Source organism: Schistocerca gregaria, chromosome 11 (genome assembly GCF_023897955.1).
Source record: "Schistocerca gregaria isolate iqSchGreg1 chromosome 11, iqSchGreg1.2, whole genome shotgun sequence".
Taxonomy (NCBI): Eukaryota; Metazoa; Arthropoda; class Insecta; order Orthoptera; family Acrididae; genus Schistocerca; species Schistocerca gregaria.
The window spans coordinates 141,213,198-141,501,555 of NC_064930.1; the positions used below are offsets into that span (position 1 = coordinate 141,213,198).

Sequence of the window (288,358 nt, forward strand, 5' to 3'; positions counted from 1 at the left end):
GCTTGTCTTTGCTCCAATGGTCTCTTTAACATTGATATGGGTGGTATCATTCTTCCCCAAGTTATAAATGCTTTGACAGCCTCGCATTTGTCCTCTAGCCATTCCTGCGTCAGCATTTTGCACTTTCTGCCATTCTCGTTTTTTATACGTCTGGCATTTGCTGCATGTTTATACTTTCCCTTTCACAGCACAAGATATACTGAATTTAATTGAGGAATTGAAAATTATGTTAGGGAAAATAAAATGGTTAGGAATTAAAGGTCTTCCCCTTACATGCATGGAGTCATATTTTAAGAACAGAAAACATGGGGTTACATTAGCAAATGGCACAACAGGAATAAGATTAAATCGAGATTGGGAAATCATTAAATGTGGTGTACCACAAGGCTCAGTGCTCGGCCCACTCTTATATGTGGTCTACATAAATAATAAGACTCGGTGTGTCGGATGACTTCAAAAATTGTAATGTTTGCGAATGACATAATTATACTGATAAAGGGCCAAAACACATCCATACCAGACACAACCAGAAGAATAATGAAATTGGCTAACAACTGGTTCACAGACAACAGATTCACCTTAAATCATGCAAATAAATGAAAATGACTTAGGCCCACAGGTACAAGAAACAAAGATCAGTGTTGTACATTGGTTAAGGTTCCATGTGTGAAGTTCCTAGGAATCCACACGGATAATAAACTGTAGTGGCACCAGTGTGATATGAATAAGTTAACCAAAAAGCTCAATTCTTCCTGCTTTGCTTTTAGAAATCTCTTTAATTTTGTTGTCCTACAGGAAGGATTAATAGCACACTTTCATGTAGTTCTGACCTATGACATAATCTTATCAGGCACTGCAGCTAAAGTGAAAAAAGTGTTTATCCCACAGAAGTGTGCAATAGGATATTATGCAAAAGCAGTACCGAGCATCTTCCAGCACCATCCTCAGTGGCCCAGGGAATCTTAACAATTAGATGCCAATTTATGTACTATCTAATAGTATTTCTTTATTTAAGGTTCTACTGATTTTTTGTTATTTCTAATTAGTATTCGGCTTATTGGGCCATCTGCAGAAACAACTGATCAACATTTGCAAGGGAAACTAGTTCTTAGGCAACCAAACATTATAATCAAAGATGTGATCCCCTTCACAGAATGTTGTGCACCAAACTCGTTTTTAACACAATGGACAATATTAAACACAGTAAATAACTAAACTAAACAATATGGCAGTGAGAGTAGTGTGTTTATATTTTGCGGCGTGCAGTTGCAATTGTAGCGGTTATAAAGCTAAGTACTGACAAAGTTGTTTGTGCACTGTTATACAGTTACTAAACTTAATAGTGTTTCATGCCGTTTGTGGCGAAATAATAATTTAATAAACATTTGGAAACGTTTGCTCACTGTGTTTTTTTTAGTTTTCTGTGCATTGAAGTCATTTAGTAAGTCTCGTGCTTTAGTTTTCAGCTGACGTTTCTTATTGTTTCTAGTGAAATATTTCAGTAAAATTTTTATTCAGTGTTTGAACTCCGTTGAGTGTTCCAGTGGCCACTTGAATTTTTTGTTTTATCTAATAATTTTGTGAAGTTTTGTTGGTATTGGTATTAGTTGTGGTTTAGTAGTGTAATACAAGTAGTTGCTTTCTCAGTAGACAGAGAATTTCGAGACCGCTATTGTTAGTTCTATAAATTGTTCTACTGGTGTAACTGAACTTAGGTAACATAGACATATTTTCAGTAACTGTAAAATTTTACTACGAGTGAGAAGTGTGGGATCTGTCGTAGATTTGTGAGTAGTGGGTTACAGTGCGGGATTTGCTCAAAGTATTTTCATTGGGGGTGGAATGCAGTGGGGAAGCCAGGGGGCATTCTAGCAAGATCCTCTCCTGGGAATGCAGAATCTGTAGTAGAAATAAGTTGATAGAGGAGCAGGACTGTTAAGATCTGTGCCCTTCAGGTGCAGTTACAATGTGCAAAGGAGGATCCAGACAGGTTGAGGAGGGTGAAGGGTGCTGGGGAATGGGAACTGGCAGTTGGCAAGAAGGCAGCTACAAGGAGTTATTCAGACAGTTATACTTTGTGTGTATGCAATAGAGTTGAGTGTGTTTTTTTTTGTGGTTTTATGGCGCACAACTACAGTGGTCAATAGTGCCCAGACTGAGTTATGAATGCACTTCGAGGCACAATGTTAAAACAGCAACTAAAAAGGACAACACTATAAAAGGCACATTAACAGCAATGGATTAAAAGAAAACAGCATAATCAAATGTCCTTAGACAGGTTTGCCAAGTGGATAAAACGAAGAACGCGAGCAGCTGCTCCTGGGCCATCCGCTAAAATGACATCCAGAGTACACGGCAGGAAAGATCGATGTGCAGTGTATTAAAATTCGGACAGGACATTAAAATGTGGTGCACCGTCAGCAATTGCCCACACGGGCAGAATGGCGCCTGCGCAGCTGTCGGCAGATACCGGTGGCCGAACGGGCAGTGTCCGATCCGTAACCGGGCCGTAACGGCCTCCTCCCGCCGAGTAGGACGCGAAGAGGTCGTGCGAGCCGTAGGGAGAGGTTTTGAGCCCCGGAGCTCGTTTTTGGTAAGTGTAGACCGATCGGCATGCCACAGTGATAAAATGCGCTGACAAATGACCCTGCTAAAATCAGATGAAGGCACACGACGAGAAGCTGTCCGAGGCTGGAGGACCGAACTCGAGAGGAGCCTCATGTTGCTGTACGTGTAGGGAACGTGCAGCAGTCTTCAGTAGTTAGGAGGCCTAACAGAAAGAAGAAGGTTCCGCTGCTAGGTAGTTCGAACTTTAGAGGTATGGGCCAACAGTTGCAGGAAGTTTTGGGGAGTGAGTATCAGGTCATCAGCATTGTGAAACCTAGTGCAGGGTCGGCCCAGGTGGCAAAGCATTGGGGAGTTACGTAAGAATCTTACGAAGTTGGATCAGGTAGTGATAGTGGGTGGAACCACAGAATAGTCACAGTAGGGACGGGGAATATGATGTATGTGGTGACCAGGTAAGGATAGCCACTCAAACTGACGGCACTAATTTGCAATTCGTGCAACTGTTTCAGCCTCATCTTAATGTGGCTGTTAGGTGCTGGAGGGGTGCTCGTGGCAGAGGGTGTGGGTTACATTTCTGTGGTGCCATTTGAGTCTATCAGTAGATTGGGTTTCACCGGCTGGATGGGGAGGCTGGCAAAGCTTATAGGTTACAGTGTAGTGGGTGGTGGTGGTGGGATCACGCATGGAAAAATTCCTGTAGTAGTTGCTGTTAGAGCTGCACATTTTTTAGATTGAAGTCAGCTGATAGGTTACTTGCTTAAAGTTAAGCCCCTCTAACTAAGGACTCACCTTCAGAGGATGTCATGTTTCCAAGCAGAGAAGGAATTTGCATATTTCATCAGAATATAAGAAGTATTACAGACAACATCGGAAGTTCACTGAGGCTTTTTGCGGATGATGCTGTGGCGTATCGAGAGGTTGTAACAATGGAAAATTGTACTGAAATGCAGGAGGATCTGCAAGGAATAGACGCACGGTGCAGGGAACGGCAATTAAATCTCAGTGTAGACAAGTGTAATGTGCTGCGAATACATACAAAGATAGATCCTTTATCATTTAGCTACAAAATAGCAGGTCAGCAACTGGAAGCAGTTAAATCCATAAATTATCTGGGAGTACGCATTAGGAGTGATTTAAAATTGAATGATCATATAAAGTTGATCGCCGGTAAAGCAAATGCCAGACTGAGATTCATTGAATCCTAAGGAAATGCAGTCAGAAAACAAAGGAAGTAGGTTAGAGTACACTTGTTCACCCACTGCTCGAATACTGCTCAGCAGTGTGGGATTCGTACCTGACAGGGTTGATAGAAGAGAGAGAGAAGATCCAACGGAGAGCAGTGCGCTTCGTTACAAGATCATTTGGTAATCACGAAAGCATTAAGGAAATGATAGATAAACTCCAGTGGAAGACTTTGCAGGAGAGACGCTCAGTAGCTCGGTACGGGTTTTTGTTTAAGTTTCGAGAACATACCTTCACCGAGGAGTCGAGCAGTGCTTGCAGAGTATAAATGTAGATAGATAGATAGATGTGGAACTGCTTATAGATGTTGACTCTGAAATTATTAATATATTGGAGCATCACTTAAATAATTTTACAGTTCAGAGTCTTTCTTTACCAGGATACAGATTAACTGGCTGTTTCTCAAGCAATTCCTTGCGGGATGGTGGAGTGCCTATGTATGTAAAAAAAAAAAAAAAACAAAAAAACAAAAAAAAAACTATATATCATGTAAGTCCATAGACATATCACGACACTGCACTGAACAGATATTTGAATGTTGTGCAGGGGCAGTTGAATTTAGTGAAACTAAACTTCTAATTGTTTGTAAGTCCCTTCTGACTTCACAGCATTTCTGCTCAAGCTAGAGGGGGTTCTTGATCCACTTTATAGGAGGTACCAAAAATTAGCTACATGTGGTGACTTTCAATATAAATTTTGTACATGAAGGTGCAAGAAAAATGATGTTGGTAGATCTAAATTCATATGATCTGATGCAGAATGCTTTTTCCAACTAGGGTGCAGAGGAACAATAGCACAGCCATAGACAATATTTTTATTCATTCTTCATTGCTAGATGGGCATTCTATTAGTAAAAGAATGAATGGCCTTTCAGACCATGATGCACAAATTTTAACACAAAAAGGCTTTTGTACTCAAACAAATGCCACATGTAATTACAAACTATGTAGGAAAGTTAATCCAACAGCAATAGAGAGTTTTTTAAAACTCGTCAAGGAACAAGAGCGGCAGAATGTTTATAGTGCCAATAACATGGATGATAATTATAATGCTTTCTTTAACACATTTCTCGTGCTGTTTGGTAGTTGCTTTCCATTAGAATGTTCTAAGTGGGGTACTAGCAGTAATAGACAGCCTGGGTGGTTGACTGATGGGATAAGGATGTCATGTAGAACAAAGTGGGAATTATATCAAAATGTTTGAAGTAATCACAATCAGTGTACCGTGGCCCATTACAAACAGTAGTGTTAGCTGCTTAAAAATGTTATTAGGAAGGCATGGAGTATATGGTATGCAAATAGAATGGCTAATTCACAGGATAAAATTAAAACCATATGGCCAGTTTGAAGGAGGTTTCTGCTCAGCAGCAGAAGGTCGACAATATAAAGTCAGTTCGTAGTAAAAATATTCCTGTTACTAATAAATCGGATATACATACAGTCGTCAAAAATCATTTTCTCAGCATTTCTGGGGAATTAAATAAAAATTTAGTTTCTACAGGGAATCATATAACTTTCTGAGATTGATGTCTGAACTGCTGCTCTGTGATAGACAAGGGACGGGAGTCAATAATTAAATCACAGAAGACTAATGACCCTCATGGATATGGTGGAGTGTCTATCAAACATTAAAGTACTGTGCTGCACATGTTAGACCTGTATTTAGCCGTATTTGTAATTTTTCCTTTAGAAATTGTCAGTTTCCTGACCGATTAAAGTACTCAATACTAAAGCTGCTTTATAAAAAGGGAGAAAGGGATAATGTAGATAATTTTAGACCTATTTCTATGCAATCAGTGTTTGCTAAAGTTATCGAAAACACTGTGTATGATAGGATAATTATTCATTTTGTGCACTACTGGTCATTAAAATTGCTACACCACGACGATGACGTGCTACAGACGTGAAATTTAACCGACAGGAAGAAGATGCTGTGATATGCAAATAATTAGCTTTTCAGAGCATTCACACAAGGTTGGCGACACCTACAATGTGATTACATGAGGGAAGTTTCCAACCGATTTCTCAAAACAAACAGCAGTTGACCGGCATTGCCTGGTGAAACGTTCTTCTGATGCCTCGTGTAAGGAGGAGAAATGCGTACCATCACGTTTCCGACTTTGATAAAGGTCGGATTGTAGCCAATCGCGATTGCGGTTTATCGTATCGCGACATTGCTGCTCGCGTCGGTCGAGATCCAATGACTGTTAGCAGGATACAGAATCGGTAGGCTCAGGACTGTAATACCACAGTCTAACAAGTAACATAGCAGTCGCGACACTTCGCCTCGATTTTGTTGCCTACAGCGCCGCAAGTGGCCGGTAGGTTAAACTACGAGTTTGGCGCGATCTAGAAAGCAAATAGTTGTTTATTTTGATTTATACAATGGTTTTTACCATCGGGAGTGTTTATAGCGCAATAAATTGCAGCAACAACAGGAGGAAGACACCACAGCTGCCTTTTTAGGTTTCCTAAGGATCCTGAGAGGTATATACCATGTTGTTACTAAACTGTATCGTCAGGATTCACTTGCAAACTATATGTGTATAAATGATGCATGTTTCGTTCTAGGAGCAGAAAATGGCTAGTTAATAGCAGACGAGAAGACCTTTTGAAGAAAGACCAAGTTTAGGTTTTGTTCGCTACATTTGGAACAAAATCGGTTCATGAACGCAGACAGTAATAAACTCATGTGGAATTCAGCACCCACACTGATTGACATTCCAAATAAGCCACCTCACTGACGATGAAGAGGAAACTGCCACAGAGATTCGACAGTTTTTATTGCCATTTCAAAAGTTATGAAGGCAAATTTGGAAGCTTGGTTATTTGCAGTGAAAATGTTTGTTTATTTTAAGGGATTGTGAAAATTAGATGCCTTCAGTTTTTGATGAACATTCTCACAAGAAAAACTGTGGTGAATTATATGTGGACTTGTTGATGGCTATTCAAAGTTTTCCTCCTGGATGTTGTGAAGAATCTAAGCTGCTGTTGATCAAGATATTTGTTACAGTGAGACTCGTTTACTGGGTCAAATATTGGAATCAAGACTAAGTTTTTAACAACAAGAAAGCAAATAAGAAACTAAAGAAGTTGCCTCATCTGGGCTGTTGATTTCTTTGGTATGTATTTCATTCTCTTCTGTTGTTAGTCACTTATTTTTCCTTGCTTCATCGTGTGATGACATTATTTTGCTAGCACCTTGTTCACTGACAGACTGAAAATTATTCAAATATTTGGTTTTTCATGAAATGTAATGTAATCAGCTCATTATAATGTTTTCAGCATATTTCTCCCACTATTTGGCAGTTGCTTGTCCCACGTAGAATAATATAAAGATGAAACTCGTACTTGTGGGAACAGGCGACAATGACAAACACAGTAGGCCTACAGAACGATAAACGAGCAGTCGATAGCTTTTGCATGTACAGGTGCATGTCTGTGCTTCTTACATGTGAATCTGTGTGTTTATATTCTTTTGATTTCAACGTGGTAAGCTGCAATTCTGTCCAACTCACAGGTGTTTCTTCACGAATGTGTTGTAGCTTGCCACTCTATTCATGGTTTTTGTCCATACTTGCGCTTATTTTAGAATCATTTTTAGAAACATATATGCCTTCTGATACTACAAAAACCCTTAGAGTAAAGTTGTTATTCAAATCAATATGGACACTCGAAAACGAACGTCATGGTGCTGGCAATACTTCACGGAGGATGGAAATAACGTTACTTCCAACATTTGTCGTAAAAATCTCCGTAATGTATCAAAAAATACAACGGGCATGATTAGACATCTTAAACTACACAATTTATCGAGCAATAAAACAGCGACGTCCGTGGATACAGAGGCTCACTCTTCCAGTAGTGCGAGGCAGACAAAATATCCCCGATAACATACAAAATACCCCAAAATCAAACCTATACTATCCTAGCTTTTGCACGACACGATATGTAATTTTACTGGACTAATCGTCGAGCATAACGTATACCCTTGCAGGAACACTGATTTAAATCTTACGTTTCTCTTCATAGAGGGAAGTAAACGGCAACAACAGCTAGATAACAGACGATTTTCAGCCGCTCTCTATCGTCGAGGGCAAAATGGTTCCAATGACTCTGAGCACTATGGGACTTAACTTCTGAGGTCATGAGTCCCCTAGAACTTAGAACTACTTGAACCTAATTAACCTAAGGACATCTCACACATCCATGCCTGAGGCAGGATTCGAACCTGCGAGCGTAGCGGTCGCGCGGTGCCAGACTGAAGCGCCTAGAACCGGTCGGCCACCCCGGCCGATTGAGGACACTGGTTTTCGACGTTTTGTTTCACCGTTGGACCCACAAAACTCGTTACCAAATCGAAAAAAGGTTGCTCCTCATAATTGAGGGCAATTACCATAAACAGAAAGAGGCTGTAAATTTGGCCGTCGAAAACTCTACTTGTGTTTCTTTGTTGTTGTTGTTGTTGTTGTCTTCAATCCTGAGACTGGTTTGATGCAGCTGTCTATGCTACTCTATCCTGTGCAAACCTCTTCATCTCCCAGTACCTACTGCATCCTACATTCTTCTGAATCTGCTTTGTGTGTTCATCTCTCGGTCTCCCTCTACGATTTTTACCCTCAACGCTGCCTTCCAGTACTAAATTGATGATCCCTTGATGCCTCAGAACATGTCCTACCAACCGATCCCTTCTTCTAGTCAAGTTGTGCCACAAACTTCTCTTCTCCCCAGTCCTATTCAGTACTTCCTCATTAGTTGTGTGATCTACCCATCTAATCTTCAGCATTCTTCTGCAGCACCTCATTTCAAAAGCTCCTATTCTCTTCTTGTACAAACTATTTATCGTCCATATTTCACTTCCATACATGGCTACACTCCATACAAATACTTTCAAAAATGACTTCCTGACACTTAAATCTATACTTGATGTTAACAAATTTCTCTTCTTCGAAAACGCTTTCCTTGCCATTGCCAGTCTACATTTTATATCCAAATAGCAAAACTCCTTTACTACTTTAACTGTCCCATTTCCTAATCTAATTCCCTCAGCATCACCCGACTTAATTCGACTACATTCCATTACCCTCGTTTTGCTTTTGTTGATGTTCATCTTATACCGACCTTTCAAGACACTGTCCATTCCGTTTAACTGCTCTTCCAAGTCCTTTGCTGTCTCTTACAGAATTACAATGTCATCAGGGAACCTCAAAGATTTTATTTCTTCTCCATGGACTTTAATACCTACTCCGAATTTTTCTTTTGTTTCCTTCACTGCTTGCTCAATATACAGATTCAATAACATCGGGGATAGACTACAGCCCTGTCTCACTCCCTTCCCACCCACTGCTTCCCTTTCGTGGCCATCAACTCTTATAATTGCCATCTGGTTTCTGTACAAATTGTAAATAGTCTTTCGCTTCCCGTATTTTACCCCTGCCACCTTCAGAGTTTGAAAGAGAGTATTCTACTCAACATTGTCAAAAGCTTTCTCTAAGTCTACAAATGCTAGAAACTTAGGTTTGCCCTTCCTTAATCTATTTTCTAAGATAAGTCGTAGGGTCAGTATTGCCTCACGTGTTCCAACATTTCTACGGAATCCAAAGTGATCTACCCCGAGGTCGGCTTCTACTAGTTTTTCCATTCGTCTTTAAAGAATTCGCGTTAGTATTTTGCAGCTGTTCCTTTATCGACCGATAGTTGGACCTCACTCAATAGTGAGGCATATATTGCTGTAACTGGTCATTTCATTAACACTAATTGGTGGCTGAAAGCTTTAGCTCTAGAAACATTCCGTTTCCCGGAAAAACATACAGCGCTAAATATTAGTGAGGCGTTAGATAACGTGATTTCAAAATGGAACACTGAACACAAAGTTGTAAGCATCACAACTGACAACGCCAGTAACATGACGGCAGCCGTACAGCTTATTCACAGTGGCAACATAGATATGGAACATGTGCCTTGTTTAGCACTCACCATCAATTTAGTTGTGAAAAGTTCTTTGAACAGCAACAGTGAGCTCTGCATAATGCGGGAAAAGGCCAGAAAAATTGTTAGCTATTGTAAAACAAGTTGCAATGCCAATGAAAAATTCCATGAGATCCAGGATCTAATGAAAAAACCTGTTCATAAATTGATTCAGGAAACCGAAACCCGATGGAACAGTACGTTTTATATGCTACAATGTCTAGTGGAGCAAAAGGAATGCATTGCAGCCTGTTTATCAACTTTGTATTCAGGAGCAGAGAACCTCACAGTTGACGAGTGGCGAATTTTAAGCGAATGTTTGTGTGTACTGGAGCAATTTGAAGTGGTAACAAGTGAAATCTCAGCTGAAAACTACACCTCTCTTTCGAAAGCTATTCCAATAATCAGACAGCTAATCCTAACCGTATGCCATGGGAAGTGGGCTACCACGACAGCGCAAGAGCTACAGCAACATCTGCACAACTCACTAACAGCCCGGCTAGGATTAATGGAAACAAACGAAGTACATGCCGTTGCCACAGTTCTCGATCCAAGATTCGAAACGTTACCACTTACGAATCCCATTCATTCAAAAAATACCGTTGCAACCGCAATTACAGAGAGCACAAACGTGGTAGAGACCGTACGATGTACTCATTCGACTGCTAACGACACTAGCCACGAGTACAAAACGCCAGTAGTTCCTTATGGGCTTCTTTCGATGAAGACGTTTCCAATAAAAATCTAATGAAAAGCGGTTGTGATAGCATAGACCTGGAGGTGCAACGATGTTTGGAAGAACCGTACCCACAAGGCACAGATAATCCTTTACACTACCGGAAAAAATGAAAACAGTTACCCAGGTCTAGCTGTCGTGGCAAAAAAATATCTTGCATTACCTGCAATTTCTGTTCCCAGTCAAAGAATATTTTCGAAAACAGAGCTACTTATAAACAAACAAAGAAGCAGACTAAAAGGCCAATTGGTTAATAAAATTATATTTCTAAACAAAAATCGACGGCAGTGCAGCAATGGGATGTAAAAATGCCTTCTGCTGAGCAACTTTTGTTTCCTTTCTTTCTTCAGTAAGTAAACGAATGTACGCAGTTTCTGTATATAAAAGGCTATAGCATTTCTCTTTTACGTTTAAGCATGCATCCATACATGCAGAATGTACAAGGTAATTTATTTTGCAAGAATAAAGCTTCTGTTTCATGCGAATTCCGTGATTTGTTTTAAACAACAATTCTATATTTTTGTCTTACGAGACATACTAATACATCAGTACACGTTAATAACGGTAGTACAGTTGATATCAATAATGGAATTTCAAAGTTTGCGCAATTTCTCAGAGAGCGCAGCACTGCCAACTTTTCGTGCGTACCCGAGAGACATGGTTAGTGTTTAACCTCCCGACGACAACGAGGTCATTAGAGACGGAGCGCAAGCTCGGGTTAGGGAAGGATTGGGAAGGAAATCGGCCGTGCCCTTTCAAAGGAACCATCCCGGCATTTGCCTGAAACGATTTAGGGAAATAACGGAAAACCTAAACCAGGATGGCCGGAGACGGGATTGAACCGTCGTCCTCCCGAATGCGAGTCCAGTGTGCTGACCGCTGAGCCACCTCGCTCGGTCCCGAGACATCCGAGCGCGATCATAGCCCATCTCTACCGTATTGGGGGAGGTGGTTTTTGGTACATGAGATTAACTGCAAGAGGCTTTTGCTGATATAATTATTATTTTCTGAGGATCTCATACTGTACCGTCCTGTAGTTATGGAACAAGCTCATGTAAGGTCCGTAAAATCCGGTCGTCTTACAACCAGATAGGACTAACAGGGCATATTGAACGTATGCAGATGAGGACACCATGAACGATCACAGTTTGTTTAATTCGTGGGAGACCGCCAGAGAGATACTGAAGGAACTGAGCTAGAAGACTCTTGAAGACAGGTCTAAATTATAATGAGGAAGTCTGTTAACAAAGTTCAACAACCGACTGTAAATGGTGACTCTATGAATATACTAGAACCCCTACATATCGCCCACACAGGGATCGTGCGGATAAGATTGGAATAATTACTGCACGCACACAGGCATTCAGTCTTCCCGTGCTGCATACGTGAATGGAACAGGAAGAAACCCTAATAATTGGCACAGTGGGACATACCCTCTGCCATGCACCTCACGGTGGTTTGCAGAGTATATATGTCGATGTAGAACGTGTGGTCAGTAACAGCAAATGTATCGCAGTTTCCTGTCACGTTGCTTATAAATCTTGTAACAGATCTGATCATGTTTGTGACTGCCTGCATCTTACGATAGAACGACTTTCTAATGTTTATTTTTTCCCCTCATTTGCAACCAGCCTGCACATTATAAGGCTGTGCAAGTGTCGGTTTAATTACTCAATTACTCAGTTGGGATACCCAAGATTAAAGTCGACTGAAAAAATTTATTAATCAGTTTTGTCTGATTTCAAAAGGCGGTATCTCAGAAAGGTCGTCTCAGACTCGACTTTCTTTTTTTTTGCACCATTGACGAGAGATTATTTTGTTTACTCAGGTTAAATTTGAAATTTGTTTCATTTTTGAGGCAAACAAGTTCAAAGACAACAAAGAAGTTTAAAAACATGCTTTGAGTGCTATTACGAGCGAAGAATGCGTGAACTTTAAAAAACTGCGCATTTGAAAATGATATAAAATCTACTAAAGCTACTATTAGTTGTTTAGTTGACTTCGTTTTTCTTAAATATTAATTTGCTTAGTCTTTGACTTTTAGAAATGTTTACCTGACGTTTACGTTGATTCTGTGCTATTTTGGAATTCACATCGCTTTTCACCACCCACGAACATGTAATTTTTTCCAGGTGAAAATATCTAGCGTTTTTACGTTTAACTGTTAAAAACGAAGTAAACTGAAAACTAAAATCCATCACATGGCATGGAAGTGCCCATACCTATCGATAAGCAGATCATTCGTGCTCGGTAACCACTTCTTAGCTTCAGCCTAAATAATTCATTGACCAACTCGAAATATGTGTTTTTGAAACAACCTAATCTATTGTACGAAATACAACTTTCTTTCACAAACTTCTACGTGCAACCAAATGCTGCGCAAGGCTTCATCATTGTAATGAGAAAAACTTTACTGCAAATACTACAACAATGAAAATTAATATTTGCTTCTAAATCCACCCGTCTGCTGATCGAAATGTTGGTTTCAATAATGTGACGTCGTGCACAGCCTATATCAAACATGGTCTTTATAAGCCAGTTCGATTTTCTCCCAAATTCCAAAGCTATGAAATACTACTCGGCAGTTTACTTTTATTTCGAACTCACCTGCAACGGTTCAGCGTCCCTTTTTCTTTTTAACGACTGTCAACTTTAAGTCGCGTGTCCATTGTTGAATGATTTCAGTCGCTCTCAAGGGTTGTTCTATTGTTCTATATGATTACTGGAGACGAAAATGAGTTGCTTTAGTCCTGATTGCTGCCGCATAAATTCTAAGACACAAAACAGTTTCCCTGTGGTTTTGAACAAGCTGAAACTTAAAATAAAAACTGACATTAGTGGGGGAGAGGCTTCCGGAATCGAATTCAGTGAAATCAAGTGTACAACAGTCACATTCGAAACGATTATCGCAACTTACGGATTTTTTCCTGGTTGTTGTTGTTGTCTTCAGTCCTGAGACTGGTTTGATGCAGCTCTCCATGCTACTCTATCCTGTGCAAGCTGCTTCATCTCCCAGTACCTACTGCAACCTACATCCTTCTGAATCTGCTTAGTGTATTCATCTCTTGGTCTCCCTCTACGATTTTTACCCTCCACGCTGCCCTCCAATGCTAAATTTGTGATCCGTTGATGCCTCAAAACATGTCCTACCAACCGATACCTTCTTCTAGTCAAGTTGTGCCACAAACTTCTCCCCAATCCTATTCAATACCTCCGCATTTCGAAAGCTTCTATTCTCTTCTTGTCCAAACTAGTTATCGTCCATGTTTCACTTCCATACATGGCTACACTCCATACAAATACTATGAGAAACGACTTCCTGATACATAGATCTATATTCGATGTTAACAAATTTCTCTTCTTCAGAAACGCTTTCCTTGCCATTGTCAGTCTACATTTTATATCCTCTCTACTTCGACCATCATCAATTATTTTACTTCCTAAATAGCAAAACTCCTTTACTACTTTAAGTGTCTCATTTCCTAATCTAATTCCCTCAGCATCACCCGACTGAATTTGACTACATTCCATTATCCTCGTTTTGCTCTTGTTGATGTTCATCTTATATCCTCCTTTCAAGACACTGTCCATTCCGTTCAACTGCTCTTCCAAGTCATTTGCCGTCTCTTACAGAATTACAATGTCATCGGCGAACCTCAAAGTTTTTACTTCTTCTCCATGAATTTTAATACCTACTCCAAATTTTTCTTTTGTTTCCCTTACTGCTTGCTCAATATACAGATTGAATAACATCGGGGAGACGCTACAACCCTGTCTTACTCCCTTCCCAACAACTGCTTCCCTTTCATGTCCCTCGACTTTTATAACTGCCATCTGGTTCCTGTACAAATTGTAAATAGCCTTTCGCTCCCTGTATTTTATCCCTGCCAACTTTAGAATTGGAAAGAGAGTATTCCAGTCAACATTGTCAAAAGCTGTCTACAAATGCTAGAAACGTAGCGTTTGCCTTATCTTAATCTTTCTTCTAAGATAAGTCGTAAGGTCACTATTGCCTCAAGTGTTCCAACATTTCTACGGAATCCAAACTGATCCTCCCCGAGGTTGGCTTCTACCAGTTTTCCATTCGTCTGTAAAGAATTCGCGTTAGTATTTTGCAGCTGTGACTTATTAAACTGATAGTTCGGTAATTTTCACATCTGTCAACAGCTGCTTTCTTTGGGATTGGAATTATTATATTGTTCTTGTAGTCTGAGGGTGTTTCACCTGTCTCATACATCTTGCTCACCAGCTGGTAGAGTTTTGTCATGACTTGCTCTCCCAAGGCCGTCAGTAGTTCTAATGGAATGTTGTCTACTCCGGGGGCCTTGTTTCGACTCAGGTCTTTCAGTGCTCTGTCAAACTCTTCACGCAGTATCGTATCTCCCATTTCGTCTTCATCTACATCCTCTTCCATTTCCATAATATTGTCCTGAAGCACATCGCCCTTGCATAAACCTTCTACATACTCCTTCCACCTTTCTGCTTTCTCTTCTTCGCTTAGAACTGGGTTGCCATCTGAGCTCTTGATATTCATACACGTGGTTCTCTAATCTCCAAAGGTCTCTTTAATTTTCCTGTAGGCAGTATCTATCTTACCCCTAGTGAGATAAGCCTCTACATCCTTACATTTGTCCTCTAGTCATCCCTGCTTAGCCATTTTGCACTTCCTGTCGATCTCATTTTTGAGACGTTTGTATTCCTTTTTGCCTGCTTCATTTACTGCATTTTTATATTTTCTCCTTTCATCAATTAAATTCAATATTTCTTCTGTTACCCAAGGATTTCTAGCAGCACTCGTCTTTTTACCTACTTTATCCTCTGCTGCCTTCACTACTTCATCCCTCAGAGCTACCCATTCTTCTTCTACTGTGTTTCTTTCCCCCATTGCTGTCAATTGTTCCCTTATGCTCTCCTTGAAACTCTGTACAACCCCTGGTTCTTTCAGTTTATCCAGGTCCCATCTCCTTAAATTCCCACCTTTTTGCAGTTTCTTCAGTTTTAACCTACAGGTCATAACCAATAGATTGTGGTCAGAGTCCACATCTGCCCCTGTAAATGTCCTACAATTTAAAACCTGATTCCTAAATCTCTGTCTTACCATTATATAATCTATCTGATACCTTTTAGTATCTCCAGGATTCTTCCATGTATACAACCTTCTTTTCCTGGTTCAATTTAGTAATTTTAAGATGGCTGCTATTCCGTTGGTGTTACGTGACGCACCATTCCGTACGTTATATTGGCAACTCTCGGATCATGACGTCCGTCGTTGGCAAATAAATATGTAGCACGACGTTTATATAGTTCTCGTTTTTAATACAACTTTTAATTGTAAATAGCTAACAGTCAAAATTATCACCGAAAGCACAATTCATACAACATTTACGGAGAAATAACAAACGAAGACACACACGCTCTGCAATTTCCATGGTACAATGTAGTAAAATCTTTGGAATCCACATTCATATGCTTTCAACGTTCATGGACAGTATACATTGCATGTGTTCACAAAATTTTTTAGTCAGATAAATTTGAGAGTGTGAAATTGATGGCACCTGCTGTACAATTTTTATGTTTATTAACAACTTTATACAACTATACTCACTTCCAATAATAATAATAACAGTAGTAATAATAATAATAAGATGTATAACTTGTCTGGGAAAATAAAGAACTGTTTGTGTGGAACTTCGTTTTGCACATAATTAAGAACAGTTTAAGGCAACAACGCAGTAGTATTTAAGCTTTCACAACTCTCCGTTTCGCATTTTAGTGTAATGGGGAGTTTTCGTGCTTTTCCATTTTTTTTTCGGACGAATGTAGGGGGTCCTCAACAGGTGTATTAGTATACGAGTTTAGTTCCAGGCTGAATATCAGATATTCCTACGTTGCACCCACACACAGCTTATGATAATTACACACTTCCCAGTTAAATGTTCGCTTGTAGCCACACTTATTTGATTTCGTCACTGTCTGAATCAACGGATTTGGTCTTGGAGGCCCTAGATCCTTTGCGGTTAAATGCTAATTTACTCTCTCATTCCCAGAATGAGATTTTCACTCTGCAGCAGAGTATGCGCGGATGTGAAACTTCCTGGCAGATTAAAACTGTGTACGTGACAGAACTCGGCACCTTTGCCTTTCGCGGGCAAGTGCTCTACCTAGTGAGCTACTCAAGCACGACTCACGACCCGTCCTCACAGCTTTATTTTTCCCTTACATTTAAATTAGAATCAACGTAGATCACTGTACACTGCACACGAAAGCCGATTCCCGCACAGTAAACAACCAAACACAAACTGCCATTTGTGGAAATGATTAAATTGACGTACTATTGTCTACCGAACATACTCATTTGACTAGAATACAAATGAGGCGCTGAGATCCACAAAGGCCTAAAGCACACCGTCGTCGATGCCACATTTAAGTGAATATCAGAGAAACCAGTGATAGAGCTTTTCGTGAATTTTCTTATACACAGAGTGGGCCTACAGCACACATAAGGCACGAACTGTCCGTGCAGATGGTTGCAAACGTTCCCGTCTGTTGACTCAGGGATCGAGACGTGGCTGCACGATCCGTTACAGCCGTGCGGATAAGATGCCTGTCATCTCGGCTGCTAGTGATACGAGGCCGTTGGGATCCAGCATGGCGTTCCGTATTACCCTCCTGAACCCACCGATTCCATATCCTGCTAACAGTCATTGGATCTCGACCATTGCGAGCAGCAATCTCGCGATACGATAAACCGCAATCGCGATAGGCTACAATCCGACCTTTATTAAAGTCGGAAACGTGATGGAACGCATTTCTCCTCCTTACACGAGGCATCACAACAACGTTTCACCAGGCAACGCCGGTCAACTGCTGTTTGTGTATGAGAAATCGGTTGGAAACTTTCCTCATGTCAGCACGTTGTAGGTGTCACCAACATTGTGTGAATGGTTTGAAAAGCTAATCATTTGCATATCACAGCATCTTCTTCCTGTCTGTTACATTTCGCGTCTGTAGCACGTCATCTTCGTGGTGTAGCAATTTTAATGGCCAGCAGTGTATGATGTTGAAACCAAGGTCCAATCTTCGCAGTGGATCAGGAAATGTTCTCCGAGACCAAAAGCAGCTCGTCAAGTGAGATCAAATTCACAAGTTTTCTTTGACTTTGAGGGATTAGTTCATCACGAATTCGTGCCACAGGGACGAACTGTTAATCGATGGTAGTATCGGGAAGTGTTGCGACGCCTGCGAGAAAATGTGAGAAGGGAACGGCCTGAAACGTGGCCAGATAATTCGTGGCTGTCGCATCTCGATAACGCACCAACACATCCATCCTCGTTCTTGAGGGCAATATTATGGAAATGGAAGAGGGCATAGAAGAAGATGAATGGGAGATACGACACTGGGTGAAGAGTTTGACAGAGCACTGAAAGACCTGAGTCGAAACAAGGCCCCGGGAGTAGACAACATTCCATTAGAACTACTGACAGTCTTGGGAGAACCAGTCCTGATAAAACTCTACCATCTGGTGAGCAAGATGTATGAGACAGGCGAAATACCCTCAGACTTCAAGAAGAATATGATAATTCCAATCCCAAAGAAAGCAGGTGTTGACAGATGTGAAAATTACAGAACTATCAGTTTAATAAGTCACAGCTGCAAAATGCTAACACGGATTCTTTACAGACGAATGGAAAAACTGGTAGAAGCCGACCTCGGGGAAGATCAGTTTGGATTCCGTAGAAATGTTGGAACACGTGAGGCAATACTGACCCTACGACTTATATTAGAAAATAGATTAAGGAAAGCCAAACCTACGATTCAATCATTTGTAGACTTAGAGAAAACTTTTGACAATGTTGACTGGAATACTCTCTTTCAAATTCTAAAGGTGGCAAGGATAAAATATAGAGAGGGAAATGCTATTTACAATTTGTACGGAAACCAGATGGCAGTTATAAGAGTCGAGGGACATGAAAGGGAAGCAGTGGTTGGGAAGGACATGATTCAGGGTTGTAGCCTCTCCCCGATGTTATTCAATCTGTATCTTGAGCAAACAGTTAATTACATACGTGGGTTATTTCGAAGTGGGTTTGTAGATCAATTGTCGAAGTGAGCACACGATCTTGCAATGACTGGTTTTATTATTCTGTCCAACAGCCGCCTAATAGTTTTCGCGAGCCCCAAAATACCTGAGGCACGTTCAACAGGAACCGATTTCAGCCAACACTACCTGATGGAGATCTTCCTCTCCGCTGCGACAACTTCCTGGAATGCAGACACGAGGTGGGCGCATATTACAGAACTGTGTCGCCTTTTTCCGATGCATTAAGACCGAACTGCGACTCTGACGTGGAGTGCAGTGATGCGAGCACCGTATACACGGCGGCAACACTTGCAGGAGGAAGGCTGTGTCCTCACTTACAAATAAAAACATTGTAGTGCGTGCAATCGCTCTTCGCGTAAAATTGTCAATACACTCACTTGGCTTCCGTTCACTGCCTCTGCAATCAGCCAGCTCTTGGTATACTCTGTTCACTACAAGAAGAAACCTGATGTAAACATTACGCCATGTATTATTCCACGTTTGCTTGACTCTCGTTGGATTTCGTTTTATATGGAGCGGAAACCATGCTGTGTCCAGTACAGTCAAGTACGAAGGGTGTGTTTTATGCTGTGTTACACGCACATAGATTGAGCGATAATGTGCGGGACAACAGATTCACTGGCGCATTAAACTTGGAGACCACTGGTCCATCGAACCTGTAACGGTTCAGACGTAAAAAGAGACGAGCAAAGGATCCACCCCCCCCCCCCCCACCCAAAAAAATACAGGTTTACATATTAGGTGCATTGTGCTGCCACCTACTGCCAGGTACTCCACATCAGCGACCTCAGTAGTCATTAGACATTTTGAGAGAGCAGAATGGAGAGCTCCGCGGAACTCACGGACTTCGAACGTGGTCAGGTGTTTGGCTGTCACTTGTGTCATACGTCTGTACGAGAGATTTCCACACTCCTAAACATCCCTAGGTCCACTTTTTCCGGTGTGGTAGTGAAGTGGAAACGTGAAGGGACACGTTTACAAAATCGTACAGGCCGACCTCGTCTGTTGACTGACAGAGACCGCCGACAGTTGAAGAGGATCGTAATGTGTAATAGGCAGACATCTATCCAGACCGTCACACAGGAGTACCAAACTGCATCAGGATTCACTACAAGTACTATGACAGTTAGGCGGGAGGTGGGAAAACTTGGATTTGATGGTGTAGCGGCTGCTTATAAGCCACACATCACGCCGGTAAATGCCAAACGACTCCTCCTTTGGTGTAAGGAGCGTAAACATCGAACGATTGCACAGTGCAAAAACTTTGTGTGGAGTGACGAATCACGGTACACAATGTGGCGATGCGACGGCAGGGTGTGGGTATGGCGAATGCCCGGTGAACGTCATCTGCCAGCGTGTGTAGTGCCGACAGTAACATTCGGAGGCGCTGGTGTTATGGTGTGGTCGTGTTTTTCGTGGACCTCTTGTTGTTTTGGGTGACACTATCAAATGGTTCAAATGGCTCTGAGCACTATGGGACTTAACATCTGAGGTCATCAGTCCCCTAGAACTTAGAACTACTTAAACCTAACTAACCTAAGGAAATCACACACATCCATGCCCGAGGCAGGATTCGAACCTGAGACCGTTGCGGTCGCGCGGTTCCAGACTGAAGCGCCTACTTAAACCTCCCGTGGAGATCACGGATGTAAAATTAGTGAGATTCGAGCGAGCACGGTGGCTTTCAGACAGTCGTTCTTCCCGCGAACCATACACGACTGGAACAGAGAAGGGAGGTAATGACAGTGGCACGTAAACTGCCCTCCGCCACACACCGTTGGGTGGCTTGAGGAGTATGAATGTAGATGTAGATGTAGATGAACCGCTCGGCCACACTGATCGGCGACACTACCACAGCAGAGGCCTACACTAATGTTTTAACCACCTTCTCGCTTCCCACTGTTGAAGAGCAATTCGGAAATGGCGATTGCATCTTTCAAAACGATCGAGCACCTGTTCATAATCACGGCCTGTGGCGGAGCGGTTACACGATAGTAACATCTCTGTAGTGGACTGGCCTTGCACAGAGTCCTGACCTGAATCCTACAGAACACCTTTTGGATGTTTTGAAACGCCGACTTCTTGCCAGGTCTCACCGACCGACATCGATACCTCTCCTCAGTGCAGCACTCCGTGAAGAATGGGCTGCCATTCCCCAAGAAACTTTCCAGCACCTGACTGAACGTATGACTGCGGGAGTGGAAGCTGCCATCGAGGCTAAGGGTGGGCCAACATCATACTAAATTCCATCATTATCGATGGAAGGTGCCACGAACTTGTAAGTCATTTTCAGCCAGGAGTCCGTATACTTTTTATCACACAGTGTAGCTTCGAATGTCATTTAATTTTCAAAGAGAATGAAATAATATTTGGAGAAACTCCAGCAGTAGCGCGCGCTTTTTCCGTGACCAGACGGAAAGCAGAAAATGCACTCGTTCTCATCTGACACAGTATTCTAATTACAAACAAGAGCGATGAAAATTTCTAACTTAAAAAAAATAGTTCAAATGGCTCTGAGCACTATGGGACTTAACATCTGTGGTCATCAGTCCCCTAGAACTTAGAACTACTTAAACCTAACTAACCTAAGGAAATCACACACATCCATGCCCGAGGCAGGATTCGAACCTGAGACCGTTGCGGTCGCGCGGTTCCAGACTGAAGCGCCTACTTAAACCTCCCGTGGAGATCACGGATGTAAAATTAGTGAGATTCGAGCGAGCACGGTGGCTTTCAGACAGTCGTTCTTCCCGCGAACCATACACGACTGGAACAGAGAAGGGAGGTAATGACAGTGGCACGTAAACTGCCCTCCGCCACACACCGTTGGGTGGCTTGAGGAGTATGAATGTAGATGTAGATGTAGATGAACCGCTCGGCCACACTGATCGGCGACACTACCACAGCAGAGGCCTACACTAATGTTTTAACCACCTTCTCGCTTCCCACTGTTGAAGAGCAATTCGGAAATGGCGATTGCATCTTTCAAAACGATCGAGCACCTGTTCATAATCACGGCCTGTGGCGGAGCGGTTACACGATAGTAACATCTCTGTAGTGGACTGGCCTTGCACAGAGTCCTGACCTGAATCCTACAGAACACCTTTTGGATGTTTTGAAACGCCGACTTCTTGCCAGGTCTCACCGACCGACATCGATACCTCTCCTCAGTGCAGCACTCCGTGAAGAATGGGCTGCCATTCCCCAAGAAACTTTCCAGCACCTGACTGAACGTATGACTGCGGGAGTGGAAGCTGCCATCGAGGCTAAGGGTGGGCCAACATCATACTAAATTCCATCATTATCGATGGAAGGTGCCACGAACTTGTAAGTCATTTTCAGCCAGGAGTCCGTATACTTTTTATCACACAGTGTAGCTTCGAATGTCATTTAATTTTCAAAGAGAATGAAATAATATTTGGAGAAACTCCAGCAGTAGCGCGCGCTTTTTCCGTGACCAGACGGAAAGCAGAAAATGCACTCGTTCTCATCTGACACAGTATTCTAATTACAAACAAGAGCGATGAAAATTTCTAACTTAAAAAAAATAGTTCAAATGGCTCTGAGCACTATGGGACTTAACATCTGTGGTCATCAGTCCCCTAGAACTTAGAACTAAACCTAACTAACCTGAGGACATCACACACATCCATGCCCGAGGCAGGATTCGAACCTGCGACCGTAGCAGTCGCGCGACTCCGGACTGAGCGCCTAGAACCGCTAGACCACCGCGGCCGGCTTTATAACTTAAACACAGCGTAATTTTTCTGAGCGAGCTATGTGTGATGCAAAAGCGTACTACAGGTATTTCACCGAAGGTATTAATTACAGTCAGTGGTCTGGTAATCTCTTAGCTCCTTCCTTATCCGAATCCGAGAAATACAAGTGTGACCTGCTACGTTGATAACGAGCCTATCGCGAACAGAACCCAGGAAGCCTTGCAGGCGCCGCATTTCCCCCTCTTCTTTTGCGACATACCGCCCTATATCCCGTCAGCGTTCGGCAATGGCGTGTGAAAAAGTTGCGTGCGTTAGTTGCAGTAGGTCCGGCAGCTTAACAGTCATGGTTATTTCTGGCGACAAACCCCTTATCTTGGCTCCAGATCAGTTCTGTTGAGTCCATATTGTAATGGTACATGGGAAAATGTAAAAATGCAAAGTGTCATAATGATAGTTTTTCGTGTTCCTACGACACTTACCACTCTGATTTCTGAGACTACATCGGCAGTACAGAACAATGGACATAGCCCAAATAAAGAGTATTTGATTTTTCACTTTTGACCTGAAAATTAAATTTTTATATTTTGTTAATTTTAGCAATTTTTAATAACACTCTTTCATAAAATATCCATTATTAAGAACTTATATTTGAAATGAAAACAGGAATTTCGTGTGCAGTATATAATTCGATACAAGAAGACGTGCATTATTCACAAAAAATAATGATGACTTTTACAATAAGGAGATGTAAGAATTTCAAATGGAAGAAATAAAAACTACAGCTAGCCTTGTACCAGCTATGCAAATACATTTGTTTACCAATGAAATGCGCTACCCATTCTGCTACACATTATGTGGATATGAGTGTATCAACTGTGTCACATACATTCAAAACCGATTTTTTTCTGCAGATTTATGAAAAACAATAAAAACAACCTATTTCTCAGCACGTTTTAACCGTGTTCACCACGGAACTGGAAGCAGCCTCGGCCATTTTCGTACTGCGTAGTAACGGCGCGACAATCAGAGCACAACAGTACAGAGACTGTGGCTGTACACGGTCTTTGAAATAAAAACCACACAGCTAAAGCGCGATCAAGAAACACGTTGGTGGCTGTTAATACAACAGAATATCTTAAAAGTTTCATTTAACGTAACTTAGTAATAAGATATCTAATACATAAGTAGGACCTACTTCCAAGAGCGTAAGAACACCGTTGTACGTGTGCTAGGCCTTCTGACCAATCATTGCGTTTGTCTTTGTTTACATCAGGTTTATTCTTGCGATGCATGGAGTGCAGCAAAACCAGGTACCAGCGTTCTTAACATGGTCTGTCGTAACTGAAACAAACTCACGTAACTTTTCAATGGGTGATGTGACAATCAAATACAGTAGATATTTTTGTAGAAGTCTGGAACCGTGAAGCGCTTGTGCACGATTTTTTTCCGTCTACGTGCACTTTTATGTGTCTCCTTACTATTTCTTAGATTAGATTACTTTAGTTTTTCGTTCCATAGATCCTCGTGGATGTGGAACATGTCAATTTAAAAAAAAAGCTCAAATAACAATACTAATAGTATGAATATATACAATACATCATTTGTCTCTATTAAAAAATTCGTCAATGGAGTAGAAGGAGTTGGCCACTAGAAGTCTTTGAGGCTCCTTTTAAACTGATCTTAACTTGTAACTAAATTTTTTATGTTTGCTGGCTAATTATTGAAGATGAGTGTTCCTGAGTGGTGGACCCCTTTTTGAGCTGAAGTAAGTGCTTTTAAGTTCCTGGTATTGTATCTATGAACTGAGCTGTTTGTTGGAAAAAGAAATATATTACTTACCTCAAATTTCATTAAGGAGTAAATATACTGAGAGGTAGTAGTTAGTATACCCAGTTCTTTAAAGAGGTTTCTACAGGACGTCCGTGAATTTACTCCACGAATAATATGTATTACACGCTTTTGGACTCTGAAAACTTTTGTTTGACTTGAAGAGTTACCCCAAAATACTATACCATATGACATTATGGGATGAAAGTAGGCAAAGTATGCAAGCTTTTTCATTTTTATGTCACCTGTGCCTGCTAACACTGGAATTGCAAATACAGATTTGTTGAGGCGTTTCTGCAGTTCTGTGGTGTGCTCGTCCCAACTGAATTTATTATCAAGTTGTAATCCCAGGAATTTAAGACTGTCAACCTCTTCTATCTGCTCTTCTTCATACTTTATGCACATGCTGGGTGGAAACCTCTTACAGGTTCTGAATTGCATATAGTGAGCCTTTTCCAAGTTTAATGTCAATGAGTTGGCTTTAAACCATTTATTAATATCCATGAAAATATCATTAGCAGATCTTTCTAGAACTACACTCGACATACTATTTATTGCAATACTTGTGTCATCTGCAAACAAAACGAACTCTGCTTCTGGCAGTGTAACTGATGAGAGATCATTAATGTACACAAGAAAAAGCAATGGCCCTAAGATGGATCCTTGTGGGACACCACATGTAATTTCTTCCCATTCTGATAAAGCTGATGACTTAATTCACTAGTCCCTTACACTGACACCCTTTGTTTCCTGTTAGCGAGGTATGACTTGAACCATTTTGCAGCACTGCCCGTGACACCATAGAATTCTAATTTATTTAAAAGGATGTTGTGGTTCATGCAATCGAATGCCTTTGACAAATCACACAAAATACCTGCTGCTTGTATTATGCTGTATGAATTAAGTACATTTTCACTGTAGGTGTAAATAGCCTTCTCGGTATCAGAACCCTTCAGAAATCCAAACTGTGTTCTTGATAATATGTTATTTGTGGTCAGATGGTTGAGAAGCTGCCTGTACATTACTTTTTCTAAAATTTTTGAGAATGCTGGTAAAAGTGAAATCGGTCTGTAGTTTGATGGTACCTCTTTATCCCCTTTCCTGAATAGAGACTTAACGTCTGCATATTTTAGCCAGTCAGGGAATATCCCAGTTATAATTGACTGGTTACACAAGTAACTTAGAATTGTACTAAACTCACAAGAACATGCCTTAATTAACTTTGTTGATATTTCATCGTAAGCACTAGAATGATATGTTTTTAAAGATTTTATTATGGAAGTTATTTCTTTTGGTGAAGTGAGTGACATATTCACGTACCTGAAGCTATTTGTAAAGGCTAGTTTCAGATATTCAAGGGCATTATTTACTGATCCTGACAATCCCATTCTATCAGTAACGGATATAAAGTCACACACCTCTATTGGAGTTCAGGGTGAGGTTTAGCGGCAGTTGGTCTCCTTTTGTGATCTCGTGATTTTGTTTTGACGTTTTGTGTCATTTCGTTATAAATTGCCTTGTAGTCTATAGTTCTTCTGTAACCTCATGTTCACTAAAAATTTTACAAGAGCTGTCTGTATTCACGTAGATGTACTTCACTTATTGCAAAATACTTGGGCAATACGGAATACTGTGATTTCCCGTCCGTCAAGCGTTGATACCAAGCAAGACACGCGCGCCCCACTTAAAAATTTTCCTGTGTTTCGAAGTCCAGATGGTCTCCAAACATCGCTTGCGTTACAGCGCAGAAAAATTGTCTTCATGGTTTGACACAATCATTACGGGTAAGTTTCCAGAAGTATGCAACAATTATTGAGGCTGTACACCAATTATTAAAACTATGCAATTCCTTAAGTAAAAGTTGTTGCTGTTGTCGTTTTCAGTCCAGAGACTTGTTCGATGCAGCTCTCCATGCTACTCTATCCTGTGGAAGCTTCTTCATCTCTTAGTACTTATTGCAACCTACATCCTTCTGAATCTGCTTAGTGTATTCACCTCTTGGTCTCCCTCTACGATTATTACCCTCCACGCTGTCCTCCAATACCAAATTGGTGATCCCTTGATGCCTCAGAACATGTCCTACCAACCGATCCCTTCTTCTACTCAAGATTTATCAGCAATTTCTCTTCTCCCCAATTCTGTTCAATAGTTATGTGGTCTACCCATCTAATCTTTAGCATTCTTCTGTAGCACCACATTTCGAAAGCTTTTATTCTCTTCTTGTCCAAACTATTTATTGTCCACGTTTCACTTCCATACACAGCTACACTCCATACAAATACTTTCAGAAACGACTTCCTAACACTTAAATCTGTACTCAATGTTAACAAATTTCTCTTCTTCAGACACCCTTTCCTTGCCATTGCCAGTCTACATTTTATATCCTCTCTACTTCGACCATCATCAGTTATTTTACTTCCTAAATAGCAAAACTCCTTTACTACTTTAAGTGTCTCATTTCCTAATCTAATTCCCTCAGCATCACCCGACTTAATTCGACTACATTCCATTATCCTCGTTTTGCTATTGTTGATGTGTATCTTATAACCTCCTTTCAAGACATTGTCCATTCCATTCAACTGCTCTTCCAAGTCCTTTGGTGTCTCTGACAGGATTACAATGTCATCGGCGAACCTCAAAGTTTTTATTTCTTCTCCATGGATTTAATACCTACTCCGAATTTTTCTTTTGTTTCCTTCACTGCTTGCTCAATATACAGATTGAATAACATCGGGGAGAGGCTACAACCCTGTCTCACTCCCTTCCCAACCACTGCTTCACTTTCGTGGCCATCAACTCTTATAACTGCCCTCTGGCTTCTGTACAAATTGTAAATAGCCTTTCGCTCCCTGTATTTTACCCCTGTCACTTTCAGAATTTGAAAGAGAGTATTCCAGTCAACATTGTCAAAAGCTTTCTCTAAGTCTACAAATGCTACTAACATAGGTTTGCCTTTCCTTAATCTATTTTCTAAGATAAGTCGTAGGGTCAGTATAGCCTCACGTTTTCCAACATTTCTACGGTATCCAAACTGATCTTCCACAAGGTCGGCTTCTACCAGGTTTTTATTTGTCTGTAAAGAATTCGTGGTAGTATTTTGCAACTGTGGCTTATTAATCTGATAGTTCGATAGTTTTCACACCTGTCAACACCTGCTTTCTTTGGGATTGGAATTATCATATTCTTCTTGAAGTCTGGGGGTATTTCGCCTGTCTCATGTATCTTGCTCACCAGATGGTAGAGTTTTGTCAGGGCTGGCTCTCCCAAGGCTGTCAGCAGCTCTAATTGAATGTTGTCTGCTCCTAGGGCCTTGTTTCCCTTAGGTAAAGAGTACAATGTCGATATGTATCATTAGATTTTTGGCTATGGATGTTATGTTGTGAAGTCCCAGATGATGTGTCAAGTAATACGAAGTACATGGTAAAATGTGGGACATCTCTGACTTCTGCAAGTAACTGAACGCAAAAAGTATCACTTCTATGATCTAAACAAACAATTTAGAGAAACCTTGTGAAAAAGTTTTCAGTAACCAGGATGGCATAAGTTAGTCTTTATTTCTGACAATTGGTTTCCACAGCTGCAATTGTCCTCATGAGTTCTTCAAAAGAATTGTTGTAACACACGGTCTGTTATGAAATAAAACAATCTACAGTTAAAAAGCACATTGTCCGCGTTGGGTATGTTCACATACGTAGTACCTACACACTGAGGCTTGTTAATTGTTAAACAGCAGAATGTGCAGCAAATACAGATCTGTACAGCTGTTTACATTTGCGTGACATGTTAGAAACGTTACAAATCCATCTTAGCTGAAGTATACGGTTCAAGGGACCTGTGAGTCCGTATACGGTTCAAGGGACCTGTGAGTCCTGCATTTGTGAAAATTCAGTCAAACAGAAATCTCATAATTCTATTCTGTGAAGATAAAACATGTTTTTTCGCAAATTTAAATAACTATCTGAATTTTTATCATCCTGTTTGATATTTCCTGACAACTCCATATTAATCTCGAAGTGTAACTTTCTCCTAAAACATATTTTCGCTGGTAAGTTTTTTAAAATTCTGTAATTAGAATACTTATTGCCAGATATTTAATTTTAACCGTATTTTGCCGCTTCAAACGTGTCTGTACTCCATACACTCGCGGTATGAATTTTAAAAAAATGCCTTCAGCTACAAGTTTTCGTGTTTTATTCACTGCACGATGCATTTCGGACCCGGTGGGTCCATCTTCAGGTGTAATTCGTCTGCTTTATTTGTTCTCTTGAATGAGATGAAATGCATGTTCCTGTCACAAATGGGTTTGATGTTAGGTTACGAATTTCGTACGTCACACGCGGAAAATATGTGCGAAATAATGGAAAAGACGAATAGTGTAAACTTACCAAATAATCCAAGAAAAGCGTTTTTAACGTTTTAGTAACAGCATAAGTTTTTTCCTCCATCGTTTTCAAGCATATCACTTCATTCAAGACGCACATTCGCAAACACATGTTTGTAAACACTTCTCAAATGTTTTTGTGAATGGTATGGTCAAAGATGCATTTTTCATACTGCTAATGATATAATTATTAAACAATTGACATATGCAGGAAATAACGTGAGAACAGATCTTTAAAATTACTGAAAAAGCTGTGGTTTGCGAAATCTGTTTGTTCATCTAACATCGATTCTAGTTTTTCGATTTTGTGGAGGTATATCTCCAGTTGTTCTAACAGATTTAGGGTCTTACCATTGGCTTTGTTATGTAATACTACCAAATTGTTTTCTAAATTGTTGATGACGTGTTTCGTTTTCAACATATGTTGTGCAGTGGCTGATTTTTCAAAGTGGTTCAGCCTGAAAGCACTTACATGTTCTCGAAAACGGGTTTTGAAGTTTCTGCCTTTTATCCCTACATAGTAGGCAGGGCAACTGGGGCATGATACTTTGTACACTCCACTGTTGTTGCATGTTTGCGTATTTGATTTTATGTTATCGATGAGTAAGGTTCCTAATTTATTATTAGTTGAGAGTGAAACTGTTACATTTGTTATTGTGAAAAGGTTAGCTATTTTTTGCGATATGGGGCCCAGGTATGGAATACTGGCGAATATTTTCTCTTCTTTCGTAGTGTTCCGATTCGTTGTCTTCCTTTTGTGTATTTGTCAGTCTAAATTGTCAATTGTTTTGGCTGTGTAACCGTTTCTTAATGGCAGTGCTCTTTATTGTATCTATCTCATTCTTGAGGGTGTTTGCTTCCAGATCAAGAGAGTGTACTCTGTGTAGCGTGGACGTAAATACTGCATGTTTCTGGGTGGTGGGATGGGATGATCAGTTGTCCAGTGTTATGTCTGTGTGTGTTGGTTCAAATGGCTCTGAGCACTATGGGACTTAACTGCTGAGGTCACCAGTCCCTTAGAACTTAGAACTACTTAAACCTAACTAACCTAAGGACATCACACACATCCATGCCCGAGGCAGAATTCGAACCTGCAACCATAGCAGTCGCGCAGTTCGAGACTGTAGCTCCTAGAACCACTCGGCCACTCCGTCTGGCCTGTGACATTACATTTCACTTCATCTTCTTCTACACACTTAACTTTCTTTTTGTCGGTGAGTGTAAACTGAGTGAAGTTTGGTATCTTGTGGCAGTAGACCAACATCTTGGGCCTCATGTTATGCCTACCGACTTCGATATTGGCCCAGCCAGAAAAGTGCAGTTCAAAGGGGTATTTAAGGACCAACTGGGAATCACAGAATTCCTAGACGGAATATTTTTCTTTCAGATAAATGGTACCCTGTGGTATTAGTCCCACACTTTGGGCCTCATGTTGTGCTTGTTGCCTTGGGGACTGGACAAGAATCAAAGCTGCAGCTGAGGGGAGAATATAAGAACAAATGAGACCAACAGCCATCTGACTCCTTCACGTCTTATGAAGTACAACGTACCTACATTTCATCTAGATAAGCTGTTCTCAGTGGTAATAGCCCCACATTTAGGACTTCACTTTGTATCCATCAGCCTGAAGTTTCCACCTGAAAATAAAAAAAGAGTGAGGATGGGAATGTGTGGTGTAGGAGAAGTGACGCTGTAGGGGAAAGGCAAACTTTTTCAGAGGTTTATACAAGTTACTTTATTGACAGAACAGGCTGTAGTGGAATTACAGAACAAACTCGAACATGACTGTAAGTTTAAGTGGCAAGTGACCGTTCCGAGGTGGCCGTAACGTGCCGTCAGCCTTATTTGCAACTAACTATACACATAAGATTCATTTCCTGCCATCCAGTTAATGATGAAAGTTTATTGTACTGGTAGATATGAGAGAGTTCGTACTGTCCATTGCAGTAGGATCTGCTGCTGTTTGTGGTTGTATTGCACTTTTCCGAGAGTGGAGCCCAGTCCAGGTGGATCCGTCGTTCGGCACTAGCGCGTACTCCCGCGAACTGCCCTGGAGAAGGGTTGCTCGGTGGCGTTCAGTCTCTGCACACAGTGACGTACCCAGAACTCTGAGGGGGGGGGGGAGGGGGGGAGAATGCACAGCAGCAACAACTTTGGTGTTCACAAAAATGGAGTCACCGTCATTTCACCAGGTGCCAGCAATTGTCGTCAACACCATCACACTCAAATGACACATTGCTAAATGGAAATTTTTATTGTATTCTTACTCTACTAGAAATTCACCAAGACACCGCAAAAATACCCTTTGACATCCCGAATGGAAGGCGGGAACTTTTTGGTAGGTTCACAGAACGTATAGCCAGGGTTGGGAAATATGTCCCCTCATCACGAGTGTGAATCTCACCTCATTGCTGAGCTAGTGTAGCTAAGAATATACAGCAAGTATGTTGGTAGAGTCTTTAAGATGTGATCTTTTTGGCACCAGAAATATTTGGGCATCATAAGGTTTTCTGAATAGATGATCATCCAGCTATGATTGAGGCAGAGATCTGCTGTAGCAAGGATCAGACTAAGGCTCCTGAAGTTGCAATGCAAGACTAAAAGAAGGCAGACAAGTGAATTAGATATATTTCATCCTCAGAGTCAATTTTGGTTACCCTCCTCTGATGGCTATTTGAGATATAGGATGTCTATGAGAAGTGTCCAATGTCTACTTGTCAGTTATGGTGTTTTTGGATGAATCCCCATTGTTTCTTCCCCAGTGAAGGTGGATCTGTACATTGAATAGATCTTGGCATCATGTACTGACATTTTGAGAAAGAGACAGGCAGATGGTAACAGAAATGAGGGGATAGCTGTTGAAAGTAAAGATAAAAATGCTAATGTCTTCCTAGGGGTACCTGTTAGTGCAATTTTGGTCAGAAGTGCTGCAGTGGTAAGGAATGGCTGTTCAGAACACGTTGGAAAGGGACAACTCTGGCGTCTTCCTAGTGCAATGAGATCTCATTCAGTGTGAAGGGAATATTTAATGAAAGTTGGTTGTACTTCACTCGTGAAAAGAGAATATTGTTTTCCTAGCAGAACCTGCTGAGGTTTTGTTGATCCATGTGGCGTGTAGTGAAAGTGAGTGGATCATAGTAGTGATACAGCATGTGAAGATTGTGACATACAAACAGAGCAAAATAGTGCCGTCTTGGAGATCTAGTTGCAGTGTTAAGGAAATTAGTTTTGATGGATTGCTCTGTTTCATTAGTTCACGGCAAATGCTGTTATCTCCCTAGTGGACTCTGAAGAACAAAGAACTACGAACAGCGGAGGAAAGCATTTGCAAAGGAATAGTTGAGTTTTCGTGATGCTTTTTAGGGAGCCTATTGGTACTTTGGTAAGCTACAAGTGTGGTAGTGTGTGTCTACTGGAATTATTTGGGAATGGGTGGCTTTGTTTTTGTAGCGATCTGTTGAGGTACTACCAACTAGAAGGAGATATAGTGTGATGGGGGTGGATATTTATGCTTGGGTTTAGGAACTGTCTGATGTGTTTTCAGAGCCATCTGCTGCAGTTTAGAACTGAGGACATCAAAGATTTTTAATGGCAAGGGGGATGGGTTGTCGAAGTTGGTCGATTTTGGCTTGCGGGCAGTGGATTTTTAGAGTGGATTTTCGGTGTTTTTGGGAACTGTTAACACAGGAGTGACGCAGTGGCGAGTGGATACATGTTGCGAGATGGCTAGGCTTGGGGGAATGGCTTTAGTGCCGTCCTAGCGTGACTTTGAGGAGGCACATTGGGTTGGTTTTTATCCTTGAGTGTAGAGGACGTCTGGTACCTATTTAGGTCTGTCTACTAGGATTTTGGAGAAGTATATACAAGTTAAGAATGGCGAGGAGGCAGGGAGGCTGCAGGAAGGAGGGAGGATGAGGAACTGATGGTGGGTCCACTGTGGGACGAGTAATGTCGACGTCTTCCTGGCGAGGTCTGGTGGTGTGTTGGGGAAGTACAAATGTGGCGGCTTCTTGCAAGCTGGCTCGACTTTCGACTTAGAAGAGACTGTTTAGTGTTATCCTAAGGGCACTTTAAGGACTACCAACTGGGGTTGGCATTCAAAGCTGTCTGTGGTAATGGGCGAATATTGGTGGTGACTTCCTAGCGCTGCCTAGCGGCGGTTTGGGGAACTACCCTCGAGAGGGGTGCTGGCACTGCTGCGGATCTGGGTGCGTCACTCCGCGGTCGCTGTGAGGTGGTGGCGGAGGCGAGAGGTCCTCCGCGCGCCGGGGGCTCCGGGTCGCTGGAGGGCAGCGGGTAGTGGGTCGGCTGTCTTTGGGAGCAGAAATAAATACCGTCGTGGGCGTGGGCGAGCGGCGGGCCGGCTCTCACTGGCGGCGGCCGCGGAACGACTTGCCGGACCTGGCGGGGGCGGGCTGCTCGTCCGCCTGCTGCTCGGAGGCGTCCAGGTCGGCGACGCCGCGCCGGCCGGAGAAGCGGCTCCTGCCGCCCCCGGGGGCGGAGGGCGGCGGCTGCACGACGGCGGCGTCGCTGCTGGAGCCGGCGGCGGCGCGCGCCCCGCCCCCGTTGAACCGCCCCCGCCGGCTGCCGCCGCCGGACGCCTGCGCGCTGCGGCTCTTGCTGGCCGTCACCTCCGCCGACGCCTCCGTGGTGGTGGACGTGCTGCGACCGGACGCCCCGCCGTGGTGGCCACCAGAGGACACCTGCGGGCACCGCGACGAGGGTTCTCAAGGGCTCCACTCTGCAGTCTAGTAATCTGTGTGTGTCAGAGAGTTGAACTGGGGACCTAGAAACGACAGAGAGGCTTCGTCCCACTGTAGCCCTCAGTGGTTCACACCCGCACAACAGCCCACAGCAGTCCACCCACCCCACCGCCGCCCCACACCGAACCCAGGGTTACTGTGCGGTTTCGCCCCCAGTGGAATGCCCCCTCCATCTACATCTACACTCCTGGAAATTGAAATAAGAACACCCTGAATTCATTGTCCCAGCAAGGGGAAACTTTAGTGACACATTCCTGGGGTCAGGTACATCACATGATCACACTGACAGAACCACAGGCACATAGACACAGGCAACAGAGCATGCACAATGTCGGCACTAGTACAGTGTATATCCACCTTTCGCAGCAATGCAGGCTGCTATTCTCCCACGGAGACGATCGTAGAGATGCTGGATGTAGTCCTGTGGAACGGCTTGCCATGCCATTTCCACCTGGCGCCTCAGTTGCACCAGCGTTGGTGCTGGACGTGCAGACCGCGTGAGACGACGCTTCACCCAGTCCCATACATGCTCAATGGGGAACAGATCCGGAGATCTTGCTGGCCAGGGTAGTTGACTTAGACCTTCTAGAGCACGTTGGCTGGCACGGGATACATGCGGACGTCCATTGCCCTGTTGGAACAGCAAGTTCCCTTGCCGGTCTAGGAATGGTAGAATGATGGGTTCGATGACGGTTTGGATGTACCGTGCACTATTCAGTGTCCCCTCGACGATCACCAGAGGTGTACGGCCAGTGTAGGAGATCGCTCCCCACACTATGATGCCGGGTGTTGGCCCTGTGTGCCTCGGTCGTATGCAGTCCTGATTGTGGCGCTCACCTGCACGGCGCCAAACACGCATACGACCATCATTGGCACCAAGGCAGAAGCGACTCTCATCGCTGAAGACGACACGTCTCCATTCGTCCCTCCATTCACGCCTGTCGCGACACCACTGGAGGCGGGCTGCACGATGTTTGGGCGTGAGCGGAAGATGGCCTAACGGTGTGCAGGACTGTAGCCCAGCTTCATGGAGACGGTTGCGAATGGTCCTCGCCGATACCGCAGGAGCGACAGTGTCCCTAATTTGCTGGGAAGTGGCTGTGCGGTCCCCTACGGCAGTGCGTAGGATCCTACGGTCTTGGCGTGCATCCGTGCGTCGCTGCGGTCCGGTCCCAGGTCGACGGGCACGTGCACCTTCCGCCGACCACTGGCGACAACATCGATGTACTGTGGAGATCTCACGCCCCACGTGTTGAGCAATTCGGCGGTACGTCCACCCGGCCTCCCGCACGCCCACTATACGCCCTCGCTCAAAGTCCGTCAACTGCACATACGGTCCACGTCCACGCTGTCACGGCATGCTACCAGTGTTAAAGACTGCGATGGAGCTCCGTATGCCACGGCAAACTGGCTGACACTGACGGCGGCGGTGCATAAATGCTGCGCAGATAGCGCCATACGACGGCCAACACCGCGGTTCCTGGTGTGTCCGCTGTGCCGTGCGTGTGATCATTGCTTGTACAGCCCTCTCGCAGTGTCCGGAGCAAGTATGGTGGGTCTGACACACCGGTGTCAATGTGTTCTTTTTTCCATTTCCAGGAGTGTACATGATTACTCTGCAATTCACATCTAAGTGCTTGGCAGAGGGTTCATCGAACCACAATCATACTATCTCTCTACTATTCCACTCCCGAACAGCGAGCGGGAGAAACGAACACCTAAACCTTTCTGTTCGAGCTCTGATTTCTCTTATTTTATTTTGATGATCATTCCTACCTGTGTAGGTTGGGCTCAACAAAATATTTTCGCATTCTGAAGAGAAAGTTGGTGACTGAAATTTCGTAAATAGATCTCGCCGTGACGAAAAACGTCTTTGCTTTAATGACTTCCGTCCCAACTCGCGTATCATACCTGCAACACTCTCTCCCCTATAACGTGATAATACAAAACGAGCTGCCCTTTTTTGCACCCATTCCATGTCCTCCGTCAATCCCACCTGGTAAGGATCCACACCGCGCAGCAATATTCTAACGGAGGACGAACGAGTGTAGTGTAAGCTGGCCCTTTAGTGGACTTGTTGCATCTTCTAAGTGTCCTGCCAATGAAACGCAACCTTTGGCTTGCCTTCCCCACAATATTATCTATGTGGTCTTTCCAACTGAAGTTGTTCGTAATTTTAACACCCAGGTACTTAGTTGAATTGACAGTCTTGAGAATTGTACTATTTACCGAGCAATCGAATTCCAACGGATTTCTTTTCGAACTCGTGTGCATCACCTCACACTATTCGTTATTTAGCGTCTACCTGCCACACCTTACGGCAATCTTTTCTAAATCGCTTTGCAACTGATACTGGTCTTCGGATGACCTTACTAGACGGTAAATTACAGCATCATCTGCGAACAGACTAAGAGAACTGCTCAGATTGTCACCCAGGTCATTTATATAGACCAGGAACAGCAGAGGTCCCAGGACGCTTCCCTGGGGAACACCTGATATCACTTCAGTTTGACTCGACGATTTGCTCTCTATTGTTACGAACTGCGACCTTGATGACAGGAAATCACGAATCCAGTCGTACAGCTGAGACGATACCCCATAGGCCCGCAGCTTGATTAGAAGTCGCTTGTGAGGAACGGCGTCAAAAGCTTTCCGGAAATCTAGAAATACGGAATCAACTTGAGATCCCCTGGGAACGTCTCATACCAGACGAGTGTAACCACAAATGTTTGCGTGGTAGAGTAATTATGGTGTAGACGTACGTGGAGACAGTGTTTACGCAGCGATCGACAACACAGTGTAACTGAGTTGGAATAAGGGGAACCATCCCGCATCAGCCGAGGAAGGTGGAAAACCATCTCAAAAACCACCCAGAAGCTGGCCGGCACACTGGATCTCGACACTAATCAACCAGGCGGATTTGTGCCAGGGAGCGGCACGCCTTCCCGCTGGGGAAGCAGTGTGTTAGACCGTGCGGGTCGCTGGCAAGGCTACTGCTGAGGCACGAGATGGTTGGCTCCTTGGTTGTTTTGGGGAAGGAGACCAGACAGCGAAGTCATCAGCGTCATCGGATTAGGGAAGGGCAGGGAAGGAAGTCGGCCGTGGCCTTTGAAAGGAACCATCCCGGCATTTGCCTGGAGCGATTGAGGGAAATCACAGAAAACTTAAATCAGGATGGCCGGACGCGGAATTTGCAAAATGGTTATTAATAAAATTGGATGGGCAGCTGTAGTGTTCCAGTGTAACATCAAGCACCAGCACGAAGATCAAGAACGATGCTTCAGAGAGTGCTGTGAGACGACGTCAGCCAACAGCAGACTGACTGGGATGTCATCACATCATGAGCAGCCGCTACACGAAGAGAAGAAAAGCGAGCGCTGTCTAGCCTCAGTCACACTAGAAGAGCCGGACTAGAAGATCTGGAGTACGAGTGACCATAGAGGTTCAAAGTGATGGGATGCTTCCATTTTTAGACGTCATGGTTTATTAAAAAGCAGATAGTACTTCGGGAGATAGTGTTCACCGAAAGCCAATGCACGCAGATCGGTACCTGCACTCTAAGAGCAGCCATCCGCCAACCAACACAGTGGCGTCCTTGGGACTCTGGTACACAGACGATATGCCATTTCCGGCACGGGCAGATTAACCAGAGAACCACGTATTTGATGGCTGTTTTTAAGTAAAATGGAGACTCTGAGAAGCAGATTCGTCAGGCTATCGAGATTGGACCATCATTGGAAGAGGATCATATATCGGTGGCCTCTCTTTCTTATGTACATCGTTTAAGATTTAAGGAATTTTAACATTAAGAGCGTGTTCAAATGGTTCAAATGGCTCTGAGCACTATGGGACTTAACTTCTGAGGTCATCAGTCCCCTAGAACTTAGAACTACTTAAACCTAACTAACCTAAGGACATCTCACACATCCATGCCCGAGGTAGGATTCGAACCTGCGACCGTAGCGCTCGCGTGGTTCCAGACTGAAGCGCGTAGAACCGCACGGCCGCACCGGTCGGCAAGAGCGTGTTCCAGCCACCGTCTAAGATTAGGGAACTGCTCGGCTCGGTGAAAGATGATTTGGGGCTTAGGAAACACGTTGTATAGAAAATTCTGTGTCAATGTGGCAAGGCTCACATCGGCCGTTCGATTCGCACAGTTCGTGACAGGTGTGTGGAACACCGCTGTCATACGCGGCTACATCAGTTGGAAAATCGGCGGTAGCAGAACACTGCTTAAATTAGGGACACGGTGTGAAATTTGACGAAACTGTGATACCTGGCAACACTTCCGGTTTTTGGAACAGTGTCTGTAAAGAGACGATTGAAATTAGCTTTGGTGGATAATTTAATTAACAGAGACGATGGGTTTCCCCTTAGCAGGACGTGGAATACTGTACTATCCTGCGTGGAAACAGAATGTCATTCGGTGCAGCCAGTCCGAGTATTCGAATACCGTCCCTGAGTGCGATACATCGTTGCCGGCAGTGTTCTGGGGGGAGAAATCGTGATGGGCGGAGCACGCACCGCGTATGGTATGTTGGCACACACAGGACATCGTTTTGCACCCTGGCGTTGGGGTTTGAACCCGAACACCTACAAATCCGTAATCCGTCCCATTCTCTGTTATGCCAGTCCTGCCTGGATATCCGCACCCCCCCCCACCCCCAAATTCTATAAGTCCCTCCAGATCCTCGAGCGCCATGCACTCTGCCTCGCCTTCTGTATACGCCTCCCATCCTCCATGCGGATCCTCTATGACCTGATTCCTTTCCCCCATCTGCTCCTTTCGCTTGAAGATGTCCGTATCCTCTACACCTCCCGCCATCTTCGTCCCTCTCATCCCCTGGTTGTTCCTCTTCTCTCCAACCCCCACCTGCCGTGACGCCTTCACTATCCACCAACCCCTCCTCCTGGATTATGCCCTCCTATCAACTCTGATCCTCACCCGCTCCATTCCTCTGTCCTTTTCCTCGGCTCCACTTCCATCCTGTTCTTCCTCACCTGTCCTCCCTTTGACTCCCTTCTCTCCCCCAAGTCCTTTTGCTTTCCCCTCCACTCCCTTCCGCACTCCTTCTCACGTCCGCTCTGCCCCCCTTTTTCTATGTCCTCTTCCTCCCCCAGCTCTCCCTTTTTTCCTTTTCCATTCCTCCCCTCTTTTTTCCTCCTCATTGGCCTGGGTCCTCCCCCTGCCCCCATCTGCCGCCGTGTCGCCCTTCAGGAGAATCGAATCTCAGTAAAGGGAGAAAAAAGATTAGATCTAGCGCTGTTTCAGTTACCTATTGACATTTGTCTCAATATTATTACAAGTCAAAATCGGGACATTCTTTTTGCGACACCCAGTATATTGTGTATGTCGGCACCGGCACGTTGACATTGAGGAAACTGCGCTCGTAGCAACATCTAGCGAATTTTTTCTGAATCGCTAGACCGTGCCAATTATATCTATCACCCCCCTGCTTTCCTCTGTCCTTTCCCCGGGCTCCCTCTTCCCCCCCTTCCATCTTGTTTTCTCCCCACCAACCCTCTATCTGCATCCCCCCCTCCGGAGTCCTTTCGTATTCCCCTCCTCGGAGTTCCGCACTCCCTGTCGTGTCTGCAAAGCACCCCCCCCCCCTCTTCTGGGTCCTCATCCTCCATCAGATCCTCTTCCCCCTCCCCCACTTTCTTTTTCCTCTCCTTCCCCGTCATCTGTCCAGGTTGCCCCCCACCTGCCCTCAGCTGTGGTATATCATTCTTTTTGGGACACCCTTTATACTGGCACGGAGGTCCAGACTCCCCTCAATGCCACGGTCCACGCCCCCCACCACCGATCACGATGTCTTCCTGGAGGCTCGTGAGTGGCCTAGCTGTTGGGCCTTTCGCCAGAGGGCCCTACATCCCAGCAGCTACAGAGTAACATACTGCACACGAGCCTTACAATCCGCCTGAAGATGACGAGCAGGAAACTTGTCGAAACGTTTCGGCAACACGACTCAGCTGACAACCCGAGAGAATTTCCCGAGGACCCCCGCCCCCAGCCCCCTGTTGCAGCTGCTGCTTACCTGCTGCTGCCTCCTGCGCTTGAGCGCCGCCAGCAGGTCGTCGTTGCTGCGGAAGGGCCGCACGCCGCCTCGCACCAGGCCCTTCTTGGGGGGCTCCGTGGTGGTCGTGGCCGCCTGCTGGTCCTCCTCCGCGCCCTCCTCCTCGCTGCCCTCCTCAGCCTCCGCCTGCAACACACGCCACGTCACGTCACACCCTCCCTCCAGTGGAGGTCCGAGGCACTCCAGAACTGGTCCCAGGGTGATGCCACACTGGACCAGTCGCTTGCGGCATACAAGGGAGACACTGGAATACTTTTAGAAAATCAAACAGGAATCACACTACTGGCCATTAAAATTGCTACAGCACGAAGATGACGTGCTACAGACGCGAAATTTAACTGGCAGGAAGAAGATGCTGTGATATGCAAATCATTAGCTTTTCAGAGCATTCACACAAGGATGGCGTCGGTGGCTACACCTAAAACGTGCTGACATGAGGAAAGTTTACAACAGATTTCCCATATACAAACAGCAGTTGACCGGCGTTGCCTGGTGAAACGTTGTTTTGATGACTCGTGCAAGGATGAAAAATGCGTACCATCGCGTCTCCGACTTTGATAAAGGTAGAATCGTAGCCTATCGCGATTGCGATTTATGCTATCGCGACATTGCTGCTCGCGTCGGTCGAGATCCAGTGACTGTTAGCAGAATATAGAATCGGTGGGTTCAGGAGGGTAATACGGAACGCCATGCTGGATCCCAATGGCCTCGTATCACTAGCAGTCGAGATGACAGGCATCTTATCCGCACGGCTGTAACGGATCGTGCAGCCACGTCTCGATCCCTGAGCCAGCAGATGGGGACGTTGCAAGACAACAACCACCTGCACGAACAGTTCGACGACGTTTGCAGCAGCACGGACTATCAGCTCGGAGACCGTGGCTGCGGTTACCCTTGACGCTGCATCACAGACAGGAGCGCCTGCGATGGTGTACTCGACGACGAACCTGGGTGCACGAATGGCAGAACGTCATTTTTTCGGATGAATCCAGGCTCTGTTTACATCATCACGATAGTCGCATCCGTATTTTGCGACATCGAGGTTAACGCACATAGGAAGCGTGTATTCGTCATCGCATACTGGCGTATCACCCGGCGTGATGGTATGGTGTGCCATTGGTTACACGTCTCGCTCACCTCTTGTTCGCATTGACGCCACTTTGAACAGTGGACGTTACATTTCAGATGTGTTACGACCCGTCGCTCTACCCTTCATTCGATCCCTGCCAAACCCTACATTTCAGCAGGATAATGCACGACCGCATGTTGCAGGTCCCATACGATACGCCAGTCACTACTCTTGATGAACTGTGGTATCGTGTTGAAGCTGCACGGGCAGCTGTACCTGTACACTCCATTCGAGATCTGTTTGACTCAATGCCCAGGCGTATCGAGGCCGTTGTTACGGCTAGTGGTGGTTGTTCTGGGTAATGGTTTCTCAGGATCCTTTCACCGAAACTGCGTGAAAATCTAATCACATGTCAGTTCTAGTATAATATATTTGTCCAATGAATACCCGTTTATCATCTGCATTTCTTCTTTGTGTAGCAATTTTAATGCCCAGTAATATATATATATATATATATATATATATATATATATATATATATAGAGAGAGAGAGAGAGAGAGAGAGAGAGAGAGAGGGAGAGAGAGAGAGAGAGAGAGAGAGAGAGAGAGAGAGAGAGAGAAAATACAGTTTCAACAAGAAAAAATTTAATACAAATTGTTGTTGTTGCAGAACAGCATATGTAATAAAAGTATTAAAGACGGTACAATACATGATGTTTAAGATAAGATGGTGGTGAGATAATGAACATTTTATTACTTACATGCAGGATATGATAGGGATTTCCAGTGACTGTGGTCAGGCATTGGTGTGTAGGAAGAGCTAGTGAGGCTCTTATGTGGATGAAGGATGCAGGACGTCCATGCGGGAGAAAACTGGTAGATGCAAAAAAGTGCGACAGGAGGTGGCCTAGGAAAAGAGGAATTGTAACTTTCGTATTCGATAGGATTCGAAGGGTCTGAAAGGATGTTACCCACAGAAAGATGTGGGATGTCAGTGCTTGGTGTGGGAACACGAAATTACAACACAGTGGGATGTCAGCTGGGCAAGGGAAGGGTTTCTCAGCGTCCTAGCACTGATCTCATTGCATTCACTATCACTTGACATGACACCTTGCATAGCTTTTCTTCCGATATTTCGATTAAACACATCAAAAAACTGTTTTCAGCTGTCGGTTCTTCTTAGACAACAAAAGCAGTGTTCAGGGTGTGCGTAGAGGGCATTAAGATTGCTTGTCTGGTCAAAAATGACTGCTCTGCCGAGTCTACATCAAGTGACTTACAGCACTCTGCACTAGATGCCAAATTTGGACATTACCATTTGACTCTCTCTCTCTCTCTCTCTCTCTCTCTCTCTCTAGCCAAACTTTCAGGAAAAATTCCTCACACGCAAAGAAAGAAAATATGTTATGTGGACATGTGTCCGGAAACGCTTACTTTCCATGTTAGAGCTCATTGTATTGCTTCTCTTCAAATCGCATTAATCATGGAATGGAAACACACAGAAACAGAACGTACCAGCGTGACTTCAAACACTTTGTTACAGGAAATGTTCAAAAGTCCTCCGTTAGCGAGGATACATGCATCCACCCTCCGTCGCACGGAATCCCTGATGCGCTGATGCAGCCCTGAAGAATGGCGTATTGTATCACAGCCGTCCACAATAAGAGCACGAAGAGTCTCTACATTTGGTACCGGGGTTGCGTAGACGACAGCTTTCAAATGCCCCCATAAATGAAAGTCGAGAAGGTTGAGGTCAGGAGAGCGTGGAGGCTACGGAATTGGTCCGCCTCTACCAACCCGTCGGTCACCGAATCTGTTGTTGAGAAACGTACGAACACTTGGACTGAAATGTGCAGGAGCTCCATCGTGCATGAACCACATGTTGCGTCGTACTTGTAAAGGCACATGTTCTAGCAGCACAGGAAGAGTATCCCTATGAAATCATGATAATGTGCTCCATTGAGCGTAGGTGGAAGAACGAAACTAAAATGAGCTCTAATTCGAAACTAAAATGAGCTCTAACATGGAAATTAAGCGTTTCCGGACACAAGTCCAGATAACATCTTTTCTTTATTTGTGTGTGAGGAATGTTTCCTGAGAGTTTGGCCTTACCTTTTTGTAACACCCTGTATATGTTTGTGACTATTACAGCGCCATTTATCACAAAGCGAAAAAAGTGGTCCAACTAAAACATTCATGTTTCTTTACGTACTACACGAATAGGTAATAAAAAAATGGAGGTTCCTATTTTTTTAAAAAGCAGTTGATATCCGTTTGACCTATGGCAGCGCCATCTAGCGGGCCAACCATAGCGCCATCTGGTTTCCCCTTCAAGTTAGACGAGTTTCGTTCTTTGTAGTTTTTTTCGTTTGATGCTTATTTCGTGAGACATTTGGCCCAGTTACTATGAAATGACGGACAACCCTGTATATATATATATTCAAAAGTGTGTAATCTCCAAATTTGACATCCAGTGCAGTGCAAAGTGCTTTAAGTCACTTGGCATACAGTAGTCACCATTATATGCTTAAAGTGGACACCTCTTAAGTGTGTGTTCTGTTAATATTAAAAATTATATCGGCTCAAGCACTTGTTTTTGTAGTGTAAAACACTAAGTCTTACGTGTTTCGGAAGTCAAGCTTCCATCATCAGAGTAATAAAAAGTAAAAGAACCTGTTAAAACTCGCTAAAATGGAACATGCACCAGGCACAATAAAACTGATAATAAAATGAAAAAAATGTGCCTGGTGCATGTTCCATTGTAGCGAGTTTTAACAGGTTCTTTTACTTTTTATTACTCTGATGATGGAAGCTTGACTTCCGAAACGCGTCAATCTTAATGTTTTACACTATAAACAAGTGCTTGAGCCGATATGTTTTTTAACATTGACATTCACAACCACGACCTCTCATCCAGTATGGATAAAATGAAAGTGTGTTCTGTTGTTTGCTCCTGCACTCTGCAGTGGCATTTAGTAGATAAATGGAGTCTCAACGTTTTGGAAGCGTTACTGCACCTCCGTTCACCCATCCTACTGCGGCTGAGGTTCAACCAAGTTAGGCGTGGTGGTTGGAATCACTCAGCCTTCTCTGTCGGATATTGAACCAGATGAGATCGTTACTGGATAGCATGGTAGTGGCTTGGATGCCACATCAGAAGAAATGATACTTTCTGAATCAACCCAGGACCACTTGCATGATTGAAGCCGCCCAACTTATTGACAGATGCATATGTTAGTTAAGAAATACAGAATGATAAATTTAATAAAAAATTAAATTTTTATCTCTGCTTACTATTATTTGCACTAAAATGGGAACATTTACAAAAAATGGAAATTTGGCACAAAAATGAGAAAGATCGAGTATAAATGAAAATAAAAGTTGCGATAAATTGAACAGTACATTTGTTATTTATGTACATATTTTCTCATTTAAAGAGGAGGCTTCTTGCTTTGTATCAATTTTTAAGTTATTTCCATATGACCAATAGAAAGACAAAAATATATTATTTTTTATTTGAAACATTATTATTTCATAATTGTTAATTAACATTTCCAGTTTTCAGTAGGTATGGAGTTTTGGTTGGTTGATTTGGGTGAGGGGACCAAAGAGCGAGGTCATTGGTCACATACATCAGATTGAGGAAGGATGGGAAAGGAAGAAGGAACCATCGTGGCATTTACCTGAAGTGATTTAGGGAAATCACGGGAAACCTAAATCGGGGGTTTGAACCGTCGTCCACCCAAGTGTGAGTCCAATGTGCTAACCACTGCGCCACCTCGTCGGGTGATATGGAGTTTCGAAAAATAAAAAAAAGCACGGTGGTAGCGAGAATCAGACTAGCGAGTCCATGATCACAATCCAGCTACTCTTCGCCATAAGCTACCAACGAATTCGTTAATATGGTACAAATACTGTTACATTCGACAGCACTCGGATATCTTCTTACCTTCAATGACGATTTTTTGGGGTGTTTTTTCTCTTTAGAATGGCGGCATACTGCCTCAGGAGAACGATGGCTGGGCACTCACGTTCAGATCCTATAGGAGCTTCTCGTTTCTGGTACCAGGAGAGCCAATAGTGATCGACCGACCGCCGTGTTGTTCTTTACCAGTGACGTCATCTGGCTACAGCAAGGAGGCGTCTGGGGTCAGCATGCGACGTCTCCCGGCCGTTGTCGCATTGGCAGACCTCGTAGCTGCAACTTATCGCTCGAGCAGCTTCTCAGTTGGCATCACCACGTTCTGTGCATCCGGTTTCCGTTCTCCCATCATGGAAAATCCCTGGCAGTATCGGCAACTGAGCTCTGATCCTCCACGTGATCATACAGGTACGGAAGCAGAAAGGTGAGATGATGACGATAATCACTATGTTGTATGTATTGTACTGTATTGTATGTTGACCGGGGACCTAGAAACGATACAAAGGCTCCGTCCCCGCTGCAGGCGCAGTGGTCCACAACCCCACGAAGACTACCGCGGTCCACTTCACCCCTCCGTCGCCCCACACCGACCCCAGGGCTATTGTGCGGTTCCCTCCTATGTTTGTGTGGTAGAGTAATGGTGGTGTACGCGTACGTGGAGAACTTGTTTGCGCAGCAATCGCCGATATAGGGTAACTGAGGCGGAATAAGGGGAACCAGCCCGCATTCGCCAAGGCAGACGGAAAACCGCCTAAAAACCATCCAGAGACAGGCCGCCTCACCGGACCTCCGCCGGGCGGATTCGTGCCGGGGACCAGGTGCTCCTTCCTGCTCCGCAAAGCCGTGCGTTGGACCGCTCGGCTAAGCGGGAGGGCACGATTGCGATATTATTTTGCAAAAAGAGACATCTACATCTACATGACTACTCTGCAATTCACATTTAAGTGCTTGGCAGAGGGTTCATCGAACCACAATCATACTATCTCTCTACTATTCCACTCCCGAACAGCGCGCGGGACAAAAGAACACCTAAACCTTTCTGTTCGAGCTCTGATTTCTCGTATTTCATTTTGATGATCATCCCTACCTATGTAGGCTGGGCTCGACAAAATATTTTCGCATTCGGAAGAAAAAGTTGGCGACTGAAATTTCGTAAATAGATCTCGCCGCGACGAAGGACGTCTTTGCTTTAATGACTTCCATCCCAATTCGCGTATCATATAATGTCTTATGGGATAACAGCAATCAGTGATTTTATAATGTTACTTATAATCCGTCTTGATTGCAAATTTTTTTATTTATATGACCGGTTTCGGTTCATTCAGAATCATCTTCAGATCTGCGTCACGCAGCATGTGAAAGTTGCTGGATTTGCACGGGTTACTGCTGTAACTGTAATATCAGATCTGAAGATGGTTCTGAATGAACCGAAACCGGTCATATGAATAAAAAAGTTTGCAATCAAGACGGATTATAAGCAACATTATCTCGATGTTAGTTTGTGGGGCACTCAACATCGAGGTCATCGGCGGCCGTACAATTTCCCGATTTTCCAGTTCCAATCCCGCCCCTTGACAAACGATGCCGACGACGACACAAAGAGCCAGTCCCCGGGCGGAGAGAATCCTCGGAATCGAAACCGGGACCGCACGATCCAGTGGCAGCCACGGGAAGCCGGCAGGTGCAGTCCTAGGTGAGGCTGTGTGGTGAGGTGGCATGCGCGACTTACCGGCTCCGGCTGCGGGGGCGGCGGGGGCGGCGCGGGCTCGGCGGCCTTGGCGGGGGCGGCGGGCTTGGCGCCCCTGGCCAGCGGGGAGGCGGGCCGGCCCCCGGCGGCGCCCCTGGAGCCCAGCAGCGCGTTGAGCCGCGAGCCGCCCCTGGCCGGCGGCGGGGGCGGCGCCGGCGCCGCCTCCTCCTCGTCCTCGTACTCGTACTCGTCCGCCGGCGAGTCGGGCGCCGCCGACGACAGCGCCGCCGCCGACAGCACCAGCAACAGCCTGCGGGGGCCGAAATCAGGCTGCACTGCTGGCGTCTGGCACGCTTGTGCGTCACAAAAACATCATCTTCCTATGTGTCTGATCACCCTGTGTGGGTGTCCAACAAAAGTCTGCAGCCGTAAAAACACCTCGTGTCATCGCGTACTGTCTTCATAGCACTGGCGGAAACAGGTCAGGCGCTACAGTCCGGAGGCGACTGATGACCTCAGAATTTATGTCCCATACTGCTCAGAGCCATTTGGGATTCAAAATAAATTTCCAGCGACCATGAGGACTTCAAAATAACTTTCAAAACGGTTCAAATGGCTCTGAGCAGTATGGGACTTCACTTCTGAAGTCATCAGTCCTTTACAAGTTAGAACTACCTAAACCTAACTAACCTAAGGATATCACACACATCCATGGCCGAGGCAGGATACGAACCTGCGACCGTACCGGTCGCGAGGTTAAAGACTGAAGCGCATAGAACCGTTCGGCCACACCGTCCGGCAGAGAGAGAGAGAGAGACAGAGAGGCAGAGAGAGAGAGAGAGAGAGAGAGAGAGAGAGAGAGAGAGAGAGAGAGAGAGAGAGAGAGAGAAGAGATCAGAGTGAGGGGGTGGGGTGGTGGAAGATGTGTGTGTGTGTGCAAGAGAGAGCGAGAGAGAGAGAGAGAGAGAGAGAGAGAGAGAGAGAGAGACCCTAACATAGACAAACGTAACGTATTACGTATTGCTAATACACAGAAAGAAGGATCCTTTACTGTGTGATTATACAGGGTGTTTCAAAAATGACCGGTATATTTGAAACGGCAATAAAAACTAAACGAGCAGCGATAGAAATACACCGTTTGTTGCAATATGCTTGGGACAACAGTACATTTTCAGGCGGACAAACTTTCGAAATTACAGTAGTTACAATTTTCAACAACAGATGACGCTGCAAGTCATGTGAAACATATAGAAGACAACGCAGTCTGTGGGTGCGCCATTCTGTACGTCGTCTTTCCGCTGTAAGCGCGTGCTGTTCACAACGTGCAGGTGTGCTGTGGACAACATGGTTTATTCCTTAGAACAGAGGATTTTTCTGCTGTTGGAATTCCACCGCCTAGAACACAGTGTTGTTGCAACGAGACAAAGTTTTCAACGGAGGTTTAATGTAACCAAAGGACCGAAAAGCGATACAATAAAGCATCTGTTTCAAAAATTTCAACAGACTGGGAACGTGACGGATGAACGTGGTGGAAAGGTGGGGCGACCGCGTACGGCAACCACAGAGGGCAACGCGCAGCTAGTGCAGCAGGTGATCCCACAGCGGCCTCAGGTTTCCGTTCGCCATGTTGCAGCTGCGGTCCAAATGACGCCGACGTCCACGTATCGTCTCATGCGCCAGAGTTTACACCTCTATCCATACAAAATTCAAACGCGGCAACCCCTCAGCGCCGCTACCATTGCTGCACGAGAGACATTCGCTAACGATATAGTGCACAGGATTGATGACGGCGATACGCATGTGGCCAGCATTTGGTTTACTGACGAAGCTTATTTTTACCTGGACGGCTTCGTCAGTAAACAGAACTGGCGCATATGGGGAACCGAAAAGCCCCATGTTGCAGTCCCATCGTCCCTGCATCCTCAAAAAGTACTGTTCTGGCCCGCCATTTCTTCCAAAGGAATCGTTGGCCCATTTTTCAGATCCGAAACGATTACTGCATCACGCTATCTGGACATTCTTCGTGAATTTGTGGCGGTACAAACTGCCTTAGACGACACTGCGAACACCTCGTGGTTTATGCAAGATGGTGTCAGGCCACACCGCACGGCCGACGTCTTTAATTTCCTGAATGAATATTTCGATGATCGTGTGATTGCTTTGGGCTATCCGAAACATACAGGAGGCGGCGTGGATTGGCCTCCCTATTCGCCACACATGAACCCCTGTGACTTCTTTCTGTAGGGACACTTGAAAGACCAGGTGTACCGCCAGAATCCAGAAACAATTGAACAGCTGAAGCAGTACATCTCATCTGCATGTGAAGCCATTCCGCCAGACACGTTGTCAAAGGTTTCAGGTAATTTCATTCAGAGACTACGCCATATTATTGCTACGCATGGTGGATATGTGGAAAATATCGTACTACAGAGTTTCCCAGACCGCAGCGCCATCTGTTGTTGACAATTGTAACTACTGTAATTTCGAAAGTTTGTCTGCCTGAAAATGTACTGTTGTCCCAAGCATATAGCAACAAACGGTGTATTTATATCGCTGTTCGTTTAGTTTTTATTGCCGTTTCAAATATACCGGTCATTTTTGAAACACCCTGTATGATAGCGCAACAAACACTCGTAGCAGTTGCTTCTGTAAAATATCTGGGAGTATGCCTGCGGAACGATTCGAAGTGGAATGATCGTATAAAATTAATTATCGGTAAGGCGGGTACCAGGTTGAGATTCATTGGGAGAGTCCTTAGAGAATGTAGTCCATCAACAAAGGAGGTGGCTTGCAAAACACTCGTTCGACCTATACTCGAGTATTGCTCATCAGTGTGGGATCCGTACCAGGTCGGGTTGACGGAGGAGATAGAGAAGATCCAAAGAAGAGCGGCGCGTTTCGTCTCAGGGTTATTTGGTAAGCGTGATAGCGTTACGGAGATGTTTAGCAAACTAGAGTGGCAGACTCTGCAAGAGAGGCGCTCTGCGTCGCGGTGTAGCTTCCTGGCCAGGTTTCGAGAGGGTCCGTTTCTGGATGAGGAATCGAATATATTGCTTCCCCCTACTTGTAACTCCCGAGGAGATCACAAACACACCGTTAGGTGGCTTGCGGAGTATAAATGTAGATGTAGAGATAGAGTGTGTTCGTGCGTGTATGACTGTGTGGGCGTATAGCTTGGTGTGAGTAACTGTTAATTGGTGGAGATGTGTTAGAAAGATTCCGACGCCTTGCGGAATGCGTGTCTCGTCGATTTGGGTGTGATTTTAAAGAGCGACCCGCTATTTATACCACATACTGTGTGTGCATTTCCGTGACTTTCTGCCGCTCAGCGTGAACTCACACGCCAGCGTTACACCGGAAGGAGTTTTTTAAAAGGCGACGTGCGAGACGAAGTCGCGTGTCGAGCCCGTGAACTTGGCTACCGCACGATCAGCGGTCCGCCGGGGCCTAATTGCTATATAGAGCTAGCTGCCGGTTCCTGGAGCCGTCTGGAGCGGGCTCCAGGCAGCAGGTAGCACTGGAAGGCCGCCGGCTGCTGGAGGGGCAGGAGAGACAGGTCGGCCGCTGTGTGAGCCAACGTGCTGCTATCCTTGACATTTACGCCGTCTCAGCCGGCCCGTGTACCGTAACCGAGAAAGAGAAAGCTATACTGTGTACAGCCCCTGGTGTGCGCCGGCTCGTCGATACCACCCTCCGCCACACACCACGGCTGCCAGACCGGCAGGGTGTTGCAGGTGTACCACACACGTGTTCAAATTATTACACTATACGATCTATTTTTGATTCGCTTAAGTTTTCTGGTGTAAAAATGGGAGGGGTAAAGTGTAATAATTGATATATTTTAATGGTTTGATTGATGCCACGAAATTTCGCTTCCAGGCAACTCAAAGATCACTCAACTTTTCACAGTGGGTAACATTATTCATTTTCCCTCCAAACCGTGTTGGTGTTAGTTGTCTGTGTACATACACAGACAGATTTCCGGAAAGCTTTTGACACCGTTCCTCACAAGCGACTTGGCTCTGAGCACTATGGGACTTAACATCTATGGTCATCAGTCCCCTAGAACTTAGAACTACTTAAACCTAACTAACCTAAGGACTGCAATTAACACTCAGTCATCACAAGGCAGAGAAAATCCCTTACCCCGCCGGGACTCGAACCCGGGATCTCCTGCTCACATGGCAGACGCTCTGTCCATCTGAGCCACCGAGGGCACAGATGAATAGCGCGACTGCAGGGACTTATCCCTTGCACCCTTCCCGTGAGACTCACATTCCCAACTGTGCACAATTCTACATTTGCAATGTACCTTATATACATTTGTCATCATTTATTCCAGGGAAAAGCTGTACTGTCATCAACAGTATTCTGTTCTTTCGAGAACAGTTACTGTCTTCACATATACAGGAAAGGAAAATGTTTATGTAAAAGAAAAATCAGTCGTAGAACAATGAGAAGACTTACAAACATGGCAACAATGAACCGTAAATTTATTTCTACAGACATGAGCCATCAGCTAAAAGGTTTGGGTGTTGAAGTTTCACCTGTGACAGCGAAGAGGAGGCTGTTTGAATGTGATTTAAAGGCGCGCCGACCAAGGAAAGAAACAGAAAATCACACCTGCCACGAAACCCAGAAGATTGCAGTGGACTAAACAGCTTCAAGAGTGGACGAGTCAGAACTGGGCTAAGGTACGCGCAATGATATGTTAAATTAAGTGGGTCTGATCTCTAAAGTAAGGAGTTTTGGCTCGAAATTGAGATTTTTTTTAAACCGAAGAAATGCACATTTGAATTTTGGGACTGCTGAGGTCTCCTATGCTATTATTATTCCCAACTTTTCTAACTTGCAATTTTGTACAAATGCTTCAGTGATGAATCTGTATTCGCTGTGATGGAAGATGGCAGCCAGTATGTTCGTCACAGACATAGAGAACAGTTCAAAGCTGAGTGTGTGCAGCATTGTGTGAAGCATCCAACTTCCGGTATGGTCCGGAGTTGGATATCCGTGAAACGTCCTGGCAGATTCCACGTTGTTGAGCGGACAATCTGGCAAGAACAATATAAAGAAATCCTCGAAAAGGAACTTTTCCCCCAAATAAACGAGTGGTTTTCTAATAAAAATGCTGTTTTTATGCATGATGTAGCACTAACAGTGTTTCCAAGCACTTGGAAGAAACGCCACTGAAAGTATCGCCCTGGCCAGGGAATAGCACCGATGTGAACCCAATTGAAAATTTATAGGATATTGTGAAACAGAGAATAAGGAAATTTACAATAGCCACCAAACAGGATCTCATGGAGAAACTAGAGGACATCTGGTACCATGACAATGATATTATAATGTCGCGTGAAAAGTTAATAAAAACTATGCCAGACAGGATAAAAATGTCGATTATGAACAAAAGCATGCATACAAAGTATTGAATGTACAAATATAATCTGTATGTGGATGTAAATGTGGGATAAATGTGAAGTTTTTGAAAAAATGTCTGCAGTCTAATAATCTGAACACGTCTGTAGGAATGGCGGCTATCGCTGAAACAATCGATTGTCGGCTGCATCGTTTCGTCCACGCTACTGTAACCCGAGTATTAAAACCGCTGGAAATATCCGGTTTCTGAAATAATCGATTTTCGTTTTTTTATTCCTATTACCTCCTGTAATTAACGTAGAAGTCGAAAGAAGAGTGAAAAATTCGACTCTCTCAGTTTCAGGATATATGTAATCAAAACATTAAGTTAAACACGCAAATGAAAGAAAACCTTGTCCGTCCACCGTTTGCTGTTTTTCTCGAAACGTGATAAGTGGTTGAGCACTAACTAGCCAGTATTTTCCCATTGATTCCAATTTTCTGAAACTCTGCTCAAAAATCATGTCGTAATCGGGGACCGCATCACTATTTGGGCAATTCGAACAGTGAGTGTTAAAGAGTGAAAACTGGGATTGGAGAACTTCTGTTTTTCGTCTTTAATTTGTCCGTTTTCAAGGGCTACAAGCAGATAAAGGCATACTATATAGAAACAGGCAGCAGATGAACTACTTCCTGTTTTTATTGTATACTATGAGTGAATTGTTAAGATTTTAATTTAGTACTTCTACCGTAATTCCGTTCCTCTTTTATTATTTCATTCAAATGGCAGACAAATCTTTAAGTGCTACAGCATTACGTAAAAAAATTTCTAGAATGGTAGGGTTGGTGCCATTATGCAGCGGAATGGATGTGCGGCGAAGACAGCCATATACTGCCGTGTAGACCAGATAGGGGACCAAGTCTCAGCCATTGCGAACCTGAAGCCACGACACATAATAACAGGGGCGTCATTGTCTCAACAATGCTGTACCAATTCTTATACCACGTGTTAGTTACTCGTTTCTCTCGGCATTGTTATTATAACGGCACTGACCGCATTTCCCATTTTGTATAACAACGTAATATTACGAACGAATCCAAATTTTACGAATAAAAATTATCCTATTTTTTAAAAAAGGTTTGTTTAAAAACGAAAGTTTTTGGACTGCTGCTATGGATAATTGATATTTCGGGTTTTTACTCGGTTATTAGTAAAAAACAAAGAGCACCTGTTATAACCGAGACCAGACAAGTACCGAGAAATACCGGTTATTCAAAACGGTAACGGTTTTAACCGGTCGCCTTTTCCCCATTGCTACCCGCATTGGTAATACACAACGGCAGCGACATTCTTGTGGTCTTAAGACGTCATGGACAAGGCAGTACTTTCCGTTCCAGGTTCAAAACCTGTCCATCGTTTGCTTGGTCCTCCCGAATATCTTGTTCCCTTAGCCCTATAGTACACCCCTCTTCTTGCGATTATCTAAAAAAAATAAAAATAAAGAAAATGGTTCAAATGGCTCTGAGCACTATGGGACTTAACTTCTGAGGTCATTAGTCCCCTAGAACTTAGAACTACTTAAACCTAACTAACCTACGGACATCACACACATCCATGCCCGAGGCAGGATTCGAACCAGCGATCGCGCGGTTCCAGACTGAAACTGTACAAAAGATGGAGAAGTGAACGGAGGAGGCTACTTCATATTCTGTCATATGTTAGGGGTTTAGCCCGCCCCATTTGGGAATGGAATGCGGGAAGAATGACCATTTACATGCCTCTGTGTGTGGTGTGATTAGTTTCGTCTTTAGTATATTCCTACATTTCTCACTTTGTCCAAATTTTGCGCCTCAAAAAACGAAGGTCAATACTTCACATCACCCACAATATCAACCAGTCTCAGCTGGAGTCGATCATCTGTTACAAATACTTGGTTGTAACACTTTGCAGGGAAGGATGACATAAGGTTGAATGACAGGTAAATCACGGGCCAGACTTTGACTCACTGGCGAAATACTAGCGAAACGCAATCGGTCTACAAAGGAGACTGCCAAAAATCACTTATGAGCCCCATCCTAGAATACTGCTCAAGTGTGTAGGACGGACATCTTTAAAGGATCAAGAGGGGGTGTCGAAGGTAAAGAGACAATACTGTAAATTATGCTGATTTGACCCATTATCAATGGTTTTGAAAGCCTACGACTGTGAGAACAACTGGTTTGTTTATAAATAACTCATCTGCTACCAGTCACGATTTCCTTTATTTTGTTTCTCGCACTTGAAAATCGGATTCAGTTCCCGAAATGCGTCGTGCGAAAAATAAAATAAATAAAATCGTGACTGGTAGCAGTCGAGTTATTTATAAACAAACCTGTTGTAAATTACGCATTTTAAAAGAAACAGTGTAATAATGTGTCCACGTATGCGATAATCAGTCTTGATGAAGTAATTATTTGTAATAACAAACAAAACTGCCGCTTTCAGGGCTTACAGTGTAACAAATATTCTTTATCCGAAATCTTCTGCATCTAGGCCTAGTAACGTTCCACAAGCTGCGACACTGTCGCTAATAAAGCAGTGACCACAATACATAATAAATGTTCTTTACTTTACATCTATGGTGACAAACGTTTTGTCAACAGATTACCGGTTTCGGTCGATAATGACCATCTTCAGATCTGTTACATAAAAACAATGTCCTAATGTGCTGCAGTATGTTAGGACCGTTTGTGGCCATAGACGTTAAGTGAAGGAAATTTATACTAGTAACGTTCGGCTGCCGAGGTTGGCTAACCTGGCCACAGTTTTTCCCCTCGCAGGTTGCGCACCGCCAGTGCTGCCGCCGTAGCGTAACGCAACCTAACCGTAAATATTTAAAACACGACCATGTGTTTGTACCTGACTGAAAACATCGAAAAAGCAAAGGGGGGCATGAACACAGACTCCATACTCGGTGTCTCAGTGTTTTTTGGGATTTTCTTACGACCACTGTTGTTGCACGATGGGATACGGCTGCGGGTGTTGATCCATTCCGTGTAGACACGTTGCACGGGTCGCGTGAATACAGCAACAAATCCGGTGTCTACATCAACGCTATGTTCACGTGTATGAACAAACAGGATAGCTGCTTTCTACCATTCTGCCATGTCTCCATATTCGGTGCATCTTACTATGCTTCTTCCACACAACTATCACACACACACACACCATTTCACTGCCGTAACTAACATCGCTTTTGGACGGTCACGTGACCGCATGGCACCAATTCCACATAGTCAACACAGCCACAGAGCGACCACCGCCTTCTTTTAAATGGCGTGACTAATGTCTTTTACTGCCAACTAATACCGGGTGTGGTCCGTATAGTTTTCAATTCCTTTTCCTATGCAGTGCAAGACTGTGTTAGATTACCAACCTCCGAACCCTGATTTATAGGCTGTGCGGCGGTAATTTTTAAGTTGGTTACAAGACGCGCTCTCTGGCCGCTAGACAGCGATAATATCTGTGACAACGACGAAAGACAGTGACACCAGAGATGATTATTAATCAGCAATCCAATTTGAAAGAGACCAGGCGCATACGACGATTTATGTAAAACGTACGTACGCCAACAGCTAATGACCGTGTGAACGTACAACGTAAAGTTTGTGTGTGAAAATATACACGGGACAGTTTTAAAAAGTTGTTTGAATATTCATTTATTAGTCAATGAAAGTACACAATAATAAAAGAATGGTCGATCGCGAGGACTTGCAAGGACACCAGTAATAATGGAAGGAAACACCAGACTGTCACCGCAGCGTTGAAGAGATGTATGAAATTATCTGAAGAAGGGATGTAAGAACATTTTTAATTTTTATGTCTATTTTTTCATAACGGAATCTTAATGCTCAGTGTTTTCATCAATAGCTACTACAGTAACTGTTCGAATATCCGAAACGTCTCCTTTATCAGATAATATATTCCAGAATAATCTTCAAGAAAAATGGTTAAACTCTTTACATAATATTTCCCTCGCCACTTCCAAAACATTTTCCCATCATTTTACAGCTGCTAAAGTACACTACTGGCCATTAAAATTGCTACACCACGAAGATGACGTGCTACAGACCCAAATTGTAACCGACAGGTAGATGATGCTGTGATATGCAAATGGTTAGCTTTTCAGAGCATTCACACAAGGTTGGCGCCGGTGGCGACACATACAACGTGCTGACATGAGGAAAGTTTCCAACCGATTTCTGATACACAAACAGCAGTTGACCGGCGTTGCCTGGTGAAACGTTGTTGTGATGCCTCGTGTAAGCAGGAGAAATGCCTACCATCACGTTTCCGACTTTGATAAAGGTCGGATTGTAGCCTATCGCGATTGCGGTTTATCGTATCGCGACATTGCTGCTCGCGTTGCTCGAGATCCGATGACTGTTAGCAGAATATGGAATCGGTGGGTTCAGGAGGGTAATACGGAACGCCGTGCTGGATCCCAACAGCCTCGTATCACTAGCAGTTGAGATGACAGGCATCTTATCCGCACGGCTGTAACGGATCATGCAGGCACGTCTCGATCCCTGAGTCAACAGATGGGGACGTTTGCAGGACAACAACCATCTGCACGAACAGTTCGACGACGTTTGCAGCAGCACGGACTATCAGCTCGGACACCATGGCTGCGGTTACCCTTGACATTGCATCACAGACAGGAGCGCCTGCGATGGTGTACTCGACAACGAACCTGGTTGCACGAATGGCAAAACGTCATTTTTTCGGATGAATCCAGGTTCTGTTTACAGCATCATGATGGTCGCATCCGTGTTTGGCAACATCGCGGTGAACGCACATTGGAATCGTGTATTCGTCATCGCCATACTGGCATATCACCCGTCGTGATGGTATGAGGTGCCATTGGTTACACGTCACCTCTTGTTCGCATCGACGGCACTTTGAACAGTGGGCGTTACATAACATGTGTTACGTCCCGTGGCTCTACCCTTCATTCGAAACCTGCGAAACCCTACATTTCAGCAGGATAATGCACGACCGCATGTTGCAGGTCCTGTGCGGGCCTTTCAGGATACAAAAATGTTCGACTGCTGCCCTGGCCAGCACATTCTCCAGTTCTCTCACCAACTGAAAACGTCTGGTCAATGGTGGCCGAGCAACTGGCTCGTCACAATACGCCAGTCACTACTCTCGATGAACTGTGGTATCGTGTTGAAGCTGCACGGGCAGCTGTACCTGTACACGCCATCCGAGCTCTGTTTGACTCAATGCCCAGGTGTATCGAGGCCGTTATTACGGCCAGAGGTGGTGGTTCTGGGTACTTATTTCTCAGGATCTCTGGCCCAAACAGTTTTAGTATAATATATCTGTCCAATGAATGCCCGTTCATCATCTGCATTCCTTCTTGGTGTAGAAATTATAATGGCCAGTACTGTAATTCAGCGCTTTGCTCCTACTAACTTTCACGAATGTTGGTGTGTCCTATCAACTGTGTACGTAGCGGCAATGCTGCGAGTGCTCGGTTTTACTTGGTAGCAGGTGTTACTCGCGTTCGTTTCTACGCTGGTGTAGTCCGCCTATACCCGACGACAGAATCTGGCGCCGGCCGAAGTGTCCGAGCGGTTCTAGGCGCTGCAGTCTGGAACTGCGAGACCGCTACGGTCGCAGGTTCGAATCCTGCCTCGGTCATGGATGTGTGTGATGTCCTTACGTTAGTTAGGTTTGACTAGTTCTAAGATCTAGGGGAATAATGACCTCAGAAGTTGAGTCCCATAGTACTCAAGAGCCATTTTTGAACCGGAATCTGGCGACGATTTTTCGGTAAACGAGCAGCGACGAAGTCTGGCGAATCGAGATTCCGTGCGTTCGGAGACTGCATCGTACAGGATCCGTTGGCAAGTTTAACGCGAGTACACGAGAGCTCATTTCTGTTGTCTGATGTAAACAAGCCACGCCCCCTTCAGCACCTATCGCGTGGAGATCCACAGCAGTGCGGGGGTGTCAGTGTCGGGAACTGATCCGACATAGCCCGGCTGGAGCGGTGTCTGGATTAGTGCGGCGGCTGCCTGGAGAGCCGGTCGGCTCCAGCTGGAACGCTGGAGAAGGAGGAAGCGCTGCCGGGCTCGCAGCGGCGGCTGCAGGCAGGCAGGCCGGCCGCCTGGAGTTTCGTCACTGGAGAACTTTCTCCAGCCGCGGCCGCCCACGCCGCTTCTCGCAACGCCAGCCGCAGACTCCGGACTCCAGACGCTCCAGGCGCCTGGCGCGCAACCTCACTAAAAGCCCCCCCCCCCCCTCTCCCTTAATTAAGAACAGAACGACATCTTCACGAGACAGATTTACAGGTGTGCTCTGTAATAACCATTACCGCCCAGTTTCGACGGAGTGTATCCCGTCCACAAACAGACGAGGACACTTCATCCTTGTAGGTAAACGACAGAAAAGACGTAGTGTTTATAAAGGCAGCGAAAAACATTCAGAACAATAATAGTTACGAGGGAACATCCCCATCGCACCCCCCTCAGATTTAGTTATAAGTTGGCACAGTGGATAGGCCTCGAAAAACTGAACACAGATCAATCGAGAAAACAGGAAGAAGTTGGGTGGAACTCTTAAAAAAATAGGCAAAATATGCAAACTGAGTAGTCCATATGGAACACAGGCAACATCAAGGACACGTGAGCTCAGGAGCGCCGTGGTCCCGTGGTTAGCGTGAGCAGCTGCGGAACGAGTGGTCCTTGGTTCAAGTCTTCCCTGGAGTGAAAAGTATATTTTCTGTCCGTTCGTTCATTGACGTCTCTGTTCACTGTAATAACTTTAGTGTCTGTGTTTTGCGACCGCACGGCAAAACCGTGCGATTAGTAGACGACAGTACGTGCCTCTCCAATGGGAACCGAAAACATTTGATCGCAAGGTCATAGGTCAACCGACTCCTCCACAGGAAAACACGTCTCATATATTCTATACGACACTGATGACGGCATGTGCGTCACATGACAGGAATATGTTGTCGACCCACCTAACTTGTACACTTGGCGAATGGGTAAAAAGATTCTTTTACCTCGATTTAGGTTCTCTCGTGGATGTGATAATCACTCCCAAAAAAGTGATGAAAACGTAAGAGTTTGTCACGTAAACAACAACAAATGAATGCAGCAGTCTCACAGTCGCACAGTTTTCCCTTTGCTCAGTCAAAACATATGTTTTTAACGTTTTCAAATTTTTCCGTCTGTAGAGCGTCAAATCCTGCATATGTCCAAGCAAACCAGAACATGTCCTGGAATTTTGGAGAGCGAAATTGATTATGTGTGTGTGCCTGAACTTTGATAATTGTCTGAAAATAAAAAATTAAACTTATCGCTCGAGGGAGGACTTGAACCAAGGACCTCTCGTTCCGCAGCTGCTCACGCTAACCACGGGACCACGGCGCTCCTGAGCTCACACTCTGTTGCCTATGTTGCGCATGGACTACTCAGTTTGTATATTTTTCTTATTTTTTTCATAGTTCCACTCAGCTTCTTCCTGTTTTCTCAATTGATCTGTGTTCAGTTTTTCAAGGCCTATCCACTGTGGCAACTTATAACTAAATCTGAGAGAGGTGCGATGGGGACGTTCCCTTGTTAGCACGATCGGTCAACACGAAATAATACTGCAGTACCGAGGAAGGCGCGTTCAAAATGTTTCGCAGCTGCGCAGTCCAGATTCGGTGTGCCAATCACGCAAAATCGACGTGAGCGTTGAGACAATGACGCCACCACGTTCAAGACACCGTATCCCGCTGCCTCCCTGCTGGACAGCCTCCTCCGACTTCAATCGTCGACAATCCGAGGCCCTTTTTTAAGGGACCGAAAGCCTTGAGTTGGAGTAACTTCTGCGTTACGACGTTTGCTCAATGGTGCAAGCGTTATCACGAATCAGCAGCATGCAGTTTCGACAGACATGCTGCCCCAAACACAGTCTTCATTCTCTGGTGGATCGCCACCGGTATTTGTCCTTCGGCACACTTAAAGTAGTAAATGAGGTTTGGTATTTGGGGAGCAAAACAACTGATGATGGTCGAAGTAGAGAAGATATGAAATGCAGACTGGCAATGGCAAGAAAAGCATTTCTGAAGAAGGTTTAAATGTCGGGAAGTCGTTTCTGAAAGTAAAGAGTGTAGCCATGTATGGAAATGAAACTTGGACGATAAATAGTTTAGACAAGAAGAGAATAGAAGCTTTTGCAATGTAGTGCTACAGAAGAATTCTGAAGATTAGATGGGTAGATTGCGTAACTAATGAGGAGGTACTGAAGAGTGGGGGAGAAAGAGATTTGTGGCACAACTTGACTAGAAGAAGGGGTCGGTTGGTAGGACATGTTCTGAGGCATCAGGGGATCACCAGTTTACTACTGAAGGAAAGTATGTTTGTGGTGGGGGGGGGGGGGGAAATTTATAGAGGGAGACAAAGACGTGAGTACAGTAAGCAGATTAAGAAGGATGTAAGATACGGTACTTACTCAGAGACGAAGAGCTTAGCTAGGATAGAGTAGCATAGAGAGCAGCATCAAATTAGTCTTCGAACTGAAGACCACAACAATAATTGAAAGGAAAACGATGCACGCTCACGTTTGGCGATGACCACCTTGTTAACAATGGTAACTGCATGTAACAGACACAATAAAAGTTCCATCTTTGTCCGAAACACTTAATGTCGATTTCCCTTTATTGTTTTCATTTCTGCTAACGCTAGCGACCCAGCAGTTGTAGTGAGGTTGTCTCCATACCAGCACACGTTCACCCGCTCGATACAATTTGACACAAGACCCGTCCTACCAGGCAACATGTTTCCAATCATCAACAGTGCAATGTCGCTGTTGACGGTCCCAAGCGGGGCCTAAGCATTATATCGTGCAGCCATGAACGCTACACGAATGGGCCTTCGGCTCCTAAAGCCCATATCGACGATGTTTCGTTCAATGGTTTGCACGCTGACACCTGTTGACCTGTTGATGGCCCAGCACTGAAATCTGCAGCAACGTGTGGAAGGTTTGCACTTCTGACACGCTGAACGATTCTCTTCAGTCGTCGTTTGGTACCGCTATTGCAGGACCTTTTTTTTTTTTGCGGCACCAGCGATGTCGCAGATTTTGTGTTTTACCGGATTTCTGATGTTCACGACCCACTCGTGAAATGGTCGTACGGGAAAATCCTCACCTCATCGCTCTTGCGCCCACTACAGCACCAAGTTCAAACCCACTTAAATCTTTATAACCTGCCATTGTAGCAGCAGTGACCGAGCTAACAACTGCGCCAGTCACTTGTTGTCTTATATAGGTGTTGCCGACCGCGGCGCCGTATCCTGTCTGTTTACGTATCTCTGTATTTGAATACGCAGGCCCATACCAGTTTCTTTAGCGCTTCAGTATAGGAACACGGAATCTGGGTCGGCCGGAGTGGCCGAGCGCTACAGTCTCGAACCGCGCGACCGCTACGGTCGCAGTTTCTAATCCTGCCTCGGGCATGGAAGTCTGTGATGTCCTTAGTTATGTTTAAGTAGTTCTAAGTTCTAGGGGACTGATGACCTCAGAAGTTAAGTTCCATAGTGCTCAGAGCCATTTTTTTAAAATGGAATCTGGCTGTTGTGTTGCCCTTCATCCGTGGTTCCCAGCAGTCAGTGCGAGCAAAGGACGAGTTGAGCAGGAAGAATCAGGTCTGGTCTTCCTGGTTGCTGGCGCGGCGAACCGGCCACCGTGCGCTGCCCGCCCCCTGTAGAAGCCGCTGACATTCTCCTCTGCTCTCCTCTCCAGCAGGAGCCGCTGGAGGCTGGCGCTGGAAGCCGGCTGCCGGCTTTCACTGCGCTTCTGCCGCGCGAGTTGCAACACACAAGGCGCGGGCGACCGTCCCTTCCCCGTCAGCCGTCCACACGGCCCTTTACTGCCGGCGGCGATGCAACCCCAGCGTTTCAAGGACCCTCCCACTACACGATCGACTTTCTTGTCTCTGTCGACTGCTCGGGGCGTGTAAGCCTACCGCAGCGCCCCTGCCGTCTCATCCCTGTATTGTATCCCTCCTCTTTTGCGTACATCTTTCGTCTGGAGAGAAAGAGAGAGAGGGGGAAGGGGCAGAGGAACAGGAGCAGGAGGAGGAGGAGGAGAAAGAGAGAGAGGGGGAAGACAGAGAGAGAGAGAGAGAGAGAGAAAGGGAGGAGGGAAAGAGAGAGGGGGGAGGGACAGAGGAGGAGGAGGAGAGAGGTAGAGGGAGAGTAACGAGAGTGAGAGAGGAAGAAGGGAGGGAAAGAGAGAGGAAGGAGGGACAGAGGAGGAGGAGAGAGATACGGGGAGAGTAAAGGGAGTGAGAGAGGAAGAAGTGGGGAGGGACAGAGGAGAAGGAGAAAGTGAGGGGATAGATAGCGAGAGAGAAAGAGATGGATAAGGGGGGGGCAAAGCGAGAGGGGGACACAGGAGGACGAGAAGGAGGAGGAGGAAAGAAAGAGAGGGAGGGAGAGACAGAGAGAGAAAGAGAGAGAGAGGCAAAAGGGAGGGAAAGAGAGAAGGCAGAGGGACAGAGAAGGAGGAGGAGGAGAGGGAGGGAGGGTGGGAAGGGAAACAGAGAGAGAGAAAGAAAGATAGAAGGTAGGGAAAGAGAGAGGGGGAGAGACAGAGGACCAGAAAAAGACTAGGGGGGAAGAGAGAGAGAGAGAGAGAGAGAGAGAGAGAGAGAGAGAGAGATGGTTCTGCTATTTTGAGCGGTCTCATTCCATTTTTAACCCTGTTGTTATAAAGGGTTTCCAACTTGACTAATTATTTGCTACACTCAACAAACACCACTTCCTACGTACAATAACAGTAGCGTTCTCGCTTCCAGCGTCGGGTTCCCGGGTTCGATTCCCGGCGGGGTCCTGGATTTTATCTACCTCGTGATGACTGGGTGTTGTGTGATGTCCTTAGGTTCGGTTGGTTTAAGTAGTTCGAAGTTCTAGGGGACTGATGACCATAGATGTTAAGTCCCATAGTGCTCAGAGCCATTTGAACCATTTTTGAACCATACAACAACATGGCGAATTTCATTTTCACTCCTATTAAGCAACTATGGTGGCAATAGTGGCGCATGTGCATGCGGTGCATCATAATTAACAGCAAACATTGTCATAGGTGCAAGTACGCAATAATTAAAGCAGAAGGGTCCGTAAACTACTCGTTTGCGAGATAAAAGCAAATTTGTGGCTACAAGCCAACACTGACTTGAGTGTAAAGTAATGCCCTGGATCCTACAAACGTATTTGAGGTGTAGTCTTTTGGATCAAGCCCCATCTAACTGGGCTCAAATTTCAACGCAGTGCTTATCTAAACAAGATGTACAATACTTCTTCAATACTTTATATATTACAATTTACTGGTGAGTTTTCATTACGTGTAACATAAAACTTACGCAGTTAAATAGTGTCTCATGTTTAACACTTCAATATCAAATAAGACGACATTTTTGTATTTCCGTCCGAATTATTCCGAAGGAAAACGAAATAATTTGTGAATTATAGAATTAAAACGTTCCACCAACTATCAAACTAAGAAATTATTGAAATTTTATATTTTCGTTTTTTTAAACTCAATTTAACAGTAGCACCTTTCACTGAAGCTTGAACAATACAGCAGTTCTTTCTGCTATCACTAAAAGCCTTTACAGGAATTAGCTTAAATGGACTCTTTCCTTTTTCATATTCAGCACGGCAATAAGACCGAGAAATTTATTAATGTTAGAGAAGAACGTCTATGTAGGACCTACACTGGACGCATCACAGTCAGCGACGCAGTGCTGAGTTTGGTGACAGCGATGGCCGTACAACAGACCGAACTGCCCCAATCCATCAGGGGTGGCGGAAGTCTGAGTCGGTAGTGGAGGCGATCTCAGATAGAGGGTAGGAAGATCGGTAACGTAGCTGGAAAGTAATCTAAAAAGGAGAAAGAAAGAGGCAGTAACTTTTTTAAAAAAATTAAAAGAAATGGGCCCCTAAATCTCTCCTATATTAGCAAAATGAGGCCTACGCGCTTTTTAGCAGCAAATGTGGCGTCTCTCGACTGAGCGGAAAATGGTGCTCGGATACTTCTGGCAGATAATTTTTTTCTTGCTCCAGTAATTTATGAAGGTACATTTTGTAACACACTATCTCCCGAGGTAGTCTAAGCGTTGCAGTTAGACTGAGACCCCGCAATGAAGAAGCAACGTTAAGAAGTAGCAGCGGACTCAAAGGCTGTGGTCCGTGGGTGGTTATTACTGCAACGCCCGCTGCTGTGCGGCTACCACGCTTAGCTCAGCTGTAATGCGGATTGCATCATGCAGCCCGCTAGGCGCACAGCCTTTCATTCTCGCTGCGCCTGCTCATTACCACAGATTTCGTGTAAATTTATGGTGCGTGCAGCTCTTGGCCACAGATGAAAGTGACATACGTTGTAGCTCCAGAAGAACAATAGTTTACAAAAAAAGCATTTTTAACGTGGGTCGGACGAGGAATGAATCATTTGTGTGTACCTAGCTCCCAGGCTCAGCAGAAACACTATAGTGTTGTGGGGCTGAGTCCCGAAGCGGAAACTTTTTCTTATTTTCAACTTTTACGTTGATTACATTACAAATTAATCGAAATGATGATCAATATATTTTACATACTCATACGTCATGGAAGGCACGAAAATGAAAGCCAAAGGAAAATTTGAGACTGCAGATAAATTTCCAGCAAGGGAATGTAAGGCGTACAAGAGAAATTCGCATATAAAATCGGATATCGCTGTTAATCCATAGAGTGGGACTGCAGATGTAATAATTGAATAATAATGACAACACCAGCGGCTGTATTTCAATCCGAAACATGCTACCAGTTTCGACACCAAATGCTGTCATCTTCAGACCCCAAGCATAGCCTGCATCCCCACAACCGTTTTTCATGTGCAATGAACAGAATCCTACGCAGTCGCCCAAAAGTAACTGGATTCCGTACCTTCCGAGGCGATAACAACCGCAGCATGGTCAGAAAAAAACGGTTGTGACTTGGGGCCTGAAAATGGCTCCATGCGGTGTCGAAACTGGTAGCATACCTTAAAAAGAGTAAACGAAGTTAGATTCAAATATAGCCGCTGGTTTTTCGTCATTAATCAAAATTGGATATTGCTATTATTTCACCGTTGATGATTTCCATGTGCTGGGGTGATATTTGCCGGAAAAACAGAAGAATTTACCTGTACGCTTTAGTTACAGTGCATTCTTGGAAAGTTATTGCCGGCCGCTGTGGCCGAGCGGCTCTAGCCGCTTCAGTCCGGAAGCGCGCTGCTGCTACGGTCGCAGGTTCGATGTCTGCATGGATGTCGGGCATGGATGTCTGTGATGTCCTTAGGTCAGTTAGGTTTCAGGAGTTCTCAGTCTAGGGGACTGATGATCTCAAATGTTAAGTCCCATACTGCTTAGAGCCATTTGAACGATTTGGAAAGTTATTTTCGAAGTCCTTGTGGTCGTTGTAAATTTATTTACAATTTCAAATTTTCTTTGCCTTTGATTTTGATGCCTCTAATGAAAATACTAATAAAAACGATACGCTTATAATTATTTCAATTTGCAACGGACGTAAAAATGGTTCAAATGGCTCTGAGCACTATGGGACTCAACATCTGAGGTCATCAGTTCCCTAGAACTTAGAACTACTTAAACCTAACTAGCCTAAGGACATCACACACATCCATGCCCGAGGCAGGATTCGAACCTGTTACCGTAGCGGTCGCGCGGTTCCAGACTGAAGCGCCTAGAACCGCTCGGCCACAGCGGCCGGCGCAACGTACGTAAGATAAAATTAGAAAATAAAGAGTTTCTGGATAGGGAATCGACACAACGCCCATTCTTTTAGCGTTCTGTTCACTTTACGCCGCGTCAGTCGGTGGCTGGAAACTACGCTAGTATAAATGCCTCATGTCTCGACCGACCCGCACCAAAATTTCTGGTTTTGGCCATCTGAAGCTCAGGCTTCTGTACCTATCATTTCTGGCCAAACTCTGCGTACACCATAAATGTGGACGAAATGATGATAAACAGGTATGGTCCTCTGGTAAGCGTGTGCGATATCCAGCGTGGTGGCAAAGGTCAGTTCCTGCCTGTCCGTGTAGACATGACTAATTCATACATGACCAGCAAAGCCGTGATCATATAAGGAATAGAAAACTTTTGTGTAAAACAGATTCTAATGTCTGTCTACTTTACAAGTGTGTTAACGTGTCAAGTATTTGAGGTTAAGCATACGAGCAAGAAACGGTTTACAAAAGGTTCGAAATTGTACTTAAAATTTGTTGGGAGTTGCCAACTGCCCTCGTTATGAAACACTGGAAGAATATAGTGTGGGTAAGTGCGCTCCTTTTTAAACTAATTTAATTTTTCACGATCTCAATGTTTATGACGTCATATTTCCGTAACTATAACTCGTATACTGATATAATTTTGCAAGTACATTCTGTGTAACACGTGGATGATGCCTGCAAACTGTGTTGGGAAAAGAATCCGTAATAAAGAAGTAATAAATGAAAATGTTGTGCGTCAAGTTGATGTTGGCCCGCAACAACAGGTGTGGTTTTGTGGGGGGGGGGGGGGGGGGGGAAGGGGGGCGGAGTGTAGACGACAGACAGTTCCGTAGAAGTTTGAAATTAAGTGTAAAGTTGAAAGTCGCCAACTGCGCCCATTCTCAAATAGTGACTGAACATACTCTGGGTAACAAGTTTGTTTGCGTGGCTATCCTCCGCAGGAAGCACAGAAATATTTGTTTTGTAAACAAAAACCGCCTATTTTTTGCTGCATTGTATTTTCTTTTCCCCAGACACGTTTGGCAACTTTTTTTTTACTTTAAGGCACCTTCAGTGGGATCTAGAACGATACAGTTTTCTTTTGCTATAAGTTATTTTCAGATTATAAAGCAGTTCACTTCTCGTTTTGCACAAAAAGCAAGATATGAAATTTTTTATAATCTGAAAATAGCTCGTATCAAAACAAAACTGTAGATCCGACTGAAGATGCCTTAGAATTTTAAACAAAGGCGAAACACGTCTGTCAGAAATAAAATACAGTGCAGCAAGGAAAGGCAGTTTTTGTTTACAAAACAAACATAGTCGGTATAATTTATGTAGACACCCTCGAGATATACACACACTGTGATACCTGTTTTACAGTGTTGAAGTTTTAACATGAGATTATACCGGTTGGTTATAATTAAAGTGTAACTACTCACTGAGGTCCAATGTGGGCTGTAATTATCGTATGGTAGCGGAACCTGGTAGATATGTTAGCGCATTAATGCGGAACCGATTTTAGCTGGAAAAAAAGAGTTACAGCTGTGGCCACCAGGTGCAAATCTGGTGCTGTACACTGTTTGTATGACATCCACTAAGGCTCCTATAAGTACGAGCTGGCGCACCCGCCATTTTGTTTACCACAGTTGTGAAGTGCAAACGTTCTACAGTGCTATAGGATTTGCGTCACGACATTTTAGCGCGAAATTATGGGCTGTTGTGCTGCCATAAACTGTTCTAACCACTATAGACGTGGATTTAGAATGCTTCGTTTCCGAAAACTGGGAACCTGGACGGAAGCCACGGTTATGTATTGTAAGTAAATAATATTTATTATGACCTGCAGCAATATTTAACAGTAAAAGTCGTATGTGACATTCGAACGTAGGTTTTTGTTTAGCTGTTTTGAAAGTGCTACCTCTTAACAGAGATTCTACCTATAGGGAGTTAGCAGCCCCAAAATATCGTCGCTGTGCCCGTGCGGTTCTAGGCGATTGCGTCTGGAACCGCGCTGCTGCTACGGTCGCAGGTTCGAATCCTGCCTCGGGCATGGATGTGTGTGATGTTCTTAGGTTAGTTAGGTTTAAGTAGTTCTAAGTCTAGGGAATTGTTGACCTCAGATGTCCCATAGAGCTTAGAGCCATTTTAACCATTTGAAACCAAAATATCATAACACAGAAAAACATTCCAGAACGTACAGTATTTAGAGTACAATATGTGTGTCTTACAGTATATTGACAGTCACTCAGACTTCGACATTTGTCGTAGCGTTATACCAAATTTCCAACACCATCGTCATAGACGGCATCCGCCAGTGCTTTCCGATAATTCTCTACGTTGGTCTATAGCGCGCAGCCTGCGTCCGAATGTTGTCTTCGTATCCAGCGTTTCGTGTGAACAGAGATGATACTCGGGATGAGCCAATTAGTGCTGTGTTGTGGGTGATCGAGCACTTCCCATCGAAAAGGCTGCAGGAGCGCCTTCACTGCTCCTGCAGAGAGCGGCTGAGAATTGCCTTGGAGAAGGAAGTGCGTGGCAGTTGTGTTAGGCGGGCTGCATCCATTAAGGCAAAGTGTCTCAGTGGGGCCCTCCTACCTGGTGGGAGACATAGCTGTTCCAGGCACCTTCACTCCCTCACACAGTGCGCTCACAGCTGAAAAGAGCGACTTGATGCGATCGACGGCCACACTAGAGACACCGCCTAACACATCTGTGCAAAGCTTCATCGGGTTTTCACTGTGGTGTCCATTTCACGACCGATCGCAACTTACTTTCTGGACAATCCCCGTAGCACGATCTAAAGCTCTATGCGGGACACTTCTAAAATATTTAAGTAAACTTGAACAAAGTTACACATTTCGCATAAGCTAAGTGCCGTGTTTAGCATTTGTTGGGAAACAAAATGGGGGATTGAAGCTAAAATCTTCTGGGTTATTCTTCTAAAATGATCGGCGTTTCGACCCCTCTGCTGGGATCTTCCTCAGGATCTTCTAGTGTCCACTACTGCCAGAACACCAGAATATCCTGAGGAAAATGCCAGCAGAGGGGTCGAAACGTCGATCGTCGATCATTTTAGAAGAGACATGATGCGGCCTAATAACCCAGGAGATTTTAACTTCAATGACAACTGCCACGAAAGCCTGCAGACTTATATAAAATGGGGAATAAGCCAGCCTGTGTTCTTAGGAGTTCTAACGTCCACCCTGCCATCTGACAGGCCGTAACGTGAGTGAACCGCGCGTCTCTCGAGAGGAGAGACCGTGCGCTGTTAGTGAAAGTGTTTTATGTCAACGGCAGCGATTGCAGTGGTGCATTGTGAGGGTATCACCAACTCAGACGTCCGAGGAGAGAACTGATATCGTTAAATGCTTTAAAGTAGACGATCACGGTATCCGAAGGCACGAGTGACCCTGGCGTGGTGCCCGGAAGAGGAAGGCGTCCTATCCAGGTCGCTGTTGCTGCAACTGACCACGCAGCAGATGTCCTGGTTAGTGCTAGCCCCATGCAGTGTCACGAGCATTGTCCACCCACTGCGCTCTGCATTGCGGTGGTGCCTGGACAACACCCAGCAGCTGAAGCCTCATCAGCAGCAGCAACGTTCTCAATTTGCTCTTCGGTTTCTGGCACGGATCAAAGTTGGTGACATGTGGCAGGCAATATTCTGTGGAGTGAGGAGGCATATTTTATGCTAGATGGTGCTGTGACTGCACAGAACTGGCAATATTTGGTACAGTTACACCGCATGTTGTGCATAGAGGGCCACTGCACTCGGCAAATGTGACTTCACAAGCACCTTTATTCTTCGTCAGTTCTTCGTCGAATACAATATACCTGGAGGGCCAATCAGTTTTACTGTGAAGTCTGGACGTTATCTAGATCTCCTTGTACAGCATGGGATTCCTGCTTGGTAAGAACGCTGCTCTGTGGAATGCACTGTTTTCGTGCAAGATGAGGCAACACCTCATGTTGCTGCCCCACTGATAGATGTGCTCAGTGCAACTTTTCACGAATGTGTTATCCACTGTAACGTCTACTGTTCAAAGTGCCGTCAGTGCGAACAAGAGGTGACCGACACGTTTAACTAATGGCACCCCGTACCATCACGCCGGGTGATACGCCAGTATGGCGATGACGAATATACGCTTCCAATGTCTGTTCACTGGGATGTCGCCAAACACGGATGCGACCATCGTGATGCTGTAAACAGAACCTGGATTCATCCGACAAAATGACGTTTTGCCATTCGTGCCCCCAGGTTCGTCGTCGAGTTCACCATCGCAGGAGCTCCTGCGATCCAGCGTCTAGGGTTACCTCAGCCGCGGTCTCCGAGCTGATAGTCCATGCTGCTGCAAACGTCGTCGAACTGTTCGTGCAGATGGTTGTCGTCTTGCAAACGTCCCCATCTGTTGACTCAGGGATCGAGACGTGGCTGCACGATCCGTTACAGCCGTGCGGATAAGATGCCTGTCATCTCGACTGCTAGTGATACGAGGCTGTTGGGTTCCAGCACGGCGTTCCGTATTACCCTCCTGAACCCACCGATTCCATATTCTGCCAGCAGTCATTGGATCTCGACTGACGCGAGCAGCAATGTCGCGATACTATAAACCGCAATCGCGATAGGCTGCAATCCGACCTTTATCAAAGTCGGAAACGTGATGGTACGCATTTCTCCTCCTAACACGAGGCCCAGGCAACACCGGTCAACTGCACGTTGTAGGTGTCGCCACCGGCGCCAACCTTGTGTGAATGCTCTGAAAAGCTAATCGTTTGCATATCACAGCATCTTCTTCCTGTCGGTTAAATTTCGCGTCTGTAGCACGTCATCTTCGGGGTGTTGCAATTTTAATGGACAGTAGTGTATTTGTGACCTCAAGATGATGCATTAAACACTAATGCGTTTCGAATACCAACGTGACCTCATTATAGTTACATAGAACTATTGCTATATAGTAAGTTCAAGCTGAGTTTCAGCTAATCTCTCTTACTTTGACCGGATCCTTTTGAACAAACCTTAGGTACCAAAAAGAGAGGTTTCTTTGGCCTTCCGATGGCCTATGTTGTGCGCCCCCGGTAGCTGAGTGGTCAATGCGACATTATGTCGGTCCTAAGGGCCCGGGTTCGATTCCCGGCTGTGTCGGAGATTTTCTTCGCTCAGGGATTGGGTGCTGTGTTGTCCTAATCATCATCATCATCATTTCATCGCCAAAAGACTTGGACCTGGCGGTCTACCCGGCGGGAGGCCCTTATCGCACTAAATTTTTTATGGCCTGTGTTCTTCCTCAAGGTTCAAACTATCTCCATACCTAATTTCATCGAAAACGGTTCAGCGATTTAGTCGTGAGTGTTGCTTTCGCATTTATAATATTAGTATGGATTGGTATCAGCCACGGTCAAAATGAAAATACTTTCCATAATGCGGGTGGTATTGTTCGAGGCGGGATGAATCATCGGTGATTTAAACGTACGCATTGAACGCAAGCTACGAAACGTTGGTGACTTCAACGAACGGTTGGAACAGCAACACTTATTTTGCTTTAATTCCTAAAGTTTCTCTCACAATTTAACTCTGGTGTGATGCAAATTAGAGATGATATCGGAAGTAATACAGATGTTTCGTGAGAAATGAACTATTTCTGTGTGTCTGATGATGAAACTTCGCAGGGACGTTAGTGCTGAACGGGCTCCGCGTCCAGACCCATTGTCACCTCGTGGGTGGAAATGCACGAGCTCGGTTAATCGCTGTGTTTCCCGCAGCCGGCGCGGAAAGCGGCCCGCAGAACAGGTTCCCGTCCTTGCCCCAGTGCCTGTGGCCACGCCGCCTTTCTGCTCCGCAAGGATAGCCGCAGACGCGGATCACTTCTTTGCCAGCTTATAAAATATTCGCCTCAGTGCTGACGCAGCCACCAACAAATATCCCCCGCAAGACTTCGGTTCCCTGATAGGAAATACTGAAGTTGAACATCCTGATAGCGATGATGATGTTCTCTAAATGAATCCTGCATTTATTTCTTCCACAGTAATAGAGCCGGGCGCGGTGGCCGAGCGGTTCTAGGTGCTTCAGTCCGGAACCGCGCTGCTGCTACGTAGCAGGTTCGAATGCGCCCTCGGGCATGGATGTGTCTTATGTCCTTAGGTTTAAGTAGTTGTAAGGCTAGGGGACTGATGACCTTACATGTTAAGTCCCATAGTGCTTGGAGCCATTTGAGAAGTAATAGATTTTTAAGAGCTTGCACGAAAAGTCTGTAATACCACTGAGGAACAACAGGGAGAAATGACGATTGGAAATTATCTTCCACGACGTACCGTCCAACAAATCGACGCCAAAATCTGTACACAGAAATTTTTGCACGCCACAAAATCAGATTTTCTGAATCTTTTGTGACTTCAGTGCATGTGTGTATAGTATGCTTGTAATCAGGTTTCGGGTTCCCGGGTTCGATTCCCGGCGGGGTCATGGATTTTCTCTGCCTCGTGATGGCTGGGTGTTGTGTGATCTCCTTAGGTTAGTTAGGTTTAAGTAGTTCTAAATTCTAGGGGACTGATGACCATAGATGTTAAGTCCCATAGTGCTCAGAGCCATTTGAACCATTTGACATAATCAGGTTCCAACGCGATTTCGGACCTCAGCTTCACTTGTTTACAGAAACTTCTCCATAGCTACTATTAAAGTATTTCCTTCTACAAAGTATGTTTGCAGTTCGATGGCATTTTCACGTAAGATTTTTTTTTTTTCTCTTTGTATCTGCAACTAGTCTTCGTCGTAATAATTACTTTTCATATCTGTTCCCACCTTACAAACCGTTTAAATTTGCACCATCTTCAGAACGAGGGACCAAACACAGTGTAAACTAATAGAGCTACTTCACATGTAATAGTACGTCACGAAATACAATCTAAGACAAGAAAGGTCGAACCACGAAGAAATTATGCTAATGTGGCGGAAATCGGTAGATGTGATGTACATGTACAGAAAAAACGGATGATTACATCAGGAATATTGGATGATTTGTTCAATAGAAAGGAAAATGGTTCAAATGGCTCTGAGCACTATGGGACTTAACAGCTAAGGTCATCAGTCCCCTAGAACGTAGAACTAATTAAACCTAACTAACCTAAGGACAGCACACACGTCCATGCCCGAGGCAAGATTCGAACCTGCGACCGTAGCGGTAGGGCGGAACCAGATTGAAGCGCCTAGAACCGCTAGGCCACACCGGCCGACTCAAGAGAAAGAGCTTGATAAATTGAGCAAGTCGGTACACCTCTGGTCCTTATGCAAGCCGTTACTCGGCTAGGCTACGTACATGCACCTACACTTAACAGTTACAGTTAACGCACGGCTTCCGGAAACGTGCCTGCAGGCGTGAAGAATAGGGCTAACCTTACAAATTAGGCGCCTGAACCTGCTCTTCATGGTATCCCGGCAATTGGCGCAATATGACTTTACTTAATTAGTCAAAAATATGTTGGCCTTCGTAATTACAGAGGTGCCGTGGAGCGCAGTCTTACGTCAGTTTTGCAACCGCGTGTTCTGTTACCGATTATTAGTTGGGAGAACACAGATACCTGCCATGTTCAGTCCAGGAGTGGATTGCTTTTCCCAGATCTCTCACGGGCTGATGGATTTCAGGCGGAGGTCTCAAGACTGTTCACCTTTCTCGGAGACCCACAGACGACACGCGCTCGTCTGCCTGGCCAGACAGAAATCCGAAGGCAGCGGCAAGGCCGCGCACACGGACGACAAAACAGACACCCGGGGTCCTCCGCCTGGGCGGATCACCTTCCCTCATGACACCCCCCCCCCCGCGCCACCCGCGCCCCCCCCCCCCCTCCACTCACTTCCCCCTCACACGACTCAGCCAGTTCCCCCCGCCACACGCTTCCTGTTCTGAACCAGTTCCCTCTCCTCCCCTCGCCCTCTCATCACCACAGCTGCCACTCAACTGCCTCAAATAGGCAATCCGAGAACCGAGAACTCCGAAATTCTCGATGTTTTCGAGGAACGACCTCAGTCCTCACTCCCGGTTGTCCAGCTGCCACTCATTCGTCAGATGCCTCAAATAGGCAATCCGAGAACGGAGAACTGCGAAATTCTCGATTCGAAACTGTTCCTGATTTTCTCAAGAACCGATCTCGGTTCTCGTGTCCGGATCTCGCTTTTAAGTCATAGGTTATCGGTTCTCGTTTTTTGATTCCTCGGCTATGACTCAACCATCACGTATCTCAATTGGGCAGTCTGAGAACTGAGAACTCCGAAATTCTCGGTTCCAATTAGCTCCCGACGTTTTCGATGAACGCCCTCAGTCCTTGGTTTCCAATTATCGCTTTTAAATTCTAGGTTTTCGGTTCTCGTTTTCCTGCTCTCGGTTGTCCAGCTGCCTTTCAGCCCTCAGATGCCTCAAGTGGGCAATCTGAGAACTCCAAAATTCTCGATTCCAAGTAGCTCCTGATGTTTTCGATGAACGACCTCAATCCTCGGTTTCCAATTATCGCTTTTAAATTTTCGGTTTTTGGTTCTCGTTTTCCTGCTCTCGGTTGTCCAGCTGCCACTCAACCGTCAGATGCCTCAAATGGGCAATCCGAGAACTGCAAAGTTCTCTATTCCAAACTGTTCCTGATTCTCTCAAGAACCGATCTCGGTTCTCGGTTCCGGATCTCGCTTTTCAGTTCTCGGTTATCGGTTCTCGTTTTCCTCGGCTACCAGTCAACCATCAGGTACCCCAAATGGGCAATCCGAGAACTGAGAACTCCAAATGATTCCTGATGTTCTGAACAACGAAATTTGATTCTTAGTTTTCGGATCTCACTCTTAAGATCTCAGCTTTCGGATCTCGTTTTTCGGCTTTCAGTTGCTTGGCTGCCACTCAACCATCAGGTGCCTCAAATGGGCAATCTGAGAACCGAGAACTCCGGAATTCTCGACTCGCAATACATCATGATGTCCTCAAGAACCGACTGCGGTTCTCAGTTTTTCGGATCTCGCTTTTACGTTCCCAGTTTTCCGTTCTCGCTTTTCGCCTGACTGTTTTTGGTATTCGCCTGTCAGTCCTCACTTCTCAGTACTCGAACATGTATTCACTTCAGTTGATCAAAACAAGACCAAAGTTCTCAATTATTATTTGTTTTCGTTTTGTACCTGGAGCCTCTTACTACTAGAATTCGGGCAACATAACTGATTTGTTCATATCGTCTAAAAAATTAGGACAGGCTACTGAAACCTGCATTAAAACATATCTATACGCGACTATGTAGGAGACGAGGTACTGGCGGAAGTAAAGCTGTGAGGACGAGGCGTGAGTCGTGCTTGGGTAGTACAGTTGGTACAGCACTTGCCCGCGAAAGGCAAAGGTCCCGAGTTCGAGTTTCGGTCCCGGCACACAGTTTTGATCTGACAGGAAGTTTCATATCAGCGCACACTCCGCTGCAGAGTGAAAATCTCATTCTGAACACACACTCTCTTCAGCCCAAGAAGTTTCATATCGTTTGCTCCTCACCATGCCGTTGCTTCGCTTTTTTTTCTGTCAGGCAGTGTACTTGGGTTTCCAGTTATTGAATCTGATTTTACTCCCATCTCACGCTGCAATTTTTATTTATTTATTTATTTATTTATTTTATTTTTGCTCAGTAGTCGTGGCTGCAACGTAATGCAGGTAATCACGACGTTCCTAACTACGTGTTGCTGCGGAGAAAGTAGCCAAATGTCTTCTTACGGGGTGTGCGGGGGGGGGGGGGGGGAGAGACGGGGGAGGGAGCGGGATTATTTACTGCCGTCGCGGCGCTGCCATCGCTGAATCCGTGACGCAAGCGGCGCCGCCGGCAGACACCCTTGCCCCGGGCGCAGGTGTGAACACAGGGCGTTTCGCAAGCACTGCTCCCGCAGGTTTCGGAGTCACGTCTTCTGCGAACACAGGGCGGGTCCCAAGTCGCGCGCCGATACCGTGGCTACGCCCTCCGCTGCTGCGAGAGCGAAATTTCTGGACGGTGCTGACGGTCGGGAAGGGGTGAGGCGGGGGTGAAGGGGGGGGGGAGAAGGTGATAAAGACACGCTAAGAGAGAGAAAGAGAGAGAGAGAGAGAGAGAGACGATGGTTCTGTGGCAACAGGTGGCAGTACAAGTGTGATACAAACGAGACTGCGTGGCCGGTTACGTCAGAGCGTGTGCATTGTTAATGGCGGAATGTAGGCGTGGCTGTCGGGCGGTATGCGGTGTTCGACGGCGCCTGGCCCGCCGTGTGAGGGCTAATGAGGGCGGCAGCCACTCGGCAGACGGGACAGGACGTCTGCAAACCACGCCGCAGGCACTGCCGGGAAAACAGAATCTACTCTGTAGGAATCAACACGGATTCCGGAAACAGCGATCGTGGGAGACCCAACTCGTTTTATTTGTTCACCAGACTCAGAAAATTATTAGATGCAGGCTCCCAAGTAGACGCCATTTTCCTCGACTTCCGGAAGGCGTTACATACAGTTCTGCACTGTCGCCTGATAAAGTAAGAGCCTACGCAATATCAGACCAGCTGCGTGGCTGGATTTTTAGCAAACAGAACACAGCATGTTGTTCTCAATGGAGAGACGTCTACAGACGTTAAAGTGACCTCTGGCGTGTCTCAGCGGAGTGTTATGGGACCATTGCTTTTCACAATTTATATAAACGACCTAGTAGATAGTGTCGGAAGTTCCGTGCGGCTTTTCGCGGATGATGCTGTAGTATACAAAGATGTGCACGAAGATCTGCAGCGGATACACACTTGGTGCAGGGAGTGGCAACTGACCCCTAACATAGACAAATGTAAGTTCAAGGGTACTGATGACCTCAGAAGTCAACCCCTAAGTGCTCAGAGCCATTTGAAACTTTTTTCTTTTTTTTTTTTTTGTTATGGCTCTGAGCACTATGGGACTTAACTTCTGACGTCATCAGTACCCTAGAACTTAGAACTACTTAAACCTAACTAACCTAAGGACATCACACACATCCATGCCCGAAGCAGGATTCGAACCTGCGACCGTAGCGGTCGCGCGGTTCCAGACTGTAGCGCCCAGAACCGCTTGGCCACTCCGGCCGGCCTTTATTGTATGATTATATGATAGTGGAATATACACTGATAGCAGTTACTTCTGTAAAATATCTGGGAGTATGCGTACGGAACGATTTGAAGTGGAATGATCATATAAAATTAATTGTTGGTAAGGCGGGTGCCAGGTTGCGATTAATTGGGAGAGTCCTTAGAAAATGTAGTCCATCAACAAAGGAGGTGGCTTACAAAACACTCGTTCGACCCATACTTGAGTATTGCTCATCAGTGTGGGAACCGTACCAGGTCGGGTTGACAGAGGAGACAGAGAAGATCCAAAGAAGAGCGGCGCGTTTCGGCACATGATTATTTGGTAACCGTGATAGCGTTACGGAGATGTTTAGCAAACTCGAGTGGCAGACTCTGCAAGAGAGGCGCTCTGCATCGTGGTGTAGCTTGCTGTCCAGGTTTCGAGAGGGTGCATTTCTGCATGAGGTATCGAATATATTGCTTCCCACTACATATAGCTCCCGAGGAGATCACGAATGTAAAATTAGAGAGATTCGAGCGCTCACGGAGGCTTTCCGGCAGTCGTTCTTCCCGGGAACCGGAACAGGAAAGAGAGGTAATGACAGTGGCACGTAAAGTGCCCTCCGCCACACACCGTTGGGTGGCTTACGGAGTATAAATGTAGATGTGGATGTAGAAGTGCAACTTCGGTACCGCCTGAAACGTCAAATGTAGCAGGCTTAATTCTATTGGTTCAGTTCTCCACGAAAAATTCAGTTGTTGCACGACTTATCTTGAATTTGGAATCAATTAAGGACAACATAATACTGATTCTATCGTTCACTCTGAAATAAAACAGCTGTGGTTTCAACACAGTAATGGGAAAACACGAGTAGCTATACAAAATATTGGCGACTCCAACGAGCAATTGGAACAGCAACTCTGCGAGTCTCGTGCAATGATTTCTACTCAGTGACGAGTACGAAACATATGCAAAACCGATATTCTCATGGCACGTAGAATGTGACGATTCTGACACAGCACCAAAATGCCTTAGTCCAGGGGTGTCCAACACACGGCCCACTTGCCGCATGCGGCACGAAGCAAGTATCGATGCGTCCCAAGAAGTCAGCATCTAGCACACGATGGGTTTACGTAAAGTAAAGTTATGATAAACTGAATAACTTCCGTTTTAAACTACCGCCACACGCAGCTATTCTCTCACCGGTCCAGCCTTTTTCTCGCTCGGCGGTTATTAGTGTTAACTGTGTTATGTGAGGCTCAAAAACACTGGTCTTCTTCCAGCGTGGCTCAGGTAAGCTAAAAAGTTGGACACCTCTGCCTTGGGCGTAACAAGGCCCCTGGAGTAGTTACTCTTGCTGTGTAAGGTAAACGAGTTAGGCGAAATACTCAGAGACCTCAAGGAGAATATAACAGTTCCTGTTACAAAGATGACAGGTGCTGACATGCGTGAATAACATCGAATCATTAGCTTAATACGTCGTGACTGTCATATACGGCGCGAGTTATTTGCAGAAGAATGGGAAAACGTACAGGGCGACCACAAAGTCGGAGAAATCAGTACATCCTCTGGTGCGATTCTTTAAAGAATCCAGTTCCCACGTATTCAAGCATATCGATGTTTATGACGTCATATAAACTATGTCTCGAATGGTTATATAATTTTGCTACTAAACTCAGAAAGCGATAAACGTATTTTTTTCCTTTCATTACATCTTGTGGGATGTTAGAGAGTAAAAGTTTCGAAAAGATTTGAAATTATTTGTAAAATTTGTTGGAAGTGCTCTCTTTCTCAAATACTAGATGAATACAGGCTGGGTAATTCGTGTTACACGAATTATATTGCCTGAAAGAGTGAGTTTAATGCGCGACTTATTCTGTTAAACCTTCAATATGAGATTATACCCGTTAATGAGTACATTGTGACAGTATTTTAAATTCGTAAACTCTATTGACAGTTGTATGAAATATTGAAAATAAAATTTTGTTGCCCCCGGGAACCCGTCGGGTAGAAACACGCAAAATGGCACCGTTTTAGCCACTGATGCCCTTTTGTCTGGAGTGTAGTCTTGTACGGGAGCGGTATGTGGACGATCAAGAGTTCAGACAGTAAGAGAAGAGACACTTTATGAAAAGGGGTTCAGCAGAACAATGCTTAAGATTAAATGGATCGATCACATGACTAATGAAGATGCAGTAATTCAGGTCGGGGACGAAAGATATTTGGGGCGTAATTTCCTAATGGAGGGAAATGTAGGCTCGATTGCAATCCAAGCAGATTACAGAGGATGTGGGTTAGAGTCATTATTCGCAGATCAAGAAGCTTGCACACCACGGACTTGCTCGGAGAGCTGCATCAAACCAGTCTGCCAGATGAAGACGACAACTAAAAGCGCCCCTACACCATCAAACAGTCTGTCAAACTTTACCGTGTTTGCCAAACATTTTTCCGTGTACGGCGCTGTTTGTCGTTTTGTCAAGCACAGATCGTGTGTGACGTGTTAGTGACAAATTTCGGTTGATGGAAAAAGTTTGACAAGATGGCGCAAGCTGTCTATGCCGATGTTCCGACTCGTATGTTTCGTGAAAGATTGTTTTTTTTTTTTTTTTTTTTTTTTTTTTTTGAATTTATGGCACTGTATCGTGAGTCTAAACAACTGTGGAAGCAACGGAAAAGGATGAAAGCAAAATAGCACTGACAGTTTGTTGCACCTGGGGAAGTGAGGGGGGAAGGGGGGGGGGGGGAGCGTGGAATTCGGTTTGTTGACCAGCTAAACTTCATGACATCGTATCAGGCACATATTACGCAGGAAGAGGTTAAGAACAAAATCAGTATTTTAAGCATAGCATACAAGCGGAAGTGGAATGAAGTAAAAGAAATCGATGCAATGTTGTCATATGATGACACGGTTGGAGACCGTGGCTGTTACGTGACAATAAATGTTGATGGTGTTGAGACAGCAACCACTCACAAATTTATTCTCAGTTCCTTTATTCAAAAGGTACCATTACCGGTTTCGAATCACTACAATTCATCGTCAGACGGCTTTTATGCTTTCATTAGGACATTTGGTGTAATGATTCGTACCGGTAACGGTACCTTTTGAATAAAGGAACTTAGGATAAATTTGTGGCTGGTTGCTGTCTCAACACCATCAAAGAAATCGATACTCTACTATTCTTCCACGGACGATGTGGGGTACATACTCCAACGCTGTGGTATTTTAATGAACTGTCATTTGAGGACAAAGAAGGGAAGAACAAATTTTCGTAGAAAGATGGCATTTCAGTCTAGCTGCCCATCTTGAGATCATATATTGCAGTTATAGAGTAACTTGTCACTACAGAACTATCGGTTCACTGTCATAACTGAGTTGTGATAGTGAACCGATAGTTCTGTACTGACAAGTTACTCTGTAATTGCAATGTATGATGTGAAGATGGGCAGATAGCTCGAAAATGGCTCTGAGCAATATGGGACTTAACATCTACGGTGATCAGTCCCCTAGAACTTAGAACTACTTAAACCTAACTAACCTAAGGACAGCACACAACACCCAGTCATCACGAGGCAGAGAAAATCCCTGGGGCACCTAGCCTGAAACCGATCACTGAAAATAAAAAATAGCGATCAAAGACTTAAATGCCATATTTTTATTTAAAGAACGATCGCGGAAATCCCATAAGACAATCATGTCTAGTTTTGTTAAATAAATTTTCGCATATTTGTTTCTTCATTTTCAATGTGAGGGCGAAGTACCTCTAAACAAGTTATTAAAAGTTTCACCGTCCAGCCGCAGAAAGCTGATGTAATCATCGGGTAGGAGGGTACCATTCCCTGGAATAGCGTCTTCTTCTTCTTCTTCTTCTTCTTCTTCTTCTTCGACACAGTGCTAAATCTTATTCTTCATCCTTAGACACAGAGTCAAAGTCAATGTAGGAAATGCTTTATCTACATTTGTAGATATCCCGCTAGTGCCAAAACACAGCGACACGAAAAGCGTCTGCTTCAAAAGTGAGATTAAATTGACAATCTTTCTTGGTACGTACACAGGCTTGTTTGACACGTCCGTGGCTACATACGAGCGAATTTCACAGACAAGTTTGCTCCTTTACGAGGGACTTAACAACTTTTTAAATGTTTCATTGCCCATTCCAAGAAATCTGTTGTAATCGTGGAATTCAAATGGCTCTGAGCACTATGGGACTTAACTTCTGAGGTCATCAGTCCCCTAGAACTTAGAACTACTTATACATAACTAACCTAAGGACAGCACACACATCCATGCCCGAGGCAGGATGCGAACCTGCGACCGTAGCGGTCGCGCGATCCTAGACTGTAGCGCCTAGAACCGCTCGACCACTCCGGCCGGCGTCGAGTTCACAAAATAACGTTTTCATCAGCAGATTTTCATGGGTAAATCTCTCATTTTAAGCCACAGCCTGAACCGGAGTGTTGTTTTCTTCTTATTCTTCTTCTTATTCTTTAAACACAGTGTCATGCCAAAGTCAGTGCCAGGAATGGTTTGTCTGCATTTCTGACCATTCTCGTTGATTTTCTTGTCTTCAGTCGAAATACTGGCTTGATGCAGCTCTCCATGCTATTCCATCCTATGTAAGCCGCTTCATCTGCGAATAACTACTGCAAGCTACATCCTTCTGAATCTGCTTAGTGTATTCATCTCTTGCTCTCCCTCTACGATTTTTAGCCTCCACGCTTCCAGTACGAAACTTGTGATCCCCTGATGCCTCAGAGCATGTCCTACCAACCGACCTCTTCTAATCAAGTTGTGCGACAGGTTCCTCTTCTCCCCAACTTTGTTCAGCACCCCCTGATTAGTTACGTGATCTACGCATTTAATCTTCAGTATTCTCCTGTATCATCGGATTTCAGAAGTTTCTATTCTCCTCTTTCCTAAACTGTTTATCGTCCATGTTTCGTGGCCATTCTCACTATTGTCAAATTACTAGCGAAAACGAACATCATCTGCTTCAAAGTGCGGTTAAACTGAAAATGTTTGTATGTGTATGTGCTTGTTTGACAAATCTGCAGCTAGACTAGAGCGCATTTGACAAACAAGTTCGCTCGTTTACAGCGCAGCGCTAGTCTCGTTAAAGAGCCTTATAGCAAGAATTCGGAGATGGCGATCACTGCAGTGCAGTTGTGGTGATACTTCTTTCGTCACTGAAGATGGCACGCAGGTGGCGAAACGTCGCGCCGGGTCGATGAGGCAGAGCCATTCAGGCGGCTGCAGTTGCTCGGTTCTGCTCTCTCTCTCTCTCTCTCTCTCTCTCTCTCTCTCTCTCTCTCTCTGCTTGTGGTTCACCTTGCGCGCGACCTTGGGCGCCGTCGATCGGTGCGACCTTTTGCGACTCTTCTGAAACAAAAGACTGGCCGGCTGCCTCCTCGGGACAAATCCGTGACGGAGAGCACGAAAGAGCGTTTGCCTGGCCCCGCAGGGGGAACGAACCAACGCTGGGTGGGGGAGACATCTAATGCTGCGGCGACCTTTCGCCTTGCGGTAAAGGCCCGCGCTAGATCGCCCGCCGTGTACCGTTTTTAGGGTCCGCGCGGAGAAACCAAGCCGGTGCTTTAGCCCTGCATCAGTCGCGTCATGTTTCGTACCATTAGCGATCGCTGCCGACTGTCATTCCAAAAACTAAAATCGACGAAGTATTAGTGGATATACAGGGTGGTCCACTGACAGTGACCGGGCCAAATATCTCACGAAATAAGCGTCAAACTAAAGAACTACAAAGAACGAAACTTTTGTAGCTTGAAGGGGGAAACCAGATGGCGCTATGCTTGGCCCGCTAGATGGCGCCGCCATAGGTCAAGCCGATATCAAATGTGTTTTTTAAAAACAGGAACCCCCATTTTTTATTACATATTCGTGTAGTACGTAAATAAATACGAATGTTTTAGCTGGACTACTTTTTTCGCAATGTGATACATGGCGCTGTAATAGTCACAAACATATGGCTCTCAATTTTAGACCAACAGTTTGTAGCAGGTAAGTTTTTAAAATTAAAATACAGAACGTAGGTATGTTTGAACATATTATTTCGGTTGTTCCAATGTCATACTTGTACCTTTGTGAACTTATCATTTCTGAGAACGCATGCTGTTACAGCATGATTACCTGTAAATACCACATTAATGCAATAAATGCTCAAAATGTACGTCAACCTCAATGCATTCGGCAATGTGCGTAACGACATTCCTCTCAACAGCGAGTAGTTCGCCTTCCGTAATGTTGGCACGTGCATTGACAATGCGCTGACGCATGTTGTCAGGCGTTGTCGGTGGATCACGATAGCAAATATCCTTCAGCTTTCCCCACAGAAAGAAATCCGTGGACGTCAGATCCGGTGAACGTGCGGGCCACGGTATGGTGCTTCGACGACCAATCCACCTGTCATGAAATATGCTATTGATTGCTGCGGAGTTAAAGAACGGCTCTGGTGAACGGTGAAGGCGACGTTCAAATGAGACACCTGGCTTGGAAATTCGCCCTTTCTTCTAACAGCCGTATCCCGCCTTTCGACATTTTTGTAATCGTTAGCCTTATTGTCAGATTAGTTTTCCGTGACTGTGCCGTAATAAAGGTTACATACGAGTATATACCATCGGATCAACAATGACCGGACGCCCTATTCGTAATCAATATGAACTGCGTGCAGCCTTCGTCTTTACGACGCTTCGAAATGTTCTGGAGATACTTTCAGTGAGGTGTCTGAATGTCTCTGGAGAGATGGCGGCCCATTATTACTCAGCGGTCGGAACCGTAGAAGACAGTTCAAAAATGGCTCTGAGAACTATGGGACTTAACTTCTGAGGTCATCAGTCCCCTAGAACTTAGAACTACTTAAACCTAACTAACATAAGGACATCACACACGTGCACGCCCGAGGCAGGAGTCGAACCTGCAACCGGAGCGGTCGCGCGGTTCCAGACTGTAGCGCCTACAACCGCAATTCACTACATCTTCAAGCCCCATATGCACCTCTTACAAATTATCGATATTGGCATACTGGGGCCATCTGTTTCAGGATGTCGTGAATCCTCAAGTGGTTCAACGATACCGACCAGTAGTAAACTAAATTCGAAGTGTAGACCGATCGAGTACCTGAAAATTATAGTCTGTTCGTCATTAGAATAAACCTCATGTAAACATTACGCCATGTATTCTTCCGCGTTTGCTTAGATGTCACTAGATTTCGTTTCACGTGGAGAGAAAGCCAAGCCGTGACCAGTACAGTCAAGTACGATCATAAGAATACGTTCTATGCTGTGTTTCACGCGCGTAGATTCCGCGATAATGTGGGACAGCAGCTTTACTGGGCCATTAAAATTGGGTAGCATTGATCAGCCAGCGGTCCAACTAGCCTGCAATTGTGAGCAGTTGCAGTTCAGAGGTAGAAAAGAGACGAGCAAAGTAACAATATAGCTTCGAACGTCATTTAATTTTTACCAGCACTGCCGGGCCCTTCTTAGGTTAACCAGACAGAAAGCATAAAATTCACTCGTTCTCGCCTGACATAGTAATCCAATTACAAACAAAAGTGATGAAAATTTCTAACTTAAACGTAGGGTAATTTTTCTGAGCGAGCTATGTGTGATGCAAAAGCATACTGCGGGGATCTCCCCGTATAGTTGAGTACAGAAGCCACGGAAGGTACATTACAGAACAGTCGTCTGGCAATATCTTCGCTCGCTCCTTATCCGATTTCGGGAAGTACATTTCGCTTCTGGAGACCTCACCTGCTAAGTTGATAACGAGCCCGTTAACAACAGAATCCAAGAAGCCAACCAGGTGCCGCATTTTCTCTTTTCCTTTTATGACGAGCCGTTCTATATCCCGCCAGAGTTCGGCAGTGACATCTGAAAAAGCTGCGTGCGTTGGTTCCAGTACGTCAGTCTTGTCACTCTTCGGGCCAAATCCAGTAACTTGGCTCCAGATCAGTTCTGTTGGGCTCAAATTGCAATGGTGCAGTGGCAAATGTAAAAATGCAGCATTTGAATCGTGTGCTCGATGCGATGAAAATGATTTTTTTTCATGTTTCTACGATAGATATCTACATCTGTGGCATAAAACGATCGACATAGTCCAAATAAAGAGTATTTGGTTCTTCATTTTTGCCTTAAAAATTTAAATTGTTAAGTTTTCTTAATTTAAGCAACTTTTATTAAGAGTCTTTCATAAAATATCGATAATCAAGAATTTCTATTTGAAACGAAAACAGAAATTTCGCGTGCAGTATGTAATTAGAAACCACATTTGCATTATTCGTAAAAAAATGATGATGAATTTTACAATTACCCGATGTACGTATTTCAAATTTAATGAGAAAAAAATTATATTAGGTAAAATTGAACCAACGAATCATTAACTGTATTTCTTTACGATTCAATTTCGCTACCGACTGTGCTGCTCTTAACGGTATGGATTAATGTTTCAAATGTATTCCATACAGTGGCTGGGAAAACTTCAAAGCCGATTACCTCCGCAAATTTATGAAAAACATTAAGAACAGACTATTTCTGAGCAATTTTAACCATATTCCTCATGGGTCTTTCACTACGAAACAGAATGCAGTCTGTCAGTTTCACACAATCAGATCACAATGCTACAGAATCTGTGACGGTGCACGATTTGTGAAATAAAAACTAAGCAGCGCGATTAAGAAAAATGTTGAATGCTGTTAATACATTTGAATAACATAAAGTTTCATTTTACATGACTTAGTAATAATACTGAGTCATCAAAAAGTCAGTATTTATTTGAAAACTGAATAAATCACGGAATAATGTAGAAAGAGAGGTACAAATTCACACACATGCTTGGAATGACATGGGGTTTTATTAGAACCAAAAAAATACAAAAGTTCAAAAAATGTCCGACATGTGGCGCTTCATCTGATCAGAATAGCAATAATTAGCGTAACAAAGTAAGACAAAGCAAAGATGATGTTCTTTGCAGGAAATGCTCGATATTTCCACCATCATTCCTTAACAATAGCTGTTGTCGAGGAATAATGTCGTGAACAGCACTGTAAAGCATGTCCGGAGTTATGGTGAGGCATTGGCGTCGGATGTTGTCTTTCAGCATCCCTAGAGATGTCGGTCGATCACGATACACTTGCGACTCCAGGTAACCCCAAAGCCAATAATCGCACGGACTGAGGTCTGGGGACCTGGGAGGCCAAGCATGACGAAAATGGCGGCTGAGCACACGATCATCACCAAACGACAACGCAAGAGACCTTTCACGCGTCTAGCAATACTTTTTTTTGTTCTAATAAAACCCGTGTCATTCCAAGCATGTGTGTGAATTTGTACCTCTCTATCTACATTATTCCGTGGTTTATTAAGTTTTCAAATTTCTACTGCCATTTTGATCACCCGGTATATCTAATACATAACCAGTGCCTACTTGTAAGAGTGCAACACCACCAGCGTACGTGTGCTACGGCTACTGATTAGTCATCGCGTTTATTCTTATGATGGACGAATTGTAGCTCCCAGGGCTCGAAATGCATCGTGTATTGTAATAAAAATTACAGTTTGTAACTGATGATTTTTCCCATTTTTAATGAAATTGATAAAAGTCACAGCAGCAACAGACTAAAGTAAGTCAAAAACAAGAGATACTCCCTTCGCGGCGATGTTGCTACATCCCCAAGTTCAACGGCTCCCCGCGTTTTCGCGAGCGAGAAATCCCGTGAGTCAGTCAGCTGTTTGGTGTAGCATAACGGCTTGCGCTGCGCGCTCGGATCCAACGGAATCGAACAGCTGCTCTCCGCCTCGTTCCGGATATTTCCGAGAGCGGGCGGGGCCGCCCGAGCGGCGTAGCAGTTGGACCGCAAAGACATTCCACTCGGTTACGCAACGGCGCTCGGCGGCGTGCGCGTCAATGCGACACGCAAAATCACTGGCGCGAGCTTAATCTGCGCGCGGGCGTCACGAAATCGCGAAACATTGTTTCTGGCTCTTTTTCCACTCCGTTTGACCCGTGTCGGGTCCCGGTAACAGTCCAGATTTACTACGTAACTGCGACATTACTTCCTTTAATGGCGGCCCTTCTATTTCTGTGCCCACAGATAACCTCAGGCGTATTTGTAAACAAATGACTGCGAAGTGGGTCTACTAATACATGCCAAGTCCATAGAGTAAATTTCTCTGGATTGAGCATTGCGTTCTGCGCATGTTGTCAACATTAAACCAGGATTGTAACGTGTTTTCGGGACTCCGCTGTGCGCGTGTGCTTTCCGCAGCGTTTAAAGTTTATAATATCAAGAGTTTTTGTTGTGTTTCACCGTTTGTTGATAGTGAAATAGCGATGGTGAATTACTGTTGTTGCTACGGATACAAAGAAAAATATGTGAAAGGAGGGATAGTAACGTTTCATGTGTACATACCATGTAGCTCTAATTATAGTTATCAGATTAGTAAGAGACACTCTTTATGTTTAAAAATTTCGAGACGCATTATAATTAAGGCTTGATTCTGTAGACCTATTTTTCTACGATTTTATGGCTATATAATAGATATTACGGCTCGTACAAAAGCTTACAAACAATCGCTTCCTCTCGTAAATTTGCTAGTGGAACAGGAAAGGGAATGGGTATTTGTTCCAGCAAATACTATCCTCCATGCATTTATCAGTGGCTTGTCGATTATGTATATAGATTACTCAGCCTACTATTTATTTAATAAACTGGGAGCAAGTACGTAAAATGCTTTAAATAAATATTTCAAAGTGTCACCAGAAAGAAAAATTGTGGTTTAGTTCGCAAAAATGAGAAAATAAATACGCAGAAATAACAGAAAAAAGGACGAATTAGCAGGAATATAATCAGCAAATTCGGTGTTTTTCGGACATTTGCAAAAGTACTAGCGTACTGTCGTTTTGCAAGACTATCACTGCAAAAAGGTACGTCAGGCTCTGTAATACTATAAAGTGCCGTATCATACCCAAAACCACCAAAAATCGAGTGCCTCTGAACTGACACCTATTGCAAAGAAGCAGAATGTGATATCACTTGCCCTTAAAAGTTACATAGCTGGTTTATTCCCGGTATCAAATGGATACTGTTAAAATGTCTGTGCAACATATATAAATAATCCACGACACGTACGAAAAGAATCCGTCTGTACTAGGGATGTGGTGATATAAATATACAGGGCGCTACACGGACAAACACACGTCGTCCCGAGAACACGTTACCAGACCGGCAATGTATGTTGACAACACAAAATCTGTTCTGCGCATGTGAATGCTCACTCCAGAGATATTTACTCTACGGCCCAGACTATAGATACATACATAAGGCGTTCAAAAATTCCCGTTACGAACTTCTAGGACTTGTAGAGAGGAGTGAGTGCATAATATTTTGAATGAGAATCAAATTCAATTCACATGTTTAACTCATCCACTTTTACTTGAGGAACTGAATAAGTCGTGACGCAGTACAATTATTATGTAACAGTTCGAAAGGAAACATAACGAAACGTCCATTTATCACGTAAGTACATTTCTTTGTGTTAACACATAAACATTACGTTCTATACATTCAGTATGCTGGATTCGTTTTTGTTTTGGAATTACGAAAACACGCAATGTTCTGTACGTACAGTATGCTGGGTTCTTTTTTGTTTTGGAATAATGTAAACACATAACGTTTAAGTGTTGTACAAACAAATGTGCTTAAGTGATAAATGAATGTCTGCTTATCTATCGTTTCGAACAGCTACCTAATAATTGTACTGCGTCACGCCTAATTCAGTTCCTCAATCAGAAGTGGATGATTTAAGCACTTGGATTGTAACCGTCGTAGAATCGAAATGGTACGTTTTCGGACATGGGTTCCTATTCAGAATATTATGTACTCACTCCCCTGTACTAATCGTAGAAGTTTGTAACGGGAATTTCCAAACACACCTTAGACCACACACTCCCAATCTCGCCCATGCAAAGATTCGAATGGGGCCCCTGTAAACTATCAAATTTATTTGTCAAATTCAATGTTTGCTGCCAACGGGCTTGTCAAATAAGCGCGCAGACGTACCACCCTACTTTTTCAAATTTAATCTCACTTTTGAAGCAACTGTCGTGCTTTGCGTTGAGTGTTGCGAAGTACTGTCGACAATCATGGACAATCTATGACGTCCAATGTTTGATATAAACTGTAAGTCTTCGAAACCTGCCCCAGTTGTCAAATATATCAAATTTATCAGCTGCCTTCTTTTTGACGAACACGTGCGTAAACGGTCGAACATGTTCATCACACCAGCAGTCACACACTGAAGCACTATATTTGACAAACACGCCAAATAAGGTAGACTGCTGCCAAATAATTTGACAGACACATGAAGTTAGACAAATAGTTTTATCATCTTACAAAGGCCATAAGCTACGTGACAGAAGGCGAAAAGCAGAGATCCTGTTGTCACGCACTTAAGTCATCTATAGCTGAAATGCAGGACTGATTATAACAACTGAGCGACTAGTTGCGTTCCTATTAAACATTTAATTGTACAATTAGCTTAATTTCTTACAAATTCGCAATATTAATGCGATGGTTATGGTTTTCACGTTTGGCTGGGTGAAAGGGTAACAAACAGTCTGAAATATTGTGTTAGCAGTTTTCTCAACAGTTCAAAGAAGTAGAAGACTTAATAGTTCGGCTGGTAGCATTTAGTTTTCTTCCGAATACTCAATAGCACGTGTGATATGTTTTATTACGAATTAGGAAATGAAATCCACAATATCCGACTTTTACGCAAAATCATGATCTACGACTTTTGCTTTTTCCAGTACAGATACCAAAATAACATCAAGATAAGAAGTGTAAAATATTATAAAACGTTGGTTATGGGGAAAAAGTCTAATAATATGTTAGATATTAACATTCTGTCGTCCCATAATCTCCGTCATTAATGGAGTTTTAGATCCGAGGCCCAACATGCATCCAATTTCCAAGTCACAGAAATATCTCTGAAAGGATTTTGAAATATGTTTGCTGACATAGCTTGTGTAGTCGTTTGGCTTAAAATTCTCATTTTTCGAAATAAAGGTCCAACATTTCTTCGTACATAATCAATTAGTAATCGGACCAGTTTTGAGGGTTGTGTAAGTACAGGTTATAAAATCGAACAGTAATCAGAACCGAGGCAAACATTGCAATTAATATTTCATACATCTCCATAAAAAATTTTATGAGACAGATATATTATGACTCTTGGAATTCAATTCGCAATTTTTAGAGGCAAATAAATACTCTCAATTGAAAGAGCATTGGCATCTGCTTCGTAACGATACAACTCCAGAATTTCAGACGCTAAATTCACTGACACACTCTCGAAAAAAGAGTTCGCAATTTTAATTTTTGTATTTTTAAACGAGTTTTACCTGTGGAGTGAAATATCGTTGAACAGTTACAATAAAGAAAACCTTATTGGGAATATTACAGTTTCGATACAGATAACTTGAATAGTATTCCATAGCTGGGCTGAAAATGTATTTTCCAAGAGTAAGCTGATCGAGCTGTTGGATCCAGTACAATAACAAATGGGGCGATGTGTACTTAAAAACTAATTGTGGTATATGATTACACTCTGCTGGTGCTATGTGGGAGAACGAGTTCGTGTACCTATGTGGGTCTGATAAGAATGAACTTAGGGTTAATCGAACTATACGCACAGAATCCAGCTCTTGACTGAAAAAGAGCAGAGGATCAATGTGAAACACCTGGCTTTCGCAAACGATCTCGTTGTTTTGATAGAGGAGAAGACGAAATTGCCCTGGAGGAAGCTTCGCGAAATATCATGGAAAACTGGGCTGCAAGTTTCTTTTTAGAAAACTCATTACATGGAAAGTAAGCCGAGATATAATCTTCTCAAATTAGCTCGATACGGGTTAGTGTTACAAGTTGCGCTCTTCAAACATCAAAGTGATATCAGCCATCCTTCAGGACTCAACAAAATAGCCAATCAAGAAAAAATCTGAAAACTACACAAAGTATATAGGCTCACTTGGGCTTACCACAAGAAAAATCTAGATCGGTGGAGGACTAAGAAATTACAACACAACACTTTATCGGAAACAATATACGGTGCAGAAACTACGGTCATTCATTATGAAACAAAACTGGTAGGATTGAAAAGCAGGAGAGAATATTCTCAGTTGCATACTCAGATTAGTATTTTGTGACGGAATTTGGATAAAGAGGCAACCGAAAGAGATCTGCAAACACAGAGAGATCTACAATCAGGCAGAAAAAATAACGGAAACCTTTAGAAAACGATGCACGAATTTCTGTGGACATCTCCACAGCTTGAGCAGAACAGACACACGAGGCAAATCTTCGTGACAGCAAACTCTCGCAGAAACTAGACAAAACAGATAATTGAAACGTGATAAGATTTTCAAGAAGTGTGGATCACGCAAGACAACATAAGTACTTCTTGAGGGTATTTTCTAACTGTCGTTATAAGTCCAAAAAAATGTGTGTTCTTTTGACCAGACGCGTTTCGCTATATTTAGACAAAGCATCATTGGTGACGTGGAATTAAGTTATTTACATTTTGAATGGCTTTACGATCGAAAAACAATTCGTTAACAATATGGCTGTTTTCACTTACTGTGATTTCCGCTCGATTTCTCGCCTACATCGGGAAATGCCGTCTGCTAGCACATCTTTTTTTTGCGCAAAAAACAACTGGGTTCAATGTTGGTGTTTTCCTTCTTTAGACACTGGTAGTCGTTGTCTAATTTTTAGTAGCTCTGCAGAACTATTAATTTTTTACGTTTTACTCAGCACACGTTTTCGTAACAACTGTTTTCTGTTTGTTTTTGTACTTCTAAGTATGTACTGTGGTTCGTGTTTTGTAGTGTTGCCAACATAACATTGCCACTAGTTTATCGTTGACATATACTCATAAACATCGGCAATAGAGAACAGTCCAAAGACACCAAAGAAACGTGCAGAACACGGAAAAGAGAACACGAAATAAATGGTCGGAAGAACGCATCTAAGGGCACAGTGAGCGTATGAAAGAGATATAAGGGGCAATCAAATGGAAATGGGACGAATGGAAAAAATAAGTAAGCTCTTTATTATTTCAAAAGTGATCACCATAACTACTGACACCAGACTATAGCGAGGCGTTCACTTCTTCGTGCTCAGCAAATCTACAGTCACGAATATCTTTTTGACAATATTTTGGGTGGATATTATCCTGGAACGGATTGATGCCGTTCTTACTACGTTGCAGTTTCACTGGAAACCCCTAGCACATTCTTCATACAGTCCTGATCTCTTCCCATGCGATTTCCATATCTTTGGACTCTGATGAAGGACATTTTGCACGAAGAAGTGCGCGCCCGGATATATCACGTTTTCGCAGGTAACTACACGAAAGCACTCACCATTTTGTTTGGCAGTGGTATAAATGTATTAACAGTTACGACGATTACTTTTGAAATAAAAAACAGTTTACTTCTATATCTACATCTACATGGAAACTCTGCAAATCAAATTTAAGTGCCTGGCAGAGGATTCATCGAAGCACTTTCACAAGTCTCTATTATTCCAATCTCGTATAGCGCGCGGAAAGAAGATTTCCCTTATATTATCGTGGTGATCGTTTCTCCGTATGTAGGTCGGTGTCAACAAAATATTTTCGCATTCGGAGGAGAAAGTTGGTGATTGGAATTTCGTGAGAAGATTCCGTAGCAACGGAAAACGCCTCTCTTTTAACGATTTCCAGCCCAAATCCTGCATCATTTCTGTGACACTCTCTCCCATATTTCGCGATAATACAAAACGTGCTGCCATTCTTTGAACTTTTTCGATGTACTCCGTCAGCCCTATCTGGTAAGGATCCCACACCAAAATTCTAAAAGAGGGCGGTCAAGCGTAGTGCAGGCAGTATCGCTAGCAGGCCTTACATTTTCTAAGTGTCCTACGAATAAAACGCAGCCTTTGGTTAGCCTTCACTATAAGATTTTCTACGTGTTCTTTCCAATTTAAGTTGTTCGTAATTGTAATACCTAGGTATTTAGTTGAATTTACGGCTTTCAGATTAGACTGATTTATCGTGTAACCGAAGTTTAACGAGTTCCTTTTAGCACTCATGTGGACGACTTCACACTTTTCGTTATTTAAGATCAACTGCCACTTTTCGCATCATTGAGATATTTTTTTCTAAATCGTTTTGCAGCTTCTTTTGATCTTCTGATGACTTTACTAGACGATAAACGACAGCGTCATCTGCAAACTACTTGACAAGGATGCTCAAATTACCTCCCAAATCCTTTTTATAGATAAGGAACGGCAAAGTGCCTATAAAAACTACGTTGGGGAACGCGTGAAATCACTTCTGTTTTGCTCGATAACTTTCCGCCAATTACAACGAACTGTGACCTCTCTGGCAGGAAATCACAGATCCAGTCACATATATTCCATAAGTACGCAATTTCACTACAAGGCAATTGTATGGTACAGTGTCAAAAGCCTTCCGGAAATCCAGGAATGCGGAATCGATCTGAAACCCCTTGTCAATAGCACTCAGAACTTCATGTGAATAAAGAGCTAGTTATGTTTCACAGGAGCGATATTTTCTAAGCCCATGTGGCCTGTGTGGCAGTAGACCGTTTCCTTCGAGGTAATTCATAATGTTCGAACACAATATATGTTCTAAAACCCTGCTGCATATCGACGTTAACGATATAGGCCTGTAGTTTAGTGAATTACTCCTACCACCTTTCCTGAATATTGGTGTAACCTGTGCAACTTTCCAGTCTTGTATGCGATTGTTAAGTATGGAGCTAATGCATCAGCATACTTATTTTCTTCCATCTGTCTTGTCTTCATTCGATTGCTCATTATAGAAGAAAAAAATCGAGTGTGGAACTCTCTCTCTCGAAAACGAATATTCGAAGTAATAAAGGAAACATAGCGACGAGCAGGAGGAAAGTAATACTGGTGCGGTTGCTTCACTGAATGTGGAACGTGATTCCAGCCTGCGTTCTTTATTCGGTGTCCTTGAAATTTTGGCGAGACGCCATTCTGTAGAAGGCCGTGCGGAAATTATATCCAGGTTCCCAGTTCGGTTCCGTTGCAGTTCCCAAGCAGCGACAGTCACCTACACGTAATGCCTCAGGACGAATGGCCAGTTTCTGTGATATAACAGGAACGATAATTCAAAGCAAAAAGAAAAAAGAAAGTCTAGTAAACAAAGGCTATAAAAATGCACACTTTGAAAGCTATAAGCACTTCCTCACCTTTGATACAGTGAAACAAATCTGTCGTACTCCACGCTCTTTGCTTTCCATATTTTCAGAGGGGTACTATGGCTGAAACTAGAAAAAAATAGGAAACGTTAGCGACGGCCCCGCCCATTTGCAAAAGCCCCGCCCATTTACCCCCCTCCACACCAACCAAGAGCGCATCAATATGATCTTTGGTGCCCCTCGTCGCTGTCGTGCTTTTTGTTTTACTGCGGTAAGTTACCATAAACAAGGCACCTAATCTTGACTGTTGTGGCCAACTGCCGTCAAAACTGATATCTAACAGAAATTAAAGTACGATATCATGTGTTGGAATGACACTGACGAAATTAGGGACATATGTTTAACAATAGGCAGCTCTAAAGCTCCCAAACACTGAAGAAGAACTCAAAGTAATCTCGTGTCTGCTATAAGCAAGCAGTCATAAGAGTTCACAAGTAAAAATTCACCTATTACACAGGCAAATGTTAATGAAGAATGTCACTGTATAAATATCTGACTGCTTGCGTTACGCATTTCTACACTATCCCACTCTTATATTCTTTAGTCTTAATGTGGTAGTCAGAAACAAACCAAGACATCGACTTTGCCTTGTTTACGCACAACATTGACTTTAGACAATCGAGATATGGACAGCATCCTTCGCGATACTACCAATTAATATTTCTCAACAGAATTTCTTACACTACGCGATGTGACGGAAATCTGCGCTCACTGCAGTTAACAAATATCAGATTTTTTTGATGTAGTGTAGATGAAAGCTCATGGAATAAAAAAAGACAGTGTGGATACCTTTTTTTATTTTTATTTCTTATTGACGATTTTTCAACTCGCATATTCAATGAACATGTTTCTAACTCTTTTCACAATGGTACCGGAAAATCTGTATTTCGTACTAACTACTGATTTTCTGCCTTGTTATGACTGGCATATCTGTGATACGAACAACTTTGATGTTGGAACATGCCGCAGACCGTGGGCGGAGCTTAGGGTGTGGATCGGTGTGGAGGGGGTGGTTGTGTGGGACTTATGCACCGTCCGGGGCTGTCGCTGACGTTACGTCAAAAAAATGTCCAGTGAACATAGGCTCCAAGGTGCATGCCTGAAGAGGTACGAGCACTTTATCTTCGCCACTGCAAAACACGCCTGTTCTACTCAGTAAGTGCTCATACATGCATTTTACAGTCTTTCTTTACTACACCACTTTATTCGTGTCTTGACCCATTCTACACCCTCCCAAAATATGGAAAGCAAAGAGGGGCAACGGAAGCGTCCTATTCCGCCCCTGACGTAATTGTGTTCTGATGTGCGTCACCACTATGGCGGTGTGTTTTTGTGTCGGTTGTATTTGTAGATGTCGTGTTGCCGTATTAGGTGGTGTCCTGGTGGCGGATGTGGACATGCTGAGTTTTGGTTGTCATCGTGCAAACATGGTTTTGAGCGTAGGTTGTTGTTGCGGTAACGAGAGTTGTGGAAGTGTTCTCAGTGAGTTATTAAGGTTTTTTTTGTATATTTTATGTGTTTGGCGTCTTTGTTAGATCTGGTTGGTTTGGTGTTTTGTGTGGACTGAATTGTAACTATTTTATTGGTTTTTAGTTAGGTATGAATATATATGACAGTGAAGTTCAAGGGCGGGCGGTTTAGGAGATTATGTGTCTGTGTGTAGGGGGGGGGGGGGGGAGGTGTAGGAGGGGGACGCTGGCCAACGCAGGTAGTACTGCCGGAGGCTTATTTGGGTAGTAATTTTTGTTTTGGTTTAATTCCATAGTTATGGTGTTTTCACAATTTATTGTAGGTCGGATGTGTTTTAATTCATGGACTGTGCGGCTGGTCCCAGCGGAGGTTCGAGTCCTCCCTCGGGCATGGATGTGTGTGTTTGTCCTTAGAATAATATAGGTTAAGTAGTGTTGAAGCTTAGGGACTGATGATCTTAGCAGTTAAGTCCCATAAGAATTCACAAACATTTGAACAAACCCAGTAATTCATAATTATACACTACTAGCCATTAAAATTGCTACAACAAGAAGAAATGCAGATGATAAATATATTATTCTAGAACTGACATGTGATTACATTTACACGCAATCTGGGTGCATAGATCCTGAGAAATCAGTACCCAGGACAACCACCCCTGGCCGTAATAACGGCCTCGATACGCCTGGGCATTGAGTCAAACAGAGCTCGGATGGCGTGTACAGGTACAGCTGCCCATGCAGCTTCAACACGATACCACAGTTCATCGAGAGTAGTGACTGGCGTATTGTGACGAGCCAGTTGCTCGGCCACCATTGACCAGACGTTTTCAATTCGTGAGAGATATGGAGAATGTGCTGGCCAGGGCAGCAGTCGAATATTTTCTGTATCCAGAAAGGCCAGTACAGGACCTGCAACATGCGGTCGTGCATTATCCTGCTAAAATGTAGGGTTTCGCAAGGATCGAAAGAAGGGTAGAGCCACGGATCCTAACACACCTGAAATGTAACGACCACTGTTCAAAGAGCCGTCAGTGCGAACAAGAGGTGACCGAGACGTGTATCCGATGGCACCCCATACCATCACGCCGGGTGATACGCCAGTATGGCGGTGACGAATACACGCTTCCAATGTGCTTTAACCGCGATGTCGCCAAACACGAATGCGGCCATCATGATGCTGTAAACAGAACGTCGATTCTTCCGAAAAAATTGCGTTTTGCCATTCGTGCACCCAGGTTCGTCGTAGAGTACACCATCGCAGGCGCTCCTGTCTGTGATGCAGCGCCAAGGGAAACCACAGCCAAGGTCTCCGAGCTGATAGTCCGTGCTGCTGCAAACGTCGTCGAACTGTTCGTGCAGATGGTTGTTGTCTTGCAAACGTCCCCATCTGTTGACTCAGGGATCGAGACGTGGCTGCACGATCCGTTACAGCCGTGCGGATAAGATGTCTGTCATCTCGACTGCTAGAGATACGAAGCCGTTGGGATCCAGCACGGCGTTCCGTATTACCCTCCTGAACCCACCGATTCCGTATTCTACTAACAGTCATTGTATCTCGACTAAAGCGAGCTGTAATGCCGCGATACGATAAACCGCAAATGCGATAGGCTACAATCCGACCTTTATCAAAGTCGTAAACGTGGCGGTAAGCGTTTCTCATCCTTACACGAGTCATGTGAACAACGTTTGACCAGGCAACGCCGGTCAACTGCTGTTTGTGTATGAGAAATCGGTTGGAAGCTTTCCTCACGTCAGCACGTTGTAGGTGTCTCCACCGGCGCCAACCTTGTGTGAATGCTCTGTAATGCTAATCATTTGCATATCACAGCATCCTCTTCCTGTCGGTCATCTTCGTGGTGCACCAATTTTAATGGCCAGTAGTGTATTATTACTCTGTTACTAGAAACCAAGGGTCCCTTTCAGCAAAATGCTCAGAGGATATAGCGATAGTGACTTTTGAATTAGTGTTGTTGTAGGAATTCTCCCTGTGTGTTTCATCAGTGTGTGTGTGTGTGTGTGTGTGTGAGAGAGAGAGAGAGAGAGAGAGAGACAGCAGACAGCAGACAGTATCGCTTCCTTCTGAGAAGGCCTTGCTGCGGCCGTGGTCGATAGCGGCCTACCGAGATGCATATGCGATATGTGGATCATTGCCGAGGGGCGTGTCCGTATGAGGCTGAGTTTGGGGGGGGGGGCGGTCATTAATGGCGGGGTGGGGGGGGGGGAGGGAGGCGGCGGAACTGTAGCGAGGACAGCCGGAAGGACCCGCGAAATCCAGAGCCGGCAAAGGCCAAGGCCGACTGCCTGAACCTGCGGGTGGGGTCTCCGTTCCTGAGGACGCCGGCACGCGGTGCGGCCGCAACCACTCCCCACTAGGAGCGCTGACAAAACATAGATACTTACAAATTCTGAAGGTGACAGGGGTAAAATACAGGGAGCGAAAGGCTATTTACAAATTGTACGGAAAGCAGACGGCAGTTATAAAGAGTCGAGGGACATGAAAGGGAAGCAGTGATTGGGAAGAGAGTGAGACAGGATTGTAGCCTTTCGCCGATGGTATTCAATCTGTATATTGAGCAAGCAGTACAGGAAACAAAAGAAAAGTTCGGAGGAGGTATTAAAATCCACGGAGAAGAAATAAAAACTTTGAGGTTCGCCGATGACACTGTAATTCTGTCAGAGACAGCAAAGGGCTTGGAAGAGCAGTTGAACGGAATGGACAGTGTCTTGAAAGGAGGGTATAACATGAACATCAACAAAATCAAAACGAGGATAATGGAATGTAGTCGAATTAAGTCGGGTGATGCTGAGGGAATTAGATTAGGAAATTAGACGCTTAAAGTAGTGAAGGAGTTTTGCTATTCAGGGAGCAAAATAACTGATGATGGTCGAAGTTGACAGGATATAAAATGTAGATTGGCAATGGCAAGGAAAATGTTTCTGAGGAAGAGAGATTTGTTAACATCGAGTATATATTTAAGTGTCAGGATGTCGTTTCTGAAAGTATTTGTATGGAGTGTAGCCATGTGTGGAAGTGAAACATGGACGATAAATAGTTTGGACAAGAAGAGAATAGAAGCTTTTGAAATGTGGTGCTACAGAAGAACACTGAAGATTAGATGGGTAGATCACATAACTAATGAGAAGGTATTGAATAGAATTGGGGCGAAGAAGAGTTTGTGGCACATCTTGACTAGAAGAAGGGATCGGTTGGTAGGACATGTTCTGAGGCATCAAGGGATCACCAGTTTAGTATTGGAGGGCAGCGTGGAGGGTAAAAATCGTAGAGGGAGGCAAAGAGATGAATACACTAAGCAGATTCAGAAGGATGTAGGTTGCAGTAGGTACTGGGAGATGAAGAAGCTTGCACAGGATACAGGAGCATGGAGTACCTGTTTAGTAGGACCCTGTCAGCCGCTGGCGGATCCACAGCCGTACTTACTCTTGCACTTCCTCGTCTGACTGAAACCCATCTCCACACATATCTTTCTTTGGGTCGCCAAAGATGTGAAAACGACACACTGACCAATCCGGGGTGCAAGGAGGATGTTGCAGTTTTACTCAACCATGTCTCTGAATCGTAGCCCTGGCGAGGCAGGAGAAGACACGAATTGATGGTGTTAGGACAGGTTCCTTTACTCAAAGGGTAACGTTACCGGTTTCGAATTGTGATTCTTCCTCAGATTGTTTGCACGCTTTAATTTATGACATGTGGTGTGTTTTTTACGGATTAATCATCCTAAAATATAAATAATACATAATTATAAAAAAGCCACACACAGATGGTTGCGTTACAGATTTTCGTTGCATGTGACTTACGTGAAACGCCGGTTTGTTTCCATAACATTTGTCCAACAGATGTAATTGCAATCTCACTGCATTCTTATTGTTGCACATGTAAATTGTTCTCACAACAATGCATTTAGATCTGTTGGACGAATGTTACGAAAACAAACCCGGATTCAAAAAGGTTATTTTTGGCTCAAAAACGGGCTGTTCGAACTGTGTATGGTGTAAGTTCGAGAACCTCTTGCCGACCCATATTCAATAGTCTGGGAATTCTGACATTGGCCTCACAGTATATATTTTCTTTAATGTCGTTTGTTGTTAGCAATATTAGCTTATTCCCAAGAGTTGTCAGCTTTCGCTCAGTTAATACTAGGCAGAAATGAAATCAGCATGTGGAATGCACTTCCTTGACTCTTGTGCAGAAAGGAGTGCATTATTGTGCTGCATCCATTTCCAATAAGCTACCACAAGAACTCAAAAGCCTTAGCAGTAGCCCAAACGCTTTTAAGTCCAAACTGAAGACTTTCCTCACGGCTCACACCTTCTATTCTGTCGAGGAGCTCCTGGAAGAGCTGAAAAATTAAGCAAATTCCAGTGTTACATTGTTGATTTTCTTTATTTAAACTTAGGAAGTGTCGCCTGAAAACGTTTCTTGTATTTCATTTTATCTGTTTCTACTATCGTGTTATAATTTCGTGTATTAACCCGTTCCATGACCATGGAGACTTCTCCTAAATATTCCGACGCAACAATAAATAAATAATTAAATAAACACTCCAAACCGAAGTTTCACGCAAGTGACATGCTACGAAAATCTGTATCGCAACCATCTGTGTGTGTCGTGTTTATAATTATGTATTATTTATATTTTAGGACAATTAATCTGTAAAACACACACCACATACCATAAAGAAAGCATGTGAACCGTGTGAGGATGAATCACAACGATTCGAAACCGGTAACTGTACCCTTTGAATAAAAGAACTGAAAGTCAATTTGTGGCTGGTTGCTGTCCTAACACCATTAACATTTGTCTTCGGACAACAGCCACGGTCTCCATCATGTCACCATGTGACAAAATTGCAAGACTCGCATTTTGGCGGAGCTAGCGCCAGTAATGCTGGTCAGAGTACAGTCGTGTCTGAACACACAGTGCACGGAACACTCCTAACACAGCCGCTGACCCGTGCATGCGCCTATGGTAACACCACCACGTCAGCAGCTACACGGTACACACTGCACACAGGCCGTGGTCGGGGGATTTGTCCGCAAGTTTGTGTGGGTTGAAAGAGGACCCCTAACACGTCACGTGGTTAAAATATTAGGACGCAATACCCGGAAAATCCCGGGAAAAATCGATGTAAAGTTTCTTAGGTGCCGTAAGAGTATAAAATGTTAGTACACTGGCGAGCCGCCATCTGGTCTGGATGTTTAGGGCTCGGATTCGATTCCTCCTCTGGCACTTATTTTTTTCTTCTGTTTCATTTTCTTTGGTTATTCCACCAATTATTCAGAAAGATTCCCAAACCTACATTATCTTTAACAAATTCGTTACATTACTGAATAAAAATTATTTTCTTTTTGTCCAACCACACAGTTCATGCCGGTGGGTTTTCCATTTTTCGTTGTAAATTCTATAAGGAGAAACATTGCCTTTTTAATCAGAATAACAAACTCGATTGGGAAACATTCAGTTTTTAATACATATAATAAACTACATTTACATCTACATCCATACTCCGCAAGCCACCTGACGGTGTGTGGCGGAGGGTACCTTGAGTACCTCTATCGGTTCTCCCTGCTATTCGTATTGTTCGTGGAAACAAAGATTGTCGGTATGCCTCTATGTGGGATTTAATCTCTCTGACTGTATCCTCATTGTCTCTTCGCGAGATATACGTAGGAGGGAGCAATATACTGCTTGACTCTTCGGTGAAGGTATGTTCTCGAAACTTTAACAAAAGCCCGTACCGGGCTACTGAGCGTCTCTCCTGCAGAGTCTTCCACTGGAGTTTATCTATCATCTCCGTAACGCTTTCGCGGTTACTAAATGATCCTGTAACGAAGCGCGCTGCTCTCCGTCGGATCTTCTCTACCTCTGCTATCAGCCCTGTCTGGTGCGGATCCCACACTGCTGAGCAGTATTCAAGCAGTGGGCGAACAAGTGTACTGTAACCTACTTCCTTTGTTTTCGGATTGCATTTCCTTAGGATTCTTCCAATGAATCTCAGTCTCGCATCTGCTTTACCGACGATCAACTTTATATGATCATTCCATTTTAAATCACTCCTAATGCGTACTCCCAGATAATTTATGGAATTAACTGCTTCCAGTTGCTGACCTGCTATTTTGTAGCTACATGATAAGGGACCTATCTTTCTATGTATTCGCAGCAGATTACACTTGTGTACATTGAGATTCAATTGCCATTCCGTGCACCATGCGTCAATTCGCTGCAGATCCTCCTGCATTTCAGTACAATTTTCCATAATAATTATAAACAAGAAACGCAGAGGTAATTATCGTTAAAACAAACAGAGCAATGATTTCTGCGACATCTTGCGCAACATATAAAAGCGGATTTTTTTGGAACCACAGGGCGTTTGCAATAAATCTGTATAAAAACATGCCCCATTAACATTTTCGAATATGTTTCGAGTTTCTGACTATTTTCAGGCATACGAGGCATATTAAATCATGCCTCGGAATATTGGTGACGATAATTGATGGGGAATTATAGAATGAATTTTTATACAATCTTCCCGGGAATTAATTTCACGATTCTCCTGTAACAATGCGCTGCAATTTTCCAAGCAACAGAAGAAAAAAAAAATTGCCGAATGAGGAATCGAACCCGAGACCTCTGGCTTAAAGGTCCGAGCGCTAACCATGTAGGCCACACGGCGGCAATACAGGGAACAAACATATTATGGTTATAAGGCACCTAAGAAACTTTGGATTGATTTTTGACGGGATTTTCCGGGTCCTAATACTTTAACCACGTGAGGAGTTCGGGGTCGTCTTTCACCACACAAAACTGCGGACAAATCCCGGGCCCCACGCTCGTGCCGTCTGCTTGTTAGCTGAGCCGCCATGCTGCCCGGGTCGGCTCTGCTGGTGTTCCTCGCTCGTTTCCCGGCTTCTCTCCCCGGTGCAGAGCCAACGCCACACTGCGCCGCTTCCAGCAGCGCCAGGAATTCGTTCCGGGACGGATCGCTTCGCCGCGGCGTTTTCCCGCTCTTACGCCGGCAGGCTGTCGAAGTCACGTCACGTGCCGGGTTCCGCACAACACGGCACAACGCGTCCCTCACTGGTTGTTGCGGTTGTTGGCCACGCGGCCACATTTTGTTCATTTACGTAGCGCCCACATTACCACATTCGTGATATTGGACAATGAAGGCTTTCACGACCGGATGGTACTGTTATCGGTAATTCTTACGGGTTATATGGCCGTGGTCCATGGAATACTTCTATTCCTGACGTTTCGTCCAGTACTGCGTCGGACATCCTCAGAGGTATGGCTGGTCCTGCTGAGTCCTGCCGACTGACGAGTCGGGCGTCGGAGAGGGGCCTAAATACCGGTCACCCATCCAAGTGCTGGCCCAACCGGATAGCCCTTAACTTCGGTGATCTGACGGGAACCGGTGTTAGCACTGCGGCGAGGACGTCGGCCTACTTTCTGGCAGCAATGGGGAAATGTCACGTCATTCCAAAATGGTTCCAATGGCTCTAAGATCTACGGGACTTAACATCTGAGGTCATCAGTCCCCTAGAGCTTAGAAGTACTTAAAGCTAGCTAACCTAAGGACATCGCACACGTCCATGCCCGAGGCAGGATTCGAACCTGCGACCGTAGCAGTCGCGCAGTTCCGGACTGAATCGCTCGGACGCCGCAGCCGGCTCACGTCTCTCCGCCAATGGCCCGTCGAAACATTCTTCCCGAGAAACCGTGACGTGAAGTGCAAATGACGTTCCGTTGACGGCATTTGGTACTGTCACCATTTGACCTGTTGTTGTTTTTGTTGTGGTCTTCAGTCCTGAGACTGGTTTGATGCAGCTCTCCATGCTACTCTATCCTCTGCAAGCTTCCTCATCTGCCAGTACCTACTGCAACCTACATCCTTCTGAATCTGCTTAGTGTATTCATCTCTTGGTCTCCCTCTACGATTTTTACCCTCCACGCTGCCCCCCAATACCAAATTGGTGATCCCTTGATGCCTCAGAACATGTCCTGCCAACCGATCCCTTCTTCTGTCAAGTTGTGACACAAACTCCTCTTCTCCCCAATCCTATTCAGTATTTCCTAATTAGTTATATGATCTACCCATCTAATCTTCAGCATTCTTCTGTAGCACCACATTTCGAAAGCTTGTATTCTCTTCTTGTCCAAATTACTTATCGTCCATGTTTCACTTCCATACATGGCTACACTCCATACAAATACTTTCAGAAAGCATTTCCTAACACTTAAATCTATACTCGATGTTAACAAATTTCTCTTCTTCAGAAACGCTTTCCTTGCCATTGCCAGTCTACATTTTATATCTTCTCTACTTCGACCATCATCAGTTATTTTGCTACACAAATAGGAAAACTCCTTTACTACTTTAAGCGTCTCATTTCCTAATGTAATCCCCTCAGCATCACCCGACTTAATTCGACTACATTGCATTATCCTCGTTTTGCTTCTGTTGATGCTCATCTTATACCCTCGTTTCAAGACACTGTCCATTCCGTTCAACTGCTCTTCGACCATTTGAACTACAGAGGAGAATCTTTCGAGGCGACTGCGACTTTCCGTTGAGTGCGAATCCGCCTTTAATGCGAGTCACTGGTGAGTCGTGCCGCTCTTACGTGTGCTGCCAGCAGGTGGCAGAGAGGCGATGCGGCCGCGACTGCCCACTAAATGTCAGAGGTGGGCAGAAGCGGCGAGCGCAGGTGCCGGGAGGTGCAGCCCCGTTGCCTACACTGTGTCGTCGCCTCTCCCCGTGGCGCAAGGCGGCGGCATTACACGCGCTCCGGTTCAGGCGTCGGCGACCAACTTTCGACACACCCTGCGGCGCTGTGCGCCGCCGTCGCCACATCTGCACCGCAGACCGTGGGGTCCCGCCATGCTACGCACCAACAGCTACCCAGCAGGCAGTCCATCGACAGCGGCGTCGCACTCTGGCTGCTGCGATCTTTCAGAAAACAGCAAACAAATAACCTTGGCCGGCCGGAGTGACCGAGCGGTTCTAGGCGCTGCAGTCTGGAGCCGCGCCACCGCTACGGTCGCAGGTTCGAATCCTGCTGCGGGCATGGATGTGTGTGGTGTCCTTAGGTTAAGTGTAAGTAGTTCTAGGGGACTGATGACCTCAGAAGTTAAGTCCCATAGTGCTCAGGGCCACTTGAACCATTTATGAAATAAACTGAGAAGTAACAAATTCAGTTCAGGAGCCTTCTACGATCACTGTTCTTATGCCCAGTTGCATTTCTGCAAGTGGTGCGCAATACTTTACCCCGGAACGTCGAACGTATCACAGGCGGCGAATCAGCTGCCCCTTCCCATTTGTAGCATGCATCCCGCAACACGTTCCAAAACCTCATTTGAGCTTTCCACATTCTCTCGCTCGCTGCGCACAAAACTATTAGCCCTACAGAAAAAATGGACGAGACTTTTTCGCAGGAAATTTAATGTACACTACTGGCCATTAAAATTGCTACACCACGAAGATGACGTGCTACAGATGCGAAATTTAACCGACAGCAAGAAGATGCTGTGGCATGCAAAAGATTAGCTTTTCAGAGCATTCACACAAGTTTGGCGCCGGTGATGACACCTACACCGTGCTGACATGAGGGAAGGTTCCAACCGATTTCTCATACACAAACAGCAGCTGACCGGCGTTACCTGGTGAAACGTTGTTGTGATGCCTCGTGTAAGGAGGAGAAATGCGTACCATCACGTTTCCGACTTTGATATATGTCGGATTGTAGCCTATCGAGACTGCGGTTTATCGTATCGCGACATTGCTGCTCGAGTCGGTCGAGATCCAATGACTGTTAGCAGAATATGGAATTCGTGGGTTCAGGAGGGTAATACGGAACGCCGTGCTGGATCCCAGCAGCCTCGTATCACTAGCAGTCGACATGACAGGCATATTATCCACACAGCTGTAACGGATCGTGCAGCCACGTCTCGACCTCTGAGTCACCAGATGGGGAAGTTTGCAAGACAGCAACCATCTGCACGAACAGTTCGACGACGTTTGCAGCAGCACGGACCATCAGCTCGGAGACCCTGGCTGCGGTTATTCTTGACGGTGCATCACAGACAGGACAGCCTGCGAAGGATACCCGACGACGAACCTGGGTGCACGAATGGCAAAACGTCATTTTTTTCGGATGAATCCGGGTTCTGTTTACAGCATCCTGATGGTCGCATCCGTATTTTGCGACATCGAGGTTAACGCACATAGGAAGCGTCTATTCGTCATCGCCATAGTGGCGTATCACCCAGCGCGATGGTATGGGGTGCCATTGGTTACACGTCTCGGTCACCTCTTGTTCGCATTGACGGTACATTAAACAGTGGACGTTACATTTCAGATGTGTTACGAACCGTGACTCTACCCTTCATTCGATCCCTGCGAAACCCTACATTTCAGCAGGATAATGCACGACCGCATGTTGCAGGTCCTGTACGGGCCTTTCTGGATACAGAAAATGTTCGACTGCTGCCCTGGCTAGTACATTCTCCAGATCTCTCACCAATTGAAAACATCTGGTCGATGGTGGCCGAGCAACTGGCTCGTCACAATACCCCAGTCAATACTCTTGATGAACTGTGGTATCGTGTTGAAGCTGCACGGGTAGCTGTACCTGTACACTCCACCCAAGCTCTGTTTGACTCAATGCCCAGGCGTATCGAGGCCCTTATTACGTCCAGAGGTGGTTGTTCTGGGTACTGATTTCTCAGGATCTATGCACCCAAATTGCGTGTAAATGTAATCACATGTCAGTTCTAGTATAATATATTTGTCCAATGAATACCCGTTTATCGTCTGCATTTCTTCTTGGTGTAGCAATTTTAATGGCCAGTAGTGTACCTCAGAGGACATGCAATAACTCTACCAATGAATTCCAAGCCTAATAATCGCTTGGGGAAAGACTAGAGGTGGACGAACGCGTTATTGACTTGCTCTGTTTGGGGAGCTGTTTCTGCTGAATAAATCATCCACTTTTTCTTATGCTATACTTATTTGTTTGTGTTTACATGTACATCAAATGGCTCTGAGCACTATGGAACTTAACATCTGAGGTCAGAAGTCCCCTGTACCTTAGAACTACTTAAACCTAACTAACCACAGGACATGACACACATCCATGCGCGGGGCTGGATTCGAACCTGCGACCGTAGCGGTCGCGCGGTTCGAGACTGAAGCGCCTACAACCAACCGGCCGCAGCGGCCGGCACATGTACATCACATCTATTGATTTCCGCCCCATTCGGATAATTCCTTCGGCGCGTTTTATTTTATTTTTTTTCAAGAGTGTAACTACACATTCTTCCTGGTGTTCCCACGGTAAGTAAGACCTCGTGACTGGCCTTGCTTCCTGGTGCTGCAGTGTTCGAAATTTTCTTGCGAGCTGTGCGCAGTTTCGCGAGTCGCATCATCAGGTGTGTGCCGCTTAGCAACGGCTGCACAAGGACGGGACGGAGAAGACATCCGACTGTTGGGTAAGCTAATGCCGTCATAACTCTGCTGGACACGGGGATAGAGGGAGAGAGGGAGAGGAGACCAGGTTGTGACCCCAGACAGATGCCTTTCACTCTGGCGGTAAAGCCTTTAAGGCCACTCGCTAGGCAGGTCTCATCGCATCGGACAGCCTTCCTGCTTTCTGCCGGCCGACGCATCCACAGTGCCTCACCGCCCAAGACCAGCCACACAGACGCTTCCACCTGCGACCTCAACGCGGCACTAAGCCAGCACACACACACACACGGCAAGCCTCTAGCCTCCAGGCACAGGGCGACTCCAAAGTTCACGACGCGCGAAATATTTACAGCTGTGAAACTCGCCTGCGTGCCAAATAGCTCTTGTGTGGGAAGTAATGGGGGAGGGGGGAGGGAGGGGGAATGGAGGGGGTCGCGGAACTCAGAGTCCCGTCGACGACGAGGTCATTAGGGATGGAGATCCGTCTACGTCTGCAATTACGAGGGTAATTCCATAAGTAAGGTCTCACATTTCCTTTATACGAGGGTCGGTCAAAAAGTAATGCCTCCCATTTTTTTTCTACTTAAAAAAATTAAGTTAAGTGAAAAATTTGAATTTGCAATCTGCAATCCACTGCAGTAGTAACTTTCTGTGTCAACAGGTGGCAGCACAGCAGAAGTTTGTAAGATGGCCGACATCGATGTTCGTTTGAGACAGCGTTGTGTGATTGAATTCTTGAATGCAGAAGGTGAAACGCCCATACGCATTCATGAAAGACTGAAGAAGGTGTATGGTGTTGTGACAGTGGATGTCAGCACTGTTAGACGATGGGTTCGTCGTTGTAAGGAAGCTGAAGGGCAAACACCGTTGACTGACGAAAAGCGGAGAGGCAGGCCGGTGAGTGCAGTGACTCCACACAACATTCAGCAAGTTGATGACATCATTCGTGGTGACCGTCGGGTGACTGCAGATGAAGTGTGTCGCATTATTTCTCTTAGTAAAGGCAGTGTGATCACGATTATTAAACAATTGGGGTACTCAAAAGTTTGTGCACGGTGGGTTCCAAGAATGTTAACCGATCAGAATAAAGAGGCAAAGAAAACAATAGCCTCCCAACACTTGCAGCGCTTCCGTTTGGAGGGAGGTGAGTTTCTGAAAAAAATTGTGACCGGGGACGAAACATGGGTGCATTTATTTGAACCCGAATCAAAGAGGCAGTCAATGGAGTGGCGTCACACAAGCTCGCAGAGGAAGAAAAAATTCAAAACTGTGCGATCGGCAGGGAAAGTTATGGCAACAGTTTTCTGGGATACAGAGGGTGTGATTCTGGTTGATTTTTTGGAGCAGGGATGCACAATAAATTCTGTTCAATACGTCACAACCCTCAAAAAACTTAAAACACGTCTTCAGCGAGTTCGCCCAACAAAATCTATGGCAGATGTTCTTCTTTTGCATGACAATGCAAGACCACACACCAGTCGTCACACCTCTGACGAGATTGACAAAATTGGATGGGAAGTTTTGCCTCATCCCCCATACAGCCCTGACCTGGCACCATCAGACTTCCATCTGTTCGGGCCACTAAAAGCAGCTCATCGTGGGATTCATTTTGAAGATGAGGAGGCCGTCAAAACATCCGTGCGTCAATGGCTTAGGAAGCAGAGCTGTGATTTTTACCGTGCTGGGATACATGCCCTTGTTCAAAGATCGACCAAAACTGTAGAGATGGGCGGAGATTACATTGAAAAATGACAAAATGATCCTCAATGTTGTGGTTTTCAACCTATGTAATTGCATTTAAATTTCCTGACAATTAAACGTAGAAAAAAAATAGGAGGCATTACTTTTTGACTGACCCTCGTAATTACATAGACCTGTATTTGTACCGAACTATCAGTTTAATACGTTACGGCTGCAAAATACTAACGCGAATTCTTTACAGGCGAATGGAAAAGCTAGTACAAGCCAACCTCGGGGAAGATCAGTTTGGATTCCGTAGACATATTGGAACACGTGAGGCAATACTGACCCTACGACTTATCTTAGAAGATAGATTAAGGAAAGGCAAACCTATGTTTCTGGCATTTGTAGACCTAGGGAAAGCTTTTGACAGTGTTGACTGTCGGCCGGAGTGGCCGTGCGGTTCTAGGCGCTACAGTCTGGAACCGAGCGACCGCATCGCTCGCAGGTTCGAATCCTGCCTCGCGCATGGATGTGTGTGATGTCCTTAGGTTAGTTAGGTTTAATTAGTTCTAAATTCTAGGCGACTGATGACCTCGGAAATTAAGTCGCATAGTGCTCAGAGCCATTTGAACAGTGTTGCTGGACTACTCTCTTTCAAATTCTGAAGGTGGCAGGGGTAAAATACAGAGAGCGAAAGGCTACTTACACTTTGTACAGAAACCAGATGGCAGTTATAAGAGTCGAGGGGCTTGAAAGGGAAGTAGTGGTTGGGAAGGGAGTGAGACAGGGTTGCGGTCTCTCACCGATGTTATTCAATCTGTATATTGAGCAAGCAGTCAAGGAAACTAAAGAAAAATTCGGAGTAGGTATTAAAATCCATGGAGAAGAAATAAAAACTTTGAGGTTCGCCGATGACATTCTAATTCTGTCAGAGACAGCAAAGGACCTGGAAGTGCAGTTGAACGGAATGGACAGTGTCTTGAAAGCAGGAATAAAATGTACATCAACAAAAGCAAAACGAGGATAATGGAATGTAGTCGAATTAAGTCGGGTGATGCTGAGGGAATTAGATTAGCAAATTAGACACTTATAGGAGTTTTGCTATTTGGGGAGCAAAATAAGTGATGATGGTCGAAGTAGAGAGGATATAAAATGTAGACTGGCAATGGCAAGAAAAGCGTTTCTGAAGAAGAGAAATTTGTTAACATCGAATATACATTTAAGTGTTAGGAAATGCTTTCTGAAAGTATTTGCCTGGAGTGTTGTTATGAATGGAAGTGAAAAATGGACAATAAACAGTTTAGACGAGAATAGAAGCTTTCGAAATGTATTGCTACAGAAGAATGCTGAAGTTCTGTTTCCTTCGTTGTTGTGGAGGTCGAAAGAAACTCGATTACAACTGTTTGTCTTGGCAGTTTTTTTCCCTTTTTCAACCTTTTTTTTTTCTTACGCTGCATAGATGTTTTTCCCGTTTCATCTCACGTTTGTAAAGCTTCAGAAAAGAAAAAAGTATAGTGGTTTTTAGGTGTGCCACACTCATCAAGGTACCTACATTCATTCATTTGTTCTCTGCGTAGAGTGCGCATGCTACATAGAAAACAAACGAATTAACATAGGTTGTGTCCTTCACATACAGTGAATATTCAGGAGATTAGGAATGTGAACACACCAAGTCCGCTTCATACAGAAACAAACTCCGCGAAAAACTCGCAAGAATACATAAACCCTTGTTGACGAATATTAAAACCCTAGCGAAGTAGAACAATCTCGAAATTAACAGTTCACCTGCACCTTAACTGCAAGATGCCGACATATCTTCGGAAACGAGTTCCTAAGCATAAATTTATATTCGATGTCAGCAAACCCCTCTTTTTCAGGAACGCTTTGCTGGGCTTAAACTATTCTGCATTTTATATCCTCTCTACTTCGGCCACTATGAGTTATTTTTACTGTTCAGCTAGCAACACTCATCAACTTGTCATCCTTTGGATGTTATAGCTCTTCTTATTTTCCGTATTTGTAACGACAACACGTGAAATAGCGGTAAGGACCTTATCCTTTGGTGATAAATTATATCAAACGCGTGTGAAACAGCAAGGAAAGATATCTGCAAAAAAAAAAAAAAAAAAAAAAAAAAAAAAAACAAGTGCTTCTCTACGTCTTAAACTTCTCACAGACACACTTCAGGTGTTCGACAAAGGACACAATCTATCAGCGCGGTAGCCGAAGCAATAGTGGAGGAATAGCTCTTTGCCGAGATCGAACAATGGATCTAAACTCGCAGAAATAATTTTTTTTTTTCGCATTCATCGTAATTCATTCACCAGCGCTACCGCCGGAGTGTCACACAAGGAAAGCAAGGCCACAGAACAAGAAAAAAAGATATTTCCAGAATGAGATTTTCATTCTGCAGCGGAGTGTACGCTGATATGAAACTTCCTGGCAGATTAAAACTGTGTGCCGGACCGAGACTCGAACTCGGGATCTTTGCCTTCCGCCGGCAAGTGCTCTGCCAACTGCGCTACCCAAGCACGACTCACAGCTCGTCCTCAGAGCTTTACTTCCGCCAGTACCTCGCCTCCTACCTTCCAAACTTTACAGAAGCTCTCCTGCGAAAGGTCCCGAGTTCGAGTCTCGGTCCAGCACACAGTTTTAATCTGCCAGGAAGTTTCAAAAAAGATATTCTTTAGAACACGCAGCAGACATTTAACTACTACCGTACGTAACTTAAGAGTATGCGAGAAAGAAAATAAACAAATAATAGCCGCCAACATAGCTCACAGAACGCTGCTGAAATGTGTTAACGTAATAACAACATTATAAATGGTGTCTTGTATAGGGCAGAATCTCTCTCAAGCTCATTTACCAGTTTCAGAATCCAATGTAATACCCTAGGCATCGCCAGATTTCATTCATCTACACTCCATTATCCTATTTTCACTTTTGTCGGTATCCACGTTAATCCCCTTTCAACACACGACTGATTCCTTTCAACTGATCTTCTTAGTCTTTTGTCGTCTCTGACAGAATTACAGTGTCACAGGCAAAGCTCGAAGTTTATATGTCGTCATATGCGCATAAAACAACGGTGTAACTGAAATTTAGCTTCACTGATGTTAAAGGCACTGGCTGTATTGTTTCCAGAAACAAGCATATAAAAGTAAAAAGAAAGAGCCGTTAAATCACGCTGGTAGCGTGTGGACAACAATCTTAACGGTAAAGCTTATCCTCGCTGTATCACACCGCAAAACAAAAATGGAAACCGGAAAACAGAAAAAAAACCGTTATAACAGCGCGAGTTGCCAGAGGTGAACAAAACAATCACGCAGAAAGAAAACGAGGAAGAAAACAAACAAAAGGAACGCGCAGTTGGGTGCGGCCCATGAGCGTGACGTCACAGTGACGTAGCGGCCGGGCAGCAATCTTCGCGCCTGCGCGGAAGCCGCGCCGAGCGCGTTGCGAATGACAAATGAGCAACTAGCCGCGCGGCGAAGTGCATTGTGGGAAACCCCGCTCTCTTCGCTGCACCGAGCAAGGCATTCTGCCTCCACCGTTTTCTCCTGCGCGGCGCGGCTACTCCTAATTATGCGTCTTTCGCCACTGACATCATACGGGAGGCTAGAATTCTTCGAACACCCGACCTCAGGGCGTAGAGGCGAAATCTCGCCCGTCGCACGCCGCGTTCGCAGAACCTCGTAGTTGCTAATCAGGTTTCAGCGTCCATCGAGGCCGACATTTTCAGAAGTTGAAAACGAGGTCATGGCACGCTCCTGCTTTTACGTCGTGACATGAAGAAGAAATTTATAAACGTCGTACATCTATGCATCAATGCACCATAGTGCATTTAGCGTCGAGATCATTATACTGGAGAAATTAGTGTGTTCCTTGATTCACTTTATAAGGCAGGCTGTGGGAATAACGTAAAGTCGCTTTTACAAGGGCTTTATTTTACGGCTATATGTGGCCGCAATAAATAGGTGACAAAAGTGTGACAGCTATGTGCAAATAGACAGATGGCGGTAGTATTGCATACACAAAGTATAAAAGAGCGATGGATTCGCAGAACTGTCGTTTGCACTCAGCTGATTAATGTGAAAAGATTTCCAACGTGATTATGGCCGCACGATATGAATGAACAAACTTTCAAACCGGAAAGGTAAGTGGAGTGCATGGGACATTCTGTTTCGCAAATTGTTAAGGAATTCAGTATTCTAAGATCCACAACGTCACTACAATGTGGCTGCAGTACGCGGCAAGATCGCAGTATAGCCGAGCAGTATTGCTGATGTAGGCAATTGCCTACATCATCGATGGTTCATCGATGGTGTAGAATACTTTGTACTGCTGGGCAAAGTCACGTCTGCCCTTGTCTTTCAACGATTCCCTCTCGGTCTCACCTTTGTTTCCTGCTTCTGTCACCGGCAGCGCTGCAGTCACGTGTCGAAAAGAATATCGTCTTGCTTTTGTTTAAAAGTTTGCTAGCGCACACGGCGCCTATTTCTGTCACCGGCAGCGCTGCAGTCGCATGTCGAAAAGAATATCGTTACGCTTTTGTTTGAAAGTTTGCTCGTACACGTCGCCTATTTCTGTCACCGGCAGCGCTGCAGTCGCGTGTGTAAAAGAATCTCGTTTCGCTTTTGGTTGGAAGTTTGTTAGCGCATATGCAGCCAACGTTTTTGTGAGTTCATTGCGTATAGCAATAGAGTAGTGGACAAACAAGAGAACCACGAATTTCAGAAATGCGATTCATCCCGACCAAAGCTATGGGACGTCGAGTGTGATGCAATGTACAAAGGCTAAGGGAGTCGTAAGAACTTTTCGCACTATTATACTTTTAAATAATGGCAGTATTTGGAATAACTTTCGTCGTTGCTAAAAGGCTAGTTGTGGGAATGTAGAGAAAACGTCTTTAAAAATGAACCGAACGATGTGAAACAACAATCATGAAGTCATGCTATATCCTGGTATACAGATTTCCGTGTGCCCAAAAATATGTTTTGCATTCGAAATGTTTGTCCCAGCTTGTACGACAGGAAGAAATAAGGAACTTTTAGTAGTTCCATGTAACCTATAATTTTTTATTCGACAAACATTCTGAATTACAGTAAGCACGTTAGGCTGTATGTAGGAATAGGTAAATCACAATTCAAAGTGACATTGACAAATATGTTTGTCGTTCTGGAAAATGTATTCGTTTAGAAAAGTCAGGTTATACGACACGCAGAGATAATGGACTACCGCAGTGGTCACGGTTAACATCAGTGACAATGTTGTACACAGATTATCGAATTAATAAGTACTTTAAAACAGATAAAATGGTACTTGTAATAGGATAATAACGAAAGGGAGTCTCTTATTCGTGATTAGTAAGTTAGCTCTCGTAAAATATAGGTATTAATCTGGGCATTCATGTGACTATTTGCTTATGATAGTTCAAAGTCTCTTTTGTGTTGAAATTTCCACAAATACTAAGTTTTAGCGTAAGATCGGTATTCAATGTCAGAAGCCCGTTAAAAAACCTACGTCATTCATCCCTGTACGCTTAGTACGTGACGAGAATAAGAAATTTTGACTTCAGAAATAATATGTACGGTCGCTGTCCGAAAAGGTACAGTTGGCTATCTGTTGTCGATGAGATTAGAATAACGCTTCATGAAGCTTGTAACAAATCCCGAAGTCTTCCGAAACTATTCCAAGCAAAAGGTTGCTTCATCCTTATGGTTTGCATCAATGAATTTCATACTTTCTCGAGACGTGTCTGAAGCAGGAGCTGAGTTTAGTTGTGGACTTAGTCACGTATGTTTCCGTGTGCCGGCGGGCGAAAAGAAAAGACAAACGAAAATTGTATTCTTACTTCAAACTTACATTATTGAAACGCTTCCATCCTCCTACTTGGTCTTGCATATTTCTGGTATTAAGAGACTTATCAATGAATAGTGCACATTGAACTTCTGTACGAATCAGATGAAGAGTGATCGCCAATCCGGTTGTGTCGATGAAATCAGGGAATGAATTGAGAATGTTTGTCAGTGCATTTGGAAAATGCCAGCGTTTTCTTAAGATGTACGGGCATCGGCGAGTATAGGTGCTGCAACCTACGTTCACATCAATTGCGGTCGTTTGAAAGACTTGTAATGTGTTTGTCTTTAAGTGCGTGTCTGCAGTTTAGATCCTCGGACACTCTATACAGTGAAACTTCCTGGCAGATTAAAACTGTGTGCCCGACCGAGACTCGAACTCGGGACCTTTGCCTTTCGCGGGCAAGAGCTCAACTATCTGAGCTACCGAAGCACGACTCACGCCCGGTACTCACAGCTTTACTTCTGCGTGAGTCGTGCTTCGGTAGCTCAGATGGTAGAGCACTTGCCCGCGAAAAGCAAAGGTCCCGAGTTCGAGTCTCGGTCGGGCACACAGTTTTAATCTGGCAGGAAGTTTCATATCAGCGCACACTCCGCTGCAGAGTGAAAATCTCATTCTGGAAACATCCCCCAGGCTGTGGCTAAGCCATGTCTCCGCAATATCCTTTTTTTCAGGAGTGCTAGTTCTGCAAGTTTCGCAGAAGAGCTTCTGTAAAGTTTGGAAGGTAGGAGACGGATACTGGCAGAAGTAAAGCTGTGAGTACCGGGCGTGAGTCGTGCTTCGGTAGCTCAGATGGTAGAGCAGTTGCCCGCGAAAGGCAAAGGTCCTGAGTTCGAGTCTCGGTCGGGCACACAGTTTTAATCTGCCAGGAAGTTTAATATCAGAGCACACTCCGCTGCAGAGTGAAAATCTCATTCTGGAAACTCTATACAGTGTTCATGAACTGCGTCGAAATACGTCGAATTGGGGAAACCATTGATTTCCGGATACATCAGTGACGTTTCATCGCCCACTGCTGCTGATGTGATTGCGAAGTGGAAATGCTAAACCAAGACACACTGGACCTTATGTACCAAAGGGCAGGGACGGTTGCTTCCTGCTAAGCGTAACTCGTGAAAAGACCGTGAAGGTGAAATTAGAGACATTCGAGCCAATACGGAAGGTTACCGCTAATTGCTCTTCCAGCGAACCAATCAGGACTGGAACAGGAAAAGGGGGAAGTGATAACGCTATACAAAAGTACCCTCCGCCATATGGCGTAAGATGGTTTGCCGTGAGCGTAGTTATGATTCCTGAGGGTATATTGGTTCTTTTACTGCAGCTACAAAATTGCATGATTTTTTTTCACCAGACGCGTTTCGCTTTATTGAGGTAAAGCATCATCAGTGGTCCGTAATTAAGTTATTTACATTTTCATTTGCTTTTAGATCGAAAACCAGTTCGTTAAGAATAAATTGATTTGTACTTTCGGCGATTTTCGGTTGATTTCTTGCTTAAGCCGGCCGCTGTGAACGAGCTCTTCTAGGCGTTTCAGTCCGGAACCGCATTGCTGGTACGGTCGCAGGTTCGAATCCTGCCTCGGTTATGGATGTGTGTGATGTCCTTAGGTTCGTTAGGTTTAAGTAGATCTACGTCCAATGGACTGATGACCTCAGATGTTAAGTCCCATAGTGCTTAGGGCCATTTGAACCATTTTTTTTTCTCGCTTACATCGGTAAATGCCGTCTGCCAGCACATCGTTGTTTTTCTGTGTTAGACACTGATGATTTTGGTCTAATTTCACCACATACTTTTATGCACACCACTGTATTCTGTTTGTTTTTGTACTTCAAGTACATGTTGTGCTTTTTTGTAGTGTTGCCAACATAACCTTTCCACTACTTTTCCTTTTCCTTTGACAACATTTTTTTTTTTAAATTAGATTATTTTGCGTGTGTAATTCTGTTTAGTCATGTTTCTGTGTATTTATATACTGTATAAGAGTAGACTAGGAATAGCGATGGAGGGATTTTTTATAGGGGATGGGAGAGGGGGAAACCATGGGGAGTGGATAGAAATATATAGCAGTGTGATGGAGTGCGAGTTAGAGGGGAAGGTGAGCAGCGTATCTGTAAAGTCGTCAGTGTAATGATTTGCCTACGTTCGTGGTAATCGCACTTGAACCTCATTATTTTGAATAACAGACGAAACTATCGCTTTGACCTGTTTTTAATCGCAAACCTACCCCAATCTCGGTGTAGTAACATACGGCTGCGCAGGTTGGCTAACCTCGGCGCAGTTTTCCCCTCGGAGGCTCCGAACCGCCAAGGCCGTTCACATGTTTTGCTGCCCCCGTAACATAACGCAAGCTAACCTTACGCAGCGGGTGTTTGCGCCGCGCTGGAAAACACCGAGAAAGCGAACTGTAACCGGAACACGGACCCAACACTTAGCGCCCCTTACTCAATCCGAACAGTGCTGGAAACGTGGAGCCGACGGTTAAACTGACGTCTACGAACCAGGGACCACGGATGCAAGGGCGGTCTGAGGACGTTTTAAATGATTCCCTGATATGCCGACTACATCAGTCATTGATTTATTTTCGATCAGTTTCCAGTACCTAAATACACTATCTGGCATAAACACATATTAGAGGATACTGATACGGGATTTGTCCACTGCTCGCCTTTATGACGGCTTCAGATCAGGTGACTGAATGTATCTTCAACATCCGAAGCCAGAGGAAGTTGGGGTCTGGGGCGAGGATGACGTTCCAACTCATCTCAAAGGTGTTCCATTGGGTTTAGGTAGGGACTATGCGCAGGCCAGTAAATTTCGAGAATATTGTTGTTCACAAACAACAAAGTTACTCCCTTATGGCAAGATGCAATGTCATGCTGATAAGAACAGTTATTGCTTCCGATCTGTTCCTGTACAGAACGCAGTACAAAATGCTGTAAAATATATCCTTCTGCATTTAGTGTTTCCTTAAGCACAGTTAGTGGGACCCATCTTAAAACAATTCCATTAAGTAAGACCATCTCGTCTGTACTTCCCTGTTGGCATTAACACTATGGCAGGGAAAGTTACACAGGCATTCTCCAAACAGAAGCCTTTCTATTGGATTGCTGCAGGATATAGCGTGATTCATCAATCCAACTCGCTACACAACATCGACGTTACGTACTCAGCTAACAACAACTCTGAACGAAAACAATTTTTTTTTTTAATTCTCTACAATGCTCTCGCCCAAATCTTCTAATCTTGAAAGTCGATTTAACTAGTTTTTTTTTTATTTTTAGTTATTTATTTACTTTTTAATTCTGTCGTCCTGTATATATATGGTGGTCCATTGATAGTGACCAAGCCAAATATCTCACGAAATAAGCATCAAACGAAAAAACTACAAAGAACGAAACTCGTCTACGTTGAAGGGCGAAACCAGATGGCGCTATGGTTGGCCCGCTACATGGCGCTGCCTTACGTCAAACGGATATCAACTGCGTTTTTCTAAATAGGAACCCCCATTTTTTTATTACATATTCGTGTAGTACGTAAAGAAATATGAATGTATAAGTTGGACCACTTTTTTCGCATTGTGATAGATCCCGCTGCAATAGTCACAAACGTATAAGTACGTGTTATCACGTAAAATTCCGCCAGTGCGGACGGTATTTGCTTCTTGATGCATTACCCGTGTTAAAATGGACCGTTTACCAATTGAGGAAAAGGTCGATATCGTGTCGATGTATGGCTATTGTGATCAAAATGCCCAACGAGCGTGTGCTATGTATGCTGCTCGGTATCCTGGACGACATCATCCAAGTGTCCGGACCGTTCGCCGGATAGTTACGTTATTTAAGGAAATAGGAAGTGCTCATCCACATGTAAAACGTCCACCACGACCTGCAACAAATGATGATGTCCAAGTAGGCGTTTTAATTGTTCTCGCGGCTAATCCGCACATCAGTAGCAGACAAACTGCGAGAGAATCGGGAATCTAAAAAACGTCGATGTTGAGAATGCTACATCAACATCGACTGCACCCGTACCATATTCCTATGCACTAGGAAATGCATGGCGACGACACTGAACGTCGTGTACAGTTCTGTCACTGAGCACAAGAGAAATTTCGGGACGATGACAGATTTTTTGCACGCGTTCTATTTAGCGACGAAGCGTCGTTCACCAACAGCGGTAACGTAAACCGGCATAATATGCACTATTGGGCAACGAAAAATTCACAATGGCTGCTACAAGTGGAACATTAGCGACCTTGGCGGGTATGGTGAAGCATTATGGGAGGATGGATAATTGGCCCCCATTTTATCGGTGGCAATCTAAATGGTGCAATGTATGCTGGTTTCCTACTTCATGTTCTACCGATGTTACTACAAGATGTTTCAGTGCATGACAGAATGGCGATGTACTTCCAACATGATGGATGTCCGGCACATAGCTCGCGTGTGGTTGAAGCGGTACTGAATAGCGTTTTTCATGACAGGTGGATTGGTCGTCGAAGCACCATACCGTGGCCCGCAGGTTCACCGGATCTGACGTCCCCGGGTTTCTTTCTGTGGGGAAAGTTGAAGGATATTTGCCATCGTGATCCAACGACAACGCCTGACAACATGCGTCAGCGCATTGTCAATGCATGTGCGAATATTACGGAAGGCGAACTACTCGCTGTTGAGAGGAATGTCGTTACACGTATTGCCAAATGCACTGGTGTTGACGGACATCATTTTGAGCATTTATTGCATTAAAGTGGTATTTACAGGTAATCACGCTGTAACAGCATGCGTTCTCAGAAATGATAAGTTCACAAAGGTACATGGATCATATTGGAACAACAGAAATAAAATGTTCAAACGTACCTACGTTCTGTATTTTAATTTAAAAAATCTACCTGTTACCAACTGTTCGTCTAAAATTGAGAGGTCCTATGTTTGTGACTATTACAGCGCCATCTATCACAAAGCGAAAAAAGTGGTCCAACTAAAACATTCGTATTTGTTTATGTGCTACACGAATATGTAATAAAAATGGGGGTTCCTATTTAAAAAAATACGCAGTTGATATCCGTTTGGCCTATGGCAGCGCCATCTAGCGGGCCAACCATAGCGCCATCTGGTTTCCCCCTTCAAGCTAAACAAGTTTCGTTCTTTGTAGTTTTTTCGTTTGACGCTTATTTCACGAGATATTTGGCCCGGTCACGATTCATGGACCACCCTGTATATATACATGAAACGTTAAACGCTATATATTTATAGTGTGTGTGTGTAAATGTGTATGAGTGACCTGTGTGTAGTGGAACTGTAACGTGTTGTATGTATTTGTTTTTAAACAAATAGTGGTTAACTATTTTTATCACAGGACGCCTTACAATTATTTAAGCTGTAAATATGTTAACACAGATGTGTTACACCCAACACTTCGATGTGCCAAATAATTGATTATAATTATTTAGTTTCACTGAAGTTACGTACGTTATCGTGCAGATACGTTATTGCACACCACAGTAAAAACAACATACGCACATGACCTCATTTGGTCTCAGGGGTTGAAATCTTAGTATTCGTATTTATGTATTTTATTAATAGCACACTGGTTTGTTAATTTTAATTGAATGGATGACATCTAGTTGTAGCTTTCTCTGTAATGGCGTCTACGTGAAAAACAGCGTATTAGACATTTGTGCCCCAGTACGGCAAAATTTGCGTTAGAAAATGAAAATAATGACTGAGATACTTTAATATTATCATAAATGCATAAAATGAATAAGTTATCTCAATAATATCTGATCTAGAAGAGCCGTGATTATCAAAAATATTTGTATTCACCGTAATGGCGGACAACAATAGGGTAAGATCGTAACTGACAATATTTTTAATAGCCACAGGAAAGGACAAAATTCTTTTATAAGTGGAAGATGTTTTCAATAGTAACAAATAATAGTTTGTATTTTAAAAACGATTTAGATAATTTAACAACTATTACAGATCGCTTAATATTGAACGTAGGAAGACCACGTCTTTGCTAGGTCAGTGGTACAACGTCTTCCTTTTTATCAGACAAATGAAAATTAACAGAGTATATATTGTCTTTTTTAATCATTGCCTACACAGATAATAAATCGTGCTTATTGGTTCGTGGATTCGGTTATTTGCTGCTCTTTTCCACCCCCGGACTCCAATATTGGTGAAATCCATTATTTTCTCGTCGATCCGTCTTCTTCTGGGTCTCCCTTTTCGCCTAACTGAATGGATCATACCTTTCATCATTTTCTTTGGAATTCTATCCTGTGCCATTGTCTCCAAGTGTCCTAGCCATCGTATTCGCTGTGATTTCGAAAATTTTTGCTATGTCCCTGCCTTGTATTAACTCTTGTAATTCGGCATTCTAGCATATTCTCCAGCCTTCTTCCTCCCTTATTGGCCCATAGATTTCGCGTAATATTTTCCGCTCAATGCTTCTTAGTGCATTTTCATCGTGTTCTGTCAACGTCCATATCTCTGAGCCGTATGTGATAACTGGGCGAACTAGGGAATTACACAGTAGCAGTTTAGTTTTTCTTGTAACAAGTAAGCTCTGTTTCCTGCTTGCATTCTTTCCCTTATAGCCTTTCCAATACTGTTATCATTTGTTATTAGGGCCCCCAAGTAGTTAAAAGAGGACACTCCATCGAAGCATTTCCCATTGATCTTTAGGTTTTTAGGGGTTCTTCTGGCCTCAGATTGTGACATTACCATATATTTTCTTTTGTTTTCATTTACTATGAGGCCAATTTTTAAGCCTTCTGCTTCCGTTGCCCTGTACGTTTCTAGGAGTGTATTGGTATTTCTTCCTACTATAGCAATGTCATCAGCGTATGCACATACCTGACTAGTTTTCATAAATATGGTGCCTCTTTTGTTGATTTTATTTATTACACTATGCAGGGCTACATTGAGTAGGGCAGTGGAGAGACTATCCTCTTGCTTCACACCTTTCCATCGAAGCATTTCCCATTGATGTTTAGGTGTTTAGAGGTTCTTCTGGCCTCAGATTGTGACATTACCATATATTTTCTTTTGTTTTCATTTACTATGAGGCCAATTTTTAAGGCTTCTGTTTCCGTTGCCCGATATGTTTCTGGGAGTGTATTGGTATTTCTTCCTACTATAGCAATGTCATCAGCGTATGCACATACAAGACTAGTTTTCATAAATATGGTGCCTCTTTTGTTGATTTTATTTATTACATTATGCAGGGCTACATTGAGTAGGGCAGTGAAGAGAATATCCCCTTGCTTCACACCTTTATTTAAGTCAAAGCTTTCACTTATTCTGCTAAGGACCTTTACTTTTGCTCTTGCCTCTGTCTTCGTCATTCTGATTAGTCTTATTAATTTAACACACATACCAACCTCTTTCAGAACTCCGGATAGTTCTTGCATCCCGGCATTTGCCTGAAGTGATTTCGGGAACTCGGGCATGGATGTGTATGATGTCCTTAGGTTGGTTAGGTTTAAGTAGTTCTGAGTTCTAGGGGACTGATGACCTCAGATGTTAAGTCCCACAGTGCTCAGAGCCATTTTTGATTTCGGGAAATCACGGGAAACCTAAATCAGGATAGCCGGACGTGGGCTTGAACCGTCGCGAGTCCAGTGTGCTAACCGCTGCGCCACCTCGCACGCTCGTGTTTATTATCTTCGTTATTATGTCTCGATACATTTCACATGAAAAAATGTCAATGTTTGTTTCAGATACTGCAGAAAAATATTGAGTCTTTTCTTTAAGTATGTTCAGAAGTAAAGATATGCCAGGAGTGGCCACAAATGGTAGCCTCGGTGGTGTGTAATGGGCGCAATCCCTGTTTGTCAGGTCCGCGCGCCTGGTCTGTTTTCGCCCCACTGCTCTGTGGCTTCTTCCCCCCCTGTTTCGTCAGCACCCGGACGGCATAGCGGCTGTTCAAGGCCGACCGCACGTCGCCGTGTGGTGTACACCACTTGTTTTTGTCTCACCTCCCTGTTTGTGCCGCGCCACAGGGAATACCTGGCCCTGTTTACCTTCGCTGGCCCGCAATGGCCTTTTAACTGCCCTCTGTAGATGTCTTCACACCACCTCACGGGTCTTCCCGTTATCTCTGAATCTCTCGTGGCTTCATCTACGTCTGCGTGGATACTATGCAAACCACACTTCAGGGGGGTAGGACGTCAAACGGGCCACTTGGAGCAGGAGAGACACCACACAGGACATTTCAATTTCCGCTGTCTATACTTTTACAAATAAATCCATAAAACTTTGTCAGCATGACCAGGAAGGATTTCAGAATTCACACTCATAGCAGTGGAAGTTCGAAAACGCAACGAAATCGTTTTTTTTTTACATGTGAAAATTCATTATTTTTTTCAGTTACTGATGGCAGTATTTGTTGCTATAGGTACACTTTTCTTCATAAGTAAGAGAGATTATTCAATGAATTTTGCACAGCATTTAAACCACACTTAAAGGTGTATGAAACTCAAGAGTTTTCCAAATCTATTAAAAATGTGGTAAAATTGAGGTAACTAAGTACAAAATTTGAACACCAAGTTTAAAATATAACAGTTCATTCGTTTTTTTTTTTTTCAAAAAAATGGTTGAAATGGCTCTGAGCACTACGGGACTTAACGTCTCAGCTCATCAGTCCCCTAGACTTAGAACTAATTACACCTAACTAACCTAAGGACATCACACACATCCATGCCCGCGGCAGGATTCGAACCTGCGACCGTAGCAGTCACGCAGTTCCGGTCTGAAGCGTCTAGAACCGCTCGGCGACCGCGGCTCGTTCTTTCATAAGTTAAATAAATTCTAGAGTTTCATACACTTGTGATTATGGTATGTACGCTGTGCAAAATTCATCGAAGAATCTCTCTAAACCGGCCGGAGTGACCTAGCGGTTCTAGGTGCTAGAGTCTGACACCGCGTGACCGCTACGGTCGCAGGTTCGAATCCTGCCTCGGGCATGGATGAATGTGATGTCCTTAGGTTAGTTAGGTTTAAGTAGTTCTACGTTCTAGGGGACTGATGACCTCAGGAAGTTGAGTCCGATAGTGCTCAGAGCCATTTGAACCATTTTTGAATCTCTCTAACTTAATGAAGAAAAGTGTACCTATAGCAACAAATACAGCCATTAGTTACTGAAAAAATGATGAAATTTCACACGTAAAAAAAATTATTTTGTTATGTTTTCGAACTTCCACTTCAATGAGTGTGAATCCTGAATCTTTCCTGCTGATGCTGACAAAGTTTTATGAATTTATTTATCAATGTATAGACACTGGAAATTAAAATGTCCTGTGATGCCTCTCCTGTTCCAAGTCGGCCCCTGGACGTCCTACCCCCTTAAGTGCCAGGAATAGGATTCACCGAACCACCTTAACAATAATCCGCATTTATTCCACTGTCGAACAACGCGCGGTTGAAACGAACACCTATATCTTTCCGTGCGAGCTCTGATTTCCCTTATTTTATTACGATGATCTTATCTCCCTATGTAGCTCAGCGTCAACAATTTTCACATTCGGTGGAGAAAGTTGGTGATTGACATTTCGTGAGACGATTCACATGGTTCAAATGGCTCAAAGAACTTTGGGACTTAACATCTGAGGTCATCAGTCCCCTAGACTTAGAACTACTTAAACCTAACTAACCTAAGGACATCATACACATCCATGCCCGAGGCAGGATTCGAACCTGCGACCGTAGCAAGAGCGCAGGTACGGACTGAAGCGCCCAGAACCTCTCGGTCATAACGGCCGGTTCGTGAGAAGATTCCGCCGCAACGAAAACCTCCTTTCTTTTAATGCTGTCCACCCCAAATCCTGTATCATGTCATTGACACTCTCTTCCATCTTTCGTGATAATACAGTGCTTGCTGCCCTTTGAACTTTCGCCGGCCTATGTAGCCGAGCGGTTCTAGGCGCTTCAGTCCGGAACCGTGCTGGTGCTACGGTCGCAGCTTCTAATCCTGCCTCGGGCATGGATGCGTGTGATGTCCTTAGGTTAATTTGGTTAAAGTAGTTCTAAGTCTAGGGGACTGATGACCTCAGATGTTAAGTCCCATAGTCCTTAGAGCCATTTGAACTTTCTCGATGTACTCCATTAATCCTATGTGCTAAGGATCCCACACAGCTCAGAAGTACTCTAAAAGATGACGGGATTAGCTAGTGTAGGCAGTCGTCAGTAAATCTGTTACATTTTCTAAGAGTTCTGCCAATAAAACGCAGTCTTTGCTGTGCCTTCTCCACGACATTTTTATGCGTTCTTTCCAATTTAAGTCGTTAATTGTAATTCCTGGGTGTTTAGATGATTTTACGGCCTTTATATTTGATTTATTTATCGTGTAACCGAAGTTTAATGGATTTAATATAGCGCTCACCTGAACGACCTCATACTTTTCATTATTTACGTTCGACTGTCAATATTTGCACCATACAGCTATCTTTTCTAAATCTTTTACAACCTGTTTTGATCTACTGATGACTTTACTCGACGATAAACGACAGCAAACAACCTAAGACGGATGCTCAGATTGTCTCCCAAATCGTTTACAGAGATAAGGAACAGCAAAGGGCCTATAACACTACGTTGGGGAACGCCCGAAATCACTTCTGTTTTACTCGATGAGTTTCTGTCAATTGCTACGAATTTGTTACTTCTGTGACAGGAAATCCCGATTCCATTCACATAAGTAAGACGATATTCTATAAGCACGCTATTTGACTGCAAGCCACTTGTGTGGTACAGCGTCAAAATCCTTTTGTAAATGCAGAAATAGGAAATCAAAATGAAAAACCTTGTCAATAGCACTCAACACTCGGCGTGAATAAAAAGCTAAGTCTGTTTCACAAGAACGACGCTTTCTAAATCCTTGTTGACTGTGTGTCAATAGTCCATCCTCTTCCAAGTAATTTATTATTTTCGAACAAAAAAAAAAGGTTCAAATGGTTCTGAGCACTATGGGACTTAACTGCTTGGTCATCAGTCCCCTAGAACTTAGAACTACCTAAACCTAACTAACCTAAGGACATCACACACATGCATGTCCGAGGCAGGATTCGAACCTGCGACCGTAGCGATCGCCCGGTTCGAGACTGTAGCGCCTAGAACCGCACGGCCACTGCGGCCGGCCTTCGACCAAAATATATGACAAAAAATCCTACAGGATATCGACGTAAATGATACGATCCTTTAATTTAGTGAATTACTCTTACTGCCTCTCTTCAATATTGGTGTGACTTGTGCAACTTTCCAGTGTTTGGGTACGAATCTTTCGTCGAACGACACATCACGCTCACATGTCGTGACGGAATTCTCTCCGTCTATCGTTAAAGTTTAATTTTTTTTTTAGTATTATGTTACGGATAGTTGCTACTCACCATATAGCAGAGATTCTGAGTCGCAAATAGGCACAACAAAAACTGTTGAAAAGTAAGTTCTCAGCCACCAAGGCCTTCGTCGAAAATAGACATCATACACACACACGCAAAAGCAACTTACACAAACATGACAATTGTCTTCAACTGCTAGGGATTGTTGTCACGTGTGTGTGTGAATTACGTTTGCGTGAATGTGTGTGTATGTTGTCTATTTTCGGCAAAGGCATTGTTCGCCGAAAGCTTATCTCCGCTATATGGTGAATAACAACTATCCTTTTCATACACGCAATCCTGGATTTTATATTACAAGAATTTCTTTTCATTTATGCAGTCCGTATATACGGTGCATCGCCCGCTGTTCACTACACTACGGTAGTATGGGGTTATTGTTGAAACAACAGGCTTTCAGTTATACCAGTTTTTTTTTTCCAAACCAGTTCAAGCTGACTGCTAAAACCCCTCAAAATAACCGGCGTCTGAAATAACCGATTGTCGGTTGTCTTCTTCCTATTTATTGCTGTAATAAACGTAGAAACCGAACATGAAATATTTTGAATCTTGCAGTTTCAAGACACACAGAACCAAAATATTAAATTAAATAGGCAAATAAAGGGAAACTTAGTACGTCCACAGTTAGCTGTTTTCTCGAAAAGTGATAAGTGGTTGAATACTATCACCAGTATTCTTCTATTGATTCCAATTTTATGAAACTGAAGAATCGTGTTGAAATCGGGGATCGTACCACTATTTGGGCGTAGTGAATAGTCACTGCTAAAGGGTGAAAACTGAGGTTGAAGAACTTTGTATTCCGTGTGAATTTGTTCGTTTTCAAGAGTTATAAGCAGATAAAACCATATTATGTAGAGAGAGGCAGCAGTTGAGTTACTTTCTACTTTTATTATAAATTATGAAAGATTTGTTAAGTTTTTAATTTATTACTGCCAACATAATTTCCTTCCTCTTTTATTATTTCGTACAAATAGCAGACAAATGTTTAATGTTTTTGAAGCAAATGAACCATTCTACTTCACTGCCACGTCAGTTCGTAAAACATATTCAGGCTAGGGTTGGTGTCATTCTGATATACAACGAATGTCTGGCAACGACATAGAGAAACTGCCGTATAGACCAGTTGGGAGCAAGTCTTCCACACTGCGCTTGAAGCATACCGTCTAATGGGCCACGCAAAAGGACAACACGGACATAATTGTCTCCACAATGCTGTACCAACTCTTATGCCACGTGTTTGTTGCTCGTTTCTGTCAACATTTTTATTAAAATAGCAATGATTCCTTTTCCTAATTTCTATAACAACGCAATATTCAAAACCAATGCAGAATTTACGAAAAAATATTCATTTTTTAAAAAACAGTTTATTTAAGAACGAAAAATTTTAGCAGTGCAGTTACGGCTAGCTGATATTTCGATTTTCTACTCTTTGTTAATCAAAATTAAAAAAATACACCTATTACAATCGACACCAAAGAAATACCGAATAATACCGGTTAGCCAGAAGTACAATACCGGTATCGCTTTTAACCGGTTTTTCTCATCGCTACACACTCAGCATTTACAAGCGACACATCTTCCGAAAGACAAAAACGCAACACTGGAAACTTCTTTTCGTTGTCGTATTTAATTGTTGGTCTGAGGCGGATTTGCTAGCTCAGTTAAGTAGGGCATCTTGAAAACAGATGATCCAGTTTCTGATTTAGTCAATACAATAGCCATTTCTCTTCACTTAAATGTTACAGGCAGACAGCTTCATGATGAGTCTAATATTTCTGCTTCTTCTTTACTACACATAAGCCCTTAATAACCGAATATTCTGAAAACAAGACATAAGCAGACAATCCAAGTATGTTATACAACCGGTTGCGTTTACATGGGAAAGAACATAGATTGCCGAATTCCAAATCCGGTAAGTAGATGCGGATTTTCAGAATCGATTTTAAAGTGTTTACATGACCACCCAGAATCGGTATTGGGAAGTCGGTTTACGAAGTCTGGTTTTGGGAGCCCCATGCAAACGTTGTGATTACGGCCCTCGGATGCAGATAGAGTTGGAAGTTCGAAATAAGGTTGCCAGAACATAAGTTGGCAGAAATATTTCTTCATAGCTGTGCGACTGTTATTCAATTCGTTCTACTGTTGCGTAACATTGACAGTTGACGAAAGAAAGCTATTGAATGCTATGTGTAGTGTGGACATCTACAATTTGTTTTAAAATTATGGTGCTTTCAACTGAGGAATGGTTTTTTTTTATGAAACATAACGTTTCGATAAGGCGACAAATATGCGGATTGAGTGAAGAAGGTTTAAATGGCTCTAAGCGCTATGGGACTTACCATCTGAGGTCGTCAGTTCCCTAGACTTAGAACTACTTAAATCTAACTAACCTAAGGACATCACACACATCCGTGCCCGAGGCAGGATTCGAACTTGCGACTGTAGCAGCAAGCAGCGCGGTTCCGGACTAAAGCGCCTAGAACCGCTCTGTCACAACGGCCGGCAGTGAAGAAGGCTTTTTCTGGAAAAATCCCGGAAACAGCATTACGCCACTGTAATGCGGTTCACCGACTTGTCGAGAAATTTCGAGTGACAGCGTCAGTGTTTGGCGTCGAACGAATCGGAAGACCACCTATACTAAACGAACAGAAATTGTTGACTGCTACGGTCGCAGGTTCGAATCCTGCCTCGGGCATGGATGTGTGTGAGGTCCTTACGTTAGTTAGGTTTCAGTATTTAATATGTTCGCTATTGCGAATAATGACAACCATCAGCTGTACAACCTCCCTGGCAGATTAAAACTGTGTGCCGGACCAAGAGTCGAACTTGATGTCTTTGCCTTTCGTGGGCAAGTGCTCTACCATCTTTCTTTTCTTCTACATCTCATTTTGTTTGCTTTCGTCCGTTACATCTGCTCGGGGTGGACGTAGTAAGACATCCGTTTAAGTTCGTTGGTTGATCGATTAACTCAGTTTTTTTTTATTACAAAGGGCAGCTAACCCTCTGAACCATCTGAGTTACCCAAGCACGATTCACGCCCCGTCCTCACAGCTTTACTTCTGCCAGTACCTCGTCTCCTAACTTTACAGAAGCTCTCCTGCGAACCTTGCAGAACTAACACTCCTGAAAGAAAGGATATTGCGGAGACATGGCTTAGCCACAGCCAGGAGGACGTTTCCGAAATTAGATTTTTCACTCTGCAGCGTAGTGTGCGCTGATAAGAAACTTCCTGGCAGATTAAAACTGGATGCCGGGCCGAGACTCGAACTCGGGACCTTTGCATTTCGCGGGCAAGTACTTGGGTAGCTCAGTTGGTAGAGTACTTGCCCGCGAAAGGCAAAGGTCCCGAGTTCGAGTCTCGGCCCGGCATCCAGTTTTAATCTGCCAGGAAGTTTCTTATCAGCGCACACTCCGCTGCAGAGTGAAAATCTCGTTCCGGACCCAAACTGCCGGATGTCAGACCCAAACATCCAGATACAGTCAACAATGCGTCTACGACCCGTACATCCCTGCTTGCATATCCAATAGAACTTTGAACCCGAATCAGAAAAACACAGGTACTACAATACCGTAAAAATTAGTTTTCAGCAGTTTGTGGATGGCACAGTTACAGATTCCTGTACCTCTGAAGTGAAACGGCAGTCTCTGCAGCTGATGAGAGGCGATGCAGCCTGTAGGGGAGAGAGGAGAGCGCTGGACTTGGGTTGCGCCCGTCCACAGACCTTGGCAGCGGCGCCTACACTTTCTCCTCAGCTCGCCCGCCGCTGCCGCCAAGCCGAGCTGCCCAACGACTGCCTCTGCTCCTGCTACTTGCACTCTTCGCCTCTCACTCACCCACTTCACTTAGTCCCACACCGCATGCCAAAGCACGCGTCAGTGGGCTCTCCACATAGCCATATCGACAACACACCACACGTCCCCACTGTCCAGTCTCATTAATGAGACCACATCTACATCTACGTGATGACTCTGCTATTCACAATAAAGTGCCTGGCAGAGGGTTCAATGAACCGCCTTCAAGCTGTCTCTCTGCCGTTCCAATATCGAATGGCACGCGGGGAAAAAACGAGCATTTAAATTTTTCTGTGCGAGCCCCAATTTCTCTTGTTTTATCAAAAAATGTTCAAATGTGTGTGAAATCTTATGGGACTTAAATGCTAAGGTCATCAGTCCCCAAGCTTACACAATACTTAACGTAAATTATCGTAAGAACAAACACACAGACTCATGCCCCAGGGAGGACTCGAACCTCCTCTGGGACCAGCCGCTCTTATTTTATCGCGATGGTCATTTCTCCCTAAGTAGGTGGGTGCCAACAGAATGTTTTCGCAATCGGAGGAGAAATCTGGAGATTGAAATTTCATGAGAAGATCCTGTCGCAACGGAAAATGCCTTTCTTTAAAGTCAGTACCGCCATCAGACCGTTGTTTATTTGCAGCGTTACGTTTACACTTACGCAATAACGATTTCGGCTTCAAAGTGTTTTACAGTGCCTAAGATGGCATAACGTCGTATCTTAGGCAGTGTATAACACTTAAAATACTTGACAATAATTCAGTAAGTGTAAATGCAACACTGCAAATAAACAAGTCTAATGGCGGTACTGACTTTAAAGAAATATATTATGACTGTGGCCCGCATTATGAAAAAATTATTAAAAACGCCTTTGTTGTAATGATTACCACTCCAATTCACGTATCATGTCTGTGACGCTATCTCTCCTACTTCGCGATAATACAAAACGAGGTGCCCTTCTTTGTACTTTTTCGATGTCCTCCGTCGATACTATCAGATGTGGACCCCACACTCGGCAACAATATATCAGAAGAAGGTGGACAAGCGTGATGTAGGAACTCTCTTTGGGGGACCTGTTGCATTTTCTCAGTGTTCTGCCGATGAATCCTAGTCTTGAGTTCGCTTCACCCTCAACATTACCTATGTGAACGTTCCAGTTTAGGGTATTCGTAATGGTAATACCTAAGTATTTAATTGTACTCTACTCGCCATTAAAATTGCTACACCACGAAGATGACGTGCTACAGACGCGAAATTTAACCGACAGAAAGAAGATGCTGTGATATGCAAATGAGTAGCTTTTCAGAGCACTCACACGTCATTTTTTCGGATGAATCCAGTTTCTGTTTACAGCATCACGATAGTCGCATCCGTGTTTGCCAACATCGCGGTCAACTCACATTGGAAGCGTGTATTTGTCATCGCCATGCTGGCGTATCACCCGGTGTGATGGTATGGGGTGCAATCGGTTACACGTCTCGGTCACCTCTTGTTCGCGTTGATGGCACTTTGAACAGTGGACGTTACATTTCTGACGACCCGTGGCTCTACCCTTCATTGGATCCCTGTGAAACCCTTTATTCCAGCAGGATAATGCACGACCGCATGTTGCACCTCCTGTACGGGCCTTTCTGGATACAGAAAACGTTCGACTGCTGCCCTGGCCAGCTCATTTTCCAGATCTCTCACCAATTGAAAACGTGTGGTCAGTGGTGGCCGAGCAACTGGCTCGTCACAATACGCCAGTCACTACTCTCGATGAACTGTGGTATCGTGTTGAAGCTGCACGGGCAGCTGTACCTGTACACGCCATCCGAGCTCTGTTTGACTTAATGCCCAGGCGTTTCGAGGCCGTTATTATGGTCAGAGATGGTTGTTCTGGGTACGGATTTCTCAGGATCTATGAACCTAAATAGCGTGAGAATGTAATCACAAGTCAGTTTTAGTATAATATTCTTTTGTCCAATGAATAGCCGTTCGTGGTGTAACAATTTTAATGGCCAGTAGTGTAATAACACAGGCACTGCAATATCTTATTTATCCGCCGACTTCGGGCCAGGGATGTCTCCCCTGAACATAAATACACACAATGCATGCACGAGTACAGGTTGTAGACACATGGGTGACGACATAGGGAAGTTTGGATCTGGTCGTGAGGTGTGCTCGGGTAGCCGGAATGCAAGGAAAATCCGGATTCGAGTCACACCCGGCCCAGCTGAAATGGTCATTGTCTTCATTTCACTATACATCTGATATCTGTCCATATTCGCAACTACAAATACATTTCACGCAACTCAGATTTTCTTTTATTTGTTCCCCTGAAACCTTAATTCCTTCTCTAAATTTTTCTTTTGTTTCCCTTACTGCTTACTCAATGTACAGATGAAATAACATCGGGAACAGACAACAATCCAGAAACTCTCTTCTCAACTACTGCTTCCCTTTCATGTCCTTCTACTCTTTACAACTGCAGATTGGGCTCTGTACCAGTTGCTAACAACCTTCAGCTTCATAACAACCTTCAGCTTCCTGTATTTTATCCCTGTTATACTGAAAAGTTCAAAGAGTTCAATCCTGCCAAATTGTCAAAAGCTTTTTCTAAACCTGGAAAACCTTCACACGTAGGTTTGCCTATTGTTCAGTATGTCTTCTAAGTTGAGTCGCGTCATCGTGAATATTGTACAGACGGGTTATTTCAACAATGACCGCGACGCAGCTGGCCCTGCTTGTGCATGATGCCATATTTCTCGACTTTCGAAAGGCGTCCGACTCAACTTGCTCCAAAAAGTGCGCTCTTACGGTCTATCCGATGAGATATGCTGTTGGATAGAAAGTTTCCTAACAGACAGAGAGCAGTATGTCGTTCTGAATTGGGTGACTTCAAAGGAAACAAGCGTAACATCAGGTGTGCTACAGGGCAGCGTAATAGGTCCGCTGCTTTTTACGATTTACATAAAAGATCTGGTTGGTGGTACTGACAGCGGTATTCGAATGTTTGCCGATGATGCTGTAGTCTACAGGAAAGTAGTATCACACGAAAGTTGTGAACATATCAATGACGATTTACAGAAAATAAGTGCGTGGTGTAATGACTGGTATTTATCTCTCAATATTAGTAAGTGTAACCTACTGCGTATAACAAGGCGAAAATCTCCATTAATGTACGGGTACAAAATAAGTGCCCAGTCTTTGGAAGCGGTAACATCCGTCAAGTATCAGGGTGTGACTATTCGAAATCATCTCAAATGGGACGTTCAGATTATACAAGTAACGGGCAAGGCGAACTATAGATTGAAGTTTACTGGTAGAATCCTGAAGCGATGCAGTCCTTCAGCAAAAGAAATTGCTTACAATACTTTAGTTCGTCCAGTCTTCGAGTATTGTTCGTTTGTATGGGGCCCTTACCAGTTGGGTCTCATTCAAGAGATTGAGAAGGTCCAAAGAAGAGCGGCAAGATTCGTGACTGGTACATTTAGTCATCAAGAGAGCGTTACGAATCTCTGTGAGATTTGTAAGTTTGAAGTGGGACACACTTGCAGATAGACGGCGCGCTAAAAGGAAGGGGCTCCTCACTAAATTCCGAAATCCGATCTTCACCGAGGATGTAGAGCATATATTATTACCACCAACTTTCAAATCGAGCGACGATCACCATTCAAAGATGAGGGAAATTAGAACTTGTAATGAGGCGTCTGAGGCGTACAGACAGTCGTTTTTCCCTCGCGCGATCCGCGTGTGTAGCAGAGGGGTTGAGGGGGGGGGGGGGGAATATGACTTTGGCGCGATTTGTACCTCCCGCCACACACCGCTTGGTGACTAGCGGAGTATATATATATCACGGGAGACCGTAGACCATCTATAATTGTCTGAACGGTTGAAGTATGTTTTACGTGTCTAAAATACCGAAACTGGCTGCTTTTCAACTGCCATTCCCCCCCCCCCCCCCCCGCCCCCCCCCCCCCCTGTAAGTGGCACGCTCAGTTCGTGACGGAATCATACTCACTGCACTGTTATGTACGTGTCACGACACACGATTAAACTGCAGGCGAGCGTGCAGTTTTCATTTCTCCACTCATGTGCCACATACGAGGTCGCTGACCGGGTGTCAAAACATCACACTGGTATGCACTACCCCTGAAGGTTCCCTATTTTCTCCTTCATCCACTCTAACGTCGGCACTTCGCGAGCACCAGCGAGGAGTGTGGCGGAGAGTAATATGTACACCACAATTTACTCCCCCCCCCCCCTTTCTCCGCACTCGTCCTACCTGTTCATTCGCGAGAAGTTTTTGTAATCATTTGTTAGCTGAATGGTTGACCAGCCAGGCATTGGCGTAGAGGAGTGTGGGAAAACCACGTAAAAACTACACTCAGACTGGCCAGCAGAATGGACAGAAAGATTAATGCTGGTTTCAAATGGTTCAAATGGCTCTGAGCACTATGCGACTAACTAACCTAAGGACATCACACACATCCATGCCCGAGGCAGGATTCGAACCTGCGACCGTAGCGGTCGCTCGGTTCCAGACTGTAGCGCCTAGAACCGCACGGCCACTTCGGGCGGCATACTAGTTTCACTTGGTGATGGTTGGATGGTTGGTTTGGACGGAGGGGACCAAAGAGTGAGGTCCGATCGGATTAGGGAAGGACGTCGGCACCGTCCTTTCACATGAACCATCCCGGCGTTTGCCTGCAGCGATTTTGGAAAACCACAGAAAATCTAAGCCAGGCTGGCTGGCTGCGGGTTTGAACCGTCGTCCTCCCGAGTGCGAGTCCAGTGTGCTAACAACTGCACCACCTCGTCTGGTCACTTGAAGAACGGGAACGAATAATTCATTCAATTTTAGCTGAGCAGAGAGGGTATGAAATGTAGAATGGTAACGGCAAGGAAAGCGTATCTGAAAAGAAAAATTTGTTAACATCATGTATAGATTTAAATGTCAGGAAGTCGTTACTGAAAGTATTTGTATGGAGTGTAGCCATGTATGGAAGTGAAACGTGGACAATAAATAGTTTAGACAAGAACTGAATAGAAGCTTTCGAAATGTGGTGCTACAGTAGAATGAAGATTAGGTGGGTAGGTCACATAACTAATGAGGAGGTATTGAATAAAATTGGGGAGAAGAGGAGTTTGTGGTACAACTTGACTAGAAGAAGGGATCGGTTGGTAGGGCACGTTCAGAGGCATCAAGGGATCACTAATTTAGTATTGGAGGGCAGTGTGGAGGGTAAAAATCGTAGAGGGAGACCGACAGATGAATATACTAAGCAGATTCAGAAGGATGTAGGCTGCAGTATGTACTGGGTGATGAACAAGTTTGGACAGGATAGAGTAGCATGGAGAGCTACATCAAACCAGTCTCAGGATTGAATACCAGAACGACAATAACAGCTCAGCACTCGGCAATGCCCGGGAATGCATTTATTCTAGTCTTCTATTGGTCCATCTCTATCTGCCCACCTCTTTTGGCTCCAACTCTTTATCCGTCTCCATCTGCCCTGTCCATATCCTCGTTCCCCTCTCTGTCTGACCATCTATTTCTCCCCCTCTCTGTGCTCACCTGCTACCCCCCCACCCCCCATCTGTTTGTCCATCCGATCCTTCCCCTTTGTCCACCTGCTCCTTCTTCCTTTGTACATCTCTCTCACCTTTCCTGATCCATCTGCTGCTCCACTTCTAGCTATTAGTCTCCTCCTTCTGTCCATCTCCTACTCCCCCCCTCCCCCAGTCTATTTCCTCCTCCATCCTCTGTCTGCCCATCTCCTCATCTTTCCTTTCTCTCTCCATCCCCTTATCTATCGACCTGTCCGCCGAGAACTCCATAAAGCGAATATTCGTGGACGAGCTACTATACCGAAACCATTAGTAACGACAACACAAAGAAGTGTAAAACATGGTGTCAGAAACATGAACCCTGCGGGGCTGATCAGTGGGAACAAGTCATGCGGTCCGACAAGTCAACGTTTTCGTTATTTCCAATGTGAGCGTGTGGGTGCTATTCTGTCATTCTGCGAGATGGATTAATCTGAGCTATACCCTTTACCCTGTGGCTCCTGCAAGGTGCAATTTCCACCCCCACACTACTACAGAAGTCAGGCAGACGCTCCTAACGTTCTAAAGAGAAATGCGTGGAAAACTTTCAGCAATAAATATCTTCTGGAGTCGTCCACTGTAGGGAAATGACACAAAAATTCACAAAATTTCTTATGTAACTAGTGGGATACTTGGGTACTGGAGTAGTGCTAGTTAGTGTAAGAAAAACATGAAACTGACGAAAATTATTATTTATTTTGCAAAAATTCTGAAAAATCACAATGGCAATTTTAGTTATGAACTGAACAAGTTATTTCTGGATTCTTTTCGGAATGTGAAGTTATCTATCAAGGATAGGATTCGCTAATGAAATTTCTATGCAAAGTTTAACATTGTTACTGACTTGGCGGAATGGCTGAGAGGCGAGCCTACTCAACTTGAATAATTATCCGTTAGAATGTCGCGTGTGAAATGCAGTGAAGTGTACTGTTGTGGAGGAAATATAGGACTCGTAAGAGGTGTAGCGCACAATACCGTAAGCTGCGATGACTGCTGTCTGCGCCGATCGCTGCTCACAAATAAGATAACTCTCGTTCTATCTGAATTGACCTTCGCCAATCAAACTCTCCCTATACCTTGATGAAGTCGAGGACTCCTATTCGCCCCTAGTCCAAATATTGTCGTGGTACACCGATCAGATAACCAGTCCACCACGATGCCACTCAAAAATCCGCTCACAGGCGTTTACCTACAACTCTGTCCGTTCACACTGCACAATAAGTGTAGCGGCCAACAGAGTAAAGAACGCTTTATCACAAGGACTCAATATAGAGTCGCACTCCGATTCGCCCTCGACAGAGGTGCTCTCCCAGTGAAGTGCTGAGGAGAGACTTGTTCCTCCCTCTATGAGTACACGTACGAGCGTGCACGCTCCCGTTACGTGTTCTCGCTCCGAGAGCGACAACGGAACGTATCCTCTCCACACCAGACGTGAAGGGGTATATCTTTCGGTCTCTTCCATTACTCCTTCAGCTCGAGGCGTCAGAATATAGTGTGCCAATCAGCATTTCTCTTCTAAAACGGGAAAATGAGATTTCGTTTAAGGCGACCAATCCGAAAATCTACAGCATTGGCGTTTGGCTTTTGCTGTCTCCCTGTGACAACCTCTGAAACTTCGTTCTCTGTTTGTAAAGACTGTGTAGGCTGGGTGCTCCCACACAATGTAGCGGAATTTTCTTTTAAGCCGAACACGGGGTCGTTCCTCCTTTCACTCGGGCGCACGCTGTCTGCTCTATGTGTGGTCGCGCGCCAACGTAGATAGGTTGAGTCGTCCTCTGAAAGGACGGGCACCCTGGCGCGCGGTTTGCGTCTCCCGAACTGAAAGCCCCTGGGACCGTCGTGTCTTGAATGTGTGTGTGTACGCCAGCCTCGAGTATTTCAATCTCGGAGCGCATTTGCGATTTACTAGTTATTTGCATATCGTTTACATGAATTCATACAACACTGACTTCATCTTATCGAGTTTGGGTTCGAACGAAGCGTCTTGATGTGCGGAATATGACAGTGAGGGCGGAATGTGTAAGCAGTGAAGGTCAGGAGACCACGACGTGTTACACCAGCATTGGGCTGGGTATACGTCTGCAGAACGCCAAAGGGAGCCTACAATCCTGATTGGTGGATCACAACGGTTAAGCATTGAGGTGAAAGTGTGATGGTCTGGGCAGCCATATCATGATATCCATCTGATCCCATCATTACTCTCAAAGGCCGTGTTACAGCGAACGATTGAGTGAATATTTTAGGTGATGACGTGCTCCCCATGATTCCAACAATGACGCCGTATTTCAGGACGATAATGCACTCGTGATATGAGGAGCATCCAACTAAACTGCAGCGTCTTCCGTGGCCAGCTCATTCTCTGGACTCAAAACATTTATAGGACCCTTGTGGGCGGTATTGGAGCCCACACTCCGAGGCAGATTTCTGACTCCTTCGTCACTACAGCAGTTAGAAGAGGTTCTGATCGGAGAGTGGCATAATATTGCACTGCAATCGATATATGCCAGTATTCCGAGCAGAAACGCAGTTGTATTCCGTGCAAATGGCGTCCAATCCCTCATGAATAAACCACTCGCAAATAGGTACAGGTGTTCACAGTTATTTTGCCTATCCCCTGTATGTTTACTGTGTCAAATGTGCGGAGAGTTCCGGCAGGAAACGAACCTCCTATCGGGGTGACGTAAAGCCCTCCGGTCTGTTTTGTAACTCTGAGGCTAGACAGACGGACAGGGAGAGAGTACGGAGGAAAGCGGCGAGTTGTAAATTACTTCCCCCGCGTTGTTTACCCGTGTCGTTTCGAACCTTTCGCTTTCATCCTCAGCTGACGAGTGGCAGCAAAGCGGGTTGGCGCCTCCGCTTGCGCGCCTTAGCTCCCTGCCGCATAACACGAGAATACTTCCTTTTCGCGTCACTCTTCTCTGTTTTCTCCAGAAGACCACTAGCGTCGGTTCTTTCAACAATCGAAATTAAACGTTTCAAACGTCTGATTACTTTACAAAGCCGGCCGGAGTGGCCGAGCGGTCCTAGGCGCTACAGTCTGGAACCACGCGACCGCTACGGTCGTAGGTTCGAATCCCGCCTCGGGCATGGATGTGTGTGATGTCATTAGGTCAGTTACGTTTAAGTAGTTCTAAGTTCTAGGGGACTGATGAGCTCAGAAGTTAAGTCCTATAGTGCTCAGAGCCATTTGAACACTACGAAGCCAAATAACTAGTCAGAAAGTTGGTCTCTTTAAGATCTAATTGTTTCACATACAAAAACTTGCGCAGGTGTGGTATTGAACTTCGAAAATCGCTTCCTTCGAATGGAGCACTAAACTCAGGACATTTCGAGATCAGAAGACGATAGGAAAGAAAGTGTCAGTCAGAAAGCTCATACTCTCAGAACAAAAACGAGAAGTAAAATAAAAATTTATTCTCCTATGCCTTAATTTTTTAACATTGCTGTTACTCACAAGCGACTTTTAATCAAGCTGCGGGCCTATGGGGTATCGTCTCAGTTGTGTGACTGGATTCGTGATTTCCTGTCAGGAAGGTCGCAGTTCGTAGTAATAGACGGCACATCATCGAGTAAAACTGAAGTGATATCAGGTGTTCCCCAGGAAAGCGTCCTGGGACCTCTGCTGTTCCTGATCTATATAAACGACCTGGGTGACAATCTAAGCAATTCTCTTAGATTTTTCGCAGATGATGCTGTAATTTACCGTCTAGTAAGGTCATCCGAAGACCAGTATCAGTTGCAAAGCGATTTAGAAAAGATTGCTGTACGGTGTGGCAGGTGGCAGTTGATGCTAAATAACGAAAAGTGTGAGGTGATCCACACGAGCAGCAAAAGAAATCAGTTGGAATTCGATTACCCGATAAATAGTACAATTCTCAACGCTGTCAGTTCAATTAAGTACCTGGGTGTTAAAATTACGAACAACTTTAGTTGGAAAGACCACATAGATAATATTATGGGGAAGGCGAACCAAAGGCTGCGTTTCATTGGCAGGACACTTGGAAGATGCAACAAGTCCACTAAAGGGACAGCTTACACTACACTCGTTCGTCTGTTAGAGTATTGCTGCGCGGTGTGGGATCCCTACCAGGTGGGATTGACGGAGGGCATCGAAAGGGTGCAAAAAAGGGCAGCTCGTTTTGTATTATCACGTAATAGGGGAGAGAGTGTGGCATATAAGATATGCGAGTTGGGATGGAAGTCATTAAAGGAAAGACGTTTTTCGTCGCGGCGAGATCTACGAAATTTCAGCTACCCACTTTCTCTTCCGAATGCGAAAAAATTTTGTTGAGCCCAATCTACTACATAGGTAGGAATAATCATCAAAATAAAATAAGAGAAATCAGAGCTCGAACAGAAAGGTTTAGATGTTCGTTTTTTCCCGCGCTGTTCGGGAGTGGAATGGTAGAGAGATAGTATGATTGTGGTTCGATGAACCCTCTGCCAAGCACTTAAATGTGAATTGCAGAGCAATCATGTAGATGTAGATGAAGAGGTATTTGAAAGATATCAAAAAGAAACCGGAAATAAGCAGTCATAATTAATTGTACATAGTTAGCCGGAATCTACATATAAAAGCGTATCCTCTTTTCCTCCGTATCATGCATGCATTTTTCGGCGCCCAAATCTCTACTTGGAAACCTTTACCAAGTGCGTAGTATTTGCGTCGGCGTACCAGAACAGCGCCTAGAGATGAAAGCCGAGATTCCAGAGCGTTTGAATGCAGCAGTTGGCAGTACTAGCTGGGACGGCGCATTAGATCCAGTTCCGTCGGCGCGTCCTTGAAACAACCGAGTAGCGGCGTGGGGACCAGTTCAGCCGATCGGTCCTTCCCGCGCGCCACAATTTTTGCCGCCAGTGAACTTGCGTGGACACGTGTGGTCGCCTAATTACGCGCCTTTCGTAGCACTAGCTAACGTGTCCGCTGCGTCTATTCCCTTTCGGAGCGGTATGCAGCCCGGCCCGGTGACGTCACGCCGCACGTGACGGGCCGCAGAGAAAGTCCAGAGAGAGAGAGAGAGAGAGAGAGAGAGAGAGAGAGAGATTCCGAACGTGGCGGGCAGCCAGCTGATCAAATGGGGCCATCTCAGTAGAGGCTGCAGGGCACGGAGCGGGCGAGTGGAGTCTCTATGCGAGCTGAGCGCTTTGGCGAGAGAGTGACGACTCTCCTCAACAATAAGCGCTCGACACCGCAGAAGTACTGCAGTCAACAGGTGCGTTGTTGAGGCTGCACCATTGCTTGTCAATTGTTTGGGCCGAACGAAAGCAAAGACTCCCTACATATTACAAAATGTATTTTTATCTGAATTTTCATAGCCAAACGCGCTGTAGGAAATGGCCAAATAGGGTATCAAAGTGATCAGCGCGTGGTCTAGTTTTGGAAAAAAATAACATTAATTTCTTGAGAGTGAGCAGGGTGATTAAGAAAACCTTACTCATTGATTTAAGGGAAAGTTGATATATTTCACGAGCAACCGCTTCTAGCTATGTAAATGAAGTGTCAAACAGTTCGAGGCCTAGCTGTTTCGCATATAAAAAGTTGCATTTCCGCGATATTATATGCCTAAAAGGCTTTATTCGAATCAAATACTAAATTTGAGACATCTGGAGAACTGAAGACATAACGAAGGCAAATAACTAGTCAAAAAGTTAGTATCTTCATGATCTAATTGTTTCGCATACAAAAACTTGCGCAGGTGTGGTATTTAATTGCGAAAATCGCTTCCTTCGAATCGAGCACTAAATTTTGGTCATTTAGAGATCAGAAGACGATAGGAAAGAAAGTGTCACGCGGTTCCAGAATGAAGCGCCTAGAACCGCACGTAACGGAAAATAGCTCGAAATTCGTGGTAGAAATTTCTGAACCATTTGACATAAAGACAGGTGTTACACAGGGGGGTGGACTCTCCCCATTGTTGTTTAACTTCGTTTGGAAAAGGTAATTACAGAATGGCGAGACCAAAAGTCGAATCAAAATACAGATCAATCAATCAAGTTAGGTAGAAGTAGTATTAGAGTAGATTGCTTCGCCTTTGCAGGTGATCTGGCAGTTTTAACTAGGGATTTTACCACAGCTCGGAAACAAACTGAAATTCTTAAAGAAACTGCAGACGGCATACACATATATCACTGAATGTCCCTACAAAGTTATATCATTGCACTCATTGTACAACACATAATTAAGGAGGTGTGACTTCTTAAACATTGAGATGCGCCGAAAACTGCCTTTTCCTAAAACACCGTGCAAAGTACCCAGACGAAACTCACCCAGTGTTTGATACTGGGATCACTTGGCGATTTCTGACAACCTTTAAAATAATTTCAATTGTTGTCTAAATCTTTTCTCGCTCCCAGCAGCACGAAGCGATGAAAGAGCCGGTCGAAGTGACCGAGTCGTTCTAGGCGCTTCAGTCTGGAACCGCGCGACCGCTACGCTCGCAGGTTCGAATCCTGCCTCGGGCATGTATGTGTGTGATGTCGTTAGGTAAGTTACGTTTAAGTAGTTCCAAGTTGTAGGGGACTGATGACCTCAGAAGATTCTAGAATGAATCTGCCGGGAAGTTTCATGGTTCTCATGGTTCCATGGTTCTCAAAGCCATTTGAACCATTTGAAAGAATGAAAGGAAAACAGTTTATCGATTACTTCTTTATCCACTGTTCTTCATCCACTGTTAACTTCAGTGTGAAGCACGGCGTTTTAATTTATTATTTTTGAAGTTTCCGTTAGTCTATCAGTGACTATTCCGAAACTAACGAAACGAATGTAATTATGGTTTTGTGTCTTGAACCCTAAAGATTTTCCATCTTAACGTCATATGTATGGTAACCAGATGTTAGAAGCTGTTTTATTTTAGGCTGGTGAGTGAGCTCCTAGCATTTTTGTTTTGCATGTTGCTATTCCGACTGCCATGGGTTTATCGACGTAGTCGTAACGAAGGAACAAAAATACCCTCGGGAGTTATCGATTGTCATGTTTTATCTGTGGTTCACTGCTGTTTGATGACTTTACATATTGTCATCTTGTCACTTCGAAACAGTCAGTGGAACTATGGATGCTAGAAAATGGAGAACCAAATGGAGAAATCGGAACATTTCCGACAAATTCTTCGGTTCGTGTTGAGGGTGACAGCAACGAAGAGAGCCAGAAACATTTGTGCCGTGTATGGGGATAACACCATTGGACAGGGCAGGGCAAAAAATGGTTTTCTCGCTTTCAGGAGGATCGTTTTGTACTTCGGGATATGATGAAGATCGTCTAAACGCATTAATCCACAATGATCCACCATCATTGTACTGGAGAACTGGGAAATATGATGAACTGTGACAATTCCACCATCCTGTGACATTTGCATGCAGTGGGGAAGGACCAAAAATCGAGTGTTGGGAACCGCATGCTCTATGCTAAAATTACAAAAATCAGCAGGTGGCCGCATGTACATATCTGCTTGTTCGTCATCAATTCGTTCGTGAACAACACTGTATCGTTACTGGTGACGAGAAATGGTGCCTTTCTGCTAACGTCAGGAGAAGAAAGGAATGACTGAGCCCAAACAAAGCAGCAACTGCCCCTACAAACATATGCGCGAGTGCGCAAAGATAATGTTACGCATTTGGTGGAAAGCGACGGTGTGGCGTACTGCGATGAACCCTCTGCCAAGCACTTAAATGTGAATTGCAGAGTAGTCATTTAGATGTAGATGAATTGCTTCCCGAGGTGCAGCCGTGAATCGTGGCATTCGTTGTCAACAACTGAGACGTCTTGCAGACAAAATCCGAGAACAACGACCGGGGAGACTTTCATTGAGTGACGCTACAACACCATAACGGCCTACCAAATTCTGCTAGACTGACAAAAAACACTGCACAGGAGATAGGTCTTTCCGCACCCACACTACATTCACCTGATCTTGCGCCGTCAAATTTTCACAATTTCCGCTCTCTATCGGACAACCTTCGAGGAACTCTCTTTCCGGATGGAAATGAGATCCGAATATGGCTAGACGAGTTCTCAGTCTCAAAAATCACGTGAGCCTTACAGTCGCGGAATGTAAAAATTACCCCAGCGTTAGCAGAATGTTGCAAATTGAAGGAGAGTATACAGACGGGTCCAAAAAAATGTATCCACTGTTTAAAAGTCTATAACTTGCAAACTAATTGACCGAGTTGTCTCAGTTTTTGTGAAAGTGTCCAACTTAAAGATATCGCTGTAGGTGTTCGAAATGGTCACCATTAACATCCACACACAAACGATGCCGCCGAACTGCAACACGAACTACGGACTGCAACGTGTTCAGTTGGATATTTGCCCACGAATGTACGATGGATTCTCGAAGTTCGTCCAATGTGCGTGGCTTTTGTCGATAAACGACGTCCTTTAGTGCTCCCCACAGGTCAAAGTCCAGAGGAGTTGGGTCTGGGGAACGTGGTGGATACTTCACAGCACCTCTACGGCCTATCTATCTTCCTGGTAGATTTTCTTCGAGATACGCCCTAACACGATTTTGGCAGTGGGCTGGGGTGCCATCTTGTTGAAAGTAAACTCTTCCGTCTCCATACAAGTCTCGGATGGCAGGTAAAATGGATGTCTGAAGCTTCTGAAGGTACACCTCAGCAGTAACTGTCCCGTCAAAGAAGAATGACTCAATCCAGGCCCGGTAAGACAACCCACACCACACATTTACTCCTGGCAAATTCACGGCTTTGTCTACACGGACGTTCGGATTTTCGGCGGCCCAGCAGATGGAATTGTGGAGACCACACAATCATCTCTGCAAACTCTTCACCGTTGCGCACCATTTTAGTAAACCACTCGCAGTACTCCATTCGTTAAACGTGTCGGTGGCTCTGTTTGATACTCATTTCGCCATTGCTGCTGAACCTCATTAATGTTTTCGTACTTAAAATACCACTTCAAAACTGACTTCCTATCATCGAATGTAAGCCCTCCGCCACCCATGTTTACTCGAGTAACTAGGTGCAACTAAGAACAAAACACTGACTATCTGGCGACTGTCATCTGACAAAACAAAACAACGCAATACAACTACAAACTATTTCACTACCAAAGATGAGACAGCTCCGTCATTTAGTTTGCCAGTTATGGAATTTTTTTTGGACCCCTCTGTATTATCGATGACTCAAGTGTCTGTGTATCTGCTGTGTTTATTAAGCTTATGGAAAAACTATGAACTTATGCACCAAGCTAATACACGGGAGTTCGATTATTTAAGGGATCGGGCGCTGGTAGAGTAGTTACTGGTGTCGCATCTACATCTACATCCACTTCGCAAGTCATCTGACGGTGTGTGGCGGAGGGTACCTTCAGTACCTCTATCGGTTCTCCCTTCTATTCCAGTCTCGTATTGTTTGTGGAAAGAAAGATTGTCGGTATGCCTCTGTGTCGGCTCTAATCTCTCTTATTTTATCCTCACGATCTCTTCGCGAGATATACGTAGGAGGGGGCAATATACTGCTCGACTCCTCGGTGAAGGTATGTTCTCGAAACTTCAACAAAAGCCCGTACCGAGCTACTGAGCATCTCTCCTGCAGAGTCTTCCACTAGAATTTATCTATCATCTCCGTAACGCTTTCGTGATTACTAAATGATCCTGTAACGAAGCGCGCTGCTCTCCGTTGGATCTTCTCTATCTCTTGTATCAACCCTGTCTGGTACGGATCCCACATTGCTGAGCAGTATTCGAGCAGTGGGCGAACAAGCGTACTGTAACCTACTTCCTTTGTTTTCAGACTGCATTTCCTTAGGATTCTTCCAGTGAATCTCAGTCTGGCATCTGCTTTACCGACGATCAACTTTATCTGATCATTCCATTTTAAATCACTCCTAATTCGTACTCCCAGATAATTTATGGATTTAACTGCTTCCAGTTGCTGACCTGCTATATTGTAGCTAAATTATTGATCTTTCTATGTATTCGCAGCACATTACACTGGTCTACATTGAGATTCAATTGCCATTCCCTGCACCATGCGTCAATTCGCTGCAGATGCTCCTGAATTTCAGTACAATTTCCCATTGTTACAACCTCTCGATATACCACAGCATCATCCGCAAAAAGCCTAAGTGAACTTCCGATGTCATCCACAAGATGATTTACGTATATTGTGAATAGCAACGGTCCTACGACACTCCCCTGCGATACACCTGAAATCACTCTTACTTCGGAAGACTTCTCTCCATTGAGAATGACATACTGCGTTGTGTTATCTAGGAACGCTTCAATCCAATCACACAATTTGTCTGATAGTCCATATGCTCTTACTTTGTTCATTAAATGATTATAGCATATGTCGCATAAATAAAAGATGAAAAAATAATAATTAACCAAAAAAACTGCGCCAGAAGTAGTATTTGCAATACTCTAGATGCTTTTTTAAAAGTTGTATTGTTTTTGTGGTTGGTAGTTGGTAAGTTTGCACGGATGGGAGAAGGCAGCCGCTCGCGTCCTTGCCGAGTTGCCGGCTGCGTACCGCTAGAGGCGTGAACCCGGAACTCCAGCCACGAGAACCGGCGGAGCAGAAGGTCGCGCTGTACCGAGCCGAGCTGGAGGCTTCCAGAAGGCTACGTGGGACGACTCCAGCGGCCGCCTGCGTTTCATAACGCCGCTTCCAGCTCACGGGAAAGGTGACGTCTGATGCCTGTACTTTCACTGGTGACTCAAAACGTTATCACCAGCGCGCTAGCCCACGTCTGGAGCGCAGTACAACAGCGAACTTGCGTGGCACGAATTTAACAGACGCTTGGTAGGTTTTCGGAGGTATGGACGTCACGTGAGCATGCACAGGTCACGTAGTTGCCTTAAGCCGTCGGCACACAGACCGTGCATCCGACCGTTGAGCGTGCCGAATTTCTGACGTCATAGCGTTGAATAGCACGTTCGGGAGTCTTTCCGAACCAAGGACCTTGTAAAAACTAACTGGACTCACTGATGGCGCTGCAGTCGCGGGACAATTTGAACCTTTGGCCGGACGCCATTATAGTGGTTGTAGTCTGATGTGTTGTGTAGTATTGTTGTTTATGATGACCCTTATTCAACGCTGTATATTTGTTGGGGCGTATATACAGTATTTGTTACTCGTAATTCTATTGTCTGTACGTTCCAATGAAAAGAAGTGCAATGGTGAAGAGTTGAGCAGCGATTAATTGTACAAATAAATTCGAGAAAGGAACGAATATTACATTTCACAGGTATGTGGATATTTTAAGTTGTTTTGTATGTCGGTGCACTTGCTTAATAAATGTTTTTGTAACACGGTATTAGCATAATGTCTGTGCATCTATTTGCAGGTTTCCTTTCTCAAAACCACAGCTGTTACAAAAATTGTTACACGCTGCCAGGAGGCAAGATTTCCGACCGACAGAATACCATTTTATATGTTGCGACCATTTTGAAGATAGTTGGCTGATCGGTAGTGTTTTCATGGTCTAGGTTAGGTTGAAACTTGATAATTTGTCCGTGAGCTGCCAAAGCAGTATGCCGTATATAACGCACTTCTCGTCTTATAATGTAAAGCAAGGTAGAGTCAGAAAATATCTATTAATATAGTGGGCAAATCTTCGAGTATTTTCATGCATTTTGCGTACATCTATCGTAAATGAACTACGAAAAATGCTAGCGGTCCAGGCCATAACTTTTAGCTACGGCAGATTCCATGTAGTGCGTAAGATAAATTCATAAACTGTGACTAGTTGCTGCTCGTTCTTAAATTAAAAAGTATATTGTAGCAACGTATTTAAATGAGGCATTATGTTTGTGACCTAAGTCAAGGGATGGCATTTTATAACCAAAAGCGATGTATAAACAATCGATCTCCACGTGTCAGTTTACCACTGTAATGGCCGGCGGCCAGCTATTCGATTTGTCCGCTCTTCACTGTCTAGCGTGTCATATATTCTGAGCGTTGACCAATGAGATGGCGCAACGCCACCTACGTCACACGCACGCCGTCTCCCTTCAGCACAGAGTTGTGAGGCGCCATATTGGCGTTCATTTCAGGCGTATACGTATATATGCCGTCACTGGAAAACCCTTTGTTAACTCTGTGATCCGCTGCAATAAAATAATGAGAAACATCGTATTCGTGGCAAAAGAATTATTGTAACTTGCGTATTATGAGAGTAGGCTATTTCAAGGCAGCAATACACTGAAGGTTGAACCAAAACGCACTGTTTTTGGTGCAATTTGTTATAATTAAATTTCAATTAATAACATAGCCACGATTAAAACTTCCAGCAAGTGATAACGTTGGTAACATCATGTAAACGGCACTTACTTTTTATGATGCTTGTGTAGCGTGGTGAGTAGTGTCCAAAAGTCTTGATTTTTGGGCGGTGGTTCACGACTCGCCAGAACATAAATTTTTCCTAACATTTGCATTTTTATTAGGTTCTTTTACTTTATTATCAATTTAATATAAGTAAATAGTATATTTTTGATGTTATGTAAATATATAAGTTCACCTTTCTTTGGGTGTTCGATTGGTTTGATCTACAGGACAGCTTGCACTACTTGTGCTAAGCTACTTTGCTCCTTTTTCTTTTACGCTTCGTAATTCACATGTTGCAAAGATTCTGCTACTGGCTAGGAACAGTGATCAAGTAAGGCTGACCTTGGGGTTTTACTAAAATGTGGGAATGATGAAATAATGTTTATCTTATGTGAAGAAGTATTGCAAATTTGTATCGCACTCTTTGAAATGGAACTTTTATAAGCCTGTGTCCTTATTGATTGGACACGGTACTTTCCTTTTCGTGGACAATGGAGGAAATGTGCGTTTTAATAGAGCCAACGTGGGAATTTTACGCGCGCCCGTTTGGTAAACAGTGTGATTTACGAACTAGAAACTTCACACAACTGCCGCTAGAGTGTGTTGTGATCGCGTATACAACGCTGGAGCCCAAGTGCTGTATGCACAAGTCGCATCGTTCCTGAGCGTTCAGCAGCACGTAACTCGGCACGCTCAACGTTAACGTTCGACAACACGGTCCGTGTGCCGACGGCTTTAAATTCCGTGCCGGTGTGTCGTGGGCATGCAGCTAGCGCCAAAGGCGTCCCAGATGTGTCTTCCATTGGGTTCGCGTTAGTCGAATTGTATGGCAAAGACACTGATGTGAGCTGACTATAACGCTAGTCAAACCACTGTGGCCCGATGATGTCCTTGTGACATGGAGTGTTATCCTGCTGGAAAATGCCAGCCTCATCGGACATGACGTCAAGCATGAAGGGATGCAGGTGGTTCCGAATAATGTTCACGTACACAGCTGTCGTGGTGTCCTAGATTTCTGCCACACGTCCTATGGAAGCCCAGGTGAATGTTCCAAATAGCTTAATGCTGCCCCAGGCGTGCATATTCCTGGCGCGCACGCGGTGCAATGTTTGCATTAGCTATTCGCCTAGACGACTGTACTTCTTCTAGGCTAAGCTGCTTGCTGTGAACTTGTTTCAAGTGTTTAACTATTCTTCTAGCTGGCATGTGCACCCACGTCATCAGTAAACATCACAGCATTTTGTATTCACTTTGTTCTCAGCCTGCGCCCTTTATGAAGTTGAGGTTGAGGAATGACATCATATGATTTACCAAAGAAGCTGGAGGACTGGCCAATTACTATGATTTTAATATATATAAAATCATAGCAGACTGGCAAATTGCTATGATTTTAATATGTACTGGCCAATTTATATATATATATATATATATATATATATATATATATATATATATATATATATTCGCCAATCGATATCATAGCAATTGGCCAGTCTGCTATAATTATATATAATACATTAAAATCATAGCAATTGGCCAGTCCTCCAGTTTGTTCGGAAAGTCATTTGGGTAGGAATATATATGATGTCACTCCTCAACCTCAACTTCAAAACGGGTGCAGGGTGAGAACAAAGTGTATACAAAATGCTGCGATGTTTCCTGATGACGTGGATGCACTTGCCAGCTAGAAGAATAGTTCAACACTTGAAACAAGTTCACAGGAAGCAAATTAGCTTAGAAGAAGTACAGTCGTCTAGGCGAACAGCTGGTAAATATATATATATATCACATCTGATTTACCGAAGACACTGCCCAACTGCTATGATATGTATTTCATCGTCTTTGTAATTTATTTTTGAGCCCTTGTAAAATTTTTCCGTTCTCAATGATTTTACTTTAATTTTTACGTGAAGATGCAGCACCATACTGGCTGACGACATTAAAAACAGGTTTCGCAAACAACGCTGCCTCATCCATAACGCAATGAGGATGGGCTGAAGAATACAAGGCCGACAAAAAAAGCAAAAAATAGTCAAGCGGCATTATATACAGGATGTCCCAAAAAACACCGACAGACTTTAGTGACAGGTTCCTTCTACATAAATAAGTAAAAATACCTCTAGTAAGCATGGGCTCTAAAATGCTTGCTTTAAGAGGTATGAGCTCTTGTTCATCTTAGCTAGTGTAAAACACATGTCTTCGGCTGAACAAGTGATCACAGCTTTCAAAGTACGCATTTCAGGGTCTATCTTTACCAGACATTTGTTCCTCCCAAAGAGTGCTCATATCTCTTAAGGAATGGGTTTTCAGAGCACTTGTTTACTGTATGTTTTTTCTTGTTTTGGTGTAAGGTACCTATCCCTAAAGTGTGCCGGTGTACTTTTTTTTGGGGTACCCTGCATGTGTATACTCTTTTGGTATTCTCTTTGACTCTACCGCAGCCTGTATTTATGTAAGTCACAAAATTCTGCTAGTGAAATTAAAACGGTAATGACATGAAAGGCATTCCGCACAGAAAACGGAGGGTCACATTTAGCGAATGTTATACCGGATTAAAACTGAATTCTCAGTGCGATAACAACTAACGGCGAGTTCCTTACGGTTGAATGCTTGGACCACTCCTATTCTGCAACTAAGTGATTTACCGAAGACATTTGAGAACTAGTCAGAGACTTTCAATATGGAGTCCCACAACGTTCAATGCTTGCTCAACTCCTATTCTCGTCATACCAGTCTTCAGAGATGGTGTAATTTATTTTGGTGCCCTCTCGCAAAAAATTCCTGTGGATCATTTTGGAGATTTTATTTACTTTTTAGTTCAAAATGGGTACGTAGTTCGATATGTTCCAGCAAAAAAAAATTGAAAAATATAGATATTGGAAAATCTGCTGCCTCGTCTATAAAGCAAAGAGAGCGCGCTTAAAACGAGATAAAAATTAAAGTAAAATCTCCAAAAACATCTACAGGATTCCTGTAAGGCCCGAAAAATAAATTCCACCACCAAATTGGGAATGTAGCTTGATACCGGTCCAAAAAAATCGACGTTTGACTTGTGTCCTAGTGTCTTCGGTAAATCACTTATATGGGTCAGGAATAGCAGTCGGACAAACATTGAAACTTATGGGACTCCATCTTCTTAAATTTTTTTAGACAAATCACTTACGTTGTCCAGCAGAAATAAAAATAGGTCCTGAAAACACGGTACCTACTGTGATGTTCGCTGATGATGTGCGTATAATGACGAACCGCCCAACTACGGGCTAGAATCAGCTAGAAGAACTGTGCAACCGGTAGAACGAAGTTTGCAGCAAACAATCCAGCCATTAACTGCTGTAGAACTATACAAGAAATATCGATTTGCAGATTAAGACGTCCGTTACAAAAGTGAACACAGCTGGAAATAGATGGTGTGCCTTGGCCCCGATCTCACGCGACGAGGCGATCACAAGGAATAGAAAGCTACAGGATTCGTCTGGCGCTTGCAAATGGGATAATTACGATAATGTCGCCTGGGTAAACGAACGTCCGGGAAGTCGAATGCCTACGAAATGTAGAGTGAGAAACTAGGCGCGATTAATCACATATCGGGCTGACTGGGTGACTTCCCATGTCCCCCGGTTCCTACACTTTCACTGCTTCGAGAGGATATTGCAACTGCTAGCCGTCTTCCGTGGGAATCTCGGTACTGTCGATCGGTGATTGCCATTTTCTATCTCTGTGGTGTTCCTCTATCTGCATCTAAATCCGACACACCGCTGTGAAGTGCATGGCAGAGAATACTTCTCATCTATATTAAAAATCTTAAACACTGCCAAACTCATTAAGAGCTATAACCAGACATTAAAAGTTTAACAAAGTCAAGTACGCCTGTTACAGTTAGAAACCGTGTATGTTTCTCACTGCAGTGTAACACAATAGTCAAGTAAGTTAGCCAGACTATATTCATCCAGTATTTGAAATTAAAAGCACTTAGCGCTTTACAACAAACTGTACACATAATTTCGAACATTTAAACCCCCAAAAAATATTGACAGGAAAAATAGTTTGACACTTACTATGTTCCTGTAGTAATACTGTAGCACCTGGCGTTATATTTTAATTTAGTACTTCTATGCTGTTTATTCGAAAGACACTTTGCCGACAGAGTACATACATAACATCGAATGTGATATTACTTTGGTGTAGAAATTTTAGAAAGATATAACAGACATTTGACTGTGTAACAGGTTTTATTCCACATCTAGATTACAGCTTTACGCCATTCTCAAGAATTCCAAGTATCAAAATCTATTAACACTTGAGTAAAGCAAAAGTATTTTTTTTCTTTATTGTATTTCGATTTCCCCCTCCCCCCCCCCCCCCAGAGAGTTGGTGGGCTGGCAGCAACGTAATACGCCGCTCTGCAGCCTATAGTTAAAAAACTTAGTGGGATAACAAAACATTAAAAAGAGGTGATGAAACACTGAAGAATCTGATACTTGGCGGAAAAGTTGAGAAGGCAGAAACGTTAATGATAGTGATTCAATTCAACGAAAGTGTGTAACTTCTGTTATATAAACCAATTTTGTCAAAAGTAAATGCGAGAAAATTTGTGTAGTGCGCTAATCTGCTAGCAATTGGCGTCACATATTCGCTTGATGGTTGAGGAATAAAATAGATAACCAAATCACAGGTTTGAAACTTCCCTACATTTTGTCTAAGCAGTCACTGACAAACATAAGTGAAGCGATCGCCTAAGAGCGCTAGTGACATCATGGGTAAGCAGACTGTTGCGAGACCCTGCGGCTTCCTAGCCTTTGACGATCGCTTCGCTTACGTTTATGTCAGTGGCTGCTTAGGCACAGTGTAGTGAAGTTTAAAATCTGTGATTTATCCATCTGTTTTATTCCAGAACCGTATCAGGTGAAAAAGTCATGGTAATTGGTGGTAAATTAACCTATTACACAAATGTTCTCGCATCCACTTTTGAGAAAATGGTTTATATAATGGGAAATACATGTTGTGTGTTTGAATCGGACCCTATAGTACTTCCCTCGAATCGACGGCTGTGTCGAAATAATTCAATTAATTTAGAGCTAACTAGGGGTTCAGCAACTACATTGTTTCCATGCGCGATTTGCCATTGGAATAAGGGAAGAGGGATTTATGGCACGCAGTGTTAGGGTGGCATCTGAATATTGACGTAGATGTAGATTGTTTACAGTGGTGATTGCTAACCGTATGCTGAAATGCTCTTAGTTCCAAGTCCATTTGCTTGGTTGAGGACAAGCTGTAAATATTTACATTTCTTTGTGCATTTCCCTAGAATATTCTGACGTTTCGACCTTCTTATACAAGGGAGAGCTGTGCTCCGAAATTGTACTGACCACCATTCACGAGGCATTATCACAGTTGCTGGATGATAACGCCTACACTGACGTAAGCGGATTATTTCGTTCAAAAAATTTACAACTGCCCACCGGTGGCTCTTTGTACTACGAGTTACGCAGCCGAGAGGACAAGAAAGGAAGGGAAAAAGCCAACTATAAAGTCTGTCTCTCCGTAGCGCAGGGCGTCCGCTTTTCCTGGCCAGGAAACTTTCCCTCCCACGGCGACGAGAAAGCTGACGAGGTCCCGGGCGGCCGAAAAGGCAGGATCGATTAAGACGATCGTCCAACTCGCGGCCCATTTGACCGGCGCCACACAAAACACCCCTCGCTCGGAGTGCGGTGTTGTTAGTTCTGCCCGCGAGTATAGACATCGACTGCGGCTGGAATCGATAGTTACGTAACGAACGAGAAATCAGCGCCGTGTGGAAATACTTGTGAATACGTTAGTTATGTTTCGCCATATCCCCGCCGTTACGTAGGTAGAATTGCGGATTGTGTGCTTTTTATTTATTTATTTTTATCTTGGAATGTAAGTCGCAGAGGCTTTGTGCGTCGTAAGAGGTACGGCAATTATGAACCCGCAATTTGTTCGTGCGCTGATCAGTCATTCTCCGTATACAGCCAGGAGCCTGCAACGATTACACGATAAATCGTAGCTGTGACTGTTCCGCCAACATTATGTGGTGCAGATTACTCACGCACGAAGCTGTGAAGTAGGGCAGCGTCTTGCAAGATTTTAGACAGAATTACCGGTGCAAGTTAAAAATATGGCAGCTCCATAGAGGCTTCGTTCGTCTCACCAAGCAACACAAGAAATAAAAATAATATGATTTTTTTTCTGTATGATTAACACCTCTAATTCTAAAGATCATAGAACAGTGGTTCCCAAGCCACCTTAGACCTTTACCGGTGAGTGATGTAACCCTCTCCCCCTTCCTCGTCGTCAACATTAGCGCTAATTAATTTTTGAATGAAAACAATTTTCTCTGAACACTTTTATTTTTTAAAATGATGAAAGATAAATTATATTTCGTTTTTGTAGGTATTTTATTAAGTCTCCATCTAATGTGACATTTGGCACCTCTTATTTCTAACAATCTTCTTTGATGAAGCAGTTCTCAGTTGCAACATACAAATCCTCCTCAGAAAAAAAGGTTGAAAGCGGACATTCGTTACAAAACGTGGTTTCTCTGCATCATTTCTCTCCCTAATGAAATCTGCTTCGCCCTTACCACGGCACCCTATCCAAAATCAACCAAGCGCAAACTTCTGCGCTATTCTTTTTATTTGTAATTCACTTGGCTGCTGAACTACTTGCTTCTGAAATCGAGAAAATTGCAAGTTCGCACGCTGCCAATGCTTTGGATCTGATTACTGCCCCCAATAGTACCGTGAAGGCCCTACGACAGTGTAATAACCATTTCAAAGTTACTGTTGTGTTGTGCTATGAATTAGTTCGTTTATTGCCGCAAAGTGATTTACGAATCAGTTTGTGGTCTGTTGCTAGAACTGCCTACAACTCGCACAAGGCATTTTTATGGGATATTTTAAACACGCGTGATATGCATGTTCTAGTTTTTACTGTTGCAGACGCGTGGTACATAGTAGAAAGTATGTGTGTTGAGGTGGACTATGTGAGGAAGATGTTCATACACTCGTTTCACACACTGTAACGTCCGCCACACAGTCACACGTGCTAACGCTAGTTCTGAAATAAAAAAATGTAATTTATGTAATCTGTCTTAAACTCCTACGAAATAGTAAAAAATCGTAGTGATATTTTAAAAACAATGTAGTTTCGTGATTGGAAGACAAACTGGATCTCGTGTTTTTACCCCTCAGAAAATTAAGTTTTACCCCTAAGGGGGTAATTATCGCTTCTTAAGGAACCACTGTAGTAGAACAAAAAAGAACAGTCTTTCTGAATATGCGCTAAACAGAAACGAACACCGTCGGAACAGGCCTTGAAGGCCTAATGGTGACGACCGACCGCCGTGTCATCATAAGCGGTAGGCGTCACTGGATGCCGATATGGAGGGGCATGTGGTCAGCACACCGCTCTCCCGGACGCTACTTCTCAGTCAAGTAGCTCCTCACTTTGCCTGACAAGGGCTGAGTGCACCCCGCGCCAACAGCGGTCACCCATCCGCGTACTAGCCAAGCTCAACAGCGCTTAACTTCACTGATCTGACGGGAACAGTGTTACCAAGGCAGCAAGGCCGTTGACTCATCTACCTATAGATACACTGTAAATGTTAAAAATTGGAATGTCGAGCTGGTTTTGCATCAGTGTTGCGTCTTGGAGTATCTTGGTTTAATGTTAGTTTCTCCCTGTCGCATTACGCCCGTGTACTGAGTAAATCAAACAGACCGAACGATTGCCCTAACCTTTCTTGCGCTTATAATCCCTAAGCGCAATAAACGATAGTTGCAAAAGAATGGTCACAGAGTGTAAATCGCAAAAACCTACCTTTCTGGCTTTTGTAGATTTGGAGAAAGCTTTTGACATTGCTGACTGGAATACGCTCTTTGTAATTACGCAGAGGTAAAATACAGCGGTGCGAAAGTTTACGTACAACTTATACAGAAAACATATGGTAGATATAAGAGTCGAGTGGCATGAATGGGAAGCAGTGGTTGAGAAGGGAGCGAGACAGGGTTCTAGCCTATCCCCGATGTTATTCAATCTGTACATTGAGCAAGCAGTAAATGAAACCGAAGAAACATTTCGAGATGGAATTTAGGTACAGGGGAAAGAACTAAAAAGTTTGACATTTGGTGATGACGGTGTAGTTTTGTCAGAAACAGAAAAGGACTTGGAAGAACAGTTGGACAGAATGGACAATACTTCAAAGGAGAATGTAAAATGAACATTAACAAAAGAACAACAAGAGTCATGGAATTTAATCGAAGTAAATCAGGCGATGCTGCGGGAATTAGATTAGGAAATGAGATGCTTTAACTGGTACATGAGTTTTGCTGTTTGGACAGCAAAATAACTGATGATTGTGGAAGTAGGGACGATCTAAAATGTAGAATGACAATGGCAAGAAAAGCATTTCTGAAGAAGATAAATCTGTTAACATCGAATGTCGATTTAAGTAATAGGAAATCTTTTCTGAAAGTATTTGTGTGCAGTGTAGCCATGTATGGAACTTAAAAATGGATGATAACAGTTTAGACAAAAAGAGAATAGAAGCCACTGAAGATTAGATGGGTAGATCACTTAACTAATGAGCAGTTTCTGAATAGAATTGGGGAGAAGAGGAATTTGTGGCACAACTTGACTAGAAGAAGGGATCGGTTGGTAGGACATGGTCTGAGGCATCAAGGGATCACCAATTTAGTAGTGGAGGGCAGCGTGGAGGGTAAAAATCGCAGAGGGAGACCAAGAGATGAATACACTAAGCAGATTCGGAAGGATGTAGGCTCCAGTAGGTACTGGGAGATGAAGAAGATTTCACAGGATAGAGTAGCAGCATGGAGAGCTGCATCAAACCAGGCTCTGGACTGAAGGTAACAACAACAACAAATATCCATAAGCATTTAAGGATAAGTCTTTCAAATTTAAAACGTCTGTTTTTGGAAAAAGTCTCTGTTTTTTTGTAATTCTCTTAACCTATTTTAGTACTTTAAGGCACTTTCCTAATATTTGCACCGAATCATCGTAGTATAGCGGCTTATGCCGTAGGCATCACGTGCTCGATAATGGAAACATATCACACGCTGCTTAAATTACTAGGTAGTTGGGCGGGAGGCAGTAAACCGCTGACTTTCGACTTGTGATCCGGCGGGCTGAATTCAGAGCAGCCGAACCTCTTGGCCATGGATGAGAAATTTCAAGGTCTGTTTGTCGGCTTCTACCTGGACTACCTTGAAATCAGGATTGTGTGCACGGGAGCAATGCGTTGATTAAAGCAGCTATGTATTCAGGAGGTGAGGCCACATATTGCCTTAGCAGAAGAAGTTAATAAGAACCTATCGATACGTTTGGTATTTCCAACTTGTGACCTATTTTGATGCGTTGCATGGCGACGAGTCACTTGTACGGCAGCCGAATGACTTTGCTGGTTGAGAGTGAAATTTATGTGCGTCATTTCCGTGAGGGACTAGTGAATAACATGAATGTTAGAAGGAAGGAAATTTGAAGTCGGCAGAAAGAAAACAAAACATGTAAAATAAAATGTGTGGAAAGTAAGAAAACGGCTAAAGATGCAAAGAAGGGCAGCACGTTTCGTCACAGTTTCATTTAGCACATGTGAAAGCATCACAAGAGATGCTCAGCCTGCTTCAGCCGCAGATGTTGGAAAAGAGGCATTCTTCGTTATTGAGTGGTCTATTGTTAAAGTTCTGAGAACGTGCATTCCTGGAAGAGTCAACCTATATATTGTTTGCCCCTACGTATATCTTGTGGTAAGACAATGAAGGTAAAACTTACAAACATTTAAGCCCACACTGGAGTTTGCTAGCTATTGTTCTTCCTCTGAACCATTCGGGCCAGGAACAGAAAACGGAGGGAAAGGGGGGGGGGGGGGGGGAGTGACAAAAGTACCCACCGCCAGACTCCGAAGTTGCTTGGGGAGTACAGATGTGGTCGTAGCGTCTTAGTGTTATAACGGTAAAGTCGTTAGTCCGAATCCTGATAACACAATTTTTCTACTTTTATTTATATTCACATATATTATCAAAGAGAAATGTTTAGTATCAAATACTGAATCATAATTTTTCCATAAGGACATTTTATTATTTCTAATTACTGGCGGCATGGAAATGCCTGTACTCGCGATGCATTAAAATGTACTGAGTAAAATGCGGACTGTCAAGTACAAAATAAAATATCTCTTTCCCTACTAGTGATTAAACAGTATTATTGATGTGTACATGTTTTTTTCTTTCAACAATAAATTACTGTACGTGTCTCTATGATATTTAAATTTATCTTCAGATGGTTAGTAATTGAAAATAATAAACTATTATTTTTTTAAAAGTTGATTCAACATTTTTTAGTTAACACCCCTGTTTGTTACTGTATTTGGAATTTAAACGATAGTTAAAAGCAGTTGTCGCTACTGAGAGTTGAACCACGGACTTACCGTTTATGAATCTATTATTACACTACACAGTTAAGTAGCAACGACCACATTAATAATTTACATATGTCTTATAGTTAACCATGTTCGAAAATATTCTAATCTGCCCCTGTGAACGGGAACGTGTTATGCAGATCTTGGTGCCTCTCGCGTCCATCTAGAAAAGATAACCTGAAGATGCCTAAATAAGGCAAAAAGCGTCGCTGAAAAATAAAAAACTAAAATTGCAACCAAGACTGTTTTTAACCAATATTCTGATCTTCAGCGTCGATTTTTTCTATTGTTTTGAGAAATGATTTCGGAAATTGATGTCGGTGCATTGACCCTGAAATCCTGTAACGTCCAATCTGTCAGTTTCAAAAGGTCGATTTCTTCTTCTGCGGCAGTCTGGAGTTCGAAGCAACAGGTGTGTACCTCATTTGCCACAAGCCGTATCCAGCAGGTGTCGTACATAATAAGGCAACTGCAATCTGCATTGAATAGCTCGTTAACCGTGTAGTGGGGCCGAACTAAATGTTTAGGGAGGAAAAAATGCGAAACTTTTGACATTTTAATCGCACTTTGCCTTCAACTTGTGTTGCCAACATACCTCGCCAGGAATAGAGGATCAGAGAGTGTATGCGTATTGTGAGCGAGGTAGAGTAGTGCTGGAGATGCTAATATAAATGAGAAAGTAGAGTAAAGATATGCAGTCACTATGAGATTTTTTTCGGAAAAATATTTCATCCACACAATTCCGAGGATAACAAAGGCAGATAAGTGCAAAAACCGTCAGATTAATGCCACATGCATACAATTTGCTAAGAAGGATGGTACACAGAGAATCCAAGAATGATACACAGAGAAACGAGAGGGCAAATTGATCATCTACTAGATGACGAAACGTTAGCTGCTAGGAAAGGTGAAGGTACCAGAAAGCAAGTTCTGACTTCAGCTTGATAATGGAAATAAAACTCCAGAAAAATCAAGACACCTTCGTAGTAATTGTATATCTAGAAAAGGCGTCCGACAAAGTAAAATTGTGCAAGATGTTAGAAATTCTCACAAAAATAGCTACCTGTTACAGGAAAAGACGGATAAGAAAATATATATGCAAGGACCAAGAGGACAGACCAAGAACAAAGTCTTCAGATTAAAACGGAAGTGAACAGTGGTGCTGTCTTTCGCCACTAGTAATCAGTCTGAATATAGAAGAAGCAGTGATAGAAATAAAAGAGAGGTTCCAGAGTGGGATTAAGGGATTAACGTTCAGGGTGAAAGGATATCAGTGAAAAGATTCACAGATGACATTGTTATCTTTAGTGAAAGTGCAGAAGAGTTGCAGGATCTGTTGAGTATAATGAACAGTGTAATGAGGACAAGCAATAGAATTCTATAAGTAATAGCAGACATTAGGTTAGTGATAAACTTTATATATATATATATATATATATATATATATATATATATATATATATATATGCAAATATTTTTATATGTGGTACCTCAATATGTACACCCATCACTGTGCTAGTTGTTATACACACACACACACACACACACAGGTCATTATCAAGTGATATTATGGCTTTAAGCCATGTCAACGTAATGTAAGCTTAAAGCCATTATATCACTTGATAATGCCCTATGGCCGAAATTACAATAGTGCAATAAAAATATATAGCAGTCACTGGCGTAAAGGTGATATCCTTCAAAAAGTTTTGTATGACTGTGAATTCCAGCTACAACAAGTATACTGAACACCTATCATGCGATGAGCGCAATTACCCAGACTACACTCATCCAGTGTTGGGTAATGACAGCACTTCCCGTCTTCCAAACAACTTTGAAAAATAGTCTCAAACCTTTCCTAACCTTTTACTGGTTTACGCACTTGATGCCGAAGTTTTATCACTGTAATCAGACGTCTGAAGCTGTTTCATTTATGAGACTTAAGGAATTGGGGGTGTTGGCTTTAACTGGTAAGTTTGTAGTCACCTACCGAATCAGCAGGTACTCAGTAATCAGGGTAATGTCTAGCGGACGTACATATCTTCCAATGGCTGTCTGGCTGCATCTTCAGAGCCGTGACAAAGAAAGTAAATAAATAAATAAAAAATGGTTCAAATGGCTCTGAGCACTATGGGACTTAAAAGCTGAGGTCATCAGTCCCCTAGAACTTAGAACTACTTAAACGTGACTAGCCTAAGGACATTACACATATACATGCCCGAGGCAGGATTCGATGCCGCGACCGTTGCGTTCGCGTAGTTCCAGACTGAAGCGGTTAGAACCGCTCGGCCACTCCGGCCGGCGAAAGTAAAAAGGTTATCACCAGATTTCGTCGACTGCATAGCTTTGTTGCCTCCTCATTTTCTCGTGTTGGTGGGGGGGGGGGGGGGGGGGAGGAAGGGCTTTCACCAAAAGCATATGCAAATTAATCTTGTCTGCGAAAATCTGTAGCACTGCAGTAATAGCAACTTCTCATATGGGAAGCATTTCTACCACTGAAGAGCCGACAACTTCGCCGTTGGGCGCCTGTAATCTCCAATTCTATCAGAGAATCTTTCTGAGGCGCCTTCTACTTCGTGGCTTAGTAGGTGTGCCAATCAATCCGCATGTGCCACCTTCCTGCGACAATGGGCGAGCAGTTTCAAACTCAAGACTGAATCGACGTTGTAAAAGTACACTTCAACTTGTAAAAAGACACAGATCTTGCGCAGACCACTCTACAGTGCCAGAATGGAGGAGGAAGCAGACGAGGTACTGGCGGGAAGTACAGTTGTGGCGACGGGGCCGAATCGTGTTTTGGTAGCTCAACTTTCGGCGGTGAGAGAGCTGGTAGTGTCTGTAATAGAAAAAAAAACTGAAAGAAGGGATCAACAACGAGGTGCAACGGATGCCGTGTGACGTAAAAAATAATAATAATAAAAAGCTGGTAGAGTCGTAGAGCACTTTACGGCGAAAGGCAAAGGTCCCGAGTTCGAGTCTCGGTCTGGCACACAATGTTTATCCTGCCAGGAAGTTTCACCTTACAGGGGCTGGAGGGGGGGGGAGAGGGGTTACATATTACGAATATTATCGACTGAGCTTTCCAGCTCCATTCGCGTATCAGTGACTGCCTGTACACATGGGTCTCTGTATGCCTCGTAACGCGCCCCGCCTTATCCTGCTGGCCCCTGCGCCAGATATACGACATTGCCAGCCTAATGGGGGCACAGTCGCCTCGCAGTACAGATTGTCTGAATTAAGCCAATAGGGTTTGGCGACAGCTACGTCCTCTCTCTTCCGAAGATTCCCTTTCAAGTTCCACGAGTCCCTCTGGTAGGGTCTGTATCGGCCTGTTACTAGCCTAGGAGGACGCCCCTGAATCCATCCCCTGCCTGCCAAACCTCCGACCTGATCAGAACCGCAAAGAGTGGAACACTGTAACTGTTGACGTCATATGTGCCATCTCCGTACTTCCTCACGAACCTCACAGTAAATCCAAGGGCATTCGCCTTCAGTAATGCTGACTTTACATGACCGTCTCATTCCACACCACTTCTTATCGTTACCCCCTAAATAGTTATCCGAAGTTGCGAGTTCAACAGGTTCAACACTTGCCTTATATCGAGATACTATGGCGGCCTCTCTCTATCTAGTATACCACATACATTATCATAGACATACCCATATCTAACAGGAGCTACAATCCGTCGTGCAAGGTGGAAGGTTCGCCCAGGTCTTTGTGTGATTCCTTACGATGCACCAACAGAGGACAGCACCGTCAGCGAACAATTTTATATTCCAAAATTTCGAATACAGGTTCTGAATGTAAATGAATGCTATGAACAATCAGCCAGCCAGTTCTAGTTAGAAAGATTTATTAACAACCTTTGACCGTGGTTCCTCAGAAGTACATGGACAGGTGAAAATCACATACTGGCGGCAACAAAGAAGCTCATGTCAAGTAACATGGTATGTGTGACCCTGAGTAAAACCAAATAAAATGAAAAAAAAATGGTTCAATTGGCTCTGAGCACTATGCGACTTAACTTCTGAGGTCATCAGTCCCCTAGAACTTACGCAGGATTCGAACCTGCGACCGTAGCGGTCGCGCGGTTCCAGACTGTAGCGTCTAGAACCGCACGGCCACTCCGGCCGGCCAAATGGAATCCATTGAAAAAAAATAATCCCATTGGAGCTGGGTTAAGCGCAAAAGCCTTCAGACTAAAATGTAGATGGAGTTAAAAGGCAGTGAAATGGCCCGTATATGGCTAGCGGTATGTGGCGTGTTCATTCGTCGAATCATTACGGCCAAATGCGAAAAATAAGTGAACAAATATAAAGGGGCCACCAAAAGGTTGAAGGAGCGCTCACACGCCTGAAGATGACGCACTGAAGCGTCGAAGGTGGTAGCGACAAAATAAAATCATTAGGACGGCTGTAGGTCGGAGGCCGTACATTCCACACTCGGTGTGCGAATCAGGCAAAATCGCCGTGAGCATTTTCCCAGACGTTTCACCTCAATTGCACCCCGTTAATTTCTCCAGTACTTCGCAGTACCGTTCCCCAGTGGCGGATACACGACATCCCTTGAAATCAATAACCGGTGGCTCCCGATAATCAAGGAACAGGGTGGATATCACCTATCCGGCAGATGTCTCGCTCTGGAACTTCTTAAGTCGAGGGGACGTTCATTCCGACAGACATGCTACGCCGTAGACATTCTTCATTCTCCGATGGGTGTCTACCGGTGTTTGTCCTTCGGCAGCCAAAAGAAGGACTAAAATCACGTCGGTCCTGTTTTCATGCATTTCGTAATAGCGTCGCCACAGTTCATGTTTCCGTATTTACCGCACACTCATTCCTTGGCTACACGTCGGTGCTTATACACCGGCATCGGAGTCGAGCTATGTTGCATTTACACTGGAGCAGGTCCCTAAAACATTTTTAATCGCCTCTTATACTTAAAAAAAAAAGAAAACTTCTGCAAAGCTACCAATTAATGGAGAGGGCTCAGTGGACTTTGGCCCATTCTCGCCAAAACAGACTTGTTCGTTTCTAACGGTGTCCTGTCTGATTATGTACATTGACAACATTAGATACTTCATACAGTGATATATTAGTAGTCGACGGTGCGGTACAGTGACAAATGGTACTTGTTCACTGCAATTATTCTTCACGAGATACGGGATATGGATGAAGAAAAGTTGAAAAGTTTTGTAATACGTACAGCGGTGCATAGTCAGAACCAGCAAAGACCAAAAAAAGTACAAAAGGTCTCCATAAAATATAGCTCGTTTATGCATATTAACACGATTAGAGTTCCTGTTAGGACGTTACTTTTGATACTGTAGAACTTTCGCTCTGCATATTAAAAATATTCATCCAGTTGATCTCGTACATTACAAATGTCGGCCATATCGTTCCATTCCGGTCAGTGATGGGACGCTGTCTGTCGCATTTCGGCAATGTAGGGAGGTGAAGTCCACATCTACGTCCGCATCGATGTTGACTACGAACCAAGCAAGGTGTAAGATGTGTGTTCACATCTTGAGAAATCATGTAACACGTGGACTGTTGCATGGTCAATACGAAAAAAAGCATAACTCGATTCTGCACATTTACAACATTGGAGATGATATTACGCTTTGTAGGGCCTCATACGGTGGGTTATTTTCGCATCTCTGAAGCATTCACCGTCCCGTACTACGTACTGGTTTCTACTATACAAATAAAAAGTAAATCTCATATTTACGAAGATACTCCGTAAGTTCTGTATGAGGCTTACTTGTCAACGATGTGGTACAGCGTCCAACACCTAACGGAAATCTAGGAAGACTGGATCTGTGCGACATCTTGTATACGAATGAAAGCGAAGTGAGTTTCGAGGCTTGAGAAATCTTGTAATACGCTGGCAGCCGCATGGTCAATACGAAAAAAAAAAGATAGCTCGATTATGCACATTTATAACTTTAGAGATCATATTACGCTTTCTAGGAGAACACACGGTGTGTAACTTTCACATGTGTGGAACATTCGTCGCCTCCTGTAATACGTACTGGTTTCTGTTGTGTTAAGAACAAGTGAATTCATATTTACGAAGATAGTACACTCCGTTATCTCGGTGGCTTGTTAGCTATGTAGTGTAGTGTCCAACACCTAAAGGCAGTGTAGGAGCACTGAATCTTGGCAACATTTTGTGCACGAATGAAAAAGTGAGTTTCGAAGCTTGAGAAATCTTGTAATACGCTGGCAGCCGCATGGTCAATACGAAAAAAAAAAGATAGCTCGGTTATGCACATTTATAACTTTAGAGATCATATTACGCTTTCTAGGAGAACACACGGTGTGTTACTTTCACATGTGTGCATCATTCGTCGCCTCCTGTAATACGTGCTGGTTTCTGTTGTGCTAAGAACAAGTGAATTCATATTTACGAAGATAGTACACTCTGTTATCTGGGTGGCTTGTCCGCGATGTAGTATAGTCGTCGCCTCCAGTAATATGTACTGGTTTCTGTTGTACAAGTAAGAAGTGAATTTCATATTTACGAAGATAGTACACACCGTATCTGATGGCCTTGTCAACTATATGGTACAGTGTCCAACACCTAACAGCAGTCTGAGAGGCCTGAATATTTGCTACATTTTGTGCACAAATGAAAACAAAGTGAGTTCCGAAGCCTGAAAAATCTTGTAATACGTAGATAGCCGCTTGGTCAAGACGAGCGAAACGTAAAAATTGTTGAACACTTAAAAACAAAAAAACAAAAACAAAAAATAAATTCAAAATTAAAAAAATAAATCAGGTAACTGGAAAGCTACGTGGTGTGTTATGGTCATCGTTCGATGAATTGCTGCAGTGTGGGGCTCCTTAGCGACATACAGGAAGACGTTAACTACCTGTTCACCTGTTGCTATTGTTCGCGAGATCTCGTGTGAAAAATAAGTAAGATCTGGAGTAATCTTGTAATGCTGCTGAACAGACAACAGGAACGAACGCCAAAAATGAAACAAGCAAGTGAACAAATACTTAGAAACAGAGACAGGAATAGCTGCAGAGCCAGAGGTAGAGAGCATGACGGCAGCGCTAGAGGGTACTCACGCCAACACGGCCTTGTTCATTTCTCGCGGCGTCCTCTTACGGTGGCGATCGACGAAAGACTGAAAGTGGGCGCCGGGCTGCAGCCGCTCTTATAACCTCCCCCACCAGGCGCGGGCCAAACTCACGGCTCAGCCTTTCTCTCTAGCTGTGCGGTGGTCGGAAGGCGAGCGCGGGGTATTTCTCTCCGGCTGTCTCTGTCTCTCTCTCTCCCTCTCCCCCCTTCCACGAGAGCCTTCTCTGGCACCACTGTGTGTGTCTCCCTCCCCTCCCCCCCCCCTCTCCAACCACCCACAAAACTCCCCACTAATCTGTTTCTCCATAGCGCCTTCGGGCGCGTTCCAATCTCTCTCTCTCTCTCTCTCTCTCTCTTTCTCTCTCCCCACGGATGTGCTGCGGTGTCTCCACGGGAGAACCCGATGTGTCAAACACTTTGCCCTGGCACTACCGTCTCGCCACGAATTCTAAAAGCTGGACATCGGCGGGAACGGGAACAAGTTGTTTAGGAGTAAACAACTCCTGAAAGGAGTCTAAACAGCCCAGAGCAAAACTGAACGACGGAAGTAACTTTGTCACTATCAGCGGACAATCTCCTTCTTCATTCGGTGGTTACCCTGTTCGGATGTTGTCGATCAGGATGGCTAAACCTCACTTGTTCGCAGTAACACGGAATAATGAATTTTATCCATAGTGGATGCTGTGTGTAGAAAAATATCCGCTACCAGCCACAATAAAAAAAAAGTTTCAAATGGCTCTGAGCACTATGGGACTTAATTTCGGAGGTCCTCGGTCCTCTAGAACTTAGAACTACTTAAACCTAACTAACCTCCCCCCATGAACCATGGACCTTGCCGTTGGTGGGGAGGCTTGCGTGCCTCAGCGATACAGATGGCCGTACCGTAGGTGCAACCACAACGGAGGGGTATCTGTTGAGAGGCCAGACAAACGCGTGGTTCCTGAAGAGGGGCAGCAGCCTTTTCAGTAGTTGCAGAGGCAACAGTCTGGATGATTGACTGATCTGGCCTTGCAACATTAACCAAAACGGCCTTGCTGTGCTGGTACTGCGAATGGCTGAAAGCAAGGGGAAACTACAGCCGTAATTTTTCCCGAGGACATGCAGCTTTACTGTATGATTAAATGATGATGGCATCCTCTTATGTAAAATATTCCGGAGGTAAAATAGTCCCCCATTCGGATCTCCGGGCGGGGACTACTCAGGAGGATGTCGTTATCAGGAGAAAGAAAACTGGCGTTCTACGGATCGGAGCGTGGAATGTCAGATCACTTAAACGGGCAGGTAGGTTAGAAAATTTAAAAAGGGAAATGGATAGGTTAAAGTTAGATATAGTGGGAATTAGTGAAGTTCGGTGGCAGGAGGAACAAGACTTCTGGTCAGGTGACTACAGGGTTATAAACACAAAATCAAATAGGGGTAATGCAGGAGTAGGTTTAATAATGAATAGGAAAATACGAATGTGGGTAAGCTACTACAAACAGCATAGTGAACGCATTATTGTGGCCAAGATAGATACGAAGCCCACACCTACTACAGTAGTACAAGTTTATATGCCAACTAGCTCTGCAGATGATGAAGAAATTGAAGAAATGTACGATGAAATAAAAGAAATTATTCAGATAGTGAAGGGAGACGAAAATTTAATAGTAATGGGTGACTGGAATTCGAGTGTAGGAAAACGGAGAGAAGGAAACATAGTAGGTGAATATGGATTGGGGCTAAGAAATGAAAGAGGAAGCCGCCTAGTAGAATTTTGCACAGAGCACAACTTAATCATAGCTAACACTTGGTTTAAGAATCATGAAAGAAGGTTGTATACGTGGAAGAACCCTGGAGATACTAAAAGGTATCAGATAGATTATATAATGGTAAGACAGAGATTTAGGAACCAGGTTTTAAGTTCTAAGACATTTCCAGGGGCAGATGTGAACTCTGACCACAATCTATTGGTTATGACCTGTAGATTAAAACTGAAGAAACTGCAAAAATGTGGGAAATTAAGGAGATGGGACCTGGATAAACTGAAAGAACCAGAGGTTGTACAGAGTTTCAGAGAGAGCATAAGGGAACAATTGACAGGAATAGGGGAAAGAAATACAGTAGAAGAAGAATGGGTAGCTCTGAGGGATGTAGTAGTGAAGGCAGCAGAGGATAAAGTAGGTACAAAGACGAGGGCTGCTAGAAATCCTTGGGTAACAGAAGAAATATTGAATTTAATTGATGAAAGGAGAAAATATAAAAATGCAGTAAATGAAGCAGGCAAAAAGGAATACAAACGTCTCAAAAATGAGATCGACAGGAAGTGCAAAATGGCTAAGCAGGGATGGCTAGAGGACAAAAGTAAGGATGTAGAAGCTTATCTCACTAGGGGTAAGATAGATACTGCCTACAGGAAAATTAAAGAGACCTTTGGAGAGAAGACAACCACGTGTATGAATATCAAGAGCTCAGATGGCAGCCCAGTTCTAAGCAAAGAAGGGAAGGCAGAAAGGTGGAAGGAGTATATAGAATGTTTATACAAGGGCGATGAACTTGAGGACAATATTATGGAAATGGAAGAGGATGTAGATGAAGACGAAATGGGAGATACGATACTGCATGAAGAGTTTGACAGAGCACTGAAAGACCTGAGTCGAAACAAGGCCCCCGGAGTAGACAACATTCCATTAGAACTACTGACGGCCTTGGGAGAGCCAGTCATGACAAAACTCTACCAGCTGGTGAGCAAGATGTATGAGACAGGCGAAATACCCTCAGACTTCAAGAAGAATATAATAATTCCAATCCCAAAGCAAGCAGGTGCTGACAGATGTGAAAATTACCGAACTATCAGTTTAATAAGCCACGGCTGCAAAATACTAACGCGAATTCTTTACAGACGAATGGAAAAACTGGTAGATGCAGACCTCGGGGAGGATCAGTTTGGATTCCGTCGAAATGTTGGATCACGTGAGGCAATACTGACCTTACGACTTATCTTAGAAGAAAGATTAAGAAAAGGCAAACCTACGTTTCTAGCATTTGTAGACTTAGAGAAAGCTTTTGACAATGTTGACTGGAATACCCTTTTTCAAATTCTAAAGGTGGCAGGGGTAAAATACAGGGAGCGAAAGGCTATTTATAATTTGTACAGAAACCAGATGGCAGTCATAAGAGTCGAGGGGCATGAAAGGGAAGCAGTGGTTGGGAAAGGAGTGAGACAGGGTTGTTGCCTCTCCCCGATGTTATTCAATCTGTATATTGAGCAAGCAGTAAAGGAAACAAAAGAAAAATTTGGAGTAGGTATTAAAATTCATGGAGACGAAGTAAAAACTTTGAGGTTCGCCGATGACATTGTAATTCTGGCAAAGACAGCAAAGGACTTTGAAGAGCAGTTGAACGGAATGGAGAGTGTCTTGAAAGGAGGATATAAGATGAACATTAACAAAAGCAAAACGAGGATAATGGAATGTAGTCAAATTAAATCGGGTGATGCTGAGGGAATTAGATTAAGAAATGAGACACTTAAAGTAGTAAAGGAGTTTTGCTATTTAGGAAGTAAAATAACTGATGATGGTCGAAGTAGAGAGGATATAAAATGTAGACTGGCAATGGCAAGGAAAGCGTTTCTGAAGAAGAGAAATTTGTTAACATCGAATATAGATTTATGTATCAGGAAGTCGTTTCTGAAAGTATTTGTTTGGAGTGTAGCCATGTATGGAAGTGAAACATGGACGATAACTAGTTTGGACAAGAAGAGAATAGAAGCTTTCGAAATGTGGTGCTACAGAAGAATACTGAAGATAAGGTGGATAGATCACGTAACTAATGAGGAGGTATTGAATAGGATTGGGGAGAAGAGAAGTTTGTGGCACAACTTGACTAGAAGAAGGGATCGGTTGGTAGGACATGTTTTGAGGCATCAAGGGATCACAAATTTAGCATTGGAGGGCAGCGTGGAGGGTAAAAATCGTAGAGGGAGACCGAGAGATGAGTACACTAAGGAGATTCAGAAGGATGTAGGTTGCAGTAGGTACTGGGAGATGAAGCAGCTTGCACAGGATAGAGTAGCATGGAGAGCTGCATCAAACCAGTCTCAGGACTGAAGACAACAAAAAAAAAAAACCTAAGGACATCACTAACATCCATGCCCGAGGCAGGATTCGAAACTGCGACTGTAGCAGTCAAGCGTTTCCAGACTGTAGCGCCTAGAACCGCTAGGCCACTCCGGCCGGCTCACAATTAAAGGTTATTTATTGGGCTTGCGCCCATCCTCAGGTGTTTATACATTCATGTACATGTTTATACTGCTGGAGATCAATAAAGAGGAAGCATAACTGTAACAATGGTGCTTCATGTTTTTTGATCTCCAACAATATAAACATGTAAATGAATGTATAAACACCTGAGGATGGGCGCAAGCCCGAAACCGGTCGTGTGACAAATAAATTGCCGGCCGCGGTGGTCTCGCGGTTCTAGGCGCGCAGTCCGGAACCGTGGGACTGCTACGGTCGCAGCTTCGACTCCTGCCTCGGGCATGGATGTGCGTGATGTCCTTAGGTTAGTTAGGTTTAAGTAGTTCTAAGTGCTAGGGGACTGATGACCAAAGCAGTTGAGTCCCATAGTGCTCAGAGCCATTTGACAAATAAATTATTGTGAGCCGACCCGAGTGGCCGAGCGGTTCTAGGCGCTACAGTCTGGAACCCAGCGAACGCCACAGTCGCAGGTTCGAATCCTGCCTCGGGCATGGATGTCTGTGATGTCCTTAGGTTAGTTAGGTTTAAGCAGTTCTAAGTTCTAGGGGACTGCTGACCTCAGATGTTGAGTCCCATAGTGCTCAGAGCCATTTGAACCATTTTGTAGTTGTTGTTGTTGTTGTTGTTGTAACTGGTAGCGGATATTTTTCTACACCCAACACGGAATAGTTCTCATGACGAAATACTGAACTAGCATCTTAAGATTGTCAAGCCGAGATATTCGTCTTCTTCCAGGACCTCTTCTGCTGCTGATTTTCCCTTGAAGTACTATTTGCAGCAAGTCATATCTATTCGTATTCCGCTTGATATGTCCTAGCTATTGCAACTTTCGGCATTTCACTATCTTGATTAATTTTTTTGTCAATCTCTAGGTCCAACATATTCTCAGGTTCCGCCTAGAAATCCACAATACAAATGCCTCCAGCTTCTTCTCCGTCGTTTTAGTTTGAGGTCCATGTCTCTACACCATACAGGAGCACAGAATATATACATCAGAGCAAAAGTCTGATTTTGCAAATGGTTCAAATGGCTCTGAGCCCTATGGGACTTAACATCTGACGTCATCAGTCCCCTAGAACTTAGAACTAGTTAAACCTAACTAACATAAGGACGTCACACACATCCATGCCCGAGGCAGGATTCGAACCTGCGACCGTAGCGATCGCGCGGTTCCGGACTGAAGCGCCAAGAACCACTCGGCGACAGCGGCCGGCTGTCTGATTTTTCTCCTTAGAATTAAGTTATGGCTTTTGAAGACAGCACTCATTTTCTGAAGAACACTCCCAGCTTTCCCGATGTGAATCTTGATTTCTTGGCGATTTATCGCAATTTTCATTTATTATGATTCTGAGGTATGTATATTGTTTTACCCCTGTTATACATCTTTGAAACTACCTGGATAATTAAAACTATGTTCCGGTCCGAGACTCGAACTCGGGACTTTGGTAGAACACCTGCCCGCGAAAGTCAAAGGTCCCGAGTTGGATTCTTGGCCCGGCACACAGTTTTAATCTGCCAGCAAGTTTCGCATCAGCGCACACTCCGCTGCAGAGTGAAAATCTCATTCTGTAAACATCTTCGGTTTATGACTAAGTTTACTCATGTAATATTTTCCTTTCTCAGGGCCATACGTTTGTCTTTGTGGAGTTTATTTCAAGCCCAAACTGACTGCTCACTCTTACACTTCTATCCATTAATAATTGTAACGGTTGAATAGTCTCAGCAAATACCATATCGAATATCGTTTAATCTTATTCCATTTATCAAAATTCCTCCTTCTACTTCTTTCAGGTTTCTCTGAGTATGAATTAGGAGTATATGTTAAGTAGTGTGGGTGACAAGATTCGCCCCTGTCGTACTTCTCTGAGAATTTTGGCTGTCCTCCATCAATACGCAACACCTCTGCTTGATGCCAGCAAAGGTTCTTGGTCATTTGCAGATCTCTGTTCTTTATATTCGATGAATTATTCTGATACAATTCTACCCTTGAATGACGTTTACTAACTTTCTATCTCCATACTCGCAGAATCCATGCGCAAAGTAGTTTCATACAATAGCTATGCCATGAGCGCATAATTATTCTTTGTAGTACTCTCTCTGGTGGTTGTTAGAAAAAAGGCTTCCGAGATTGTCTTCGAGCCGATTAGCCTGAGCATTGTTTGAAGAATTGTAATCTGATTATTGAGATTTATGACGAAAGATAACTGATACGAAATTGTACGATAAAAAAGGGAAATACATATATACTGCTCCTTCATACAAAAGGTTTGTAACAATTTACATTATTTGACATTTGAGAATTAATGATATTCATCGATATATTGGGCAGTTGTTAATCAGAAGGGAACTTCCGAAAGACTGGATACGAACCTGCATTTAATAATCCAAGAGCTCCATTACTTCTTCGGAAGGTTAAACTTTATCAAAGCCAAATGTTCGCTTGATCTGAGGTTTCCCGACTGATTATACAACGCTCTAAAAATTACGAAACATTTTATTTGTACAGATTAGCAGACTGTCGCAAAGCACGAGCCTGCAGAGAAGAAGAATCATCGCCTGATTTCATTCTAACAAGTAAAATTTCTGAATCATTTTGAGTGACTGAGTTATGACTGTCTTTCCTATTATGAATTATTGCTCGAACGGATTGAGAACTACATAACTACATAATTACATAGATAGGAGGAAAAATTACAATTCCAATATTTCTCAAAATCCCTATCAATCTGTGGTGCTTTACTAAGCCGAAGAGACAAAGAAACAGGCGTTCGTATTCAAATGCAGAGATATGTCGGCAACGACTATGTAAGACAAAAGTTGTTAGATCGGCTGCTGCTGCTAGAATGGCAGGTTAACAACATTTAAGCGAGTTTGAACGTGGTGCTGTGGACACAGCATCTTCGAGGTAGCGATGAAGTGGGGATTCTTCCGTACGACCGTTTCACGAGTGCATTGTAAGCATCAGAAATCCGGTGAAACATCAAATATCCGAATTAATGCGTCCGGAAAAAGATCCTGCAAGAACTGGACCAACGACAACAGAAGAGAATCGTTCAACGTAATAGACGTGCAACTCTTCCGCAAATTGCTGCAGATTTCAATGCCGGGCCATCAACAAGTGTCATCGTGCAAAACATTCAACGAAACATCATCGATATGGGCTTTCGGAGCCGAAGACCACCACGTGTACCCTTGATGACTGCACGGCACAAAGCTTTACGCCTCGCCTGGGCCCGTCAACACCGGCATTGGACTGTTGATGACTGGAAACATGTTGCCTGGTCGGACGAGTCTCGTTTCAAATTGTATCGAGCTGATGGACGTGCACGGGTATCGAGACAATCTCATGAATGCATGGACGCTGCATGTCAGCAGGGGACTGTTCAGGCTGGTGGAGGCTCTGTAATGGTGTGTGACGTGTGCAGTTGCAGTGATATGGGACCCCTGATACGTCTAGATACCACTCTGACAGGTGACACGGACGTAAGCATCCTGTCTGATCACCTGCATCCATTCGTGTCCACTGTGCATTCAGACGGACTCGGGCAATTCCAGCAGGACAATGCGACACCCCACCCGTCCAGAATCGCAACAGCGTGGCTCCAAGAACACTCATCTGAATTCAAACACTTCCAATGGCCCCCAAACTCCCCAGAAATAGGCAGTTATTGAGCATATCTGGGATGCCTTGTTACGTGCTGTTCAGAAGAGATCTACACCTCCTCGTACACTTACGGATTTATGTACAGCCCTGCAGGATTCGTGGTACTTCAGACATTAGTGGAGTCCATGCCACGTCGTTTTGCGACACTTCTGCGCGCTGGCGGGGCCCTACACGGTATTAGGCAGGTGTACCAGCTTCTTTGGCTCTTCAGTCTGTATCAAAAACCTTCTGTTAATATATTACGCAAGCAAATACATTTTTATTTGTATTCCTACATGTCTGAAGCAATACTTGTACACTGAAGAAGGCTACTTTCGTACCCACGGAATTAACAAACCCAAACTTATTGGAGGTTACCTGTTCCTCACGTGTTCTGTATATTCTTGTGTGTATCATGCACAGAGACATTCAAGATATGTCACATTAAGCGTATCGTACGATAATTGTTTTCTATTTGGGTTTTTGGGCAGGGTAATAAATTTTGATTTCAGCCACTCCAGCGGAATGTTTCTACATACATAAATGTGACTGAAAGTTTGGATTAAGCATTTTACGTGATTTTCATTCGTCAGTTTTAATAACTCTGCTTCTACTTTATCTGGTGCCAATCCATCCTTCATACGATTGACGACTGTTTGAACCTCTACATCGAGTATATCTGTGCCACTTATTTGGTTTCTACATCCAGTGTCAGTAAATAAATTGTTTATATTCTTTCCCTGTCTTTTTCTTCAAATTCCCAGCACGATCCACTAGTTTTCTACTGATACTCTTCCTGTATTTCCCTGTTACTTCTTTGACATTCTTGCGTGCATTGGCATTGAAACTTCCCCTTTGAATGTGAAGAAAGACTGTGCTGGTAAACTTCTACGTTATTTGATACTGAAACAGCTGAGTAAAACTGAACGTACTCAGACAGTTTTCTCTTTACTTATCCTGATCAACACTAAACTGACACACAATATTTTTATCGCAACGCAGTCTGAGTTTTAATAACCCCTACAAAAGAATAGTTCTGACAAACAATAACCTATCCTTCATGAATCAGTTACCTCACAAAAATCTTCGTTGCTCGAACTACTGCAATACAGCGAGCGTCAATACTACCAGCTAAATATAAGATTCAAACTACTGAAGGCACTAACTACTGATAGGCATATAGTTAGCAAATGAAAGATTTTGATGCAGAACAAACAATGTATTTACCAGTTTATGACATCCAGTCTTACAAATTTACTCTCTCTGATGGACACACGCCCAGATCGTCCGCTCTCAAAACTCCGCCATCTCTCTCCCCACATCCACCACTGCTGGCGGCTCACCTCCAACTGCGCAACGCTACGCGCTGTCAGCATCCAGCTGCCCAACACTACAATAGAGAATATTACAACAATGCAAACCAATCACAGACTGCACACAGCGCAGTCTGCCATTTTAATACAGAGCGCTATGTGGCGTTACCAACATAAAAACATAAACAGTCTACTTACAAAATGGTTCAAATGGCTGTGAGCACTATGGGACTTAACTTCTGAGGTCATCAGTCCCCTAGAACTTAGAACTACTTAAACCTAACTAATCTGAGGATATCACACACATGCATGCCCGAGGCAGGATTCGAACCTGCGACCGTCGCGGTCACGCAGTTCCAGACTGAAGCGCCTAGAACCGCACGGGCACACCGGCCGGCCACTGAATTATCATATTTACTTTGATAAAAGTAGATATCCTCGCATTCCTCCACTTCTTCATTTTCTTTTGCCTCGCCTATTTTTCTTGTGCTGTCCATATTTATCTTCCTGTATTTTTTACTTATTTAATCCCATTTGTTTCATCATATTCAGTATCTCATTCGCCATCCACCTCTTCTTTTTCGCTGGTTTCATGTACTTTTCTGTCATATGCTGTACAACATGCTGTAATTTGTTCAATTCTAAAGTGACATTGTTACGAACATAGCTCGATGAAACTTGGATCACACAGTGAACGAACCGCTACAGTACACTACAGTGGGTAATAAAAAAAAACGCAGTGTGAGGAACAGAAATGATCCTTTTATTCAAAGACCATACTGGCAGTGAAGTTACGGCGACTTATGGCGGTCCCCTGGGGGTTACAAGAGCCGCGACATGGTTGTTAGTAAGGTAATGCAAGATGTTCCCATGCTCGCTACGAAGCTGGTAAGAAGCTTTTGTGGTGAGGCGTTCCATTCTTCCACTAGCGCTTGACAACTGATGGTGCACGCCGACGTGCTACAGTATGCATCCCCAGAGCATCCAAAAACTCTCTGATGAGTTTGAAGTCGGGGAAACGGGAAAGCCAGTCAATTTGCCTAACGTCCCCTCGTTCCAAGAGCTCTTCTGGCTGTGCTGTCCGATGTAGTCACCCACCGTCATCCATCAATAGCTGACCAGCTACGAGAATTACTAAGCCACTGACGGACCCGTAAAAAGTTAACAAGGTATAGAGATACTTAATCGATTCTGCGAATCAAAGATCTCGACCAATTTTGCTAATTATCGACATCGATACCATCAACATACACTATGTGATCAAAAGTATACGGACACTCTCAAAAACATACTTTTTTCATATTAGGTGCATTGTGGTGCCACCTACTGCCAGGTACTCCATATCAGCGACCTCAGTAGTCATCAGACACCGTGAGAGAGCAGAATGGGGCACTCTGCAGAACTCACGCACTTCAAACGTGGTCGGTTGATTGGGTGTGTCTTCTGTCATACGTCTGTACGCGAGATTTCCACACTCCTGAACATCCCTAGGTCCACTGTTTCCGATGTGGTAGTGGAGTGGAAACGTGAAGGGACACGTACAGCACAAAAGCGTACAGGCCGACCTCGTCTGTTGACTGACAGAGACCGCCGACAGTTGAAGAGGGTCGTAATGTGTAATAGGCAGACATCTATCCAGACCATCACACAGGAATTCCAGACGCCTCGCTTAGTGTAAGGAGCCTAAAGATTGGACGATTGAACACTGGAAAAACGTTGTGTGGAGTGACGAATCACGGTACACGATGTGGCGATCCGATGGCAGGGTGTGGGTATGGCGAATTCCCGGTGAACGTTGAAACGTCCCCTTAGAAAAATTATAAATGATTGTGCTTAAACTGGCACACAATATTTTTAGCTCAACGCAATCTGACTTTCAATAATCCCTACAAAAGAATGGCCGTGACCAACAATAACCTATACCTTTAATGAATCTTTTACCTCACAAAAATCTTCGTTACTCAAACTACTGCCATACAGCGAGCGCCAATACTGCCAGCTAAATAAAAGATTCAAACTACTGAAGGCACTAAGCAAATGAAAGATTTTGATAGAGAACACTGTATTTAACTTAGTCATTATATATATATATATATATATATATATATATATATATATATATATATATATATATATATATATCAGTTCATGACATCCAGTCTCTCAAATTAACTCTTTCTGATGCACACACGTCCAGATCATCCGCTCTCAAAACTGCGCCGTCTCTCTCCCCACATCCAGCACTGTTGGCGGCTCACCTCCAACTGCGCAACGCTGCGCGCTGTTCACATCCAACTGCCCAACGCTACAATAGCGACAATTCCAACAATGAGTGCAACCAGCCACAGACTGCACACAGCGCAGTCAGTGATTTTCATACAGAGCGCTACGTGGCGTTACCAACATAAAAACCTAAACAGCCCACTTACAACGTCATCTGCCAGCGTGTGTAGTGTCAACAGCAAAATTCGGAGGCGGTGGTGTTACGGTGTGGTCGTGTTTCTCATGGAGGGGGCTTGCACCCCTTGTTGTTTTGCGTGACACTATCACAGCACAGGCCTACACTGTTGTTTTAAGCACCTTCTCGCTTCCCACTGTTGAAGAGAAATTCGGGGATGGCGATTGCATCTTTCAACAGGACCGAGCACCTGTTCATAATGCACGGCCTATGGCGGGGTGGTTACACGACAATAACATCCCTGTAATGGACTGGCCTGCAGAGAGTCCTGACCTGAATCCTACAGAACACCTTTGGGATGTTGTGGGACGCCGATTTCGTGCCATGCCTCACCTACCGACATCGGTACCTCTCCTCAGTGCAGCACTCCGTGAAGAATGGCCTGCCATTCCCCGAGAAACCTTCCAGCACCTGACTGAACGTATGCCTGCGAGAGTGGCAGCTGTCATCAAGGCTAACGGTGGGCCAACACCATACTGAATTCCAGCATTACCGATGAAGGGCGCCACGAACTTGTAAGTCATTTTCAGCCAAGTGTCCGGATACTTTTGATCACAAAGTGTACCCGTGCCAGGTATTCGAAGATTTTCGGTGATGTTTTACTTCCAATAATGTTAACGTGACCCCGTTAATCGATTCCGGGTTTCGAGAATCTCGACCATTTTTGCCTGTTATCGACAGTGATCCTGGTAAGGTATTGCTCCCAGCTATTGCAATATTTTCGAGGATGTTCTAATGTCAACAATATAAAAGTGACGAAAAGTCGTGCATGAAGCAGGCGACCATTATCATAATAATCAGTAGTTCTGCATTCAGTTTTTTAAATTATGATTTAGGGCGCAAAAAGCTATGGTCATAAGCGCGCATTCTGTGGCTCAGTGAAGTTTAAAAACGGGAATTTAAATCAGCAGCAATGGGTGGGAGACGCAAGAAGAAGGGAAACTAAAAACGGAAGGAAATCTTAGAAAAGTGCTGTTGAAGGGGGGTTGTTTTCCCCGAAAACAGCTTCAAATGACCGTTGTCATCTCACTAACTCTTATAAACTCGAGGATGCTATAGGCTGAGCGCGCATCTGCAAAAAGGGAAGATACATCAGGCGACGGCTGTAAACGGGAGTGTAGCGGATTAAAGTAGGGGCACCGAAGTTGTCCCACCGTCCACGATTGACAGCAGTGGAGACAAATCGGTGGTGGATCGCCACTTAAAAGATGTCGATGGCTGAAAAGACAGTGCCCTATGCGGATTCTAGTTAAAATTACCTCCTCCCGACGATGAGAACGGGAGGATGAGGTCCAAGCAAGGAATGACTTCCTCGCTCAAGTGACACGTTTCGGAGTTAATCCATCGTCAGATATCCGCATTTCAAGTTGTATGTGACACAAATATTTGCAAACTAGTCTGCTTTTAATTCATTCCTTGTTTGATGTTTGACTTCTGCCATTGCGACCCAGTCGGCTTGAATGCAGAACTGGTGACTGTCTTAATTTCAAGTTTCACGCTGGATAACAAATGACAGAAGAAAAGAATGGTTCAAAGGGCTCTGAGCACTATGGGACATAACATCTGAGGTCATCAGTGCCCTAGAAGTTACAACTACTTAAACCTAACTGACCTAAGGACATCACACACATCCGTACCCGAGGCAGGATTCGAACCTGCGACCGTAGCAGTCGCGCGGTCCCAGACTGAAGCGCCTAGGACCGCTCGGCCACTCCGGCCGGCAAAAAAATGGTTCAAATGGCTGTAAGAACTATGCGACTCAACATCTGAGGCTGTAGACTTAGAACTATTAAAGCTAACTAACCTAAGGACATCACACATAGCCATGCCCGAGGCAGGATTCGAACCTGCGACCGTAGCAGTCGCGCGGTTCCGGACTGAAGCGCCTGGAACCGCTCGGCCACAGCGGCCGGCAGGACAGAAGAAATTTTTCTCGTGTGACGTCATTACAAATGAATAAGTTTCGGATTTTTTTCTTTACTTGTAGCGCCAAACATTGCTTCTTCCCAAATTGCATGATTCAAGGTCAGCGGGAACTACTCTATATATTTTGATGAGCCGATCTTCGAGTATCAAAGTGTGGTACGTAAATGGCCGTATCTTTTGATTTCTCTTATGCAGAAGCTTCAATTTCTTTACACCAGTGAGGGACAGTAGGCCTTAGTATGCGACATAAATTTGAAATTCATACGTTAACTCATCCCTAAGGAAGAGGGGTATTAACACACTGATAAGAAATGAGCAAACATTGTTTTTCATGGAAAATAATAACAATTTTACAGTTTTCAGATTTTTTCCTTTGACTGTACTTTGAAATCTTACATCATTATTGTGACTAGGTCTAGAAATTTTTAACACGTAATTGTTGAGCATTTGCTTAGCTTTGGATACAACGCACGAACATCCTATTGACTTACCACGCAAATGGTTATGATTGAACTTATGAACAAGTCTACATCTGATCTGTAACATCCGGCAATACGGGCCATATAAAATAGATGGTCATTATTCAAGATTAGTATATTTGACCTGACATGGTTTGCAGTCAAGTCAAAAACTAATGCACGTGCCTGATTGAGGTTCGTGGCGAAGTTATGGTTATGACTTGCAGAAAACACTATAGTGGCGGATAATGTGGCAGCAATGGGCTACTCAAATTCCCTTCATTGAGGTGATCCACACACAAACTGTAAAAACTGAGTCTGGACCACTGCCATCATAGTTCGGGCCTGGTGACCGCGGCCATAGAACTTAGGAAATGACACCGGAATTATGTAGGTTGAATAGCTAGGAATATTAGTTCGACACCGTAAAAAAAAATTTGGACCCATCTATGAAGTTGTCTATTAGCTATATAGGAATATCCAGTTACCTAATTAATATAGGGTAACAGCGTAAATGGTTAATATCTGGCGTATTGCACACAGATGGTCAACCGATATTCGGCGTGCACGTTCTAGAGTTAAGAACGGTTTCAATACTTGATTTAATGAGTGGATAAGAACTTCGCCGGTCAATGGCATGTACGCGTAGTAACCGGAATGACTATCGCCACGTCACTACCACATAATCCTACAGTATGACCGATTGTGGTCAATAGTATGTGTATACGACAGCAGTGATGCTGTGACCTAGTCATACACAACTTTTTATTAACTTAATTAATGGCAGTCATACCCGTATAGGTATCACGAGAAGGTGACGCCACCTTGCCACAATCTACTGGATACGAAGTTTTGGTTCAGACGAGCCGGTTCAGTTTGAATAGACCTTACTCAATGACGTTTAAAGGTGTCTTTGGAGCGTTGCTCGCCGAATCACATCATAATATAACCGCTTCCCGCCACCCCCCCACAATTTAGACTAGTTCTTTAAGTACATATTGACCTATGTCCGTCAATTACTTTAAGTGTGTTGACCGGAGGGATGTTCGCCAAGTCACACTTTAACTTTAAACGTAATTCCGCTGTCATTCCCTAAGTTCTATGGCCGTGGTCACCAGGCCCGAATTATGATGGCAGTGGTCCAGACACAGTTTTTACAGTATGTGTGTGGATAACCTCCATGAAGGGAAATTGAGCTGTCCATTGCTGCCACATTATCCGCTACTATAGTGTTTTCCCCCCCCCCATGAACCATGGACCTTGCCGTTGGTGGGGAGGCTTGCGTGCCTCAGCGATACAGATGGCCGTACCGTAGGTGCAACCACAACGGAGGGGTATCTGTTGAGAGGCCAGACAAACGTGTGGTTCCTGAAGAGGGGCAGCAGCCTTTTCAGTAGTTGCAGGGGCAACAGTCTGGATGATTGACTGATCTGGCCTTGCCACACTAACCAAAACGGCCTTGCTGTGCTGGTACTGCGAACGGCTGAAAGCAACGGGAAACTACAGCCGTAATTTTTCCCGAGGACATGCAGCTTTACTGTATGATTAAATGATGATGGCATCCTCTTGGGTAAAATATTCCGGAGGTAAAATAGTCCCCCATTCGGATCTCCAGGTGGGGACTACTCAAGAGGATGTCGTTATCAGGAGAAAGAAAACTGGCGTTCTACGGATCGGAGCGTGGAATGTCAGATCCCTTAATCGGGCAGGTAGGTTAGAAAATTTAAAAAGGGAAATGGATAGGTTAAAGTTAGATATAGTGGGAATTAGTGAAGTTCGGTGGCAGGAGGAACAAGACTTCTGGTCATGTGACTACAGGGTTATAAACACAAAATCAAATAGGGGTAATGCAGGAGTAGGTTTAATAATGAATAGGAAAATAGGAATGCGGGTAAGCTACTACAAACAGCATAGTGAACGCATTATTGTGGCCAAGATAGATACGAAGCCCACACCTACTACAGTAGTACAAGTTTATATGCCAACTAGTTCTGCAGATGATGAAGAAATTGAAGAAATGTACGATGAAATAAAAGAAATTATTCAGATAGTGAAGGGAGACGAAAATTTAATAGTAATGGGTGACTGGAATTCGAGTGTAGGAAAAGGGAGAGAAGGAAACATAGTAGGTGAATATGGATTGGGGCTAAGAAATGAAAGAGGTAGCCGCCTAGTAGAATTTTGCACAGAGCACAACTTAATCATAGCTAACACTTGGTTTAAGAATCATGAAAGAAGGTTGTATACGTGGAAGAACCCTGGAGATACTAAAAGGTATCAGATAGATTATATAATGGTAAGACAGAGATTTAGGAACCAGGTTTTAAGTTGTAAGACATTTCCAGGGGCAGATGTGGATTCTGACCACAATCTATTGGTTATGACCTGTAGATTAAAACTGAAGAAACTGCAAAAATCTGAGAAATTAAGGAGATGGGACCTGGATAAACTGAAAGAACCAGAGGTTGTACAGAGTTTCAGAGAGAGCATAAGGGAACAATTGACAGCAATGGGGGAAAGAAACACAGTAGAAGAAGAATGGGTAGCTCTGAGGGATGAAGTAGTGAAGGCAGCAGAGGATAAAGTAGGTACAAAGACAAGGGGTGCTAGAAATCCTTGGGTAACAGAAGAAATATTGAATTTAATTGATGAAAGGAGAAAATATAAAAATGCAGTAAATGAAGCAGGCAAAAAGGAATACAAACGTCTCAAAAATGAGATCGACAGGAAGTGCAAAATGGCTAAACAGGGATGGCTAGAGGACAAATGTAAGGATGTAGAAGCTTATCTCACTAGGGGTAAGATAGATACTGCCTACAGGAAAATTAAAGAGACCTTTGGAGAGAAGAGAACCACGTGTATGAATATCAAGAGCTCAGATGGCAGCCCAGTTCTAAGCAAAGAAGGGAAGGCAGAAAGGTGGAAGGAGTATATAGAAGGTTTATACAAGGGCGATGTACTTGAGGACAATATTATGGAAATAGAAGAGGATGAAGATGAAGACGAAATGGGAGACACGATACTGCGTGAAGAGTTTGACAGAGCACTGAAAGACCTGAGTCGAAACAAGGCCCCCGGAGTAGACAACATTCCATTAGAACTACTGACGGCCTTGGGAGAGCCAGTCATGACAAAACTCTACCAGCTGGTGAGCAAGATGTATGAGACAGGCGAAATACCCTCAGACTTCAAGAAGAATATAATAATTCCAATCCCAAAGAAAGCAGGTGCTGACAGATGTGAAAATTACCGAACTATCAGTTTAATAAGCCACGGCTGCAAAATACTAACGCGAATTCTGTACAGACGAATGGAAAAACTGGTAGATGCGGACCTCGGGGAGGATCAGTTTGGATTCCGTCGAAATGTTGGAACACGTGAGGCAATACTGACCTTACGACTTATCTTAGAAGAAAGATTAAGAAAAGGCCAACCTACGTTTCTAGCATTTGTAGACTTAGAGAAAGCTTTTGACAATGTTGACTGGAATACTCTTTTTCAAATTCTAAAGGTGGCAGGGGTAAAATACAGGGAGCGAAAGGCTATTTATAATTTGTACAGAAACCAGATGGCAGTAATAAGAGTCGAGGGGCATGAAAGGGAAGCAGTGGTTGGGAAAGGAGTGAGACAGGGTTGTAGCCTCTCCCCGATGTTATTCAATCTGTATATTGAGCAAGCAGTAAAGGAGACAAAAGAAAAATTTGGAGTAGGTATTAAAATTCATGGAGACGAAGTAAAAACTTTGAGGTTCGCCGATGACATTGGAATTCTGTCAGAGACGGCAAAGGACTTGGAAGAGCAGTTGAACGGAATGGACAGTGTCTTGAAAGGAGGATATAAGATGAACATTAACAAAAGCAAAACGAGGAAAATGGAATGTAGTCAAATTAAATCGGGTGATGCTGAGGGAATTAGATTAGGAAATGAGACACTTAAAGTAGTAAAGGAGTTTTGCTATTTAGGAAGTAAAATAACTGATGATGGTCGAAGTAGAGAGGATATAAAATGTAGACTGGCAATGGCAAGGAAAGCGTTTCTGAAGAAGAGAAATTTGTTAACATCGAATATAGATTTATGTATCAGGATGTCGGCTTCATACTATCCTTCCCACTCCCAAGTTCTTTTTGGGTGATTAAATGTCGTGCATAAGCACAAAAAGTGTCCTAGACAGGCACACTTTGAAAGCACGTGATGTCTTCCTCATATCATGACCAATGAATACTTCATAAATGTTAAGACAGTCGATCTAAGTACGTTCTGCATGTGATAACACATACGCCCTTTTCCTCAGCTGTACCTTTTATTTCACTTTATTAGTAAATTCAAGGTCAGGAGCTATGATCGCCTCTTGTCCCAACACGTAACTATCGCACAGTTTACGCTCAGGCGCGAGGTATTGTGTTCGCCTAGGCGGGCCTCGTGACGCTACGGTCAGCTCCAGAACAGCACTCGTGGCTGCCGCATCGCCAAGTGGGGCTGAGCCAGTTCCAGGTAAGCTTTACAGTCTGACGATGATCTATGGATTTGTAGTTTTAGCTTGACGATGTCCACAACGGACGAACGGTAGTTACTGTTATTCTGAAGAAGGTTGCGTTATCCCGACTCAAACGTAGGTAAACTCTAGGTAAACGGTGCAACTGAGGCTGTTGATTATTAAAATTACAATTACTATTTATACAGTTGTTGACAGGGCCGCGAGATGTTGAAGGCACTCTGTATGCTACATAGATCTGAAGTCTACCCGTTCCCGAGAAGAAAAGGGTTTTTATTAGTGGGGGAGGCAGGCAGGCAAGCAGGGAACAAAGTTAACTTACAAGGATTTTACCGACTGACGTAGTTACTTCGACCACGCCCCCTTTCCTACAGTATTTGTGTCACTCTCGTACGTCCGACCGGTCAGTCGGCAAGGCTCAGCGGAGGGGCGCCTCTGAAGATGTCCAGCGCAGTGATGCAAGAAACGTCAGGAATACAAGAGTTTGTTGGACCACGACCTCACGTCCCAGCAACTTGGGATACGGTTCTGAATTCACGACATCCAGGAACACGTGACCCCAGCATGGCTACATCGACTGAGAGACGCACATGGCGCCTGAAGATGGAATAACGGCAATGCCGACACTGGTAGCTAAAACAACGCCTCAATTACGAGGCTGCTCGCGAATTTCTACATCTACATCTACATCCATACTCCGCAAGCCACCTGACGGTGTGTGGCGGAGGGTACCTTCAGTGCCTCTATCGGTTCTCCCTTCTATTCCAGTCTCGTATTGTTCGTGGAAAGAAGGATTGTCGGTACGCTTCTGTGTGGGCTCTAATCTCTCTGATTTTATCCTCACGGTCTCTTCGCGAGATATACGTAGGAGGGAGCAATATACTGCCTGACTCTTGGGTGAAGGTATGTTCTCGGAACTCCAACAAAAGCCCGTACCGAGCTACTGAGCGTCTCTCCTGCAGAGTCTTCCACTAGAGTTTATCTATCATCTCCGTAACGCTTTCCCGATTGCTAAATGATCCTGTAACGAAGCGCGCTCCTCTCCGTTGGATCTTCTCCAAATCTTCTATCGACCCTATCTGGTATGGATCCCACACTGCTGAGCAGTATTCGAGCAGTGGGCGAACAAGCGTACTGTAACCTACTTCCTTTGTTTTCGAATTGCATTTCCTTAGTATTCTTCCAATGAATCTCAGTCTGTCATCTGCTTTACCGACGAATATTTTTATATGACCATTCCATTTTAAATCACTCCTAATGCCTACTCCCAGATAATTTATGGAATTAACTGCTTCCAGTTGCTGACCTGCTATATTGTAGCTAAATGATAAACGATCTTTCTTTCTTTGTATTCGCAGCACATTACACTTGTGTACATTGAGATTCAATTGCCATCCCCTGCACCGTGCGTCAATTCGCTGCACATCCTCCTGCATTTCAGTACAAATTTGCATTGTTACAACCTCTCGATATACAACAGCATCATCCGAAAAAAGCCTCAGTGAACTTCCAATGTCATCCACCAGGTCATTTATGTATATTGTGAACAGCAACGGTCCTATGACACTCCCCTGCGGCACACCTGAAATCACTCTTACTTCGGAAGACTTCTCTCCATTGAGAATGACACGCTGCGTTCTGTTATCTAGGAACTCCTCAATCCAATCACACAATTGGTCTTATAGTCCGTATGCTCTTACTTTGTTCATTAAACGACTGTGGGGAACTGTATCGAACGCCTTGCGGAAGTCAAGAAACACGGCATCTACCTGGGGACCTGTGTCTGTGGCCCTCTGAGTCTCGTGGACGAATAGCGCGAGCTGGGTTTCACACGATCGTCTTATCCGAAAACCTTGCTGATTCCTACAGACTAGATTTCTAGTCTCCAGAAAAGTCATTATACTCCAACATAATACGAGTTCCAAAATTCTACAAGTGATAAACGTTAGAGATATAGGTCTACAGTTCTGCACATCTGTTCGACGTCCCTTCTTGAAAACGGGGATGACCTGTGCCCTTTTCCAATCGTTTGGAACGCTACGCTCTTCTAGAGACCTACGGTACACCGCTGCAAGAAGGGGGTCAAGTTCCTTCGCGTACTCTGTGTAAAATCGAACTGGCATCCCATCAGGTCCAGCGGCCTTCCTCTTTTGAGCGATTTTAATTGTTTCTCGATCCCTCTGTCGTCTATTTCGATATATACCATTTTGTCACCTGTGCGACAATCTAGAGAAACAGCTTTGGAAAAAGACTTTTAGTATTTCGGCCTTTAGTCTACATCCTCTGTTTCAGTACCATGTTGGTCACAGAGTGACTGGACATTTTGTTTTGATCCACCTGCCGCTGTGAAAAAATGGTTCAAATGGCTCTGAGCACTATGGGACTTAAACATTTGAGGTCATCAGCCCCGTAGAACTTAGAACTACTTAAACCTAACCAACCTAAGGACGTCACACACATCCATGCGCGAGGCAGGATTCGAACATGCGATCGTAGCGGTCACGCGGTTCCGGATTGAAGCGCCTAGAACCGCACGGCCACACCGACCGGCCTACCGCTTTGACATAAGACCAAAATCTGTAAGGATTTTCTGTCAAGTCAGTACATAGAACTTCACTTTCGAATTCATTGAACGCCTCTCGCATGTTAAATACCATAGCACGATCCTTTTGGTTGTCATACGTGGCAGCCTTGTAGCACACCGGTACGTCGACGGTATTATACGCCGTGCTTTGTTACCCTTCATCGCAAGGCGTAGTGTGTTTTACGTTTCAACAAGATAATGCCCGGCCGCACATAGGGAGACTTTATACTGTTTGTCTTGGTGCTTGCCAAGCCATAGCCTGGCCGGCAAGGTCGCCGCCGCATTTCTTCCCAGATGAGAACGTTTGGAACACTTTGGACAGGGTCGTCCGACCTTCCTGGGATTTTGACGGGCTAACTCTCCAGTTGGACAGAATTTGGCATGTATCCACTAACTTTATCAACCAATGCCGACCCGAATAGCCGATTCCGTAAGAGGCTGAGGTGAAACTAGACGTTACTGACTTGCTGAGTTTGTGAAGTTGTTTCTACTGAACATATCATCCAATTTTTTTGTAATTAAAAATCACTTGTTTGTCTGGACATGTACATGGCATCTAGCGATTTCTGTCTTGTTGGGGTAATTTATTCGTGGTGCCCCATTTCTCTTCTGTCTTGAGTGTTTGTACATATGTGGCCGCATCTTCTGACTGCATTGACTTGTTGTTGTTGTTGTTGTTGTTGTTGTTGTCTTCAGTCCTGAGACTGGTTTGACGCAGCTCTCCATGCTACTCTATCCAGTGCAAGCTGCTTCATCTCCCAGTACCTACTGCAACCTACATCCTTCTGAATCTGCTTAGTGTACTCATCTCTCGGTCTCCCTCTACGATTTTTACCCTCCACGCTGCCCTCCAATGCTAAATTTGTGATCCCTTGATGCCTCAAAACATGTCCTACCAACCGATCCCTTCTTCTGGTCAAGTTGTGCCACAAACTTCTCTTCTCCCCAATCCTATTCAATACCTCCTCATTAGTTACGTGATCTATCCACCTTATCTTCAGTATTCTTCTGTAGCACCACATTTCGAAAGCTTCTATTCTCTTCTTGTCCAAACTAGTTATCGTCCATGTTTCACTTCCATACATGGCTACACTCCAAACAAATACTTTCAGAAACGACTTCCTAATACATAAATCTATATTCGATGTTAACAAATTTCTCTTCTTCAGAAACGCTTTCCTTGCCATTGCCAGTCTACATTTTATATCCTCTCTACTTCGACCATCATCAGTTATTTTACTTCCTAAATAGCAAAACTCCTTTACTACTTTAAGTGTCTCATTTCCTAATCTAATTCCCTCAGCATCACCCGATTTAATTTGACTACATTCCATTATCCTCGTTTTGCTTTTGTTAATGTTCATCTTATATCCTCCTTTCAAGACACTGTCCATTCCGTTCAACTGGTCTTCCAAGTCCTTTGCCGTCTCTGACAGAATTACAATGTCATCGGCGAACCTCAAAGTTTTTACTTCGTCTCCATGAATTTTAATACCTACTCCAAATTTTTCTTTTGTTTCCTTTACTGCTTGCTCAATATACAGATTGAATAACATCGGGGAGAGGCTACAACCCTGTCTCACTCCTTTCCCAACCACTGCTTCCCTTTCATGCCCCTCGACTCTTATGGCTGCCATCTGGTTTCTGTACAAATTATAAATAGCCTTTCGCTCCCTGTATTTTACCCCTGCCACCTTTAGAATTTGAAAAAGAGTATTCCAGTCAACATTGTCAAAAGCTTTCTCTAAGTCTACAAATGCTAGAAACGTAGGTTGGCCTTTTCTTAATCTTTCTTCTAAGATAAGTCGTAAGGTCAGTATTGCCTCACGTGTTCCAACATTTCGACGGAATCCAAACTGATCCTCCCCGAGGTCTGGATCTACCAGTTTTTCCATTCGTCTGTAAAGAATTCGAGTTAGTATTTTGCAGCCGTGGCTTATTAAACTGATAGTTCGGTAATTTTCACATCTGTCAGCACCTGCTTTCTTTGGGATTGGAATTATTATATTCTTCTTGAAGTCTGAGGGTATTTCGCCTGTCTCATACATCTTGCTCACCAGCTGGTAGAGTTTTCTCAGGACTGGTTGTCCCAAGGCCGTCAGTAGTTCTAATGGAATGTTGTCTACTCCGGGGGCCTTGTTTCGACTCAGGTCTTTCAGTGCTCTGTCAAACTCATCACGCAGTATCGTATCTCCCATTTCGTCTTCATCTACATCCTCTTCCATTTCCATAATATTGTCCGAAGGTACATCGCCCTTGTATAAACCTTCTATATACTCCTTCCACCTTTCTGCCTTCCCTTCTTTGCTTAGAACTAGGCTGCCATCTGAGCTCTTGATATTCATACACTTGGTTCTCTTCTCTCCAAAGGTCTCTTTAATTTTCCTGTAGGCAGTATCTGTCTTACCCCTAGTGAGATAAGCTTCTACATCCTTACATTTGTCCTCTAGCCATCCCTGTTTAGCCATTTTGCATTTCCTGTCGATCTCATTTTTGAGACGTTTGTATTCCTTTTTGCCTGCTTCATTTACTGCATTTTTATATTTTCTCCTTTCATCAATTAAATTCAATATTTCTTCTGTTACCCAAGGATTTCTAGCAGCCCTCGTCTTTGTACCTACTTTATCCTCTGCTGCCTTCACTACTACATCCCTCAGAGCTACCCATTCTTCTTCTACTGTATTTCTTTCCCCTATTCCTGTCAATTGTTCCCTTATGCTCTCCCTGAAACTCTGTACAACCTCTGGTTCTTTCAGTTTATCCAGGTCCCATCTCCTTAATTTCCCACATTTTTGCAGTTTAGAAGCTTAAAATATTTACACCGCCCACTGACGGTAGACCCTAGAATTCTTGTGTCTAGGAATGGCTCTGAGCACTATGGCACTTAACATCTGAGGTCATCAGTCGCCTAAAACTTAGAACTACTTCAACCTAACTAACCAAAGGACGTCACACACATCCATGCCCGAGGCAGGATTCGAACCTGCGACTGCGTCTAGGAATCCTGCATACTCGGTTCGCGAGACAATCATACAACACGTATTAATGAGTTTTATTACAATAAATAAATGTAAATGTCGTGTGGCTAGGGCACCCCGTCGCGTAGACCGTTCGCCGGGGGGCTAGTCATTCGATCTGACGCCACTTCGGCGACTTGCGCGTCGATGGGGATGAAACGATGAAGATTTGGACAACACAACACCCAGTCGTTGACTGGAGAAAATCTGCGACCCAACCGGGAATCGCCGGGCCCTTAGGATTCACATTGTGTCGCGCTGACCACTCTTCTTTCCTTTCTTTCTTTCATTCTTTCTTTTCTTTTTTTAAAAAATCTCATTTTGTTCGCTTTAGTTCGTTGCATCTGCTCGGGGCGGATGTCGTAAGACTTCCGTTTAGGTCCGCATCCCGTGGTCGTGCGGTAGCGTTCTCGCTTCCCACGCCCGGGTTCCCGGGTTCGATTCCCGGCGGGGTCAGGGATTTTCTCAGCCTCGTGACGGCTGGGTGTTGTGTGACGTCCTTAGGTTAGTTAGGTTTAAGTAGTTCTAAGTTCTAGGGGACCGATGACCTCAGACGTTAAGTCAGATAGTGCTCAGAGCCACATCCGTTTTAGTTCGTTGTTGATCGATTTACTCAGTTTTTTTGCTTTTTTTTTGTATTACAGATGGCGGTTTAACCCTCTGACTGAACATGCTGAGCTACCGTGCCGGCATCCACTCAGCTACCAGGGGCGGACTTTATTACAACATGACAATTACAATACTTTGATAGATGCGTCGCAAGCAAAGGGAGACATACAAAATAATGCCTTTTTCTGAATAGACAGATACAAGTCTGTGCTATGTAGGGATGACTAACGAAGTTGCTAATGCTGTAGCTGCTATCGAAGTTGGCCACCACCAGACAGTCGCAGCTCTTATCTGTGTGTGAATTCCTGTGAGACCAAACTGCTCAGCTCATTGCTCCCTAGACGTACACACTATTTAAACTAACTTATCCTAAGAACAGCACACACACCCATGCCCGAGGGAGGACTCGAACCTCCGGCTGGAGGGGATGCACAATCTGTGACATGGGTCTCTAACTGCGCTTTATGTCCTCTTCACATAGGGGCCGCTACTGTTGTGTTGTCGTCCTGGAAGGGAGGTCGGTCTGCGTGCGGTTGGCTGGCGTCTTCTCACAGCCGTCTCTTCTCTGCCATTCCTGACTGCCGTGCAGCCGCTGACTTTGCGTCGTAACACTCAGCATTTGACAAAAGTCTCAACTAGATGTGTCTGCCCGTTCTTGAGACAAAGGGTTCTCAACAGACGGACAGAGACACGCAGACAGTCGGACAATAAACGGCAAAATACTATTTTTTTTCGTGTGATGCACGAGGTTGGCTCACAGGAACACCGTAAATTTGTAATAACAAATCGAAATTTCGTGCTGTTATCCTGTAAGTTGGTAAGCATGCTACAAACAGCGTGCAGAATGGCCTGTAGGTGGCAGCGTAGTGCAGATGCACACATACCGTCGCAGTATGGGTATAAAGATGGCCGCCCCACTTGCGACTTGCACCAGCTAAGAACAGCGTTCTGTTATTCTGTTTTTGCGTAGTCAAGGTGTGAAAACTATCGAAATTCATCGACGAATCAAACTTCTGTACGGTGATGCGTGTTTTTCACAGCAGCAAGTCCACGAATGCAGTAGGAAGTTCGCAAATGGTGTGACTCCAGTGGAAGATGCACCTCATCCAGGCCAGGCACAACGAGTTGTGACTCCACAGAACACTGCCGCAGTTGAAGCCGTAGTGAAGGAAAACCGCCGAGTGACACTGAATGACTTTTCAGCGTCTTTACAAATTAATCGTGGGTCAGCACACCACACTGTGCACGATGTGCTCCAGTTTCACGAAGTGTCCGCAAGATGGGTGCCACGGCAGCTGACTCCCGAAATGAGAGAACGACGTGTCGGTGCTTGTGAAGAACTTCTTCGGCGCTTTGAACGAGAAGGTGATGGCTTCCTTGCAAGAATTTTTACTGGAGACGCAACCTGGGTTCACTTCCACCAACCGGAAACGAAGAGAGCGAGCAAGGAATGGCGCCATATCTCATCACCAAAACCAAAGAAGTTTCGAATAGAACCATCACCAGAGAAGGTTATGCTCTCTCTCTTTTGGGACGAAAAAGGCGTCACTTTGGAGCATTACTCGCCTAGAGGGACCACTTTCACGAGTGCATCGTACACAGACCTCCTAAAAAATCATCTGCGGCCTGCAATCAAATCAGAGCGACGTGGCTTGCTGTCAGCAGGTGTCCTTTTCCAACATGACAATGCAAGGCCCCACAGTGCCTGTACAACAGCTGCAACAATCACAGACCTGCGTTTTGAGTGTCTTCCTCATCCACCACACTCTCCAAACCTTGCTCCAAGTGATTTCCACATGTTTGGACCACTCAAAGACGCAACGGGAGGAAAGAAGTTCCGTTCTGATGAAGAGGTACGTCACGCGGTGCACGAATGGTTGCGCGGACTACCAAAAGAATTTTCTCTAAAGGAATTTATGCACTTCGTAAACGCTGAAGGACTTGCATTGAGCGTGGGGGAAATTATGTTGAAAAGTGATACAGCTTTGTACCGCTTCTGCACAATAAATAATATTTAGAAAAATATTTAAGATTTTCATTCGACTCACCCTCGTAATTACAAATTAAGAACTTCCAGATTTTTTTCCCTTTGTTTTTACTGTGATAACTCGGCTCGGGCCAAATTTTAGTCTTCTACATCAATGGGATGTACCCTGTAGGCACTTACTAATTGCTTTGTGAGTACCGAAATGTGCCACATACCTGTAAATGCCGTATATTTTGCTTCTACTGACTTGAGAGCTTAAATTCTTCACACCGTCAAGGGACTGTAGAACTTTCTAGTATGTGACATAATTTTCAACTTCGTACGCCTACCCGTTCTTGAGAAAAACGAGTCTCAACATCTACACTATTATACTCCACAAGCCACCTAATGGTGTGTGGCGGAGAGTACTTTCGGTACCAATACCTTATCCCTCCAAACCTGTTCCGCTCGCGAATAGTGCGTGGGAAGAATGATTGTCGGTAAGCCTCTGTATTGGCTCTAATTTCTCGAATTTTCTCCTCGTGGTCCATAAGCGAGATGTATGTGGGGGGGAAGTAATATGCCATCCGACTCCTCCTGAAAAGTGCTTTCCCGAATTTTCAATAGTAAATCTCTCCGTGATGCACAACACCTCTCTTGTAACTTCTGCCAGTGGAGTTTGTTTAGTATCTCCGTAACGCTCTCTCGCCAGCTAAACGATCCCGCTCTTCGTTGGATCTTCTCTACCCCCTCTATCAGCCCTACCTGATAGGGATTCCAGAGGCATGGACAATACTCACAAGTCGGGCAAGCGCCTTATAAGCCACATCTTTCGCGGATGAGTTACATTTTCTTAAGATTCTTCCGATGTATCTCAGTCTGGTGTCTGCTTTTCCCACTATCTGTTTTATGTGGTCATTCCATCTAAAGTCGCTCTGGGTAATTACGCCTAGATAGTTTACATAGCTGTAGCTGTACAAAAAAAAAAAAAGGTTCAAATGGCACCCAGATATTTAATCGACGTGACTGTGTTAAATACACCATTAATGCTGTATTCGAGCATTATTAGATTGCATTAGAGTTGGGAAAAAACGACAGATTAAAGCCTATACCGGTATTTGAGTCTGCATGCCCGATTTTTTTTGGTATTTTTAATGTCAGTTACAGCATGTTTTTTTTTTTTTTTTCATTTTAGCTAATAAACAGGTACAAAGACTGGCTTATCAATTTTCCATAGCGGCAGTGCTATAATTCTTGATTTATTATATAAAACTTTTTTAAAAACTAGTAATGTTTATTCGTGAAACTTCCATTGCTTTGAAATATTGGTTTATTATAGAAAGTGGGAAAACAACAAGGCCTGTAGTTCGAATGGTTCAAATGGCTCTGAGCACTATGGGACTTAACATCTGACGTCATCAGTCCCCTAGAACTTAAACCTAACTAACCTAAGGACATCACACACATCCATGCCCGAGGCAGGATTCGAACCTGCGACCGAAGCAGTCGCACAGTTCCGGACTGAAGCGCCTAGAACCGCTCGACCACAGCGGCCGGCTAGTAGCTGTACAGTTATGGTGGTCGGTATACTGTCGCCGTAAGGCACTGCGAATAATGTGAATTATTTGGAGGTGTGTGGCCGGTGGATACTTTCATAGCTGCAATTCAAGCGTGGAGGTCCACAGCCTCTCGCTACCATTACCACTATAACAGTCTAAATTGACCGACGTATTAACCCTCTTTTCAGGAGAGTCATAGTAACCTCTTATTTCTTGAATAAAAGGAAGCATCAGCTAGCTCCGTGATAAAGAATGCAGTACACATAATTCATAAATAATGTCGCCGTGTTTTCCGGGGACTGCGGTATATCCAGCTAACGTTTTCAGGATGAAACATTTATGAAATGAAAGAAACTGCCTCTATTTCCAGAAGATATATTGCAAATTTTTTTTACACAAATACGCATTGTTGTCTGACGTGCACGCAGTACGTTCGGCAACAATCACGGATGGCAAGAGACAGATAGTTGAAGAGTGAAACATTTGATATCGGCTTAAGAAATGATTTGAATACGGATATATGTTCATCTTTCTTTTCGTACGTATCTGCTTTTGGTGCAGGCATTTTTATGTTGCGTGTTTGTCCCGCACACTGATCCGATACTTATTAAATGACACGTGCTTTACGCTTAAACCAAATAAGATGTATCGAAAGGATCAGACAAACAGACAGCTGGACGGACAACAAAGTGAACCACAATTAGTTCATCAAATGCAAATACACATTCAAAGCCTGAGAGTTCCTTAAGCAACATTTAGTACACATCAAACCTGAACGAATTTCTCCGTTACGATACGTGGCAACGACGACGTGGCACAAACTGACGGGAGCCTTTACTGTTACTAATCTTGATTGCTCGCCTTTCCCAAATAATTGTAATTCACTCTCAAGAAGATTGCTGTGAAATGTAAATGAGATTAAAATAAGTGAACCTTCTCATCTTCATCTTTGCCTAGGTGTGGTGTGTCGTCTTCCGGAGTCTTGGCTTTGCTCTGCCGTAACTGGTCCGTCAGCTTTTAAATTTCGGAGGGCGCTGCGTTCTGGGGAGAGACCTGCTGACGACGAGAGTATCGAGTGCTGCTGCCGGGGTTTGGATTAGATTAGATTAGTTTTTCGTTCCATAGATCCGCGCTGAGGAGATCCTCGTGGATGTGGAACATGTCAATTTTTTTAAGCTGAAATAACTATACTAATAATATGAGTGTATACAATGCATCATTTTTAAGCTGAAATCACAATACTAATGGTATGAGTATATACAATACATCATTTGTTCCTATTAAAAAATTCTCAGTGGAGTAGAAGGAGTTGGCCACTAGTAAATCTTTCAGACTCCTTTTAAACTTATCTTTATTTGTAACTAAATTTTTATATGTTTGCTGGCAAATTATTGAAGATGAGTGTTCCTGAGTGGTGGACCCCTTTTTGAACTGAAGTAAGTGCTTTTAAGTCCTTGTTCAAAAAATGGTTCAAATGGCTCTGAGCACTATGGGACTCAACTGCTGTGGTCATTAGTCCCCTAGAACTTAGAACTACTTAAACCTAACTAACCTAAGGACATCACACACATCCATGCCCGAGGCAGGATTCGAACCTGCGACCGTAGCAGTCGCACGGCTCCGGACTGCGCGCCTAGAACCGCGAGACCACCGCGGCCGGCTAAGTCCTTGTTCAGATCATTTTTGTTCCTGGTATTGTATGTATGAACTGAGCTGTTTGTTGGAAAAAGAAATATATTATTTAGGACAAATTTCATTAAGGAGTAAATATACTGAGAGGCAGTAGTTAGTATACCCAGTTCTTTGAAGAGGTTTCTACAGGACGTCCGTGAATTTACTCCACAAATAATACGTATTACACGCTTTTGGACTCTGAAAACTTTTGTTTGACTTGAAGAGTTACCCCAAAATATTATACCATACGACATTATGGAATGAAAGTAGGCAAAGTATGCAAGCTTTTTCATTTTTATGTCGCCTATGTCAGCTAACACTCGAATAGCAAACACAGATTTGTTAAGGCATTTCTGCAGTTCTGTGGTGTGCTCCTCCCAACTGAATTTATTATCAAGTAGTAATCCCAGGAATTTAAGACTGTCAACCTCTTCTATCTGCTCTTCTTCGTACTTTATGCACATGCTGGGTGGAAACCTCTTACAGGTACTGAATTGCATATAGTGAGTCTTTTCTAAGTTTAATGTCAGTGAGTTGGCTTTAAACCATTTGTTAATATCCATGAAAATATCATTAGCAGATCTTTATACAACTACACTTGACATACTATTTATTGCCATACTTGTGTATCTGCAAACAAAACGAACTCTGTTTCTGGCAGTGTAACTGCTGAGAGATCATTAATGTACATAAGAAGAAGCAATGGCTCTAAGATGGATCCTTGTGGAACACCACATGTAATTTCTTCCCATTCTGATGTTGACTGATGACTTAATTCACTAGTCCCTTCCACTGACACCCTTTGTTCCTGTTAGCGAGGTACGACTTGAACCATTTTGCACCACCGCCCGTGACACCATAGAATTCTAATTTATTTAAAAGGATGTTGTTGTTCACACAATCAAATGCCTTTGACAAATCATAGAACATACCTGCTGCTTGTAATTTGTTATTTAATTTATTAAGTACATTTTCACTGTAGGTGTAAATAGCCTTCTCGGTATCAGAACCCTTCAGAAATCCAAACTGTGTTCTTGATAATATGTTATTTGTGGTCAGATGGTTGAGAAGCTGCCTGTACATTACTTTTTCTACATTTTTTGAGAACGCTGGCAAAGTGAAATCGGTCTGTAGTTTTATGGCATCTCTTTATCCCCTTTCTTGAATAGAGGCTTAACATCTGCATATTTTAGCCAGTCAGGAAATGTCCCAGTTATAATTGACTGGCTACACAAGTAACTCAGAATTGTACTAAACTCACAAGAACATGCCTCAATTAACTTTGTCGATATTTCATCCTATCCACTAGAATGCTTTGTTTTTAAAGATTTTATTATGGAAGTTACACTCCTGGAAATGGAAAAAAGAACACATTGACACCGGTGTGTCAGACCCATCATACTTGCTCTGGACGCTGCGAGAGGGCTGTACAAGCAATGATCACACGCACGGCACAGCGGACACACCAGGAACCGCGGTGTTGGCCGTCGAATGGCGCTAGCTGCGCAGCATTTGTACACCGCCGCCGTCAGTGTCAGCCAGTTTGCCGTGGCATACGGAGCTCCATCGCAGTCTTTAACACTGGTAGCATGCCGCGACAGCCTGGACGTGAACCGTATGTGCAGTTGACGGACTTTGAGCGAGGGAGTATAGTGGGCATGCGGGAGGCCGGGTGGACGTACCGCCGAATTGCTCAAGACGTGGGGCGTGAGGTCTCCACAGTACATCGATGTTGTCGCCAGTGGTCGGCGGAAGGTGCACGTGCCCGTCGACCTGGGACCGGACCGCAGCGACGCACGGATGCACGCCCAGACCGCAGGATCCTACGCAGTGCCGTAGGGGACCGCAACGCCACTTCCCAGCAAATTAGGGACCCTGTTGCTCCTGGGGTATCGGCGAGGACCATTCGCAACCGTCTCCATGAAGCTGGGCTACGGTCTCGCACACCGTTAGGCCGTCTTCCGCTCACGTCCCAACATCGTGCAGCCCGCCTCCAGTGGTGTCGCGACAGGCGTGAATGGAGGGACGAATGGAGACGTGTCGTCTTCAGCGATGAGAGTCGCTTCTGCCTTGGTGCCAATGATGGTCGTATGCGTGTTTGGCGCCGTGCAGGTAAGCGCCACAATCAGGACTGCATACGACCGAGGCTCAGAGGGCCAACACCCGGCATCATGGTGTGGGGAGCGATCTCCTACACTGGCCGTACACCTCTGGTGATCGTCGAGGGGACACTGAATAGTACACGGTAGATCCAAACCGTCATCGAACCCATCGTTCTACCATTCCTAGACCGGCAAGGGAACTTGCTGTTCCAACAGGACAATGCACGTCCGCATGCATCCCGTGCCACCCAACGTGCTCTAGAAGGTGTAAGTCAACTACCCTGGCCAGCAAGATCTCCGGATCTGTCCCCCATTGAGCATGTTTGGGACTGGATGAAGCGTCGTCTCACGCGGTCTGCACGTCCAGCACGAACGCTGGTCCAACTGAGGCGCCAGGTGGAAATGGCATAGCAAGCCGTTCCACAGGACTACATCCAGCATCTCTACGATCGTCTCCATGGGAGAATAGCAGCCTGCATTGCTGCGGAAGGTGGATATACACTGTACTAGTGCCGACATTGTGCATGCTCTGTTGCCTGTGTCTATGTGCCTGTGGTTCTGTCAGTGTGATCATGTGATGTATCTGACCCCAGGAATGTGTCAATAAAGTTTCCCCTTCCTGGGACAATGAATTCACGGTGTTCTTATTGCAATTTCCAGGACTGTATTTTACAATTTGTAGAGTGGTATTATTATTTAGCACTGGCCGTCACATGTACCAAGTCGAAGATTTACGAAGGCCATTGGGCGTCATTAACAGTTCCTGCCTAGATAGGCGTTATATTTGTGTGTGACACAGAGTTGCTGTCATGCCCTATGTGTACGATTCGCCACGTTGGTGAAGTTTCTAGTTGTCCAGCTCGTCTGTGCCATATTGCTAAAGCAGGCAGTCCTGGCACAGCTGATTGTAAATTTTCCCTAGTGGTGAAGAGCACGGGCTGGTTTTAAGTGCTGACTCACTAACTTCAACCATTCTGAAATATTTATTACTACTGATATTCAGGCCCTTCAGGCCGGGTGGCGACGTCACTACCCATTTTTCGTTATTAATTTTATCTTGTTAGCTTGTTTCATTAAAAAAGACCTTTGGTGTATGAATTTGTCTTTTGGTCTTTACTGCTCCTTTGGACAAAGTAAATTAACTGTTGGTTTTGCATTTTTGTAGCATTATCAAAACAGAATTTGTGGTTATATTTGATTGGCCCTTCTGGCCGAATGATTAAAGCCATTCCTTTCAGCAACTTATTGTATTGGTCAATAATTAATCAAAGGTTTTGGGTCCTTCAGACCGTGATTGTTTCCTTATGTTGAATCTTAAGGCTGTCATTCTGACATTACAGTTGCGAATGTTCAGCGGCCCTTCAGGTTTTGAGTTTAAAAAAAATTTATTGTGTCTTTTGATATTTGTACCAGTGAAGAAGTGTTTTTTACTGTTTAGTAAAATTAAATTTCGTTTGAAACTGTAACCTAATCTGGGTCTATCCTTTCACTCCCTGGAGCCTTTGAGCTCTGCTTACCTTACGTTTTGGTTAAGTTTTCCCATACCACGACGTATCAATAAGGACAAAATACCAAGGACAGTTTGAAATAAGAGAACCTAGAAGTCGATATAAAATGCGATTTTTCCCACTACGTGCAAACTCAAGGAATTGATCGATGAGAGGATACCGAACAAAAAATGTCTAATGAGCTTATGTCCGGAACTGCATGGTTTCAATGGTAGAGACCATTTATTCCATCACACATTGTTAGAGAGGGTGCTGCCTAGGACGTGCTGTACCATGCAGCCACAGAGACAGTCTGTGCTGAAAATGCTTTCCATGTGCCACAAAGCATGCGTGTACGCGCCGTAGCGTGTTCTGTGTCACGCGCTCACATCGGCCGGGTTGCACACGGACTGTGCCAAAGGCAGCATGGACACGATCCTCCCGTGTCTCCATATCTGCGTACGCGATAGAGATGGTCCCTTAAACAGAAAGTTCATTAGACCTTTCTTGTTCCGTATTCTCCCATCGATCACTTCCTAAAGCTTATGCACGGTGGAAAAAATCACCCGGTATACATTTACCAAAAACACGTAAAAGTTACCAGTGTAGTCTAGAAACAGCTGAACTTGTGACTTGCCAGATACAAAAGTTTCAAACAGTTATTACAAATATTACGTTCAAAAGTTCATTATCATTATCAAAGTTTACTGGCTGTGCCAGTCTGCATTTTGTGTTCTCCTCGCTTCATCCGCTGTGTGTTAGTTTCCTTCCGTGGTAAGTCTGCTTCACTTTTTCTACGTCGTGGTCTGCAATCCTGACGTTAACATTAATCGCTAATCTCAGTTCTTTCGTCTCTCAACCGATAATGTGTGCTCATTAGGTTGTTCATTCTTTTCAACAGGTCCTGCAGTTCATTCTCCCTTTCCTTTCTCATCGGCGAACTTGCGATTCATATCCTCTCACGCCTAGTTTTAAAACTCCACTCCAGAACTATTTTGTCTCCTCCGCTGATTTTCGATGTAGAGGTGGAGCCCCTCCACGCCCACACCGCCATGATGGCCAACACAAAAGGTCTACTGCCATCTCTGCATAAGGGTTAGTATTCACTGAAGTGAGGTGTCGCAGGATGTGGGTACTGCGATGTTTGCGTGCGTCTGGTTAGGATTAACCATTAATACGCGCTCATCCGGAGATGGATTGGTGGAAATCTGACGAAGGGTAGCGGTTTTAAGGGCAGAGGAAAAAAAGTGCCAGGGCAAGAGCCAAGGGAAAGAAAAAACCTCTGCGATAGTTAGGTCGTGTGGTAAGAGCAGTAGCGGTTGTCTTGCTGCCTGTGACAGGTTGTGCAAGGATAGGCTTTGTTAATAGTGGCTATCATGCATGTCGACACCTTGGCGTTGTGCTGCTCGGCGGCTGGCGCTGGGTGCCGGTACAGAGTCAGCAACCTGCAGCAGTTAGGTTTGTTATCGATCTTGTGTCCGATACGTCATATACCGGAAGCACAGTGTGAGGGAATGTTGGCAGCTTGTTTGTGCGTCTGTGGGCAAATTTCGATGTAGAATGGTTGTGGTGAAAAGACGACATCCCCGTCTCACACCCTATCAAATCTGAGCACTTCTTTCTTGTTCCTCCATTCTCACCGCTCCTGCTTGGTTCTGCTACACACGAGGGGAAGTCAAGAAGTAAAGGGACTTCTGAAAAAAGCAGTGTTTATTCTAATGATTGAAAACTGAAACATTATTTGGGATTGTCTCTGCTTCGTGATGACTGAGTGTTGTGTGATGTCCTTAGGTTAGTTAGGTTTAAGTACTTCTAAGTTCTAGGGGACTGATGACCTCAGATGTTAAGTCCCATAGTGCTCAGAGCCATTTGAACCATTTTGAACACGTTATTTTTCTGCATAATCTCCCAGCACTTCAACGCACTTTGTCTACGTTACATAAGTTTTTTGATTCTGTTGGAAGAAAAGGTTTTTGGTTGGGACAGTAACCAATTTTGAATAGCGTCAGTGATTTATGCATTGGCTGGAAATCTTCCCCTGAACGCTTCCACCAATGGTCCAAACACAATGAAATCGCAAGTCGAATCCCAACTGCTTTATTGTTTCAGCCGTCCGTTTGGCGATATGCGGCCGAACGTTATCTTGCTGAAGTATGACACCTTTTAGCAGTTTTCCGCAACATTTGGATCTGATTGCAGCTCTGGATTGAGTTGCGAACACATCCCAATAGTTCTTACCGTTCACAGTTTTGCCCCTTGGGGTGAAGTGATCGGCTTCCACTCTTTCGTGTCTCGGAACAGTTTTAGCACATCTTAGCAGCTGATGGTTGACGTTTAAATCCTTAACTTCTGATGATGGTGGGTGTTTCCAAACAATGCTCGCAGCCTCATTTTCCAATTCGTGATGATGCATCCACGTTTCGTCTACAATAAGGATCTGCTGTAAAAAATCACCCCCTCTCGCTGTGATAACGGGCCGGATATTTACGAGGGATGTCCATACTTTGTGCCTTACGTTGCGTGTAAGTTGTTTCGGTACCCACCTTGCGAATGTCAGACGATTCCGCTGCTTACAATAGATCACACAGTCTGCAAAACACTAGGAATACACGGCAAATGGTCACAGAAACGTTCATGCGTCAGCGCCATCTACTGTGGAGGCGATGCATTTCCGGATTCAAGTTCGTAGGATCTTTCTTCCTCCATATCCAGTCGGGAATCGGTCTCTGCATTTTGTCGGTTTCATTAACTTTCACCCTGTATATTGACTATAGATTAAGCAAGAGGTTAGTAATTAGGCTTTATGTTCATGTTAGACTGACATGTACTTCAGACATTCAACCGACTAAACAAACTGGCATTACAAACAGATTCGATGTATAGCGATTAAAATTCTTCCGGGTATTATGCCGCGTCATTGGTAAAAACTAACAACAATAATAAACTAAAACCGACGTTTCGACCGAATTGCAACGGCCATGCTCAGCTCACGACTGGTTTTGCGCGGGGATAGGTGCTTCTATTTGTTACAGACTATCGATGTGTGACGTCACTGATGTATTGTGATACTTTTAATTGGCTCTCTAATATGATTGGCTAGTCATGACGGAAGGGAAGATGGAAAGAATGACGCTATTCGTGGATGTTCATGTCGTCAGCGACTGGTAGCTGTCCGCCAATAAGCGTCCGGCTTCTGGTCGGCGAGTTTTCCTCCCGGCGTGACCGGAAGTGGACTGACAGCTGCTCCGCAGACACGCCCGTGTCCCGTGTGGCTTCTGCCCCGTTTGACTGGGATGGCCGGCGGCCGGGACGCGGGCAGTTTGTAGCCACCTCCTCTGTTGATGTCGTCAGGCTGCGTAATAATCTCCACCGGCTGCCGTATTTAGCGTCCTCGCACCCACGGTTCTTTCCCCAGTACTCGGGCCTCCTCGAACCTGAGAGCTTGTCCACGCTCACGGCGGTGTTCCGCTATCGCCGATTTATTATGCCGTTGTGATCGTACGTAGCGTTCGCGTTCTGCTACTCGTAAGCTGACAGGTCTCCCTGTTTCTCCAATGTAGGCAGCTGCGCACCCACGCCGTAAACACGTGCAGTGTTAACATTGTTGACTACATCCTCGGTGGAACTTATCACTTCGTGCATCCTGTGACTGCTTCGAAAAATCGGTTTGAAACCTCGTCGGCGTAGGGCGTTGCCCAGCCATTCACTGACGCCTTAAGTGTACCAGTGGAAGCTCCTCTTCTTCGCCTTCTCCCTTTGCTTATAGCTACCTTTCTTATGATGTTGTCATCATAGCCGTTGGCATCAAACGTGTGTTGTGGCTCCTTTAATTCTTCTTCGACTTTCTTTTCGTCGCTTATCCGGTAGGCTCGGGCAGCTAACGTATGCAGCACAGAATACTTTTGAGCCGGGTGCTGGTGGCTCTCGGCGTCCAGCTACCGATTAGTGTGCGTTGGTTTCCGGTACACTCTGTGTCCCAGTTTACATCTGTACACTTCCACATCCAGAAATGGCAAGGTACCGTTGTTTTCAGTCTCACGTGTGAACTTTATATTTTTGTGCAGGCTATTTAAGTTTCCCAATTCCGCTTCACCGTGAGGCCAGGTAACGAATGTGTCGTCCACATATCGTAGCCAACAACTGGGACGTAACGGAGCAGAAGCCAGGCCCGTTTACTCAAAAGGCTTCCATGAATATGCCCGCAGCTACAGGGGAGAGCGGAGAACCTATTGTCACTCTAACTGTTCGTAATGTTTTCCCCGCCAGCTCGTGTGGCAGGTGTCAGTTGACGCTAAATAACGAAAAGTGTGAGATGATCTACACGAGTTCCAAAAGAAATCCGTTGGAATTCGATTGCTCGATAAATAGAACAATTCTCGAGGCTGTCAACTAAGTACCTGGGTGTTAAAATTACCAACAACTTCAGTTCGAAAGACCACATAGATAATATAGTGGGGAAGGCGAGCCAAAGGTTGCGTTTCATTGGCAGGACACTCGGAAGATGCAACAAGTCCACTAAAGAGACAGCTTACGCTACCCTCGTTCGTCCTCTCTTAGAATATTGCTGCGCGGTGTGGCATCCTTACCAGGTGGGATTGACGGAGGACATCGAAAGGGTGCACAAAAGGGCAGCTCGTTTTGTATTATCACGTAATAGGGGAGAGAGTGTGGCACATATGATACGTGAGTTGGGATGGAAGTCATTAAAGCAAAGACGTTTTTCGTCGCAACGAGATCTATTTACGAAATTCCAGTCACCAACTTTCTCTTCCGAATGCGAAAATATTTTGTTGAGCCCAACCTACATAGGTAGGAATGATCATCAAAATAAAATAAGAGAAATCAGAGCTCGAACAGAAAGGTTTAGGTGTTGGTTTTTCCCGCGCGCTGTTCGGGAGTGGAATGGTAGACAGATAGTATGATTGTCGTTCGATGAACCCTCTGCCAAGCACTTAAATGTGAATTGCAGAGTAATCATGTAGCTGTAGATGTAGATGTACGCAGATGACAGGCATAAGCGCACGAGATCGCAGATGTCGCGTGGGATCGAATCCCGTAGAATGCGCGTAGTCTCCTCAATAGGTACGCTAGAGAAGAGAGACTCGATGTCAAGACTGACCGTAATGTCTGATGGCTTTGCTCGCTGTTCCCTCATCAGTAGTATGAAGTGGAAAGCGTTTTTCACGTAACTGTTGAGGAGACTATACGTGCCCTGAGGAAGGCCGTTGCAATTCGGCCGAAACGTCGGTTTTACTTTATTATTGTTGTTAGTTTTTAGCAATGACGCTGCATAATACCCAGAAGAATTTTAATCACTATGACACCGGCCGCGGAAGCCTACATTCTTATGTCAGATTCAATGTATACTGACATTTTTGGAATGCTTCATGTTCCAGTCTTCGATGTTCCATAAGGAATACTTGAGGCAAGTAAATAGAACAACCAAGAGAATGTATTCCGTAGCAGCGCGGGATTAGCCGAGCGGTCTATGGGGCTACAGTCATGGACTGTGCGGCTGGTCCCAGCGGAGGTTCGAGTCCTCCCTGGGGCATGGGTGTGTGTGTTTGTCCTTAGGATCATTTAGGTTGAGTAGTGTGTAAGCTTAGTGAATGATGACCTTAGCAGCTAAGTCCCATAAGATTTCACACACATTTGAACATTTTTGTACTCCGTAATAGACCTTCATACATAATAAAGATAGCTGTAACCTTCCGAATGATATCAGTGCTGAACTTTACCAAAAGGCACAACAACATAGACTCCTGCACATGTTCATATAAACATCAAGCTAGTACTGGTTTCCTCTGTTATAGATTTTCACCCTCTCAAGGTATGCCAGGTACCCTCGTCTCTTTTGTTGAATATTTTGGTGCATTTACGCTCCACCTGACGCGAGAATCCGGTGTCGCGACCACTTTAAACGCGAAGCCTGTAGCCAGTTGATCACGCGGCAGTTCGGTGCCGGAATCTTCCGCACCTGCTGCCACAGAACGAGTGCTGCTGCTCTCAGCTTGGGGAACCTGTTCGCTCGCCGACATTGCCAAAAGACGCCAACCGAGGTCGCCTGCGTCACAACTCATCCAGACAGCCATCCAACTTCAGCAGGTGGTCGAGTTCCCTGCCTCGTGGAACGCGGATGGTGGACCGGTATACCAAATTCCGTGCTGCTCTTTACCGTATCTGTGACAGGTTCACGTATTCTCCAACACTCCTCCAATGTTCCCAGTTGCTATCGTCTTCAAGTTGAACACCATATTTCCTTGTCTTGGTCATCGGAAAACCCCCAATAATTTGCATCTACATCTGTATTCCGCACAACATCTCACGGTGTGTGGTGGAGGGTACTTCAGGTACAGGCTACTTTCCCCGTCCTTTGTTTCCTGTCGTCGTCATGCAACGCCTCCACGACGTTGCCTTCCACATCTGTCCATCACCACTTGTGCCACTCGGTTGTAGGTAGTGCAGTTCACTCCACTGATAACACTTTCGAATATGCATTTCCCAAACCTGCCTCCTGATGTTTGTTGTCACGATTTTGCCTTGTTAAATTTTTTTTTTTTTTTTTTTTTTTTTTTTTTTTTTTTTTTTTTTTTTTAGCAGCTATATCGGACTTGCGATCCTGGCTATGCTTCCAAATTGATAAACGTATGTAGGAATTTGACATTCGTTCTAATCTCCTCTTCCCCTCTCCCTCTGTTGTCCATCTTCCCCTCCCCCTCTCTTTGTCCATCTCCTCATCTTCACACACTCCCTGTCCATCTTCTCCTCCTACACTCTCTGTCCACCTCTCCTCGTTCCCTCTCATCTCGTCCTCTTCCTCTCTCTCGATTTCTTCCTTCGCCCTCTCTATGTCCGTTTCCTGCTCCCATCTCTGCCCATCTACATCTGTGCGTGGCGGAGGGTACCTGGTACCACAACTAGCATCTTCTCTCCCTGTTCCACTCCCAAACAGAACGAGGGAAAATGACTGCCTATATGACTCTGTACGAGCCCTAATGTCTCTTATCTTATCTTTGTGGTCTTTTTGCGAAATGTAAGTTGCGGCAGTAAAATTGTACTGCAGTCAGCCTTAAATGCTAATTCTCTAAATTTCCTCAGTAGTGATTCACGAAAAGAACGCCTCCTTTCCTCCAGAGACTCCCACCCGAGTTCCTGAAGCATTTCCGTAACACTCGCGGGATGATCAAACCTACCAGTAACAAATCTAGCAGCCCGCCTCTGAATTGCTTCTATGTCCTCCCTCAATCCGACCTGATAGGGATCCCAAACGCTCGAGCAGTACTCGAGGATAGGTCGTCTTAGTGTTTTATAAGCGGTCTCCTTTACAGATGAACCACATCTTCCCAAAATTCTACCAATGAACCGAAGACGACCATCCGCCTTCCCCACAAATGCTATTACACGCTTGTCCCACTTCATATCGCTCTGCAGTGTTACGCCCAAATATTTAATCGACGTGACTGCGTCAAGCGCTACACTACTAATGGAGAATTCAAACATTTCGGGATTCTTTTTCCTATTCATCTGCATTAATTTACATTTATCTATATTTAGAGTTAGTTGCCATTCTTTACACCAATCACAAATCCTGTCCAACTCATCCTGTATCCTCCTACAGTCACTCAACGGCGACACCTTTCGGTACACCACAGCATCATCAGCAAACAGCCGCACATTGCTATCCACCCTATCCGAAAGATCGTTTATGTAGATAGAAAACAACAGCGGACCTACCACACTCCCCTGGGGCACTCCAGATGGCACCCTCACCTCCGATGAACTCTCACCATCGAGGACAACGTACTGGGTTCTATTACTTAAGAAATCTTTGAGCCACTCACGTACTTGGGAACCAATCCCATATGCTCGTACCTTAGTTAGGAGTCTGCAATGGGGCACCGAGTCAAAAGCTTTCCGGAAGTCAAGGAATATGGCATCCGTCTGTTACCCTTCATCCATGGCTCTCAAGATATCATGTGAAAAAAGGGAGAGTTGCGTTTCGCAGAAGCGACGCTTTCTAAAGCCGTGCTGACCCATGGACAGCAACTTCATTATATTGGAACTGAGAATATGTTCGAGAATCCTGGAACAAACCGATGTTAAGGATATTGGTCTGTAATTTTGAGGATCCGTCCTTCTACTCTTCTTCTCTTCTTATATACAGGCGTCGCCTGAGTTTTTTTCCAGCCGCTCTGGACTTTACATTGGGCAAGAGATTCGCGATAAATGCAAGCTAAGTAAGGAGCCAATGCAGTAGAGTACTCTCTGTAAAAACGAATTGGAAACCCATCAGGACCTGGCGATTTATTTATTTTCAACCCATTCAGCTGCTTCACAACCCCAGGGATGTCTATCACTGTGTCCTCCATAAGGGAATCTGTACGAGGCTCAAATGGCGGTATGTTTGTACGATCCTCCTGCGTGAAAGATTTCTCAAATGCTAAATTTAAAATTTCAGCTTTCGTTTTGCTGTCTTCCGTTGGAAGGGCAGACTGATCAGTGAGTGACTGGATGGAAGCCTTCGACCCGCTTACCTATTTTGGGTAAGCCCAGTATTTCCTTGGGTTTTCAGCAAGACCTTTTGCTAAGGTATGACGGTGGTAGTGGTCGAATGCTTCGCGCATCGCCCTTTTTACAGCAGCACGAATCTCTACTAACTATTGCCAGTGCTCATTCTTCCAGTCTCTCTCTGTGGCGTTGAGCCTTGTTTATTGTTACTGCAAGTTCACATTCCATAGTTGTATGCTAAGCAAAATCCGATGAACCACTAATAAAACTTCGCTCTTTTCTGTGAAAATCGACCACAACGAAGAAAGCGATTTTTTAAAATTTAAAAACATGTATATAAAGAGAAAGAATATATATGAGAGAAACAGTTTCCATAATGATTTAAATGCCCTTCTGTCACTGTTAGAAATGTGTCTGAGAAAGGAAACAAAACCTTACATATTCACAGCACAGCACATCCAGAATTTTCTTTAACAGAAAGCTTCGACATCGTTATTTTAAAAAATACATATCCTATATCCGGCCTTTTTTTCAGATTTTTAGTACCAGTGATCAAAAGTAACTGTACACCCCCAAAAAGATACGTATTTCATATTAGGTGCATTGTGCTGCCACCTACCGCTAGATTCTCCATATCAGCGACCTCCGTAGTCATCAGACATCGTGAGAAGGCAGAATGGGGCGCTACGCGGAACTCACGGACTTCGAACGTGGTCAGGTGACTGGGTGTCATTTGTGTCATACGTCTGTATGCGAGACTTCCCCACTCCTAAACATCCCTAGGTGCACTGTTTCCGATGTGATAGTGAAGTGGAAATGTGAAGGAACGCGTACAGCACAAAAGCGTACAGGCCGACCTCGTCTGTTGACTGACAGAGACCGCCGACAGTTGAAGAGGGTCGTAATGTGTAACAGGCAGACGTCTATCTAGACCGTCACACAGGAATTCCAAACTGCATCAGGATCCACTGCACGTACTATGACAGTTAGAGGGGAGGTGAGGAAACTTGGATTTCACGGTCCAGCGGCTGCTCATATGCCACACATCACGCCGGTAAATGCCGAACGACGCTTCGCTCGGTGTGACGAGCGTAAACATTGGAAGATTCAACAGTGGTAAACGTTGTGTGGAGTGACGAATCACGGTACACAATGTGGCGGTCCGACGGCAGGGTGTGGATATGGCGAATGCACGGTGAACGTCATCTGCCAGCGTGTCTAGCGACAACAGCAAAATTCGGAGGCGGTGGTGTTACGGTGTGGTCGTGTTTTTCGTGGAGGGGGTTTGCACCCCTTGTTGTTTTGCGTGCCACTATCACAGCACAGGCCTACATTGCTGTTTTAAGCACCTTCCTGCTTCCCACTGTTGAAGAGCAATACGGGGATGGCGGTTGCATCTTTCAACACGATCGAGCACCTGTTCATAATGCACTGCCTGTGGCGCAGTGGTTACACGACAATAACACCCCTGTAATGGACTGGCCTGCACAGAGTCCTGACCTGAATCCTACAGAACACCTTTGGGATGTTTTGGAACGCCGACTTTGTGCCAGGCCTCACCGACCGACATCGATACCTCTCCTCAGTGCAGCACTCCGTGAAGAATGGACTGCCATTCCCCAAGAAACCTTCCAGCACCCCACTGTACGTATGCCTGCAAGAGTGGAAGGTGTCATCGAGGCTGAGGGTGGGCCAACACCATACTGAATCCCAGTATTACCGATGGAGGGCGCCACGAACTTCTAAGTCCCGTCGAAATATTCATTAGAGCAACGTGTAAAAATTTGCAGTAAATCAGTTATGATATTTTCGAGACGTTCCGTAACAATTTTTTCCCCTTTAATACAGGGTGAGTCAGTAACTATTGCCACCTAGAATACCTCCAAAAGTATGATCGTATATGACAAGTTTGTGGGACACATTTTGTATGGGATAAAGGCGGCCATAATATGACGTTGGATTTTTGTTACTACGTAGGATCGCTTCAGAAAAAAGGGTCTTTTTAAAAAAATGGTATGCTATAGTTTGGTACTTACTTTCTGATAGTGGCTATAGAGGCGAATCCAGTTACGTGGAAAAGTAAGGTGTTTGAAGGTCAACGAAGGTCACATATGTGGCATGACCGTCCATTTACAGAAGGTATTCGAAGTGATGAGCATTGGTATCAATGCAGTGCTGCAATCTCCTTATTGAGTTGTATTCCTTATCACTTCGGCACATATTGCACATGCTCTGACAATTCTCTCTAACATATCGTGCAAAAAGTAAATTTTCACCGCATACGGCGTATCCATCTAACGTGCCATTGACATATAAACACATTCGACGGTTTCGCAGTGCAGCACTAATTGGAACGGGAAGACTAGTGCAGTCGAATCAAGATGTATTGCTTCGAAGAAGAAATCGATATGCTTCTCATTTACGGGGAATGCCAACGAAATTCAGTGAGAGTAAGCGCTGAAAGATATCATCAGCGTACTCGCCCTACACATCGTACATTTAAATATGTGTACGATAAATTGAGGACAACTGGATCTTTAATGCATCGGAAACGTTTCCGGCAAACGAAAGTGACTAACGAGGAAACGGAAATTGGTACTCTTGCGACTGTGGTTCGAGATCCTTGTGTTAGTTCGCTTCAAACCGCAACGGAATCTGGCATCAGCCAGAGTAGTGTTGTTCGTGTTCTGATTCGCCATAAATATCAGTCTCCACCAAGAAGTAACTGGAACGCACTGTATGCGTCGCATCGAATTCTGCCGATTGGCTCAATTTCAGATTCAGAGGAATGACACATTTATTAATTTGATTTTATTTACCGACGAAGTTATATTCATAACACGCATTTTTGGGCCACTGAAAATGCACGTTGACTGCAGCAAGTTGGACATCAAAACCCGTGGCCGGTGAATGTATGGCGTGGGATTCTGTGTGGATTTCATCCAAGTAAGTCTTAATGGTAGGAAGTAAATCACATTCCTGCAAGAAACAATAGGTCTGTTATTGGAAGAAATGCCTTTAGGAACAAGGAACAGAATGTGGTGTCAACACGATGGGTGTCCGGATCATCTTTCGCTGATGGCTGGAAATGAGTTGCAGAGACAGTTTCCAAATCGTTGGATTGGACGCGGGGGAGATTTACACTTACATCCATACTCCGCAAGCCACCTGACGGTGTGTGGCGGTGGGTACCTTGAGTACCTCTATCGGTTCTCCCTTCTATTCCAGTCTCGTATTGTTCGTGGAAAGAAGGATTGTCGATATGCCTCTGTGTGGGCTCTAATCTCTCTCATTTTATCCTCATGGTCTCTTCGCGATATATACATAGGAGGCAGCGATATACTGCTTGACTCTTCGGTGAAGGTATGTTCTCGAAACTTTAACAAAAGCCCGTACCGGGCTACTAAGCGTCTCTCCTGCAGACTCTTCCACTGGAGTTTATCTATCATCTCCGTAACGCTTTCGCGATTACTGAATGATCCTGTAACGAAGCGCGCTGCTCTCCGTTGGATCTCCTCTATCTCTTCTATCGACCCTATCTGGTACGGATCCCACACTGCTGAGCAGTATTCAAGCAGTGGGCGAACAAGCGTACTGTAACCTACTTCCTTTGTTTTCGGATTGCATTTTCTCAGGATTCTTCCAATGAATCTCAGTTTGGTGCTTTACCGACGATCAACTTTATACGATCATTCCATTTTAAATCACTCCTAATGCCTACTCCCAGATAATTTATGGAATTAACTGCTTCCAGTTGCTGACCTGCTATTTTGTAGCTAAATGATAAGGGATCTATCTTTCTATGTATTCGCAACACATTACACTTGTCTACAATGAGATTCAATTGCCATTCTCTGCACCATGCGTCAATTCGCTGCAGATCCTCCTGCATTTCAGTACAATTTTCCATTGTTACAACCTCTCGATATACCACAGCATCATCCGAAAAAAGCCTCAGTGAACTTTCGGTGTCATCCACAAGGTCATTTATGTATATTGTGAATAGCAACGGTCCTACGACACTGCCCAGCGGCACACCTCAAATCACTCTTACTTGGGAAGACTTCTCTCCATTGGGAATGATACGCTGCGTTCTGTTACGTAGGAAGTCTTCAATCCAACCACACAATTGGTCTGATAGTCCATACGCTCTTACTTTGTTCATTGAACGACTGTGGGGAACTGTATCGAACGCCTTGCGGAAGTAAAGAAACCCGGCATCTACCTGGTGTCTATGGTCCTCTGAGTCTCGTGGACGGATAGCGCGAGCTGGGTTTCACACGACCGTCGTTTTCGAAAACCATGCTGACTCCTACAGAGTAGATTTCTAGTCTCCAGAAAAGTCATTATACTCGAACATAATACGTGTTCCAAAATTATACAACTGTTCGACGTTAGAGATATAGGTCTACAGTTCTGCACATCTGTTCGACGTCCCGTCTTGAAAACGGGGATGACCTGTGCCATTTTCCAATCTTTTGGAACGCTACGCTCTTCTAGAGACCTACGGTACACCGCTGCAAGAAGGGGGCAAGTTCCTTCGCGTACTCTGTGTAAAATCGAACTGGTATCCCATCAGGTACAGCGGCCTTTCCTCTTTTCAGCGATTTTAATTGTTTCTCTATCCCTCTTTCGTCTATTTCGATATCTACCGTTTTGTCATCTGTGCGACAATCTAGAGAAGGAAGTACAGTGGAGTCTTCCTCTGTGAAAGAGCTTTGGAAAACGGCTTTTAGTATTTCGGCCTTTAATCTGTCATCCTCTGTTTCAGTACCATTTTGGTCACAGAGTGTCTGGACATTTTGTTTTGATCCACCTACCGCTTTGACATAGGACCAAAATTTCTTAGGATTTTCTGCCAAGTCAGTACATAGAACTTTACTTTCGCATTCATTGAACGCCTCTCGCATAGCCCTCCTCACACTACATTTCGCTTCGCGTAATTTTTGTTTGTCTGCAAGGCTCTGGCTATGTTTATGTTTGCTGTGAAGTTTCCTTTGCTTCCGCAGCAGTTTTCTAACTCGGTTGTTGTACCACGGTGGCTCTTTTCCATCTCTTACGATCTTGCTTGGCACATACTCATCTAACGCATATTGTACCATGGTTTTGAACTTTGTCCACTGATCCTCAACACTATCTGTACTTGAGACAAAGCTTTTGTGTTGAGCCGTCAGGTACTCTGAAATCTGCTTTTTGTCACTTTTGCCAAACAGAAAAATCTTCCTACCTTTTCTAATATTTCTATTTAAGACTGAAATCATCGATGCAGTAACCGCTTCATGATCGCCGATTCCCTGTTCTGCATTAACTGATTCAAATAGTTCGGGTCTGTTTGTCACCGGAAGGTCTAATACGTTATCGCCGCGAGTCGGTTCTCTGTTTAACTGCTCAAGGTAATTTTCAGAAAAAGCACTTAAAAAAATTTCACTGGATTCTTTGTCCCTGCCACCCGTTATGAACGTTTGAGTCTCCCAGTCTATATCCGGCAAATTAAAATCTCCACCCAGAACTATAACATGGTGGGGAAATCTACTCGAAATATTTTCCAAATTATTCTTCAGGTGCTGAGCCACAACAGCTGCTGAGCCCGGGGGCCTATAGAGACATCCAATTACCATGTCTGAGCCTGTTTTAACCGTGACCTTCACCCAAATTATTTGCCATTTTGGATCTCCATCAATTTCCTTCAATACTATTGCACTTCTTATCGCTATAAACACGCCTCCCCCTTCACTGTCCAGCCTATCTCTGCGGTATACATTCCAATCAGAGTTTAGGATTTCATTACTGTTTACGTCTGGTTTCAGCCAACTTTCTGTTCCTAGTACTATATGGGCGTTGTGACCGTTTATTAATGAGAGCAGTTCTGGGACCTTTCTATAGACGCTCCAGCAGTTTACTATTAGCACATTAATATTGTTATTCCCTGTTGCATTTTGCCTACTCCTGCCTTGCCGCGTCTCTGGAGGCGTCTTGTCGGGCCTAGGGAGGGAATTCTCTAACCTAAAAAACCCCCATGTGCACTCCACACGTACTCCGCTACCCTCGTAGCCGCTTCCGGCGTGTAGTGTACGCCTGACCTATTCAGGGGGACCCTACATTTCTCCACCCGATAGCGGAGGTAGAGAAATTTGCACCCCAGCTCTCCGCAGAATCGTCTGAGCCTCTGGTTTAAGCCTTCCACTCGGCTCCCAACCAGAGGACCGCGATCGGTTCTGAGAACGATACTACAAATAGTTAGCTCTGCGAGCGAGGCTTTCCGCCTTCACCAATTCCGCAAACCGCCTGTACGAACTGAGGATGACCTCTGAACCCAGACGGCAGGAGTCATTGGTGCCGACACGAGCAACAATTTGCAGCCGGGTGCACCCAGTGCTCTCTATCGCCACCGGTAGGGCCTCCTCCACATCTCGGATGAGACCCCCCGGCAAGCAGACAGAGTGAACACTGGCCTTCTTCCCCGACCTTTCCGCTATTTCCCTAAGGGGCTCCATCACCCGCCTAACGTTGGAGCTGCCAATAACTAATAAACCCCTCCCCCCGTGTGCCTGCTCGGACCTTGCTGAAGGAGCAGCCACATGTCCACTCACAGGCAGAGCGGGCGATGCCACACGGCCAGCCTCCACATTGACCGTGTACCGCGAACGCCGCTGAACCCGCCACTCCCCTTGGGGAGAGGGTGGCCCAACCGCGCCCGGTACCCGCGAAGATGTCTCGACAGCAGGGACAGTGGGTGAAGCATGTAACACCGGGGGTGTACCTTGCGACGCACCAGACTCCCCACTGCCGCTACACTCCGAGGCAGCAGCCTGAAGACGGCTGACCGCGGCCATCAACACGCTCAGCTGTTCGCGAACAGTGGCCAGCTCCTCCTGCGTCCGTACACAGCAGTCACACATCCTATCCATCCTAAGGAATCAATTTACTGAAGAGACTTAATCAACTTTTAACTAGACTCCTAATTCACTAAAGGCGGCTGATTATTGACTAAACTGTGATTGCTAGCCACTTCTTGTAGAAAACAATGAAAATAGCGCTACCTGTCTCTGGACTGTATTCAAAACAAACACGAAATCTATGGAACACTATTAATAGCACTCGACAATTGAAGCTTCCTAAAAGCAAAAACACACGGAAGAAGAAGCGAGAAGTAAGAAAAATACAGTTAATACTTAAATTAAGGTAGCTCGCTGCACAGCAGACGTGAAGCAGACGGCGGTTAGGGCGACACCCACACTACTGGATGTGTCGTGGCCGGCCACACTTGATTTTTTTCTTCTGAGGATTCGTAAAAGACATTGTTTATAAGGACGTTCTAACCACACCCGAAGATATGCGAGAGAGAATTGTCAGAGCATGTGCTTCAATATGTGCCGAAGTGATAAGGAATACAACTCAATAAGGAGATTGCGGCACTGCATTGATACCAATGCTCATCACTTCGAACACCTTCTGTAAATGGACCTTCATTCCACATATGTGACCTTACTTTTCCACATATTGGATACACCTCGATAGGAGCTATCGAAAAATATGTACCAAACTATAGCATCCGATTTTTTTTTTAAAAAGAATGTTAACCTTATATATCCGACGCCATTCCACCTAGCAACAAAATAACCAACGTCATACTGTGGTCCCCGTTGTCCGATGCAACATTTGTCCAACAAACTTTACAGCTGCTATCACACTTTCGGAATTGTTCTAGATCGCAATAGTTAGTGACTCATTCTGTATAAAGGGGAAAAATTATTACGGAACGTCTCGAAAATATCATGACATTATACAAATCTATATCTACCTATCTATCTATACCTATCTACCTATCGATCTATCTATTCTCTATATATACTATGCAATGAAAAGTATCCGGACACCTGGCTGGAAATGACTTAGAAGTTCGTGGCGCCCTCCATCGGTAATGCTGGAATTCGGTATGGTGATGTCCCACCCTTAGCCTTGATGACAGCTGCCGCTCTCGCAGACATACGTTCAGTCAGGTGCTGGAAGGTTTCTTGAGAAATGGCAGCCCATTCTTCACGGAGTGCTGCACTGAGGAGAGGTATCGATGTCGGTCGGTGAGGCCTGGCAGGAAGTCAGCGTTCCAAAACATCCCAAAAGTGTTCTGTAGGATTCAGGTCAGGACTCTGTGCAGGCCAGTCCATTACAGGGATGTTACTGTCGTGTAACCACTGCGCCACAGGCCGTGCTTTATCAACAGGTGCTCGATCGTGTTGAAAGATGCAATCACCATCCCTGATTTGCCCTTCAATAGTGGGAAGTAAGAAGGTGCTTAAAACATCAATGTGGGCCATGCAAAACAACAAGGGGTCCAAGCCTCCTCCATGAATAACACCACCACACCATAACACCACCGCCTCCGAATTTTACTGTTGGCACTACACACGCTGGCAGATGACGTTCACCGGGCATTCGCCATACCCACACCCTGCCATCGTATCGCCACGTTGTGCACCGTTATTCGTCGCTCCACACAACGTTTTTCCACTGTTCAATAGTCCAATGTTTACGCTCCTTACACCGAGCGAGGAGTCGCTTGGCATTTACCGGGCTGATCTGTGGCTTATGAGCAGCCGCTCAAGGATGAAATCCAAGTTTCCTCACCTCCCGCTCATCATCCATAGTACTTGCAGTGGATCCTGATACAGTTTGGAAGTCCTGTGTGACGGTCTGGATAGATGTCCCCCAATTACACATTACGACCCTCTTCAACAGTCGGTGGTCTCTGCCAGTCAACAGACGAGGTCTGCCTGTACGCTTTTGTGCTGTACGTGTCCCTTCACATTGCGACTTCAGTATCACATCGAAAATAGTGGATCTAGGGATGTTTGGAAGTGTGGAAATATCTTCTACAGACGTATGACGCAAGTGGCACCCAATCACCTGACCACGTTCGAAGTCCGTGAGTTCCGCGGAGCGCCCCATTCTGCTCTCTCAACAAAAACAAAGTTGACCTTCATACCTCTGAAGGTTCCCCACCAAGCAACAAAAAACCAACGTGATATTATGTCCCCCGTGGCGCCATGCAACGTCTGTCCCACAAATGTTTCAGCTCCTATCATACTTTCAGAGCTATTCTTGGTGGCAATAGTAAGTGACTGCCCCTGGATATTACATATATGTTTATAGACTGCTGGTAAGAAAAGTAGTACACTCTCTTAGAGCTACCCGTTTCTCTCAAAATGTATTGTTACAACAGGGCATATGGAGTAGATGAAATGATGGCACTTACAGATCAGTAACAGAAGCGGTTCTGAGGTGCCAGGTACTGACCCGTGCCGAAACACCCATGTTAGTGCGTGGTGTAGCCGCCAGGGGCGGAAATGCAGGCGCTCACTCTGGCACGTAAGGTCCATCGTGCAGATGGCGAATGCTGTCCTGGGATACGTTATTCCATGCCTGCTCGACCAGTGCAAGTAATTCTGTAAAGACTTGTTAGTTGTTGAATCGAACGAGTCACTTCTCGTCCCATCATATCCCACACGGGCTCGGCTGGAGATGCTGCTGGCCAGGGAAGATGCCGCAGCTCCTGCAGAGCACGCCGAGTTTCACGGCCAATGTGCGATCCGTCGTTATCCTGTTGGAACAACCCATCACCTTCCTGTTGGAAGGACTGCAAAAGAACGGGTCTAACAACTTTCCGCAGGTAGCGAGCGCTGGGCAGCGTCCCCTTCAGATACACGGAAGGTGTTTACGCGGTTTTCTTTTCAGAATTTTTTAAAATTTTGGGTCTGATTTATTGTGTTTAAAATTATTTAGTCTTGTAACATGGTCATTCAAATACAACTTCGTACATATACTTCCAGCTCAACATTAAACTTAAGACTGCAAAATGATTTTATAGAGGCTCAAGTCGAATGCGTAAACGTGTCCCGCATACGGGGCAGGTTTATGCATCCATGGGGCCACGTTTAAGCTTACACCGAAACACAATAATGAGTAAACAAAACACACTATTTTCAAAATATGTTTCATTGGCTTTAAACGAAATTACAGGCTTACGTACATCAACTGATAGGATAAAATAATTTTAAAAAATTGCCGGCCGGGGTGGCCGAGCGGTTCTAGGAGCTACAGTCTGCAACCGCGCGACCGATGCGGTCGCAGGTTCGATTCCTGCCTCGGGTATGGATGTATGTGATGTCCTTAGGTTAGTTAGGTTTAAGTAGTTCTAAGTTCTAGGGGACTGATGACCTCAGATGTTAAGACCCATAGTGCTCAGAGCCATTTGAACCATTTTGAAATAAATTCAAACGTCATGCCTGATTCTCAAACGTGAGTGCATGGACAGCGAAAATGTAGTTAGTAATAAACTTTTATTTTCTCTTCATTTTGTGGGGGGTGTCAGCGAGGAACAGGTTAGGAAAGGTTTGAAAATACGGTATGTGTAAAGCGTGTCGGAAGTCGCTGGTGGTCTCATTCTCCAATACTGAGTAAATATGGTCTGCGTAATTTCCGCGCCTTGCGTTACACTGCCTCAAAACAATATACACAGTTTCTATCTTCAGCACTTGTACTGTTGAGGAGTGCTACTTCTGCAAGGTTCGCAGGAGAGCCTCTGTAAAGTTTGGAAGGTAGGAGACGAGGTGCTGGCAGAAGTAAAGCTGTGAGGACGGGAATTGCACGCGAAAGGCAAAGGTCCCGAGTTCGAGTCTCGGTCCGGCACACAGTTTTAATCTGCCAGGAAGTTTCACAGATAGGACCTTTGCACTGAGACGTCCATGCAACTGGTGCTGTGAATCCTGTGAGGGCTCTAGGCGTGTGGCGGTCCTGACCTTGCATTATCGGTAGCGCTCTAGCACGAATGCTTCCTGAGAAAAAGCGCCTTGCATAAAAGGTAGACACAGGTACACATGCCCCGGTACCTGCTTTGCTTCTCGAACAAGTACAATACTGCTTCAGGAAATGTCATATTACTATTTGTGTTGCATGTGACATACTCACCATGTTAGTTAGTTTTCAAAAATGGTACTTCTTGGAAGATTAAAACTGTGTGTCGGATAGAGACTTGATTTCTCTAAATCGCTCCAGGCAAATGCCGGAATAGTTCCTTTGAAAGGAACAACATTAACATCGGTTTGTTGCAGGATTGTCGAACATATTCTCAGTTGGAATATAATGAATTTGCTTGAGACAAAGAAGTTGTTGTCCATGCATCAGCACGGCTTTAGAAAGCATCGCTCCTGCGAAACGCAACTCACACGGTATCTTGAGAACCATGGATGAAGGGTATCAGACGGATGCCATATTCCTCGACTTCCGGAAAGCGTTTGACCCGGTGCCCCGCTGCAGACTCCTAACTAAGGTACGAGCATATGGGATTGGTTCCGAAGTATGTGAGTGGCTCGAAGGCTTCTTAAGTAATAGAACCCAGTACGTTGTCCTCGACGGTGAGTGTTCATCGGAGGTGAGGGTGTCATCTGGATTGACATGTGGTAGGTCCGCTGTTGTTTTCTATCTACATAAATGGTCTTTTGGATAGGGTGGATAGCAATGTGCGGCTGTTTGCTGATGATGCTGTGGTGTACGGGAAGGTGTCGTCGTTGAGTGACTGTAGGAGGATACAGGATGAGTTGGACAGGATTTGTGATTGGCGTAAAGAATGGCAGCTAACTCTAAATATAGATAAATGTACATTAATGCAGATGACTAGGAAAAAGGATCCCGTAATGTTTGAATACTCCATTAGTAGTGTAGTCACGTCGATTAGATATTTGGGCGTAACACTGCAGAGCGATATGAAGTGGGACAAGCGTGTAATGGCAGCTGTGGGGAAGGCGGATGGTCGTCTTCGGTTCATTGGTAGAATTTTGGGAAGATGTGGTTCACCTGTAAAGGAGACTGCTTATAAAACACTAATACGACCTATTCTCGAGTACTGCTCGAGCGTTTGGGATCCCTATCAGGTCGGATTGAGGGAGGACACAGAAGCAAATGAGAGGCGAGCTGCTAGACTTGTTACTGGTAGGTTTTATCATCACGCGAGTGTTACGGAAATGCTTCAGGAACTCGGGTGGGAGTCTCTAGAGGAAAGGAGGCGTTCTTTTCGTGAATCGCTACTGACGAAATTTAGAGAATTAACATTTAAGGCTGACTGCAGTACAATTTTACTGCCGCAACTTACATTTCGCAAAAGACCACAAAGATAAGATAAGAGAGATTAGGGCTCTTACAGAGTCATATAGGCAGTTATTTTTCCCTCGTTCTGTTTGGGAGTGGAACAGGGAGAGAAGATGCTAGGTGTGGTACCAGGTACCCTCCGCCACGCACCGTATGGTGGATTGCGGAGTATGTATGTAGATGTAGAAAGGGCGTGGCCGACTTCCTTCCGCGTCCTTCCCTAATCCGATGTGACCTATGACCTGGCTGTCTGGTCTCCTCCCCCAGACAACACCAACCCAGTCAGAGACTTGAAGCCAGTACCTTTGCCTTTCGCAGGCAAGTGCTCTCTGAACTACCGAAGCTCGACCCACCATCCACCCTCACAGCTCTGATGGCACCAGAGCCTCGTCTCCTACCTTCGAAACTCCACACAAGCTCTACCTACAGCGGACGTAAAGCTGTGAGGAAAGTTTGCGAGTCATGCTTGGGCACCTGACTCTCTAAGAGCACTTGCTTGCGAGAGGTAGAGGTCCCGACTTCGAGTCTCGGTCCAGCACACAGTTTTAAACTGGAATTTTCAACTAATTTCATTGCCAATTTCCTGATTTTTATCTGTGAGACGTGGGTCTTAGGGAAACCAGGAAAAGGTGTGGACGGCTCGTAATCAGTTACCGTTGGTTGCACAGAAAACACATACACTTTATTTAAAAAAAAACTCTCAACAATCATTTTAAAAGATTTCACTAGACTGACGGCTGAAGGCCTTATTAAGAAGGAACTCGAAATCTTTTGTCAGCCGATGGCCAGGAGCAACTTCAGACTACTCAACAGCTCAAGACACATTAAGAAATAGTAAGAATATTTTCTTCTTAAACAGTCAAGACACTGTAACAAGCTATAGTAATGGCTGAAGGGGTTATTAAGAAAGAATTGCAAATTATTTGCCGGCTAAAGGCCACAAGCAATGTTACACACAATCAACAACTGAAGGCGTAATTAAGGAAAGTTCAAAATTATTCGTCGGCTGAAGGCCACAAGCAATTTCAGAGCACACAACGGCTGAAGGCCTGAATTACCAATAAGGCGGGCAATTACAAGTTAAAAATACTAAAATCCTTTTTTAAACAATCTTAATAAACTGTAAGAAGTTGTAGTGACAGCTGAAGGCCTTATCAAGACAGAATTGAAAACTATTTGTAGGCTGAAAACCACAAGTAATGTTACGAACAATTAGCGACTGAAGGCCACAAGCAATTTCAGAATACAGAAGCGCTGAAGTCCCGAATTACAAGTGAGGAAGGCAGTTACACATTAAAACATTAGGGTAAATTTTAAGCAATGATGAAAACTTGACCAAGTAAGATGGAGTGATCCACAGACTGTGCTCCCTGGATCCACCTGAGGAAGGTCACTACAGCCGCATAAAGCTGTGACACAGGCAGCCAAGAGTTGTGCTCACCTAACCGGGGGGCACTTCAAACTAGGGACAGTTTAAACGCCGTATCAATCCTCTTACCAAGGCCTCCTAACGTGTGATAACCAACACAACGGTGGAATAATTCGAGCAGGGCCGAAGTGACAGACAGCACTGCGTTTTCAGAATCCGGCGTTTAAAACATCGAAAGGCGGATGGAAGGAGGACTACAGCCGAGGTAGACGAAAGAAACCACGGTCCACAGCGCAGTGGAGGGAGCTGTCGAACTACACGCCTTGCCGGACAGCAGCGGCAAGACGAGGAAAAGTGCACTGCCGCACAAAATACGCTAACCTCCAGGGCAGGTAGCTGGGCCGTTAGCGGCCACTATAGTTCAATTCTTTTATCTTGGCGGTTCTCGCATGCCCGCCCAGACGAGGGAGATTGCTGCGTTGCCAGTTGCAAACGACGCACGCGCCGAGAGAAGCAGCGCCGTAGTGTAGTATAGTTGGCAAACTTACCCGCAGTTTATGAAGTGAAGCCACCACGGCCGCATTAACCCTTTCGCTGCTACAGAGACGTGCTCCGCGCATTTTGTCGTCACTGCACTGCTCGCCTGTGCAGACACACGGTGTTCCGACTGCTTTGACACACTTTATCATTGGATTTCATAAAAACTATTTCGCCAAAAAATTTGATTTTTACACATCTTCTTGACTGATACCTTCCCCACATAAATGACCTAATTTTGTTTGGATGTTCAACGCAGTTATTGTGCAGCATTAAATGTTGTAAACCGTTGCACGCAATTTTGAAGTGTTTGCAGAGGTAAAAGTCCAAAGCGTATACTTTCTGTATGGTCGATTTTAGTTGCCACTAGAAATTTCAAAAAATTACATTCAAACGAATGAAATTCATGCAGTAAGACACTTCCACATTGTTTTTAAATAAAGAAAATATTTTTAAAAAATTTCGATTTCAGAACCTTTTGCTTTTGCTTAGCAGCCAAACACTTTAACGATCGCGTAACGCAGCTCGTCATCCAACAGACTTCCTAGAGGACTCTAAAATATCACGCAAAATACCGACAAACACTATGAATTACGTTTCGTCGAAGTACAATAGGAAATAAACAATTGCCGCTGTTCTTTATTGCGAAAAAGTGGTTCGTGACAATGATACAAACACCTTTCCTCGCTATCGCCTGAATTAGGAGGCTTATTGCTTGTTTGGTTTAATTAATTAATAGAATATGAGGCAACTGGTATAAAGAATGATTTTTCCACGCTTCCTGTAAAAGAAAGTCTGCTATCAAGACATTGCTTTTGTTCCGTTACTTTATTTATGACTGAACGTTTGTAAAACTGAAGACACTCGTCCGTGCTCTGCACTGCAGTTGAGCTCTGGCAACGTCGTTCTCTGTTCATTGGCCGACTGCGTTTTGTGACGTTAGGTGCGCAGAACGAACCTAAACCCGGCCTCCGTCGTAAATGACGCGCACTTTAGGCAGTAAAATAGCGCTGGTTGGACGTCACCAAATAACAACACGACATTCAAAAAACTAATAACAGGCAGTAGAAGGCGGTTAATAGCGTCCGCCAACCTGGCAGCCTGCACTTGTTGCGGTTGGTCTCAAACTCCCTGGGAGCAGTGACACGCAGACAACAGCGAGATCTCAAGACAGCGGAGGTTCCACCACTGGACACGGTTCACTCAACTCCAGACGTCCTGGGTTCGGTCTCCGGCTACAGCCCCGCGGTCCCACAGCGGCCGCACGCCGCCAGCGGTCCCGGTCTGAGCTCCCGCTGCGCACCTCCTCTCTGCTCCGTCCAAAGTCTCAACCACCCACACGAGTACTCTGACTGCATTTGAACAACTGGGCATTAAAAACCACACAAGATACACACGGGTCCGCAAAGATAATTCCACAATATCTCAAAAAGCAGTCAGTGTGAAGCAAGAGACGACTTGCTGGACTCGAATTTGGGAGGACGACAGTTCAATCCCGCATCCGGCCATCGTGATTTCGGTTTTCCGTGATTTCCCCAAATCGCTCCAGGCGAATGCCGGGATGGTCCCTTTGAAAGGGCACGGCCGACCTCCTTGCCCGTCCTTCCCTAATCTGATGACCTCGCCGTCTGGTCTCCTTCCCCAATAACAACCCAACCCAACCCAACCCAACAGAGGGCTTATAAGTCGGCACCAACGCAGAGAAGCCAGAAGCGGTCGAAAACCAAATGGATGTCGTCCGCTGCGACGACCGACCGAACGACCAACCAGCGGTCTTGCCCACTCAAGTCAGGTACGGAAAGATCCCAGTACAAACCGGCGACTGGCCACTTATCGCCACGAGGGCACTCCGACGGGCAGACACACAGACACAGGTAAAGGTTGCGCTGCCACGCTCCATTCAACTAAACCCTGACGTGGTCGTGCACTCTCGCGACCACATCCATCAGACTGGCAGTGCACGCGTGTCGCCAGCGGTCGGGCGAGTACTGGCTGTGGGGTCCTCACTGCTGCTCCGTGCCAACTCAACTCGCCTCGACACGCGGCGACCCAGAAATACCACAGGCCGCTCCAAAGATGGTACAGCAGTACCGACAAGTGCTGCTTCTGCCACTCACGGATAGGCGAGCAGACGTACTGGCGCCAGTGAACACACTAAGAAAACGAGACGCCACTACCGCTATTACTAGATGCCAAGCTGTGGACCGCATCAAAGCTAGCCAGACACAGCTCAGTCTGGTTGCTAGTCATGTTTTTCAAATGTGACGTATAACAGGGTCTGAGCGACTTGGCGCATTGGTTGCCTCACTGGACTCTCATTCGGGAGGACTACAGTTTAAACCCACGTCCGACTGTCCTGATTTAGGATTTCTGAGATTTCCGTAAATCCTTCAGGCAAGCCGGCCGCGGTGACCGAGCGCTTCTAGGCACTCCAGTCCGGAACCGCATAGCTGCTACAGTCGCAGGTTCGAACCCTGCCTCGGGCATGGATGTGTGTGATGTCCTTAGGTTAGTTAGGTTTAAGTACTTCTACGTTCTACGGGACTGATGACCTCAGATGTTGAGTCCCACAGTGCTCAGAGCCATTGGAACCATTTTGAACCTTCACGCAAACGTCGGGATGGTATCTTTGACAAAGGCCACGACCCATTTCCTTCCCCATCCTGCACCTAATCCGATGCGGCAAATGACCTCACTGTTTCATCCCCTGTCCCAAATCAACCAAGCACTGCGTACTCTGCAACAGGGAGTTATCTTTAATTTGTGAATACAAAATTAGCAGATGTTTCCATATTCCGTCCCAATTTTTCCGATGCAAACTCAAACAGTTTCTAAGTTATACAATCGCAAAGTTCCGTTATTAAACAGGAAAAATAACAGATATTTTATATTTACATTCTATCGAATGCGTTCAAGATAGAACAACGTAATAAATTTACTTCTTTCTGATTTCAATAAAACCTTTTAAATGTCCCAGTAACTGCCTTAGATGCAAATTGTTACATACTTCAGTATTTGGCACAGCTTTAAAAGGCAACGGCCTCGCCACATTGGATACGCCGGTTCCCGCGAGATCACCGAAGTTAGGCGCCGACGGGCGTGGCCGGCGCTTGGAAGGGTCACCATGCGCTGTTGCCATTTTTCGGGGTGCGCTCAGCCTCCTGATGCCAATAGAGGAGCTACTCGACCGAATAGTAGCGGCTCTGGTCAAACAAACCCATCGTACTCCAGGGAGAGCGGTGTGCTGACCCCACGCCCCTCCTATCCGCATCCTCCACTGAGGATGACACGGCGGTCGGATGGTCCCGATGGGCCACTTGTGGCCTGAAGAAGCAGTGTGTGTGTTATTAACGTTAAGAAATTTCTGTTTCAGAGGATTGCCTATGAGGTACTTGTTCTAAAAGAGAAAACAACCTGTTTCCACGATAATATGATTTAGTTTTATTGTTAAAGCTCTGATAAATGTGTGTGAAATGTTATGGGACTTAACTGCTAAGGTCATGAGTCCCAAAGCTTACACACTACTTAACCTAATTTATCCTAAGGACAAACACACACACACACCCATGCCCGAGGCAGGACTCGAACCTCCGCCGGGACCAGCTGCACGCTTTGACTAAGGCCCGAGGTATTTGTAACTATGGCAGAGGAGTGGTTGAAAATGGTTCAGATGGCTCTGAGCACCATGGGACTTAACTTCTGAGGTCAACAGTCCACTAGAAATTAGAACTACTTAAACCTAACTAACCTAAGGACATCACACACATCCATGCCATAGGCAGGATTCGAACCTGCGACCGTAGCGGTGGCGCGGTTCCACAAAGAGGAGGTGGGTCTGTCTGGGGGGGGGGGGGTAGGGAGAGGGGTAGATTCCACATAATACGGTAAAAAAAAACTTGTCGCACTGTACAACGTCTCACATTTTCCTTTACTTTTCATTCAAGATAGCAGTGTCACCAGGGAATCTCAACATTGATAGCCTTTCGCTCTTAATTTAAATCCCACCCATGAATATCTCTTTTATTTGTGTTATTGCTCTTGTGGAGTACCGACTGATCGGCAGGGACAAAAGATTAAATCAGTGTCTTACATCCTCTTTAATCTTGTTCTTGGTCATCCAGTCTCGTTGTTTCCTATCGCTTCATGTACACATTGTCTGTTATTGCTCTTTCCCTTTAGGTTATACCTATTTTTCTTAGAAAATGAAACTTCTTGCACCACTATACCACTTGCTTCTCAATTCACACATCCTGCATGATTGTTGTTTAAAATTGTCTTTAAATATATTTTGTGAAGCATACATTATAGAAACGGTAACGGGAACATGTAACTTAATAACTTCTGAATTGAAAATTGAGTAGTTTTTTGTGTGTCAGTCCATTAAGAAGAATATTTTGCAGTTTCAGCCGATTCATTTAATATTTGTGAAATGAAACGTTGCTGTTATGATTGCCGTTGTGGTTCGACAAAAACCGATGCAGCTAGAGTTACTGGCGAAAGAATTACATAAATCAAGCTATCTCGAGACGCAAATGAGTAGCTGCATGAACATGAACACAAACAGACACACACACACACACACACACACACACACACACACACACACAAACACACACACAGGCGTACCTTGAGTTTTGCATCCGTAATGAATTATTCATGTAATTATGTAACTTGTGACGGAACATGTAATTACTAAGAAGCTACGAAGTAATTGCCTCTACCGTAACATTTTATAAAAAGTTCAAGCTTACGTAATTGAACACTGACTGTTTCAGGAAGTACTCTCCATCGGTCGCAGAATTTAGTGTACGAATTCCAAACTGTTCGCCTGTAATCTACTTCGCGAATTTGGTTGTAGAAATGAGAGAACAGTGATTAATTACATTTTTATTCCACTTGTACGTGTAGCGGTTATAGAGAACAGTGATGTCATGGGGACAGATAGTGGGGCAAGTGTGTTAGCAGAATGAGATGCTGATGTTAGTGGACCAGTATTACCGTTTTTGCGTCAAAATAATTGAGAATGGGAAAGTGAATCTAAAATGCAGATTGAGAATAGAACTAAACCTTTTCCGGAAAAACGAATCTCTTAACATAAAACATGAACTTATTTAATGTTGTTGTTGCTGTGGCCTTCAGTCCAGAGACTGGTTTGATGCAGCTCTCCATGCTACTCTATCCTGTGCAAGCTTCTTCATCTCCCAGTACCTGCTGCAACCTACATCCTTCTGTATCTGCTTAGTGCATTCATCTCTTGGTCTCCCTCTACGATTTTTACCCTCCACGCTGCCCTCCAATACTAAATTGGTGATCCCTTGATGCCTCAAAACATGTCCTGCCAACCGATCCCTTCCTCTAGTCAAGTTGTGCCACAAACTCCTCTTCTCCCCAATTCTATTCAATACCTCGTCATTAGTCATGCGATCTACCCACCCAATCTTCAGCATTCTTGAGTAGCACCACATTTCGAAAGCTTCTATTCTCTTCTTGTCTAAACTATTTATCGTCCACGTTTCACTTCCATAGATGGCTGCACTCCATACCAATACTTTTAGAAACGACTTCCTGACACTTAAATCTATACTCGATGTTAGCAAATTTCTCTTCTTCAGAAACGCTTCCCTTGCCATTGCCTGTCTACATTTTATATCCTCTCTGCTTCGACCATCATCAGTTACTTTGTTTCCCCAAATAGCAAAACTCCTTTACTACTTTATGTCTCTCATTTCCTAATCTAATTCCCTCAGCATCACCCGACTTAATTCGACGACATTCCATTATCCTCGTTTAGCTTTTGTTGATGTACATCTTATACCTTCCTTTCAAGACACTGTCCATTCCGTTCAACGGCTCTTCCAAGTCCTTTGCTGTCTCTGGCAGAATTACAAAGTCATCGGCGAACCTCAAAGTTTTTATTTCTTCTCCATGGATTTTAATACCTACTTCGAATTTTTCTTTTGTTTCCTTTACTGCTTGCTGAATATACAGATTGAATAACATCGGGGAGAGGCTACAACCCTGTCACACTCGCTTCCCAAACACTGCTTCCCTTTCATGCCCCTCGACTCTTATAACTGCCATCTGGTTTCGATGCAAATTGTAAGTAGCCTTTCGCTCCCTGTATTTTACCCCTGATACCTTCAGAATTTGAAAGAGAGTATTCCAGTCAACATTGTCAAAGGCTTTCTCTAAGTCTACAAATGCTAGAAACGTAGGTTTGCCTTTCCTTAATCTTTCTTTTAAGATAAGGCGTAAGGTCAGTATTGCCTCACGTGTTCCAGTATTTCTACAGAATCCAATCTAATCTTCCCCGACGTCGGCTTCTACAAGTTTTTCCATTCGTCTGTTAAGAATTCGTGTTAGTATTTTGCAGCCGTGACTTATTAAACTGATAGTTCGTTAATTTTCACATCTGTCAACACCTGCTTTCTTTGGGATTGGAATTATTATATTCTTCTTGACGTGTGGGGGTATAAATAATTTTTTCACAATGTGGGGCCACAGTCATAATATATTTGTTTTAAGTCAGTACCGGCATTAGACTGTTGTTTATCTCCAGTGTTACATTTGCACTTACACAATCATGATTTCGGCTTCAATGTGGCATTATCAAGTGTTTTAAGTGTTATACAGTGGCTAAGATGGCATACCCTCGTAATAGCGTATTTTAAACAGGAGAGATTGCCATCTCAGGCAGTGTATAACACTTAAAACACTTGATAATGCCACTTTCAAGCGGAAATCATGATTGTGTAAGTGTAAATGTAACACTGCAGATAAACAACAGTGTAATGGCGGTACTGACTGTATGAAGATGAACGTATTTGTTGAGAAGTTTTTCTTGAAGGCATTTGTCTGGAGTGCAAAGTAGATACTTACGGCACAGTTTGACTAAATGAAGGGATCGGTCGGCAGGACACATTCCAAGCCATCAAGCGGTGGCCAGTTTAGGACTGGAGAGAAGTGTCGAGGGTGAAAAGAGGAAGTAGGTTCTAAAAGGTGTACGGGATCAATCCAAAAATTTCGACACATTCGCGCCAATGGTGTTTTGTACCGAAATGCAGTTCGCGTCCCTGTAGACGTCCGTGTTTACTGTGCAACTGGCGGAAATTTCATTGTTGAGTACTGTATAGAGCAGAACAGATTGGGAATTTGGACGTGGCAGACTTACAACGGGAGGCCACAACGTTTGGAACGCGGATTTACTGCAAACTTCGTACACTCGTAGAACTCCATGAGGACAACAAAAGGTGTAAGCAGTAGCGCGTATTTCTCAAGCGTTATTCAAAAAATCGCAAGATGATTTCGGTTGTCGAATATACAGGGTGTTACAAAAAGGTACGCCCAAACTCTCAGGAAGCATTCCTCACACACAGAAAAAGAAAAGATGTTATGTGGACATGTGTCCGGAAACGCTTACTTTCCATGTTAGAGCTCATTTTATTACTTCTCTTCAAATCACATTAATCATGGAATGGAAACACAGAAGAACAGAACGTACCAGCGTGACTTCAAACACTTTGTTGCAGGAAATGTTCAAAATGTCCTCCGTTAGCGAGGATACATGCATCCACCCTACGTCGCACGGAATCCTTTGATGCGCTGATGCAGCCCTAGAGAATGGCGTATTGTATCACAGCCGTCCACAATACGAGCACGAAGAGTCTCTACATTTGGTACCGGGGTTGCGTAGACGAGAGCTTTCAAATGCCTCCATAAATGAAAGTCAAGAGGGTTGAGGTCAGGAGAGCGCGGAGGCCATGGAATTGGTCCACCTCTACCAATCCGTCGGTCACCGAATCTGTTGTTGAGAAGCGTACGAACACTTGGACTCAAATGTGCAGGAGCTCCATCGTGCATGAACCACATGTTGTGCCGTACTTGTAAAGGCACATGTTCTAGCAGCACAGGTAGAGTATCAAGTATGGAATCACGATAACGTGCTCCATTGAGCGTAGGTGGAAGAACATGGGGCCCAATCGAGACATCTCCAACAATGTCTGCCCAAACGTTCACAGAAAATCTGGGTTGAAGACGTGATTGCACAATTGCGTGCGGATTCTCGTCAGCCCACACATGTTGATAGTGAAAATTTACATTTGGATCACGAGCAATGAAGCCACATCCGTAAAAAGAACATTCGCACTGAAATGAGGATTGACACATTGTCGGACGAACCTTTCGCAGAAGTGTACCCGTGGAGGCCAATCAGCTGCTGATAGTGCCTGCACACGCTGTACACGGTACGGAAACAACTGGTTCTCCCGTAGCACTCTCCATACAGTGACGTGGTCAGCGTTACCTTGTACAGCAGCAACTTCTCTGACGCTCACATTAGGGTTATCGTCAACTGCACAAAGAATTGCCTCGTCCATTGCAGGTGTCCTCGTCGTTCTAGGTCTTCCCCAGTCGCGAGTCATAGGCTGGAATGTTCCGTGCTCCCTAAGGCGCCGATCAATGGCTTAGAACGTCTTCCTGCCGGGACACCTTCATTCTGGAAATCTGCCTCGATACAAACATACCGCGGCACCGCTATTGCCCAGTGCTAATCCGTATATCAAATGGGCATCTGCCAACTCCGCATTTGTAAACATTGCACTCACTGCAAAACCACGTTCGTGATGAACACTAACCTGTTGATGCTACGTACTGATGTGCTGACACGAGGAAAGCTTCCAACCGATTTCTTATACACAAACAGCAGTTGACCGGCGTTGCCTGGTGAAACGTTGTTCTGATGCCTCGTGTAAGGACGAGAAATGCGTACCATCACGTTTCCGACATTGATAAAGGTCGGATTGTAGCCTATCGCGTTTGCGGTTTACCGTATCGCGACACTGCTGTTCGCGTTGGTCGAGATCCAATGACTGTTGGCAGAATATGGAATCAGTGGGTTCAGGAGGGTAATACGGAACGCCGTGCTGGATCCCAACGGCCTCGTATCACAAGCAGTCGAGATGACAGGCATCTTATCCGCACGGCTGTAACGGATCGTGCAGCCACGTCTCGATCCCTGAGTCAACAGATGGCGACGTTTGCAAGACAACAACCGTCTGCACGGACAGTTCGACGACGTTTGCAGTAGCACGGACCATCAGCTCGGAGACCGTGGCTGCGGTTACCCTTGACGCTTCTTCACAGACAGGAGCGCCTGCGATGGTGTACTCGACGACGAACCTGGGTGCACGAATGGCAAAACGTCATTTTTTCGGATCAATCCAGGTTCTGTTTACAGCATCACGATGGTCGCATCTGTGTATGCCGACATCTCGAAGAACGCACACTGGAAGTGTGTATTCGTTATCGCCATACTGGCGTATCACCCGGCGTGCTGATATGGGCTGCCATTGGTTACACGTCTCGGTCACCTCTTGCTCGCATTGACGGCACTTTGGACGTTACATTTCAGATGTGTTACGACCCGTGGCTCTACCCTTCATTCGATCCCTGCGAAACCCTACATTTCAGCAGGATAATGCACGAGCGCACGTTGCAGGTCCTGTACGGGCCTTTCTGTATACAGAAAATGTTCGAACACCAACTGAAAACGTCTGGTCAATGGTGGCCGAGCAACTGGCTCGTCACAATACGCCAGTCACTACTCTCGATGGACTGTGGTATCGTGTTGAAGCTGCAAGGGCAGCTGTACCTGTACACGCCATCCGAGCTCTGTTCGACTCAATGCCCAGGCGTATCGAGGCCGTTATCAGAGCCAGAGGTGGTGGTTCTGGGTACTGATTTCTCAGGATCTATGCACCCAAATTGCGTGAAAATGTAATCACATGTCAGTTGTAGTATAATATATTTGTCCAATGAATACCTGTTTATCATCTGCATTTCTTCTTGGCGTAGCAAGCTTATTGGCCGGTAGTGTAACTGAGCGCATCGTAGCAAAGCGGTATGAGGTGGAACGAGCCTGTGAGAACTGTGGCACGAAAGGGGAATAGTCGACTTTGGTTTTCTGGGTATGAAAGAGCGGTTAACCTGTAAAGGTGCGACCTATTGTTGAGTAACGCTCGAGTGCTTGGGATATGGATCAACTCGGATTGAAGGAAGACATCGAAGCAATTCAGAGGCGGGCTGCTTGATTTGATACTGGTAGGTTCGAGCAATATGTTAAGTGTTGCGGAGGTGCTTCGGGAACTCAAATGGGTATCGCTGGAGGCAAGGTGACGTTCTTTTAGAGGAAATCTGGAGACTCGGCATCTGGAGCTGACGGCCGAAAGATTCGAATGCCGCCAGCACACGTTGCCTGCGAGGACGGTGAAGATAAGACACGAGAAACTAGGGCTCATTGCGCAGGCATGTAGACAGTCGTTTTTCAGTCGCTCTACTTGCGAGTGGAACAGAAGGGGAAATGACGAGTACTGGTATAGGGTACCCTCCGCCATGCACCGTATGGAGGCTTACTAAGTATCTATGTCGACATAGATGTAGATATGGACCAAGATGGCGGCTGTGGCCACGCCCACCCCCGCGATAGAGCAAAACGTCTCTTATTTTCTGGATAGCCCTCGTGCGAACATTTTTAAATTGTTATTTTAATTTCTAACATAATTCCACAATAAAATAAATGTTAGTGGTTTACGGATCGGGGTGGTGCCCGCCATGAGAGTGACAAGAGTACAGAGGAACATGCTGCTAAGATCTGTGGGGGCTCAGAGAACATCTCCAGGTGGTGCCCTATTAGTGGTGATGGGGCGCTGTCCTCTGGACGTTGAAACTCGAGAGCAAGCAGCATGGTACTGGGCTACGGAAGGGAACGACACGAAAATATTCTGGGAGTTCAGGATAGGGACAAGGGAGAGATGAGGAAAAGGGGCGAGGATTTATGGCAGGAATCTTGGGAAATGGATAAATCTGGCAGAAGAACCTTCAGACTCTTGCCAAATGTTAAGAGGAACGTTAGGCGTGAGGTACTTCGAGCCAACCCAGGTTTTAATTACTTTTCTCACTAGTCATGGCCCCTACCCGACATATGTAATGACACATTCCGACGCAGAGACATACAATACCTCAAAGGCTGCGCCAAAGATTAAATTGAGAGGCATGTATATTATAATCTTTGTACTGTTCACATTGGATTCTCTTTTGTTTCATACTCCAAGAAGGAGCTAAGAGGCACTTTCGATTGTTGCCTCGTGGAGGATGGACGTAATTTTTGGAGTGTGCGGAAAGGCAGCCATCTTGTTTGTAATTATGGTGTGTGCGACGAGCACAGCAAGTCTTATTGTGTTGTGAATAAAATATTGTGAGAAGTATCTAAGTTTTACGAGGATTAATTAAAGTTACGTAGCATTGTATTTCCTTGTTTTCCACCGTCTTCGTGAAGTGAACCGATGCCGACTCAGGAAGATAGACACGGCCAACAAAGAGAAGAACACCGATGGCGACTAATGAATTAATACTGTGGCAGAAGGACTAATTCTACGTCTAAGGTGAGAACTCTGATTAAATCAACAATGACGTAGAATTCAGAATGTAATAAATCGGAATGGTACAAAAATTGTAAAGTTACAGTTCCATGTCCATAATTTTTCCTCTTTTCAAAAAACCAATAAATTTAATTTTTTTTTATTTATTTCGGCACACATACCTATGCCGGTTTCGGAGGAGGGCTACACCTGTGACGGAGTGACTGTGCCGCTTCGGAGGGCGCTCCCGACCATGTGGTTTACGGGTGCCCCCTTTTTGATGAAGTAGCAGTTACATTAAGACAACATCACATACGACCTATTAAGACACGAAGACCCTTTTGAAACTTTGAACAACCTGGCACATGAGGTACCACGTAAAGTTCTCACTGCATACCTGAGCGACTTCCGCGTTTAGAACCGACTACAGAACGTGTCCTGGTACCCTAATCCCGTACCGCCTGTGCGTGGACAGGTCGACTCGTTGGTTGGAATCCGCCACGAGCAGCGCTAGGGCGACTGCGGTACACCAACATCACCGGATCTGACGTAGGTCAGTCAGTAGTCAGATGGATTAGAAGTAGGAACCGTAGTTTGGCCTGCCCATTGTCAGGGTCACGCTCATCGGGATGAACTGGATGAGCAGGGCCTCGTAGTGGGTTTATATCCACACTGACACACCGGCAACGCTGCAGGCAGTTAGGATTACTAACGAGTAGGTTTGTTGTTGTTGCGGTCATCACTCCAGAGACTGGTTTGATGCAGCTCTACATGCTACACTATCCTGTGCAAGCTTCTTCATCTCCCAGTACCTTCTGAACCCTACATCCTTCTGAATCTGCTTCGTGTATTCATCTCTTGGTCTCTCTCTACGATTTTTACCCTCCAAGCTGCCCTCCAGTACTAAATTGGTGATCCCTTGATGCCTCAGAACATGTCCTACCAACAGATCCCTCCTTATAGTCAAGTTGCGCCACAAGCTCCTCTTCTCCCCAATTCCATTGAGTATCTCCTCATTAGTTACGTGATCTACCCATCTAATCTTCACCATTCTTCTGTAGCACCACATTTCCAAAGCTTCTATTCTCTTCTTGTCCAAACTAGTTATCGTCCACGTTTCACTTCCATACATGGCTACACTCCATACAAATACTTTAAGAAACGACATCCTGACACTTAAATCAATACTCTATGTTAACAAACTTCCCTTCTTCAGAAACGCTTCGACCATCATCAGTTATTTTGCTCCCCAAATAGCAAAACTCCTTTACTACTTTAAGTGTCGCACTTCCTAATCTAATTCCCTCAGCATCACCCTACTTAATTCGACTACATTCCATTATCCTCGTTTAGCTTTTGTTGATGTTCATCTTATACCCTCCTTTCAAGACACTGTCCATTCCGTTCAACTGCTCTTCCAAGTCGTTTGCTGTCTCTGACAGATTTACAATGTCATCAGCGAACTTCAAAGTTTTTATTTCTTCTCCAAGGATTTTAATACCTACTCCGAATTTTTCTTTTGTTTCCTATACCGCTTGCTCAATATACAGATTGAATAACATCGGGGAGAGGCTACAACCCTGTCTCACTCCCTTCCCAAGCACTGCTTCCCTTTCATGTCCCTCGACTCTTATAACTGCCATCTGGTTTCTGTACAAATTATAAATAGCCTTTCGCTTCCCGTATTTTACCCCTGCCACCTTCAGAATTTGAAAGAGAGTATTTCCGTCACCATTTTCAAAACGTTTCTCTAAGTCTACAAATGCTAGAAACGTAGGTTTGCCTTTCCTTAATCTTTCTTCTAAGATAAGGCGTAAGATCAGTATTGCCTCACGTGTTCCAACATTGCTGCGGAATCCAAACTGATCTTCCCCGAGGTCGGCTTCTACCAGTTTTTCCATTCGTCTGTACCGAATTCGAGTCAGTATTTTGCAGCTGTGACTTATTAAACTGATAGTTCGGTAATTTTCACATCTGACAACACCTGCTTTCTTTGGGATTGGAGTTATTATATTCTTCTTGAAGTCTTACAGTATTTCGCCTGTTTCATACATCTTGCTCACCAGATGGTAGAGTTTTGCCATGAGTGGCTCTCCTAAGGCCGTCAGTAGTTCTAATGTAGTACTGTATAGTTTAACAAAAAATCGCGGTTCTAGGCGCGCAGTCCGAAACCGTGCGACTGCTACGGTCGCAGGTTAGAATCCCGCCTCGGGCATGGATGTGTGTGATGTCCTTAGGTTAGTTAGGATTAAGTAGTTCTAAGTTATAGGGGACTGATGACCACAGCAGTTGAGTCCCATAGTGCTCAGAGCCATTTGAACCATTTGAACAAAAAATCGTAACTTAGCCCATTAACCTGTACTGTTTACACTGTCTGTAATTTACAAATTAACTGTAATAGCTGCAAATAACAGACAACATTGTGTCACTTACGTCTCACTAATCATTAAGGTGGTGGGTTATTGTATAATTATTATGTATTGGAATAAAGACTTTTAAAAATATCTAGTATCGCACGAGTGGAGCCGCCTCTAACCAATCTTCGGACTGAAGACCACAAAATGCTAACTGGACGTCTTCATCGGACATGTGAGCCGGCGTTCTCTGACTATGATGACACTGTCGTCGACGGGATATTAAACCGCAGTCTTCCTTCCTTCAAAACGCCTGACATGGACGATTCAGTTCAGACATCGCAATGTTGCACAGAAAAAAAAAATAGAGTCGCAAATGCAATCAGTAGGTGAGAAGAAACGTGTGGGTTACAAAGTTGTTCACCAGCTGGAACGACCCCTGCTAGAATTACGCTGGCGACAGCCACAGAGGGCGAGCTGGAGACGGACGTAATGTGTTTGCGCTCTCTCGTCGGGACTATTACCTCTCCCCTCCTCTCTCCCCCACTCCAAATCACAGCCTCTCACATTAGGCTGTAGCTAACAGGCTCCGCACACACTTGACTAGAGGATGGTTCGTAGCGGCGACAGCACTGGATATGCATATCCGTGTTTTCTCCACACACACACACACACACACACACACGGCGACAGAGAGAGACAGAGAGAGAGCAGCAAGCAGACATTACATCAGCACCGCTTTTAGCAAGAGGTAACACTGCCATTGTACTAATGGACGTATTTCTCTTGGCAACGTCTTGTCCCGCAACTCCGCTTACAGCTCCTTCTACTGCTTCTCATTATATTTGGCCCTCAGCCGTCCAGCTATTTAGCCAACATTCAGCTTTTCCTCCGCATTCTTCCCCTCCAAAACTTCCTGTGTCAGTATCATCGTTTGCAGCGTCAATGTAGCCTTTCCTTCCACTTCTCCATTGCCCTCTCCACCACCTTCTTCCTCAACACTGTCACCCTTCACCTGTTCCTATTTTACATACTCATCTTCATCTAGTCCTACTTTTATATTATCATCTTTATCTCATAGTCATATTAAAATCCATGGAGAAGAAATAAAAACTTTGAGGTTCGCCGATGACATTGTAATTCTGTCAGAGACAGCAAAGGACTTGGAAGGGCAGTTGAACGGAATGGGCAGTGTCTTGAAAGGAGGCAAAACGAGAATAATGGAATATAGTCAAGTCGGGTGATGCTGAGGGAATTAGATTAGGAAATGAGACAGTTAAAGTAGTAAAGGAGTTTTGCTATTTGGGGAGCAAAATAACTGATGATGGTCGAAGTAGAGAGGATATAAAATGTAGACTGGTAATGGCAAGGGAAGCGTTTCTGAAGAAGAGAAATTTGTTTACATCGAGTATATATTTAAGTGTCAGGAAGTCGTTTCTAAAAGTATTGGTATGGAGTGCAGCCATCTATGGAAGTGAAACGTGGACATAAATAGTTGGGACAAGAAGAGAATAGAAGCTTTCGAAATGTGGTGCTACAGTAGAATACTGAAGATTAGATGGATAGATCACATAACTAAAGAGGAGGTATTGAACAGAATTGGAGAGAAGAGAAATTTGTGGCACATTTTGAGTAGAAGAAGGGATCGGTTGGTAGGACATATTCTGAGGCATCAAGGGATCACCAATTTAGTATTGGAGGGCAGCGTGGAGGGTAAATATAGTAGAGGGAGACCGAGAGATGAATACACTAAGCAGATTCAGAAGGATGTAGGTTGCAGTAGGTACTGGGAGATGAAGGAGCTTGCACAGGATAGAGTAGCATGGAGAGCTGCATCAAAACAGTCTGTGGACTGAAGAACTCAACAACAACAACATTCATCTCTTTCTAATCATGTATCATCTTGTATGGTCTCACCACACCTCCCTTTTCTCTTCTCTGTTCAGTTTTCTGCAGCCCCTTTCATATCTTCTCTCATCTCTCTCATGCCACGTTCTTCATCTGTTTCTACTTTTTTATCATTATCTTTATCTGTTTCTACTTTTATATCCCCTGCTCTGTTTTCCATTTCTTCTCCTACCTTTCCTACTTTCCTTTGCTATTTTCCATTTACCTATTCCCTTTCCCATTTTCCTTTCCCGTTCTCTTTCTGCCTCTCCATTTTACTGTTGCACCTAACTGTTCCATTCCCCTTTTCACTTTCACTTTTTGCACCCTCATCTTCGTTTGGCTAATCCTTTCTCTTTCCATTGATCCAATATGAAAATGTTTCTTAGAAGTAGATATCTTAGGGGTTGCGAAGCAACTCAAATCGCTTGATACGGGCAAGTCTTCAGGTCCAGATTGTATACCGATTAGGTTCCTTTCAGATTACGCTGATACAATAGCTCCCTACTTAGCAATCATATACCAGTGTTTAAGAAGGGTAGTAGAAGTAATCCATCGAACTATATCATTGACGTCGGTTTGCAGTAGGGTTTTGGAGCATATACTGTATTCAAACATTATGAATCATTTCCAAGGGAACGATCTATTGATACGTAATCAGTACGATTTCAGGAAACATCGTTCTTGTGCAATGCAGCTAGCTCTTTATTCGCACGAAGTAATGGCCGCTATCGACAGGGGATCTCAAGTTGATTCCGTATTTCTAGATTTCCGGAAAGCTTTTGACACCGTTCCTCACAAGCGACTTCTAATCAAGCTGCGGGCCTATGGGGTATCGTCTCAGTTGTGCGACTGGATTCGTGATTTCCTTTCAGGAAGGTCGCAGTTCGTAGTAATAGACGGCAAATCGTCGAGTGAAACTGAAGTGATATCGGGTGCTCCCCAGGGAAGCGTCCTGGGACCTCTGCTGTTCCTGATCTATATAAACGACCTGGGTGACAATCTGATCAGTTCTCTTAGGTTGTTCGCACATGATGCTGTAATTTACCGTCTAGTAAGGTCATCCGAAGACCAGTATCAGTTGCAAAGCGATTTAGAAAAGATTGCTGTACGGTGTGGCAGGTGGCAGTTGAGGCTAAATAACGAAAAGTGTGAGGTGATCCACACGAGTTCCAAAAGAAATCCGTTGGAATTCGATTAGTCGATAAATAGTACAATTGTCAAGGCTGTCAGTTCAACTAAGTACCTGGGTATTAAAATTACAATCAACTTCAGTTGGTAAGACCACATGGATAATATTGTGAGGAAGGCGAGCCAAAGGTTGCGTTTCATTGGCAGGACACTTAGAAGATGCAACAAGTCCACTAAAGAGACAGCTTACACTATACTCGTTCGTCTGTTAGAGTATTGTTACGCGGTGTGGGATCCTTACCAGGTGGGATTGACGGAGGACATCGAAAGGGTGCAAAAAAGTTCAGCTCGTTTTGTATTATCACGTAATAGGGGAGAGAGTGTGGCAGATATGATACGCGAGTTGGGACGGAAGTCATTAAAGCAAAGACGTTTTTCGTGGTTCGATGAACCCTCTGCCAAGCACTTAAATGTGAATTGCAGAGTAATCATGTAGATGTAGATGAAAAAAAATCTGCATTCTAAATGGCTAACGATGTTCAACATTCACTATTCATGCTGCACAGTCCCATTTTGAGGATGCGTATTCAACGGCTTACAGTGACAACAAAAAGTTCACTCTCAGTATTCGCATAATTGTTGACCGAATGTAAAAACTCAAAATGCTGTCACAGTCTAGTGAGTAACAAGTACACTGAACAGCCGTAGAAACTGGTATAGGCATGCTTACTGAAATAAAGATATATGTAAACAGACAGAATACTGCGCAGCATATGGCAACGCCTATATAAGACAAGTGTCTGCCGCAGTTGTTAAATCGGTTACTGCCGCTACAGTGGCAGGTTATCAAGATTTAAGTGAGTTTGAACGTCGTGTTATAGACGACGCACAAGCGATGGGACACAGCATCTCCGAGGTAGCGATGAAATGGGATTTTGCTGTGCGACTGTTTCACGAATGTACTGTGAATATCGGGAACCCGGTAGAACTTCAAATCTCCGACACCGCTGCGGCCGGAAAAAGATCCTGCAAGAACGGGACCAACAACGAGTGAAGAGAATCGTTCAACGTCACGGAAGCGCAATCCTTCCGCATAGTTCAGGGGCTGTGATACATGGAAAACTAGCTTCTTTTAAAGCTGAACTGTTCTTTTATTTCTTTTTTTTTTTACATGTGTGTTCAATTCTTTTAAGAATTGGCGCTGTGTTCATTGGTATTGCACCAAGAGAGAACGCGGTTCGGTGGGTGGAAAAGTTTCGGGTGTTACGCAGGACTGTTGCCTGTAAACACCTGCCACGTCAGTGCTCTTGGGAGAGAACTGTGGCTGTGACGTGGCTCTGTTGTTATTTCCGCGTAGTGATTTCCGAAGATGGAAAAGAAATCGAGATTGGAGCATTGATTAAGTACTTCATAAAGAAAGGCGTGATAGCAAAGGACATCCATGCCCATTTCCAGAACACACTGTGGGGACTCTGCTCCTCCATATTCACCTGTTGCCAAGTGGAGAAATGACTTTAAATCTGGTCGGGAGAGCTTAGATGATGATCCACGCAGTGGTCGGCCGAGACGCTTCACTGCTCCAGAAATCACTGCAAAAGTGTGCACAAAATGGTCGCGGACGATCGCCGATTGAAAGTTCGTGAAATTGCTCACGCTTGCCAGATTTCGTTTGAAAGGGTATATCACATTTGAGCTGAAAAATCAGAAATGAAAAAAGGACACTACTGGTCATTAAAATTGCTACACCAAGAAGAAATGCAGATGATAAACCGGTATTCATTGGACATAATAATGGCGTGTGACGAGGGCCTCCTGTCGGGTAGACCGTTCGCCGGGTGCAGTCTTTCGACTTGATGCCATTTCGGCGACTTGCGTGTCGGTGGGGATGAAATTATAATGATTAGGACAACACAACACCCAGTCCCTGAGCGGAGAAAATCTCCCACCCAGCCGGGCCCTTACGATTGACAGTCCGTCGCACTGACCACTCAGCTACCGGCGGCGGTGAATACATGTTATACTAGAACTGATATGTGATTACATTTTCACGCAAATTGGGTGCATAGATCCTGAGAAATAAGTACCCAGAACAACCACCTCTGGCCGTAATAACGGCCTCGATACGCCTGGGCATTGAGTCAAACAGAGCTCGGATGGCGTGTACAGGTACAGCTGCCCGTGCAGCTTCAACACAATATCACAGTTCATCAAGAGTAGTGACTGGCGTATTGTGACGAGCCAGTTGCTCGGCCACCATTGACCAGACGTTTCCAGTTGGTGAGAGATCCGGAGAATGTGGTGGTCAGGGCAGCAGTCTAACATTTTCTGTATCCAGGAAGGCCCGTACAGGACCTGCAACATGCGGTCGTGCATTATCCTGCTGAAATGTAGTGCTTCCCAGAGATCGAATGAAGGGTACAGCCACGGGTCGTAACACATCTGAAATGTAGCGTCCACTGTTTAAAGTACCGTCAATACGAACAAGAGGTGAGCGAGACGTGTAACCAATGGCACCCCATACCATTGCACCGGGTGATACGCCAGTATGGCGATGACGAATACACGCTTCCAATGTGCGTTCACCGCGATGTCGCCAAACACGGATGCGACGATCGTGATGCTGTAAACAGAACCTGGATTCATACGAAAAATTTTTGCCATTCGTGCACCCAGGTTCGTGGTTGAGTACACCATCGCAGGCGCTCCTGTCTGTGATGTAGCGTCAAAGGTAACCGCAGCCACGGTCTCCGAGCTGATAGTCCGTGCTGCTGCAAACGTCGTCGAACTGTTCGTGCAGATGGTTGTTGTCTTGCAAACGTCCCCATCTGTTGACTCAGGGATCGAGACGTGGCTGCACGATCCGTTACAGCCGTGCGGATAAGATGCCTGTCATCTCGACTGCTAGTGATACGAGACCGTTGGGATCCAGCACGGCGTTCCGTATTACCCTCCTGAACCCACCGATTCCGTATTCTGCTAGCAGCCATTGGATCTCGACCAACGCGAGCAGAAATGTCGCGAAGCGATAAACCGCCATCGCGATGGGCTACAATGCGACCTTTATGAAAGTTGGAAACGTGATGGTACGCATTTCTCCTCCTTACACGAGGCATCACAACAACGTTTCACCAGGCAACGCCGGTCAACTGCTATTTGTGTATGAGTAATCGGTTGGAAACTTTCCTCATGTTAGCACGTTTTAGATGTCGCCACCGGTCCTAACTTTGTGTGAACGCTCTGAAAAGCTAACCATTTACATGTCACAGCATCTTCTTCCTGTCGGCTAAATTTCGCGTCTGCAGCACGTCATCTTCGCGGTGTAGCAATTTTAATGGCCAGTAGTGTATCTGCAAGATGGGTGCTTGAATCTGTATCAAAAACTCATGCCGCCGCCATTGCAAAACTACACGAATCAAGGAATGAATTGTTGCCACACTCGCCTTATTCACGTGATATGGCTCCGTGAGACTTCCCTCTCTTCCCAGAACTGAACATTTTTCTTGGTGGACGAAGATTAACTTCAAACGAAGAATTGATAGCCCGAGTTGACAACTATTTTGCAGGCCTGGAGGAAACTCATTTCCGAGATGGGATCAAGGCACTGGAACGCCGTTAGACCAAGTGCATTAATGTACAAGGAGACTGCATCGAAAGATAAAAATAAAAGTTTCAGCGATGTTAGTACCTTTTTTTCTATTCCGTTCCGAGAACTTTTAAAACCGCCATCGTACATTGCTGTGGAGTGCGCCACTCGGTGCTATTCAAAAACTCGCCTTCTACGATCTAATAGTTTCTTTTTAAAAAAAGTAAGTTTTTTTAGTCCTTAATTAAGGATTCAAAAAATGGTTCAAATGGCTCTGAGCACTATGGGACTCAACTGCTGTGGTCATCAGTCCCCTAGAACTTAGAACTACTTAAACCTAACTAACCGAAGGACATCACACACAGCCAAGCCCGAGGCAGGATTCGAACCTGCGACCGTAGCAGTCTCACGGTTCCGGACTGCGCGCCTAGAAATTAAGGATTGGACAAGGTGTTTGAGACCCCGGCCAATTGGAGCGTCGCGGGTCTTTTCAGCCCGTATTAGGCCCGCTGGCAGTGGGGTGAAGGACGGGAAATAAGAACGAAGGCCGGGGTTTAGCGGCCAGCCGGCATCTGGGCCGCTAGAGACGGAGTGCAAGCGCGGAATGGCTCCAGGGCGGGGAAGGAAATCGGTCGTGCCGTCTCAAGGGAACCATCTCGGCATTTGCCTTGAGCAAAGTCACTGAAAACTCAAATCCTTACGACCAGACTGGTATTTGAACCGTGGTACTCCCGAATGCGAGTCCAGTTGGTGCCATGGAGTGCGCCACATTGCTCGGTGGCAGTGGGGCAGAGGGGATTCCAGTTCGGGGCATTCGGAGGGAGGGAGGAGCGACGCGTGTTCTGAAACAGGCGCCTTAAAGCCACGGGAGCGCCTCAAACTCCCCTCCCAGAAAACTTTTACAGGAACCAGGGGTTTGGGACTTTTTATGAATTATTCCTGCTACGGCCGGCCGCGGTGGCCGTGCGGTTCTAGGCGCTTCAGTCCGGAACCGCGGGACTCCTACGGTCGCAGGTTGGAATCCTGCCTCGGGCATGGATGTGTGCGATGTCCTTAGGTTAGTTAGGTTTAAGTAGCTCCAAGTTCTAGGGGACTGATGACCTAAGATGTTAAGTCCCATAGTGCTCAGAGCCATTTGAACCTATATTCCTGCTAGAACACGCTTCAAACACAAGTATGAAGGCTTTGTGTATGTTTCAGTACGTAGATATTGTATTCTAGGCCCTCTACAGAAACGCTTTAGGAGACAATCTCAGCAGCCCTCTTAGTTTATTTGCAGACGACGATGCTGTCATTTACCTTCTTATCAAGTCATCCAAGTTTCGAATCAAATTGCAAAACGGTTCCGACAAGACATTTGTATGGTGCAAAAAGTGCCGCTTGGCTCTTAAGTGTGAAATCAGCCACATGAGTTCCAAAAGGAATCCGCTAAATTTCGTGCACGCCATAAATCACACAAATCTAAAGGCTGTAAATTCGATTAAATATTTAGGGATTACAGTTTCGAATGTCCTAAGTTGGAACGTTCACCTAGATAATGTGGGTGAAGCAAACGAAGCAATGGGATTCACTTGCAGAACACAGAAAATGCAGCAGGTTTACCACGCGTGTCCGCCCTCTTGTGAAGTAGTGCTGTGCATTGTGTGATCCGTAGCAGATAGGATCGGCGGAGGACATCGAAAAAGTTCAGAGACGGACAGCTCGTTTTTTATTGTCGAGAAACAGGAGAGACAACGCCACGGACATGATACACCAATTGGAGCGGCAATTGTTGAAACACAGGCGTTTTTCGTTGCGGCAGGCTCGTGTCCTGAAATTTCAGTCGCCATGTTTCTCCACAGAGTACGAAAATATTTTGTTGGCGCCTACCTCCATAGGGAGAAACGACCATCGTAATAAAATGGAGGATATGAGAGGGGGCACAGAAAGATTTAAGTATTCGGTCTTCTCGTGCACTGCTAGACAGCGGGACAGTAGAGAAGTTGAAAGGAGGCTGCTGGGACACACTTGCATGTGGCACCAGAATGAGTTACGAATATTCATAAATTATAATGCAACTAGTGTACTATAAACGACGAATGTCTGTGACGCCCTCGATAATGCAGGTCGCTGGCTGCGCGCGACCGTTGAGCCAAAGACACGGCTTTCATGGAGTAGGGCAACGCTTGGGGCACATTTGTGGGTGGCTGTCTGTGAGGCAAAGAGGTTGGAGTAGACAGTCTTTGGGGTGTGCTGTGTGAAGCCACCAAGCGTTACATTAATGTAGCTATGTAACTTCCTGCCAGATTAAAACTGTGTGCCGGACCGAGGCTCGAACTCGGGACCTTTGCCTTTCGCGGGCAAGTGCTCTACCGTCTGAGCTACCGAAGCACGACTCACGCCCCGTCCTCACAGCTTTACTTGTGCCAGTACCTCGTCTCATACCTTCCAAACTTTACAGAAGCTCTCCTGCTTAATCTGCCAGGAAGTTTCATATCAGCGCACACTCCGCTGCAGAGTGAAAATCTCATTCTGGAAACATCCCCCAGGCTGTGCCTAAGCTATGTCTCCGCAATATCCTTTCTTTCCGGAGTGCTAGTTCTACAAGGTTCGCAGGAGAGCTTCTGTAAAGGAAGGAGACGAGGTACTGGCAGAAGTAAAGCTGTGAGGACAGGGCGTGAGCCGTGCTTGGGTAGCTCAGATGGTAGAGCACTTGCCCGCGAAAGGCAAAGGTCCCGTGTTCGAGTATCGGTCCGGCACACAGTTTTAATCTGGCAGGAAGTTTCGTATCATCGCACACTCCGCTGCAGAGTGAAAATCTCAATCTGGGATGTAGGTATGTCAATATTGTTCAACCTGGAAGCAGATGTCTTCAGGCAAATAAGATAAAGATTTAAATAATTGTGATTTCTGTTTTTGGCGACGCGTTAGTATAGATGACTGATAATCTGTAATTGTTGAGTCGCCCCAGAATGTACGCAAACGGTTTTGATAAAAAGTGTACTTAAATATTTCGTTTTTGTAGTGCTTTTTAAGATTTGTTAACTGAGGTATGTGTAATTTGATTATTTGTATTTATGTTTGATTAATGAAGTTAGACAATAGTTGGTGTTTAAATTTTATTGTTTGTGAATCAGTTGTGTGTAATGTAACTTCAGTTGTTAGATGTTTTACAAAAGCCAAACTTAACCTGCAATGTAATTTTGCTAAAAGAACTGAGTGTTAGTAACTCAGCAACATCACCACCGCCTCCTTGTGCAGGTCATATATTTTTCGAAGAAGTTCGGTTTTGTTAAATATTCTCGTTTATCAGCCAAACGAATTTCATGTCAAAACAAGTACCACGGCGAGTATTGCACACAGCTGAGCCTGCAGCTAGAATATATACTGGGCGATCAAAAAGTCAGTATGAATTTGAAAACTGAATAAATCACGGGATAATGTAGATAGAGAGGTACAAATTGACACACGTGCTTCTAATGACAAGGGGGTTTATTAGAACCAAAAAAATACAAAAGTTCAAAAAATGTCCGACACATGGCGCTTCATCTGATCAGAATAACAATAATTAGCATAACAAAGTAAGTCAAAGCAAAGATGATGTTCTTTACAGGAAATGCTCAATATGTCCACCATCATTCCTCAACAATAGCTGTAGTCGAGGAATAATGTCGTGAACAGCACTGTAAAGCACGTCCAGAGTTATGGTGAGGCATTGGCGTCGGATGTTGTCTTTCAGCATCTAGAGATGTCGGTCGATCACGATACACTTGCGACTTCAGGTAACCCCAAAGCCAATAATGTCACGGACTGAGGTCTGGGGACCTGGGAGGCCGAGCATGACGAAAGTGGCGGCTGAGCACACGATCATCACCAAACGACGCGCGCAAGAGATCTTTCACACGCCATCTGTCGGACTTTTTTTTTTTTTTGGGTCTAATAAAACCCCATGTCATTCCAAGCATGTGCGTCATTTTTTACCTCCTATCTACACGTGGTTTATTAAGTTTTCAAATTTATACTGACTTTTTGATCACCCTATATATATAATGAGAGACCAGAATATATTGCGTTACTCCGTTGCTGCTTAAGAGGTGAGACAATTCAATTTATTTGCTATGTGCACACGGACCAAAGTTATCAGTTTTGAACAGGGCTAGATCATTCAGTGCCTGAGGGACTGAATGTATTTTGCAGTGACTGTATTTATTTATTGCTATTGGGAGATGCATTGCACAATCGATTCGCAAAGTTTTGCCAACAATGAGACAACTTGCAGTTACAAGACACAACACGACGATTGCAGTTCGGTACTCATTCCACAGTTCAGGCTTCCTTCAACATAATAGTAAAGTAATTTAATTTTTTTGAAAAAGAACGTTACAAAGTAGCTTGTAGATAGTTCAGTGAACCCTGTGGCAGGCACTTCATTGAGGATTGCCGAGTAATCACGTAGATGGAGATGTAAATATGTTAAAGCCTGTAACAGCGTTAAAGTGATGACTTGCTAGATAGACGCAGTGTCCCTGAATCTGCTGCACGAAGACAGAATTCCTTTTACTGTGTTTTTCATTCGCTGCTCGAAAGGTTGGAACAGTGTCTGACATGGAACAGTATCCGCCTCTCGTCGTAACTATAATGTATTTGACATTGCTTTTGATAATGAAAGCAAGACTTAAGGAACATCAAGACACTTTCATAGGATTTTTCGACTTAGAAAAAGCTTTCGTCCATATAAAATAATTCAACTTGTTCGAAATCCTGACAAAAATAGTTATAGGGAAAACGGATAATATACTAAGGCTATTCATAAACGAACCTCCGTTGATTAAAAAAAATGGAATGAAGTTACACAATTTGTTTTTCAATGCTGTGAAAGTAGATAATCTAATTTATTTCTCCACGTAATTTCCAGCCACATTGAGACATTTGTCATAGTGCTTGAGGAGATTGGTAATTCGCATCGTAAAATTGTGCCCCCTGCGACCGAGGCCAACCTAAGACCCTGGTTCTGTACAGAAGAGTGGAAAACGAATACAGAGATTCGAGATGGTGAATTTGCGGTTTTCTCTGGCCACACGAATCAGATCTGCACTCACGGAATGCGGTAGACTGTCTCTCTCTGCATCATGGCCACTGTATACCCACTGTCTTAGACCACCATCAGTCATTACGCTTGGATCCTAAACTCGACAGAGTTCATCATGAATTTCCCTAGCTTTACAGTTCATTTCTACTACACAGCGAAGAAGCCGTGACGGAAATAAAAGAATAGGATTGAAAGTCAGGGAGAAACTATATCAACGTTAACATCCTCTGATGATATTGCTATCTTCAGTGAAAGTCACGATCAATTACAGGATGTCCTGAATGGAACGAACAGTCTAATGAGTACAGAATATGGACTAAGAGTGAATAAAGACAAAAGTAATGAGAAGCAGCAGAAATGAGATTACCAGTAAGCTTAATATCAAAGACTTAGCAAGTTATAACTTCCCCACTACGTGTTGCTCCATGAAATATGGCCCAAACTTACCTCCCATTCTCTAAAAGGTCTGCACATTACCAAAACTATGTACGCACCAGCTGTTATCCAAGTTAAACTCGTATGCTAATCTCTGACTAAACAGAACCTCATTTGAAGTGAACTGTGACCGGCGTGTATGCAACTTGTCTTTATACTAAATGCGCACATGAAGTAAGACAATTACCTGGCCCTAATCAAAGTTTCCACTTACCTCGCGTCTTGACATCATTTTCGCAGATTTCTAGACAGTACAACAGCAAACGGGAAGCAGGCGAGCGGCTAAGCTAGATTCATACTTTTTAAATAAAATTTCCAAACAATATCTAATCTGTTGCGTACCACATGGCGCAGTGTCTTAATGCGCAATGATAAACCTTCTTTAAACAGTGGGATGGGGAGAGTAACCGTCCCTGTGAAATGACATTCCAAGACTACGATTTCTGAACGATGTATGTATTCAGAAAGACAGAGCAAAACATTACGTGATCGCCACACATACGGTTGGTCTCAACAGTATTATGTTTAACGAAGTGAACAGTGATTTAAAAAGGGTACAATCTTAACTTGAAAGAGCAGTTGAATGGAATGGACAGTGTCTTGAAAGGATGGTATAAGATGAACATCGACAAAAGCAAAATGAGGACAGTGGGATGTAGTCGAATAAGTCGGGTGATGCTGAGGGAATTAGATTAGGAAATGAGACACATAAAGTAGTAAATGAGTTTTGCTGTTTGGGGAGCAAAGTAACTGATGATGGCCGAATTAGAGAGGATTCAAAATGTAGGCTAGCAATGGCAAGGAAAGCGTTTCTGAAGAAGAAAAATTTGTTAATATCGAGTATAGATTTAAGTGTCAGGAAATCGTTTCTGAAAGTATTTGTATGGAGTGTAGCCATGTGTGGAAGTGAAACGTGGGCGATAAATAGTTTAGACAAGAAGAGAATAGAAGCTTTCGAAATGTGGTGCTACAGAAGAATGCTGAACATGAGATGGTTAGATCACATAACTAATGAGGAGGTATTGAACAGGATTGGGGAGAAGAGAAGTTTGTGGCACAACTTTACAAGAAGACGGGATCGGTTGGTAGGACATGTTCTGAGACATCAAGGGATCACAAATTTAGTATTGGAGGGCAGCGTGGAGGGTAAAAATCGTAGAGGGAGACCGAGAGATGAGTACACTAAGCAGATTCAGAAGGATGTAGGTTGCAGTAGGTACTGGGAGATGAAGCAGCTTGCACAGGATAGAGTAGCATGGAGAGCTGCATCAAACCAGTCTCAGGACAGAAGACCACAACAACAACAAACAATGTTAACAGAGAATTTCTACAGAAACGAAACAGTTTAATCAGTTAATATGTTAATCCATGACTGAGGGAAGTGGGGTGGCGTTTCTCTCAGCTCTGAACATGTCTTTCATAGGCACGGTAGAACGAGCGATAATTCTAATGTTTTTATGTCGGATTGGTCATTGTGTTGGAACCTGCACAAATAACATAATCTTCAAAGAATACAGTTTTCACCACACCAGATGAATACTGCTTACATGATATATGAAAGTGTTAATTAAAATTCGTTCCACTGTAAGATGAAACTCCCGTGTGGGGTTTTGCTAGTTCCCCATCGGGCACATCCCGAATGCTCTCTAGATATAGAGGGTACCGGGGAAATAAAATACCCGGGGAGAAGCAAACCTAGCACGGTCAGGCGAGGGTCGCTCAGCCGCGGTGAAGGCAACCCTCCTAGGGGTAGAGTAGTACCCCAAAATCAAGACTCTTGGTCCCCCAGGTTGGGGGTTGTGCAGAGGGCTACCAACCCACTCATGTAAAAAAAACTAAACGGTCAGGATACTCTATCCCAGCCTCGGAAAGAGGACAGGATTTACTGGAACAAAAACCGGCAAAGCTACAAGGATTTCTCTTTTGGATCATGGAATATTAGAAGCCTGTATCGTCCTGGAACTGCCCAAACACTAGCAAACGAATTAAGAAAATATAGAGTGCAACTGGTAGCTCTCCAAGAAGTAAGATGGCAGGGAACACGTTCACTGAAAATAGCAGACGGGACAATAATGTATGGAGACTGCGGTCTGCGCCATGACTTTGGAACCGGTTTCCACATTCATAAATCAATAGATGACTCAGTAAGGGAGTTCAAACATGTTAATAACCGTATATCATACATAACTATTCAGACGCAGTGGTTAGACATTACATTTCTAAATGCACACGCACCCACGGAAGATAAGGATGACAACACGAAAGAAGAATTCTACAGCCAGCTGGAACAAACGTACAACTTATTAAGTAGGCACAATGTGAAAATAGTGTTAGGGGATTTTAACGCCAAAATAGGAAAGGAAGAAATGTACAAGCGAACCATCGGAAATTTTAGCTTACACGAGGAAAGTTCAGATAATGGTGTTCGACTTATAAACTTTGCAATGACAAATGGCCTCAAGATAAGCAACACAAAATTTCAACATAAACGCATTCATTTAGGAACATGGATATCACCAGATGGAAAGGTAGGCAATCAAATAGATCATGTAGCTATCCAGAAACGATTCCAAAACAGCATTAAAGATGTCAGAACCTTTAGAGGAGCGGATTCTGACACAGACCACATGTTAATAATATTAAAATGAAAGTGAAACTCAAAAGGAAAGTAAGTAGAAATAGAGAAGAAATTCTAAGATATAACATAGGAAACCTGGCGAAAGTAGATATAAAAGATGTTACAAAAGAAATTAAAAGCAACCTAACAAACCTGAGACTGACCAATGCAGAAACACAGGATGTCGAAAGCAGATGCAGACACCTGAAGGGCTGTATTCAAGAAGCAGCTTCCAAAATCATAGGTGAAAGAAAACGACCTAATAAAATCTGGTTTAACACAAAGTGTCAAGAAAAAGTGCTGCAAAGAAGAAATGCGAGGAATGCATGGATTAAAGAAAGGGACTATATGACATTGAAGGAAAGATACTATAAACTCCTCCGAGAAACGCAAAGAACCCTAAGCCAAGAGAAAAGGGAATACTATAACAATACGATCAGAGAAGCAGAGGATGATTTCAAACATCACAGGACAAGGCAGATGTATCAAAATATATATAAAAAAAATCATTTGGTAAATTCAATAAATGGGAACTGTTTATAGAGGATCAGTATGGGAAAATATTGACCAACCAAAGTGGCATACAAAACAGATGGAAGACATACTTTTCACAACTTCTCAACTGCAATCACTCACACTCTTACTTTAAATTGGAAGAACCTGATATAATTGATACAGCCGAAACAGTTACTACCCCATCAGTAAATGAAATACAGCAAGCAATAAAGAAATTAAAGAATAACGAGGTTTATGGCGAGGACAAGATATACGCCGAGTTGTTAAAGAATGGAGGCCCACAACTGGAATTAGAAATGCAGCCGTTAATAGAAACAATTTGGGGGACGGAAACCATCCCTGCAGATTGGGAAAACTGCAATTGTGTGCCCCATATTTATGATGAATGATCCACTATTTATGATGAATGATCCACTAGTTTGTGATAACTGCAGAGGAATCGCCTTACTGGATGCCACCCACAAACTGCCTACTAAACAGGCTGATACCAGTAACAGAAGCACTGACTGGGGACTAAAATCATATCAAGCTGCCAATTAAACAGGATGATACCAATAACAGAAGAACTGATTGGGGACTGCCAATGCTGTTTCTGCAGAAACAGACCCACATTAGATCACTTACTCACCCTAATACAAGTAACTGAGAAGGCGGGGGAATTCAATGTAGATGTCCACATATTATTCGTAGATTTTAAAAAGGTCTATGATAGCATACACCGACGGACACTCCTAAATATAATGAAGGAATTTAAAATACCATCAAAATTAATCAGATTAGTTAAAATGCGTATCGATGAAACTTTAGGTCGCATAACGACACCGGTAGAAGAAACTGAAGATTTTAGGTGTTCAGTGGACTGAGACAAGGGGATGCCATTTCACCTATTTTATTTAACCTTGCCCTAGAGAAGACTGATAGAGAATTTTGTAAAACCAGTCCACAAGGGATCCAGCTACAGGATGTGAACATTACAAGACTTGCCTATGCAGATGATGTAGCACTAATAAGTAGTTCCAAAAGAGAATTAATCAGAATGATGCAAAATTACTACAAAATTGCTGAGAAAACAGGATTACATGTTAATGAAGAAAAGACAGAATACCTGCCCATAAGTAAGAAAACCAGAAAAGATGCACCTCTGACTGTAGATGGGTTCGGTTTCAAGACTATTGACCACTTTAAGTACATAGGAAGCCTTTTTTTAGTAATAGCAACAGAACAGATATAGAAACAGATGCCCGTTTATCAACAGCAAACAAGACACTTTTTAGTTTCATCAAAATTCTAAGAGAAAGATCACTTAGCAGTAACTTCAAAATCCGCTTATATCAATCGACTATTATACCTATGGTGTTATATAGATGTGAAACATTGATATTTAGAAAGAAAGATGAAGAAAAACTGTTAATATTCGAAAGAAAAGTACTAAGAAAAATTTTGGGACCTGTATACGACGAAAATAACACGGAATGGAGAATAAGAAGAAATGAAGAATTAAGAGGGCTGTACAAAAACCGTAACATTGTCGAAGTGCTCGAGAGGAGAAGACTGAATTGGGCAGGCCATACAGCAAGAATGACAGAGAATAGACTACCTAGAATGGCATTCAGCAGAACAATAGATGGAACGAAAGGAAGAGGTAGAGGCAGAATCAGATGGCGGGATAACATTCTGGAGGACACACCTAGGATGATCAGCAACTCAACTGGGCAAACAGCGCACTGGACAGGCAGAAGTGGGAGAGCCTCATAGAGCAGCCGTATGGTCGATAAGGACCTTGCCACATGTAAAGTAAAGTAAGTAAGATGAAACTATGCTTTCCCTCATCTGTGTACAGTACAAATGCGCCATTTCTTAAAGTATATCCTTTTGAAATAAAAATAAAAACAATAAAATAGCTGTATACAGGCAAAAATAACAAATAGCCGCAGGTTGTCACTGCATAACACCCAATTTGTACCGAGTTATTTAATGTTTACCAACTGTCACACAAGTACGTTTCTGTAACTGTGTAATATTACATTCCAATTTTTCTTTCATATGAAAACGGCATTCTAAACATCTCTGTTGTTGTTGTTATTGTTGTTGTTGTCTTCAGTCCTGAGACTGGTTTGATACAGCTCTCCATGCTACTCTATCCTGTGCAAGCTTCTTCATCTCCCAGTACCTACTGCAACCTACATCCTTCTGAATCTGCTTAGTGTATTCATCTCTGGGTCTCCCTCTACGATTTTTACCCTACACGCTGCCCTCCAATGCTAAATTTGTGATCCCTTGATGCGTCAGAACATGTCCTATCAACCGGTCCCTTCTTCTAGTAACGTTGTACCAGAAACTCCTCTTCTCCCCAATTCTATTCAGTACCTCCTCATTAGTTATGTGATCTACCCATCTAATCTTCAGCATTCTTCTTTAGCACCACATGTCGAAAGATTCTATTCTCTTTTTGTCCAAACTATTTATCGTCCATGTTTCACTTCCATAAATGGCTACACTCCATACAAATACTTTCAGAAACGACATCCTGCCACTTAAATCTATACTCGATGCTAGCAAATTTCTCTTCTTCAGAAACGCTCTCCTTCCCATTGCCAGTCTACATTTTATATCCTCTCTACTTCGACCATCATCAGTTATTTTGCTCCCCAAATAGTAAAACGCCTTTACTACTTTAAGTGTCTCATTTCCTAATCTAATTCCCTCAGCATCACCCGACTTAATTGGACTACATTCCATTATCCTCGTTTTGCTTTTGTTGGTGTTCATCTTATATCCTCCTTTCAAGACACTGTCCATTCCATTCAACCGCTCTTCCAAGTCCTTTGCTGTCTCTGACAGAATTACAGTGTCATCGGCGAACCTCAAAGTTTTTATTTCTTCTCCATGGACTTTAATACCTACTCTGAATTTTTCTTTTGTTTCCTTTACTGCTTGCTGAATATACAGATTGAATAACATAGGGGAGAGGCTACAACCCTGTCTCACTCCCTTCCTAACCACTGCTTCCCTTTCATGCCCCTCGACTCTTATAACTGCCGTTTGGTTTCTGTACAAATTGTAAATAGCCTTTCGCTCCCTGTATTTTATCCCTGCCACCTTCAGAATTTGAAACAGAGTATTCCAGTCAACATTGTTAAACGCTTTCTCTAAGTCTACAAATGTTGGTTTGGCTTTCCTTAATCTGTTTTCTAAGATAAGTTGTAGGGTCACTATTGCCTCCATTGTTCCAATATATCTGCGGAATCCAAACTAATCTTCGCCGAGATCGGCTTCTAAGAGTTTTTCCATTCGTCTGTAAAGAATTCGCGTCAGTATTTTGCAGCTGTGACTCATTAAACTGATAGTTCGGTAATTTTCACATCTGTCAACACCTGCTTTCTTCGAGATTTAAAATAATTATATTCTTCTTGAAGTCTGAGGGTATTTCGCTGGTCTCATACATCTTGCTCACCAGATGGTAGAGTTTTGTCAGGACTGGCTCTCACAAGGCCGTCAGTAGTTCCAATGGAATGTTGTCTACTCCCGGGGCCTTGTTTCGACTCTGGTCTTTCAGTGCTCTGTCAAACTCTTCACACAGTATCGTATCTACCCTTTCATCTTCATCTACGTCCTTTTCCATTTCCATAATATTGTCCTCAAGTACATCGCCCTTGTATAGACCCTCTGTAAACTCCACCTTTCTGCTTTTCCTTCTTTGCTTAGAACTAGGTTTCCATCATCGCTCTTCATATTCATACAAGTGGCTCTCTTTTCTCCATAGGTCTCTTTAATTTTCCTGTGGGCAGTATCTATTTTACCCCTAGTGAGATAAGCCTCTAAATCCTTACATTTGTCCTCTAGACATCCCTGCTTAGCCATTTTGCACTTCCTGCCGATCTCATTTTTGAGACGTTTGTACTCTTTTTTGCCTGCTTCATTTACTGCATTTTTATATTTTCTCCTTTCATGAATCAAATTCAATATTTCTTTTGTTACCCAAGGATTTCTACTAGCCCTCGTCTTTTTACCTACTTGATCCTCTGCTGCCTTCGCTACTTCATCCCTCAAAGCTACCCATTCTTCTTCTACTGTATTTCTTTCCCCCATTCCTGTCAATTGTTCCCTTATGCTCTCCCTGAAACTCTGTACAACCACGGGTTCTTTCAGTTTATCCACGTCCCATCTCCTTAAATTCTCACCTTTTTGCAGTTTCTTCAGTTTTAATCTAGAGGTCATAACCAATAGATTGTGGTCAGAGTCCACATCTGTCCCTGGAAATGTCTGACAATTTAAAATCTGGTTCCTAAATCTCTGTCTTACCATTATACAGGGTGAGTCACTTAACGTTACCGCTGGATATATTTCGTAAACCACATCAAATACTGACGAATCGATTCCACAGACCGAACGTGAGGAGAGGGGATAGTGTAATTGGTTAATACAAACCATAAACAAATGCAGGGAAGTATGTTTTTTAACACAAACCTACGTCTTTTTAAATGGAACCACGTTAGTTTTGTTAGCGCATCTGAAAATATAAAGAAATACGTAATCAGTGCCGTTTGTTTCATTGTAAAATGTTAATTAGATCCGGAGATATTGTAACCTGAAGTTGAGGCTTGAAACCTCCGACGTTCAGTTGCGTGTTGTAGCAAACACGGCCCACGTCGGCGAGCAGCATCTGCAGGGACATGTTTACGATGGCGACCGTATTTACGAGTGTGGCTGTGGTGCACTGCTGTGGTTTGGTCCAGCTGTCGTAGTGTCCGCGTGTAGCGCTTGCTGCTATTGTCATTCTGCATTCGTCTCCGCACGCAGACCAACTGTAGTACACCGTGTTACCAGACGTCTGTGACAGTGTAGTGTTGTAGGAACTGTGACCATGGTGTATTCAGACTCTGAAAAGGCGGAAATGATAGCTATGGTGAGTATCGACGAAATGCAGCTGAAGCCTGCAGGGTGAATGCAGAACGGTACCCGGACAGAGAGCATCCAACGTGCCGCACATTGCAAAACATCTACCGCCAACTGTATGCAACAGGTATGGTGATGGGTCCGTAACAGGCCCGTCACAGGAGAAGCGGGTGCAGTTGGTGTGTGAGCTGCTGTTGCCATGAAACCACACACGAGTACACGGGACACTGCGAGAGCCGATGGACTGAGTCAAAGTAGTGTCAACGCGCATACAGCATCGTCGCCGCTTTCACCCGTTTCATGTGTCACTACATCAGCAATTACGTGGTGATGACTTTAATCGTCGAGTGCAATTCTGTCAATGTGCATTAACAGAGAATGCGTTGCAGTTCTACCTGCTTACCGATGAAGCGGGTTTCACAATCTACGGAACATGCATTACTGGTCCGTGGGCAATCCTCGCTGGCTCAGACAGGTAGAGCGACAGCGACCGTGGACTGTGAATGTATGGTGCGGAATCATTGGCGACCACCTCATTGGTCCTCACTTCATTGCAGGGGCCCAAACAGCTGCAACATACATCCCGTTTCTACAGAATGATCTGCCAACGCTGCTCGAAAATGTCCCACTGGAAACGCGTCGACGTATGTGGTATCAGCATGATGGTGCACCTGCACATCCCGCAATTAACTCTAGGCTGACCCTTGACAGGATGTTCGACGGGCGTTTCATAGGACGTGGAGGACGTATAAATTGGCCAGCCCGTTCTCCTGATCTTACACCTCTGGACTTCTTTCTGTGGGGTACGTTAAAGGAGAATGTGTACCGTGATGTGCCTACAACCCCAGAGGATATGAAACAACGTATTGTGGCAGCCTGCGGCGACATTACGCCAGATGTACTGCGTCGTGTACGACATTCATTACGGCAGAGACTGCAATTGTGTGCAGCAAATGATGGCCATCACATTGAACATCTGTTGGCCTGACATGTCGGGACACACTCTATTCCACTCCGTAATTGAAAACGGAAACCACGTGTGTACCTGTACCTCACCCCTCCCGGTAATGTACCTGTGCGTCACTGAAAAAGACCAATAAAAAGGTGTTAGCATGTGGACGTAATGTGCTGTTCCAGTGTCTTCTGTACCTAAGGATCATCACCGTTCCCTTTGGATCCCTACGTAATTCGGTGCTCTCCGATACACACTATCGAACAGCGGAAGAGTGGTACTCAAGCGCCAACTTTAGGTTACAATATCTCCGGATGTAATTAACATTTTACAATGCAACAAACGGCACTGATTACGTATTTGTTTATATGTTCAGATGTACTAACAAAACTAACGGGGTTCCATTTAAAAAAAAACGTAGGTTTGTGTTAAAAAACATACTTCCATTCATTTTTTTATGGTTTGTATTAACCAATTACACTATCCCCTCTCCTCACGTTCGGTCTGTGGAATCGGTTCGTCAGTATTTGATGTGGTTTACGAAATACACTCCTGGAAATTTGATGTCGTTTACGAAATGTATCCAGCGGTAACGTCAGGTGAGTCATCCTGTATAATCTATCTGATACCTGCTAGTATCTCCAGGATTCTTCCATGTATACAGCCTCCTTTTATGATTCTTGAACCAAGTGTTAGCTATGATTAAGTTATGCTCTTTGCGTAATTCTGCCAGACGGCTTCCTCTTTCATTTCTTAGCCCCAATCCATATTCACCTACTATGTTTCCTTCTCTCCCTTTTCCTACTCTCGAATTCCAGTCACTCATGACTATTACATTTTCGTCTCCCTTCACTACCTGAATAATTTCTTTTATCTCATCATACATTTCATCAATTTCTTCGTCATCTGCAGAGCTAGTTGGCATATAAACTTGTACTACTGTCGTAGGCATGGACTTTGTGTCTATCTTGGCCACAATAATGCGTTCACTATGCTGTTTGTAGTAGCTTACCCGCATTCCTATTTTCCTATTCATTATTAAACCTACTCCTGCATTACCCCTATTTGATTTTGTGTTTATAACCCTGTAGTCACCTGACCAGAAGTCTTGTTCCTCCTGCCACCGAACTTCACTAATTCCCACTATATCCAACTTTAACCTATCCATTTCCCTTTTTAAATTTTCTAACCTACCTGGCCGATTAAGGTACCTGACATTCCACGCTCCGATCCGTAGAACGCCAGTTTTCTTTCTCCTGATAAAGACGTCCTCTTGAGTAGTCCCCGCCCGGAGATCCGAATGGGGGACTATTTTACCTCCGGAATATTTTACCCAAGAGGACGCCATCATCATTTAATCATACAGTAAAGCTGCATGGCCTCGGGAAAAATTACGGCCGTAGTTTCCACTTGCTTTCAGCCGTTTGCAGTACCAGCACAGCAAGGCCGTTTTGGTTGGTGTTACAAGGCCAGATCAGTCAATCATCCAGACTGTTGCCCCTGCAACTACTGAAAAGGCTGCTGCCCCTCTTCAGGAACCACACGTTTGTCTGGCCTCTCAACAGATACCCCTCCGTTGTGGTTGCACCTACGGTATGGCTATCTGTATCGCTGAGGCACGCAAGCCTCCCCACCAACGGCAAGGTCCATGGTTCATGGGGGCAGAAACATCTCTATACACATTAATTACTGTTTGGTTCACTTCTACACGCAGTATCAAATATTTCATAAGTAACACTTTAAAAAGTTGCGTGAATAGTTTAACCACCCACAAGGTAAACAGTGTTGAATTCTCAGAGATTGCGAAAATATAGTGAACGATTCTGCTTTTCATATAGGAGCTCCAGTTTACACGGTAGCCTACCGATACGATTAGCGCCTGTTTTCCGACACATCACACCAACAAGCTGAGCCTCAAAACACGCGAGCTTGAGAGCTCATTCATTTTACGTTCACCCCATCTTAGGATTAAACGTATGAAACGACGCGGTAAAAGAAGCAGCATTTAGTGCCTTAAAATATTTGAAAGTGTGATTAATCGCTAATTTGCGCCATGTAATAGTTCCAAATTCGAAGGTTTTCGCAACACTTTCACCATCGGTGTACTAGGAAGCCATTTCGCAATGTCGCCACAGCAGTTTATTAAAACTGACTCGCCGGTACCGTCAAGTACTGCACTAAGATAAAAAATTGTGATGGCACTTTTTTCCATAACTCAGCTTAAGAAAAAATTATTGTTATTATTATTATGACGCCTACAGAATTTGTAACACATTTAGCACTCTTAACACCCATGTTTATTTTGTATAGATAATTGTACGCAGAAAATACATAAATGTAGATTTACGGTTCGTGGAGGTATGTTCCGTCTTTGAAACTAAATGAAAAGCAGTTTTTTTTTGCCGTACATGTTTCGCTTCTTTTATTTATGATCATCTACAGAGGCCACTTCCAATGTTGCTTTCAATGTGCTGAGGTTCTGGAGTTATGTTTTACTCGATTCCCATATTCTGGCGTTATTACAACATATCACTTGCACTTTTTATTATCATATTTGCAGATTTAAAAGCAGAATTTCACAATTTTTTCCCGCAGAAAGTTTTTAACGAATAGCCCGACTAGATTTAAAGTACGGAAACAAAACATCAGTTTCGTATTTAATTTATTCTTGAGTACAAATGTTAATATTCAAATCTAGGAAAAAGAATAAATTTTGGAAATATGTCGTACTAAGTAGTAAAAAATTCGTAACTAATGCTATATTTCATTATGTAAATCGTAAATGAAAAAGTTGTATGCTTTTTAAAAACATTCATTACGACGAATGAAATTAAGTTGCCTAGACTAGACAACACTCAGGAATGAGGCGTTGGGCCCGTTCAGGCTACTGTCTACAAGGCCGTACATGGACGGATGTCCCTCAGGTGGATGAATCATGGCGATGCCGCTGTTTCTTTCTTCATGCAGATCCTCAATGGCCTCAGAAGGCTTCTTGGACGCCTTTCTAGGCTTCTCTATCTCAGTAAAAAATTCGACGATGTACCAGGAATCGAACCTTGGCCTTTCTGCACTGTAACCATTCAGTTACAGACGCAGAAATAAATGAGACATTTTTGTGTTGTAACTACACATTATTTCTTAATCATATCAAAATATGAATACTGCTAAAACCTACGCACTTTTCCCTATACTCGGTCACTGTGTAAAGACCTATGTCTGAGGTAAATTAACCATTCGAAACTCGTCTATGGCGACGACGTCAGGGGACCGGCGATTTAAGGTCGTTACCGTCGATAGGCGCAAAAAAAAGTGGCGAAAAGAAATCGTATCACAAATTTTAGGCTGCCATACAGTCAACACTTCAAAAAGTAGCAGGAATACGGTACCCCTACAGTATTTACAATGCGGCATTTCGGGGGAGGACCTTGGAAGGATTTTTTTGTGTTTATGCCGTACGAGCAATAATAAAATGCCACCAGTGTGGAAAACCCTTTAATACGCCAAGAAAGAATTAGCAACAATACAAATTGTTCAGTAATGTCGAAAACAGCCTTGGATAATGAATGAGATGAAACAATGAGCATGTTCATAAGTTATCGTAAGTGCTGCATCGTACAATGGTCATCAGCTACAAAACTTGGTCCCAGCTGTTGTTTCACAGAAATGATTCAACAATAGCAAAATGTTCCTCTTTAAACTGTTGTACAAAAGTCATGCACTACACGTGACACCTTCAAAATATCTAACACACATAACCACAAGACATCAATAACAAATACACTACTATTTCACTTGCTTTGAAAAGAAAAACGTATATTGGAATTTAATTTTCCATTTTTCTACAATCAGAGCAAAAACAGTATTGTTTAGTTTTGTAACCAGCTGCTTTAACTTTAAAATACAATACAGTAATTATGCTACGTAAGGTATTCAGTTATCTAAAGATGGGCGTACGCATTTTGCGTTTGATGATGCATTCGTTTTAAACCTGGTTTGAAACCAACAATCTGCAGAAAACAAGAGTTTGAAAATATGCCTCAGTCTGTTGTCAGTAATCCCCAAATACATAACAAACAGAAATGAAAATTAACGTTATTACCATTATATTTCTCCAAAAATGTAATTAAAAATGCGTCGCTTAATACGATAAGTCGCAATAAACGATGTCATACTAAGACTTTTTTTTTTTTTTAATATAGTGTTTACGCAGGACCAGGAACATCGCAGCTAGACAATAGACTGTCGCGTTACGTTAAGAGTTCGCCGTTATAGTCAGAACTTCGATGAAAGCGATGTCTCTATAAGCGGTATCGACTCTAGATGAAGCTGCCTGATGGAAGTGGTATCAAATATTCATCAATAGTTTCAAAAATTCCAATCTTTCGCAGTCAAAATACGAAAAAAAGATGTGGTTTACATCAACTTCTAACTCGGAATCACACTCATCGTAAATGTGGAAAATAGAAAAAAGTATAGCGACAACTGAGATGTGACACTTGTAGTGAGAAAGTGAAATGGCCTTCCATTTATTTCTTAAGCTTCAAGGAAAATTCCAGGCATCGCACGTACGTTTTTAAATCCCTTATACGCGAGTACAAAACTAAGACACTTTAAAACGTCGTCTGTCTGTTCTTGTGATATGATAATATTCAAACTACACACGATTTTTGAGGGCAATGTATTTTGGCGACAAACATTGTTTCTTTGCGTCTGTGTGCTTCTTCTCCACGAGAGAGAAAGACTAGGAACATCGCAGAACATGGAATCTGCGCAGCTAGACAATAGACTGTCGCGTTACGTCAGCGCGACGCTCAGCTGTTTGCGCACGCGGCCACGTAACGGTTTTTGTTGTAACGGTAATTTGCGCTTCGCGCTCGGCAAATGTTCCATTAGCGGTGCATCTCGGGGAATGGCGTCGTTATGTAACCTCTCTGGGTAGAGGGAGGGGTGCGAAAGTCGGAGAAAGGCCGACAATTGAGCGTCGCATCGCCAGTATGGGCTGCGTAGCAGTCAGACAATCAAATTACGGCACTTCCGAAGGCCACGAATAAATAAATAATAAGTTACTGCCCTGACATTGTGAATACTTCTTTTGAACACACCGACCACTTTGTAAACCAAAGTTCGTTACGAGTACTTCATTATACTTGTGATCACACCTAATGGGGCTGTCACACGTTCAGTAATATTGTCACTATATTGATAATGCGCCGGTATATTGACTGTCTGAGGATGATTATTGACGTATTGTGTGTCATCCCTGTTTAATAAGACTATGTGCCACGGCGACAAAATAGCGTCGTATTGTGAAAATATGGTGAAGTGTGAAATGGAAGCAATACAGTGCGACCACAACATATAAAATAGCAGATGACAATGATTGTTGTGGATAAACTCATCAGCCTTTCTGGTGTGATAAACACATAAAGCGTCACCAGAGAGAAAATTGCCTAAGTCTCTTTTGTCTCGCTGCACAAGAAGGAAGTTGTTTTGTAATAGCACTTTTGATGCTTATTGCTTGTAAAAGGAAAACGTATGTATTGTAAATGTATTACTTTTGCTTAGATTCAGAACATGATTCAATAGTTAAAATGTTACAATACTTTGTTCTGTTCTGAGGAGCTTCTCTCCTTCAATTATTAAGTAAATACGCCGAGTTTTCTAACGGCCATAAGATATTGCAAATCATTGCTGGATCGCGCCCATAAACCGCTAATTGTTTCATATTTATATAATAATTTGAGGTGTTCAACTGCAAAAAGGTGGAAATTTAAGGAGATGGGGCCTGGATAAACTGACAGAACTAGAGGCTGTAGAGAGTTTCAGGGAGAGCATTAGGGAACGATTGACAAGAATGGGGGAAAGAAATACAGTAGAAGAAGTTTGGGTAGCTTTGAGAGATGAAATAGTGAAGGCAGCACAGGATCAAGTAGGTAAAAAGACGACAGCTAATAGAAATCCTTGGGTAACAGAAGAAATTAACTGACGAAAGGAGAAAATACAAATATGCAGTAAATGAAGGACGCAAAAAGGAATACAAATGTACAAATGTCTCAAAAATGAGATCGACAGGAAGTGCAAAATGGTTAAGCAGGGTTGGCTAGAGGACAAATGTAAGGATGTAGAGGCTTATCTCACTAGGGGTAAGATAGATACTGCCTACAGGAAAATTAAAGAGACTTTTGGAGAGAAGAGAACCACTTGTATGAATATCAAGAGCTCAGATGGAAACCCAGTTCTAAGCAAAGAAGGGAAAGCAGAAACGTGGAAGGAGTATATAGAGAGGGCCATGTACTTGAGGACAATATTATGGAAATGGAAGAGGATGTAGATGAAGGGGAAATTCTCCAATTTCCTCTGTGAAGAATTTGACAGAGCACTGAAAGCCCTCAGTCGAAACAAGGCCCCGGGAGTAGACAACACTCCATTAGAACTACTGACAGCCTTGGGAGAGCCAGTCATGACAAAACTACCATCTAGTGAGCAAGATGTATGAAACAGGCGAAATACCCTCATACTTCAAGAAGAATATAATAATTCCAATCCCAAAGAAAGCAGGCGTTGACAGATGTGAAAATTACCGAATTATCAGTTTAATAAGCCACGGCTGCAAAATACTAACACGAATTCTTTACAGACGAATGGAAACACTGGTAGAATCCAACCTCGGCGAAGATCAGTTTGGATTCCGTAGAAGTGATGGGACATGTGAGGCAGTACTGCCCATACGACTTATCTTAGAAGCTAGATTAAGGAAGGGCAAACCTACGTTTCTAGCATTTGTAGACTTAGACAAAGCTTTTGACAATGTTGACTGGAATACCCTCTTTCAAATTCTAAAGGTGGCAGGGGTAAAATACAGGGAGCGAAAGGCTGTTTACAATTTGTACAGAAACCAGATGGCAGTTATAAAAGTCGAGGGGAACGAAAGGGAAGCAGTGGTTGGGAAGGGAGTGAGACAGGGTTGTAGTCTCTCCCCGAAGTTATTCAATCTGTATATTGAGCAAGCAGTGAGGGAAACAACAGAAAAATTCGAAGTAGGTATTAAAATCCATGGAGAAGAAATAAAAACTTTGAGGTTCGCCGATGACATTGTAATTCTGTCAGAGACAGCAAAGGATCTGGAAAAGCACTTGAACTGAATGGACAGTGTCTTGAAAGAAGGATATAAGATGAACATCAACAAAACCAAAACGAGGATAATGGAATGTAGTCGAATGAAGTCAGTTGATGCTGAGGGAATTAGATTAGGAAATGAGACACTTGAAGTAGTAAAGGAGTTTTGCTATTTGGGGAGCAAAATAACTGATGATGGTCGAAGTAGAGAGGCTATAAAATGTAGACTGGCAATGGCAACGAAAGCGTTTCTGAAGAAGAGAAATTTGTTAACATCGAGTATAGATTTAAGTGTGAGGAAGCCGTTTCTGAAAGAATTTGTATGGAATGTAGCCATGTATGGAAGTGAAACGTGGACGATAAATAGTTCAGACAATAAGAGAATAGAAGCTTTCGAAATGTGGTGCTACAGAAGAATGCTGAAGATTAGATGGGTAGATCACATAACTAATGAGGAGGTGTTGAATAGGATTGGGGAGAAGAGAAGTTTGTGTCACAACTTGACCAGAAGAAGGGATCGGTTGGTAGGACATGTTCTGAGGCATAAAGGGATCACCAATTTTGTATTGGAAGGCAGGGTGGAGGGTAAAAATCGTAGAGGGAGACCAAGAGATGAATACACTAAGCAGATTCAGAAGGATGTAGGTTGCAGTAGGTACTGGGAGATGAAGAAACTTGCACAGGATAGAGTAGCATGGAGACGTGCAACAAACCAGTCTCAGAACTGAAGACAACAACAACACCGTCCTTGTTGAATTATATTACATAAATAAGAATTATATTACATAAATAAAAATCATATCAGTACTTAGTCTTTTAATTTTACCATAAAACCCATAAAATATGAGCGGTCAGGAGTATTAGCTGTTTTTTTTTCTTTTGCTTACGTAATAAAATGCTCTGACTTGGTCGAAATTCGCTTCACGAAATCTTACAACAGTGAACGCTTTATTACAGAATTAACTTGAAGACAAATATTGAACAGATAAGCGAAGTTGAAATTTTTTCGTTCTTTGATGCTCAAATAATAAGAAGTACTTCGTTATAATTTTTCGTTTGGTCAGTGTCTGTATTGGCAATCCACGACAGTGTACGTTGTTCGCCGGGCAAGCCTAAACAATTTAATACTATTGCCGCCACATACGAGATGCTTTGCCACACATATTGGTTCGCAAGATTAATTTTAAACACAATTCAAAACCTTCCGATCACGCAATGCCAAATCATTAACAGTGACAAAAAAGGCAGTTTTCTCGCTTTGGCGCTGTATTCAATTCATTGTCTTCATACGCCGATCAGCTGCCGTGCGTATATGTAAATCATTATAGGTAATTCCGGTTGCGTAACGACCGACCAGGGAAGATCAATACGATCATTCATTCTTAAAAACAGCCCTGGATCTACAATATTTCCGAAAAGGAGAAAAAACTTGATAGTGGCGCCACCCTCCCCTCCCCGTAAAAAACTTTTAAAAATCGAATTTTCTAAAATATGTTCTTTTGTAGCGCACATCTTTTTGAAGCGTTTGACAGATAAAATATGTATGTTCCAGGAAATAAAAGCCAGGTTATTTGGTCGTAAGTGTGCCAGAGTTCTGTGCTACACCCCTTCACACAGCACTTTTCTATCGCACGTCACTGTATTTCGTTCTGTGGAATTCAAACGTGTAAATTTTGTAATGGAAGCCATCAAATATATATTCAAGACAATGGAAATTTAAATGTCCTGTGGTGCCTCTCCTGATCTCTGTCGGCCGGTTTGACATCCTACCCCAATTTCAGAAAACTCACAATGAATATTGACTGAGATTATTTGTGAGTCGAAGAATGACAAGTCTTCAGAAAATTTGCACTCTTTTTGTCTATTAGATAATAATGTTGTCTTTTGTGTGACATAATTTTAAATATAGAAAATATTAAACCAGTAAGAGACAAGCAAAGCAGTACACATTTATTCAGTCGTTAGATCCTAGCAATTTTTTCTCTCTAATCTTGCTACAGCTTTAGACGGCGTGCTTTCCTTTCTGCAAAAGAATCTATTATCCCATCAGAGTTGCTCAAACGATTTATTACATGGAAAATCAAAAAGTCGTTGAGTAATACTGAAGAAGCTATTAATAAGAATGGTATCTAGGATTGATAGGTTTCTGGATTACGCCTATTTTGTCAATGTCTGCTAGATACAATGAAAGTAGGCCTTTTAAATATTGTAGCAATTCTAACACACGCCAAATAAATGTGACTGTTTTGACACAAATGGTCATTTTTATATACCTCATTTACATAAATAACCCGACAGAATATGATTCGCCCGAAATAGGCCTTTTTAATATTGTAGCACACGCCAAATGAGTGGTCTTTATTAATATTCGACACACGCCAAATGAGTGAGACTGTTTTGGCACAAATGGTCATTTTTGTGTACCTGATTGACATACATAACACGACAGACTATAATCTGCGAAGTATCAATATCAAATGCCTTTTATGCCTACTAAAAGCAAAGAGCTTTATGTTAGGAAATATTTTCACATTTCATTCATGTGCTCCAGTTTCTCAAGCATGAAATCAAAAAGTAGTAGTAGTAGTGTAAATTTTTAATATAAATTTGGAATCGTCATATCCTTCCATATAATTTGTGTGATGTCCCCGTTTCGTCTCGTTGTAATAAACAGTCTTGTCATCATTAATTCTGTAACCATTCCTGTCATTGTCAAACTTATTCTCCAATTAACTTCACTAACTCTGCCAGAATCACCGGTTCAGTTATTCCGCGTTTATTCTCCGGTAAGGCATTATTCCTTGTTCCTGCAACGCATTTTCGGCAATATTCAGAGAATAGAGCTTAAGCATTTGCTTACCGGGGGATGTACAACTGGCCCTTGTGTAGCGATCTGAGCAAACTTTTCTGCCGGAATTTCATTTTCTTCGATAGACGGAAAAGATAGTACGTAATCTTTCTTATCTGTTATCGCTGTTAGTCGTTTATTTCCACTCTGGTAGACTGAATCTATGGACTTCGCTAAAATAACGTTTATCATTTGCCCTGCCAGCAACCACATAAACAAACGGCTATTACCGCTCACCCGTTCGGGTGTATTCGGCTCGGCTCGTATAGCTCCGTCCCGTTTTGTCTGCGAGAAATTTATTTTTATTTCTAGATGCGACGGAGCTTCCCCTGGCAGAGACATCTCGTACACTATGCATGCATTCAAAAATCAACACATCATTCGTTCAGAAATCAGTTAAGAATGTGTACAAAAATCTTCAAAAAACTATCAGGGATGCGTTTTAGAATCATATGAATTATCGATAGACCAACGTGATGCAAGGCGCTTTGTGAAGCAAGGCTTTTTTTCTTCTAGAGTATGAATTTGAGGCCAAAAAAAAAAGTTTGCAGATTATATGGACAGGAGCAAAAAACTTAATAGTTATTAGCAGTTGCCAGACATTTCATCTACATCGACATCTACATGATTACTCTGCTATTCACAATAAAGTGCCTGGCAGAGGGTTCAATGAACCACATTCAAGCTGTCTACTCTCGAACGGCGCGCGTGGAAAACGAGCACTTAAATTTTTCTGTGCGAGACCTGATTTCTTTTACTGCAATGATAATTTCTCCCTATGTAGGTGGGCGCCAATAGAATGTTTTCACAATCGGAGGAGAAAACTGGTGACTGAAATTTCATGAGAAGATCCCGTCGCAACAATATCCGGACGCGAAACAAATGATGTGAAAACGAAAATTAATACACTGCGAACAAATTTCCGCAAGGAACTGAAAACAGTGGAGGATAGGAAATGGTGAGGGAGGTGATCTGATGGGTATTGAACCCCTGTGTTCGAAGGATCGGATCTGATGTGATCCCTGCCTTTCCTGTCTGGTGATGATGGAATCGAAATGATGGGATGAGAATGTCGTGATTGTGCGTATATATTTAGTGTCGCAGTGTGAATGTGCAATATTTATCATGGTATGTTGTAGTTTCTGGTATTAGTCATGATGGAGAATTTTGTTCTGGGGTTGGGTGGATTTAGTCCCAAACCTCTGATGAGCAGGTGCTTGGAGTCGGAGGTTTGGTGGAAAAAAATGTATGGATTTCTTTTGAATGATTTCCGGAATTTTAACTATGCTGTGATTTGTGTAGATGTGTCTGTTTGATTCGTATCGGCTAGCATCAGTAGCAAATAATGGTTCAAATGGCTCTGAGCACTATGGGACTTAACATCTGTTGTCATCAGTCCCCTAGAACTTAGAACTACTTAAACCTAACTAACCTAAGGTAATCACACACATCCATGCCCGACGCAGGATTCGAACCTGCGACCGTAGCAGTCGCGCGGTTCCGGACTGAGCGCCTAGAACCGCTACAGCACCGTGGCCGGCCATCAGTAGCAATTCTGAAGTATTTCTTTTGTATCCTTTGTACCTTTGCTATATTGGTGTCTGCGGCCATTGACCAGATTTGAGACCCGTAGGTGGTGGCTGGTTTGATGATGGTTTTAAAAATCTTCTTTTTGGCTCGCATGTTTATTCTATTGCCTTTAATGGTGGGGTTGTTGGTGTTGTTGTTGTTATGGTCTTCAGTCCTGAGACTGGTTTGATGCAGCTCTCCATGCTACTCTATCCTGTGCAAGCTTCTTCATCTCCCAGTACCTACTGCAGCCTACATCCTTCTGAATCTGCCTAGTGTACTCATCTCTTGGTCTCCCTCTACGATTTTTACCCTCCACGCTGCCCTCCAATACTAGATTGGTGATCCCTTGATGCCTCAGAACATGTCCCACCAACCAATCCGTTCTTCTTGTCAAGTTGTGCCACGAACTCCTCCCCAATTCTATTCAGTACCTCCTCATTAGTTATGTGATCTACCCATCTAATCTTCAGCATTCTGTAGCACCACATTTCGAAAGCTTGTATTGTCTTCTTGTTCAAACTATTTATCGTCCATATTGCACTTCCATACATGGCTACATTCCATACAAATATTTTCAGAAACTACTTCCTGACACTTAAATCTATACTCGATGTTAATAAATTTCTCCTCTTCAGATACGCTTTCCTTGCCTTTGCCAGTCTACATTTTATATCCTTTCTACTTTGACCATCATCAGTTGTTTTGCTCCCCAAATAGCAAAAGTCCTTTACTACTTTAAATGTCTCATTTCCTAATCTAATTCCCTCAGCATCACCCGACTTAATTCGACCACATTCCATTATCCTCGTTTTGCTTTTGTTGATCTTCATCTTATACCCTCCTCTCAAGACACTGTCCATTCCGTTCAACTGCTCTTTCAAGTCCTTTGCTGTCTCTTACAGAATTACAATGTCATCGGCGAACTTCAAAGTTTTTATTACTTCTCCCTCGATTTTAATACCTACTCCGAATTTTTCTTTTGTTTCCTTTACTGCTTGCTCAATATACAGATTGAATAACATCGGGTAGAGTCTGAATATCGTTTCTGTAGCCGTGGTCTCGAAATGTCATCCTCTTGGTTGGCTTGATCCCAAGGTACTTTACAGTGTCCAGCTAGCCGTAAATTTGAAGAAAAAAAAGTAAGTTAATGCGAGCGAGCAGGAAATACAAACCCGTAATGTGCGGATACAGTCAAGTCGTTTAAATACCCGGGTGTAACGTTGCGAAGCGGTATGAGGTGGAACAAGTATGTGAGAACTAATTGTGGCGGGGAAGGTGAATGGTCCACTTCGTTTTATTGGGAGGATTTCAGGAAAGGAGAGCGCATATAGCACTGAGACTTGGAACAGACGCTCAAGGATAATTCAAGTGAATAAAAACAAGGCTATAATAATCAATCGAACACAAAGTCTGGCTTGTGATTTCCAACAGATTTTATTTAACAATTCCGTGACAACCGTAAACTGCTGTTACCCCAGAATCTTCTTCTTCTTCTTTATCGTCGCCTGCTCCCACGTCACGTAGGGTCGGCATTGCCCTTCTGGATCCTTCTCCTCCATAGTACTCTATCCATTGCCTCTTCCTTCTTCCATCTTTTCTCCCTTAGGTCCCGGGATATCTTATGCTTCCACCTCATCTTCGGTCTTCCTCTCCTTCTCGCTCCTTCAATCTTTATATCTTCAACTCTGTTTCCGATGCACTCTTCCCCTTTTCTCTGTAAGTGTCCGTACCACCTTAGTCTGCTCTCTTGTATCTTTTTCCCCATGGGGTCCCACTTTCACAGCTGCTCTAACAAATTCATTTCTAACCCTGTCCTTCCTTGTTACCCCACACATCCACCTCAGCACCCTCATATCCGCCACTTCCATCTTCCTTTCCTGGGCTGCTGTGATTGGCCACGTCTCTGCCCCGTATATCATAGCAGGCCTTACCACCGACTTGTACACTTTCCCTTTCAACCCAGTGCTCACCTTCTGGTCACACAACACTCCACTCATTTTCCTCCCGTTGTTCCAACCGCAGTTTATTCGGTGTCGTATCTCCGTATCTCGCTTTCCAGTTCTCTGTCCCTCTGCATGTACGACCCCAGGTATTTAAATTTGCAGACTGATTTCAGCTCATCATCCTGGATCTTACAAGACCTCATCTGCACATCCTTCACTGCTAAATATTCTGACTTTGTCCTGCTAATTTTCATCCTTCTTTCTTCTAGTGCCTTCCTCCAATCCTCCAGCTTTTGCCCAAGTCTGTCGATGCTCTGCTCACAAAGAACCACATCATCCGCAAACATCATATTCCACGGCGCTTCCCTCTTCACATCTTTCACCAGCACATCCATAATCAGGTCAAAGAGGTAGGGACTAAGCGCAGACCCTTGATGTAACCCTACTTTTACTGGAAACTCCTTTGTCATGCCCAGACTACTTCTCACCTTTGTCAATGCTCCTCTGTACACATCCTTCACTAACCTCACATACTTCTCTGGCACGCACTGTTCCTCATACTTCTCCATATTTCGTCTCTCTCCAAATCAATGAAAGCCATATGTAGATCGGCTTGTAGCTCCCCGTGTCTCTCCACTATCCGCCTTAAGGCATCTATTGCATCAATCTTTCTTCTTCCAGGCATGAACCCAAACTGTTCTTCACACACCACAGTCTTCTTGCGTAATCTTGCTTCTATAATTCTTTCCCAAATTTTCATTATGTGTGCCATCGGTTTGATACCTCCATTGTTACTGCAGTCCTGCACATCGCCTTTTCCCTTAAACACTGGGATCAGTACGCTAGTTCTCCACTCGTCTGGCATCTCCTCCTGTCGCCAAATCTTCTTTATTAAATCCCAAACGAGATCAATTCCCTTTTTACCGAGACACTTCCATACCTCAACGGGGATCTGGTCTGGGCCAACTGTTTTCCCATCTTTTCAACTGCCCGTTCGACTTCATCTCTACTTATACCCATTTTAAACTTTCGTTTGCCCCTCCTTCCTCAGTTTTACTCTTACATTCTGCTACCCCAGAATAACATACATAATTGTCCTAGAAATTGAACCATTATTAAACAGGCAAAATGCCTACGGGCGTCAAAGCCCACCAGAAATAATAAATAATCTTAAAACCCTCTTAAATATTAATAACTATAGAAACAATGAATGGTTTACTGAGGAAAACGTCCACAGGAGCAGGACACCTTTTAAGATACAGCAACAGAAACATCTCACAATTTCCTTTCCTGAGTAAGATATTAAAAACGCAGTACAATCAAACGCATCGTTCAGATACTACAAAATTTTAGTGACAGGTAATGACACATCAGAGGTGCGCGGAAAGTGCAACTCAGATCGAGCCTGAATGAAAGCTGAAAGGAACGGCCAAGAAGGAAAGACGGACGCCTCGGCGTAACCTGGAACAAATAATAAAATACTCAAATTAAATTCGTCGGAGAAGAGTCTACTGATTAACGCAGCGACCGGGCTATCGGTTAGAATTTAAACTGGCCGCCGCGCATCGCTGATTATACCGCTGAAACAATAACATAAAACCCACACACCAATTTGGCAGTACCCAGAGCAACACAATCCTTAAAACATTAGAAAAATTTCAAAACAGGAAGACAATTACTCTCTGCGGCTGAATTATATCTCTTTGCAATCGCTGCAGCCGGCCGCTGTGGCCGAGCGGTTCTAGGCGCTTCAGTCCGGAACTGCGTTGATGCTACCGTCGTAGGTTTGAATGCTGCTTAGGACATGCATGTGTGTGATGTCCTCAGGTTAGTTAGGTTTAAGTAGTTCTAAGTTCTAGGGGAGTGATGACAACAGATGTTAAGTCCCATAGTGCTTAGAGCCATTTGACCCATTTTGGCAATCGCTGTCTACAACAACAATTCACACTGCCTCTGCACAGGAACCACGCTACATAAACATTCAACAGGAGAACACTACAGAATGTGTACAAAGCAGGACACCTACTCTGTCTTATAATGGTAAACAGTAATTACATACAAGATGATAACCAATGTCGTACATAGCAGGATTCTCGAACATTCTCAAAGTTCGAATGTAATGAATTTCCTTGAGACAGAGAAGTTGCTGTCCATGCATCAGCAGAGCTTTAGAAAGCATCGCTCCTGCGAAACGCAACTCGCTCTTTTTTCACATGATATCTTGCAAACCATGGATGAAGGGTATCAGACGGGTCGCTTATTCCTTGACTTCCGGAAAGCGTTTGACTCGGTGCCCCACTGCAGAGTCCTAACTAAGGTACGAGCATATGGGATTGGTTCCGAAGTATGTGAGTGGCTCGAAGGCTTCTCAAGTAATAGAACGCAGTACGTCGTCCTTGATGGTGATTGTTCATCGGAGGTGAGGGTATCATCTGGAGTGCCCCAGGGAAGTGTGGTAGGTCCGCTGTTGTTTTCTATCCACATAAATGATCTTTTGGGTAGGGTGGAGAGCAATGTGCGGCTGTTTGCTGATGATGCTGTGGTGCACGGGAAGGTGTCGTCGTTGTGTGACTGTAGGAGGATACAGCATGAGTTGGACAGGATTTGTGATTGGTGTAAAGAATGGCAGCTGACTCTAAACATAGATAAATGTAAATTAATGCAGATGACTAGGAAAAAGAATCCCGTAATGTTTGAATACTCCATTAATAGTGTAGCCCTTGACACAGTCACGTCTACTAAATATTTGGGCGTAAAATTGAAGAGCGATACGAAGTGGGACAAGCATGTAATGGCAGTTGTGGGGAAGGCGGATAGTCGTCTTCGGTTCATTGGTAGAATTTTGGGAAGATGTGGTTCATCTGGAAAGGACATCGCTTATAAAACACTAATACGTCCTATTCTCGAGTACTGCTCGAGCGTTTGGGATCCCTGTCAGGTCGGATTGAGGGAGGACACAGAAGCAAATCAGAGGCGGACTGCTAGATTTGTTACTGGTAGGTTTGATAATCACGCGAGTGTTACGGAAATGCTTCAGGAACTCGGGTGGGAGTCTCTGGAGGAAAGGAGGCGCTCTTTTCGTGAATCGCTACTGAGGAAATTTAGAGAATTAGCATTTAAGGCTGACTGCAGTACAATTTTACTGCCGCCAACTTACATTTCGCGGAAAGACCACAAAGATAAGATAAGAGAGATTAGGGCTCGTACAGAGGCATATAGGCAGTCATTTTTCCCTCGTTCTGTTTGGGAGTGGAAAAGGGAGAGAAGATGCTAGTTGTGGTACCAGGTACCCTCCGCCAGGCACCGTATGGTGGATTGCGGATTATGTATGTAGATGTAGATATCATTCCAGTGTGAGCTTTCCACAATTTCTAATGTATGAGCGAAAGGTAATCAATATCGATGAACTAGGAGACGTCAGCCTTCATGAAATTGTAGAAGCACATCATCTTGATAAGAGAAATTTCGTAAAAACAAATCAAAAGAGTTCATCAAAAAGAGTAAAAAAATTATTCGGAGTTCGTTTCTAATAACATTTGTAGATTTTCTAAGACGTCCAATTCTTCCCCTTTGTGGACGCTACGTAAGACTGTCATGTTGCGACGAACCTCAGTAATGCTATGTTTCCTGTCTCTGACATGATCTCCGAAAGTGGTTTTATTATGTGTACTTGTGTGTTTTTTAAATCTCTTAAAACGTCACCTCCCCGACGGCACCACGTAAAAACCAACGCTCCCGTCACAATTTAATACGCATAGTCACCGCTCATCTCAACATTGTGTCTCGGCTTACACTTCAGCGTATTGGCAGTTTGAAATGCAGGAATTGCACATAACGTCCGAAAGTGCAGTTCAGTTTTGTCCTATAACTTCCCTCTATATACACTCCTGGAAATGGAAAAAAGAACACATTGACACCGGTGTGTCAGACCCACCATACTTGCTCCGGACACTGCGAGAGGGCTGTACAAGCAATGATCACACGCACGGCACAGCGGACACATCAGGAACCGCGGTGTTGGCCGTCGAATGGCGCTAGCTGCGCAGCATTTGTGCACCGCCGCCGTCAGTGTCAGCCAGTTTGCCGTGGCATACGGAGCTCCATCGCAGTCTTTAACACTGGTAGCATGCCGCGACAGCGTGGACGTGAACCGTATGTGCAGTTGACGGACTTTGAGCGAGGGCGTATAGTGGGCATGCGGGAGGCCGGGTGGACGTACCGCCGAATTGCTCAACACGTGGGGCGTGAGGTCTCCACAGTACATCGATGTTGTCGCCAGTGGTCGGCGGAAGGTGCACGTGCCCGTCGACCTGGGACCGGACCGCAGCGACGCACGGATGCACGCCAAGACCGTAGGATCCTACGCAGTGCCGTAGGGGACCGCACCGCCACTTCCCAGCAAATTAGGGACGCTGTTGCTCCTGGGGTATCGGCGAGGACCATTCGCAACCGTCTCCATGAAACTGGGCTACGGTCCCGCACACCGTTAGGCCGCCTTCCGCTCACGCCCCAACATCGTGCAGCCCGCCTCCAGTGATGTCGCGACAGGCGTGAATGGAGGGCCGAATGGAGACGTGTCGTCTTCAGCGATGAGAGTCGCTTCTGCCTTGGTGCCAATGATGGTCGTATGCGTGTTTGGCGCCGTGCAGGTGAGCGCCACAATCAGGACTGCATACGACCGAGGCACACAGGGCCAACACCCGGCATCATGGTGTGGGGAGCGATCTCCTACACTGGCCGTACACCTCTGGTGATCGTCGAGGGAACACTGAATAGTGCATGGTACATCCAAACCGTCATCGAACCCATCGTTCTACCATTCCTAGACCGGCAAGGGAACTTGCTGTTCCAACAGGACAATGCACGTCCGCATGTATCCCGAGCCACCCAACGTGCTCTAGAAGGTGTAAGTCAACTACCCTGGCCAGCAAGATCTCCAGATCTGTCCCCCATTGAGCATGTTTGGGACTGGATGAAGCGTCGTCTCACGCGGTCTGCACGTCCAGCACGAACGCTGGTCCAACTGAGGCGCCAGGTGGAAATGGCATGGCAAGCCGTTCCACAGGACTACATCCAGCATCTCTACGATCGTCTCCATGGGAGAATAGCAGCCTGCATTGCTGCGAAAGGTGGATATACACTGTACTAGTGCCGACATTGTGCATGCTCTGTTGCCTGTGTCTATGTGCCTGTCGTTCTGTCAGTGTGATCATGTGATGTATCTGACCCCAGGAATGTGTCAATAAAGTTTCCCCTTCCTGGGACAATGAATTCACAGTGTTCTTATTTCAGTTTCCAGGAGTGTATACATTTTAAGTGGGGTTTCAGCGTTTTGCATAGACCAGAATTAACATTATCCTTCTTATTTTTACTTTTTTAGTTTTCAATAGAGATCTTCGACTAAGTCCTGGGAACAGTCATTAGCTACTACAATGTTTTATTGTTGCCAATTCCTGTTCTACACTTTTGGCTTCTGATGATATCCCGTACATTCTGTATAACATTCTGTTTAAATAAGCCGTGTTATAATACAATGGATGACACAAAAAATCGTTAGGAAGCACATCAGTAGTCACTGGTTTCCGAAATGTGCTGAACGCATGCTTACTTTCTGTTTTTAAATTTATGGCATTATCTTATTCCATTTCTAATGTGAACTGCCCAGAGTTTTCACTCTTGCTGCTCTGTTGGATGACACAGAAACAGCAGATGTTCGGAAGAACACACAAGTTCCACTTTAAAATATTGTTGAAATATATTTCGAAATTTTCGGAAGCTATAGAGGCGAGCGGATATCTTCCTGGCAGTTGGCGACAGTATTTTCTGCCCGTTACACCCGAAGTAACGACAAGGTTCCAGGTTGAAAAACAAACAAATAAATGGAGTTTTTGTTCGTTTTTCAACATGAAACCAGCGGAAAAATGTTCCTATCGGAGCACAAAAAAGGCGAATATGTTCCGGTTTATTTAAGTGTGGGGTGCCAGCTGCCACATTCTCCCTTCCTCAACAACATTAAAAATTTTCCCACAAATTTTCGCTCGAGAATACATTGGAGCCTTTTTTAACATGCACTCCCACAAGCTCCCCTAACTATAGCTCACCCGTACCCACTAGTCCATCACTGCAACTCCCTCAAACTGATCCACTCCTATTTGCCCTCTCTCACTCACTCATTCAGCCCAGTTCTCTGTCTTTATCTCTCTGCTTCACTAACTGTCACTGTCTCCTCTCTCACTCAGTTACAGTCTTCTTCGTTCTGTCCCACTATTACAACCTCTCACTGTTTCCCTTTTCCTCTCTCTTACTGTTAATATCTGAGTCCTTCCTTCCCACAGCTGATTCTCTTCTTCTTTGTCAAAGACTGGCTCTCAACCACTTCCACTTTCTCCTCCACTTTACTTCTCCCCCACTGCCACTGTCACTCTCACTCTTTTCCTTTCACTGTTCTGTCACTGTCTACTTCGTTCCTCTGCCTTTCTGTTCCCTTCTTTCTGTCACTCTGCCACTCTCCCTTTCGCGCTTTCTGCACCAGAGTCACTGTCTACTACATTCCGGTATTCATTACTTTTCCGTCTCTTTGCAACTGCCACTATCTTCTTCTCTCCTCTCAGCATAAAAAAAGCGTGAATATGTTCAAATGTCGGAATTTTTGGGAAAATTATTAAAGGTGCCGAGGAAGGAACGAGGCAGCTGATAATCCACTTTTCAGTCAGATTCTTTTGATAAAGAGGAGCATATACGCCTTTTCTGTGCTCTGATAACAGCATTTTTCCAATGATTTCCTGTTTTCCCTGCCAGGGCAGGATATATCATTCATATGAAAAGAACTTGATGGGTCAGTAAAATTTCGATGGTTTACTTACGTGAAACTGAAATAATGCACAACTCATTTTACACCTCAGACAAGATATTAGGTCCACAACAATCTTGCACGTACTTCAGTACTGCAACATGGAGTTCCCAGAAAACTTCTCATCATGACGGAGATACATCATATTTCTCCGTGATGCGTTAGTTTAGAAACTATATTTTCGCCTCACACCGCCTTTTACGTGCGTATTTTACGTGCGCTTGTAGACCAACTTTGGACCTCTGTATATTGGGAACATAAAGGATATAAAGAACATGTTCAAGGCTGTTTGAGATCGAGATAACAGAAATATATTGAAAAAATTTCAGCTACTTGCTGTGCATTTCCGAAGAAACGGACATGAACTAATGGTGCCTCCATAAGTCCCATTAAACACACCGTTTTTTTTTGTCATCAGTCTACTGACTGGTTTGATGCGGCCCGCCACGAATTCCTTTCCTGTGCTAACCTCTTCATCTCAGAGTAGCACTTGCAACCTACGTTCTCAATTATTTGCTTGACGTATTCCAATATCTGTCTTCCTCTACAGATTTTGCCCTCTACAGCTCCCTCTAGTACCATGGAAGTCATTCCCTCATGTCTTAGCAGATGTCCTATCATCCTGTCCCTTCTCCTTATCAGTGTTTTCCACATATTCCTTTCCTCTCCGATTCTGCGTAGAACCTCCTCATTCCTTACCTTATCAGTCCACCTAATTTTCAACATTCGTCTATAGCACCACATCTCAAATGCTTCGATTCTCTCTGTTCCGGTTTCCCCACAGTCCATGTTTCACTACCATACAATGCTGTATTCGATATTAGTAGACTTCTATTGGCCAGAAATGCCTTTTTTGCCATAGCGAGTCTGCTTTTGATGTTTTCCTTGCTCCGTTCGTCATTGGTTATTTTACTGCCTAGGTAGCAGAATTCCTTAACTTCATTGACTTCGTGACCATGAATCCTGATGTTAAGTTTCTCGCTGTTTTCATTGCTACTAATTCTCATTACCTTCGTCTTTCTCCGATTTACTCTCAAACCATACTGTGTACTCATTAGACTGTTCATTCCGTTCAGCGGATCATTTAATTCTTCTTCACTTTCACTCAGGATAGCAATGTCATCAGCGAATCGTATCATTGATATCCTTTCACCTTGTATTTTAATTCCACTCCTGAACCTTTCTCTTATTTCCATCATTGCTTCCTCGATGTACAGATTGAAGAGTAGGTGCGAAAGGCTACAGCCTTGTCTTACTCCCTTCTTAATACGAGCACTACGTTCTTGATCGTCTACTCTTATTATTCCCTCTTGGTTGTTGTACATATTGTATATGACTCGTCTCTCCCTATAGCTTACACCTACTTTTTTCAGAATCTTGAACAACTTGTTCCATTTTACATTGTCGAACGCTTTCTCCAGGTCGACAGATCCTATGAACGTGTCTTGATTTTTCTTTAGCCTTGCTTCCATTATTAGCCGTAACGTCACAATTGCCTTTCTCGTGCCTTTACCTTCCCTAAAGCCAAACTGATCGTCACCTAGCGCATTCTCAATTTCCTTTTCCATTCTTCTGTATAATATTCTTGTAAGCAGCTTCGATGCATGAGCTGTTAAGCTGATTGTGCGATAATTCTCGCACTTGCCAGCTCTTGCCGTCTTCGGAATTGTGTGGCTGATGCTTTTCCGAAAGTCAGATGGTATGTCGCCAGACTCATATATTCTACACACCAACGTGAATAGTCGTTTTGTTGCCACTTCCCCTAATTATTTTAGAAATTCTGATGGAATGTTATCTATCCCTTGTGCCTTATTTGACCTAAGTCCTCCAAAGCTCTTTTAAATTCCGATTCTAATACTGGATCCCCTATCTCTTCTAAATCGACTCCTTGTTTCTTCTTCTATCACATCAGATAAATCTTCACCCTTATAGAGGCTTTCAATGTATTCTTTCCACCTATCTGCTCTCTCCTCTGCATTTAACAGTGGAATTCCCGTTGCACTCTTAATGTTAATACCGTTGCTTTTAATGTCACCAAAGGCTGTTTTGACTTTCCTGTGTGCTGAGTCTGTCCTTCCGACAATCATATCTTTTTCGATGTCTTCACATTTTTCCTGCAGCCATTTCGTCTTAGCTTCCCCGCACTTCCTATTTATTTCATTCCTCAGCTACTTGTATTTCTGTATTCCTGATTTTCCCGGAACATGTTTGTACTTCCTCCTTTCATCAATCAACTGAAGTATTTCTTCTGTTACCCATGGTTTCTTCGCAGCTACCTTCTTTGTACCTATGTTTTCCTTCCCAACTTCTGTGATGGCCCTTTTTAGAGACGTCCATTCCTCTTCAACTGTGTTGCCTACTGCGCTATTCCTTATTGCTGTACCTATAGCGTTAGAGAACTTCAAACGTATCTCGTCATTCCTCAGAACTTCCGTATCCCACTTCTTTGCGTATTGATTCTTCCTGACTAATGTCTTGAACTTCAGCCTACTCTTCATCGCTACTATATTGTGATCTGAGTCTATATCTGCTCCTGTGTGCCTTACAATCCAGTATCTGATATCGGAATCTATGTCTAACCATGATGTAATCTAATTGAAATCTTCCCGTATCTCCCGGCCTTTTCCAAGTATATCTCCTCCTCTTGTGATTCTTGAACAGGGTTTTCGCTATTACTAGCTGAAACTTGTTACAGAACTCAATTAGTCTTTCTCCTCTTTCATTCCTTGTTCCAAGCCCATATTATCCTGCAACCTTTTCTTCTACTCCTTCCCCTACAACTGCATTCCAGTCGCCCATGACTATTAGAGTTTCGTCCCCCTTTACATACTGCATTACCCTTTCAATATCCTCATACACTTTCTCTATCTGTTCGTCTTGAGCTTGCGACGTCGGCATGTATACCTGAACTATCGTTGTCGGTGTTGGTCTGCTGCCGATTCTGATTAGAACAACCCGGTCACTGAACTGTTCACAGTAACAGACCCTCTGCCCTACCTTCCTATTCATAACGAATCCTACACTTGTTATACCATTTTCTGCTGCTGTAGATATTACCCGATAGTCATCTGACCAGAAATCCTTGTCTTCCTTCCACTTCACTTCACTGACCCCTACTATATCTAGATATAGCCTTTGCATTTCTCTTTACAGATTTTGTAGTTTCCCTACCACTTTCAAGCTTCTGACATTCCACGCCCCGACTCGTAGAACATTATTCTTTCGTTGACCATTCAATCTTTTTCTCATCGTAACCTTCCCCTTGGCAGTCCCCGTACAATACATCAAATGCGAAACAAAATTGAAATTTTGTGCTAAGGTCTTCTGGGACCAAACTGCTGAGGTCATCGGTCCCTAAGCCTACACACTACTTAATCTAAGTAACTTATGCTAAGGACAACACACACTCATGCCCGAGGAAGAACTCGAACTTCCTCCGACGGAGGGGGGGGGGGGGGGGGGGGAGCCCCGCGAACCGTGGCAAGGCGCCTAAGACCGCACGGCTACCCCGCGCGGCCTTATGCGAAAGAAAAATCAACCAGTTTTCTCCACTTCCCTAACGAAGAGAAAGTGTGTAATATTCATAGTGTAGGACAGACGATAGTTCTGTTGGGGATAGAAACGGTCTCTAGCGCAGGGTCTATCCAAAACACGTGTCCCTACCATTTTATCAGCAATAGAACCCGATGTATGAGCACCGGAAAATTCTGTTTTCTATGAGCGGCGGTTTCGAACATTCTGTCGTATGCATACCGATTTCGTTTTTTTGCGAGGTTGTTGTTAAGCTGGAAACTGGTGTCCTCTGTTTAGGCAGCAGTTGGCTGTAACCACCTGTTGCGCGTTTTGGTGGTTTGCACACATTGGAAATCTGTATACCCTGACGGAAAAACAATCGCAACAGCAAAAAATAGTTAATGTAGACTAATAGAATTTAAGGAGTACATTTTTCTAGGTAACAAATTTAAGTGATTAATATGGCAAGATCACAGGTTAAACGTAAGTGCGAGATAGGCATTTCAATGAAAAGTGGTGGTAGATTAATAAAAGGCATAACGTCAAGTGTGTTGAATGCAAGAATGCAGACGTGCATGCAATGTGTCGCACAGATGCCGGAAGTCAGTTTGTGGGGTGGAGTTCCGCGCCTGTTGCACTTGGTCATCCAGTGTAGGGACAGTTAATGCCGGTTTGTATTGAAACGGAACTTGTTGGGCCGTTCCAATGTTTTAATAAATTTCTAGCACGCAGAAATTATTAGCAAGAGTTTCTTCTCTTGCAGGTAATACCTCAGCTGGTGTCCAAAAGGAGAGAATGGACTAAACAGGGTTATTTATTGAATTTTTTCTGTTGCGTACCACGTTTCCCATTTTCCTTTCCTTTGTGCGGCCTGGACGGTATAAATGGGTGAGTGTGTGAACTAGCAGAAAGCTTTAGGCACAGATTGCAACACTGCGTGAATGGTCGTTCTAGGGTAGTACCAAGTCCGCAGGCGTGAACGAGTTTAGCAGAGACCAAGTTTGCAGGTCAGGGCTTTGTAGGCGGAACGGTCAGGCGAATTCGGTTGGAAGAGCACTTGTTCCTGGGTCGTGCTGCTGGACAGGCATGGAGGCGCAGCTCTCGTTTTGGCAATGTTAACGTAGGTATTAGATCGTCTGAAATCTGCTCGGTAATGAAGTCCAGATGTAGAAATCGGGCGCAAAATTACCACTGAACCCCATAAGGGAATGGATTTTCTTAATTTACCCGAATTTCAGTAGACCTTGCGTTAGTGCCTCGTTCAGGCAACGCACCATGTGCTTTCAGCTCACGGTCACGTTATTGCTCTGTGCTCAACGGAAATTCACTCACTCAATGTATTTTAATCTGCTCTTCCATTTACAGTAATATTTTGGGGATTTTTATTTATTTTCCATGTGTTTTCTTTGTGCACTTGCTTTCGCACCACGTGGTCAGTTGGAGCAACAGCCGCATTGATAAATTGTAGTTTCGGTCTGAAAATATATTGTACACGATGAATAATCATACGATAGTGAGCGAGTGTTAAATAGGGAAGGAATAATGGTGTGTGTCCATATTTTTCTGGGTTTCTGTTGGCTACTGAAAGTTGGCCGTGTGGGTTGAACAGCACTGAAGTGATGTTTCTCGTGCACCCCCATAACGATTTGATTTGTTGGCGATGTTGTGCGTTATGTAAAATACTCGTGCCACTAGGAGAAGTATCGGATTTTAATGCCCACTGATTTGATAAAGAAATGCGAAATACTCTTCCACCCTGACCTAGTTTTGCTTGTATTGTCTTTGCGGAACTTGTTCTCAGTAATCTATAATAACTGAATGTAACGACCGAGGGTTTAGGTATAATGGTGCGGTTGTATAGAATTACATTGAAGCCAGGTCTGCGCTCCTCTGTCCGATTCCATAATTACTTGGCGAAACTGAACCATGCTAACTAGAGACCGGCTTTGATGATATGCATTGCAAGAGAAACACGAGTAGTTATTGAAATACCACCGGTACTGAATAAATATCAATTAATCTCTACCCTCGACTGATTATTTAATCCTTCCATCATACAGAATAGGTGGCAGTCACTAGGACAGTCGAATTCTGGGTCATGAAAGCAAATAAAAGCTGTATGCTGCCTATTAACCCCTGTATAGGTGCCTTCTGTTGTTGTTGTTGTTGTTGTCTTCAGTCCTGAGACTGGTTTGATGCAGCTCTCCATGCTACTCTATCCTGTGCAAGCTGCTTCATCTCCCAGTACCTACTGCAACCTACATCTTTCTGAATCTGCTTAGTGTATTCATCTCTTGGTCTCCCTCTACGATTTTTACCCTCCACGCTGCCCTCCAATGCTAAATTTGTGATCCCTTGATGCCTCAAAGCATGTCCTACCAACCGATCCCTTCTTCTGGTCAAGTTGTGCAACAAACTTCTCTTCTCCCCAATCCTATTCAATACCTCCTCATTAGTTATGTGATCTACCCACCTAATCTTCAACATTCTTCTGTAGCACCACATTTCGAAAGCTTCTATTCTCTTCTTGTCCAAACTATTTATTGTCCATGTTTCACTTCCATACATGGCTACACTCCAAACAAATACTTTCATAAATGACTTCCTGATACATAAATCTATATTCGATGTTAACAAATTTCTCTTCTTGAGAAACGCTTTCCTTGCCATTGCCAGTCTACATTTTATATCCTCTCTACTTCGACCATCATCAGTTATTTTACTTCCTAAATAGCAAAACTCCTTTACTACTTTAAGTGTCTCATTTCCTAATCTAATTCCCTCAGCATCACCCGATTTAATTTGACTACATTCCATTATCCTCGTTACCCCTGCCACCTTTAGAATTTGAAAGAGAGTATCCCAGTTAACATTGTCAAAAGCTTTCTCTAAGTCTACAAATGCTAGAAACGTACGTTTGCCTTTTCTTAATCTTTCTTCTAAGATAAGTCGTAAGGTCAGTATTGCCTCACGTGTTCCAACATTTCGACGGAATCCAAACTGATCCTCCCCGAGGTCTGCATCTACCAGTTTTTCCATTCGTCTATGAAGAATTCGCGCTAGTATTTTGCAGCTGTGACTTATTAAACTGATAGTTCGGTAATTTTCACATCTGTCAGCACCTGCTTTCTTTGGGATTGGAATTATTATATTCTTCTTGAAGTCTGAGGGTATTTCGCCTGTCTCATACATCTTGCTCACCAGCTGGTAGAGTTTTGTCATGACTGGCTCTCCCAAGGCCGTCAGTAGTTCTAATGGAATGTTGTCTACTCCGGGGGCCTTGTTTCGACTCAGGTCTTTCAGTTCTCTGTCAAAATCTTCACGCAGTATCTTACCTCCCATTTCGTCTTCATCTACATCCTCTTCCATTTCCATAATATTGTCCTCAAGTACATCGCCCTTGTATAAACCTTCTATATACTGCTTCCACCTTTCTGCTTTCTCTTCTTCGCTTAGAACTGGGTTGCCATCTGAGCTCTTGATATTCATACACGTGGTTCTCTTCTCTCCAAAGGTCTCTTTAATTTTCCTGTAGGCAGTATCTATCTTACCCCTAGTGAGATAAGCTTCTACATTCTTACATTTGTCCTCTAGCCATCCCTGCTTAGCCATTTTGCACTTCCTGTCGATCTCATTTTTGAGATGTTTGTATTCCTTTTTGCCTGCTTCATTTACTGCGTTTTTATATTTTCTCCTTTCATCAATTAAATTCAATATTTCTTCTGTTACCCAAGGATTTCTAGCAACCCTCGTCTTTTTACCTACTTTATCCTCTGCTGCCTTCACTACTTCATCCCTCAGAGCTACCCATTCTTCTTCTACTGTGTTTCTTTCCCCCATTGCTGTCAATTGTTCCCTTATGCTCTCCTTGAAACTCTGTACAACCTCTGGTTCTTTCAGCTTATCCAGATCCCAGGTCCTTAAATTCCCGCCTTTTTGCAGTTTCTTCAGTTTTACCCTACAGGTCATAACCAATAGATTGTGGTCAGAGTCCACATCTGCCCCTGGAAATGTCCTACAATTTAAAACCTGATTCCTAAATCTCTGTCTTACCATTATATAATCTATCTGATACCTTCTTCTGTAGTGGTTCAAAAAATGGGTTTTACGTTGCGTTCAAATTTCTACCGGTTCGTTAAAACGTTCCGCTAGAAATTATTAATACCGAGCAGGCGCCAGTAATTTCGCGGACCACACGGATGTACGGAACTATTTACTATAGACGGTAGCTTGCAGGAGCGGTAGGACATGTCAAAGCGACGGTAACCTGCCGACTTAGGTGGACTTTTACCACCACCAGTACTGAAAGGTTACGTTGCAGTATGAGGCTAGCGTTGTCGTACGACGATGTCCCACACGTGCTCGACAGGAGACAGATCTGGTGAACGAGCAGGCCACGGCAACGTATCAACTCCCCGTACACGGTATAGGGCTACGAAAGCGGTGTGTGGCCGAGCGTTATCCTGTTGGAAAACACCGCCTAGAATGCTGTGCACGAATAGCAGCAGAGCAGGTCGAACCACCAGATCGACTGACAAGTTTGAGGCCAGGGTGCGTGGGATAGCCACGAGAGTGCTGCTGGTGTCATAGGGAATCGAACGCCAGACCGAAACTGCAGGTGTGGGTCCAGTGTGTCTAGCAGATAGACAGGTTCGTAGCAGGTCCTCAGCTGCCCCCCCCCCTCCGCTTTCGTCACAAAACAGGACACACCTGCCCTCCAATCAGCTCTCTCTCGACACCACTGCAGTCGCAAATGGTGGTGGTTTGGAGTCAGAGGAATGCACGCTACATGGCGTCTAGCTCGGAGCTGTCGTTAGAGCAATCGATTTGTAACAATTGGTTGTGCCACAGTGGTGCCAACTGCTGCAGATGCAGTGCGATGCACCAGAGCCATGCGCCGCAGACGATGGTCTTTCCTCTCGGTGATGGCACGTGACTGTCCAGAGACGCGGTCTTCCTGCGAGCGTACATTCTGGTGACAACCGCTGCCAGCAATCATGTACGGTGGCTACATTCATTTCATTTATTTGTGTATTGTTCCGTGGAACGAAATTAAGGGGAAGTCTCCATGGTCATGGAACGAGTCAATACATGAAATTATAACACGATAATAGAAACAGATAAAATGAAATATAAGAAACGTATTCAGGCGACAGTTCGTAAGTTTAAAAGAAGAAAATCAACAATGTAACTCTGGAATTTGCTTAATTTTTCAGCTCTTCCAGGAGCTCCTCGACAGAATAGTAGGAGTGAGCTGTGAGGAAACTCTTCAGTTTAGAGTTAAGTGCGTTTGCGCTACTGCTACGATTTTTGACTTCTTGTGGTAGCTTATTGAAAATGGATGCAGCAGAATACTGCACTCGTTTCTGCGCAAGAGTCAAGGAAGTGCCTTCCACATGCAGATATGATTACTGCCTAGTATTAACTGAGTGAAAGCTGCTAACTCTCGGGAATAAACTAACATTGCTAACAACAAACGACATTAAAGATGTGAGGGCAATGTCAGAATTCCCAGACTATTGAATAGGGGTCGGCAAGAGGTTCTCGAACGTACACCACACACAGCTCCAACAGCCCGCTTTTGAGCCAAAAATACCCTTTTTGATTCAGAAGAATTACCCCAAAAAACAATACCATACGACATAAGCGTATGAAAATATGCTAAGTAGACTACTTTTCGTGTTGAACTGTCACTTATTTCAGATACTGTTCTAATGGTAAATAAAGCGGCATTTAGTTTCTGAACAAGATCCTGAACACGGGCTCTCCTGTCAGATCTTTCTGCAGTATCGCAGGAGCAGCATCCAACTTGTCATAGCACTGCAGCACAACTCCGTTCAAACTCACTGAGCTGAAGATACTGGCGTACCTGTCGCCTTTAAAGGCACTCAGCTCAGCACGTCCAATCTGAAACATAACTAACGCTCACGGATTGTTAGAGTGTGCGTCTAAAGCGAAACTGACTTCCATCCTCACACTGCCACTACGCTATTTGCGTGCAATTTGAATAGGTATCGCCTTTGAGATGCAGAAACACGCTCAACACGTTTCGTTCAGCACGCTCAACTCCTTCTTGGCGTTGTGAGATTTTCCGTCAGTGTACTGCGATATTCATGACTGTGGCTGGCGGTATTTTATCTTGATAGAAGCTCGCCTCGATGGAGTACGATACACGTGAGGCAGCATACGGTACCATAACTGGAGTGACGTACAACTGACAGACGGTGTAGTACGTACCAGTCTCGCGGGAGACTCCGCCAATTGCGCTCAAATTCCTTCTGATTGCTCGGGACATTCGGGTGTTGGGCGCCAAAACGCCTAACTTGTCTTATTAACTATTTATATGCTTATCATTGTATTTAACCCAGTTTTCAGTACATCACTCTCTCATGGTTACCCTACGAGTCTACCGTTTTTGTTTATTAAATTTCACTAGTTTTCAGGAACATAAGAAACTTCACAGACGAATGGAAAAACTGGTACAAGCCGACCTCGGGATAGATCACTTTGGATTGCGTAGAAATATTGGAACACGTGAGGCAATACTGACCCTACGACTTATCTTAGAAGCTAGATTAAGAAAAGGCAAACCTACGTTTAAGGCATTCGTAGACTTACATAAAGCTCTTGACAATGTTGACTGGAATACTCTCTTTCAAATTTTAAAGGTGGCTGGGGTAAAATACAGGGAATGAAAGGCTATGTACAATTTGTACAGGAACCAGGTGGCAGTTATAAGTCGGGTGGCATGAAAGGGAAAGCAGTGGTTGGGAAGGGAGTGAGACAGGGTTCTTCAGTCTGTATATTGAGCAACCAGTAAAGGAAACAAAACAAAAATTTGGAGTAGGTATTAAAATCCATGGAGAAGAAATAAAAACTTGGAGGTTTGCCGACGACATTGTAATTCTGTCACCAAAAGGATCTGGAAGAGCAGCTGAATGGAATGGACAGTGTCTTGAAAGGAGGATATAAGATGAACATCAATAAAAGCATGAACGAGGATAATGGAATGTAGTCGAATTAAATCGGGTGATGGTGCGGGAACTAGATTAGGAAATGAGACGCTTAAAGTAGTAAATGAGTTTTGCTATCTGGGGAGCAAAATAACTGATGATGGGTTCCCGGGTTCGATTCCCGGCGAGGTCAGGGATTTTCTCTGCCTCGTGATGACTGGGTGTTGTGTGATGTCCTTAGGTTAGTTAGGTTTAAGTAGTTCTAAGTTCTAGGGGACTGATGACCATAGATGTTAAGTCCCATAGTGCTCAGAGCCATTTGAACCATTTGAACTGATGATGGTCGAAGTAGAGAGGATATAAAATGTAGACTGGCAATGGCAAGGAAAGCGTTTCTGAACAAGAGAAATTTGTTAACATCGAGTATTGATTTAAGTGTCAGGAAGTCGTTTCTGAAAGTATTTGTATGGAGTGTAGGCTTGTATGGAAGTGAAACGTGGACCATAAATAGTTTAGTCAAGAAGAGAATAGAAGCTTTCGAAATGTGGCGCTACAGAGGAAGATTAGATGGGTAGATCACATAACTAATGGGGTGGTGTTAAATAGAATTGGGGAGAAGAGGAGCTTGTGGCACAACTTGACTAGAAGAAGGGATCGTTTGGTAGGACACGTTCTGAAGCATCAAGGATCTCCAATTTAGTATTGGAGTGCAGCGTGGAGGGAAAATCGTAGAGGGAGGCGGAGAGATGAATACAGTAAGCAGATTCAGTAGGATGTAGGTTGCAGTAGGTACTGGAGGATGAAGAAGCTTGCACAGGATAGAGTAGCATGGAGAGCTGCATCATACCAGTCTCCAAAGACCACAACAACAAGAAATAGTAATGAATTTATACCCAAAGTGCTTCAGACAGATTCCGGTCGCTCTGGCGCGCCTGGGAGACGAAGTACTTCGCCTGCGCCAGTCATACTGTTTCGTGTGTTCTTCAGAGCTGGACGTGTACCTCTGTTTTGGACAGACATTTTCTCTATATTGCAAGTTGTCAGAGAAGTTACCGTACTATTAAGAAAGCTATGTCGAGTGTTGCAGAAGACAGTCTATGTACGCATTAAACCGGGTAGCTAGAAACGACGGAGAGGCTTCGTCCACGCTGTAGCCCTCAGTGGTTCAGGATCGCACAACAGGCCACGGCAGTCCACCCACCCCACCGCCGCCCCACACCGAACCCAGGGTTATTGTTTGTGCGGTTCGGCCCCTAGTAGACACCCCTCCCCCCTCCCTCCCCTACGCCCCCTCTCCCCCCCCCCCCCCCCCGAGAAACACCAGACGAGTGAACCCCAAATGTGTTTGCGTGGTTGAGTAATTATGGTGTACGCGTACGTGGAGTCAGTGTTTATGCAGCAATGGCCAACACGGTGTAACCGAGGCGGAATAAGAGGAAGCAGCCGGCATTCGCCGAGGCAGATGGAAAACCGCCTTCGAGATCATCCACAGACTGGACCTCCACAGTAACGTGCCTGGCGGGTTCGTGCCGGGGACCAAGCGCTCCTTCCCGCTCGGGAATCAGCGCGTTAGACCGCGTGGGTAGCCGAGAGGGCAGGCAGCGTATAAAGTGATGTTTTGAAATATAAACAAACGGGATACATTAATGAGGCGTGTCGGCTACCAGTACTACAGACCGCGCCCTCTGTAGATGCAGAGACTAACCTGGGCAGTGGGATCCCATAAGAAAAAAAGGACAAACACAGGTTGATGTTAGAGATGATAGCACAGCCTCCATCGAAGAAGATCACACATCTACATCTACATGGATACTCTGCAAATTACATTAAAGTGCCTGACAGAGGGTTCATCGAACCACCTTTACAATTCTCTATTATTCCAATCTCGTATAGCGCGCGGAAAGAACGAACACCTGTATCTTTCCGTACGAGCTCTGATTTCCCTTATTTTAACTTGGTGATCGTTCCTCCCCGTG

General features: G+C 44.0%; 1 protein-coding gene across 1 annotated transcript; it reads right to left on the bottom strand.

Annotated features, from left to right (window-relative positions):
* Positions 1-30,249: 30,249 nt before the first annotated feature.
* LOC126295253 (translation initiation factor IF-2) lies at positions 30,250-164,803 on the bottom strand. The gene is made up of 4 exons (XM_049987654.1): positions 164,644-164,803; positions 46,104-46,371; positions 39,345-39,509; positions 30,250-33,243 (listed from the first exon to the last, which is right to left on the bottom strand). The coding sequence occupies exons 1-4, from the start codon at positions 164,661-164,663 to the stop codon at positions 32,908-32,910; spliced, it is 789 nt and encodes a 262-aa protein (XP_049843611.1). The 5' UTR covers positions 164,664-164,803; the 3' UTR covers positions 30,250-32,907.
* Positions 164,804-288,358: the final 123,555 nt, after the last annotated feature.

Coding starts and splice junctions, on each gene's coding strand:
- LOC126295253 (XM_049987654.1), bottom strand. CDS start 164,663: ATGAACAAGGCCGTGTTGGC. Junction 39,510..46,103: donor CGCCCCCGCAGCCGGAGCCG/GTAAGTCGCGCA, acceptor CGTGTGTTGCAG/GCGGAGGCTGAGGAGGGCAG. Junction 33,244..39,344: donor AGCGCAGGAGGCAGCAGCAG/GTAAGCAGCAGC, acceptor CGGTGCCCGCAG/GTGTCCTCTGGTGGCCACCA.